This window comes from Pelophylax lessonae (assembly GCF_965119305.1).
Source record: "Pelophylax lessonae genome assembly, chromosome: 4".
NCBI classification, from domain to species: domain Eukaryota; kingdom Metazoa; phylum Chordata; class Amphibia; order Anura; family Ranidae; genus Pelophylax; species Pelophylax lessonae.
In genome coordinates this window covers 155,680,631-155,968,988 of record NC_138771.1, presented here as the reverse complement: position 1 = coordinate 155,968,988, position 288,358 = coordinate 155,680,631, and the positions used below count along the sequence as shown (strand labels likewise).

General features: G+C 45.3%; 1 protein-coding gene across 1 annotated transcript; it reads left to right on the top strand.

Moving 5' to 3' along the window:
• The first annotated feature begins 76,746 nt into the window (after nucleotides 1-76,746).
• Nucleotides 76,747-275,558, top strand: LOC309552398 (uncharacterized protein). Its single transcript, XM_082253341.1, has 20 exons — nucleotides 76,747-76,983; nucleotides 99,010-99,159; nucleotides 101,048-101,175; nucleotides 102,120-102,228; nucleotides 126,105-126,221; nucleotides 128,265-128,326; nucleotides 136,373-136,519; nucleotides 139,945-140,130; nucleotides 141,357-141,459; nucleotides 155,722-155,863; nucleotides 163,290-163,473; nucleotides 170,740-170,839; nucleotides 174,716-174,834; nucleotides 182,646-182,683; nucleotides 223,894-224,006; nucleotides 224,420-224,568; nucleotides 238,411-238,505; nucleotides 264,702-264,780; nucleotides 271,818-271,926; nucleotides 275,443-275,558. The coding sequence occupies exons 1-20, from the start codon at nucleotides 76,929-76,931 to the stop codon at nucleotides 275,514-275,516; spliced, it is 2,259 nt and encodes a 752-aa protein (XP_082109467.1). The 5' UTR covers nucleotides 76,747-76,928; the 3' UTR covers nucleotides 275,517-275,558.
• The last annotated feature ends 12,800 nt before the right edge of the window (nucleotides 275,559-288,358 follow it).

Sequence of the window (288,358 nt, the reverse complement as noted above, 5' to 3'; positions counted from 1 at the left end):
TTAGCCCCGCAATCTCTGGTGCGTAATTTTTTTTTCAGGGTGTCCGACATTTGGTTTCTTCAGTGCGGGCTCCGTTGCTGCCCTGGGATCTTAATGTGGTGCTTTCAGCTCTACAGAAACCTCCCTTTGAAAATATTTGAGAGGTTTCCCTGCTTGAGCTGCCCCTGAAGGTGGCCTTTTTTGGTGGCTATCATCTCTGCGCGCAGGGTGTTGGAATTGGCGGCGTTATCCTGTTGTTCACCTTATATGGTTATTCACAAGGATAAGGCGGAGCTTTGCCCCTGTCCGTCATTTCTTCCTAAGGTGGTGTCTGACTGTTATTTGAATTAAGACATTGTGTTGCCTTCCCTGTGTCCCAGGCTAAACATCCGAAGGAAATTACCTTGGATGTGGTCCGGCAATTGGGGTGTACCTGGCAGCTACAGAGTCTTTTAGGAAGTCAGACTCTCGTTTGTGCTCATGGACTGACCTCACAAAGGGTTGTCTGCTTCTTCTGCGACCATTTTCAGATGGATCAGATAGACAGTGGTTCAGGCCCATTGCATCAGGGGTCAGGTTCCTCCTTTCCCTGTCAAGAAGCACTGTACTAGGGCGCTTAATGTCTCCCGGGCTTTCAGTCAGCGAGCATCAGTGATGCAAGTTTGCAAGGTGGCCACCTGGTCATGGATGTGTTGGCATCTGTGGATGCTTCTTTTGGCCGCAAGGTTTTGTTGGCTGCTGTTTAGAGGACCTGGTCCTCTTTTGAGGGTTTATTGGTTTTTCAGGTGAGCTCCAGTTGTTTATGGTTAAGCTCCATGTTACCGGGTTGGCTAAGTTTAGCCATTGGGGACTTACGTTTTGTTTCTGCGTTGTTTCCCACCCCTCATGATTATACTGCCTTGGGAAATCCCTATGAGTCATGAAGATAAGGAGCTGTGTCTGTCCATGAATGATAGAGAAAACTGGATTTTTGTAAGAACTTACCATGAAATCCTTTTCTCTGAAGTTTCTGCTCCCCCCACCCCTCATGTTTAACACTGCTTTGGACGTTCCAAGGGTAAGAATCAGGAGCTGTGTCTGTCAATGAATTAAAGAGAAAATGGTATTTTTGACTTACTATAAAATCCGTTTCTCTGATGTTCGACGGACACAGCACCCACCCCTCTGTGGAGTTGGCTTTCTTCTGACACTGCTAGTAACAAAACTGAGTACCTATAGCTGAGAGTGGGTGTATACCCCCTGGGACTGCCCATAGACGTATTTAAGATTTTTCCTGTCTAGTGTCCTACTCCTGTAGGGGTGGAAGTATAACCCACTGCTTAAGAAGAATCAAGAGCTGTGTCCATCAATGAATATCAGAGAAATGGATTTTACGGTAAGTAAAAAAAAAAATTATTAGACACACCAGCCCGTTTCTTTAGAACATCAAAGGAGATGAAGGGTAAGGTACCTTCCACTGTTTTGCTTGCGTCTATCTAGCAAGGTTACTTTGCGGTATAATCAAGGAAGCTCAGACCTCTGCAGTGTATAAATGTGCTTTTACTATACAAAACCTGCGGTACATACAAACTATTACAATATTAGGAACATAATACAAGACTGACAGATATAACAATGCCTAACAAATGAACAGCCTATTGTCTGTAAACAGAAATACACTTAAAGTTACTTAACTTAACAGTGTTCTTGATTCTCCGACGACAACGAGGACTCAGGCCTCCTAAGCAGTTGCATGAGAATCAGGTGAAAACATCTTGGTTACAGGGGTCTCTGGTGTTCAATGCCTCCTGGATAAGACTGACTAATTCCAGCTTGGGCTGTGGTAGATACATGCCATTGTGTGTCCAAATTACCAATCAAACCTGTTTGGACAGTGACTAATACTTTAAAGGGGGGAAGGGTGGGCTTGGTCATACTACATTCCTCAAGCCCTACAGAAAGGTATAAGCTATACATATGACCTTATATGGCTTCTTGAATGCAGTGAGCCACTTTATTAATAAGGAAATATGTAATATGCAATTTCCACAACACTCCACCCCCTGGCTCACAAATATCATATAATGCCTCCAACTTACATAAAGGCAACATGTCAGAAACACCCCTAATAAGTGTAAAAAAAATAATAATAATTTCCCACCCCCTGGTTTATCTTAAATAAAAAACAATGGGGGAACTAACTAAACAATCATTTGCCTTGAATACAACTCCCTCCTATAACTGAGAAGGTGGTTCAGTCTTTGGCTAAAAGTTCATTAGAAAAGTCCAATCTAACGTTCTTTAGAAAACAAGTCCAGGCTTGTAATACATCAAAAGGCCTTGCTCTCCATAGCTCTTGCGGTCTTCCATCATTCTGTCCATCATGTAACCACTTTCTCTGGTCTTCCTATGGATCAAATCGGAGACAGCCTGTGTAGTGGAAAACAAATCGGATTATCTGTTCCTTCTAATAATACATATACAGTAGACCCTGGCACTTCAGCTACAATCTCTCCTTTAACTGACTTCTTGCCTGGATCTCTGACCAACACTTTTCCACCTGCCTGTATCCACTTCTGACCCTCCCAAAGAACATCAATAGGGAGGAGAGGAAATATACTGATATTTCCTAGAAGATCACTGCTGTTTATTTTAGAAGGTTTGCTATTATAGAGCCTCACTTTCCACTCTTGCTGAGAAGTATCCACTAACCAGAGTCCCAGACACTGTCTTGAAGCTCATCTGCCAATGCAAATATAACTTCAAACCTTCCTGCCAGATTCCCTCTCATTCCTAGATAGGCTTCAGCTTCAGATACGTCACTCTTGGTTTCTATGTCATGGGAAGCAGTAACTTGGTACCTGTTAAAACATGTTCTTTCAGGAACCTTGTGTAAATACTGAACTCTGCACTTTAGCTGTGGAATCTGCACCCCAGCCCCAACCATCCTTTCATTTGGTGTGCTTTAAGCTAGTGGCCTAGAATTTAACAACATGACTGCCTGTGTGAGGACCCGATCCCACCCCCTTAGTGTACGTGTGGGTGTAAGTTTGCGTATCTGGTCCTTCAATAGCCCATTGTATCTTTCAATCAAACCAGCTGCCTGTGGATGGTATGGGATGTGGCACAACCAGTACACTCCAGAATCTTTGGCCCATTGCTGTACTGTTAATCCGGTGAAGTGTGAGCCGTTATCACTTTGGACTTGTTTGGGACAGCCATAAGCAACAACAATTTTCTGTATGGGCTCTTTCACACGGCCGCTCCGCTTGTCCGCAAATCATCCTATTTTTTTGCGGATGATTTGCGGACATAATGTAAGTCAATGGCACTGCGGTTGTCAGCAGAATACCATCCACTGACATCTGATTTTCTTCCTTTCAGTTCTGTTCTGTTTTTTGGAACGGAACAGAACCCTATTTTTTCATCCGTTCAAAAAACGGAAAGGAAGGAAAATCGGATGTCAGCGGTGTCATCCGCTGACATCCGCAATGCCATAGACATACATTATGTCCGCATATCATCCGCAAACGGATGGGATGATATGTGGACACACGGAGAGGATGACACAAATGTCATCCGCTCCGTGAAAAAAAAAAAGTCCCGCAGCGGAGCTTTCATACGGAGCGGCCGTGTGAAAGAAGCTTTTCAGTTGAAGCGTTGCGGCTTGATCTGCACGTTTGCAAGGATGAACAAACAAAAGTCCTGAATAGGTGTCCACTGCAGTGCAACAATACATCAGTCCATTATTTCCCAGGGGCAGGGGACTGATGAAGTCAATCTGCCAAATCTCTGCAGGCCTCTCTCCCCTCTTAATTGACCCGGTGGAGTACTTTTGCAATGGCCATTGTCGCACTTCTCCACACACTGTACAGTTCCCCATTACAGTTCTTATCATGTCCATTGATATGGGCAATCCTCTTTGCTGTGCCCATTCATATGTTGCTTTCTTCCCCAAATGTCCAGATTGCTTTTGGGCCCAGTTGGCCAAGTTCATCAAGACAGTATCAATTGGCACAACTGCATTCACCTTGGCAATTTCGTCTGCCACTCTGTTATAGTTCTAAAAGTCGGCGACCAGGGGCACATGTGCATCAACATGCCCCACTTTTATGGTGCGGGAGTGCGCTTCCTTCCAGATGTAGTCCCAGACTTCCTTGCCTCCCCACACCACCTTTCCATGAATCAACCATTCATTGGACTTCCACGTGGGCATCCAAGTTGTCAGTCCTTTAAAGACCGCCCAGCTGTCAGTGTAGATAGTGAAATGGGAAGAAAGATCCTCCTCAAGAGTCATCACTATAGCTTTCAACTCTGCATACTGACTGGACCCTCCAATTTCTGGTCTCCTGCAGGACTGAGTCTGTACTCAAGTTGTAGGCTGCTGCTGTCCATTTATGCCCAGACAAGGTGACTATGACTGAACCATCAGTGAACCATGCTGACTCCTTCATCTTATCTGACAGAGACTCAAAGGGTGTAGCCTCTTGAATGGGGGGATGACTGCAGCACAGGAACTTCTTCTTCTGTATGGGTGCTGGTAAAAGTGACAAGCCCAGCCAACTGTTTTGAAATGTCTGACATCCCCAGCTGCAATACCCCCTCTTTCTTGAAGGTACCACTTCCATTTCATCAGTATTTGGTTCTGGGCTACAGCTGCCCAAGTGGTCAGTCCATTATCTCTCACCCATCCTGCTATTGGCAATGCAGTATGGATGGTGACTGTAATTTCCTGTAATGGTCTCTACGTGTTGAAGTGCTGTGTAGGTCCCAAACAGGTACTTCTCTAGGGGCGTGTATCTCTTCTGTGCTCCTGTCAGTTGTTTGGACCAAAATCCGATGGGTATCGCTCGCTGTCCCTTCTTTTCATTTGGCTGCCACAGACTCCAAGATATTGTACCATCCTGCTCAACTATATCCAGCTGAAATGGTACTCCTTGTCTCACAGGTCCCAATGGTTGATGCTGCAAATGGCTTCTTTAGCAGCCAGGAATGCGGTCCGCTGCTCTGAAGAACCCCATGTGAACTCAGTCTTTTTCCTTGTGACATTGTATATAGGCCTCAGAATCAGTCCAAGATGTGGGATGAACGATCTCCAGAATCCCAACTCCAATGAACTTCTTTTTGGTAGTAGGTGGCAACAATGCCTGGATAGTTTGCACAACTGTCTCTGGAGTTTTCTTCTGTGGCCCAGTCCACATCTTTACCAGGAATTTCACCTCTGTGGCAGGTCCTTGGACTTTGTGTCTGTTGATAGCCCACCCTCTGTTCTCCATGTGCTGTATCAGCAGGTGCAGGGCTTCAGTTACATCTTCCTTTGTTCCAGAGATCATGATGTCATCAATGTAGTGAAAGACAGCGACTTTCATATTCAGGGTGCTTAAATCTCGGGCAATCAGTCCATGACAAATCGTTGGGAGAATGAAGGTAGCCTTGAGGAAGGACCGTGAAAGTGTACTGGCGGCCGTCCCACACAAAGGAAAACTTGTCCTGACACTCTGGGTCTATTAAAATCGAAAAGAAAGCATTAGCCAGGTCTATCAGCATGATATTCTCCTGCCCTTTTAGCAATTTTCTCCATGATTGAGATTATATCAGGTACAGCTGACTTTAATAGAGGTGCCACTTTGTTTAGACCTCTGTAATCCACAGTCATTCTATATGTCCCATCAGGTTTCTTTACTGGGAACACCAGAGATGAGAATGGACTTACAGCAGGTCTAAGGATCCCTACTTTTAATAGTTCTTGAATAGTCTCCCCAATTTATTTGTGGCCTCCAGGAAGTCTGTATTGCTTGAGACAGACTCGCTTCTCTGGTGGAGGAATAAAGACAGGGGTCCATTTTGCATGACCTCTGACCACAGCCTTCACCGCCCTTACCAGATACATTTTATCAGGATACCCAAATGTGAATGTACCTTGTTAAGTCTGAATAGACTGACCTTGAAGTACATCCATCCCAAGAATATTTTCAGGTAACTCTGATACTAAAACATTTGTCCAAAATCCTGGTTCCTTGCCAAAAGCCAATTTCACCCGTGTCCTAACCGCTGGTGTGGTTTTCCCTCCCGAACCTTCTACATAAATCACTTCTCCTTTGTGATGGGAAGGATTTCCTTGCAAAAGTGTAACTTCAGCTCCAGTGTCCACTAAAGCCATGACATGTGTAGGAGAAGATGACTTCCCCCACCATACAGTGACAGGTGCATATGGGCGTCCGCTGCTGTCACTGCCCTCACTGCAATTACAGGAGACCTACCTTCCCTTCATAAAGGATAAAGAACCTCCCAATCCCCTTTTCTGATTCTCTCTAACTCCTCCCCAGGGAAAAGAGATTTGGGTTCATGTGCAGTTTTGGGAATGGGTTTGGGGCTAACAGGAGGGGTCTGTTCTGTTGTCTCTAAATCTAGACTTATGTTAGCTTCACTAGGAGTAGTGTTTCTAACCCTGACAGTTTTCTCCACTAAATATTTCCACCTCTTCAACATTTCTGCAGTAGAGATCCCATCTATCTCATCATAGGTACTCCTGCCTTTAATAGGTGCACCCACATTTTTTTCCTAGAGATAACTAGCCTGGTTTTCTCTTCACCTCCGTCTTCTCTCCCACATTCCCTTTCTTCTCTTTAAAAGTTCTTTTCAGCCTGTTCTCTGCCTGTCTGACCTTATCTACTGCTCTGACAGGTTTTGTTTTAGTCTCCTCTAGCTCCCCCAACTAGCTTAAAAGGGTTGTTGCTTCATGAATCTTGTTTAAACCCAGGCCTCCAGCAAGGACAATAAAGGAGCCCTGAGATTAAGCGGTGCAGACTTCATTAGCTTAGAGCGCAGAGCAGACGTGAAGGGTTCCATATCTGGACCCATCCATTCTGGAAATGTATTTAATCCGGTTATACATGCCATCTCCCGTAACCTGGAAATACCCTCTCCTATTGTTCTCCACGAGTGGGTATTTTCCAGGTCACTAGGATTAGCGTATACTCGGACTATACCATATCTCACGAGGTCTAAGAGTGAAAAATTCACACTAAACTCTCGGGCTTTTCGCATGGCCTGACGCAATTGTGGATCATGGGTTAACACTCCCAAAGCCACTGCTTCCTTGCCTGACAACACAACACTGTCTGCCCCTTCATCTCACAAACGTAAGAGCCAACTCAATAGGGGTTCCCGGACCTCTGTTTGTATTGTTTTGCCAGCTTATGGAGTTCAGTTTGTGTAAACTCCCTTACTTCTTGAAATTCAACATCTCTGGGGTTGCGATATCGCACCCCCCCCTGCAATATCCTCTTTATCATGTTGCCTTGTCCTATGCTTAGTAATAAGAGGTCTGGCACACTTTTTCTTTCCCATTGGATGATCATCATCAGAAACATTAAACTCCTCATCCTCACTATCATTGGAGGAGAGCACATCCTCACAATCCCAGTTTTGGGATGTGACAATGGCACGTACCCTGGCTTTACTAACAGGTTTACGGCCCTTCCTTTTCCTTAAGGCATTAATTGATTTGGTCATGAGGGCTGCACACTGCTTTTGCAAATCATCAGCCCGACTAGCAGTTGAACACACACACTCTGAAGCAACTGCTAGTTGGCCTTTTAATACCTTAACTTCTGCCTCTGCCTTTTCCCTTCTCTGTGATTCTGTATAGAGAGCATGAAGAAAATACCAACCCACTGTGGACACTGTCCTCTTCTCTGCTTTACTTAAATCCAACCCTTTAAGGCTAAAATCTACAAAATTATCTGAGATGTTATCACCCCAAGTCTTATTCAAGGGAGAAGCATACTTTGCAAATACTTTAGCAAGAGGCTCCCACTCATTGTCTCTGGCCCAGATAGGTAAGCTGCACACTCCCTTCTGGACACCAGACCTCTCTGCTGCCTTGCTTTTAATAAACAGCTTACGCAGCATTGTTGCTTAGCACAAACTACACAATACACCACAGAAAAACAGGTCTGCTTCAGTTGAATTTATAGCACAATCCCGGACGAGTCCCCAAATGTTTTGCTTGCGTCTATCTAGCAAGGTTACTTTGCGGTATAATCAAGGAAGCTCAGACCTCTGCAGTGTATAAATGTGCTTTTACTATACAAAACCTGCGGTACATACAAAACTATTACAATATTAGGAACATAATACAAGACTGACAAATATAACAATGCCTAACAAATGAACAGCCTATGGTCTGTAAGCAGAAATACACTAATAGTAAAACTAGTAATAACATTAATAACCAAGTATTTTTAAAATACATAATACTCAGAGGTTTTTAAATACTCATAGAAAAGGGGAGGGCCTATTGGGAATGCTATAGATTTGTCCCAGCCAACTTCAAAACCCGAGACCACTCCAAAAAAAATAAGATAAGATTCGGTACCATTTAAACACACAAAGGTGTCATCTGCTTAAAGTAAGATTTTCTCCCCCAGCGGGCCCCAGCAGATACCACCAACCTCAGAGGTCTGTCAAATAGAAATATAGGATATGTCTCGATTTGTGCATACCCTGGCACAAGGATTAGTATAAAGGAGCTGGATCCATGTGAACAACTGGGGTCCAAAACCAAATCTGGACAGCGTTTCCCACAAAAATGACCATTTAACAGTGTCAAAACACCTTTTTTTTTATGTATATCTAGGGCTAATGCTAGATATAGAGCCAATGAAGATATAGTCATCTAATATTGTCAAATGTGCTCTTACCTGGCATAAAGCCTGATCAATCTGGAAGAACAATTTTTTTTTTTTTCCAAAAGCGAGTTTATTAAAATTTCAGTACAGTACAAGTGAAATTTGCAAAAGATAAATACAACAAGCAGTGCAAGAGCAGCATTACAGACAACAGATTTGCAGGGAGAAAAGGGGAAAATAACAATACGATATACGTATATAAGATACAGCTGGTAAGCACAAACTGTAACAAGGCAGTATCAGAGTAGGGAGCAGGAACAACTGAGTTAACACTATGCACCCGTGTCCGAACATTGCACCCACCTGTCCCATATCTTATTGAACTTGGTAGGACACCCTCTGTGTTTGTAAAGCAACTTGTGGAAGGGAATAATGGTATTCACCTCCCGCATCCACATGGCAAAGGTCGAGGGGCTACTCCGCATCCAGGCTCTGGTTTTTAATTTCCTGGCCGCAAACAGCATCTCCTGCAAGAATGTAGTCATAAATTTATTCATATCTCCATCCGGGTATATACCAAGGAGACACTGCTTGGGGTCCAATTGCAATGGGGATCTCATTTTGTCATGTAGAAAAGCTACCACCTGCTGCCAGTAACCCTGGAGCTGAGGGCAGCTCCAGAGCAAGTGGAAAAAAGTACCCCCAGTCTCGTGGCACATCGGACAGTCAGGATCACAATCAGTGCGATACCTGGCCACCCGGAGAGGCTGCATGCTCGGATAAGGGTCTGGTATGGATTTTGGGGGGGACCCCACGCCGTTTTTTCGGCGTGGGGCTACCCTCAAATTCCATACCAGACCCGAGGGGCCTGGTTTGGAACCTGGGGGGGGGACCACCACGCAGTTTTTTTCCCATTTTTGGCGTGGAGTTCCCCCTCAAGATTCTCACAGTGCAAGTCGCGCCCCAAGTCGGATCATCCTGATCCGACTTGCGGTGCGACTTCCATTCAAATCAATAGGCTCCCATAGGGAACCATTGATTTTGAATGGAAGAAAAAAAACTTATAACGTGGCTGAACGTACGTTCATCACGTTCGGTCACGTTCGGCCGCGTTTCTGTGTTTGAAACGCCGGGAAACACACGTTCGAACGCAAATAATTGCGTTCCAAAAAACGTCCCTGAACTCAACTGCCTGCAAATGACTGTAAACGACCCTGTGTAAGTAATAATAAAGGGGAAGAAAGCTGCACACAAAAAAGATGAAACTAAAAGGCTGCTAGTACAAAGTATATCAAACCCAAGAAAATATGTAAAGATGGTACAGCGCCACTAAATAGATAACTAACTAATATGAAGGTGAACCATAAGTCCATAGGAGGGAGATTTCAGATGTTGGGAATATGACTGTGAATCCCACATCAATCTTGCAAGTAGAGTTTCAGGCAGAGATCACATAAACAATAAGGATGTAACCTTACCGCACAGTTGGACCCCCTGTTACGGAAGGTCAGACAGGCATGCGATATCCACCACCAGGGACAAAACTGCAACAGAACTCCTCTCCTATCGACCACAGACACTCCGGGTAACCATAGACCATGGATCCGGCGAACCTCACTGGACCCCAGGTGCACACAGGGGATGACTAAGACAGGAAGTAGACCTCCTCAGGCAGCTCCACACGGGACTTCTACAGGTGGCTGTCCACACAGCCACCTGTAGAAGTCCCGTGTGGAGCTGCCTGAGGAGGTCTACTTCCTGTCTTAGTCATCCCCTGTGTGCACCTGGGGTCCAGTGAGGTTCGCCGGATCCATGGTCTATGGTTACCCGGAGTGTCTGTGGTCGATAGGAGAGGAGTTCTGTTGCAGTTTTGTCCCTGGTGGTGGATATCGCATGCCTGTCTGACCTTCCGTAACAGGGGGTCCAACTGTCCGGTAAGGTTACATCCTTATTGTTTATGTGATCTCTGCCTGAAACTCTACTTGCAAGATTGATGTGGGATTCACAGTCATATTCCCAACATCTGAAATCTCCCTCCTATGGACTTATGGACTTTGGACCCTGTGTAAGTGGACAGATAAGATAAAATGTAGATGGGTTCAGGGGCTTCTGAAAAAAACGCCCAACTGCTCCTAAACGGCCATTTACAACGTCCCGTGTACATGGAGCCTAATTCGGTCAGGAAAAATAACCAAAAAGGGTCTGTAATGGACAGAGCCTGAATCTCACTCACTCTTCGGGCAGAAGTAATTGCCACCAAAAAAGTGTCTTTAGGACCAAATTTCTTAGAGAAGATTCCACTAAGGGTTCAAATGGAGCCTTAGTAAGTCCATGTAGAACTAAAGATAAATCCCATTTGGGAAAACTCTTAACAGTTGTTGGCCTGCTTCGTGCTAAGGCCTTAAAAAAACCTTACAATCAGAGCCTCTTGTGACAAGGTTTTTTCAAGAAAAACTGAAAGAGCTGCCATCTGGGTTTTTAGCGTACTAGCAGCCAGTCCTTTCTCCATTCCCTCATGGAGAAATTCTAAAACAGAAATTATATCATTGACTTGAGATTTCTTCAAGGAGCAGCAGGAGTTATACTTTTTCCAAACTTTCATATATATATAGCCCTGGTCACTTTTTTCCTACTGGACATAAGTGTGGATATTAGTTTCTCTGAAAGACCTCTAGCCCTCAAGAGATCTTCCTCAGAAACCACACCATCAACTGAAGCCACTCTGGCTCTGGATGATTCAGGGTGCCCTGTGTCACAAGATCTTCCCTGACAGGGAGTTTCCAGGGTGGTTCCACTGCCAAATTCAGAAGAGTTGCAAACTAAGGCCTTTTTGGCCAGAAAGGTGTGATCAAAATTAGGTTGGCAGATTCCTCCCTGAACTTCCTGAAAACCAGTGGTATCAACTGGAAGGGGGGAAACGCATAGCACAAGGGGAAGTCCCAAGGATGAGCAAATGCATCCAGGCCCAGAGGTTGATCTTCCCTGTGGAGGGAAAAGAATACTGGCACCTTGGTGTTTTGTTGGTTTGCGAATAGGTCTATCTGAGGATGCCCCCAAGCCTCCGAAATCATAAGGAAGACTTTCTGATTTAGACTCCATTCTGATTCCGAGATCTTTTTCCTGCTCAGAAGATCTGCCAGGAGATTCTGGGAACCCTTCATGTGGACTGCCGTCAGAGATGCCACATTCTGTTCTGCCCAAGCCAGTAACTGCATGGCCAGATCTAAGAGGTTTTTGCTTCTTGTTTCCCCTTGCCTTGAGACATAGGCCACTGCCGTCATGTTGTCTGATAGAACTTGTACATTCTGACCTCTGATGTTTTGATGGAAGGCCACAAGAGCCAGGGAGATGGCTTTTAAATTTTCGCCAATTCAATGACTTCCTGGCCTCTGTCTTGGATCAAGTGCCCTGAACTGTCTGACCGTCCAGGTGGGCTCCCCACCCCCAAGCACTTGTGTCTGTGGTCAGTCTCTTGTTTAGAGGAAAGGACCAACCTAGGCCCTTTGTCAAACTGTCTGGGTTTCGCCACCACCAGAGGGCCCTTTTTACCTTTGCAGAGATCTGGATAGGTTTTTCAAGTGGCTCTAGATGAGACCACTTTTGCAGGATCTCCATATGCAGAGGATGAGAGTGTAACCTGGCCCACTGGACTGCTGGAATGGACGAGGTGAGAAGGCCCAGGGCTGCCATTGCTGTCTGAACAGACAGTTTGAGTTTGGTCTGTAACTGAGCTACTGCAGACTGAACCTTCACAATCTTTTCTTGAGGAAGAAAAACTTTTTGGAGCACAGAATGGATGTGAGACTCTGACAAGAAGACTTCTTAAAACTTTGAAAGATCAGCTGTGGGCTTCTCTTATCGCTGGGTTTTCTTGGCCTGCCTCAAAGGGAAAAAAGACGGTTGCACAGCAGTCTTCAGATTCCCAAAAGATTTGGGAGAATTCTGCAACAAATTGAATTTACTACTCCCGCCAGGGTGGGAGGAGATCCCGGATGTGCCAGTGATGTTGAGGGAGGAATGGTTGTCTCAGGTGGAGAGGGAGGCGGGAAGGAAGAGTGGGTAGATGGGGGGAGGGGGGTGCAAGAGGTTATCTCTTGTCCCTCCTCCCTCTCCCCTCTCTTCTTCTGTCCCTTTTTTTTTCCTTCTAGAATTGGCGGTGGGGGAGAGAGGGTTGGAGGGCTTGGCGATCCAGTGGGTGAAGTTGGGTCAGAGCGCAGGAGAGGTTTCCCCTGGGAAGGATTTGACGGGAGGCAACACATGGCTATGTGTCACCGGGTCCATACAAGAAATAAGATCTGGCCCTCTGAGGGGTTAGCCTCTTGGGAAGGGTGCTGGGGGTTCTTTTTTTTCCCCTAACAATACAGGACCTCTCTCCGTAAAGGGATGTGCTAGTTGCTCCTGTGGCTGCTGTGGACTCAAAAAAAATACCATGTTCACGCTACAGGAACAGCTGACAGATCCCGAGGGGAGGTTTCTGTTTATTAAGGGAAAATATTTGATATGGAGTGTACTTTTGCAAACATTTACTACCCTAATAGAGCCAAAATAAGTTCCTGAGAAAATTTTTGAAAAGATTGATGATATTTAAAGAAGGGAGGCTTATTGTAGCGGGAGACTTTAACATGGGGTTGGACCCACATGTGGATTCATCGACAGGGTTTTCTCCTCTCCCACTACAACGGCAGAATTAAATTAGAAGCCTATTGTAGGAATGTCAGTTGGTTTATGTCTGGAGGGTCAGACACCCAAAACTAAGAGATTATACTTGTTATTCTGCAGGACATGGATCCTACTCAAGGACCTTTAAATTTATTTTAATAGAGCATCAACTATTAACTTCCCTCAAAGATGTGACTATTAAGCCCATTACACTCTCTGACCATGCCCCAGTGATGGCCCAGTTAAATCTACTAACAGCAGCACCCAGGGAAAGAGACTCACTTGTTCAAGACCCTGAGATAATTGAGAAGGTGGAAATGGAACTGGAAAGCTTTTTTGCTATTAACCACTTCTGCACCGTAAGGATTTACCCCGTCAATAAACAGGCCATTTTTTGCGATAGGGCACTGTGCTACTTTAACTGACAATTGCGCGAACATGCGACATTGTACCCAAACAAAATTGATGTCCTTTTTTTCACACGAATAGAGCTTTCCTATTTGATCACCTGTGCGATTTTTATTTTTTGCGCTATAAACAAAAAAAAAGTAACAATTCTAAAAAAAATACCAACTAAATTTTTTTTTTCTGCTATATTCCCAATAAAAAAAAGTAAAAATCTAATTTCCTGACAGACTCCATGGCAGCCACGTGTGGGTTAACCCCTCCTCCTCTCCAAGGTTATAGGACTCCCCTCCCATTAAATTTCAGCCCATGGATTGAGGCCGTGTTCTTTTCTTGCCCTCTTCAAAAGACCCTGTGGATTACCTGTATGAAGATCAGCGTCCTGTTTGCTCCAAGTGGAATTTCGGTGTCTGTGCTGCCCGGGTCCCAGCCATGGGCAGGTGAGTGGCATTTGGCATCCCCTGGCTCTGTGTGGTGTGCAGGATGTGGCTCAGCATAAGTCCTGGCAGGGTCTAAAGTATGGCAAGAATACTCCATGGCAGCCCTCTTTGTTGTGTATCCATTATTTTGTTTCTTTTCTCCCTGGCTCTAGTGGTTTTGGCCCCTTATGTTGGCTGGAACGCTTCCTGCCTTCCAGGAACCCGCGGACGAAACCGAGGCTTGGTTTCGCGCATACGCGAACCAGGCCTCGATTCCAATCAAGGCAACTGCGCATGCGCGAAACCAAGCCTCGGTTTGTGATCTCAGCCGTGACAGGCGATGACGTCACTCCGGCGGGGGATTTAAAGCTGCTGTCAGCCCCAGTGCTCTTGGGGAGTCCTGTAGGCATTGCGTGGGCATTGCGTCTGCTGCTTCTCCTACCCAGGTATGTGGAAGGGTGGCTTGTGAGGAATGCCATAGGGTGGGGAAGCTATCCTTGGATGATCCTCTGTTGTCCTTTCCTTCCCCAGTCCACTACTTTTGCCTAAGTAATGGATCCTGCGTCACAGCCCTCTTGCGGCCAGCCCACTCATAACAGGTGGGTGGTGGTTCAGACTGGGGTGGGTGGCTGGCTCCTTATTCTCAGCTAAATTCTGTTTTTTACCCAACTCTTTCTCCTTCTTCCAAAAAGCTCTTCCAGGTCCAGTACACATCGGGATAAGGACCCTGCTAGGCCGCGAAGAGATTCATCTTCTAGATCCAGACGCCATGAGTCTCCGTCAGGGAGCAGGCTTCAGAGGGAGACGCTCCAGTTCCTCCTCCAGACACCACACCCACCGCCACAGTAGCCGCACGGCCCAGAGAGCCTGTTTTGGATGCGGGACGCATGTCCCGGAGGACAACTCCCTTTGCGAGCCATGCTTTGCTCCTGCAGCCGGTGAGAGGGAAGCCGATGACCAGAGGTTGGAGTCCCTGGTAAAACGGGTAGTACAGCAGTCCCTGAAGGAATGGGGCACTACCACCGCACAAGGTCAATCTAAGGCCGGCTCTCCCACTGGTGCGGCCCATGAGGATCAGGGCCCCTCTCAACTGAGCTACGCTTCCTGGAGGTCATCAGAGAGTGACTCCGAAGAGGATGGAGCCGTAGGGGGCTTTGACTTCACTTTAGCTTCACCTCTGATCAAATCTATCAAGGAGGCCCTGAAGTGGAAAGATCCCATGATGCCCCAGGTGAAGCAACGTAAATTCTTCAAACACCTGGGAAAGGAACGTCCCAACTTCCCGTTCCTCATGGAACTAAAAGACATTATTACGGATGAATGGAGTAAAGGGGACAGCAAATCCTTCCTATCCTCTAAGCTAGCAAAGCTTTACCCATCCAAATCAGAAGACGATAGACACTTAGAATCGGCCCCCTTAGTGGATACCGCAGTAACGAGGTTGGCAAAACATGTCACCCTTCCCTTGGACGATGCCGTCTCTTTCAAAGACTGCTTAGACAGGAAAATAGATCTGGACCTTAAGAGGATCTACGTCACGGTGGGCGCAGCCTGTAAACCCATCTTGGCACTGGCAGCTATGTCCAAGGCCATGGAGGCTTGGGTGTCCGACATTGAGTCCAAGCTTGGGGGTATCTCGGACGAGGTAGCCGAAAATTCTTCCATTCAAGAACTAAAGCTGGCATCAGTCTTCTTGGGGGAAGCCTCCATCGACTTCCTTCACCTCCTGACCAGAACCATGCTCTCATCTGTAACGGCTAAAAAAACCCTATGGCTGCACCCCTGGCTTGCCGATCCAGCTTCCAAACAAGCCCGGTGTAAAATTCCCTTTGAGGGATCTTCTTTATTTAAAAACAAGCTGGACAGTGCAATAGCACGGGCCACAGGGGGAAAGTCGGGCTTCCTTCCCCCAGACAGGCGCTTGTTTGGCCAGAAAAAATATCAACCAAGAAAGCAGTACCCAGATCGAGCAAGAGAGGCCCGCTTCTACAGGCCTACCTGGGACTTTCGGAGGCATTGGAGAGGAGGCCAGTCGTCCTCCCGGAAATCCGCTAAAAACCCAGCTCTTACTGAGCAGAAAGCCACAAGGTCTTTTTGAGATTGGGCCCGCTCAGGCGTGTCAGGTGGGGGCACGCCTGCTCCACTTTCGAGGTGTCTGGACGGCCTCAATCTCAGACTTTTGTACAATCAAATCGGTCTCCATGGGTCACGCGTGGTCCTTCCTTGCAGACCCTCTTCCCAAATTCGTTCCCACCCTCTTGCCTCATCTAGAAGAGAAAAGACAAGCCTTGCTCGCCTATGAAGACACTTTGGTGTCTCAAGGTGCAGTGGTTCCAGTGCCAGATCAAGAGAGGTTTCAAGGAATATACTCACCCCTCTTCTTAGTTCTAAAAAAGAATGGCTCCTGGAGGTCGGTCATAGATCTCACTTACCTGAACAGATTCATAAAAAACGAAAGATTCAAGATGGAGACTCTGTCCACCATTCAGAAAGTGGTTCTCCCGGGCAATTGGTTGGCCCCCTTAGACCTGAAGGACGCATACTTCCATGTGCCTGTGGCAGAGAGTTTTCGCAGATACCTCCGGTTTGCAGTCAGACATCGGCACTTCCAGTTAACCTGCCTTCCTTTCGGTCTGTTAACATCCCCGAGGTTAATCTCCAAAGTCCTCCTGTCATGGTCTTACCTTCTTGCTGTTCTCCTTCGTTTGACATGTGCTGGCGGCCATCTTGGTTTTTGGGTTTCTTGTAGCCTCCCACCCTGCGGCTCCTCCTTCCCACTGGGAGGAGCTGGATGCCTAGCTCATATATATAGGAGGTCTGTGGCTTCAGTTCCTTGCTTGGTCCTCCTGTGTTCACATGCTTCTAAGACTGCTGCTGCTTCTGGTTCCTGATCCTGGCTTCGTCTGACTACCCTGCTGGTTCCTGATCCTGGCTTCGTCTGACCACCCTACTGGTTCCTGATCCTGGCTTCGTCTGACTTCCCTGCTGGTTCCTGATCCTGGCTTCGTCTGACTACCCTGCTGGTTCCTGATCCCGGCTTCGTCTGACTACCCTCCTGGTTCCTGACCTCTGGCTTCGCAAGGACTCTGCCTCGGTTTCGCCATCCGTTTGGACTTTTGCTTTACAGCTTGATTTTCAATAAAGCCTTCTTATTTTCACTTATCTGTTGTTGTAAGTCTGGTTCATGGTTCCGTGACATTAGGACCAAGCCATGAATTCTGACGGTACAGGGCCATCCTCGCTACCCACGCTGGTTGCCAGACTTGATCAGCAGGATCACCTGTTGGGTCGGTTCGCCGTGGCGTTGCAAACCCTGCTTGAACGCACGGCTCATTTCGCTCCCGTTGCCGATGGGTCGGTTGTCGCTCCTGGGCCCGCTCCTACTGCCGCTCCGGTTGTTGCGCCAGAGTCTACCCCGACACCTGTTGTTGCGCCTGCGGTGTTTCGGGGTATGACCGGTTCTGCCCCCCTTCCACAGCGCTTTGGGGGAGAGCCAACTCAGTGCCGAGGTTTCCTTAACCAGGTGGGCATTTATTTCGAGTTGCTGCCACATGCCTTTCCTACTGAGAGATCAAAGGTGGGCTTCTTGATTTCGCTGCTCTCGGACAAGGCCTTGGCCTGGGCCAGCCCTTTATGGGAGAACAACAATCCGGTGGTTGCCGAGTTTTCCGGTTTTGTTGCTTCTCTTCAGAGGGTATTCGATGTGCCGGCTCGTGCTGCCTCTGCTGCGAAGCTCCTTATGTCCATCAGACAGGGTTCACGATCCGTAGCTGAATACGCCATTGAGTTTCGTACCCTGGCAGCAGAGGTGGGCTGGAATAATGAGGCTCTGGTCGCTGCTTTCTCTCATGGTCTCTCGGATGTCTTGAAGGATGAGGTTGAAGCTAAGGACCTACCAGTGGAGCTCGAGTCTCTTATTTCTTTCTTGATTTTGATTGACACCAGACTCAGGGAGAGACCTTCCTTTAAGGAGAGTCTGCGGAGGCCTCCTAACAGATTGGCGCCTACCTTTGCTGTCCCACCCGTGCCTCCCTCTCCTCCCACGCCTCCTGGGGATGACTTGGCTGGGGGTGAACCCATGCAGCTGGGCTTTGCTCGCCTGTCCGAGGGGGAGAGGGTACTCCGAAGACGCGAGGGTCGATGCATGTACTGTGGTCTCGGTGGGCATTTTCGGTTGGCATGTCCGAACCGTCCGGGAAACGCTCGCACCTGAGATCCTGTCGGGGGCAGATCTTGGGTGGAGTCTCCTCGTCCCCGGTTTCCCGTGTTGACAAACCACTGATCACTGTTGTCCTCTCCTGGGTCGGGGGCTCAGTGACGACCCAGGCGTTGGTGGACTCTGGTGCTGGTGGTTTGTTCATTGATAGTGTGTTCGCTGCCGCCAATTCCATTCCTCTGCAGGCCCGGGGTTCTCCACTGGCTCTTGAGGCGATAGACGGCAGACCCCTTCTGCCGCCACACGTGACTCATGAGACCCTTCCGGTGGGGATAGCCATTGGTGCCGTTCACAGTGAGTCGGTCTGCTTCCAGGTTATTTCGTCTCCACACTACTCGGTGGTCTTGGGGTACCCCTGGCTCCAGAAGCATAATCCGACTTTCGATTGGAGATCGGCCGAGATCCTCTCGTGGTCACCGCAGTGTGGGACTAGTTGCATCCATGGGCCTGTCAAGTTGCTGTGTACTTCCTCGGACTCTCTGTTGCCTCCTGAATACGAGGAGTACCGGGATGTATTCGATAAGGTGCCCGCCATCGAGTTACAACCTGGTGCCGTTCCTCCTGTTCCTCCTCGTGGCAAGGTCTATCCACTGTCGGTAGCGGAGAATGAGGCCATGGAGGAGTACGTGAAGGAGGCGCTTTCACGCGGACACATTCGCAAATCCTCGTCCCCGGCAGGGGCTGGATTTTTCTTTGTGAAAAAGAAGGGCGGTGAGTTGAGGCCTTGCATCGATTACAGGGGTCTCAATCGCATCACGATCAAGAACGCTTACCCGATACCCTTGATTTCCGAGCTGTTCGATCGCCTTAAAGGGGCCACGGTCTTTACCAAACTCGACCTGAGGGCGGCATATAACCTCGTAAGGATCGAGGCGGGCGATGAGTGGAAGACCGCGTTTAACACCAGGACCGGTCATTATGAATCCTTGGTTATGCCCTTTGGGTTGTGCAATGCGCCCGCAGTCTTTCAGGAATTCATTAACGATGTTTTCCGTGACCTGTTGCAGCAGTGTGTGGTGGTCTATTTGGATGACATCTTGGTATATTCTGAATCCATGGAGACCCACATTCTGGATGTCAGACGAGTGTTGCAACGGTTACGAGAGAACAAGCTGTTCGGTAAGCTTGAGAAATGCGAATTTCACCGATCCCAGGTAACCTTCTTAGGTTACATCATTTCCGCTGAGGGGTTCTCCATGGATCCTGAGAAGGTTTCGGCTGTCTTACAGTGGCCCCAGCCCAGTGGTCTTCGCTCCCTGCAGCGCTTTTTGGGCTTCGCCAATTATTATCGGAAGTTCATCAGGGACTTTTCCATGCTAGCCAAGCCTCTCACGGATCTGACCAGGAAGGGCAGTAATTCCCAGGTCTGGCCGCTCGAGGCCATCCGAGCTTTTGAGGCTCTAAAGTCCGCCTTTGTGTCGGCTCCGATTCTGTCGCATCCCAACCCTGGGTTGCCCTTTGCCCTCGAGGTGGACGCGTCTGAGATGGGAGTAGGCGCCCTTCTGTCTCAGCGTAGAACACCAGAGGGTCCTCTGCTTCCTTGTGGGTTTTACTCCCGGAAACTGTCTTCCGCGGAGTGCAACTATCAGATTGGTGACAGGGAGTTATTGGCCATCGTGCAGGCCCTTAAAGAATGGAGGCACTTGCTCGAGGGTTCGGTGGTTCCGGTCCTCATCTGACGGACCACAAGAATCTGACCTACCTTTCTAAAGGCCAAGAGATTGACACCACGTCAGGCCAGATGGGCTCTGTTCTTGTCACGTTTTAATTACGTGGTCTCCTACCTACCCGGTTCCAAGAACATCAGGGCGGATGCCTTATCACGGCAGTACTCGGACCTGTCCAGGGAGGAGTCGATTCCAACTTCGGTCATACCTCCGAATCAGATCCTGGCCGCCATTCGCACCAGCCTGACCTCTCCCCTGGGTGAGCAGATTTTGGCGGCTCAATCTGGTGCTCCCTCTGGGAGACCCAACGGCAGATGTTTTGTGCCTGAGGAGTTGCGCACTCGGTTGTTGCGAACCTACCATAACTCCAAGACCGCGGGGCATCCTGGAAAGAATCAGCTGTCCTGGGCTGTTTCACGTCTGTTCTGGTGGCCTTCCCTACGTTGCGACATCGCCGCATATGTAGCGGCATGCTCCGTTTGTGCCCAGAGTAAGTCCCCTCGGCACCTTCCGTTGGGCCTTCTGCAACCCATAGCCACCGGGGAGCGCCCATGGTCACACCTGGGGATGGATTTCATTGTGGACCTCCCTGCATCCCGAGGCCATACGGTCATTCTCATGATTGTGGATCGATTTTCCAAAATGTGCCACTGTGTTCCTCTCAAGAAGTTACCCTCTGCACAGGAGTTGGCCACGATTTTTGCCAGGGAGGTCTTCCGGTTGCACGGTTTGCCCAAGGAGATTGTGTCGGATCGGGGGAGTCAGTTTGTGTCCAGGTTCTGGCGCGCCTTTTGCTCCCAGTTGGGGATTCATCTCTCCTTCTCCTCGGCCTACCACCCTCAGTCCAATGGGGCCGCAGAACGATCCAATCAGGCCTTGGAGCAATTCCTTCGTTGCTATGTCTCCGATCACCAAGACAATTGGGTTGACCTCCTGCCTTGGGCTGAGTTTGCCAGGAACACAGCGGTGAACTCTTCCTCTGGGACGTCTCCCTTCATGGCCAATTATGGGTTCCAACCTGCCGTGTTACCGGAGGTATTCTCTCCCCAGGATATTCCGGCTGTGGAGGATCATCTTTCCGTCCTACGTGCTTCTTGGGTACAGATCCAGAAGTCCCTTGAGGTCTCTGCGCAGCGCCAGAGACTCCAGGCTGATCGCAGACGAGTGCCTGCTCCTTCCTACCAGGCCGGAGACCGTGTATGGTTGTCCACCCGCAACCTCAACCTTCGAGTGCCCACTCCCAAGCTGGCGCCTCGCTTTGTTGGTCCCTTCCGAGTGCTTCGCAGGGTAAACCCGGTAGCCTATGCCCTTGCGCTTCCTCCTGGCATGCGGATCTCCAACGTGTTTCATGTCTCCCTGTTGAAGCCACTGGTGTGTAATCGTTTCACTTCCTCGGTTCCTCGGCCCCGTCCGGTCCAAGTGGGCAATCGTGAGGAGTATGAGGTGAGCAATATCCTGGACTCACGCCTGGTCCGCGGTCGGGTGCAGTTTTTGGTTCATTGGCGTGGTTATGGTCCAGAGGAGCGTTCCTGGGTTCCCTCCGCAGATGTCCATGCTCCTGCCTTGCTCCGAGCCTTCCACGCACGCTTCCCTCAGAAACCGTTCTTTACTCCGCGGAGGAGGGGCCCTTGAGGGGGAGGTACTGTCATGGTCTTACCTTCTTGCTGTTCTCCTTCGTTTGACATGTGCTGGCGGCCATCTTGGTTTCTGGGTTTCTTGTAGCCTCCCACCCTGCGGCTCCTCCTTCCCACTGGGAGGAGCTGGATGCCTAGCTCATATATATAGGAGGTCTGTGGCTTCATTTCCTTGCTTGGTCCTCCTGTGTTCACATGCTTCTAAGACTGCTGCTGGTTCCTGATCCTGGCTTCGTCTGACTACCCTGCTGGTTCCTGATCCTGGCTTTGTCTGACCACCCTGCTGGTTCCTGATCCTGGCTTCGTCTGACCACCCTGCTGGTTCCTGATCCTGGCTTCGTCTGACTTCCCTGCTGGTTCCTGATCCTGGCTTCGTCTGACTACCCTGCTGGTTCCTGATCCCGGCTTCGTCTGACTACCCTCCTGGTTCCTGACCTCTGGCTTCGCAAGGACTCTGCCTCGGTTTCGCCATCCGTTTGGACTTTTGCTTTACAGCTTGATTTTCAATAAAGCCTTCTTATTTTCACTTATCTGTTGTTGTAAGTCTGGTTCATGGTTCCGTGACACCTCCTGGCAGTAGTGGCTCTCATTAGAACAAGAGGCATATGTTTACACAACTACCTCGATGACCTTCTTGTTTCTCAAGACAGGGACCAGCTGCTAGCCCACAGGGATCAGGTCATCACAGCTCTCCTGGAGTTTGGCTGGTTGCTAAACCTGCAAAAGAGCCACCTAGAGCCTACCCAATGCCTGATCTACCTAGGGGCTCGGTTCGATACAATCAGGAGTACGACCACCCTACCCCTAGAAAAAATCCCGGTGGTACGGGAAAGGATCTATTCAGCTCTCTCCTCCTGAAGGCTTCCCAGTCCCTCAAAATCATCAGCACAATGGTCTCCAAGACTCCCATGGTCAAATGGGCTCTCTGGAGGATGTGCTCTTTTCAAAGAGCCTTTCTCCAACAGTGGGATCCAGTGGAACACAATCAGCGCATCTTTATTTCCCCCAGAATGAGGGCCAGTCATGTCTGGTGGCTCCAGTGCAAAATCCTACTCAACTGCCACTCCATAGTTCCCATCTCATGGATCATCATCATGACAGACGCCAGCAATTCTGGTTGGGGAGCTCACTGTATGTCGGAAGTGGCCCAAGGAAGGTGGACTCCACAATCCCACACTCCTGTCTCGAATATTCTAGAGCTCCTTTCTTGCTCTCCTAGCCTTTCCCCATCTAATGGAGAGAAAGTCCATGCTGCTCAGGATAGACCATACCACAGCAGTATCCTATGTGAAGAGGCAAGGCAGGACTCGGAGTCTTCCCCTCTTGTGGGAACTGTACCCTATCATGACATGGGCTCAGACTCATCTGGCTGACATATCAGCGTTCTATATTCCTGGGACTCAGAATGTCCAAGCGGATTTCCTCTCCAGGGTGCAGCTGAACCGCAACGAGTGGTCCCTCATGCGGAGACATTTAGGTGGATTCTGTCGCTGGGTGTTTTTTCCGAGGTCGACCTGTTCGCCTCTCCCTGCAACCACAAGTTAGAAAGATACTACACGCAGGGCAAGTGTCACCAAGCTTGTGGAACAGATGCCCTGGCCGACAAGTGGGAATTCGACAGAGCATATGCCTTTCCCCCAATTCCCATCATCCTCAAATTCCTGCAGAGACTCCAAGCAGAGGCCGTGGAGGTAGTTGCGGTGGCTCTGTACTGGCCGAACAGGCTGTGGTTTCCGCTTCTCCTGCAGCTCAGCTATCAGAATCCTATCCCTCTTCCCCTCAGGCCGGACCTTCTTTCTTAGGGAGTGACGCTGCACCCTTGCCCGGCGCTGCTCCGGTTGACGGTCTGATTTTTGAGAGGGAGAGGTTGGAAGCCCTCGGATGCCCCCCAGGGGTCATTCCCAACCTTGATGAGCTCCAGAAGAACGAGAACAAACAAAGTTTACAGCAGGTCTGGGCCAGATTCGCAGAATTCACATACTCAGGGGGAAGGTCATTCCCAGATCCCAGGATGCAGGAGGTCTTGAGTTTTCTTCAGTCAGGTCTGGACCTGGCTCTCTCAGTAGGCACACTCAGAGTTCAGGTGTCAGCCTTGTGTGCTTTCACCGGTGTCTTCTGGGCCAAGCGTCCGCTTATTCAGCAATTCTTCAAGGGGGCAGCCAGACTCAGACCACAGAGGAAACCAAGATTTCTGAAATGGGACCTCCCTCTCGTCCTTAATGCCTTCTCAGATTCTTGTTCAGTCATCTCCAACTCTATCAAGGATCTCACCATCAAAATGGCCTTCTTGGTGGCCATCACTTCTGCCAAAAGAGTCTCAGAGATTGGGGCCCTCGGACGCAAGGAACTGTTTCTTACCTTCTTTACGGATCAGGTAGACCTTATACCCATGCTCAACTCGAACCCAAAGGTCACGTCAGTCTTCCATGTGTTGCACCCTACAGGTAGGTGCTAGGCAAAGTATAGTGGGCCTTGGCTGCCTAACAGCAGGGCCATGATTTCAGCTGGCTTTCATATCTTCCAGGTGTGTCTGCTGAGAGGGGAGTCTCCCCACTGCCTGCATGAGAGGATTCTCATTGGACAGTGGAGGAAACCCAATCAGAGACACACTCAGGCCTGTATCTACGCCAGAATGCAGATTCTGCCGCAGAGGATTCTGGGAGGTATAAGCTCTGAAGGAAGGCATGATGCAGCGTCTTTGGCAGGAAGCAGAGTCCCAGGAGGGAGAGTACGGCTGTCTCTGCTCCTGTCAGGGGAAGCGGGTGTCCCAGGTGGCGGCCTGGTTATCCAAAGAGTGTGGAGCTGAGCTGCAGAGGGGATCCAGTGTGCCGAGAACCAGCGGAGAGAGAGAGGGGTCCAGTTCCAGGAAAGCCGACAAAGGTTGTGAGTACTGTCGATTGCCCCTGAGGGTCTGCCTAGTGTCAGAGAGGACGACTCCGGAGAAGTTTCTAGGGATCCAGGAGTCAGCTAACTGTTAAAAGGGGTGCCTGGTCAGAGGACCATGAAGTATTAGAGGGGGTACCTAGTCAGAGGACCCTGAAGTATTAGAGGTGGGGATACCTGCAGTTAGGACCCTGAAGAGTCAGTGTACAGTGTGAAGTGTACAAAGTTGAGAGTTGCAGCAGCACATGTAGTGACAAGGAGCTACCTTAGCCAGTGAAGGGTTAAAGGGAGCTGTTCAGTGACTTTTGAGCTACACCAAGTATCAGGAGTCAAGAGTTCACCAGTCCTGGAGCTTCTGAGCTAACAATCCAAGTTAAAGTCGAGGTTTCAGTGCTAATTCAGTCAAGTAGCATTTGAAGCGTCAGGAAGCACTGGTCGGCATTCAGCTGGCTACCAAGACAGCGCTAGTGAGCATTTTGTACAAAGTCCCAGTTAAGCCTAGAAGAGCCAGAGGAGTATCCCACTCATTCCCTTCTCCCATCCCCTAAATACAATAAAACAAAACAAAACAAACCAAAGATGCTGGAATGGTCATTGTCTCAGTTCTCACACCTGGGTTCACAACTTAAATGGGCTGGAAGTGTTACCGGTACTGATGGCAGACCCACCTCAGGCCCCAGGCCTGGAAATATTGCTACACATGAAAACCAGGAGATTGTCCTCCCGACTTTCTGGGCCTCTGGAAAGACTGGGCTCCACCCCCTGGATGTGGGAAAAACTCTAAGAGACTATCTTCAGGTTACGGCATCCTTCAGACGGTCAACCTCTTCATCCTCTTTTCAGGCAGAAATAGAGGGAAGCGTGCCTCGTCTAGGACCATAGTGGCCTGGATCGTGTCGGCCATACAACTGGCCTATAGGGCAGAGGGCCTGGCTCCCCCGGAGGCCGTGACATCCCATTCAACAAGAACCATCTCCTGGGCAGCCTCGCATCATGTGGCTCCGGAGGTGATCTGTAGAGCGGCCTCTTGGTCATCCGTCAACACCTTTATGACCCACTACTGCGTGGAACCAGCCTCCTTGTCTTCCGTTATTTTGCTCTGACTGTTCTGTCAGTTAACAATGTGAATTAAATTTTCTTTGTTTAACCATTCCCACCCGTGTGGCGTTGGCTAGTGTTTTCCCACACGTAGGCTGCCATGGAATCTGTCAGAAAAACTGAAAATTTCCTATCAAATACTATCAAGTAATCAAGTAATTTTCCTGATGGACTCCATGGCAGCCGGAGTTCCCACCCTCTGGTCTTGAAATCAGCTAAGATATGGAACACGGTCTCGATCCATGGGTTGAAATTTATGGGAGGGGGGGTCCTATAACCTTGGAGAGGAGGCGGGGTTAACCCACACGTAGGCTGCCATGGAGTCCATCAGGAAAGGAAAATTACCATAAGTATTTGATAGGAAATTTTCAGTTTTTTTATATAATTTTAGGCCAATTTGTATTCTGCTAAATATTTTGGGTAAAAAAATCCCAGTAAGTGTTCATGATTGGTTTGCGCAAAAGTTATCGCATCTACAAACTAGGGGAAAGATTTATGTCTTTTTTATTTATTTATTTATTTAATTTTTACTAGTAATGGCGGCGATCAGCAATTTTTAGCAGGACTGCGACATTGCGGCAGACAAGTCAGACATCTAACTGACATTTTTGACACTTTTGGGGGGGACCAATGACATTACTACAGTAGTCAGTGCTAAACATATGCAATGTTACTGTACTAATAACACTGGCAGGGAAGGGGTAAACACCAGGAGCAATCAAAGGGTTAAATGGGTCCCTAGGGGATGCTTTTTTAACTGTGGGGGGGGGGGGGGAATGGGCTTTCTGTATGAACACAGAGACATGGGTTCCTAAATAAGAGGAACACAGGATCCCTGTGTTCATAACTGGCAGAACAGCGGTCTGCCGCGTTTTCAATGGCAGACCGCCATTCTGTCTCCACAAGGAGCGATATATTGCGGGTGCCAGCGGCATATAGTTACCTAATTTCACAGGACAGAGCCGACCTGCCGCAATTTTCTTTAAGTGGTTAATGATACACCAGTGATTCCATGGACTACTCTGTGGGAAATGCATAAGGCTTATAATAGGGGGATATTAATAGGCATTGGGACACAGAGAATGAGGGAAAATAAGGAGAGGAAGAATCAGATACTTAGGGATATCCACATTCTAGAACAATGGACTAGACCCAATGGCATCCCAGAGCAGCAAGAACTAATTGAGAAGAGAGGGGAACTGATGGTACTTATGTAGCAGGAGACAAAAAACGCATTTCATATAGTTATGAAAGAAAAATACCAATGGGAAATAAACCCGGGAAATGGCTAGCAAAAGCAGTAAGGGAGAAAAAAATGCATCCTATATCTCCAAAATTAAAAACGAGAACGGGAAAATAGTGCATTCATCCCCAGATATCGCTCAGGTATTTTATTCAACTTATAGTCAGTTTTATAATGTTAGACAGAAAGAGGAAGGTAGGGAAAGCGGAAAAAAGATCCGACCATGAGGAAATAGCTGCGGGAGCTTGACCTGCCCAGGTTACCTCGGGAGGAGTTGGATTTAGAGGTTCTGATTACACATGAAGAGGTGAGGTGGGCAATAAAGAATATCGCCCTGGGGAAGAACCTGGGCCCTGAAGAGTACTTGTTTATGTATTATAAAAGGTTTCAAAAAAATGTTAGTTCCTAAATTGTGTACATATTTTAATACAGTGGGGAAAGGAGAGAACTTAAGAGAAGAGTCTCTGCTCGCTTACGTAACTCTCATTTTGAAGGAAGGGAAAGACCCCACGGTACCAACAAGGTATAGACCAATCTCCCTTTTAAACACTGACATAGAAATCTTCGCTAAAATGATAGCAGAACGACTGAAACCTTTACTGCCTAGGTGGACACCAAAACATAGCCACATTGTGGAATCCTACCAGGTACAGGAAAAATACCTATCAATGAATGAGGGAGCTCCTCCACTACACTTGAACACAACACAGAAATTCAAAACCAGGTGGATATGAGCTCTAACCACTGTCATATATTCAGAGTTCAAAGAACCCAATATACAGTATCTCACAAAAGTGAGTACACCCCTCACATTTTTGTAAATATTTTTTTATATCTTTTAATGTGACAACACTGAAGAAATTATACTTTGCTACAATGTAAAGTAGTGAGAGTACAGCTTGTATAACCGTGTAAATTTTCTGTCCCCTCAAAATAACTCAACACACAGCCATTAATGTCTAAGCCGCTGGCAACAATAGTGAGTACACCCCTAAGTAAAAATGTCCAAATTGGGCCCAATTCGCCATTTTCCCTCCCCAATGTCATGTGACTCGTTAGTATTACAAGGTCTCAGGCGTGAATGGGGAGCAGGTGTGTTAAATTTGGTGTTATCGCTCTCACTCTCTCATACTGGTCACTGGAAGTTTAACATGGCACCTCATGGCAAGGAACTCTCTGAGGATCTGAAAAAAGAATTGTTGCTCTACATAAAGATGGCCTAGGCTATAAGAAGATTGGCAAGACCCTGAAACTGAGCTGCAGCATGGTGGCCAAGACCATACAGCACTTTAACAGTACAGGTTCTACTCAGAACTAGCCTTGCCATGGTCGACCAAAGAAGTTGAGAGCACCTGCTCAGCTTCATATCCAGAGGTAGTCTTTGGGTAATAGACGTATGAGTGCTGCCAGCATTGCTGCAGAGGTTGAAGGGGTGGGGGGGTCAGCCTGTCAGTGCTCAGACTATACGCCTCATACTGCATCAAATTTTCTGCATGGCTGTCATCCCAGAAGGAAGCCTCTTCTAAAGATAGTGCACAAGAAAGCCCGCAAACAGTTTGCTGAAGACAAGCAGACTAAGGACATGGATTACTGGAACCATGTCCTGTGGTTTGATGAGACCAAGATAAACTTATTCGGTTCAGATGGTGTCAAGCGTGTGTGGCGGCAACCAGGTGAGGAGTACAAACACAAGTGTGTCTTGCCTACAATCAAGCATGGTGGTGGGAGTGTCACAGTCTGGGGCTGCATGAGTGCAGCCGGCACTGGAGAGCTACAGTTTATTGAGGGAACTATGAATGCCAACATTTACTGTGACATACTGAAGCAGAGCATGATCCCCCTCCCTTCGGAGACTGGGCCACAGGGCAGTATTCCAACATGATAAAGACCCCAAACACACATCAATTTTGACATTTTCACTTAGGGGTGTACTCACTTTTGTTGCCAGCGGTTTAGACATTAGAGGCTGTGTGTGGAGTTATTTTGAGGGGACAGCAAATTTACATTGTTATACAAGCTGTACACTCACTACTTTACATTGTAGCAAAGTGTCATTTCTTCAGTGTTGTCACATGAAAAGTTAGAATAAAAAATTTTACAAAAATGTGAGGGGTGTACTCACTTTCGTGAGATACTGTATTGATTCATATTGGAAATCGCAGGAAAGTAAATATGAAATAAAGACATTGTCCCCTTTAAAGAACATTCCATCTTCATAACTTCATCCAATAATTGAAGTATTGCATGTAATAACCGAGAAGGTGTATAGCCAATGACCCTAGTTAAGAGTTGATCCTTATTGAGAGGGACATAAATTCACTCACAAACTATTCAAATTATAGTCCTTCTACTGGCCTTCATTACAGATGTGTCCACATAGGGATAAAAAGGAGTACTTATCTTCGGAGTCACAGTCAAAGGTGCTTCTTCCAAGTGAATTCCATAAATAAGATGCCAAATCAGTGCATTGCCAAAAGGAAACGGAGGTTCAGGGGAGCAGATGATGAACAGGGCATGGAGCCTGTCAGTTTCGCCGGGTGTCCTAGCTGCTTCAGAGGCTGTCATGCATAATCCATGCTCTTTCCTGTTTATATGGGGGCAAGATGGCCGTCAATGGACGCTATTGCGCTTTCGCGATGCGTCATGACATTGTGACGCCACGTTCCACATAGCCGGAAACCGGTGTTCTATCAGAAAACCCTACCCCATCAGATTTCCCTACCTACGTAATTTCCGCTGCAGGTTCATCATGCACCAGCTGTAGCCGCGTCCCACGTCCTACTGCGCATGCAGGGAATAGGTAGGGAATTTTGATAACATCGTAAGGGGTAAGGCAAAAATCCTACTGCGCGTGAGCGGGCGCATACGCAACAATGGATCGGGCAGCGGCATCTCTTATAACAAACATACATCCGATCTCCATGGCCCACACTGCGCCGAGCTGACAATGGGACAATCCTATTCCCTACCCACACGCGCACGCCCACTGTCTCATTGTCGGGTCGGCGCAGTGTGGGGCATGGAGATTGGATTGTCGGGTCGGTGCAGTGTCGGCTCGGCACAGTGTCGGGTCAGCGCAGTGTGGGCGATGGAGATCAGATGGATGTTTGTTATAAGAGATCCCGCTGCCCGACCCCTTGGTGCGCATGCGCCGGCACATGCACACTAGGACTTTTGCCTGACCCCTTACGATGTTATCAATATTCCCTACCTATTCTGCGCATGCCCAATAGGAAGTGTGACGCGGCTACAAGCTGCTGCATGACGAAGCCACAGCTGATCTCAACCGGAAATTACGTAGGTAGGGAAATCTGACGGGGGAGGGAAATCTGATAGAACACCAGCTTGGCCATGCCTGCGTAGTACGTCACTACATCCTGGCGCAACATCTGCCCATATGCACAGCGCAACGTCACCACCAGCTTCCGCCCCACACAAAAAGGAGGCGCAGATAAAGAGGACATATAGCGGAAACATTGCCATTGCAAACATTATCCACTAGATGTCATCAAAAACAAATTAATTTCCCTTTCAATTCCTCTATAGTACTATTAACAATCCAAGTTAAAGACTCATTCATACTGAATGGGAGACCGCACACTGTAACTACATTAAACTAAAACAAATCAAATAAATAATTAATCATTCCCCTCTCCATTAAATTTTAGAAAGGGTAAGAGTTTTAAAGAAAGAGCTAAGGGGGAAAAAAATTGTCCATTAAATATTGAGCTCACGACTCAATTGATCTTACTTTGTCCTATCAGGGCAAAAAAATCGAGAGAAACTTATACTGTCATTCAGGCCGGGGGGCTTTGTAGCCTCAAGTTCCCAAATACACTTTGCCTCACGCTGCAAAACCATACAATCAAAATCACCCCCTCTCTTACTGTCCATAATTACCCCAATTACCCAAATACTTAAGCAACTCGGATCCCTGTCGTGCTGTAAACAGACATGACAAGCGATCGGAGCCTTGAGATGGTATGTCTCAATGTCATTAATATGATCCGGCAGACATTTTTTAACAGTCCTAATGGTCTTACCAATGTAGAAGGACCCAGAGGTGCATACGATGACATACACGTTGACATACGCGACCCCGTGATGTCACATGTCACCCTATGTTTGCACCTGAGGGTCCTTCCCGTGGGCAAGACCAGTCTCACCCTCTATCATATAGGAACAATAGTTACATCTACCACATCTACGCATCCCTACGTTTCTAATTCGGATAGAAAATTTCCATTGTGTATCACTGTGGACCAAAAGGTGCTTTAAATAATTAGCCTTCCAATACACTACTCTCAGAGAACTTGGGACAAATCTACTAATTGTTGCGTCGTTAGTTAATAGAGGCCAATACTTTCCACACACATCATTTACTTTAGCAGCTAATTCTGTATAGTGCATACATACCGGTAGTCATTCGTACCTCCTTCTCTTTTTCCAACCTCCTCTTTTGTGATCTAAACAGTAATTCATTTCTATCACTTTCTTGTATCCTCTACTATGAAACCTACTTCTCAGAAATTCGGCCTCTGATTCAAAGCAGTGTTAATTTTGGCAGCAAATTTCAATTTAGTTTTAGTCTTAGGACTAAAATGGCATTTTAGTTTTAGTCCCATTTTAGTCTTCTGCAAGTGTTTTAGTTTTAGTCGTATTTAGTCGACTAAAACTCCAGTACATTTTAGTCGACTAAAACTCATTTTAGTCATCTATAATCGAATGGGTGTAGTTCAATTGTAATTTGTAATGCATTATTTAAGAATTTCTCTACAATTTCCAAACTCATTATATACTACTGCTGGTCCTGGAGTGAAAAATCGAATATGTTATTATTTATGGTATTAAGCTTTGAGCATGCACTAGCACAGCACTACACCAGTGTTAATTTTGGCAGCAAATTTCAATTTAGTTTTAGTTATAGTCTTATGACTAAAATGCCATTTTAGTTTTAGTTGTATTTTAGTCTTAAGACTAAAATGCCATTTTAGTTTTAGTCATATTTTAGTCATCTGAATTGTTTTAGTTTTAGTCGTATTTTAGTTGACTAAAATTGTGTTCATTTAGTCAAAAGAAACGTTTTAGTCGGTTTTAGTCGACGAAATTAAGACTGATTCAAAGTCATCAAAATCCAAGCAGTTTCTCTGAGGTCTGAGATACTGACCCATTGGGTGGCAAAATAAGAATCAGGTAGGCTTTGTGTCCGGGAGAGAGGGGATGGACAACTGCCTTAAGTCACTTCTTTTGATCCATGAAGTGAAAAAGAAGGGCACTCCGGCCGTGCTACAGTCGGTAGATGCCGAAAAGGCCTTCGACAGGGTCGATGGGAGTTTCATGTATGAGACCCTGAGGTACCTAGGCATTGGAGATAGGAAGATTCAATAGATCTCTGCCTTCTATTATCACTCAGTGGCAAGAATAAGAGTGAACTACAGTATGTCCTCCCCCTTTGAGCTACATAACAGGACTAGGCAAGGGTGCTCTCTCTCCCCAATGCTGTTTGTTTTGGCTTTAGAACCCTCATGAGGGGGAGTGGAGGGATCACTAAGAATGTAATGAGTATAAGCACTGTTTATATATGATCATTGATTTTTGTAACAATATACATTTTTTTATATGCTTACTGAAAAATGAAAAAAATATGAATATACAAAAAAAAAAAAACGATTGTAAAGTCTCTTTTTTTATTTTCAATAAAAATAACAAACATGTTATACTTACCTGCTCTGTGCAGTTGGATTTGCAAAAAGCAGCCTGGATCCTCCTCTTCTTGGGTCCCTCTTCGGCTCTCCTGGCCCCTACCTCCCTTTGAGTGCCCCCACAGCAACCAGCTTCCTATGGTGGCACCTGAGTTGAGTCACAGCTCCATGTATCCATTCAGACACTGAGCTGTGGTTAGGCCCTACCCATTCTCTCTCCTTAAAGGCTAACTGACTTTGACAGCAGCAGGAGCCAATGGCGCCACTGCTGTTTCTTAGCCAGCCAATGAGGAGGGGAATCCCGGACGGCTGAGACAGTCGTGGACATTGCTGGAAAGAGATGGGGCTCAGGTAAGTATTAGGGGGGCTGCTGCACACAGAAGCTTTTTTATCTTAGAATGCATTAGGATAAAAAGCCTTCTGACTTTACAACTCCTTTAACCACATAACGACTGCCCATCGCAGTTTTACTGCGGCAGGCAGCCGCTCCTGGGCAAAGCGACGTAGTAATACGTCGCTCGCTGAGGAGACTCTAGGGGACGAGCTTGTGCCGCGATCTCCCGCAGCAGAGGGAGAAAGACAGACGGCTGATGTAAACACATCCGTCTGTCATTCTCCCTGAAGTAATCACAGAGGCTATGTGATCCTGCTGTATAGGATCGCATGTCTCTGTGATTACTTCACAAGCCATGCCCCCTGACAGTTCACACCCCTAGGGATACACTTAACCCCTTGATCACCAGTAATGTTAACCCCTTCCCTGCCAGTGTCATTTGTACAGTAACAGTGCATATTTTAGCACTGATTACTGTAGTAATGTCACTGGTTCCCCCAAAAGTGTAAAAAATGTCAGTCAGAGGTCCGATCTGTCCGCCGCAATGTCGCAGTCAAGCAAAAAAAAAAAATTGCAGATCGCCGCCATTACTAGTTAAAAAAAAACAATAAAAAGTACATAAATCTTTCCCGTAGTTAGTAAACGCAATAACTGTTGCGCAAACCAATCAAAATACACTTATTGCGATTTTTTTTACCAAAAATATATAGCAGAAAACAAATTGGCCTAAAATGTTAAAAAATTTTGATTTTTACCTTTTTTTTGAGAATTTCATATAAAAAAATGTGAGCAATATTAATATTTTTTCAAAATTGTCGCTCTTTTTTTGTTTATAGCGCATACAAATAAAAATCGCACAGGTGATCAAATACCACCAAAAGAAAGCTCTGTTTGTGGGAAAAAAGGACTTCAATTTTGTTTGGGTACAGCGTTGCACAACCACGCAATTGTCCGTTAAAATCACGCAGTGCCGAATCGCAAAATAGGACCTTTTCTTTTAGCAGCTAAATTCTCTGGGGCTAAAGTGGTTAAGAAGCAGTAGTCTTGGTGCTTTTGTGCTAGAAATAATTGATATGATGATGATGATATGTACAATATTGATTCATATAGGTCCGCTTTAGGTAATCAAGCGTTTGCAGATAGTATACATCCAATGTGATATTGGATGTTTGTAGTCATCACAATGTGATATTACAAAACTGAAATCTTTGGCTGTGTCCTGTGACTAGATCATAAGGGGTATTTACTTGTAATAAGCTGGCTATCACACAAGCATCTTAGGTTAAATGTAATTAATTTGTGACAGCTCTTAAATAAAACAGGCTTGGTTCTGTGAATAGAAAATCAACTGAGGAAAGCAATGATTAAATACAGCATTTTATGGAGATTAGTACAGCTATGGTTTGTGGTTTCCTGTCATACCAGTTCAGTCTGCAGTTTTTTACTCAGCTGACCAACCTGCTTTCCTTTCAACATAAATGAGACATAATGTTTGCATAATCAATTATATTTAACAAAGTGCAAGGATATATAATATGTGTTTAAATTGGTTCATATGTGTTTTCTCTCATGTATAATGTATCTATTTCTAAAGGCCAGAACAGTCACAACTAGCCTTATGCATATTAAGTGGGATAAACATCTTTTGTGTTATGTATATGAGTTGTGGTGCACATTTTCTGGCTTTCGGTTTGCACCACTTTATTCAAAAGATGACCAAATGTTTAAAAAATCTGTTCAGTTCACATCATGACAGATCAGTTTCAGAGACAGGCATTGTTGGGTTTTAAGCTTATGTCTTACACTAGCCTTTTTTAACCTTGGGTTTTGTTCAGGGGTGCCTTGGCAAAATGCCTTAAAATTGATCAAAAAATTGTATAAAACCAGCAGGTGGATCAAGCCTGCCTTTTAGTTACACAAAGCCACGGGTTTTTATTATGCACCATTATGACTAGACACTGGCATCCTAACAACCAATGACATCATCAGTTGATAAGGAGGATGTCTGTTGCCTCCACAGCATCCTTGTTTGACCCTTCCCTGTCCCACTCCCTCAGCACTGGGGTCACATTAGCTGACTGATGGAGTGAAATTGAGGGAAAAGAGAAACATTGGAATACTAGTCAGAACCAGTGTGCAAAAGTGTATTTGCTTTGGAAGATTAAATCACCTCTAACATTGAATGTTCTACATGTGGATGTTGCTGTATTATGTAAAACTATTAGAATAGTTATATATATATATATATATATATATATATATATATATATTTATTGTGGCAGTGCAACTAGTGGGGAGCAGGTATTTCTCCCAGGATTATCAACCAGGCAGGTTGAGAGGCTCCAGGAGGACTGTTTTACTGGGAGAAGACTGGGTTTTCAGTTTCCCCTATGGTGGATAAAGTCAGTTGGGGACCTGGAGTCTTGAGATTTCCAAGCGATCTGGGTGGGAGGAAATCTCCAATCCTGGGACCAGGTCTTAGGAACAGCCAGCACACTGATTGTGCAGGTGGATCTGGGCCTTTTAAGACAGACAGGACCAGGGTTCTGGGCTCCACTCTCCCGAGGAGTCCTGGTGTGCAAGGGTGAAGGGTGCATGTCTGCACGGTACGAGTAGATGGTGAGCCTTTGGGCTGGAACAGCAAGGAAACTGGGGAAAGTATGCTAACTGAGGTACAGTGTTTGTACAGGAACTCTGTTAGATGGCCAAGAAGGTCGAGGCTTAAAGCCTGAGCAGCGGTGCTTCTAGAGAGCCAGGTGGCTTTTGATTTTTCATTTACATTAATGCTGTGGAAAGCTGAAACCCCTGCATGGGCAACTGTTATGTTATTGGACTTGTGTTTCTTTATATTTTCCTTTAATAAAAGTGGGCCAGCAAGCCCTTAAACGGCACAACTGCGTGGACTAAGCTCACTGGTAGGCTCTGCACTCAAGCTAAACACCCCCAAATATCACAAAATATATATAAGATATATATAATTTTACATTTTAGAATGGGGTGCCTTGAGACTGTCCATAATTTTAAAGGGTACCTTGGCATTGTCTATTATTTTAAAGGGTGCCTTGACAAAAAAAAGGTTGAGAAACACTTCCTTACACCATAGGGCAGTGATGGCGATCCTTGGCACCCCAGATGTTTTGGAACTACATTTCTCACGATGTTCAACTAAACTGCAGAGTGCATCAGCATCATGGGAAATACAGGTCCAAAACAAGGTGCCAAGGGTTCGCCATCACTGCTATAGGGTCTCATTACTGCAAGTGTGGTAGCATGCAGTGTGTCAAGGCAGTCCATTCATTTTGAAAGGGCTGCCAAAGCACCACAACGCAGCAAAAACTGGTCCTGATGCAAATAAGCCAAATGTCAAATGCAGTAAGAGATCCTATCACATCTATGCATTTCAGTGTTTTGCCTAGGTGCAATGGGGTGTTAAAAACTTCCCACAAACCGTCCTACCTGTACGCCCGCTTGAATAAGTGGTTGTACCGGGTTTATGCCTGCAGCTGCAGGCATCACCCCGGTACCATTTTTTAGAGCCGGTGATTGGCTTTCTGGAGATAACAACCAATGCGGCTCAGCAGCCGCTCGGCCGTTATCCCAGTGCAGACCCCAGATCCCTTACAAAAAAGCATGGACAACAAGAAAAGAGAAAGTTGCCCAGGGAAAGCGTAATATATTAGAGCCACAGGGGTATATATGTATGTGGGTCAAACAAAAATTCCAAGTAGATCATTTTATAGATAAAAGTAAATAAATTGTTATTGCATCAAAAATTCAAAACAGATCACTGAGACCCCATTCACACTAGATAAAGGAAAGCCTGTGGATGTGGTGTATCTGGACTTTGCAAAGGCCTTTGACACCGTTCCCCACAAACGCTTACTGTACAAACTAAGGAAGGTAGGTATGGACCTGGATAGAGAACTGGCTCCAGGGAAGAGTTCAGAGGGTGGTGATTAATGGGGAGTACTCGGATTGGGCGGGTGTGGAAAGTGGGGTCCCCCAGGGTTCTGTCCTGGGACCAATCCTGTTTAATTTATTCATAAATGATCTAGAGGAGGGGATATCTAGTACAATCTCAGTATTTGCAGATGATACTAAACTAAGCATGCCATTATCTTCCAAGCAGGATGTGGAAACCTTACAAGCGGACCTGAACAAAATAACGGGGTGGGCAACTACATGGCAGATGAGGTTTAATGTTGAAAAATGTAAAGTAATGCACTTGGGGGCCAAAAACCAGAAATCAAGCTACTCACTAGGGGGGGGAGCCTCTGGGTGAGTCTAGGATGGAAAAAGACTTGGGGGTACTGGTAGACAACAGGCTTGGCAGTGGCATGCAATGCCAAGCCGCTGCAAGTAAAGCCAACAGAATACTGGGATGTATAAAAAAGGGGATTCACTCCAGAAATAAAGAGATTATTCTCCCACTCTACAAGACTCTGGTCCGGCCACATCTGCAGTATGCTGTCCAGTTCTGGGCACCGGTCCTCAGGAAGGATGTGCTGGAACTGGAAAGAGTCCAGGGAAGGGCAACAAAAATAATTAGGGGAATGGAGGACATCAGCTATGAGGAAAGACTACAAGCACTGAACCTATTCTCTCTGGAGAAGAGACGACTGAGGGGGGATATGATATCAATGTTCAAATACTGTACTGGCGACCCTAGCATAAGGAACAAACTATTCAGAGAAAGGAGATACAATGAGACACGTGGCCACTCACTAAAACTAGAGGAAAGGCGGTTTAACCTTAAAATGCGTAAGGGGTTCTTCACTGTAAGAGCAGTAAGGATGTGGAATTCTGTTCCACAAGCAGTCGTATCAGCAGGGAGCATTGATAGTTTCAAAAAACTGTTAGATGGGCACCTTAGAGACCACAACATACAGGGGTATACAATGTACGGGTAAAAGCAAACACACACACACATCATAGGTTGAACTGGATGGACTGGTGTCTTTTTTCAACCTCACTAACTATGTAACTATGTAACTAGCGCGACTTGTCAGGCGACTTGGTCGCCTAAAAAAGTCGCGGTGGGAAGCCTGCCATTGATTAGCACAGGACCCGTTCTAATAGGAGCGACACAAGTCGCTCCGACTTAGAAAAAGGGTCCTGTACTACTTTGGGGCGACCTGGAGGCGACTTGCATTGACTTCAATGATAAGAAGTCCGTGCATGTCGCGCCGAGGTCGCGGTGCAATGGAATAAATAAACCTTCCACCTCACCAAGACATTATATTAAAATTAACCACGTGGGGATTAAAAACAACACACATACGTATAGGTAGGCTGTAGCTGTCATGTGAGCAATGAAATAACCAATTAGCAAATGGATAAGGCAAAAAATGTTTAAATAAAATAAATAAATAAACAATTGATCCACTGTAATGGAAAAATGGACAAAACGGGGCAACTCGGCTCAGTGATCAAGGGGCATCCAATATATTTGGGCAGCCAATTGACCACATCCAAACTGAGGATATGGCAGGGTAAGCAAACCACAGGTTTAAGGTGTCAGTTAAGCAGATTGCATGTAAACCGAGATTGAGGCAGATCAAATTGACCAATGTAGACCCCAGATCCCTCCATAAAGAGTACCCGTCTCTGCCTATTACTGTCACAAGGGATATTTACATTCCTTGTGACAGTAATAACAGTGATCAGATTTATTTATTTTTTTTTTAAAACAGTGTTAACCACTTAAGCCCCGGAGGATTTGGCTGCTAAAGGACCAGGGGTTTTTTTGCGATTTTTTACTGCGTGACTTTAACGGACAATTGCGCGGTCGTGCGACGCTGTACCTAAACGAATTTGACGTCCTTTTTTTCCCACAAACAGAGCTTTCTTTTGGTGGTATTTGATCACCTGTGCGATTTTTTGATCACGCGCTATAAACAAAAAAAGAGCGTAAATTTTGCAAAAATAACAATATTTTTCACATTTTTTTATATGAAATTCCCCAAAAAAAAAAGTAAAAATCAAAATTTTTTAACATTTTTCGGCCAATTTGTTTTATGCTACCTATGTTTGGTAAAAAAAATCGCAAAAAGCGTATTTTGATTGGTTTGCGCAAAAGTTATCGCGTTTACTAACAAAGAGAAAGATTTTTGTCATTTTTGGTGTTTTTTTTTTTAACGCGTAATGGCGGCGATCTGCGATTTTTTTTTCGGTACTGCGACATTGCGGCGGACAGATCGGACCCTTGACTGACATTTTTGACACTTTTGGGGTTACCAGTGACATTACTGCAGTAATCAGTGCTATACATATGCACTGTTACTGCAAAAATGACACTGGCAGGGAAGGGGTTAACTTTATTGGACAGGGAGGGGTTAAGTGTGTCCTAGGGGCGTGCTTTCTACTGTGTAGGGACATTCCTATTGGTGTAAAAGCAAAGATCAACCGTTCTACATAGTAGAACGGTCAGATCTTTACTTTTACACAGGGAGAACTGACAGGCAGCTTGTTTACACAAGCTGCTCTGTCTTTCTCCCTTCACAGGAGCGATCGCAGTGTGACTGGCGGACATCGAGTCCGCCGGTCACACGCACTGACTTGCCTGTGAACGAGCCGCGGCGGGCGCGCGCCTCGGCGGGCGCGCGCCCGCCCGCGATAGGCTCGCAAGTCAGTGACAGGCGAGTGACGTACCGATACGTCACTCTGCCTGGCCGGGGCTGACCGCCGCAGTATATAGTCGTGCGGCGGTCGGCAACCGGTTAAAGATAAAAATTAAAAAAAAAAAATCTTAAAGCGCCCCATCCCCGTGAGCTCGTGCACGAAAGAAAACACATACGTAAGTCACGCCCGCAAATGACACCTCAATCGTCAGAGCAAGAGCAATAATTCTAGGTCCTCCTCTGTAACTCTAAACTGGTAACCATTAAAAATTTTCAAAGCATCGTCTATGGAGATTTGTAAGTACTGTAGTTTGTTGCCATTCCACGAGTGTGCGCAATTTTAAACCGTAACATGTTACGTTTTTTAAATTCAGTAAAGTGTATTTAAAAAAAAAATGTATTTGAAAGACTGCTGCGTAAAAAATACTGCGTGACAAATATGTTGCAATGACCGCCATTTTATTAGTCTTTGCTAAAAAAATATATATAATGTTTAGGGGTTCTAAGTAATTTTCCAGCAAAAAATACTGATTTTAACTTGTAAACAACATGTGTCAGAAAAAGGCTTCACACTGATCCACTGCACTTTTCTGAAAGAGCACCAAAACATAATGGAAATGTATGGCAAAGCATGGTTTACCTGCACCAAAACCACGAGCACACTGGGTTGCACTGGCAGTGCAATAAGGCAATGTGAAAGCGCCTTTACCATAATGCATAGATATGAAAATAGAGATAATTGATGCAAGCTCTCCAACCCTAGCATTTACCTTGATGTTTATTTTTGCTTTAACCTAAAGCGAAAAGTACGGTATACAAGGGAAATATATTTTTCACTTTTGGAAATAGTAGGAAAGGGTTAGAACTTCAGTCAGGTTTTTATTGCTGTTTATATTAGAGAGAGATTACATAGGTAGTCAGGTTGAAAAAAAGATCTAACAAACCTTATTAAGTCCTTCTTTCTACTCACCACCTTTCTGTTTCTCTCTATGACAGATCTTATTATATAGTAGGAACCCATGTTATTCATTCCTCTTGTAATGCATCACATTCTAGTATGCATATTTGGTAAATCTTGGTAAATGTCTTCCATTGCCATATCTTTAAACTTATATATTTAATGCTAGCTCTAAAAACAAATGCACTGCATTAGCAACATAACTGGTGATTGATTCTCAACTCCATTTGGCTTCAGTGATCAAGAGACTTAATTACCCTTTAAGACCTTTGCCTGTGTCTGTGGCTGGTCTTGTATTGTTCATCTCCCCTCCCATATTCATCTGTCTCAAATAGAGATGTGCCGGTTTTCGGTAATTCGATATATTGCGGTATTGCATACCCACGGTATTGTTATTGTAGCATTTTTTAACCACTTTACCACTGAGCCTATTTTTGACACTTTTTGTTCACAAGTTAAAACCAGTATTTTTTGCTAGAAAACTACTTAAAACCCCCAAACATTATATATATATTTTTTTTTAGCAAAGACTCTGGAGAATAAAATGTCGGTCATTGCAAAATTTTTTGTCAGGCGGTATTTGCGCAGCGGTCTTTAAAACGCCATTTTTTTGGAAAAAATTTGAAAAATCACATTTCACTGCATCTAAAAAATACTAAACAGTAAAGTTAGCCCATTTTTTTTGTATATTGTGAAAGATGATGTCACGTCGAGTAAATAGATACCCAACATGTTACGGTTTAAAATTGCGCCCCCCCCGTGGGATGGCGACAAACTACGGTCAATAGAGATCTCAATCTGCGACGCTTAAAATTTATTTAACGGTTACCAGTTTAGAGTTAGAGTGTAGCTCTTTTTTTTAAATTATTGCCCACGCTCTGGCGATCGCGGCGATACCTCACATGTGTGGTTTGAACAGCGATTTCATTCGCGGCTCGACTTGCGTATACGTTTTTTTTGTGCGCGAGCTAACGGTGACGGGGGCGGCTAAATTTTTTTTTTTTCCTATTTATTTTTTCTTTTTTTTTAACTTTATTACAGGTTTTTTAAAAAAAAAAAAAATCTGATCACTTTTATTGCTGTCACAAGCAATGTAAACATCCCTTGTGACACCAATATGTAGTGACAGGTACAACCCCTTAAAGTCAGCCGACGTAGGTCTACGTGGCTAGACGTTAAGTGGTTAAATACCGTGTTTATCTGCCTTTTGAATTGATACATTTCAGTGAGCTGGATGACTCATTCACTCACTCAGCAGTTCACTCACTCAATAGAAACAGCTCTGGTAATATGATCCTAGAGTGAGAGACTTAGCTCCTCCCTGTAACCAATCAAACGGCTCCCACTCAGCACACACCCACATGCTTCTTCCAGGGCTCAGACACAGAAACACTGCTAATACAAGCAAGTTTCTGCAGATAGATAGAATTAGATAGATATATTTATATATAGATAGATAGAGATATACATACATACAGTGGGTACGGAAAGTATTCAGACCCCCTTAAATTTTCCACTCTTTGTTATATTGCAGCCATTTGCTAAAATCATTTAGGTTCATTCTTCTTCCTCATGAATGTACACATAGCACCCCATACTGACAGAAAAACACAGAATTGTTGACATTGTTGCAGATTTATTAAAAAAGAAAAACTGAAATATCACATGGTCCTAAGTATTCAGACCCTTTGCTCAGTATTTAGTAGAAGCCCCCTTTTGATCTAATACAGCCAGGAGTCTTTTTGGGAAAGATGCAACAAGTCTTTCACAGCTGGATTTGGGGATCCTCTGCCATTCCTCCTTGCAGATCCTCTCCAGTTCTGTCAGGTTGGATGGTAAACGTTGGTGGACAGCCATTTTTAGGTCTCTCCAGAGATGCTCAATTGGGTTTAAGTCAGGGCTCTGGCTGGGCCATTCAAGAACAGTCATGGAGTTGTTGTGAAGCCACTCCTTCGTTATTTTAGCTGTGTGCTTAGGGTCATTGTCAGGTGATGAGCAGTGACTGGTTTTCTCCACACATACCGCTTAGAATTAAGGCCAAAAAGTTCTATTTTGGTCTCATCAGACCAGAAAATCTTATTTCTCACCATCTTGGAGTCCTTCAGGTGTTTTTTTAGCAAACTCCATGCGGGCTTTCATGTGTCTTACACTGAGGAGAGGCTTCCGTCGGGCCACTCTGCCATAAAGCCCCGACTGGTGGGGGGCTGCAGTGATGGTTGACTTTCTACAACTTTCTCCCATCTCCTGACTGCATCTCTGGAGCTCAGCCACAGTGATCTTTGGGTTCTTCTTTACCTCTCTCACCAAGGCTCTTCTCCGATAGCTCAGTTTGGCCGGACGGCCAGCTCTAGGAAGGGTTCTGGTCGTCCCAAACGTCTTCCATTTGAGGATTATGGAGGCCACTGTGCTCTTAGGAACCTTAAGTGCAGCAGAAATCTTTTTGTAACCTTGGCCAGATCTGTGCCTTGCCACAATTCTGTCTCTGAGCTCTTCAGGCAGTTCCTTTGACCTCATGATTCTCATTTGCTCTGACATGCATTGTGATCTGGAAGGTCTTATATAGACAGGTGTGTGGCTTTCCTAATCAAGTCCAATCAGTATAATCAAACACAGCTGGACTCAAATGAAGGTGTAGAACCATCTCAAGGATGATCAGAAGAAATGGAAAGCACCTGAGTTAAATATATGAGTGTCACAGCAAAGGGTCTGAATACTTAGGACCATGTGATATTTCAGTTTTTCTCTTTTAATAAATCTGCAACAATGTCAACAATTCTTTGTTTTTCCGTCAATATGGGGAGCTGTGTGTACATTCATGAGGAAGAAGAATGAACTTAAATGATTTTAGCAAATGGCTGCAATATAACAAAGAGTGAAAAATTTAAGGGGGTCTGAATACTTTCCGTACCCACTGTACATACATACATGGGCATAGCAGCATATCATATATATATATATATATATATATATATATATATACACACACACACACACACACACACACACACGCATAGCAGCCCAAATTACATTATTATATAGCCATCAAGCAGTGTCTGGCCTACCTGGTGATGACTGGTCCTGGTGCACTTATCCGATGGCCTGGTCTTTAAAGGGGCAAATCTTTGTGGTCCAGAAGTGGTTAAACCTGCAGGCGGAGCAGTGTTTTTATCTATTAATGACTTTACTATTGCTTTAGGCCTGGTTCACATGTATGCGGGTTGGGGGCCCACATTTGCACAGGCATAGCAGCCCATTGATTTGAATGGGCTTGAGCTGCTATGCCTGCGTTTTTGGCTGAAAAAAGGTGCATGTGGAATTTTAAAAAATGCAGTGGCCATGCAGTGGCCATGAAATCCATCCAAAAGAAGGATGGATTTCATGGCCACTGCATTTTTTAAAATTCCACATGCACCTTTTTTCAGCCGAAAACGCAGGCATAGCAGCTCAAGCCCATTCAAATCAATGGTCTGCTATGCCTGTGCAAATGTGGGCCGCCAACCCGCATACATGTGAACCAGGCCTAAAGCAATAGTAAAGTAATTTATAAATAACAACACCTCCTTCAGGTTTAACCACTTCTTGACCACAAGGATTTGCCCCCTTAATGACCAGGCCATCGGATCGGAGCCGAGCGCCAGGACCAGTTATCACCAGTTAGGCCAGACGTTGCTTGATGACCTATTTTAGGCCTGGCTCATAGAGTCTTTACTGACTACTATATAATAATGTGCATAAGTGAACCAAAGCCCCTAAATTCAGCAATGAAATTCAAGTGAGGTAGAAATTTAATAATTTAAATTTAATAATTGAATACCGTGATAAAACCGTATACTGTGGCAAAACCTTAATCAATTAATCGTAGCATGACAATCTGATACCGTCACAAGCCTAGTCTCAAATCAGATCTTATATTGATTAATTGATAAATGCTTGCCTACTCAATCTTCCTATAAATTTAAAGCATCCTATGGGGAGGCCCATACAGGGACAAGGCGCAGACAACATGTCTGATTCCTGGGTGTCTCTGTCACAAGCAGGGCCGGAGTGGGACTAATTTTCAGCCCTGGAGTTTCATGCCTTAGACGGGCCCACTTTAGTTCACGACTGATTATATTTAAATAATGTAATTAAAACCTCAGAATATAAGTTTGCAATGGCTGCGAACATGGTACAGGAGAATGCAGGGCTGCGGGCATGGTACAGGAGAATGCGGGGCTGCGGACATGGTACAGTAGAATGCAGGGCTGCTGGCATGGTACAGGAGAATGCGGGGCTGCGGACATGGTGCAGGAGAATGTGGGGCTGCGGACATGGAACAGGAGAATGCGGGGCTGGGGGCATGGTACAGGAGAATGCGGGGCTGCGGGCATGGTACAGGAGAATGCGGGGCTGCAGGCATGGTACAGGAGAATGCGGGGCTGCGGGCATGGTACAGGAGAATGCAGAGCTGCGGGCATGGTACAGGAGAATGCGGGGCTGTGGACCTGGTACAGGAGAATGCGGGGCTGCGGGCATGGTACAGGAGAATGCGGGGCTGCGGGCATGGTACAGGAGAATGCGGGGCCGAGGGCATGGTACAGGAGAATGCAGAGCTGCGGGCATGGTACAGGAGAATGCGGGGCTGCGGACATGGTACAGGAGAATGCGGGGCTGCTGACATGGTACAGGAGAATGCGGGGCTGGGGGCATGGTACAGGAGAATGCGGGGCTGCGGGCATGGTACAGGAGAATGCGGGGCTGCGGGCATTGTACAGGAGAATGCGGGGCTGCGGACATGGTACAGGAGAATGCGGGGCTGCGGGCATGGTACAGGAGAATGCGGGGCTGCGGACATGGTACAGGAGAATGCGGGGCTGCGGGCATGGTACAGGAGAATGCGGGGCTGCGGGTATGGTACAGGAGAATGCGGGGCTGCGGACATGGTACAGGAGAATGCGGGGCTGCGGGCATTGTACAGGAGAATGCGGGGCTGCGGACATGGTACAGGAGAATGCGGGGCTACGGACATGGTACAGGAGAATGCGGGGCTGCGGACATGGTACAGGAGAATGCAGGGCTGCGGGCGTGGTGCATGAAAATGAAGGGCTGCGGGCATACTACAGGAGATGCAGTGCTGCGGGCATGGTACAGGTGTACCATGCCTGCAGCACTGCATCTCTTGTAGTATGTCTGCAGCCCCACATAATGGCAGGTAGTGTGGCTGTGGAGGAGCCTCACTTACCTGTTCCTGAGGCGCCATGGTCGGTGCGAGGGACGTTCCACTAGGTTGCCTTAGATTTAAAAATGGCGCCGCCCGGCGCCAACACATCATTGCGCATGCGCCGCCACTTGCACTGATCACTCCCTTGTTGTGAGTGTGTTGTGAATTAAATAATATATATATGTGCTGCGCAAACCTGTGTAGCTTATATTAATAATAAATTAATTTAAACAAATGAATTTGTAGTGAAAAATTTGTATCACTCTGTGTAGAAAAAATATATATTGGAAATATAGTTTGAGACCAGAGTTGTATAAAGTACTCGAAACCCAAACTTGAGTAAAAGTACAAGTGCTCGATCAAAAAGTGACTTGAGTAGAAGTGGAAGTGCTCGATCAAAAAGTGACTTGAGTAGAAGTACTAAAGTATTCAACATTTTTTGTACTTAAGTATTGCAAGTAGTTTTTTAAAAATTTTGCTACTCAAGTACTGAAAGTAAAAGTACAAGTACTGTTATGTAGTTATTAAAGAAAGAAGTCAAAAGTTTGAACATCATATTGTTTTTTATTATTTCAAATGCAGCTTTTATTTATACATACAGTAGCTTTTATTTTCGTATGCGCAGATAATACACATGTTTTGAGCTTCATGAAACCTGCCATCTACTGTTCTGGCAGTGGTAATTTTTATAATTGTAATGGGTAACTATGCAGCACAAAAAAAAAATATCGGAGTAGAAGTATTGAAATCATTGAAAAAATGTAGTAAAGTAAAAGTGGAAGTAGGAGAAAAAAATTCTACTCTAGGAAAGTACAGATACCGCCTTTCGGTACTTAAGTACAGTAGTGAAGTAGTTCTACTTAGTTACTATACATCTCTGTTGGAGACCCCTGCATGAACTGCTGGGCCATTATTTGCAAAATAGCCCTTATAGTGTGGTGCGCTGCAAGCACCAATTAAATGTAAGTGCAATACGTTTATTTTTAATAAAGTCCGTTTACAAGACGTTACTTGCACCATGTATATCTTTCTTCCTATCCATGTGAGCCCATCGTGAGGAATAGGAGCACCCTGACAGCATTTAAGAAAAAGCAACCCCGCATCCATATCTATTGGATTGAGTACAAGGCCATTACTGACCAAGCTTAAGTGCGAGGTCACAGGCCTTAAGGTGAGGCACCCACCTTACGGGGGGGAGCACAGAGATTGAAGGTGAAATCAAGTTTGCTCACGACCATATTTGAGCACTGGTGATTGGGATTTAATCTCCATACAGAGGAGCATACTTTGTTTTGACACTTATAATTTGGATGCCAGGCAAAAGGAATTGGACACTAATTCACTATGTCACTTTGCATGATTTATATGTGTTTAAATATTCATTGTACGGTTTTATTGCATATAGAGAATTATTAATTGTGTTTAAATTGGATTTAATCAGTGCACAACTGTTGATATAGACACATATATATATTTTTTCTACACAGAGTGATACAAATGTTCCACTACAAATTTATTTGTTTAAATAAATGTATTATTAATATAAGCTACACAGGTTTGCGCAGCACATATTTATATTATTTAATTCACTATATCCTTGCCTCCAACCACCCATCCCTCCAAGCAGCAAATGATAACTTGTAGGAACCAATGTCACTTTAACTCTTCTCTATTCTGCTACTGACCACCTATATGACATATTCTTTCCTGTCCTGACCTGGCCACCTCTGTTCACAACAGTTCACTCTCATCATCACTGGACGCACTTGCTCCTCTAACTACATGCAGAATCAGGCCCCGACCATTGCAACCCTGGCAAACTGACAATACTAGAAATCTCAAGAGACATTGCCGTGCTCACGAATTCACGAAATTTGCTCCGATCACCAGAAAACACTAGAGGTGGGTTTATCTTAGGCTCACGGGGCTGAGTAGCAGAAAGCTGTGTGAGACGGCCAACCTGCTGTCTCAAGGTCTGATTTTCGTTTTGTACCTCTGTAAGCGCAAGGATCAATGCATCTACTTGCTGTTTTAATTGTAGTACATGAGTGGGTAATTCTGCTGAATCCATATATTTTTTTTAAGGCTCGTTCAATCTGTAACGTTCATGCGTTTTTGTTAATGGATGGATTTTCAGCTTCAGAATTATCACACTCAGTAGCCTTGTAGAGATACTGTTGAATAAACCTATCCAACTCTCAGGACTTCATCACGGTGTACAGCCTGTTATGCAATATACATATACTCAATCAGATGTTTTAGTGGAGGGATAGAACATATGAGAATGTATAGATGAGAGACAGGTTGTATGGTGATTACTAGGAGTAATATTAGGAGAGTTGCAGGTGATGGTAAAGCAGATAGGTTCTGATGTCTAGTATAGTGCAGATGGTAAGAGGACACAGATGGAGTATACTTAGACAGAGTAACCTAGTGCAAGGATAGTTGAAGGTAGTCCCAAGAGCTAACAGTCTATGCAGATGGTATGGAATAGATAGATAGATAGTCCTGGTAATTGCAGTAGATGACAGTAGGAGATTGGTTAGTAAGGAATCCCCTGTGGGGTACTTATCACTTAGATAGGTTAGTAGTAACAATGTCCATAGATAGAGAGGTGATCCCGTAGCGAGATACGGATCAGCGGCGAGGTTCCGGCGTCAGTTCAGCAAAGGAAATGTCAGCAGCTCCGACTTCACAGGAGAAGGTGCGGTGAACATGTGGTTTGAACGAGCGATGAGTGAGAGAAAGCCGGCGATTGAAATAGCCGCTCATAGCGGCGCTCGGCAATGATGTCATCCGGTCTTAAAGGTATATGCGTCTCTTGTTACACAAGATGGGACGCAATTAGCAAAGGAGAAATATGGAACAAGGGTACCAGAGGTACCAGAACATTACATCAACACTCTCCTCTTTTGAACTGGCTACTACTGAAGAGGTTACAAAACGTTTCTCAGATGCCCACCTTACTAATTGTCCCCTGGATCCTGTGCCCTCACAACTACTACGGTCACCCCTTATTCTATCCTATTCTCCCTCACTCACATCTTCAATCTCTCCCTCTCTAGTGGCACCTTCCCCTCCCCTCTAAAACATGCGCAGATCACTACCATTCTTAAAAAGCCCTCAATGGACCCCACCAACCTGAGCAACTTAAGACCCATCTCACTGCTCCTATTCACCTCTAAACTTCTAGATCGCTTAGTCTACAACCATCTTAGCGCCTACCTCAGTGAAAATAACCTTCTTGATCCCTTGCAGTCTGGCTTTCGCTCGCAGCACTCCACAGAAACTGCCTAACTGAAACTCACTAACGATTTACTAACTGCTAAAACTAATGGGCACTGCTCCATACTCTTATTACTTGACCTCTCTGCAGCCTTTGATACTGTTGACCACCTGATCCTTCTCAATAAACTCCGCTCCCTTGGCCTCCAAGATTCTGCTCTATCTTGGTTCTCCTCCTACCTATCACAGCGATCCTTCAGTGTTACCTACAACACTGTCTCCTCCCCCCCATTGCCCCTTTCTGTGGGGGTCCCCCAAGGCTCTGTTCTTTGACCCCTTCTCTTCTCTATCTACACCTCCTTTCTTGGTCACTTGATAACTGCCCACAGCTTCCAATACCATCTATACGCCGATGACACCCAAATCTTTCTGTCTACTCCTCACCTCACTCCTTCAGTCTACTCTTGCATTACTTACTTACTAACTGACATATCAGCATGGATGTCGCACCACTTCCTCAAACTAAATCTCTCTAAAACTGAATTGATGAGCCCGCCTTGCCCCCCTCCATGACTTTTCTATCAAAATCAGTAATGTAACCATCAATCCCTCCCCTCATTCCAGGGTACTTATTGTTATCAAAAGCTTGTAGACCTCCATAACATCTCTAACATTTGCCCCTTTTTAACAAATGAAACCACCAAGCTACTCATTCACTCACTTGTTATCTCTTGCCTCGACTATTGCAACGCCCTTCCCATAGGCCTACCTCTCCATGGGCTACCTCTTCAGTCTATCATGAATGCTGCTGCCAGGCTTATCCATCTTACCAACTGCTCAGTGTCTGCCAACCCTCTCCGCCAATTCCTACACTGGCTCCCGATTGTCCAGCAAATTTAATTCAAAATACTAACCACAACATACAAAGCCATTCATAACTCTGCCCCGAGCTACATCCCCAATCTTATCTCAAAATGTCACCCAAACCATCCTCTCTGCTCCTCTCAAGACCTCCTTCTCTCAAGTTCCCTTATCTCCTGCTCCCATGCTCGTCTCCAGGATTTTTTCAGAGCCTCTCCCATCCTCTGGAATGCTCTACCTCAACCTGTCCGGCTATCTCCCACTCTAGCTGCCTTCAGGCGATCCCTAAAAACTAATCTCTTTAGGGAAGCCTATCACACCTCTAACTAATCTTTGACCTCTTCCAGCAGCTCATTCCCCACAGTTACAACCTTTTGTATCACCTGCCCCATCCTATTAGATTGTAAGCTCTTCTGAGCAGGACCCTGTTAATCCTCTTGTATTTTATTGTATTGTAACTGTATTGTCTCCCTTTTATATTATAAAGCGCTGCGTAAACTGTTGGCGCTATACAAATCCTGTATAATATTAATATTAATTTTCCCCTCTCCTGATTTTTTTTTTGTTGCATATTTATCACACTTAAATGATTCAGATGATACAACAAATTTTAATATTACACAAAGATAACCCGAATAAATCCAAAATGCAGTTTTTAAATGATGATTTCATTTATTAAGGGAAAAAAGCTGTCCAAACCTGCCTGGCTCTATGTGAAAATGTAATTGCCCCCTAAACCTAATAACTGGTTGTGCTAACCCTAGAGGCAACAACTGAAATCAAGCGTTTGCGATAACTGACAATGAGTCTTTCACATCGCTGTGGAGGAATTTTGGCCCACTCTTCTTTGCAGAATTGTTTTTTTCAACCGCATTTGGGGGTTTTTCGGGCATGAACAGCCTGTTTAAGGTCATGCCACAGCATCTCAATTGTATTTAAGTCAGGACTTTGACTAGGCCACTCCAAAACCCTAATTTTGTTTTGTTTTTTTGAGCCATTCAGAGGTGGACTTGCTGGTGCGTTTTGGATCAGTGTCCTGCTGCATAACCCAAGTGCACTTGAGCTTGAGGCCACAAACTGATGGCCAGACATTCTCCTTCAGGATTTTCTGGTAGAGCGCAGAATTCATGGTTCCATCAATTATGGCAAGTCATCCAGGTCCTGAAGTTGAAAAGCAGCCCCAGACCATCACACTACCACCACCATGTTTGACTATTGGTATGTGTTCGTTTTATGACAGATGTAACGGGAGGCACACCTTTCAGAAAGTTAAACTTTTCTCTCATCAGTCCAGAGAACATTTGCCCAAAATTCTTGGGAATAATCAAGATGTTTTTTGGCAAATGTAAGACGAGTCTTTGTTTTTTTGGTTAGCAGTGGCCTTCGCCTTGGCTCTCTCCCATGGATGCCATTTTTGCCCAGTTTCTTTCTTATTGTTGAATCATGAACACTGACCTTAACTGAGACAAGTGAGGCCTGCAGTTCATTAGATGTTGTTCTGGGTTCTTTTATGACCTCCTGGATAAGTCGATCTTTTAGCTTGCTTCACTTTGTCAGACAGCTTCTATTTAAGTTATTTATTGATTCAACGGGTCTGGCAGTAATCAGGCCTGGATGTGATAAGTGAAATGTAACTCAACTTTCCAAAAAATGTGATTAATCACAGTTCATTCATGATTTAGCAAAGGGGGGGGGGGGCAATGTAATATTAAAATTTGTTTCATAATCTGAATCATTTAAGTGTGACAAATTTGCAAAAAAAAGAAAAAAATCAGGAAGAGGAAATACTTTTTTACAGCACTGTATATGTAAAGCACTGTGTAAATTGATGGCGCTATATAAGTACCTGTAATAAACAAATCACATTGTGAATTACATTTTACATTTTGTACAAAACTGTACTCCATTGTGTATGCTTGCTTATGTTTTGAACACTGTATTTATATTCTGCACACGATAACCCAACTCTTTCTTCTTCTTCTATTCTTTCTCTCACATTCTTTAGACATTCTTTACCTGCAAAGGTCTAAATCATTTGGTGGAGGGGGAATGATGGTGTGGGGTTGTTTTTCAGGGGTTGGGCTTGGCCCCTTAGTTCCAGTGAAGGGAACTCTTAAGGCGTTAGTTGACCAAGGAATTTTGGACAATTTCTTGCTCCCAACTTTGTGGGAACAGTTTGGGAACAGGAAGGGGCCATCCCCAACTCTATATAGTTCTCATAAAGTTGGGAGCATGAAATTGTCCAAAATGCCTTGGTCAGCTGACGCCTTAAGAGTTCCTTTCACTGGAACGAAGTGAAAAACCCAACCCCTGAAAAAAAAAACCCACACCATAACCCCCCTAAATGATTTGGACCAGAGCACAAAGCAAGGTCCAAAAAGACATGAATGAGCAAGTTTGGGGTGGTGGAACTTGACTGGCCTGCACAAAGTCCTGACCTCAACCTGATGGAACACCTTTGGGATAAATTAGAGTGGAGACTACGAGCCAAGCCTTCTCATCCACATCAGCGCCTGACCTCACAAATGCGCTTCTGGGAGAATGGTCAAACATTCCCATAGACACATTACTAAACCTTGTGGACAGCCTTCCCAGAAGAGTTGAAGCTGTTATAGCTGAAAAGGGTGGGCCAACCCAATATTGAACCCTACGGACTAAGACTGGGATGCTATTAAAGTTCATGTGCATGTAAAGGCTCGCATCCCAATACTTTTGGTAATATAGTGTATGTACTATTTTTGGAACTGTCTTTGATCTGTTATGACATCCTGGAGTCCTCTTCTTCCTACAGGGACATGGGCAGTTCTCAGTGGATGCCATGTAATGATATAGCCACTCTTCTCTGCATAACTCTCCTGTGATCCCAGGGGAGCTTGATTTTTCTCCCCTTGGAGTAGTGCCCTTAATGCCCTGGGAACACACAAAGTTGCCTAGTCGCCCAGTGTCAATAAACCCAGTAAAGGGGCAAAACTTGGGACCAAAAAATAATGCAGAGTAAAGTTCTTGAGCATGGAGAGTGTACATAGTGCTTTGGGAACTTTTTTTAAAAATATACTTTAATGGAATTTTTTTTTCTGGAGCTAAAAACAAAAAAAAGCTGAATACAAAATGCTTGAGCTAAACTTGGTTGTGGATTTAGATGTCACATCAAGCTTGTACCTATTAAAAAAGGTAATAAGAGAGTATCCCCTGCCAGCTTTGTAACCAGGTCTGCCAAGACTTTCACCAGAGAAGCCCAAAACGTTTCCATACCTGTAGAACGGGGTCTAACTTCAGCAGGAGTAGAACATTCATGGCGCTTATAGACGTATACTTCTGGGCCTGACCAGGGCCAGATTAACGTAGGGGCTATTGGAGCTGCAGCTCCAGGTCCCTACCTTTATATAGGCCCCGGGTTGGCCATATTCACTGTTACCGCTCTTCTGTCACTTGTAAACACAGAAGTCTGGCTTCTATGCTCGCTTCCCCAGGCAGCTCCCTCAGAGCCTCCCCACACAGCACGAAGGCCGGACAAGGAGGGACAGTTGCCGATGCATGGATGTGTTTATGGGCTTCAGAGACAGCATCCCATGTGGAATTAGGCATGCATGGCTGCACCCTTCCTCCTCTGGGTGCATGCCAGGGCACGGCCCTTAAGGCCCTTCAAAATCCTCAGCACCAAGCCCATGATGCTCTTAATCCGGCCCTGGGCCTGACAATCCACGATCAAAGGGTCTTAGAAAAGCTGTCTGTCTCCTAGGACTTTTCTAAATGACAAATAGATTGTCCAAGAAATACCCTGAATTCTCAAGTTCAAACAAAGGAGCAATCTGCTCTTACACTGTCATTGTCAAATTTGTGGCAATCATGAAGACCATCAAGACTCAGATGGAAGAGTAAGGCAATGCTTACAAAATCATGACATCCAAGACTGAGGAATGTATAGGGGGTGGAGGAAGTAGGCAAGCTCAGACATTACCAGATTTAAAAAAGCTTTAGCTGATTAGGACAGATAGTTTTCAATGCCCTAACTCTGCCTGAAAGGCGGGTTGATATGATCAGACAAAGCTCAGTCACTTTCTGATAATGTCTTAAGCAGGCCATAGACGAGTCAAAAATCAAACGAAAATTCTTGTCAATCATCACGTCGATTGTTTTTTGCATCATTAGTGTGCCAGTTACGACATTCAATTTTTGTGCCGCAAAAATCGAAACTGCCTGAATCAACATTCTGGATTTTTTTTTCTCTTTTTAATCAAACAAATAATGGTACAATCATATGCGCCATTTTAGTTTTTCAATCGACAGAATGTTCGGTTTTTGACTCGTCTATGGCCGGCCTTAGTTTGCTTACTCCCTCCAGCCCTCCCTATATTCCTATTGGCTCATCACTAGGGTAGGCTACATCGCTGGCCAATATCAACATGTGGTACAGTAAGCAGTAGGGGTGGGCAACACTATATGCTATCAGGAAATGCCTAAGCTATGCTAATCAAAACAGCCTCATATTTCAGGACATTTGACAGAGATGCTTTAACCACTTTTAGCCCCATCATGACCTGGCCATTTTTGCTATTCAGCACTGTGCTACTTTAACTGGTAATTGCGCGGTCATACAACACTGTACGCATTTTAAATTTATTTTTTTCACACAAATAGAGCTTTCTTTTGGTAGTATTTGATCACCATTGGGGTTTTTTTTATTTTTTGCTATACAAACAAAAAAGACCAAAAATGTAAAAAAAAAAAAATATTTTCTACTTTCTGTTATAAAAAATATCTAATAACATGAAATGTCTTCATAAATTTAGGTCAAAATGCATTCTGCTACATGTCTTTGGTAAAAAAAATAAAAAATAAATCCTAATAAGTGTATATTAATTGGTTTGTGTGAAAGTTATAGTGTCTACAAACTATGTTATATATATTTGAAAATTAAGTAAACCTAATGTATTGAAGGCCTATCTAATTTTTTTAAGGCCCTTAAAATGCCAGGACAGTACAAATCTCCCCCTAATGACCCCTTTTTGGAAAGTGGGCATTCTAAAGTAATTAGTAAGAAAATTAAGAAATTAAAACATTTTCCCAATTTTTGTTTTACATATTGTCACCAATACAGTGTCATCATATGACTTGTGTGGCGGTAATCAGGAATACTGACTGATGACAGTATGTTAAAGTAAATAAATATTTTTTTATTGCATTTTCTTTTTTTTTTTTTTTTAATTTTTTGCTACATAGTGACAGTGTATCAGGGATTTTTTTTTTTTTTTACACTTTGATTGCTGTTATAGTAATAATCACTGTAACAGCAATGTTTTGAACTGTCCTGAATGGGTTACATTCATAACAGCTGTGATTAATATTGTGTGCTGTGTTTGGCCCACAGCTATCACATAATACAGGGAGCTGTGACTGCCCAAAACAATGAGATATCTGTGGGCCAATAACAGCATCACAATACTAAGCACAGCTGTTGAATGAATAATCAGTTATGTTTACATTGTGATCATGTGATCACACAGCAATCACGTAATACCCCAGACACCAGGACTCCAGGACTGGTAAACTACAATTTGTTACAATTTTGTTTTGGAGTTTGGATACACTTTAATTCGTTCCGGACTGCTACACACGCCCAAAAAAAGGTCATCGTTGTACATGAGACATTTGTAGCCCATCCAGTCCTTCTGCCCTGCTTCCTGCTCCCAGTCCACAGCGATTTGGCTCTGATTAACCAAAGCAGGCATTGCTGTGTACACAGAAAATGTGGGCAGCTTCAGCTGTCAAAAAAAGCAGTCAGACAGTGTTTATAAATTACAACGATAGGCAGCACTAATGGAACTGATAGGCAGCACTGATGGGCACTGATCAGGGGCACTAGTAGGCAGCAACTGATAGGCACTGATTGGCACTGATGGGGCTGCACTGATGATCAGTGCCCTGGTTATCTGTGCACATGTCCCCTGTTAGACTTGCCAGTTACCGGCTCTCCTCTCCTCATGCTTGAGGAAAGGACACAAACGATAACCAGTAAGTTTGTTTACATGTGATCAGCTGTGATTGGACACAGCTGATCACATAACAAAGGGCCACTTTGACTGGCCGTTTATCACAATCTCTGGTCAGCTGTGTCTGAAGGACACAGTGATAACAGAACACACCAGATTCACGCTCCGGGGGCATGGTTCTGGGAGGACATTCATGCATGCCCTTTTGGAATAACAGAGCTGTGCTGTAGCCATCTTTCGGATATAGCATGGGTCAGAGGTGGTTAGTATTGAACTTTTATTGTTTGTTAATATTTTTACAAATTTAAGATATATTTACATGTTTGATATTTTAAAAAGTGCAAAATTAAAAAAAAAAAACACTTTATTTCATTTATAAATAACTTTTTAACCAGAATCATAATTCTAGTGTAATTTTAAACAGCACTATTTATTTTTAACTAACACTGGTCAAAAAAAGAAAAAGTGTGTTTTGTTTACTTTTGTTTCGTTTTTTTTACGTTTAAATGTCTAAAGCCTAGTACACACGATCATAAAATCATATGTAAAATACCGCTTTCGAATCGATGATATGATAATCAGATCGTTAGTACACAGCTTTAGAGAGCCATTCATGACAGTTTGTTTGAAAGTATCCAAAGGGACAAAAATGAATTTTTTGCGCTATAAACAAAAAAAGAGCGACAATTCTTAAAAAAAAAAAAAAAAAGAAATAATATTTTTCACATTGTGCTATATAACATTCCCAATAAAAAAAAAATTAAAAATCACATTTTTTCATCCTTTTAGGCCAATTTGCATTCTGCTTCATATTTTTTGTAAAAAAAAAGCAATAAGCGTATTTTGCTTGGTTTGCGCAAAAGTTATCACGTCTACAAACTAGGGGAAATGATTTATGTAATTTCTATTTAATTTTTTTTTTTTTACTAGTAATAGCAGCGATCTGCGGTTTTTAGCAGGACTGCAACATTGCGGCGGACAGATCGGACCCATTACTAACTTTTTTGACACTTTTGGGGGTACCAGTGACATTACTACAGAAATCAGTGCTAAAAATATGCACTGTTACTGTAATAATGACACTGACAGGGAAGTGGTTAACCTAGTGGGTCATCAAAGGGTTAAATGTGAGCCTAGGGGAGTGTTTACTAACTGTGTGGGGAGGGGCTTGTGAAATGACCATAGAGACCTGTGATCCTATATAGAAGGTTCACAGGCACTCTGTGATCATTTCAGAGAGAAGAACGGTCAGCTGTGTTTACAACAGCTGACTGTTCTTCTCTCTCAGCGGGTAGCAATTGCCGCCGGCCCCGTGCATCAGCATCCCCGCTGCCTAGTGGAGACGGGAGCGCGCCGCCGACATGCGCGCTCGCCCCCCAGCAGCAAGCGCCAGCAGGAGGGCCAACCTGCCGCAGTAAATGTGCTAAGGATTGCAAAAAACATTTAATTATTGCAGTACAATAAGGCCTCACGCACACTGGACGTTTTGCTAACTCTCCTAGGTTTCTTTCCTCCTGGCAGCAGAGTTTAAGCATTAAAAACGCTTGCCGCTTTTTAGGGTCTTTTTTCTGCCTCTAAATACTGCTGCCTCTAAACTCCACTAAACGCCTATGTGTGCATGGACACATAGGCTTACATGCAGGGGCATTTAGAGGCAGAAAAAGGTACATTGGAGGAGGCTGAGAGCAATAGAAAGACCTTTTATGAGTTAATAATATAGAATGAATTTTATGTAGTCCAATGTTGGAGCCACTATCTTATCCTATGAGATGAAGTTTCAGTGTCCGTTGGGAAAAAGGCACAGCATAGCTGCTGTCATCTTCTTTACCTATTGTTCTAGCTGTAGAGCTTTTAAAAAACTTTTGTTCTTCTGTTTATTGAACTCACAAAAGTAATAAAGTACATGAATGTTCCCCATGAAAGTAATAATTTAAGAAACCTTGAGTACAAATAGATGTTCTAAATAGCCATTACTAAAACCTGGCTTCAAGAGTCTGACACTGCTTCTCCTGCTTCCCTCTCCTATGTTGGCCTTCTCTGGACTCACTCCCCCAGACCCAGTGGACAGAAGGAAAATGGAGGGGGAATCCTTCTATCCCCACATAGCCCCTTTCAGGTACTTCACCCACCTCCCTCTCTGTCACTCTCCTCACTTGAGGCACATTGCATTCGTCTTTGCTCTACAGTTTCTCTAAGAATAGCTGTGATCTACTGGTCCCTGGGCCAGTATTAACCTTCCTTGATGACTTCTTTGCCTGGCGTGGCTACCCTACTTTCTTTCTTCTAAAATCCCCACAATCATTCTTGGTAACTTAAAGAGGTTGTAAACTCACCTTAACCACTTAAGCCCCAGCCCTATTTCGGACACTTTTTGTTCACAAGTTAAAACCAGTATTTTTTCCCAGAAAACTACTTAGAACCCCCAAACATTATATATATTTTTTTAGCAAAGACTCTGGAGAATAAAATGTCGGTCATTGCAATATTTTTTGTCACGCGGTATTTGCGCAGCGGTCTTTAAAACGCCATTTTTTTTGAAAATTTTTGAAAAATCACATTTCACTGCATTTAAAAAATACTAAACAGTAAAGTTAGCCCATAGCAAGAATGAAGATGACTTCAGAAGCAGGACAGCTCTGGAAGGAGGGTGGGATCTCCACAACTTTTCCAGGTAATCAGCTTGTGATTGGTTGCTAGCAACCAATCACCTGCGAGTTAACTTGAAGTCCCACCCTCCATCCGGAGCTGTACTGGCTTTAATATCAGCCTCCTGCCTCCCGAGTCCCGCGGTCCATGCAGGGGCTTGTTCAGGATGGCTGAGCAGGCTCCTAAATGGCAGCATGACACTGCGCCCCCCAGATTTTGCGCCCGGTGCGGTTGGCCCCCCCCAGCACCCCCCACGCTACGCCACTGCTCTAGAGGAACGCACCCGTTGCATTGGTTTGGGCTTGTGTATTTTTACTGTGGCCTTAAAGGACATCTTTTGAACTCCTGAACTGCTCGCCTGGGAAACTCCAGGGCCTAGGTCACTCTGAGGGAGGTGATCTAGACGATCCATTAATTCTGTCAGCTTCCCTTGTTTCACACTACCCGTGTCTATCCACTGGGCTCAAAATGCTTATCAACTCTCTGCATATGTGGACTCTGGAGCTGCTGAAAACTTAATTGAGCCATCCTTAGCCTCTGAGTTCGGCATTCCCTTTGTTGTCCTGACTATACCCCTCTCTGTGACCGCAGTTGATGACTCCTTCTTGCCAATTGGCCCCATCCCATTTCAAACCCCTCCTATTGCGTTACACATTGGGGTTTTGCATGGTGAGAAAACTTCTTTCCTAATTCTGCCTAAGTCCTCCAGTCCCATCATTCTGGGCCTCCCATGGTTGCAGAAACACTCACTGCATCTAGATTGGAACTCTGGACAAGTATTTACTTGGGGGCCTAAGTGTCATGAACGATGTGTTTCCAAGGTACTACCACCTCTTTCTGTCCTTCTACTGAAACTTCCACAGCTTCCATTTTTGCCTTCCCAATACCAGTACCCAATATATTGCAAAAAGTCCACTGATCGCCTTCCTCCTCACAGAGACTATAGGCCCGTACACACGTACCGATTGTTGGCCGAAAATGTTCGGCCGGCGAACGATCGGACGATTTTCGGCTTGTTAGTATGATGCTTCCGACAGCCGACAGCGCACTTTCGGCCGAAAAGAATCTGTCTTGCAAGCATGAAAATTTTTGTATGCCGACACCAGAACGGCCGATTGTTCGCCAGTCAGTACAGAATTCGGCCGACAGACAGCAGATTTGCAAGACTGGGCATGCTCAGAAAAGAAAAAACACAAGGAAAGTTAACCATTACATGACATCACTTCTGCAGTCGGCTGTAGTCGGCGGACAAAATTCTTGTGCAGTCTTTTGCACTTTTCAACAGACACCGACAGCCCTGGACAAAAGACGGCCGATCGTTCGGCCGACGATCGGTACGTGTGTACGGGGCTTAAGACTGCTCCATTGATCTGTTACCAGGAACCTCTCCTCCCCATGGCCGAGTCTACCCTCCCTCTATCCCAGAAACACTAGCCATGTCTGAATACAGGAAAACCTGCAAAAGGGTTTCATCAGGAAATCCAACTCAGCTGCCGGAGCCGGGTTTTTCTTAGTAGAAAAAAAAGATGATTCACTCCGTCCTTGCATCGATTACAGGGGCTTAACACCATTACTGTGAAGAACCGATACCCTCTCCCTTTATTTCTGAACTCTTTGACAGACTGTGGGGTTCTCAAGTTTTCACAAAATTGGATCTTAGAGGGGCCTACAATTTAATAAGAATCCGTGAAGGAGACAAATGGAAGTCCGCCTTTAACACCAGGGGGGGACATTATCAATATCTTGTGATGCCCTTTGGCCTCTGTAATGCCCCAATTCTCCTATGTCCGGACATTACAAAATCTTTTTCTATGGAGGCTGATGCCTCTTAAGTAGGAGTCGATGCCGTCCTACTGCAAGCTCAGAAGAGAAAGTCTCAGCCTTGCGCATTCTTTTCCAAGAAGTTTTCGGATGCAGAGAAGAACTATACCATTGGGGACTGTGAGCTACTGGCTATTAAACTAGCTCTTCAAGAATGGCAACGTCTACTAGAAGGCTCCCCTCATTGCATCACCATCTATACTGATCATAAAAATCTGCAATATTTACAGTCTGCAAAACGCTTGAACCCACGACAAGCTCGCTGAGCTCTCTCTTTTGCCCGGTTCATTTTCAACATTACTTTTCATCCTGGTGCCAAAAATGTTCGTGCTGATGCCTTGTCCAGGTCATTCGATGTCAGCGATTCTGAGAATCACCAGCATCCTGGCCCCATCATCCCTTGGCATCGAATTCTAGCCACTACTCAGCTCCTGCCTATGCAGCCTCCTCCAGGTAAAACATTTGTGGTTTCCACACTTCGTCCCAAACTCCTTGAGTGGGCACATGACTCCAAGTTCTCTGGAAATCCTGGTATACATCATACTCGTGACCTTTTTCCGCGTTATTACTGGTGGCCCTCCCTTGGTAAGGACGTCAAAGAGTACGTTCAAGTTTGCATGGTTTGTGTACAATCCAAGTCATCCATGCCCACTCCAGCTGGCCTGCTTCTACCCTTACCAGTTCCAGATATACCTTGTATTTCCATGGATTTTTTCTCATATCTGCCCCCTCAGCAGGTTCCACGGTCATCTGGGTAGTGGTGGATCGGTTCTCCAAAATGTGTCACTTGATTTCTCCCCCAGGTCTACCTACAGCTACCAGTCTTGCCATGACTTTCATCAACAAAATATTTTGTCTCCATGGGATGCCTTCACACATTGTCTCTGACATGGGAGTTAAATTTATAGCTCAGATGGGGAGAGCCTTGGCCAGCTCTTTCTGGATTAAATTGGATTTTTCATCTGCCTTTCATCCCCAGACCAATGGGCAAACATAACGTGTCAATCAAAATGTAGAACGTTATCTCTGGGCCTTCATCTCAGTCCACCAAGATGGCTGGGTGGACCTTTTGCCCAGGGCAGAGTTTGCCTTAAACCACCACTCCAATGCCAGTATTGGAAAATCTCCCTTATTCACTGTTTACGGGCAGAATCCATCCGTTCCCTTTCCTGTTCCAATCTCTTCTCTCATACCAGCAGCAGCTGAAACCCAAAGGACCTTCAATTTAATCTGGGAAGAAGTTTCTAAGAATCTTTATCTGGCTGCTTCCAGGCATAAAACGGCAGCAGATCGTCATCGTCGTCCTGGTCTTAGGTTCCTACCTGGCGATAGAGTTTGGCTCTCTACCAAGCACATCCAACTGCGGGTGCCCTCGAATAAATTTGCCCCTCACTTCATTGGTCCCTTTCCAATTCTCCATCAGACCAATCCAGTTGCTTTTAAGCTCCACCTGCCCTCTCATCTCAGGATCCCCAATGCTTTCCATGTCTCCCTGCTCAGGCCACTGATCCTTAATTGCTTCTCTCGCCCCTTCTCACCCCGCTCCTGTTGCAGATACCATGGATCAGTATGAGATTTCATCAAAAAAATTTCCCCTCCAAGTCAGCCCATTGACATGTGAGGGTACTGTCATAGATCAGCTGCAGAGCTGATCTGTGTCTTACTGTTTGCACAAGTTTTTTACCTTTTGCTGCTGTAGGTCTGCTGGCACCTGTGGTTCCACAAGCTTGTGCTCTGCTCTTGCTGCACTAACTTAGAAGCTATGGGTTTTGACCGCTTCACCTGATGGTTACTTCCTGTCCAGCTTCCGATGTGTCTCTCTATTTAAATCTCACTCAGACCAGTTTCTTCTTGCTTGAGCAACACTTGTTCCTGAGCCCCTTCCGTGCAATTATTCCTAACCTGACTTCCCGTGGACTCATCTCTTGTGTACCGACTCGGCTCTTTACCCATGATTAAGTTTCCATCCATCCATCCATCGGAGCCTGCAATGTGTCTTTGGGTACTCTCCTTGCGAGCAGGGTGAACCTAGGGGTCGTGACCTGGGGTCAGCATGCAGCTCGGTCCAAACTCCCGTGAGGGGGTCCACGGCAGAACACCGTCTCACCCTTAGATTCCACACCCTGGGGGATCCCGTGTCACCTGCTCGCCTGTGGGCTCCCACCAGTAGTACCGTGACACTGGCATCTTCTCCAACTCTTTAAAACATGCACTAGTCACCCCCATACTTAAAAAGCCCTCATTGGACCCCACCAATCTTAACAACCTATACCAATTTACCTTGCTCCCCCTTTTATCCAAACTCTTTGAATGTCTAGTCTACAACCAACTCAGTGACCATCTCACTGGATTTTACCTTCTCAATTCCCTTTAATCTGGATTTCACCCGTAAGACTCCACAGAAACTTCTCTCCTAAAACTCACAAACGATCTACTAACGGTTAAAACCAATAGACACTATTCTGCACTCCTACTCCTTGACCTCTCTGTTGACTTTAACACAGTGGACCACTCCCTCAAAAAACTCTACACCTTGGTCTCCATGACTGTACTTTGCTGGTTCTCATACTACTTATCTAACTGAATCTTTAGCGTTACTTACAATTCTACTTCCTGCTCTCCTCTTGCTTTCTCTGTTGGATCCCCCAAGGTTCTGTTCAGCTGTCAGCTGATAGCCTCCCATGGCTTCCAATATCATTTCTAAGCTGATGACATCCAAATCTATTTCTCTACCCCTAAGCTCACTCATTCAGTCTCCACATGCATCACTAATTTATTAAACAACATAAACAAATAATGCGGCGCTGTAAGGCTACGTTCACATGTGGGCGTAGCGGATCACGGGCAGAATCACCACGATTCTGCCCGCGATCCGGAATCATTGCAAATCGAGGGACACCTTTGCGATGCCCGTGATTTGCAATGGCACCCAAAATGCTGTGCGATGTTGCAGTGATTTCCGCCTGCCGAATCGCGGTAACATCGCGCAAACAGAATCTGTTTGCGCGATGTTACTGCGATTCGGCAGGTGGAAATCGCGGCAACATCGCACAGCGTTTGGGGTTCCATTGCAAATCATGGGCATCGCACAGGCGTCCCACGATTTGCAATGATTCCGGATCACGGGCAGAATCGCGGTGATTCTGCCCGTGATCCGCTACACCCACATGTGAACGTAGCCCTAATAGTCTAGTGAAAATATATAACAATACAGAAATATGAAATTTCAAATCAATGAAATAGAAACAACATCATTAATATATACAAAAGTAATTAATACCATTAAGTGCATATATGTGAATATAATACATGCCAAAAAATTGGTATTATTGTACACAATTTGGAAAGTGCATATATGGAATATAAATTGCATCAAGTTCAATGGAAGCTAATAAGGCAGTCTCTGCAGCAATGAGGTGATACTACCAAAGTGCAAAAGTACAAAAAACTTCTTGAATAAAGTGCTTAAAATAAAGTAAAGTGTCTTCAATGTTGTCACTGTGTATAACCTCCACCAATAGACAGGAAAAGGTAGGGGGCTTACCAGAAAAATTGGATCTAATTCATGGGTCACTTACGCATGAAGAATGGCAGTCAGCGTCTCACTGATGTTTGGAATGGGTTCAATATTCCTCAGCCTCCACCAGACATCTCTTAGCAGAACGTGTATATATATATATATATATATATATATATATATATATATATATATATCAATGGGTGTCCTTTTAAGGTGGGCAGGGAAACCAGATAATATCCTCCTCATAGGCTCAACAAAAACAAAAGACTCCACATAGTGTGTACCTGTGTAACAAGTAATTTAATCTAAAATAAGGAACACTTACAAATTTCCAATGTAAAAAAGCACTTCAAATAGTACATAGAATCGTCCAGACGAAAATAGCAGCAACACCTGTAGCAGACCCGACATGTTTCATCTCACAAGAAATTCTCTGGGGTGTCATGCTACTATCAATGTTGCTGTGTATATATACCCTTCAGGTGTACCCCAACAAATAGAGTTACCTGTGGCCCCTGTGAAGTCAATTATTTCCTGCTTGAAGCAAGATGGCTGCCATAAGCCTCATTATGAGGAACATAAAGGATAGGCGCTGTGTGTATATATGCGTTCCAAGCCTCTTGGTCAGTACGTTGACGAAGCGGCAGAGAGGCAACGTGAGTCAACCAAGCCTCGTTTTGAGAGACTTGGAAAAACCGGCGTGACTGAATGTACTACAGCAGCCGCAGCAAGACCGGATGGCAGCTCTAACTGTCCCGCGGCAGAAGCAGAAGTAATGCCGCCACTAAACCACTCATCCCGAAATGGTGGAACGCAAATAAAACAATAAGCAGGCCAAAAAGTTTTTAGTTAATGGGCATAAGGGTTTAAACTAAAAATAAAAAACGGCTATTAAAGGAATCTACAATCAAAAAATAATACATGACTAACGTATAAAAATTATGAAATGATGTGTGCAATGGTGTGTATGTAAACAGATAATAACATCCATTGTAAGGATACAAAACTTGAATATAAGTAAAACAGGATTGATGAGACATAATGGTTATAGAGGGATGATATAAAAATGAACCAAAGGGACCTATTAGATATAAACATAAGGGGCTAGAATTATGCATTGTTGATAAATGCATTATTATTCCATTCTATATTCAACCCAAATGGGGAATGGGACCGTAATTCATAGATCCAAAAATTTAGAGGTGAGATTACCCCCCTGGTTTTAGCTCCTCCCTTCCAGGGGCTACATAACGATCAATAATGATGAATTCTGTGCCTCGTGGGTCTTGATTGTGAAATTCAGGGTAATGTTTGGAAACCTTGTGGTTAGTCTCTCCTTTCTTAATATTTGCAATATGATCGTTCATCCTAACATTAATCGAGCGGATAGTTCTGCCTACATTCCATTTTTTGCATGGGCGGGTCAAAAGATAAACTACACCCTTAGTTACACAAGTGTGAAACAGTTTAATAGGGTATGTCTGATTGGTAATGGACGATGTAAAACTTTGAGTTTTAACACTGCCTCTGGTATTATGTAAACATGTATTGCATTTTTTACAGGGGTAATACCCATCATTTGGTGAAAGAAGGAGGGTCTGACCGGGAGGATTATAACATTTGGGGAAACCTTATTTTGTAATGATGGAACACCCCTGTATATTACTTCAACAAATCTCTCCTTTAGAATATGGCACTGTTGAAAGAAAGTGGAGGTGTCCGAACAATTGCATCTCAGACGCAAAAAATTGGCTACGAGGGACCGATTTTAACCAGGTGTTATGATGACAACTCTCAACAGGAATAAAACTGTTACGATCAGTGGATTTGTTTTTTTTTTTTTTATCAGCCCACCCCTAGTTGGCATGTATTATATTCACATATATGCACTTTATGGTATTAATTACTTTTGTATATATTGATGATGTTGTTTCTATTTCATTGATTTGAAATTTCATATTTCTGCATTGTTATTTATTTTCACTATAATACCAGCGCCACCTTATTTGTTTATGTTGGGTTGTTACGAATTGTCTTTTGTTTCTGCTGACTGCTGGTCATCACCTTTTATTGTTAGCGCGGCATTTCCCTTTACACAATCACTAATTTATTAATAGTTATGGCATGGATGTCACACCACTTCCTCAAACTCAATCTATCCAAAATCAAGCTCATAATATTTACCCCCCCCCCCCCCCCACGAGCCTCTTCCCCTGAATTCTCTATCAAGATCGACGGCTCAACTATGAAACTATTCTTGCATGCCAAGGTGAGATCCTGAACTCTTAACTATCATTTCAGCCCCACATCCAATCACTGTCCAAAGATTGCCGCCTTAACCTACGCAACACCTCCAAAAAACGTCCCTTCATAACTATTGTCACCACAAATCTTTTAATTCACTCCCTGGTCATCTCTTGCCTCAAGACTTCTCTCAAGCCTTTCCTGTCCTATGGAACTCCCTACCCCAATCTGTCTAACTATCTCCTACCCTGTTTGCTTTTAGATGATCCCTAAATACCCTTCTCCTCAGAGAAGCCTATTCTGCCTCCATCTAACTGTACTTTTATTTTCTCTATTAGCTAATTCCCCAAAACTATTACCTTTTGTATCACTTGACCATCCCTCCTAGATTGTAAGCTCTAATGAGCAGGGCCCTCTGATTCCTCCTGTATTGAACTGTATTGTAACTTTACTGTCTGCCCTCGTGTTATAAAGCGCTGTGCAAACTGTTGGTACTAAATAAATCCTGTATTATAATAATAATAATAATAATAAAGAGCTGGACCAGTGACAGACTCTGCTGTGCTTTTGTTGCATACATTATAAAACACATGGACAACAAGTTCACACATACTGAGCAAGGGAATTATAACTGTCAGCCCTCATTTACACATGCAGCAAAGAGCTACTTCTCTGAAAAGCGATCAATGCTTGGAACGCTTTTCAGAGGCATTGGACAGGCAGTGAGGAGGTGATGTTAACTCTTCACCTCCTTTTTTAACCAACGGTAGTGGTCATCAAACATGGCAGGGGGTATAATTCACGCCGCAGCCACAAAGCAATTTATCACCGTGTACACCCCTGGCAGCTTAAGGGGGAGCAGTCAAGCGTGTGGGGGGGGGGGGGTTAAATACCATGCATGTGTTTTAAACAGGCCCTAAAGCTCACCATTCAATATACAATCTGACTGAACAATCTCCTTTAGTGCCGGTTCATATTTCTGCGATCACAGAGATCGCATTTAATTCAGAGCGCACTGCTCCTAAAATTACATGCGATCTCTGTGCGGTGCAAATTCAGCCATACAATTTGTATGGCTGAATTCACACCGCAATCGCACCCAACTCACACAGGACCCTTTTTTTGGTCCGCAGCAGAATCGGATCGCATGGTGGTTTACACTAGTGCGATCCGATTCTGTGCGAACTTTCAGATCGCACTGCGATATGCGATCTGATCTGGGGGTGTCGCTAACTTTTAACTGACACCCCCAGCGTATCGCATATGGCAGTGTGAACTGTCAGGGGTGCGGATGCGATGCGGGAACACGCTGTAAATTCGCAGCGTTCCTGCATCGCAGAAATGTGAACCGGCACTTAGATCTACCATCAACTATGTAGTACAAGGGCCTGCCTAATTGGATAACGATTGATTGGATAGTTTAGGAAGGCCCTTATATTACATAGTTTTGGTAAATCTAAAGCTGATTATAAAAATATTGTATGGTTAAATGTACTGTGACCCCAAGGCTGATGACACACGGACAATTCTGCCACTAGTGACTAATCAAGGCAAGATCAATAACAAGCTGTCTCTGTAGCCGGATCTAACGAGATTTCGCTCTGCCGCTGGCCTGAACACTGCAGGGCCCAGTACTGAGCGTTGGATTACACCAGACAATGCTGGATTTGCTGAGTTTGTGAGAATGTTTTTTGTCAACATTTTAGAGAACAAAGTAAGAGGGGAATAAAATGCAAGGAGAGAGTGAAGTTCCTCTTTCATGTGAGAGTAGAATTACCCCACTAGGGGTTCATTCACATGGACAGTTCTAAACATTTTTTTAAGCCTAGCACAAATTTCCATGTTGTAAAACTTCCACGTTCAGGAAAAACGTTGAATGCACATGCACAGGTAAACACCAATGCAAAGAAGCTTTAGCATTTACAAAAACATGACCATGTAAAGTCATTCATTGTAGGCTGTAATGAGCAGGGCCCTCTGATTCCTCCTGTATTGAATTGAATTGTATTGTAACTGGACTGTCTGCCCTCATGTTGTAAAGTGCTGTGCAAACTGGTGGCGCTATATAAATCCTGTATAATAATAATAACAATAATAATAATAATTTGTATAGCAGACTGTACACAGCCCATGTGCCTCCCCAAGTGCTGGGAAATATATGATAGGCATTAACAATGCCTATGATTGTGCATGAACCCTACATTTTATGTACTTTTAAGGGACAGTTCAGTTTCCCATTTATTGTTTTTCATAAGAAGATAATCTGATTATCCAATGAATTCCACTCGGCTACAGTACAAAAGGATGCACCCATTCATTTTTTAGCCATGACTTTGAGACAAATTTTCGTGCATTCTCATATAGTGTGGCCAATAATCTTTGTCTAGTATACCAATTAAACAAATTCCAGGGGTCCCAGGAAGAGGGAGTTGTAGTAAGGTGATGCTTCCAGAAGTCGGATTTAATGTGACAACCCCAAATGAGGTGCATGAAATCCTCCTGGTGTTCATTACATTGTATACAGTTAGAGGCAGAGCCAGATTTAGACCTTGGGGATAGACAAGCGTAGCACGCATGGCCCGATCTAGAGGGGTGCTGATTTGGGCTGCCCCCCCCCCCCAGATTAATTTTGAACCCCTTCCCAGATTGATGTTGTACTCCCCAGACACTGTACCTGGCGGTTCTTTACCCTCATTCCCACACTCAGGGCCGAGACACGGGTGGGCACACACATAGGGTGGCACGTTTCCCCCTAAACACATTTCCCCAACACACATTTCACCCTAAACATATTTCCCTCTACACACATTTCCCCCTACACACACATTTCCCCCTAAACACATGTCCCCCTACACTCATTTCCCCCTACACACATGTCCCCCTACACACTGAATGTATTTATGATTGTTTAAAGTACAGAGTGGTTTTGTATATTTTAACCACTTAAGCCCTGGAAGATTTTACCCCCTTCCTGACCAGGGGGTATTTTGCGATTCGGCACTGTGTGACTTTAACGGACAATTGCGCGGTCGTGCGACGCTGTATCTAAACGAATTTGGCGTCCTTTTTTTCCCACAAACAGAGCTTTCTTTTGGTGGTATTTGATAAACTGTGCGATTTTTTGATCATGCGCTATAAACAAAAAAAGAGCGTAAATTTTGCAAAAATAGCAATATTTTTCACATTTTTCTATATGAAATTCCCCCCAAAAAAATGTAAAAATCTAAATTTTTTAAAATTTTCGGCCAATTTGTTTTATGCTACCTATGTTTGGTAAAAAAAAAATCGCAAAAAAGCGTTTACTAACAAAGGGAAAGATTTTTGTCATTTTTGTTGTTGTTTTTTTTAACGCGTAATGGCGGCGATCTGCGATTTTTTTTGCGGTACTGCGACATTGCGGCGGACAGATCGGACCCTTGACTGACATTTTTGACACTTTTGGGGTTACCAGTGACATTTCTACAGTAATCAGTGCTATACATGCACTGTTACTGTAAAAATACACTGGCAGTGAAGGGGTTAACTTTTTTGAAAGGGAGGGGCTATGTGTGTCCCTAGGGGCGTGCTTTCTACTGTGATTGGCTGTGGCTTCAGATGTATGAACAGTGATCAACGGTTCTACATAGTAGAACCGTATGATCATCCTTCATACACAGGGGAGAATGACAGGCAGCTTGTTTACACAAGCCGCCTGACTTTCTCCCTCTCCCCCGACGATCGCAGAGTGACCGGCGGACATCGGGTCCGCCGGTCACACGCGCGGGGGGGTGCGTGACCACTCCCTAGACCCTCACAGGCTAGCGACGTAGACCTACGTCGCTTTGCCTGTGAGGGGCTGACTGCCGACGTAGATCGGCGCTAGGCAGTCGGCAAGTGGTTAATATTAGTACTTTACTATAGATCACAGACTATTTATCCACACCTGATGATTTTTATAAATTTAATATAGCACCTTAATTTATGTATCATGTCAAGACTTTTAAAATCCCTTGTAGAAGCACTCTATTATAACCTTAATATTTATTCACAATTGTATACACTTGAATTTGATGCAGTATTTATTGAAAGACGAGTCACTTTATTTCCCAGAAGCGCAGTATCCCCCCACCCTCTATCTTTAATTTTACACTGTATGGTTGACAGTACTGATACATGCAGCATCTGGGATAGGTCAAGTTATCTACACGTTCCCCAGACAGCGCAGGACTCACCACATACACTTTTCCCCCTACACACACTTCCCCCTATACACATTTTCGCCTACACACATTTCCTCATGCACACATTTCTCCCTAAACACATATCCCCCTACACACATTTCCCCCTACGCACATTTCTCCCTGCATACATTTCCCCTTATACACATTTCCCCCTACGCACATTTCCCCCTACACACATTTCCCCCTGCACACATTTCTCCCTGCATACATTTCCCCCTACGCACATTTCCCCCTACACACATTTCCCCCTGCACACATTTCCCTCTACACACATTTCCCCCTACACACATTTCCCCCTACACACATTTCCCCCTGCACACATTTCCCTCTACACACATTTCCCCCTACACACATTTCCCCCTACACACATTTCCCCTATACACATTTCCCCTATACACATTTCCCCTATGCACATTTCCCCTATGCACATTTCCCCCTACACACATTCCCCCCTACACACATTTCCCCTATACACATTTCCCCTATGCACATTTCCCCTATGCACATTTCCCCCTACACACATTCCCCCCTACACACATTTCCCCTATACACATTTCCCCCTACACACATTTCCCCCTACACACATTTCCCCCTGCACACATTTCCCCCTACACACATTTCCCCCTACACACATTTCCCCCTACACACATTTCCCCTATACACATTTCCCCTATACACATTTCCCCTATGCACATTTCCCCTATGCACATTTCCCCCTACACACATTCCCCCCTACACACATTTCCCCTATACACATTTCCCCTATGCACATTTCCCCTATGCACATTTCCCCCTACACACATTCCCCCCTACACACATTTCCCCTATACACATTTCCCCCTACACACATTTCCCCCTACACACATTTCCCCTACTCACATTTCCCCTACACACATTTCCCCCCCTATACACATTTTGCCCTACACACATTTCCTGCTGACATGAGCAGCCCTTGGAGGAGGTGGTTGAGGGTAATCAAACTGTGTAGTCCTAATCCAATTTGCAGGCGGGGGAATACAATTTGTGTGTGTGTGTGTGTGTGTGTGTGGGGGGGGGGGGGGGGGGGTTGGGGTTAGGGAGGATATTTGCTAGGTCGGGGGATGGGGTATATATGCTAAGAGGGGGGATTAGGGGGGATATATGTGTTACAAGGGAGATCGGGTGGAATACGTGCTAGGAGGGGGGATTGGGGAATATGCTTACATCACAACTTTTTGAGATGGGAACGAGGGACATCAATTAGCAAATGTATGTAGGCATAGGACACACCCCTGCCATGCCCCCCTTAAAGGAGAATTATAAAATAAAAAATGATTAGTTAAACCCACAAGGGCTTTTTTTTTTGCCACTACTATTCCTTTATACAGGCTTTCAAAATTTACAAATGCAGCAATTTAGAAATTGTATTAAAGGTTTAGCACTGGGAAACACGTTTTGATAGAAAAAAAAATAATTTTATATTCAACTATATAGAGTATCCCACAAAAATAAATACACCCCTCACTTTTTTGTAAATATTTTATTATATCTTTTCATGTGACAACACTGAATTTGAAGAAATTAAACTTTGCTGCAATGTAAAGTAGTGAGTGTACATCTTGTATAACAGTGTAAATTTTCTGTCCCCTCAAAATAACTCAACACACAGCCATAAATGTCTAAACCGCTGGCAACAAAAGTGAGTACACCCAAAATAGGGCCCAATTAGTCATTTTCCCTCCCCGGTGTTATGTGACCCGTTAATGTTACAAGGTCTCAGGTGTGAATAGGGAGCAGGTGTGTTAAATTTGGTGTTATCGCTCTCACTCTCTCATACTGGTCACTGGAAGTTAAACACGCCACCTTATGGCAAAGAACTCTCTGAGGATCTGAAAAAAAGATTTGTTGCTCTACATAAAGAGGACCTAGGCCAGTGATGGTGAACCTTGGCACCCCAGATGTTTTGGAACTATATTTCCCATGATGCTCAACTACACTGCAGAGTGCATGAGCATCATGGAAAATGTAGTTCCAAAACATCTGGGGTGCCAAGGTTCGCCATCACTGACCTAGGCTATAAGAAGATTGCCAAGACCCTGAAACTGAGCTGCAACACGGTGGCCAAGACCATACAGGATGATAGGATAGGTTCCACTCAGAACAGGCCTCACCATGGTCGACCAAAGAGGTTGAGTGCATGTGCTCAGCGTCATATCCAGGGGTTGTCTTTGGGAAATAGACGTATGAGTGCTGCCAGCTTTTCTGCAGAGGTTGAAGGAGTGGGGGGTCAGCCTGTCAGTGCTCAGACCATACACCGCACACTGCATCAAATTGGTCTGCATGGCTGTCTTCCCAGAAGGAGGCCTCTTCTAAAGATGACGCACAAGAAAGTCTGCAAACAGTTTGCTGAAGACAAGCACACTAAGGACATGGATTACTGGAACCATGTCCTGTGATCTGATGAGACCAAGATAAACTTATTTAGTTCAGATGGTGTCAAACGTGTGTGTTGGCAACCAGGTGAGGAGTACAAAGACAAGTGTATCTAGGCTACAGTCAAGCATGGTGGTGGGAGTGTCATGGCCTGGGGCTGCATGAGTGCTGCCGGCACTGGGGAGTTACAGGTTATTAAGGAAACCATGAATGCCAACATGTACTGTGACATACTGAAGCAGAGCATGATCCCCCTCCCTTTGGAGACTGGGCCACAGGGCAGTATACCAACATAACGACCCCAAACACACCTCCAAGGCTACCACTGCCTTGCTAAAGAAGCTGAGGGTAAAGGTGATAGACTTGGCAAGCATGTCTCCAGAGCTAAACCCTATTGAACATCTGTGGGGCATCCTCAAATGGAAGGTGGAGGAGCTCAAGGTCTCTAACATCCACCAGCTCTGTAAAATCATTATGGAGGAGTGGAAGAGGACTCCAGTGGCAACTTGTGAAGCTCTGGTGAACTCCATGCCCAAGAGGGTTAAGGCAGTGCTGGAATATAATGGTGGCCACACAAAATATTGATACTTTGGGTCCAATTTGGACATTTCCACTTAGAAGTGTACTCACTTTTGTTGCCAGTGGTTTAGATATTAATGGCGGGGGGGGGGGGGGTGAGAGTTAGAAGGGGTGTGATATGTGCTAGGAGGAGGAATGGGGGGGGGGTATGTGCAAGGAGAGTGGATTGAGGGGGATATGTGCTAGGAGGATTGGGGTTGTTGGGGATATGTGCTAGGAGGATTGGGGGGAATATGTGCTAGGAGAGTGGACTGGGAGGGATATGTCCTAGGACGGGGAGTGGGTGGGAATTGAAGAAGATACGTGCTAGGCAGAGCAATGCAGGGGGATGTGTGCTAGGAGAGGAGATTGGGTATCACGTACCTGGAGATGAGCCTGAGACTGTGAGGAAGGCCTCTCTTGCACCTCTGACTCGGGACCCCTGATAGTGCAGACAGGGGGTACCGGAGTGTAGAGTAGCACGAGCGCCTGGAGGTTGCTTCAAGCGGACAACGGCCACTGATGATGGTAGCCAGGGAAGTACAGAGAGCAGGACGATGAGCAGGCAGCAGGTGCTGGAGAGAGAAGTTCTGGATAGCAGGATGAGCCAGGTGAGCCTCCTAGGCAGGATGGACGGATCTGGAAGTGACAGGAGCGTGGTAAGACAAGCCGGGTCTGAAGCCAATCGGGAACGTAGAAGCCAGTAGGAGCAAACAGGAGTAGAGGTCACAGGACAAGCCGAGGTTGGTGCAGGCGGAGAGCAGAGAATAGTCAGGGCAAGCTGAGGTCGGTGCAGGCGGAGAGCAGAGAATAGTCAGGACAAGCCGGGTCTGGAACTGTAAACAAGATGCAGGTAAACAGGTAACAGGGATCCAAGGCTGAAGACAAAGCAGCACTAGAGCAGTGTAAGGGCTGGGCTTAAATAGTTCATTTGGCGCCAATGTCTAACGCACGTTGCGTATTCGCGAATGTGAGTGCGCGGCTGCGCGAGTTCGCGCATGCGCATTGGCCATTGTTAGGTTTCTGACGGAAACACGTCTTTGCACAGCAAGTGTTCTCTTACATTGGGGGATATGTGCAAGGAGGGGGTGTGGGGGGATATGTTCTAGGAGGAGGGATAGGGAGCTATGTGCAAGGAGGGGGGATATGTGCTAGGAGAGGGTGGGGGATTAGGGCTAAAGGGGGATTCGGTTTGGGAATTTGAGTTAAGTGGAGGAGGCTGGGGAGGATTTGTGCTAGGAGGTGGAATTTAGAGGGATTAGGGTGTGGAGAGAGGATATGTGTTGGGAAGAGTAATTTGGAGAGGGTTGTACTAGGAGGGTTTCGTGCTGGGAGGCGGGATTGGAGGGAGATTATGCTAGGAGGGGGGATTTGGGGGATAGGATATGTGTTGGGAGGGGGGATTTGGCGGGTGGATTTGTGCTAGGATGGAAAAGTTGAGGGGAAAGAGGATGTGTGCTAGGAGGGGTGATTGTTTTGGGTGGGGGGAGATTTATGCGGGGGTAATTGGGGGATTTGAGCTGGGAGGTGAGATTTGTGCTGAGATGGGGGATTTGGACTGGGAAAAGAGGTATTATTGCATTGTTTGGGGAGAATTTTGGCTTGCAGATGGAATTTATGCTTAGGGGGTAAGCGTGCTGATCAGTGCTACTTTTTTTTTTTTTATGGAGAGGGCTTTATGCTGAAATGTGAAATGAGGGCACTCAACGGATCTCCTCCTCCCCTCACAGCCCATAGCTAAGACAGGATTTTCCTACAGACACAGCCTCGATCTGCCGTGTGCAGCTGGCAATGTTGTTGCAGTTCTAGGAAATTCCTTGATCGGAATGGCAGCTGCAGTAGCCAGCTACGCACTGTGCAGATGGATGTTGTGTGTGTAAGTGAATCTGATCTTAGTTATATGCTGTGTGGGGTGGAGGAGCTCTGAGTATCCAGGCTGTGTGCAGTGTGGCGATGGGGGGAGGAGATCTGCTGAGTGCTCTGCCAGCAGTGCCCCTGCGTTCTTCTTGACTGACCAGTGTCTTCTGCCATGCTGATCCATTCACACTGCCCCGTTGACCCCTGTCCTCTGCTCTGCTGGCCCCTGTATACTGCCATATTGACTCTTGTTAACTCCCCTGCTGACCCCCTGCACACTGTCCTGCTGCACACAGTCCTCTGTTCTGATAACCCACTGTACACTGTCCTACAAACTAATGGCCTCCATAGACTGCCCTACAAACTGCTGACCCTATCCTCTGCCCTGCTGACCCCCTGTTCCCTGCCCTACCGACCTCACGTTTTTTACTGCTCCCCCACATCAGACAGGCTAGATCTGGCCCTAGCAGAACGAAAAAAAATGTTTTGTTTTTCGATTTGTTAATGAACTCATTTTGTTTAGTTAAATTCGTTTTTGGAATTAATTTAGTTTTGTAGCGTTTATTTGTTTTCAAATTCGTTTTGAATTTCCCGAATTTGACTGAATTGGATTCAATTTGACCAAATTCAGAAATTTTAAATCGGCAGTCGGATTTGAATTTTTTGGATTCGAATATGGCTGACAAATTTTTCACATCCAAGGACGGCAATATGTTTACATTTCATATTCATTTCCAAATTCAAATTAAATTAGAATTTCGTTATTTCGTATGAATTTTGTTTCGTTATTTCGTAGGGTTCTTTTACATTCGTTACTATTATAATTCAAGATTTGGATACATCGAAATTTCCGAATAACTAAAAATTTGGCTGAATTTCGATTTGGAACAAAACGAATCACGCATGTCTACTTGGGGGACTGGGGTAATTCAGGTTCGGGGGCCCTGTACACAGAGTTGGTTTACATTTTATAAAAATTTCCAAATTTGAATCAAATTAGAATTTCGTTATTTTGGATTAATTTTGTTTTGTTATTTCGTAATGTTTGTTTACATTCGAGATTCGGATACATTGGAATTTCCGAATAACTAAAAATTTGGCTGAATTTTGATATAGAACGAAATAAATCACGCATGTCTACTTAGGCTTAGGGAAACTCCAGGTTCTGGGGTTTACATTCTCAATGACAGTCAGACATTTTTAAAATGCATGATATAATGTCTCTCTGAGGTCACACATGCCCACACACAAACTCATAGTGCTCTATGTGTGCTTTGCTTGAGCAGCCAAAATTCATTTTTGAAAAATGATGCAATGTACCTGTCCAGAGTTTTACAGATGATGGCTGTTAAAAGCCTAAAATACTACTTCTCAAGATACGTTTAATAAAAGAAAATAAGTTTTATATTATACGTTTTATATATAAATGTTTTATTGGAATATATCATCTTCGTATAGGGGGCTCTTTCTGTCAGGGGTGGGGGGCTGTGGCAATTGTCCCTTGTGCTCTCTTATAAATGTGGTCGTGGTTGGGGTGACCAATCACCCTATTTTGTGCAGCTGAAAAGGAGTTTATTGTTCAGAACCAAAGATATTTTTATTTTTCCGCTTAAAGTGACACTAAACTGGTTAAATAGAAAAAAAAAATGACATTGAAGTCATATGACTGTAGGAGGAGAGGGCTCCGTCCTGTACACGTTTACATGGGATTTTAGACTTCATATAGCCAGGGGATCGTCCATGGCCGGGTAAGTAAAGACATACCGACATCTTCCTCCTTCCTGAGCAGCTCCTCTATACCTGATACACCGCACAGCCTTACCTGTGCTACTCCCACCACTCATCGCGGCTACAAATATAAGCGCATGCGCACTACAGCCAGTTAATCCCGGAGAGTAGCGGCGTGTGTGAGCGGACAGTGTGCTGCTGGCTGGTGAGCCGAGTCATGTCTACCGATGTGGAGTACACCCGGCGGAGGAGGAATACCCATGACGCGTTCGGTAAGAGCACCTGCTTTATGTATACTTTCCTTCCATTTCTATGAGAGTTTCTATAGAGAGTTGTCCCCTATGGTAGTGGTAGCGGGGTGCAGAGCACACTCACCGGAGGACCTACCTACACCTTCTCTATGTGAGGAACCCGGCCAGCACTGTGTACTCAGCATTGGCTTCTCCTCAGGTGTACCAAGCCATTATTATGTGTCTGTGTACTCCCTCATTTATTATTTATATTCGGTGTACTTCTAATTTATTAGTGTGCCTGTACATCTGATATTATTATTATTATTATTATTACATGTACTTCTCATTTAATAATAATATTATTGTCTTGTCTGTGTACTTCTAGTATATATCAGGTGTACTTCTAATTTATTGGTGCTGGTACAGCTGATTTTTAATAATAATAATAATAATAATAATATTTCTTGTCTGTATATTTGTAATATATAACAGAATATCATGTGTACTACTAATTTTTATGGTGTCTGTACATCCGATGTCTTATTCATTTCATATTTGTCCATGTATTGTATTGTATATGAATATGTATATATTTTTTATATATATATATATATATATATATATATATATATATATATATATATATATATATATATATATATATATATATAGGAATGTGTGTACTTCTAATTTATTAGTGTCTGTTAAGCTGATATTATTATTAATAGTCTTGTCTGTATATTTGTAATATATAACAGACTATCAGGTGTACTACTAATTTTTATAGTGTGCCTGTATATCCGATGTCTTATTCATATTTGCCCATGTTTATTTTATTATTAGTATTGAAATGCCTGGACAAATATGAATAAGACATCGGATGTACAGACACACAATAAAAATTAGTAGTACACCTGATATTCTGTTATATATTACAAATATGCAGACAAGACTATTTTCAGCTTTACAGACACTAATAAATTAGAAGTACACCTGATATACGGGTATATATTAGAAGTACACAGACATTATTATTTATTATTATTATTATTATTATTATTATTATTATTTTTTCGGTGTACTTCTAATATATACCTGTTTATCGTGTGTACTTCTAATTTTTGTGTCTGATGATGATTGGCTTGTCTGTATATTTTTAATATATAACAGAATATCAGGTGTACTACTAATTTTTTTACTGTGTCTGTACATATGATGTCTTATCCATATTTGTCCATGTATATTATCTTGTCTGTGTACTTCTAATGTATAACAGTATATCAGGTGTGCTTAGTTTTATTTCTTAGTGTCATTTGCATCACACTGGTTCGCTTCAAAACTGCCAGTAAAATGCCTATGCGTTAATGGAGCGCTTTTGCGGTGCTTGTTGGTGTGGTTTTCAACCTCTTCTGAAATGAAAGATTTTTGCCCCCCCCCCCCCCCCTTATCCACTTTAGGACCAGAGGATTCGGCACTGTGCGAATTTAAATGACAATTGCGCGGTCATGCAACGCCGTATCCAAACGAAATGTACGTCCTTTTTTTCCCCACAAACAGAGCTTTCTTTTGGTGGTATTTGATCACCTCTGCGCTTTTCATTTTTTGCGATATTAATAAAAAAAGCGACCATTTTGAAAAAATATCAATATTTTTCTACTTTGACAGTTAAAAAATATCCAATATATTCAATTTTTGTAATATATTTAGGCCAAAATGTATTTAGCTACATGTCTTTGACAAAAAAATTCTCAATGAGCGTATTTTTAACCGCTTTAAGACCGGAAGATTTTACCCCATTCCTGACCAGGCCATATTTTGCGATTCGGCACTGCGTTACTTTAACGGACAATTGCGCGGTCGTGCAATGCTGTACCCAAATTAAATTTGTCCTTTTTTTTCCCCCACAAATAGAGCTTTCTTTTGGTGGTATTTGATCATCTGTGCGATTTTTTTTTTTTTTGCGCTATAAACAAAAAAAAGCATCAATTTTGAAAAAATATCTATTTTTCACTTTTTTTTTTTTTTTATATGAAATTCCCCCCCAAAAAATGTAAAAATCAAATTTTTTTAACATTTTAGGGCAATTTATTTTCTGCTACATATTTTTGGTAAAATAAAATTGCAATAGGCGTATTTAGATTGGTTTGCGCAAAAGTCATTGCAGCTACTAACTACGGGAAATTTATGTCATTTTTATTTGGGTTTTTTTTAACTAGTAATGGCGGCGATCTGCGATTTTTTTTTTTTTTTTTTTTTTTTTTTTTTTTTTTTTTCTTCTTCTGGACTGCGACATTGCGGCGCACAGATCGGCCCCCTAACTGACATTTTTGACACTTTTGGGGGTACCAGTGACATTACTACAGTAATTGGTGCTATAAATATGCACTGGTACTGTAAAAAGGACACTGGCAGGGAAGGGGTTAACTTTTATTGGTGATCAAGGGGTTAACGTATGCCTGGTGCTTACTGACGTGTGTGGGGGGAGGGGACTGTGTGACACAGGCACAGATCGCAGGTTCAGCTATGCTGAATCCTGTAATCTGTCCCTGCCTGTCACTTAGGAGATCCCCGACGATCGGGGAAGAGCGGCGGTGATCACCGCCTCTCCTCCCCTGGCCCGACTCCCGCTGTGTCTGAATACAGCGGGAGCGAGCCTCCGGCAGCGCGTGCGCCGCCCACAAAGGGAGGAGTCCAGCGACGTAGACCTACGTCGCTGGACAATAACGAACCACTTTGCCGCAGTACGCTCAATGTGAGCGGTCAGCAAGTGGTTAATGACCAGGCCATTTTTTTGCAATTTGGCACTGCGTCACTTTAACTGGTAATTGCGCAGTCATGCAATGCTGTACCCAAACTAAATTTTATGTCCCAAACTACATTTTATGTCCCCTTTTTTTTTTTTTTTCTCAAAAATTTGTGGTCTATTGGACCCTAGATCTCTGCTCTGCCCTTAAAGCATCTGACGATAACAAGATTGGTGTGATAAAATGCTTTCGCAATGGCGCTATTTATATCTGGCAAAACTGAAGTCATGAAATGCTCGTAGCTTCTGGTATCTTAGGCCATAGAGATGATTGGAGCCATTCTGGTCTCCAATCGGCTCTATGGTCTGCTGACGGAACCACAGGCTGCATTCTCGGGTTACCCGGTGGGACAGGAGAGCCAGAGAAAATCGTGGCAGGCAGCGGGAGGGGGGGGGAGGGGAGTCCTCTCCCTCTGCTTTTAAAAGCAGTCTAGTGGCTAATTATCTGCTAGGATTGCTTTTCCATGAAAGCTGACCGCTGGCTGAAAAAAACTATACCAGAATGTGTGTGGTATGCCCAACATTAGACCTCCCAGCATCCACCCACTTCTAATGATGGGCATACATGCAATGTTGTTGTTGTGTTTTTTTTTTTGTTTTTTTTTAACTTGTGAAGAAATCGCCTCCTACAGCGCTGCAATCATTGATTTACGTATATGCTGAGAGCAAACGCTGTTGCTGTCAGAATAAACAAAGCAGTGCTGCAGCTGATGGGCTTACCTGTTAACAATAAAACACAGTAACAATAAAACGTTACAATATAATATACAGTAGAATGGTGGTATCTGCAAAGAAAACTATGGTTAACAATAAAACATTACAGTATAACAGTATATTATAAAGTACAGTAAAAGCATAAAGGGTAGAAAAGTAGTGTAAGAACAGAAAATTAACACAAACGACAACCATTTGTGGCTTTTTGTTTTTTGATAACTTTTTTTTTTTTTTTTTTTTACACTTCTTTTTTTTTTTTTTTTTTTGTTGTAACTTTAAAAAAAAATTGTTCCAGGCTAGGGTCTCTCAAAATGCGAAAGCCATCTAACATTTTTCGAGACCCTGTGTGAATATGTGCCCTAGACTGTGCCGTGCCGTACCCTATACTAATAGTCTACTAGTGTGTGGTAGCGACAAACAGTCCCTGATGCAAAGACCGGGTTGGCCAGGACAAGATGGACAAAAACAGCAGGTGTCTATATCCGCGTTTTCTGCAGACACGACATCTTTTGGGTGCTCTTTTGGTAGGGGTACCAGGGAGGACATCGGAAAATTCCTCCCATGCAGCCAGCTCACTGCATCTGGATTGTGAATTGGGGCCACAGTACCTTCTGGTTACAGAAGGGCTGTAATGATCGCTTCCTGGAATTTTAGGAAAGATCCACTTCTTCCTGACGCTTTGTATAACATGTAAGCGTTCATCAGAGCCAATTGGAGTAAAGGCCCGTACACACGTACCGATCGTCGGCATACAAACGTCGGTGGACGAAGGATCTGCCGATTGTACGCGTGTTAGTATGGTACCTCCGACAGATGTCTGCGCACAATCCGCGGACAAAAGTCTTTCGTGCAAACATGAAAATATTTGTATGCCGACACCAGAACGGACGATTGTTCGCCTGTCAGTACACAATTCGGCCGACAGACCGCAGATTTGCAAGACTGGGCATGCTCAGAAAATAGAAAACACAGGGAAAGTTAACCATTACATGACATCACTTCTGCAGTCGGCGGACAAAATTCTTGTGCTGTCCTTGTGCTGTCTTTGCACTTTTCAGCAGACACCGACATCCCGGGGAGAAAAGAGGAACATTTGTAAGCCGACCATCGGTACGTGTGTACGGGGCTTTAGTATACAGACACTTTTTTGTACCACCTTATGGGCAATTAAGTACAGCACAATTATCTGGTCGTTGAAGTCCACCCCTCCCATGCTAAGGTTGTATTCGTGGACACACGGGCTTCTCAACAACACCAGTTGCCGTTGCAATTCGTATCTGCATAAATGGAGGACAGAACAAAAACGTGTCCCATTTCATTGCAAGCAATTTATTACACTTCAAGCAGGCTCTCCTCCCCCCGTCTAAGTCAGGAATCTACAAGGTGTTGGGGGAAGCCCTGGCGGTTAGGTCGCACGGTGCCACATGTGCCAATTTCAAAAACAAAAAGGTGACTAAAATAGTGGCACGCTTGTGTAATAATTATAAATGGTACCCCCTTCTGAATAAGCATGACACCAAGTTCCAAACAATCTTGCCTCTGCTCCCCATGTAGTCTGGGCAGTTGGGGGGCTCCACATTTTTATCTTTTACCTGCATAAATCTGGAAACTGTGTATAACCTGTTGCCCTGTCACAGAGCTTATACATCTTGACCCCATATCTGGCACGATTGCTGGGGGGAAACTGTTTGAAAGCAAGGCGGCCAAGAAAGACATCACCAAGTGTAACTGAATTGCTGATTTGACTACGACTAGGATGTACTAGGCCACTGGTGCTTGCCAGTTCACCAGAATGTTGAGTGGCACTAGTACCCACAATCTGTTGCATACGAGAACCCTGCGGTTGTTGCACCTCAGCAACAGAAGAATGGGGTCGGACATGCCTGACCTTAGCTCTGACGACGGAGTAGTCGTCCCTGCTATCTGTCAGGGTCCCACTGCTCTCTACAGGTTTGAATACTGAGCCTGATTCTGACAGTGAGGCTTCCCCATCACTCATCTCTCATGCTCAGTATCCTGTAGACCTCTTCACTATTGTAACTCTTGACATTTTGGCCAATAAATTTATAGGTACCTAGTGTGACTCGCAGGTAAAAAGCACCTGTTAAGTGTTTGAACCGCTACTAAAATAATGTAACTGCTAGCACTAGCAGAGATCAGGCCTTAAGCCCCGTACACACGTACCGATTGTCGGCCGTAAATATTCGGCCGACGGCCGATCCGCCGATTGTTGGCTTGTTAGTATGATGCTTCCGACAGCCGACAGCGCACTTTCGGCCGAAAAGAATCTGTCGTGTAGACATTAAAATTTTTGTTGACCAACACCAGAACGGCCGATTGTTCGCCAGTCAGTACAGAATTCGGCCGACAATCAGCAGATTTGCAAGACTGGGCATGCTCAGAAAAGAAAAAACACACGGAAAGTTAACCATCACATGACATCACTTCTGCAGTCGGCTGTTGTTGGCCGACAAAATTCGTGTGCAGTCTTTTGCAGTTTTCAACAGACACGACAGTCCTGGACAAAAGACGGCCGATCGTTCGGCCGACGATTGGTACGTGTGTACGGGGCTTAACTCTAACTCTGAGGTTTAGTGTGCTGTGTATTGGAAGTGACAGTAATCTGCTGATTCTGCACTTCTTGGGGCGGAGGGGCTAAACGCAGGTGCTGGCAGGTGTCGGGGCTGATCCTGCGAACGCTGGATTTTGGGAACACTATACTAAACTATTGGAGACGCTAGTATAGTTCTGATCAGATCAAAGATATTGCTCCGTTCAGACACTATACTAGTAATGGAGGTGTTTAGTGTGTGTGCGTGTCTCACTGGCAATCAAAAGGTTAAAATGTGTTACTAAATATGCGGCGGGCAATCTGACGCTATCCTCTATTGACACTGATACAGTAAGCAGAAAAAAGATCTGTACACTATAATAGTGACAGTACAATGAAGGGGTTAACTCTTAGGTTTAGAGTACATGCCATACATCCCTTATCTGGGACTCCTCTAACTACCACTATCTCTCACTAACTGAAATCATGTGACACTAATACAGTGATCAGTAAAGTATCGGTATACTGTATATAGTGTACACTGACAGGGAGTGAAAGGGTTAACTGGGGGGTGATCAGGTGGTTAAATGTGTGCCTATGTGTACAGGTGTCAGTGTAGTGCTTGTGTACTCACGGTAGATGTTCTCTTCTCACGCTGGAACCGAAAAGGGCTGTAGGAGAGAAGATTGCATTGTTTCCTGTGCCTGTGTTTACATTACACAGGCGCAGGGCATTCTGCAATTGGTCAGAACCGATCACCAGGTCCAGGCCAAAGATCATTGCCCTGGACCTGATGACTGATTGGTTCTGAACCGAATCAGAAAATCGCGGGGACGTCGGGCTCGTGCACCCCCTAGCCCCGCGCGCGGCCGACGTACAGTTACGTCAGTTCACGCAGCCGATCCACCTCGCCGCAGTAAATCTGAGGCGGGTGGTCGGCAACTGGGTAAAGGACATGTGACTTAAAAAAGCTTAGTGGGGGGCATTTATGAGATGGGTTACCATATTTCAATGTAGAGGAGCATTTTTGGTGTGGTCTTCCAAATATGCTGCAAGCAGGATTTTTTTTCACCGCAGCGATAGCACACCGTCCCAGTGTGAAAACATTAATTGATTTTAAAGGGAAGCATTTTTCTTGAGCTTTTTAAGTGTTTTTTTTTTTTTTTTTTTAAAACACCATAGCGCTTGAAAAGGCCCTAAAGTGGGGTACACACTAGTAGAAAATCGGCTGAAAATTCCCGTCCGAGGTAAAATTGTCCGATTTCGCCTAGTGTGTACACAACTTTCAGCAGCCGATGCCGACATTTTGAACGAAAAAAAACGGAGGGACAAACACCAAATTTTTTTTCGTCTGTCCCCAGACGACCGATTTTTCATTTAATGTGTACGCAGTACGTCTGTGAAAAATCGGATACGAAAGACCGTGCATGATTTTGAAGTTGCTGACCACCCGGAAGTCTAGGAACAAATGTGCCAAAAAAAAGAAAAATCGGACAAGAAATTCCATGAACATTTATGCACTGTCAACTAAAAACGGTTATGAACGCTGAGGAGACAGAGAAAAATCGGAGGATATTTCGTCCGATTTTCGTCAAGTGTGTACAGCCCTTTAGGCTGTACTACTGATTTGATGTGTATCAGGTGTGCTTCTCTTTAAAAAAAAAAGTGTGTGTATATAATAATTTTTTTCAGTGTACTTTTTCATTTAATATGTATCTGTGCTTAGCATTTATTATAGTGTCAACTTCTGGTTTATGTAATTGGTGTACTGTTCACCTTGTAGCGATGTGCTCCTTCGGTAACTGAGGCGATCAGTACAGTGCAACATCTTGGGGCTCATTCACACCGGTATATGCATATTTTCTGCAAGGAATAAGGCTCTTGCTAGCAGAAGATCCTGCATAAAATGCACATACAAGGGCCCTTTCATACTGATCAGTTTTTCTGTTAAGAGGAAGAAAAATACATTAGAGAGCATCCCATTAAATCCTATGGAACTCTTCACACTGGTCAGTTGCATTTTTTTTAAAAGTCCTGTTTGCTGCATTTTTGGTGCATGTTAGGACTATTTCACATTGATCAGTTTTCTTTCGGGGTGTTTTTTTTTTTTTTGGTGGCTAAACGCAGTACACATAGACACAGCTGTGTGTGTATAGGCTCATTGATTACTATTGTATGATGTTTAGATGCGCACATTGGGTTTTTTTTTTTTTTTTTTCTGCCAGTGTCTAAATTAAATGATGGTGTGCCAGCTCTTTTATTTGGTAACTCCCCAATACCATTCCTGGAAGAGAAGACTTGTATGAAGAGAGAAGGATGAGCACACCATGCTTTATTGATTGGTCCAGATAGGAGTTTCATGGATTGGTCCAGATAGGAGTTTCTATTTGTCACACTAAAGGGTGCAGAATATGATAGCTGATGCCCCTAAACACATTGGATGTCCGCTCTTGATTGAACCTTTTATTCTTTCAAATTAAAGTGTGTGTGTGTGTGTGTATATACCAGGTTATTACCCAGGCATAAGATTTAGTAGGGAAGGTTCCACCTTTTCCTGTAAGGGTACATTCTACCAGAAGAGTAGGTGCCTCTTGGGCACATTGCCATCAAGCCTCTATGGCTCAGATTTGCAAGGCCGCGACCTGGTCCTCGGTGCATACGTTCACTCGTTTCTACAGAGTGGATGTTGTGATCCAGGAGGAATCTGCATTTGGCCGCAGTGTTCTGCAGGCAGTGGTGTAATCCTTTTGGTGGTCAGATGGCGGTATTTTTTTGGTGTCCACCCTCCCCTCAGATGTATTGCTTTGGGACATCCCATATGTTATGGTTTATGGCTGTGTCCCATGATGTATGAAAACACCAATGGATTTTTTAATAGTCTTACCTGTAAAATCCATTTTCAAGTACATCACGGGACACAGAGGTCCCTCCCCTCCTCTCCTCTATGGGGGCTTTATTGCATGCTACAAGACTGAGGTACTTCTTTGTGGGAGGGGTTATATAGGGGGACATCCTTTCTGATTGGTTGCCAGTGTCTTTCACCTGTAGGTGGCTATATAAGCCATATGTTATGATTTATGGCTCTGTGTCCCGTGATGTACTTCAAGAAATGGATTTTACAGGTAAGTCAATGTTAAAAAAAATCTATTTTTTTGTTAAAAAAATGCATGTGCTTCCCCAAATACATGAAGGTAAAAAGCGTTTAATGCCACTTCTATTCAACAGCAAGTCCTGTAATTTTTGTTTAATATTAAAACCAGCTGTAGAGAAATGGCAGCTGGAATCTGCTTGTTATGGGCTACCACCTCGTATTCAAGAATACCCAAGCTTCCAATATTAAAAGACTGATATTCAGGCTATTTAGTTGTACTTGCCTGCTCTGTGCAATGGTGTTGCACAAAGCAGCCCCCATCTTCCTACTCTCTGTTCCCCTGCCAGCGCTCCTGGCTCCTCCCCCGCTGAGTGCCTCATAGCATGGCGCTTTCTGTGGCACTTGTGCACTCGCGCTCCTAAGCCCCATCCCCCCCGCTCCATCACTGGTTGTGATTGACAGCAGTAGGAGCCAATGCTACATCGCCGGATCAAGATTGGGCATTAAGGGGAGCTACAGTTTTTTTTTTTTTTTTTTTTTTTTTTTTTACCTTTTTATGCATAAAATGCATTTAAGGTAAAACACCAGCCTTTAGAAACACTTTAATGCTTCCCTGGTAATAGAAATGTATGGTAAAGCATAAATCATAGCTCTTGTATATCAGAGGTCCGCTTAGTAAAATCTTCTTGCAGCGGAGGTCCGAATCACGTGTTTGTGATTTGAATCAGATCTTTTACATTACAGCACCCTCTCCTAGGTGTTCCCATCTCTGCAGGTGAAATTGCATATGTTCCCGGCCCGCAGAGGAACACGCCACACTTCAGCACAGCTTGGTGCTGCACAATTTAAAAAAAGGGCCAGGGACTTCTTTCCCTGCATTTCTAATGGGTAGTGCAGCCCATTAAAATGAATAGGGTGACCTACCTGTAACATGCGCATGCATAGATCTGAACTGAGCCCCATATCAAAATCCCATCCTTATATCAGTTCCACAGTGTCCACTGCACATCACAGTTCCCTTCCCTTCACAACAAGATCCCCCCCCCCTTGTGTTCTCGTGCCCCCTCATAACAGTACTCGTATCCCCCACATTTTCCTCAGCCCCCAATACAGTCCCCAGCTCTCCCACATTATTGTCCTCAGCCTCCTCCATTATAGTACTCGGCCCCCTATTGCAGTACCCCAACTCCCCTACATTACTGTCCTCAGCCCCCCCCATCACAGTACTCAGCCCACCAAATATAGTCCTCAGCCCCCCCCCCCATATTACAGTACTCTTCTTTGCAATATTCAGCGTCTCTCCCCTTTCCTACATTCCATCTCCCCTACCTTGCACAGACAGGAGGACTTGAGGCATAGCAGGTCTGACTGGAGGACCGAAGCTGCAAAATGGTGATTGGTTGCTTAGACTGCCCCTCATCTTGGCAACCAATCACTGGCTTGTTTACCTTGGGCAGTTCCCACCCTCCCTCCAGAACCGTCCCACCTTCAGCTGTCGGCTCTGCGAAGAAAGCATGACAGCTGAAAGGAGAACAGGCTCCTAAATGGTGCGACCGCTGCAGTCCGGGAAGGAGAGTGATGGGGGCCAGACTTGTAACGCGGGCCGCCATTTAGTGATGCCTGTTGTATATGATATTCGGCCGATAACTCCTCCCTAATAGAACCATTTTTGAGTATGTTCTGTGCTTCTGTCCCCAAGGGCTGCTTTAAGATCTTCAATTTTCATTTTCTTTTTTTTTGTATGGGGTAGCTACTGCACGTTGGAGAGGGAGTTGCAAAGGTGCCGGTGGAAAGGGAGAGATTGAAGATGTGGAAGGGGGGGGGCTAGTAGTTGTGAGGAGACAGGATCTAGAGGACAGGTGGTGAGGTGCGCTTCAGAAAGTGTGGCATGTTGGTTGGAGAAGAAAGCTGGACACTGGAGCTCTTATCACACGTTGTACTGATCTTGTTGTTTTTTAAATCTCCTGGACAGAAAGTAAGTTCATGGTTGTGGAGGCAATGGAGGTTGAAGTAGGAAATTAAAGGTAGAAAAGAGTTGATTAGGATTGTATTAGAGGGTTTTAAGGATGGTGAGGTAGTAAGTTTTTTTTTCTTTTTTTTTTTTTTAAGGGGTTGCAATCTTTGACTTGTACCTATAGGTAGGTCTATAAGGCTTACCTATAGGTACTGTAAATATCTCCTAAACGTGCACTGTTTAGGAGATATTTACTATATATGCAGCTGTTGACGTCATTAATGCATGCACTCTGAAGGAACGGCCATCTGGGTCGTTCCTTCAGAATCCTGTACTTTAAAATGGCAGCTCTTCCACGCGGGAGTGACATCATCGCGGCTCCGGCCAGTCACAGCCTAAGTCTGCTGACCTGGAAGGCAGACGGGTGAAGATGGAAGTGGCCTCCAGCAATGACGGCGCATCACTAGATAGCTTTGCTTTCAGGTAAAATTCACATAATTTGCTAGTATGCGATGCATACTAGCACATTATGGCTTTACCTTGCAGGTCAGAAAAAAAAGGCATCCGGCAAACACTTTAACCACTTTAATACAGGGCAGTTAAACACCTTCCCGCCCAGACCAATTTTCAGCTTTCAGCGCTCTCACATTTTGAATGACAATTGCTCAGTCATGCTACACTGTAACCAAACAAAATTTTTTATCATTTTTTTCACACAAATAAAGCTTTCTTTTGGTGGTATTTGATCACAACTGGGTTTTTTAATTTTTGTGATATAAGCAGAAAAAGAGCAAAAATTTTGAAAAAAAACACTTTTTTTTAGTTTCTATTAAAAAATTTTGCAAAAAATTAATTTTTCTTCATACATTTTGGCCAAAATGTATACTGCTACTTATCTCTAGTAAAAATAACCCATATTAGTGTATATTATTTAGTCTGTGTGAAAGTTATTGAGTCTAGAAGCTATGGTACCAATTCCTGAAAATTGATCACACCTGATGTACTAACGGCCTATCTCCTTTCTTGAGGCCCTAAAATGTCAGAATAGTACAAATACCCCCCAAATGACCCCTTTTTGGAAAGTAGACAGTCCAACGTATTTAGTAAGAGGCATGGTGAGTTTTTTTAAGTTTTAATTTTTTCCCACAATTCTTGGGAAAATGAAGAAAAAAATTGTTTTTTTTTTTTTTTTTTTCCCCACAAAGTTGTCAATTTATAAACTATTTCTAATACCTAGCATGTACACAGCAAAAATGACACCCCAAAATACATTCTGCCACTCCTCCAGTATGGCAATACCACATGTGAGACTTTTACACAGCCTGGCCACATACAGAGACCCAACATCCAGGGAGCTCCTTCAAGCGTTCTAGGAGCATAAATACACTTATAACTTTCTGACTACATATCACACTTTTGAAGGCCCTGACTGGCCAGGACAATGGAATTGCCCACAAAATGACCCTATTTTGGAAAGAAAACACTCCGACGTATATTCTATGAGGCATTGTGAGTCTTTGAAACATGTCATTTTTTTCCACCAGTTTTTGGAAAATGTGGGAAAAAAATGAAAACCTATTTTTTTTTACACAAAGTTGTCAATTTATAGGATATTTTTAACACATAGCATGTACATAGCAAAAATGACACCTCAAAATACATTCTGCCACTGAGTATGGCGATACCACATGTGTGAGACTTTTTTACAGCCAGGCCACATACAGAGGTCCAACATTGAAGTAGCACCTCCAGGCGTTCTCGGAGCATAAAATACACTTTTCATTTCTCAACCACCTATTACACTTTTGAAGGCCCTGGAGCACCAGCACATTTAAAAAGCCCACTAAATGACCCCATTTTGGAAAGCAAACACCCCAACGTATAATCTGAGGCATAATGAGTCTTTTGAACATGTCATTTTTTTCCAGAATCTTTCGGAAAATGTGGCAAAAATGAAAACGCATTTTTTTTTTCACAAAGTTGTCCATTTATAAGATATTTCCAACACATAGCATGTACATAGCAAAAATGACACCTCAAAATACATTCTGCCACTCCTCCTGAGTATGGCGATACCACATATGTGAGACTTTTACACAGCCTGGCCACATAACGAAACTCAACATCCAAGTAGCACCGCCAGGCATTCTAGGAGCATAAATTACACACATAATGTTCTGACTACCTATCACACTTTTGAAGGCCCTGGAGCACCAAGACAATGAAATTGCCCACAAAATGACCCCATTTTGGAAAGAAAACACTCCAACGTATATTCTATGAGGCATTGTGAGTCTTTTGAACATGTCATTTTTTTCCACAAGTTTTTGGAAAATGTGGGAAAAAAATTAAAACCTATTTTTTTTTTTTACACAAAGTTGTCAATTTATAGGATATTTCTAACACATAGCATGTACATAGCAAAAATGACACCCCAAAATACATTCTGCCACTCTTCCTGAGTATGGCGATACCATATGTGTGGGACTTTTACACCGCCTGGCCATAAACCGAGACCCAACATCCAAGTAGACACCTTCAGACGTTCTAGGAGCATGCATTTTACATCTAATTTCCTGACAACCTATTACATTTTTGAAGGCCCTTCATATTTCTAACACATAGCATGTACATACCAATTACACCCCAAAATATATTCTGCTGAGCAAAGGGTAAATAAAAGATTACCTGTGGTTTTAGTAGTGATCCACAGAGGAGAGCATCCAGGTAGAAGGCAGGGATGTGGCCCGTGACAGCAAAAGCAATCGGACAGGCAGCAGGCAGAAATACTGTCCATAGTCATTACAGGCAGCAGGCAGGAGTACTGTGCATAGTCATTACAGGCAGCAAGCAGAGATACTGTCCATAGTCATTACAGGCAGCAAGCAGGGATAGTGTCAGCACAGCCAAGCATTGGTCCAGGTAGCAGGCAGAGATGTGGTCTATAAAGTCCTGGGTCATTATATGCAGCGATATGTTCAACCCCACAAAATATTGATCCAGGCAGCAGGAAGGAACATCACGCTTAGGCCTCTGTCAGGAAAAAATGGGGACAGGGGTAGAGGCTTCTCCCACCCAAATCGCTTTGAAGCCTCCGGACTCCAGACCCTGTTATGGGAACACAGAAAACCAAAAACGGTTTTTCCATACTCCTAACTCTCTTCTGAAGCCCCTCACATATATGTGAGACCCCTGTCTACTGAAGTAGCAGGGCAAAAGATCAGTCCAAGTGGCAGGCAAAAAGCGTGGTTGATTAGCAGGCCGGGTCGGTACACTTGGAAGTCAGAAACTTGGTTTAAATCGGCAGGCAAAGGCATCGTCTGTAAACAGGCTGAGGTCGGTACACATGGATTTCAGAAACTTGGTTTTCAAAGCGGCAGGCAAATGCATCGTCGGTGAACAGGCCAGGGTCTGGTAACGTAGAAACATGGTAGCATGGTGATCTGGACGGGTATTTCAAAAAGGGAAATGGCAGTCTTAAAATTAAGGGGATCTAAAATCTTATGGCTGTATGGTAGATTTTGAAGCAATCTCCAATGCATAGGCCAGGTTGGGAGGGACAATCGGGACAATGATAATGTGTCTCTTCGAATTCCATTACTGCTGCACACGCGACATCTTTTGGCGCCTTCTTCCTGATTCTGTGGGGGGAACACTATAGGGAAAATGTTGCTCGTGAAGTCTACTCACACTATCCGAGCGAATGCTTGCTGGGGCCGGTCCTTGTTGGTATATTAGGGCAGTGATGATTTCTTCAATGTACTTGAGGTAGTGGAGGTGTGGGTTTCCAGGTGTTTTTTGATGGCAGACAAAGGAATTGTACATGGCCAAATGAAATGGGTAAAATGCAACTTTTTTGTACCAGTAACGGGACCTTCTGGTTGATAAATAGGGCTGCAGCATCTGGTCATTTAAATCCACCCCCCCCCCATGAACAAATTGTATTCGTGGACGCATTCAGGCTTTGTAATGGGGCCACGTCTTCGGGGAATCTCCACCACGGTGTCATTGTGGATGGTGGACAAGATGTAGACATCTTTCTTGTCCCTCCACTTCATGGCCAACACTTCCTCATTCCTCATAAATGCGGTTTCCCCCGGTTGAAGGTTTTTTTGGACCAAAGGTTGTGGGAATCCCTTCCGATTTTTTTTCTGCTGGTACCACAGGCCAGGGTTTTTTCCAGGTATAGGTGGCGAAAAAGGGGAAGACTGGTGTAATAATTATCCACATAAAGATGGTACCCTTTTTTGAACAGGGGGTATGCCAGGTCCCAGACAATTTTCCCACTGGTTCCGATGTATGTTGGGCATTCGGGGGGCTGGAGCTGGGAGCCTTTGCCTTCATAGACACGAAAGGCGTAGACATACCCAGTGGCTCTCTCGCATAATTTGTTCATCTTCACCCCATACCTGGCTCTCTTATTTGGGATATTTTGCTTGAAGTGCAGCCGGCCAGTATAATGGATCAGGGATTCATCCACACAGATGTTTTTGTCTGTGACATACACTTCAGCAAATTTTTGTAAAAAATAATTTATTAGGGGGCGCAATTTATATAATTTATCGTGGTTGGGATGATCTCGGGGAGGGCACTGTGAATTGTCACTAAAATGGAGGAAGCGCATGATCATGTCATACCTTGATCTGGACATGACAGCGGAAAAAAGAGGCATGTGGTGGATGGGGTGGCTGGACCAGTAGGCATGGACTTCATTTTTCTTAGAAAGCCCCATGTTGAGTGTAAGTCCCAAAAATATTTTGAATTCGTCCACTGTAAGACGGCGCCAATTGAACGGGCGGGCATAGGAAGAATCGGGGTTGGAGGCAATAAATTGACCTGCGTAAATGTTGGTTTGGTCCACAATGTACTCCAGCAAGTCTTGGGGAAAAAACAAATAAAAATAATCCAATAGCGAAAAATTTGAAGTGTTGGGCTGCACACCTGGCTGTGCTGTGAAAGGGGGGATTATCGCTGTTCCTGAGCGATAATACGGGGTTTGCCAGGGCATCGGGAAGGTGGGTTTGGGCCCGGCTTCTTCAGGTTGCACTAGTTATTCCAGTGCTGGTACTGGGCTCCTCTTCTTGGGGTCTAGCTGCGGCGGTGTTGGTGCTGCTAGATGACGGAAAGTGTTCTGGGCTTACTCTCCTTATCCTTTTAGGAGGACGGACTGTTTCCTCCTCGGATTCAAGGTCCGATCCACTATCCTCCACTGGCTCATATTCCGAACCAGTATCGGATGATGCGAGCTCCCCGGCGCTCTCATCACCTGACTCGGCTATCATTTTAAATGCCTCCTGTGCTGTGAAAAACCTTTTGGCCATACTGGCGGTACTGATTGGTACTGGCGGTACTGATTGGTACTGGCGGTACTGATTGGTACTGGCGGGTCCTGGCGGTACTGGTGGGTATTGGCGGTATTGGCGGGTACTGGTGGTACTGATGGGTACTGGCGGGTTGTTAGATGTTCCAGATGTGATGACAGATCCAGATGTTCTGACAGATCCAGATGGGCTGTGAGTGACACTGGTGACAGGTCCTCTTTATTGGGGGGGGGGGGGCTGTGTAGTGCACTTTTTACACAATTAGACAGTAAATGTACTCACTGATCACTGATCTCTGCTATTCTCCTCACACGATCGGTGTGTGTGAGGAGAACAGCTTAGATCAGTACTATCAGCTTTCCATTGTTATTGTTGTGACCGGCTGTGATTGGACACAGCCGATCACGTGGTAAACAGCCAATTTTATTGGCTGTTTACCCTGATCGGGTATGCGCTGTGTCCCAGGGACACATTACATGCCCGATCGCTGCGGTGCGCGCTCTCAGGAGCGCGCAGCAGCTTGTTATCCTGGCCGCCGTCATATGACGTCCGGTCAGGATAACTCAACCACATTCCCGCCGTCAATTTGTAATAGGGCGGGCGGGAAGTGGTTAAGCAGCATGGACGCATTTGTATTTGAGAAGGGCAGATTTGTAGAGGGTAAAGTCTTGCAGGGATTTAGTTTTTATCTATGCTCGTTTAAGAGCACGGCTGTGTCTGTGTGACAGGTGAGGCCTAGTTCTGCGTGTGGAGAAAGCAGCAATTGTGTCCAGGGAGGATGAGTGTAATGGGCCATACACACTATACAATTGTCTTTAGATTTTTTTCCTTCTGGTTAACCAAAACCATATGAGGTCAAATCTAAACACTTTTTTAATTTGTATGCAATCAGGCAGGCCCCTGCATTACATAATTGAAGGTAAATCTAAAGGAAATCTGACCACAAAAGTTGTATAGTGTGTATCCAGCTTAAGTTACTGAAAACTGAAGTGGCCAGGTTTGAGCAGGACAAGGGTGCTATTTTAGTCTTAAAGTCAATCAATAGTAGAGTGAAGAAGAGAAGGGTTAAGGTGGTGGTTTCTGCAGGTAACGGTTTGCTGATTGGAAGCATAGGAGGTTGGGAAAGTGTGACATTTTTGAGGTTGAGATTAGATGGAGGAAAAGGGATGTTACAGAGGTTGAAAGGAGTGCAGAGGTAGGAGAATACAAAGCTGAGGGTGTTGCCATTAGCTTGAGTGGTGGTTTGTATCCATTGTGTTGGGTTAAAGAGGAAGTAAAGCTTCCTCTGTAACTTGTACCTATAGGTAAGCCTTACCATTGGCTTACCTATAGGTACTGTAAATATCTTCTAAACATGCACCGTTTAGGAGATATTTACTTTGCATGAAGCCAGTGACATCACTGGTGCATGCGCTCTGAAGGAACGCCCATGCTGTTCAGAGCCCTGTGCCGCGAACGTTGGTTCCTGCTTCCTTTTGTCTTTCAGGCTTTTTTTTTTTTTTTGGCGGTTTACAACACCTATAACCACTTCCCGACTGCCAGCAGTACATTTACTACGGCAGGTCGGCTCTGTGCCGTGAAACTATATAATTGTACGTCACGTTGCAGGACCGCGAGGGGGGGGTGTGCGCCCATACGCCGCAGGGGAAGCTGATCTGCGGGTCCGGCGGCCGCAATTACCGCCAGGCACCCACGATCTCTCCCCGTGGAGACAGAACGGCGATGATATTGGATAGGTAAGTATGGTACCGTTTACTGATTGACTTGTAGGAAAGGGTTAATGGTTCCTTGTGCCAAGAGTGACTTGACTTTTTCCCATACAGTTGGGGGGGGGGGGGGAGTATTTGACCCCCTGTTGATTTTGTACATTTGCCCGCCGACAAAGAAATGACCAGTCCATAATTTTAATGGTAGGTTTATTTTAACCAGTGAGAGACAGAATAACAAGAAAAAAAAGCCAGAAAAAATAATTATTTAAAAAAAGTTATACATCGATTTGAATTTTAATGAGTGAAATAAGTATTTGACCCCTTCGCAAAAATGACTTGGTACTTGGTGGCAAAACTCTTATTGGCAATCAGAGGTCAGACGTTTATTGTAGTTGGCCATCCGGTTTGCACACATCTCAGGAGAGATTTTGACCCACTCCTCTTTGCAGATCCTCTCCAAGCCATTAAGATTTCAAGACTGTGGCTTGGTAATTCGAATCTTCAGCTCCCTTCACATATTCTATTGGATTAAGGTCTGGAGAATGGCTAAGTAACTCCAGGACCTTAAAAGTGCTTCTTCTTGAGCCTCTCATTTTTTGCCTTGGCCAATTTTCAAAGCCTCGGCTGAGGGAAGGAGGTTCTCACCCAAGATTTAACGGTACATGGCCCTGTCTATCGTCCCTTTGATGCAGTGAAGCTGTCCTGTCCCCTTAGCAGAAAAACACCCCCAAAGTATAATGTTTCCACTTCCCATGTTTGACAGTGGGGATGGTGTTCTTGGGGTCATAGGCAGCATTCCTCCTTCTCCAAACATGGTGAGTTGAGTTGATGCCAAAGAGCTTGATTTTGGTCTCCTCTGACCACACTTTTTTCACCCAGTTCTCCTCTGAATCATTCAGGTATTCATTAGCAAACGGGCCTGTACATGGGCTTTCTTGTACCCAAGGAAGTTCTTTAAGTATAGAAACAGTAGGAAAGTGAGGCCAGAGCACATTGGCCCCATAAAAGATGATAAAGGAAAAATGGCCACAGAGGACAGAGAAAAGGCGGAAGTGTTAAATAATTTTTTTTCTTCAGTCTTCACAAAGGAATCGGGGGGGCTACACGAACCCCGCTTGTAAGGCCGAACTAAATAATACACCTCAGGAAGTGCCGCCATGGCTAACAGAGGATAGACTTGGAGCTAAACTAGAGAAACTTAACATAAATAAATCCCCGGGACCGGATGGCTTGCACCCAAGGGTTCTTAATGAGCTCAGCCAGGTGATTGCCAGACCATTATTCTTGATCTTTAAGGAAAGCTTACAGACGGGTATGGTGCCAGCTGATTGGAAAAAAGCCAACGTGGTACCAATATTTAAAAAGGGGCCGAGATATATCCCGGGTAACTATAGGCCGGTCAGCCTAACTTCCGTAATCTACAAAATTTTGGATGGGATAAGGGACCACATACAAGACTTTAGTAATGAAAACGGTATTATAAGTAGTAATCAGCATGGATTCATGAAAAATCGTTCGTGCCAAACCAATCTATTAACCTTCTACGATGAAGTGAGCTGCCACTTAGATAAAGGTAAGCCTGTGGATGTGGTGTATCTGGACTTTGCAAAGGCCTTTGACACCGTTCCCCCACAAACGCTTACTGTACAAACTAAGGAAGGTAGGTATGGACCATAAGGCGAGTACCTGGATAGAGAACTGGCTCCAGGGGAGAGTACAGAGGGTGGTGATTAATGGGGAGTACTCGGATTGGGCGGGTGTGGAAAGTGGGGTCCCCCAGGGTTCTGTCCTGGGACCAATCCTGTTTAATTTATTCATAAATGATCTAGAGGAGGGGATATCTAGTACAATCTCAGTATTTGCAGATGATACTAAATTAGGCATGCCAATATCTTCTATGCAGGATGTGGAAATCTTGCAAGCAGACCTGAACAAAATAACGGGGTGGGCAACTACATGGCAGATGAGGTTTAATGTAGAAAAATGTAAAGTAATGCACTTGGGGGCCAGAAACCAGAAAGCAAGCTACTCACTAGGGGGGGAACCTCTGGGTGAGTCTAGGATGGAAAGGGACCTGGGGGTACTGGTAGACAACAGGCTTGGCAGTGGCATGCAATGCCAAGCCGCCGCAAGCAAAGCCAACAGAATACTGGGTTGTATAAAAAAGGGGATTCACTCCAGAAATAAAGATTATTCTCCCACTCTACAAGACTCTGGTCCGGCCACATCTGGAGTATGCTGTCCAGTTCTGGGCACCGGTCCTCAGGAAGGATGTGCTGGAACTGGAGAAGTCCAGAGAAGGGCAACAAAAATAATTGGGGGAATGGAGGACATCAGCTATGAGGAAAGACTACAAGCACTGAACCTATTCTCTCTGGAGAAGAGACGATTGAGGGGGGATATGATATCAATGTACAAATACTGTACTGGCAACCCTAGCATAAGGAACAAACTATTCAGAGAAAGGAGATACAATAAGACACGTGGCCACTCACTAAAACTTGAGGAAAGGCGGTTTAACCTTAAAGTGCGTAAGGGGTTCTTCACTGTAAGAGCGGTAAGGATGTGGAATTCTCTTCCACAAGCAGTTGTATCAGCGAGGAGCATTGATAGTTTCAAAAAACTATTAGATGGGCACCTTAAAGACCACAACATACAGGGGTATACAATGTACGGTTAAAAGCAAACACACACACACATCATAGGTTGAACTGGATGGACTTATGTCTTTTTTCAACCTCACTAACTATGTAACTATGTAAGGGGGATCTTGTGGGCCCTGCAGGATTTCGGTTCTTCATGGCATACTGTTGTCAATTGTTTTCTTGGTGACTGTTCCCAGCAGCCTTGAGATCATTCTCCCGTGTAGTTCTGGGCTGATTCCTCACCGTTCTCATTAACATTGAAACCCCACAAGGGGAGATCTTGCATGGAAACCCAGAGGAGGATTGACAGTTATTTTTTTCTTCCATTTGCAAATAATCGCACCAACTGTTGCCACCCTCTTACCATGCTGCTTGGCGATGGTCTTGTAGCCCATTCCAGCCTTGGGTAAATCTACAATCTTGTCCCTGACATCCTTGGACAGCTCTTTGGGTCTTGGCCATGGTGGAGAGATTGGAATCTGATTAATGACTTCTGTGGGCAGGTGTCTTTTATACAGGTAACAAGCTGAGATTAGGAGCACTCCCTTTATGAGTGCTCCAAATCTCAGCTCCTTACCTGTTCAGAAGACCACCTAGGAGCCAGAAATCTCGCTGATAGGGGATCAAATCCTTATTTCACTCATTAAAATGCAAATCCATTTATCCAGAAAAAGGTATTTCAAAAAAGTTATATTTTTTTTAATTCTGTCTCACTGTTAAAATAAACCAAACAAAATTATAGACTGATTATTTCTTTGTCAGTGGGCAAACGTAAAAAATCCGGAGGGGGATCAAATACTTTTTTCCCCTCACTGTAGGTTTAGAAAATGCAGTGGGAAATGGAACGCCTTTTGTAAGTAATAGTTTTGAAGCAGAATAGCTCTCATTAGGCCAGGGGCCCTACATTTTTGCCCGAAAACTGAGTCGGAACATGTGAAAAGCTTGGAGGATTTATATCATTTGGGGCTTTCGAGGGATATAGTTAAATTTAGTTTTTGTGCCCAGGATATGGTTTTCAACATTTAAAAAAAAAAAAAAAAAATTTGATCGTATTACATTATTTGCTAAATCCAGTTGTTTTGGGGTGTGTGGTTCCCCCAACACTGTACTTTCGATGGGAATTTATACATATAGGTTATATATTCCCCCTGTAATCTATTTTTTAGAATTTCCATAGTTGTCATAATTCTAGCTAATATGTAAAAGTGGGATTTGTTCTTTTTCTTTTAAAATATCAGATTGCTGGTAATTTTACTTTTACGTATCTTTTCCTGCAGACTTCCCTCGTGAATTTGAACATCGTACTGAAGCACACAGGCGGGGTTCCCTCTGTGACAGACATTGCACTGTAAATATTCAGCATGATTTGGTGGATACCCATTCTGGTTCTCATCAGCATAGCCTGCTTACACCAAGACTGTTGCCTGGTAAGCGGTCTGACAACCTTTCAGCTTTAACATTCCTATCCTGCTACTACTATTAGTTTTAAGAAGAAATCTCAAATGTCTGTTTATACTTTAGACTGACTTCACACCTATGTGACATTACACTACACTGTGTGCAGTGTGTTGCAGTGCCATGAATTTAGAATGCCATTTCATGCACTGTACAGTAAATGCTGGCTGACCACTCTGCAGTGCACATTTTACTGTGCTCGGTTTAGGGAAAAAATGGTATGTCCAGTCCTTGATCCTGAAGGGCACAGTGCAAAGGGGGTCAAAACATTTAATTTGACCCACAATTGATTACAATTACCTGTAGCTGCTCTTGGGTCTTTTAAAATAAAAACAATTCCCATTTTTTACATTAATTTACTTTTACTTTTCTATAGTGCCTTTCTCCATTGATTGGGCAGGTGATGAGACAGCTGTCTTGGGCGCATGCACTAGAATATAATACGACGAAGGCCTCTTTTAGATGAGAGCCAAATAACCTACCAGCATTTCTTTTGAAGTGTGGAAGGAAATCAAAGTACCAGAGGAAACCAATGCAAGCACAGGAGAATAAGCACCTTTATGCAGATAGTGTTCTGACCAGGACTCAAACGGAGCACCTAAGTGTTGCAAAGCAGAAGTGTAAATATTTGTAACAGTCTGATACAGACTTGTTCAGTTACCTGCTGTTCTTCAAATCTTGTATGGTTATTCCCACTGTACTCTTCACATCTGAACCAGTTCTTAAAGTAGAATTCTGAGAACACTCTTAAACACTTCCTCCCTCTCTGAACACCTATGCCTCCTAACCTGTGTTAAGAAAGATGCATATGCTTTTTTATACTGCACTGGTCCGGTCACTTGATCTACCGCCTATCAATCAGCCAGTGGCGGCTGGAGAGGAGAGAGCCCTCAACAGCAGGTAAAGCTTGGAGCGCTGACATCTTAACAGTTTGACAAGCAGATGTGTTTGGGGGGATGGAGTATTTTTAAGATTAGTTATGGTAAACCTAGTATATCCTTTAACACTGATCACTTCTTTTTTTTTTTTTTGAATGGTATAAAGTGGCATGGCAAATTGTGGGTGTGGTAAGACTGACTAACAGTTTGAGGGGCTTAAAGAGGAATGGTTAAATAAAACCTGAGCCTACTACCTCTATACTTGGCGCGCACACATGCCACAGTTCTTTTACCCACAAGCTATGCTTTAATGGCTACAAGGTAACACATTGAACATTTCATTACAATCTTTCCAGCAAACCCCCGCTATCCCAAGCTTATACCCTCTCAGCACAGGTTTACACCCCTCAGTACAGATGGACCCTGACCACAGAGGGACTGCTGCACATCACAAAAAATGTAAGTTTGCACCCCCTTAGTACACCACTGCTGGCAAAGAGAGATTCTCATGAGGGTCTTTTATGAAATTAAAAAAAAAAAAAAAAAAAAAAAAAAAGAGAAACATGGACGCTATGGTTTCTGACCTCTGCTTCTGGGAAGTGTTTGGTGCCTGGCTATTATAGCGATGATTTTACTTCAGTATCGCTGTTAACAGGCTGACTTTTCTCTGACTTTCCTTATCTACATGTTTCACGTTAGTGGAAGTATTGGGTTAGTATAGGCAAAGCAGCTAGCTTTTTAATTAAGGCTGCCCCGTATATCTCTTGATTTTCTGTGAAGCTGTGTCTCTCTTGCTTAGAGATACTCTCAGTATAGGTGTAAACAGATAAACCACCAGCTTCTGCTGAGAGTAGGGTGCAGGCCATACTGGTCAAGGCTGCAAAGCTTATGTTTCTGTCATTTTCATTATTACTGCATGAAAGTTAAAAGCACAGAGTTTACATGATAGTATTTAATCAAAAAAATGCTTGTATTCCTGTAGGATCCTCTACCCCATCCTCTTGTCCTCATCATATAGGGGAAGTTCTGCCATGTGACGTTTGTCTTGTTAAAACCACAATAACTGCTGAGAATGAGGTGGAAGCCCTTAAATTGTCTAATAACTATAAGGTGAGCCTTTTCAATATACTGTAACTCTCAAAGTTATTTCTGCATAAGGGTCCATTCACACGGGGGACTTTACTGCAGGACCCGTGCAGGTCCATGTTTTCCTGCCACGGGGATGCACATTTGTGTGTTCCCTGCAAAGGTGTCCCATTCATTTCTATTGGGACATGTAGTTGCACAGACATTGTGTCCTAATATGGTGTGGGTGAGTTTGGATCCCTGAATATACCCTGGTTGTGTTCAGGGACCCACGCTCAGCCTCATGTCCTTTAGTATACTGCGGCTGTGTCTGTGCAGCTGCATGTGCCAATATAAATTAATGGGACATTGGCACGGGGATGCGATCAACTGTGCATCCCTATGCTGGGAAAGCATGGACCGGCAGTAAAGTTCCCTTTGTGAATGGTCTGTTAAACAGGATGCTCTTGTCGGTCTTGCTTTTTGGGTCCATGTAAAAAGGTTGGGGGGGGGGGGTGTAATTGGCTGGTAATTTAGAGAGAAAAAACTTGGTTTTTGACACAGCTGAATATTCTGTGTCCTGCGCACTCAGCATTTGCCCTCAAACCCCTCCATTGTGATATTCCCTTTTTTTTTCTTTTTTTTTTTTTTTTTTTTTTTTTTTTTTGTAGCGATTTTACAAAAGCAAATTTCTTATTACTCTGTTCTATATCATTCTGTACTTGAATTTTAAAAGTCTTCAAGAGGAATTCCAGGTATAAATATTTAAGAGTTATATTGGTCCAGCTTGCTATTCGGCTATGCATCGACGGTTGTTGACATTTAGCAGGCATTTTGTGGCGTGTGATCTTCAGCAATATGTTTAAAGGTTTCTTATAGTCCTAATAAGCTAAGTAACCAGCTTTGCTTTGCCGTTGCCACATAATTTTATTTTTTTTTTTTTGAGAAGTTAACATCACTTTTTTTTCTGCTTTTATCAAATGAATCAGTTTGGCTTTAAAAAATGGAAAAGCCACATAACGGCACGCCCATGGGAAGATCGATCGGAAATAGTAAGAGAACTCTACTCTGACCTAAACGTGGTGAAAACTACAGTCAGTAAGTTGGTCTAGTTCATTCTTTCATTTTAGTTACTTGGAAATGTCTTGCATGTCAGGGAAGGAGTGCAGGGAAGGAGTGAAGTAAATTTAAGCTATTACATTGCAGCAGTTTACTATGGTTTTGACAGTGATCTCCAAACTGCGGCCCTGGGGCCAGATGTTGCCCTTTGCTTGCTTTTATACAGCCCCCCCTCTGAATAATAAGTAATAGTAGCTGCCAGATTCAGTGGTGATTCCCAAAGTTATGTAATAAGCCATTGCTAGTTCATTGCAAACTTATATGCCGATATTGTCATTTAAGTGGAACTGGAGTCCAAATAAAACATATTTGCTGTTTTTTGAATAGCACTGGAATAGGTAGAACCTCTTAAACAGGAGCTCCAGTCTGGGCAAAAAAAAATAGGTCAACAGCTACAAATACTGGACACTTACCTGTCCAGGGATCCAGTGATGTCGGCACCCGCACTGTGCCAAATCTTCAGTCGGCTTTCGGTGCAGGTGTCGGCATCTTGGGTAAAGAAAACCGGCAGTGAAGCCTCAGGGCTTTGCAGCTAGTTTCTTGCTGCGCATGCGTTAGTAGTGCTGCGGTTAGTGAATTGTCCCACAGCCCTCTGGGATCTGTGTATCCCAGAAGGCTGTGGGGGGGAGGAGGGGCCGGACATACTCAAAGAGCGCTGTGGTGATCTGACCCACAAGTAGGAGCGGGTATCATTCAATACCAGACACACACCCCAAAAAAAGTGCCAAGTGGGGCATTGGGGGGGGGGGGGGGGAGGTTGCAAACAAGCGGAGCTTCCTCTTTTTGAGTGAAACTCTTCTCTAAATTTTAAGTGCTGTTCTTGATGGGGGAATTTTTTTTTTTTTTTTTTTGTGGTTTGGTTTTACCTTAATGCAAACCTTATGTGCAACAAGATCTCTGCCCCTCTCCCCATTGGCTCCTGCTGCTGTCAATCAAATCCTATGGTGCAGACGCGGCAGCTCCAGAATCAAGCCTGCTTGAGTGCCCCCTTAGCACTTAGAAAGGGGGAAGAGCTCGAAGCATTGGGGGGGGAGAGCCCAGAAGAGGATGATCCGGGCTGCTCTGTGCAAAAACACTGCACTAAGCAGCTAAGGTACTTGTTAAAAAAAAAAAAAAAAAAAAAAGAATAGAGGTTTACAATCACTTTAACCTGTAGTGGGGTGTCTTGGATAGAAAGTGGTGCTAAATCTTCCGATGAGGATCCAGAGAAAATATTCTATAGAATCATCGTTCTATATTGACGAGCCAAAACCTAATCTTTTTATATTTTTCTCTATATTGCAAACTTGCAACATTTTACTAAATCCCTAAGATCTAAAAAAAAAAAAAATTAGGTCACAGGTGGTAACCAGAAGTTGGATTTTTCCAGTGCAGAGGATAGAATAAAATCTTGAAATGGTGAAATTTCCTTGAATGTATTAAAGGCAACAAAAAGGAAAATTTTTTTTTTTTTTTTTTTGCCCTTTTTTTTTTTTTTTTTTTTAGTGTTTTTTTTTTTTTTTTTTCTTCATTTTGGATAGAATAAGGGAGGGTTTTAAATTCCCCTCCTATTCATATTCTGATAACGCAAAATGTTTTTTTTTTTTTTTTTTTTTTAATAACAGTAGACGGGACATAGAGGAGGAATATTCCTAACGGAGGCCCAGATGGCAATAAAGTGTTCTAATTCCACTCACCTAAAACAAAAAAAGCCCTTTTTTTTTTTTTTTTTTTCCATTTAACAGCCAAACCAATACATATCATACATGCACCATTAAACATCTAAAATGGCATACACAGCTCACAACCAACCAAAGAGGAAAAAAATTGCACATAAACTTTGCAGCTTCCTAATTATACTATCATTGTATCTCTTAGACACTCAACATTTCAAATTACTTAATGATTACACTCTTCATATAAAGATTCAACTACCTTATGAGACTGGTCATTATGTTTAGTTTAACTTGAACCTCTTAGCATCTTATATATACATACTGCTATCCCATGCCAGATATGTATCCCTCTGCATGCAATTTGCGTTGTCGCTAGGCTCAACCTATTTGCTTAAACAAATTGGAGTCTAGCTATCGAGACCGAACTTTCCGGAATTTTTCCAGGCTTTTCCTATGTTTTATATGCCTATTCCTCTTAACCCATTGGACAGTTTTTGGTGGGGAGTTTGATATCCATTTCTGCAGTATTCATTTACAGGCTATACACATAGACCACAACCACATCTCATGCATTCTAGGTAGATTAACTTCTGAAATAATCCCAAACCAAGCTATTTTTGGATCTGCTTACACATGTGTAGAACTTAGTGTATTTAAGGTATCAAAAATGTACTCCAATAGTTGATGTAACTTTTGGCGTCGCCACAGCATATGTTTAAGTGTGCCTTTTTCGGCAGTGCATCTTAGGCAGTTTGGCGTGGTTGCTTTACCCCAAGCCTGTACACTGCTCAAAAAATTTAAAGGAACATTTGTGATCCCAGTATAGCATGTCAAGTAAACTCCTGGGCTATTGATCTGGTCAGTTAAGTAGCAGGGGGGGGTTGTTAATCAGTTTCATCTGCTTTGGTGTTAAATTGGCAACAGGTGCACTAGATGGGCAACAATGAGACGAACTCCAAAACGGGAATGGTTTTGCAGGCTGAGGCCACTAACCTTATTTATTTATTTTTTTCCACAATTTTTTTTCTGACCGTTTTTCACTAGTTTTGCATTTGACTGGGGTCGGTGTCACTACTAGTAGCATGAGGCGATACCTGGACTCTATAGAGTTTTCACAGGCAGTCCAATATCAATATGTGCCATTACCATTGCCAGAAGGTTTGCTGTGTCTCCTAGCAGTCTTGAGAGCATGGAGGGGATTTCAGGAGACAGGCAGGTACTCTTAAGATACCTGGACAGGGCCATAAAAGGTCCTTAACCCATCAGCAGGACCGTTATCTTCTCCTTTGTGCAAGGAGGAACAGGATGAGCACTGGCAGGGCCCTACAACATGACCTATAGAAGGGCACTAGTGTGAATGTCTCTGACCAAACCATCAGAAACAGACTTCATAAAGGTGGCCTGAGGGCCCGACTTCCTCTAGTGGGCCCTGTATGAACTGCCTGGCACTGTGGAGCTCAATTGGCATTTGCCAAACACCAGAATTGGCAGGTCCGCCACTGGCTCCCTGTGCTTTTCACAGATGAGAGCAGGTTCACCCTGAGCATATGTGACAGATGTGATGGGGTCTGGAGAAGCCATGGAAAATGTTATGCTGCCTGTAACATCATTCAGCATGACTGGTTTGGTGGTGGGTCAGTAATGGTCTGGGGAAGCATATCCATGGAGGGAGACACAGACCTCTACAGGCTAGACAATGGCACCCTGACCCTGTCATTAGGTATCAGGATGACCTCTTTGGACCCATTGTCAGACCCTAGGCTGGTCAGTGGGTCCTGGGTTCCTCCTGGTGCACAACAATGCCCGGCTTCATGTGGAGAGACAATTCAGCCAGTTCCTGGAGGATGAAGGAATTAATACCATGGAATTGCCCCCACGCTTGCCTCACTGAAATCCAATAGAATACCTCTGGGACATTGTTTCAGTCCATCTGATGCCACAGGTTGCACCTCCAGTCTGTTCAGGAGCTCAGTGATGCCCTGGACAAGATATGGGAGGAAATACCCCAGGACACCATCCATTGTCCCATTAGGAGCATGCCCCAACATTGTCGGGCATGCATACAAGCACCTGAGAGCCATACAAATTACTGAGTAACATTTAGTTGCTGCTATGAAATTTCAGCGAAATGGACTAGCCTGCTGCATCATTTTTTCACTTTGATTTTCCGTTTGTCTTTGAATTCAGCCCTCTTGAGTTTAATAATTTTCATTTCCATCAAACAACGTGGCATCCTTTTGTTCCGAACACATTACCCAGTCCATTCAGTATCCAGCATGATATTTTTCCCCATTACCATCTCATGTGTTTTCAAAGGGTTCCTTTAAATGTCTTGAGCAGTGTAGTTTTTTAGGAGTACAAGACCTGTGACTGATAAAGGCTGGGTCAGACACTGAAGAGGATATGGAGATTCAAATTCTCCATAGCTTGCTTCCATATCCCTACATCACCGCTCAAGACTACCACCCTGTGTAGTATGTAAAGAGGAGTACATATCACTAACAAGTCCCTGTTTGGAACTTCTTGTGGATACTGCTATTGTTAAGCTTATGAAAGGATTATATTTTACTGGAAAAGTCGCTGTCTGACTCTGCAGAGCATGCCGCAACTGCAAATAATGGAAAAATTATTTTGTTAGATGGTATTTCTCAGAGTTTATTGAATGGTTGGTTGTATAACCTCTTTTTCTACTAACTACTACACAGATGACTCCCCAAAGTTCAGAAAGTATGATTTGTTGTATAGGGTCCTCCAAGTCTATGGCATTCCAACCATTTAAATGTTGCAGTTGTGATGCCAGGTAGTACAATCTAGCATCGGAGAAAGCTAGGCCACCTTCATCCTTGGACTGCAACAGAATTCCCAATCTAATCGGGAGGTGCGAATACCTCCAGATGAGATCTCTAAAGAGGGTATCCACCAATCGAAAAAAGCTTTGGGGCAACCATACAAGACAATTGTATAGAAGATACAATTGTGGCATCCACACCATTTTTACCAGGCTTTACCGATTTAAAGGCAGCTTACTCCAGGTTTTCCCAATCTGTTTAAATCATTTAAACAATGAATCTAGAATTCGCTACTAGAGTTGAGCGGACACCTGGATGTTCGGGTTCGGCCAAACTTCGCAAAAAAGTTCAAGTTCGGAACCTGAACTTGAACCCGAACCCTATTGAAGTCAATGGGGACCCGAACTTTTGAGCACTAAAATGGCTCTAAAGTAATGGAAAGGGCTAGAGGGCTGCAAATTGCAGCAAAATGTTAAGAGCATGGGAAGTGTTCTGCAAACGTAGGATAGGGAAATAACTTAAAATAACATAAAATACATAAAAATAAAAAATAATAATCTTGATGTAGGAGGACGAGGTCCATATGGAGTAGTAGGGGGTTGAGGTGGCGGTGTAGGTGGAAGCGGCAGCGGTGGGGGACGACGAGGTAGCCAACACTGGTTTTGGTTTTTAATTTGTTTTTGTTTTTTTAAATTGGGGTACACCCCAAAAGAGTGAGATCAAAAATACAACAATGGCTGGGTAAGGCCAGTATACATGTCTATTCTGAACGAGGTACGGACAAGTCCTGTAGGATCCATGCCTGGTTAATTTTAATGAACGGCTGCTCTTGTCTGTGATGACGCCCGCTGCCGTGCTAGATACACGTTCAGATAATACACTGGCTGCAGGGCAGGCCAGCACCTCCAAGGCGTAAAGGGCAAGCTCAGGCCATATGCCCAATTTGGAGACCCAGAAGTTGAAGTGGGCAGACCCGTCATTCAGTACGTCTAGGCATGTGCCCACATCCTGCTCCACCATGTTGGTGAAATGCTGCCTCCTGCTAAGACGTTCCATATCAGCTGGCGGTGCTGGTTGTTGCGGCGTGTTAACAAAGCTTTTCCACATTTCGGCCATGCTATTCCTGCCTTCTGAGGTGCTGGCGGTGCCCCGGCTGCACTGGCTACCTCTTCCTCCTCCTCTGCCTTCGCCTTGTGCTTCCACTGTGCCCCCGCAGTCAGGTGGGAATGCCACCAGCAGCACGTCTACCGCATCTTACGATCACGCTCCAGTGAGGGAATTAAGGACGGTACGTTGTCCTTGTAATGGGGATCCAGCAGCGTGTCCACACAGTAATCGACACAAGATATAATGTGGGAAACTCGGCAGTCATTGTGGAGACACTGCAGCATGTAATCGCTCATGTGTGCCAGGCTGCCCAGAGGCAATGAAAAGCTGTCCTCTGTGGGAGGTGTATCGTCTGTGTCCTCTGTATTCCCCCAGCCACGCACCAGTGATGGCCATGAGCTGCTCTGGATGCCACCCTGCTGTGAACATGGTTCCTCCTCGTCATCCTCCAGAACTGTGCCCTTGCTGGACAATTGTGTACCTGGCGTTTGTGGGTGCAGGAACCCACCCTCAGAGCCACTTGTGAATGACTGCCCTGAAAGCCTTGGAAAGTATCCCTCTTCCTCCTCCTCCTCTGCCACATCCTCTTCCCTCATCGCCAGAATCGTTTTTTTCAAGGAGGCATAGAAGTGGGATAGTAACGCTGAGAACGACGTCGTCGGCACTGGCCATGTTGGTGGAGTACTCAAAATAGCGCAACAAGGCACACAGGTCTCGCATGGAGGCCCAGTTATTGGTGGTGAAGTGGTGTTCCGCAGAGCGACTCACGCATGCGTGCTGCAGCTGAAACTCCACTATTGCCTGCTGCTGCTCGCTGTCTGGCCAGCATGTGCAAGGTGGAGTTCCACCTTGTGGGCACGTCTCATATGAGGGGGGGAGCGGGAAGGTCGAAGTTACGCTGCAGCACTGACAGGCGAGCAGCAGCAGGGTGAGAACGCCGAAAGTGCGCACAGACGGCCCGCACTTTCTGCAGCAGCTCTGACCTATCGGGGTCATTTTTAAGGAATGTCTGCACCACCAAATTCAGCACATGCGCCAGGCAAGGGATGTGCGTCGAACTGGCTATGCCCAGACCTGCTTTGAGATTTTGCCAATTATCGCACACCACCAGGCCGGACTTGAGGCTCACTGGCACCAACCACTCATCGGTCTGTTGTTCAATGCCCCTCCAACTCCTGCGCGGTGTGGAGTTTTTCCCCCAAACAGGCAAGTTTTAAAACTGCCTGCTGTCGTTTACCCCTGGCTGTGCTGAAGTTGGTGGTGAAGGTGTTGCGCTAACCGGAGGAGGAGGCGGTAGAGGATGAGAAAGCGGAGTAGGAGAGGTTGGGGAACAGGAGGCAAACTGAAGCGCGTAGCAATGGTGGTGGAAGGACATGCGCCAAACTGCTATCCCCCTCAGGCCCTGCCACCACTGCATTTACCCAGTGTGCTGTTAGGGAGATATAACGTCCCTGACTGTGCTTACTGGTCCACGTATCTGTAGTTAGGTGGACCTTGCCACTGATGGCGTTGCGCAGTGCACACCTGATTTTGTCCCCCCTTGGTTGTGCAGGGAATGGATGGCTCGTCTGGAAAAGTAGTGGCGGCTGGGCACGATGTACTGTGGGACAGCCACCGCCATAAGGCTTTTAAAACTCTGCGTCTCCACCAGACGGAATGACAGCATTTCAAAGGCCAGGAATTTTGAAATGCTGGCATTCAGGTCCAGGGATTGCGGGTGGGAAGGGGGGTACTTCCTCTTCCGCTCCAGTGTTTTGGAGATGGAGAGCTGAACGCTTCCATGGGACATTGTGGAGATGGTTGGTGACCCAGGTGGTGGTGTTGCTGGCTGACCCTCTGTGGGGTGGCAGGTGCCACTGTCACTACAGTGGTGGATGAAGAGGCCGAGACTGCAGCAGAAGAGAAGCAGGAGGAGCCAGAGACCTTTCTTGGTTTTTGAGGTGTCTACTCCACTGCAGCTCGTGCTTTGCACTTAGATGCCTGGTCATGCAGGTTGTGCTCAGGTTGATGACGTTTATGCCTCGCTTCAGGCTCTGATTGCACAGAGTGCAAACCACTCGTGTCTTGTCATCAGCACATTGTCTGAAGAACTGCCACGCTGGGGAAATCCTTGGAGCTGGCTTTGGTGTGCTCGGGCCCTTGCTGCGATGAGCAGTAGCAGGCGTACTGTCTAGGGGATGGCCGCTCTGCTTTTGCACCCTGATCCCTCTTCTGCTGTGCTGGTGGCTGTGTGACCACTGCCTCTTCCTCCGAACTACACATTTCACCTGCATGACTATGATTCCATGTGGGGTCGAGGACCTCATCGTCCTCCACATCTTCCACCCAGTCTTCACCACTGCCCTCCTTGTCAATCTGCACAATTCCGAAAGCCACAGCAGTTGGCACCTGTGTTTTTGTCGTCATCCGAGACATGCTGTGATGGTCCTCCCATGTACTCCTCATCAAACATAAGTGGTTGGGCATCGGTGCACTCAATTTCTTCCACTTCTGGGGCAGAACTAGGTGGATGGCCCTGGGAAGCCATGCTAATAGTCATCAAAAAGCAGAAGAGACTGCTGCATGGCTTGGGCCCCAGACTGCTTGGCTGATTTGCAAGGGGATGAGGTGAAAGACTGATGGACATCGGCTGCAGGTGCCAACTCTGATCTTTCAGCAGGAGACTGGGTGGGAGACAATGTGATGGCACTGGAGGCACGGTCAGCAACCCAATCTACTATCGCCTGTACTTGTTCTGGCCTCAACATTCGTAGAGCCACATTAGGCCTGACCAAATACTGCTGCAGGTTCTGTCGCCTACTTGCACCGGAGGAAGGTGTTTCACTTGTGCGTGTAGCTGGCACAGATCGACCACGTCCTCTCCTTGCAACAGGAGCTGCACCAGCAGCACCATGACCGGGGCCACGTCCCTTATTTGACTTTCTCCTCAGATTTCTCAAATTTAGGATCTTGCCCTAAATGGGTGTTTTTTGAGTAGCTAAATAGAACAGTATCTAAAGGGTGTATCTCACAGTAACATAATGCAGCAAACGCTGTAAACCTTTTTTGCCCTAAATGGGTGTTTTTTGAATAGCAGAATAGAACCGTATGTTGTGTATTTTGCCCAAAAAGGGTGTTTTTTTTGCCTAACACAGGACAGCAGCTTGAATTCTACACGTACAGATGCAGCAAGCAAGGGCTATAAAAGGTGTTTTTAAAAACCCAGAAAATTTTAGCTTTATGTAGCTTTAAATGCACACTGAACATGCTGGTGCACTGAGCTTGCATAAAATGCCCCCCCCCCCCCCCCCCGCTGCCCACCTAACTAACAGACAGATAAAAGTGTTTTTTTGTCACTGGGATCAGAGCAGGGTAAAAAGATTGTGCATTGCACCCACACAACAAAATCTATGTAGATCGCTGAGTTGAAGTTCTGATTAAAGAATAAAGATTCTGTCCTCCCTATATTCTCTCCCTCAAAGCAGCAGCAGTGCCCTAGTACACAACAAAATCTATGTAGAATGATTGCTGAGTTGAAGTTCTGATTAAAGATTCTGTCCTACTCCTATTTTTTTCTCTCAAAGCAGCAACTGCACGCTTTCCCTACACTAGATAGCGCCGCATGTCACTCTGCACTATGTGACTCCAGCTTGTATAGAGGCTGGGTCACATGCTGCACTGGCCAATCACAGCCATGCCATTAATAGGCATGGCTGTGATGGCTTCTAAGGGCACACCAGTTAAACGCTTGTGGATTGGCTACCCTGCATCTTTTTTTACGCGCCATTAAATTGCCAAACACCGAACTCTATAACGAACATACAGTACGATGTTCGGGTCTGGTACCGAAAACCCTAAAGTCCAGTACGAACCTGAACTTTACAGTTCGGGCTCGCTCAACCCTATTCGCTACATATTCAGACATTTGTAATGTTACTGAACGCCTAGATACTTGAATGGGGAGACTACTGCTATTTGGGATGCGGAGCTTGGCATACTATTCACAAGAGGGTCTACTGGTAAAAACTGACTTGTCCCAATTTATTGTAAACCTGAAAACACATTTAGTAATTCAGGACATTGCTGTTACTAGGGAGTGTAAAGAGTCTCCCAGAAATAAGGGTGTCGTCAGCGTATAGAGCGATCTTGTCCTCCTACTAAAGATCTATGGAACCCAATATTCGGCAACTGACAAGTAGTGGCAGCCAAAGGTTTGAGAGCCAGATCTAAAAGAGGTAATAATGGGCATCCCTGTCTTGTACCTCGTAATGAAAATGGGGCCGATATATGTCCATTCACCTGAACCCATGCCCTGGTGCAGCATAGAGAAGCTGTATCCAGAGTATAAACTGGGATACAAATCTCTAAGCAATGCCCTAAAAAATTCCACTCTATACTATTGAAGGCTTTTGATAGTATAGAGTGTAGATAGTATAGAGTGCCATAAAAAAATTCCACTCTATACTATCAAAGGCTTTTGATAGTATCAAGCGACAATATAGCTGTTAACTAAAAATCAGTTGGAACCTGCAAATTAAGTAATAAAACATCTAATATTGATTGCAGTATATCTGCTTTAGGATAGTGCACCCAGATCAGTCTTTTTGTATGGAGATTACGGTTGCCAATAGCTTCACACCTGATGGAAGTAGTGATATTGGGTGATAGGATTTTGGATCATTAGGGGTTGTAATAAAACGAATATAATTGCCTCGTTCGAGGGAGGAAGGTCACCGCACTACAATTCTATATTAACCGGTTGCCGACCCTCCCCTCCCCCCCCCCCCCCACCGCCTTTTTACTGCGGCAGGAAGGCTTTCCTTTCCTCCCGAGAATCGACATCGGTCACGTGGGGGGCAGGCTCCCGCGCGCCCTCCGTCCCCGTGATGGTCTGATTCAGTGATTCGAACCATCAGTCATCAGGTCCAGGCCAATGATTTTTTGCCTGGTCCTGGCGATCGGTTCTGACCAATGCTGGACCAACCTATGTCTGTTTTGTAAACAGACGCAGGAAAAGCTGCTCTTTTCCCTTGTGGTGCCCTTTTCGGTTCCAGCTTGAAAAGAGAGAGCAGCTAATGAAGTACACCAAGCACTACATTACACCACACTAGATGGGCACAATTAACCCACTGATCACCCCCCAGTAAACCCCTTCACCCCCTGTCACAGTGCACACTATATACAGTATATAGCGGTTTTGCTGATTTCTGTTAGTGTGCCTTGTGACTTAATTTAGCGTTAGCGACCACTAGTTCCTGTCCCAAATAGGTTTAGGGTACCTGCCATCCCCCCAATAAAGATTTAACCCCCAGGTAACCCCTTCATTGTGCTATCGCAGTGTCACTTTTATAGTGTACAGATCTTTTTTCTGATCACTATATTAGTGTCACAGGTGACATTAGTTAGAGTTAACGCTAGTTAGTGTCTATCTAGGGCAAGGCAGATCCCTGCCGCATAATTAGAAATATAATTTAACCCCTTGAATACCAGTGACACACTAAACACCCCAATTACTAGTATAGTGTCTGAACAGATCAATATCTTTGATCTGATCAGAACTATACTAGCATCCCTAATAGTTTAGGGTTCCCAAAACGCAGCGTTGGCAGAATCTGTCACGACACCTGCGTTTAGTCCCTCCGCCCAGCCCACCCTACCCAGGCAAGTGCAGTAATCAATAGATTACTGTCACTTCCAAAAACACAACGCACAAAACAGCAGCGTTCGCAGAGTCGGTTTATCACAGAAGATCTTTTATAGCTCTATTGTGGACATAAACAATTTATATGCTGGTCAATATATCGCTGCAAATCCAAATTTGACCCTTGCCAGACAATTTGGCTGGAAACCTAGAACGGTTTCTGAGTTTAAGACCTTTCTGGGTCTATCCCTCAACGTGGGCATAACTAAAAGGAGTGAGTTGCGGTCATATTGGTCCACTGACCCAATTCGCCATATGCGCGTGTTCTCTGCTTCCATGGCCAGGACGAAATACGAGCAAATCCTGTGGTTCATGCTCTTCAGTGACAATGAACTCTGTCGTCCTCGGGGTGACCCTGGATATGACCGGCTCCACAAAATTCGGCCCCTCGTAAACCATTTCAATCAGCGATTTGCAGCCTTGTTTATCCCCCAACAAGTTGTCTGCATTGATGAGTCCCTGATTAAGTTTTCTGTCCGCCTTGCTTTCAAGCAGTTTCTCCCCAGAAAGCGTGCCAGATAGGGGGTCAAGATGTACAAGCTCTGTGACAGGACCACAGGCTATACATGTAGTTTCCGTTTTACGAGGGAAAAGATGGCACTGTGGAGCCCCCCCAACTGCCCAGACTACATAGAGGCAGGTGGTAATACGTACGGTGACACAGAGGGCTTGGAGAGCCCAGGACCTTGGGTCCATTTAACTGAAATATACACCTGTATAGGTCCTATTTCCCTGCCTGGAGCACCTTTCAGTTTGAGGAGAGGTCAACCCTGCTGCCATTTAGGACAAGTAGATTGGGGATACATTCCCTACAAACTGCATAGAGGTCCTTAAAACCTGGCTCAAACGAGTGCAATACTGACACTAAATTGATTGTACCTGAGGGTTATTGCATATATGGATAAATAATCCAGGAAGAGGACAAATATCTGCTAGGGGCAATTACACCCCAAGAGGCCAAGATTGGAGCTATTTATAGCAGCCCTGACCTTGATGATGCAGCTGCAATCCAACACATCGGATGTAATACAAAAGTGTTTTACTTGATACTTATATAAATTCTGTACGGTGAATACGGAGATATTATCTTCCGAACAGTCTATGTACCGCCACAGCCTTGCCGCCTAATACAAGTCACTGTTAAAAAGGAAACATCGGTCTGTTATGGTCTCTCAGGCCCTGAGGAAGCCTTAAGCGAAACGCGTCGGCTTGCTGGGGACCTACCGTGACCGAATCCAGCTTGAGACCCATCTTCCACCTACACAGGCTTTGTTTTTTCCGCTTCTAACCCCTTGTGGGATATGTTTCTATAATTACAGTGACACTATATTTTAACAATTGTATGTTGTACTTGTTTGTTATTATACATGCATGGTTATCCATGCTTGTTTTTTATTTGGATAAACCAATAAAATGTATTTTTGATTTTACTACTGGTTCTACTTTTTGATCCTTCCACTCCCACAGGCCCGTAAAGCCCTGTCTTTTTCTGTCCCAAAATTTGTTATGAACCGTCAACAGGGGTAAGGGCCTATCTTGCACGGTAACTTTTTTGACTACATAGGGAGCAGCGGCAAGATAGTTTGGGACTTGGTGTCAGGGTGTCACCCTTATTCGGAAAGGGGTACCATTTGTATGTGGACGACAACTTTTATACAAGCGTGCCACTTTAGTCACCTGCTTGAATTTCAAATTGGCGCATGTGGCACTGTGCAACCTAATCGCCGGGGCTTCCCCCAACGGCTTGTAAATACCCAACTTAGTTGGGGATAGAGAGCCTGCTTGAAAACAAATTGCTTGCAGTGAAGTGGAGGGACAGACGGAATGTTTTCGTTCTGTCCTCCATTCACGCAGATACGGCAGTCCAAATTTCTACGGCAACTGGTGTTTTGGAGAAGCCCCTCTGTGTCCACGACTACAACCTTAAAATGGGAGGGGGTGGACCTCAATGACCAGATGATAGCACCATACTTAATTGCCCCTAAGGCCAGATGCTGGTACAAAAGTTTGTTTATTTTAATTGGCTTTACTGAACATTTTTGTGCTATACAAAGCGTCAGGACGAAGTGGATCCTTCCTACAATTCCAGGAAGAGATCATCAGAGCCCACCTGTATCCAGGAGGTTCTCCGCCCCAACTTCCTTACCAGATGCAGTGAGCCGGCTGCATGAGAGGCATTTTCCGTATGCCATCCCGAGTACCCCTACCCAAAGATAACCCCCAAAGAAGATGTTGTGTCAGAAGCGCGGATTTAGGCGTGACACCCGTACTTGTCCCTTCTGTCCTGGCAAACCTGGTCTCTGCATCGGGGAATGCTTCCATCGCTACCACACACTAGTGGAGTATTAGCATAGGGTACAGCATGGCACAATCTAGGGAACACTTACACAGGGTCTTGAAAGATGTTTGATGGCGATCGTCATTTTGAGAGACCCTAAGCTGGAACGTTTTACAGTTACAGAAAAAAGTGTAAAAAAAAAAAAATCAAAAAAGCCAAAAATAGTTGTCGTTTTTACTGAGTTAATTTTCTGTTTTTTTTCCACTTATAAATTTTTATTAAGGATTTGAGATGGGACCATACAACCAAAAACATACTTTATAATCATGTAATTTAACAATGTAGGAAAAAGTAGGGTTCTTGCATCATTTTTAATACAAATATCGAACAATCACAATCTCTTATCTAAGCTTATCCGTAATAGCCTACTTCTATTTCTATACAACCAATTTGACTTCATAATAAAGCTACAAATAGTACGGTCTCTTCCAAATCCAATTTTTCTTCTTTTTATGTATACCTAAACAACCCAAAAAAGGAAAAAAAAAAACCCCAAAGAGGAAAAGAAAGGGGGGGGGGGGAGGGATATTAATCCCTTCCATTTCCTGGCGGGCGCATGTTTCATCTACCCAAAAAAAAATACTCCACTTCTACTTTCATACTATTTTACTTTCATACTATTTTTCAGTCTATTAATGCTAAACCTTCTCTCGATAGTATAAAGAAGTTCCATGCTCCCCACGTCTCTCTCTCTCTCTCTATATTATATAATATAATATATATATATATATATATATATATATATATATATATATATATATATATATATTTTCCCTCTTATGTTGAGCTGTCATTACTAGATCCTCTTTTCCGAATCCAACCTGCTATTGTTGGAGGTGTTTGTTTTTTCCAATTAAGAGGTTTTCCAATTAAGAGGTATACTAAGTCTGGCCGCATTTGCTAAATGACATATTACAGATTTTCTCTATTTCCTCATTGATGAGTTATTTAGTTGTAGCAGTTCTTACTCTGCTCTTCTACTTTCTACTTTTACTGTACTTTATTGTTACTGTTTTTCATTGGTAACCATTTTTTACTTTTCAGGTAGCAATGTAATCTTTTATTTTTACTGTTCAATTGTTAACCAGTTTGCCTTGCAGGTACGCCCATCAGCTGCCACACAGATTTATCCATATTCTGACACAAACAGCGCTTGCGCTCAGCATATATGGAAATCTATGATGGCAGCGCTGTAGGAGGTGATTTCACCACCACAGTTTCAAAAAAAAAAAAGCATACATGGCTTTCATCATGTATGCCCATCATTAGAGAAGTACAAACAGGACATGCATTTGCCCGGGGGACTTTAATAGAAGCTACACACTAAAAAAAACATGGTGCAGTGTTATACCAATAGCTCAAATGTTTTATTAAACCACCATATGGATAATCACATTCAGTAAAAGCATGTTGGACTGATCAGTAATAAAATACATGTACAATGTATACAAGTAACAGCATCAACCTACATTGTGAGCACATACAAGCATGTACAAAAGACCTGATAGAATATAGCACCCTTTATACTCTGTGCGTTTCGCAAAATATACTTTGCTTCCTCAGGAGTAGGTGTACATCATGAATCTAGAAGGTAAAATAGTATTGTAAAAGATGTGTGTGCACATATGGAGTGTCAAATAAGACGCAGCAAACATGAAGCTTCCATGCTTACTAGATAGTCCTTAGCATGGAAGGTCTGACCCAGGAGCTGTGGGGGGGGCTCAGGTGGACACAGGGGTCAAAGGGGAGAGCAGAACTGCTGGTGACGAAATGTGTCTATGTACCTAGATTTAGGTTGAAAACAACCCAGGAAGCCAATCAGTGACTGATGTAAAAGAGTAAATATAAGTATTAAATAGTATAAATCAATCGACATAAGTGATACTAAATGGCATAAAAAATGGACTAAGGGGTGTGTGGGTTGTCTCATAGCCATAAAGTTGAAAGACGAGTGGCTCCAATCCTCGCTATGGCCTCCAATCCTCTCTATGGCCTAAGATACCGGAAGCTACGAGCATTTCATGACTTTGTTTTCGTCAGAAATAAACAGCGCCATTGGAAATTTGGGAAAGCATCTTATAACACCAGTCTTGATGTGGTCAGATGCTTTAAGGGCAGAGCAGAGATCTAGAGTCTAATGGGCCCCAATTTTTTTTAAAAAAAGTACCTGTCACTACAGATTGCTTGCTATTATAGGGAATATTTAAATTCACTGTGATAATAAAAATTACTAAAAAAATAACAAAGCTACATTAAAAAAAAAAATAAATTTAAGCACCCCTATCCTCTCGTGCTTGCGCGCAAAGGCGCATGCAAGCGTTGGTCTAGTGTCGTATGTAAACTGCAATTGCAGCATGCATATGAGGTATTGCGGCGAACGCCAGGTCGAGGGCAGTAATTCTTGCAGTAGACCTCCTCTAAGTCTAAAGTGGTAACCTATAAAGACTTTTTTAAAGGCTTTTAAAAATGTACGTAGTTTGTTGCCGCTGCACGGGCGTGTGCAATTTTAAAGCATGTCATGTTTGGTATCTATGTACTCGGCATAAGATCATCTTTTCAATTTTACCAAACAATTAAGAAATGTATAGTGTATTTGTGCATTAAATTTGAAAAGGTTTTTTTTTTCGCAAAAATTGTGTTTTGGAAACTGTGCGTAAATACCGTGTGACCAAAAAATGCAACATCCACCAGTTTGTGTTCTGTAGGGCCTCTGCTTTAAAAAAAAAAAAAAAAAAATGTAACGTTTGAGGGTTCAAAGTAATTTTTAGTAAAAAAAAAAAAAAAAATTATATACAGGTCCCTCTCAAAAAATTAGCATATTGTGATAAAGTTCATCATTTTCTATAATGTACTGATAAACATTAGACTTTCATATATTTTAGATTCATTACACACAACTGAAGTAGTGCAAGCCTTTTATTGTTTTAATATTGATTTTGGCATACAGCTCACGAAAACCCAAAATTCCTATCTAAAAAAATTTAGCATATTTCATCCGACCAATAAAAGAAGTGTTTTTAATACAAAAAAGTCAACCTTCAAATAATTGTTATGCACTCAATACTTGGTCGTATTATATATATGGAGGCAATCAGCCTGTGGCACTGCTGAGGTGTTATGGAGGCCCAGGATGCTTCGATAGCGGCCTTGAGCTCATCCAGAGTGTTGGGTCTTGCGTCTCTCAACTTTCTCTTCACAACATCCCACAGATTCTCTATGGGGTTCAGGTCAGGAGAGTTGGCAGGCCAATTGAGCACAGTAATACCATGGTCAGTAAACCATTTACCAGTGGTTTTGGCACTGTGAGCAGGTGCCAGGTCGTGCTGAAAAATGAAATCTTCATCTCCATAAAGCTTTTCAGCAGATGGAAGCATGAAGTGCTCCAAAATCTCCTGATAGCTAGCTGCATTGACCCTGCCCTTGATAAAACACAGTGGACCAACACCAGCAGCTGACATGGTACCCCAGACCATCACTGACTGTGGGTACTTGACACTGGACTTCAGGCATTTTGGCATTTCCTTCTCCCCAGTCTTCCTCCAGACTCAGTCCACTGCTTCCGCAAGTCCCCCAAGGTCTGGAATCGTTTCTTCGCCACAATCTTCCTCAGGGTCCGGTCACCTCTTCTCGTTGTGCAGCGTTTTCTGCCACACTTTTTCCTTCCCACAGACTTCCCACTAAGGTGCCTTGATACAGCACTCTGGGAACAGCCTATTTGTTCAGAAATTTCATTCTGTGTCTTACCCTCTTGCTTGAGGGTGTCAATGATGGCCTTCTGGACAGCAGTCAGGTCGGCAGTCTTACCCATGTTTGCGGTTTTGAGTAATGCACCAGGCTGGGAGTTTTTAAAAGCCTCAAGAATCTTTTGCAGGTGTTTAGAGTTAATTAGTTGATTCAGATGATTAGGTTAATGGCTCGTTTAGAGAACCTTTTCATGATATGCTAATTTTTTGAGATAGGAATTTGGGGTTTTCGTGAGTTGTATGCCAAAATCGTCAATATTAAAACAATAAAAGGCTTGCACTACTTCAGTTGTGTGTAATGAATCTAAAATATATGAAAGTCTAATGTTTATCAGTACATTGCAGAAAATAATGAACTTTATCACAATATGCTAATTTTTTGAGAGGGACCTGTATGTGTGTGTGTGTGTGTGTGTGTGTGTGTGTGTGTGTGTGTATATGTGTTATATAAATTTTTTTATGTAAACAAAGACTTGGTTTTCAAGTGGGTGATGTGGGGCTAAGATTGAATTATCCTGGCATTTTATGCTCAAACACCCCCCCCAAATGAACCCTTTAGGGAAAGTAGACACCCAAAGCTATTTGCTGAGAGGCATATATAGTCCATGGAGTATTTTTTTTTTTTATATTTTTGCCCTAAGTTTCGGGAAAATTACAATTTGTGTTTGTTTTTTTTTTACACAGTTGTCCCTAAATGATATATTGCTCACGCATGCCATGGGTATATGTGAAATGACACCCCAAAATACATTCTACTGCCTCTCCTGAGTACAGGGATACCACATGTGTGAGACTTTTTAAGAGCCTAGCTGTGTACGGAACCCCGAAAACCAATCGCCACCTTCAGGTTTTCTAATGGCGTTGCTTATTTTACTTCCTCACTACCTATTACAGTTTTGAAGGCCATGAAATGCCAAGATGGCACAAACCCCCCCCCCCCCCCCCAAATTACCCCTTTTCGAAAAGTAGACACCCTAGGGTATTTACTAAGATGGAAAGATGCGTTTTGCATTTTTTCTCTTTCAAATTTCAAAACTTTGACAAAGTGCGATTTGCAAAACACTCAACATGCCTCTCGGCAAATAGCTTGGGGTGTCTACTTTCCGAAAAGGGGTAATTTTGGAGGGGGGGGGGGTTGTATTGTCTTGGCATTTCATGGCCTCTGAAACTGTGATGGGTAGTGAGGAGTGAAATCAACAATTTGCGCCATTGGAAAGCCTGAAGGCGGTGATTGGATTTCGGGGTCCTGTATGCAGCTAGACTGCCAAAAAGTTTGACACATGGGATATCCCCATACTCAGGAGAAGCAGCAGAATGTATTTTGGGGTGTCATTTCACATATACCCATGGCATGTGTGAGCAATATATCATTTAGTGACAACTTTGTGTTAAAAAAAAAAAAGGAATTTTCCCAAAACTTGTGGCAAAATATAAAATATTCCATGGACTAACTATGCCTCTCAGCAAATAGCTTGGGGTGTCTGCTTTGCAAAATGGGATCATTTGGGGGGGTTTTGTGCTATCTTGACTTTTCAGGGCCTCCAAAACTGTGATGGGTAGTGAGAGTGCAATGAGCAATTTACGCCCTTTGAAATTCTGATGGTGGTGATTGGTTTTCGGGGTCCCGTACACAGCTAGGATCCCATAAAGCCTTGCACATATGGTATCCCTGTACTCAGGAGAAGCAGCAGGATGTATTTTGGGGTGTAATTACACATACCCATGGCATGCGTGAGCAAAATATTATTTCAATGACGACTTTGTGTAAAAATGGGCTCCACATGCCTCTCAGGACATTCCTTACAATGTCTACTTTTCAAAAAGTGGTAATGGGGGGGGGGGGGGGTTGTACTTCCCTGCCATTTTAACACTTCAAGAAATGAGATAGGCAGTCAGAAGGTAAAAGGTGGGTAAATTCCAAGATATACACCATAGTTTGTAGACGCTATAACTTTTGCGCAAACCAATAAAAATATGCTTATTGAGATTTTTTTTTGTCAGACATGTAGCTAAATACATTTTGGCCTAAATATGACAAAAAATTAGTATATTGAATATTTTTTAAAAGAAAAAGTAGAAAATGTCTTTTTTTGACTGACCGCAGCATTGTCAGTCACGCACTGCCAAATTGAAAAAAGTGGCCTGGTCATTAAGGGGGAAAATACTCTGGTCCAGAAATGGTTAAATACCGCCAATAGTTCCGGTAATAAGTTGTCTCCATATATTTTATAGACCTCCCCTGGTAACCCATCAACACCTTGGGCTCTATTAGGTAGGTAGTTCCTCCAGAGTCAGGCTTATCCAATGCCTCCTTGTCAGATGAAGACAGTGTTGGTACCATAATGGAGTCTAAAAAGGGTTGTAGTTCAGCATCTTCATAGGATGTTTTTACTGCTGTATAGATCTTTATAAAAATCACAAAACAGACGAGATCTCTAAAGTAGTACGTGCTATTTTTTGTTGAGGATTCTTGTATTTATACCACATGGGTTGAGGGTTTTTGAGCTTTAATAATTGTAGCTAAGAGGTGACCTGTGTTTTGCCCCCCCCCCCCCCCTCAAACTAGGGTTGTTGGAGGGAAAAAAAGCATTTCTGCTCTGCTTTTTGTAATGGGAGATTTCTGCATAAGATTGCTGGCTTTGTATGCACTCCTGTTGGGTTTTTTTTCAGTGGGGTTTGTTATGTATTGAGTTCAGCCTGCAAAACCATTTTTGTTAGGGTGTTCCCAATCCCTAGATTTCCTTTTAATCTTTGAAATTTGGGATATAAATGGTCCTCTTTTGTTCGACTTTGTATTTGGCCAATCCGAATATGATGGTTCTGGGTCATGCTCAATCACACAAAAAAAGTTCTTAAAAATTGTCGTTTTTGATAGAGAGCCAATTATTGAAGAAAAAAAAATTAGATTTCTTTGTATTTAGTGTCGGGGGGGGGGGGGGGGTCTAAAAAGTGTACCTGTGAAGTTTCGGCTCTGTAGCATGTCCAGAACCAGAAAAAAAGATTTTTCTTATAATTTTTAGTAGCACAGGCATATGGCTCTGCTCCACCTGGGCGTTTTTGTTGCAGGCATTTATCGGGCATTTTTTGGGCGTCTTTGGAGGCAGTCATGCCTGCCTCCAGACGCCCAAAAAATGCCCAATAAATGCCTGCAACAAAAGCACCCAGGTGGAGCAGAGCCATATGCCTGTGCTAATAAAAATTATAAGAAAAATTATCTTTTTTTTCTGGTTCAGGACCATTTTAATGGAAAGTCGGATCACAAGTCGCCTCAAATAAGATAAGGAGGCGACCCCCATTGAAGTCTGAGACAAGTCGCCTCAAAGTAGTACAGGTCCCTTTTCAGAAGGCAATTAAGACGGCACTCATTGATTAACATTGCTTTTGTTATGTCAAGCGACTTGGGGCGACTTGAGGGCACACAAGTCGCCTCACAAGTCGCGGCAGTGTGAATGGACTCTAAAGCTTGGGAAATCCTTTTTGTATCCAAATCGGGGTTTAAACTTCTCCAACAGTATCTCAGACCTGCCTGGTGTGTTCCTTATTCTTCATGATGCTCTCTGCGCTTTAAACGGACCTCTGAGACTATCGCAGTGCAGGTGCATTTATACGGAGACTTGATTACACACAGGTGGATTCTATTTATCATCATTAATCATTTAGGTCAACATGGTATCATTCAGAGATCCTCACTGAACTTCTGGAGAGAGTTTGCTGCACTGAAAGTAAAGGGGCTGAATAATTTTGCACGCCCAATTTTTCAGTTTTTTATTTGTTAAAGTTTGAAATATCCAATAAATTTCGTTCCACTTCATGATTGTGTCCCACTTGTTGTTGGTTCTTCACAAATATTAGTTTTATATCTTTGTTTGAAGCCTGAAATGTGGCAAAAGGTCGAAGTTCAAGGGGGCTGATACTTTCGCAAGGCACTGTATATAACAAAAAAACAGAAAAAAAAATATAAAGAAACAATAACCAGTGCAAATCTCACATGACACCAGAGAGAAAAAAAAAAAGAAAAATGCTCCACACAGGAGCGAATACCAGAGATGCCTTCTAAATAAGAACAGCACAATATACACACAGTGACTTAACCCCTAATCTGTTGATCATAAAACATTTATAATCTGTTTTTTCATTATAGCCATAGGTTTACACTGAAGGAAAAGGGAGAAAAAACACATGCGGCCATGTAGACCAGAGCGCATGTACACGACAAACATTCCCTGCAGGGAACAGTTGGAGGGCGTCCATCCATGTTAGGCTTGCTCCCCCTGCTCTGTATGATGGATACAAGAAAAGATCTGAACATCTCCCAATTGTATAAATAAACTTCAGAAAAAAGAGGGTATTTTTTTTTTCCCCACCCCCTGACCTTTATTATGCACATATCTTCCAATTTGAGTTTTACATTATAATATCTTGGTCTGTTTATAGTGCCTATCTAACCATTCAGTGGTGGCATGCGAAGTGTCAAACAATTAACTACTTAATTTGCCACCACTCCAAGCTGAAGAGATGGCATTGAATATTGTAGTTTGTAGTCTTTGCAACCTTTTCTTTACTTCCTGGTATTTAGTGCGCTGTTTTTTGAACTTCCAGAGAGAAATCGGGAATAAATCTAATTTTAGTTCCATTGAAAAAACTTCTTAATCTGACTCTTCGAAAAAACTTCTTAATCTGACTCTTCGAAGGAGAAGATCTCGATCACGTTAAGTAGCTGTACTAATAACTGACTCGGGGAGGCCCCTGTTGGTAAGAGCCTTGCAGGTACTCTTATGTGCTCTTTCAACTGAAAAAGTCATGGAAAGATGATCTTTTCCAATTTCCCACAGCCATGTTTCCACAAATTCTGTGGGATTTGAACCTTCAGCATGCTCATTAGCCTGATATTGCGTCAAAGATGGTTTTTCTAGGTCTTCTAGCTTCTGAGCATTGGTATCAGATTTTTTCACTAGCTCTTTAAAATCTGTACTTTTTTTGCTGAAAAGTGTCTTCCATCTTGCTAACTCTGCCTTCCAGAGCAGAGGTACTTACTCCTGTATTTTTGAACATCTTGTTGAAAAAAAGTAAATTCTTCAAGTCCTTGCATTTGGCCTGTTGGATTACAAAGAGAATTTTGCCACTGTTGTACTGCTAGGAGTACATCTAGCAATGTAGGTTCTACTGGCGCTAGTGATGTTAATGTAAAGCCATCATGGAGGAGTTGGCAGGTTGTTCTGCACTCTTTCCCATTTATCTCTTCCGCGTCAATTTTCCTTTGTTCCGGTTGCTTATGTAAGACCTCGTTTTCCGTATCAGCACAGAAAGCTTCCAATTCTTCACTAGCAACATGCTGAGAAACTTTGTTTTCGTTCTCTTTAGATGTCAAGGCAAATTTAGCAGGTTTGACAGCTGCAGCGTCTTTGGCCTTCTCATTTACAGACTTGCCACTTTGTGCTTGTGGGAGTCTGCCAGCATTCTGCATAGGTGTTGTTGCATGGATGCCTCTCCTGGCCATTACTCAAAAATTAAGTTAAGAAAAAAAAAAAAATTGACACTTTAATCATGGACTCTTATTAGTGTGGTTTCGGAACCCATTTTTGTAGCCTCATATGCACTGTTTGCTATTTGGAATACCTTTTTCTTGAAGGGGAACATGAGCAACTTTTACAATCCATTTTTGTATTCCTGCATAAATGACAGCTTGATATTTTCATTCTTTTTACTTTTTTACAAAACTGTTGGGTACCAAATCCTTCTCCTTTCCCTACTTTATAAATATTGTCTGTGACCTTTAATTTAATGGATGATGCTTGGAACTGTTGAAACTGCCTATGACCGTTAAAGCGTTTGTTACCCCAACACTTCATTATCCTGATATGTGCCTGCTGTACCATCTACTTGTATGAGAACATATCCTGTTCTGTTTGTGTTGCTTCCTTTATGTGAAATCCCTGGTGTTCCTGCTAGTCCCCTTGCCTTTATTTTAAAAACTGACTACACTAAGCAGGAGAACACACCGTGGACGGTTCTCTAGCTATGCTGGGAAGCTCTGTGTACTCTCCAATGATCAGACTTGTTCTGACAGTCCCCCGCTGCACAGGCATTCACTGGGAAGCTGTGTGCTTCTGCTGCTTCTACTCCCCCAAGCTCTTATGCTGCTGAGAACAGAGGAAATGTGTGTGTCTGTATGGGGGGGGGGGGTTTGTGTGTGTGTTTTTTTTACTGCAACATTGTGGCGGACAAATCTAACACAGTTACACTTTTTGGGAACCCGTGACACCATCATAGGGAGTGCTTTCTAACGGGGGTTGGGGGGGGAGTGGATGCACTAGAGGAAAAGAGATCTGTTTCAACTTGGCTGAAACACAAGATCTTTTACTCCCTGACAGGACAGCGGTCTGCCCTGTTTACATAGGCAGACCGTCTTTCTGTCATTCCGCCGAACGATCGGCAGGTCCCGCTGATTGGCTTCTGCTGTGTCCAATCCAATCGCTTGGGGAATTAAAAGGCTTTATTCAATGAAAAATTTTCTGTTCCCTTAACCGTTTTTTATTTTCACAGCATCACAAGTAAGCATTGGCAACATACTTTATGTACTTCTCTTTGGATGGTGGATCGCTCTGTTTTACTTCCTGGTTTCTGTCCTTATGTTTCTCTCCATACTAGGATACTCATATGGTAGGTTTAATTTTGTTAAAATTTTGTCTAAATTTAAATGTGGTTTCCTCCCTAATTCTAAGATGCTTACAGTCTATCCGGAAAGTATATACAGCGCTTCACTTTTTCCACATTTTGTTAGCCTTATTCCAAAATGGATTAAATTATTTTCCCCATTCTACAAACAATACCACACAATGAAAACCTGAAAGAAGTTTGTTTGAAATCTTTGCAAATTTATAAAAAAAAATAAAAAATCACATGTACATAGGTATTCAGCCTTTGCCGTGACACTCAAAATTGAGCTCAGGTGCATCCTTTTTCCACTGATTATCCTTGATGTTTCTTCAACTTGATTGGGGTCCATCTGTGGTAAATTCAGTTGATTGCACATGATTTTGAAAAGCACACACCTGTCTATATAAGGTCCCACAATTACCAGTGCATGTCTAAGCACAAACCAAGCTATGAAGTCCAAGGAATTGTCTGTAGACCCCTGAGACAGGATTGCATTAAGGCACAGATCTGGGGAAGGGTAGAGAGAAATTTCTGCAGCTTTGAAGATTCCCATGAGCACAGTGGCCTCCATTATCCGTAAATGAAGAAGTTTGGAACCACCAGGACTCTTCCTAGAGCAGGCCATCCGGCAAAAATGAGCTTAGCCAGGAAGGTGATCCAAGCACCCAATGGTCACTCTGACGGAGCTCCAGCAGTTATCTGTGGAGAGAGGAAAACCTTCCAGAGGTCAACCTTCTCTGCAGCACTCCACCAATCAGGCCTATATGGTAGAGTGGCCAGATGGAAGCTACTCTTCAGTAAAAGGCACTTGACCGCCCGCCTGGAGTTTGCCAAAAGACACCTGAAGGAATCTCAGACCCTGAGAAACAAAATTGAACTCTTTGGTCTGAATGGCCGATACCATTTCTACAGTGAACCATGGTGATTTTTTTAGCCTCAGGATCAAGGGAAAAAGGAATGCACCAATGTACAGAGACATCCTGATAAAAACCTGCTCCAGAGCGCTCTGGACCTCAGACTGGGGTGAAGGTTCATCTTCTAACAGGACAATGACCCGAAGCACACAGCTAAGATGACAAAGGAGTGGCTATGGGACAACTCTGTGAAATATCCTTGATTGGTTCAGCCAGAGCCCAGACTTGAACCTGATTGAACATGGCTGTGCACCGACGCTCCCCATCCGTGGAGCTTGAGAGGTCCTGCAAAGAAGAAAGGGAGAAACTGCCAAAAAATAGGTGTGCCAAGCTTGTAGCATCATACTTAAAGATTTGAGGCTGTAATTGGTGCCAAAGATGCTTCAACAAAGTATTGAGCGACGGCTGTACATGTTTTCTTTTTTTCAAAAATTTCAAACCAACTTTTACATTGTCATCATGGGGTATTTGTAGAATTTTGAGGAAAATAATGCATTTAATCTATTTTGGAATATAGCTGTATCATAGCAAAATGTGGAAAAAGTGAAGCTCTGTCAACTTTCTGGATGCACTGAAAAAGAAAATGGCATTTTGTTAGATTAGCTGTAGATTATACTGTAGGTCCTCAAAATGAAGGTATATTGCTCCCAGTGTCTACAAATGTATGATGTATTTTTATTGTCCCATAAATGTGTAGAGAGATTTGTGGTCATCTCTTAGATTTCAAAATGGCCAAGTATTTTATTGAAACCTAGACAGGGATAAGATTGTGCATAGTTTCACAGTCCTGGGGATGGAAGTTGCAGTAAGGCTCCGTGTCGCAGGAGCTTTTAGCCAGTTCTGAGAGTTACACGAGTTAAAATTACAAGTGCAAAACAACCTTAAATATCCTCTTTTTTTTAAGAAAGGGGTGTGAGACAAATCCCATCTAATGGAAGAGCTTTAAAATAAAATTCATACCCAGTAAGCTGTAGGGGCAGAATGCGTAATTCCGGAAAGAATTATACCACACTGCCTACTAGATGTCTTATCTTGGTTCTAGCAGTGTTACAGTAGAGCACGTTTTCATTCAGAAATGCAAAACATTTTATGGTTCTGCAGAGTTTGACAGTACATTTTGCTTTGCATGCAGGTGTGCTTTGTTGGAGGCTTGCAGGATTCTTTATTTGGCCATTTGGAAAAGTGATCCTAGAGGTAAGCCAGTGTCATGGGCCCAGGGCAGTGCTAGACCTTGATACCTACCATTGTTCCTGTGCCTGGCTACTTACAGATGCATTCAATCTTGCTATATTTTGTGCTTTGTGATTGACCTACACAAGTTGCATTGCCTAAATTGAAACAACTAATAGTAATCTAATGCTATGTCCAAGGTTAAACTCGATTGCTTATTGTGAATGCACATAAGTCTTGAATCCAAATATTTTAAATAGAAAATGGATTTACTAGATTCATATGTTAAACGTGTGTTTTTTCAGTCTGTTAGTAGCTTACCTAAATCTAGTGGTTTGATTCTAGCTGATTCAGATGTATTGGCTTTTTCCAGAGTTTGCAGTTGGTATTAATTGAACACAGTTTACCCAGAACACTGGGCAGTGACTTCCCATTTGCAGACATGGGAGTAAGTAACGCATGTGCAAGTCTCAAGTCTTAACCTTCAAGTCTCAAGCAAGTCCCAAGTTACTGTAGCGAAAAGCAAGCAAGTCGAGTCCCTGCCAAAAGTCAAGCAAGTCAAGTCATTTATTTTGGTCAGGTCAAGTCACAAATCAAGTCAAAATACTGATCTACCCCAATTTTCACCTTTAAATCAGTTAAGTCAGTGGTCATTAACAAAACCGCTTAGTGCTTTTTTCTTGGCATAGTAAAGAAACACTTTGAATGCCCAAACAGCTCAAAATCCTTCGTCCGGTCATGTTTCAACACCACAGTCACTAAAAACATGTTAAGTATTTCCATTGTTAACCACTTGCCGACTGCCGCACGACTATATATGGCGGCAGTCAGCCCCTCACAGGCAAAGTGACATAGGGGTACGTCCCTAGCCTGTGAGGCTCTAGGGAGCGAGCGCCGCCGGACCCCCCCCCAGCACGTGTGAGCGGAGGACCCTAAGTCCGCCGCTCACTCGCGATCCTCGGTTACTCCGGGAGAAAGGCAGGCGGCTAATGTAAACACAGCTGCCTGTCATTCTCCCCTGTGTAACAGCAGAGATCATACGGTCCTGCTATGTAGGACCGTAGATCTCTGCTGTTACATGAAAAGCCACATCCCTGCACAGTAAGAAGCACGCCCCTAGAGACACAGTCACTGCATCTCTAATAAAGTTAACCTTTTCCCTGCCAGTGTCATTTTTACAGTAACAGTGCATATGTATAGCACTGATTACTGTAGTAATGTCACTGGTACCCCCAAAAGTGTAAAAGTCAGTCAAGGGTCTGATCTGTCCGCCGCAAAAATCTTTCCCTTAGTTAGTAAACGCAATAACTTTTGCGCAAACCAATCAAAATTAGCTTATTGCGATTTTTTTTTTTTTTTGGGGGGGGAATTTCATATAAAAAAAATGTGAAAAATATTGTTTGCAAAATTGTCGCTTTTTTTTGTTTATAGTGCATGATCAAAATATCGCACAGGTGATTGAATACCACCAAAAGAAAGCTCTGTTTGTGGGAAAAAAGGGACGTCCCATTTCATTTGGGTACAGCATCGCACGACCGCGCAATTGTCCGTTAAAAATCACGCAGTGCCGAATCGCAAAATAGGCCCTGGTCAGGAAGGGAGTAAAATCTTCCGGGGCTTAAGTGGTTAAACAGCCAGTGTCCTAAAAATCAGAACACACTGAGGTGTTTTAAGTGACTGAAACATAACAGGCACATTAATTTTGCTTTAACACATCTTGAGACAATGCAAATATTTAATAACTTAAGTAAAGTCATTTCGAGTCATATGTCTCAAGTCAAAGTCAAGTCTCAAGTCATGAATACCAAGTCAAAGTCAAGTCGAGTCTTTTATTAGTTAATTTTATTAATTTTAGTCAAGCAAGTCTCAAGTCCTCAAACTGGTGACTTAAGTCTGACTTAAGTCAAGTCATGTGACTCAAGTCCCCCACCTCTGCCCATTTGTCTGTAACTGCCTCTGGGAAGGTTTTTTACAAGACTTAGGTGTGTGTGTGTGGGGGGACTTTTATGCCCGTTCAGCCCAAAGAATATGCAGGTTTATCTTTAAAAAAAAAAAAAATTGAAGATCATTAAAAAGGTAACTTATTTCAGTGAGTCAATTCAAAAAGTGAAGCTCATATTGTATAGCTTCAATGCACACAGAGTGATATGATCTGTTTCAAGCATTTCTTTCTTTGAATTTCTGATTATGGCTTACAGCTAGTGAAAACCCAAAATTCTATTTCTTTTGTTCATTAACTGAAACAGTTCTCAAAGATTCTGAACTACTGGGTTATATTGCAAGAGTAGGACACTAGACTAGTAAAAAAACTTGGCTATGCCTATGGGCAGTCCTAGGTGGTATACTTCCTCTCTCTGCTATAGGTCTTTTAGTTTTTTTTTTTTTTTTTTTATCTGCCTGGACAGGAGTAAGGATTTAGTTCCCTGCAAGGATCTCTGGTCCTGGCATTTTTTTTCTTTTTTTTTTTTTTTTCAAATGGCTTTTTCTTTTGTGTGTGTTTTTTTTTTTTTTTTTTCCCTGCGAGATCTACAATCAACTGCCGGACTGGGTGACAATCGAGATCCAGTGGTCACCCCAGACTGGCCAGAGTGGGCGCAGACCACAGCTCTGCGCTAGGTCAGCCACGACATAGCCCCACTAGACGGGGGCTGGCCTGCGAGTTAAACGCCTTGTAAGGTAGCATCGTTCCTCCTGGCCAACTGCCCCCATTTGGATGGCGAGGAGGTTCTGTCTGGAGCAGTAACCTCCTGGTATGGTGATTGGCTCCCCCCCTCCCCCTGGTCGGCTTGGGATGTGTCTGGGGCTGGTGTATTGTAATGTACATGTGGTGGGGGCAAAGGGAGGGGGGTGCGCCGCCGGCGACTAGGCTATCAGCTGGGGGGGACACTACCAGCTATGGGGGCCCGGTTCCCCCTTCCCTCATACTTGCAACCTGGTCCCCAGGGAACCATCCTGGGTGCCTGGGAGCCTTGTGGAGCTGTGTGCGGTGGCTATTTTGTTGTAGCCTGTTTTCATGGTTTGTAGTTTGGCGGCCATTTTTTGTTGATCTGGCATGCTAAAGAGCGGCGACCATTAGAGGAGCCTCTGGACTTCAATCCTGGCTGTGGGAGCTCCTCCTCTTCCCCTGGTGCTTACTCCTGGTGTCTTTCTCTTTCCCTTGGACGCCGCTTGTGGAGTAAGTGCATCCTGGTGCAGTCGGTGCTTGTCTGGTGGGGGGGGGGGGGTGGTCTGTTGGTCCCTCCCTCTCTCTGCTGCAGGTTGTGGGGTGCTCTGTTTGCTAGCGACCTGGTGGTGCTACCAGCATGGTGGGGGTGTCCTTTTGCAGTGCTAGACACTTTTTGTGGGGGTCCCCCTCTTTTAATGATGGAGTCTCTGGAGTACGTTTCCCTCACCGGCCCCCTCTGAGGCTTTGGATCCCTCGGGGTTCCAACCATCAATCGATGCACTAAAGGTGGTCCTGGAGTCCTTTGTGTCCTGGGTGGAGGTGGCCTTTGGGTGATGGGCTAGCAAAAAGTGCCCCCTGCCTTCCCTTGTATCTGTCTCATCAGATCCTGAATATACTCTCAGTAAAGCTTACCTGAACATATGCAAACTAATTGGTGTAAATGTCCTTTATTGAGCGACTACTCATAACAGGACTTGGCCGCCATGGACTGAGCCTGCCCTTCAGGGTCTGCGGCCACACTCCCTGAATTATCAGATAGTGAGGATGATTCCTCCATGCCTGTATCTGCACACGAGAAGGCGCTGGTGGACGCACTGATTGTATCTGTGCATGAAACTTTAAAAAATGGAGGCTGACGCTGCGACGGAGATGGCTGTCCCCTTTGGCACTTACAAGCCGTCTCAGGCGGCAAGTGTTTCCTTATCCCTCCTATTTTGACAGATTGGGAGTGGGAGCGTCCAAAACATCCCTTTGTTGTGAGTTGCCCCTTTGAGCAGTGCCTCCTAGCGGTGGACCCCCCGGTTTCCAGGTTGAATAAGGCAACCATGACTCCGGTTGGGGAATCGCCAGCCTTTAAACATCCGGCTGACAGAAAAGCGGAGGCTGTGGCCCGCAATATGGTCACTGTTGCTGGTTTTGGCACTTTGGTCGGTCTTCACCATTGCCCTGGTTTAGTAAACTCTGACCAAGTGGGCTAAACCTTCTTTTTTTAACCTAGAGGGTGAGCAGTCCAACCCCCCCGGCCTTTGCTGACCTGATGAACCAGTTGGTCCAGGGGCTGCAGTTTATCTGCCTCCCCCTGATTTCTCAACTGTCTGTTTCAGCAGTAGTACTTAGGCACGTATTGGGGTTTAATTACTAAAGGTAAATCCACTTTGCACTACATGTGCACTTAGAAGTGCAGTTGCTGTAGACATGAGGGGGGCATGCAAGTAAAATAAACAGCATTTTAGCTTGCACATGTTTGGATGATCAAAATCAGCAGGGCTTTCCCTCATTTCAGAGCTTCACCTTAGATCTACAGTACTTCACTTCCAAGTGCACTAGTAGTGCACAGTGGATTTTGCCATTCGTAAATCAACCCATTGTGGCTTAAGTGTTGGTCTGTGGACCAGGCCTAAAAAAAAAAAGCACTAACTGACTGATTTTACCTTTTTCAGGGCGATGACCTCAGAGTCTCACAGGCGGGGAACAGTACTTTTCTTCCACAGGCTGGAAAGGTTAAGGAACTTCGTCGCAGAGGTGGTCGGTCTCGGCTCACAAGAAATTTTTTTTTTTTCGTCTCTAAGGATCCACTGAAAAGGGTTCAAAACCTTTCAAATCCTCCTCGGGAGGTTCCAAGCACCCCTGGTCTGGCAAACTGAGAGCGGGATTCTCTAGACCTGCGGACAAGGCTCTTTCACCATGAAGGTGCTTCCTCACCCATGCCTGGGGTGAGGGGTTGTCTTCGCTGTTTTCCAGGCCTATGGACCTCTTTGATAAATGACAAATGTCAGCTACAAGATAGTTTCGCTCTTACCCTCCAGAAAGGTTCTTCCCTTCCAATGTGCGTCTGTCCCCGGACCGCTTGCAAGCTCTCTTTGGGGAGGTAGAAGACATGCTGTTTTTAGGGTGTGATCGTCCCGGTTCAGGGTTTTTATTCAAACCGGTTTATGGTCTGAGGGCAAGGTACGTCTGATTCTGGACCTCAAGACCCTGAACTGCTTTGTGTGGGTACAGAAGTTCAGAATGGAGTCCATTTGCACAGTGGTGGCATCACTACATAAGGGGGATTTTCTTGCTTACTAGCATGTGCCCGACAACAGTGCTTCCTCCGTTTTGTTGTGGGAGAGGAGCATTCTCAGTTTGTGCCATTACCCTTTTGTCTTGGGTCTTCACAAAAGTGTTGGCCCCGGTTCTGGCATTGCTACGTCAGCGAGGATTGCAGTACTGGGCTATCCGGATGACCTCTGCAAGCGGAGTTCTCTGCTGCCCTAAATGACGTGGAGATCACTATACAGACCCTAAGGGAGTTTGGTTGGCTTCTAAATTACCAGAAGTCTGCTCTGTTTGCACAGTTCCTTACAAGGTCCCTTTTTTTAAAGGTAAATCCTGGTCAAATGGGACAAGTGTCTGAAGTCTCTGGAAAATCGGATCTGGCTGAGCCAGGAAACCAAGGGGTTTCTGGTCTAGTGGCTTTGCCCTCCGGCTCTTCGACAGGGCAAATAATTTCTCCCCCTTGTATTGAACAGTGATCACCATGGATGCCAGTCTGTCTGGGTGTGGAGGTCTCCTGGGTCTGAGCTCTGCTCAGGGTCTTTGGACACTGGAAAAATCCAGACTGCCAATTAAATGCCTTGGCACTCCAGCCGATCACTGGACTGCTCTACTTCGGGGGCTTCCGGTGTGGATTCAGTCTCACAATGCCACGGCAGTGGCTTATGTCAATCACCAGGGCAGAACAAAGAGTGTATTGCCAGCTCTGGAAGTGGCCACCATTCTCCAGTGGGGAACGCTTTGTTCTGGCCTTTTTGCCGTACACCTTTCAGTAGTGGAAAACTGGCAGGCGGACTATCTCAGTTGGCAGGCGTTGGACTATGGGGAGTGGTCCCTTCATCCGGACGCGCTTCATCAAATAGGTCTCTGGTGGGGCACTCCCGAGTGGATCTGTTGGCATCCCAGGTTAACAGGTACTGAGGTTTGTAGCAGGGTCAGGGATCCTCTAGCAGATGCCACAGACGCTCTGGTGGCCCTGCTTTACAGTCGCTGGCTTTGGTGGCTTGGCAGCCAGGTGCTGAAGGATAGAAATTTGCCTGGGTTGGTGATTCTGACACTGCTGAAGGCTAGGAAGTCTGTCTCTAGGAAGTCTACCTCTTAGGAAGATCTACCTTTAGACGTGGAAAGTGTACATTTTGTGGTGTGACTCGATTGGTGTTCCCCCTCGTTCTTTTTCAGTGTCTCTGATTTTGACCTTCCTTCAATGGCGTGTTGAGCAGAAATTGGCCTTGAGCACCATCAAGGGCCAGGTGCTCTGCCTAGTGTTCTAGAGTACTCCTAAAGGGGCAGCATAAGCCAATGGTTCAGAATCTTGGAGAGCTGTGTCCGTCAATGAACTAAAATTGATTTTTCGGCAAGTCAGAAATCTCTTTAGCTCAAAAAATTTGAATATTGTGAAAGTTCAATATTGTAGACTTATGGTGTCATTCTAATTGGCTAAGTCAAAACACCTGTAAAGGTTTCCTGAGCCTAAATGGTCTGTCTGGTTCTTTGGGTTACACAATCATGGAGAAGGCTGACGTGAGAGAAGATGGGTCGTCACCCTCCACAAGGAGGGCAAGTCACAAAAGGTCATTGCTAAAGAAGCTGGCTGTTCAGAGTGCTGTATCCAAGTATATTAATGGAAAGTTGAGTGAAAATGTGGTAGAAAAAATGTGAGGTATTGTCATGAGGAAGATGAGACACCAGACCCATCAGTGCAGACGAGCTGAAGGCTGCTTACAAAGCAACCTGGGCTTCCATAACACTGCAGCAGTGCCACAGGCTGATCGCCTCCATGCCAAGCCACATTGATGCAGTAAATCATGCAAAAGGAATCCCGACCAAGTATTGTATAAAATAATGTACATGGACCTAATTTTCAGTAAGCCAACATTTCTGTATTAAAAATCCTTTTTATTGGTCTAGATAAGTAATCGAATTTTCTGAAATACTGAATTTTGGGCTTTCACTAGCTGTAAGCCATATTCATCAAAATAAAAAAAATGCTTGCAATATCACTGTGTAATGAATCTATAAAATGAGTTTTTTTACTTTGTGACTTGAATTTAACTTGAATATTCAAATTTTTTGAGATGCACATGTATGTAAGGTAAAATTCTATATGGACCCTCTGCACACTGCTATATACTCTTTCCGGCAAACCATGCAATGAAAAACGGCTTTTTAGTTCACACATTTTGCAATACATGCTTAAGCGGCCAATTGCGTCAAAGTAGTCCCTCTTATGGCCAGTGCTACGGTGGACACCATGCCAACCTGGGGCATAAAGACGCAAGCTATTGGCTTTGCGCACAGGTATATCTCTTCTCTATGGAAGGCCATGTACATTAATGATTTTGGATAAGACCTATCTTGCTATCAGTGTGCCAAGTCTTGCCCAAAGATATTCATTAGGTATAAGGTCAGGTCTCTTTGCAGGTTTAAGGCTCCTCTACACCAAATTTATTAGGCAGGGTTTAATGGAACTGGCATTTTGCACAGTGGCACAGTTGTGCTTTATTATAAAAGGCCCTTCCCCAAACTGTTGCTGCAAGGTTGGAAATGCACAATTGTTTAAAATGTCTAAGCTATTGCAGTAGCTGCACCCTTCACTGGAAACGCCTCCCCTCAATTTGGAAGACCAATGTACATATCTGTTGCAGCAACCACTATTCCTTAGCCTACTCCAGGAATGTGTGGTGGTGGGAATATTGATTAAAATATTTTATGGGTTTCTGTATAACTTTGTCTATATACTGTAATACACTGCTCTTTAAGGCCTAGAATTTTAACATGGCATTTCATCTTCCCAAAGTGGCGTTGTCTATATACTGTAATACACTTCTCCTGAAGGTCTTGATTTCTAACACAGTATTTCATCTTCCCAGAGTGGCACATCACCTAGCAGAAAATGCTGTGTGAGATTCAAAAAGTGTGAAGCCATACCAGAGGTGGATGAGTTGGAGAAAACTCCCCTCCTAGAGAAATGCGAGACATTAAATTCAGATTTCCACAGTCATGAGGTCCGCTACTGGGTGAGTAAGCCTTTAAAATTGCCCCATTCAAGCAAAGATCACCTTGAGCAAAGCATTGCCCTTCACTTCTGTACTTATATTTTAAATGAGTGCTTCCAGTTATATATCATTTTATACATGCAATGTTGTCAGAATAGAGTTTCATACATAGGGGTGCTGGGACCTGTACTGCATGGACCTGTACTGCATGAATAGGACATCTGTTCGGGTCTGCACTCTCAAAGCAGTTTGCCTATGGAAGTGGATGTAGATGCAGCAGCTGCATGGACACAGCCAAGTCTAAAAAATTTGACAGGCTGCTCACCTGCCAAATTTTGACATGCAGCTGTTGCTTCTGCATCCACTTCCATAGGATGCCTACATTTAGCTTTGAGTGGATGCAGGTGTGAAAACAAATTCCTCGTTTTTTAAGCAGTATGGATGCCAATGCCTTTTTATAAATGAGGCCTTATAGCAAAACGAATAAAAATTCTTACATTTACTGTATGAGACCATTAATGTTAGCAACAGCAGATAAGCCATAAAAGTAGAAATAGTAGATTATTTTTCCACAGGCACATGGAAGTACAATTTCACTTTTGTTGAAAGAAAATATCCTTTCTTAGCCCCTTTTCATAAAATTAGACTGTTAGAGCCGGTTCACACTAGGGCGACTCAAAGTCTCCCCGACTTTGAGCCACCCTGTGCAGCACGACTTCATCGCGGCTTGCAAATGACTTCTATAATAGAAGTCAATGCAAGCTGCTCCGGTGTCGCCCCAGAAGTAGTGCAGGAACCTTTTTCGAAGTCGGAGCGACTTGAGTCTATCTGATAAAAATGGTTCCATTGCACAGAATGGAGCACAACTTGTCAGGGACCAAGTCGCCTGACAAGTCTTGGCAGTGTGAACCGGGTCTTACCATGTTCAGGCAGATTGCTAATGTAGAGGTTCTGTTTGAAACATTGTACAGCCAGTGCAGATGTGTAAAGAGAAACTGCATCTTGACATTCCTACAGACATGCAGGACCCCTCGCGTAAGTACACTGCTCAAAAAAATTAAAGGAACACATTTGAAAAAATGCATCAGATCTTAATAGGGAAAAATCTCATGCTGGATATCTATACTTATATGGACTGGGTAATGTGTTAGGAATGAAAGGATGCCATATCGTAAATGAAGATGATCAACCTACAGAAGGCTGAAGTCATACACCCCAAAAATCAAAGTGAGAAAATTATGCAGCAGGCTAGTTCATTTTGCTGAAATTTCATTGCAGCAACTTAAAATGGTACTCAGTAGTTTGTATGGCCCCCATGTGCTTTTATGCATGCCTGACAACGTCGGGGCATGCTCCTAATGAGATGGCAGATGGTGTCCTGGGAAATTGTGGCTGTGGATGAACCCCAAACCATAATGTCCCAGAGGTTTTCTATTGGATTAAGGTCAGACGAGCATAGGGGCCATTCGATGGTCTTATTTCCTTCCTTCTCCAGGAACTGGCTGCATACTCTCACCACATGAAGCTGGGCATTGTTGTACACCAGGAAGAACCCAGGACCCACTGCACCATTGTAGAGTCTGACAATGGGTCCAAGGATTTCATCCCAATACCTAATGGCAGTCAGGGTGCCATTGTCTGCCCTGTATAGGTCTGTGCATCCCTCCATGGATATGCCTCCTCAGACCATTACTGACCCACCACTAAACCGGTCATGCTGAACGATGTTACAGGCAGCATAACATTCCCCACAGCTTTCACGTCTGTCCCACATGCTCAGGGTGAACCTTCTCACAGGGTGCCAGTGGCGGACCTGCCAATTCTGGTGTTCAGTGGCAAATGCCAATTGAGCTCCATAGTACCGGGCACAGATTCACACCTGTGGCCTGCTGGTCATTTGCTCCTTGCACAAAGGAGCAGATACCGGTCCTGCTGACAGGTTAAGGACCATCTACGGTCCTGTCCAGCTCTCCTAGAGTAACTGCCTGTCTCCTGGCATATCCTCCATGCTCTTGAGACTCCGCTGGGAGAACCAGCAAACCTTCTGGCCATGGCTAAAATTGATGTGCCATCCTGGAGGAGTTAGATTCCCTGTGCAACCTCTGAGTCCAGGTATCGCCTCATGCAACCAGGAGTGACACTGCCCCAGCCAAATCCAAGACTAGTGAAAACAGTCAAGAGTAGGGGAAAAAGTGGTCAGTTGTCTCCACCTGTAAAACCATTCCTGTTCTGGAGGTTGTTTCATTGTTGCCCATCTAGTGCACCTATTAATTTCAGTAGAGGTTGTAAATGCATAAAAAGAAAATGGGGGTGGGGGGACCCTGCAAGACAAAGGAATGAGCTAGTATGCATCACATACTAGCTCATTATGTAATGCCTACCTTAGAACAACGCTGTTCCAATGGCGCCCTCACCGCTGATCTTTTTCCTGGACTTTCTCCCTGGTTCGTAGGCTCCGGCGCTGTGAGTGGCTGGAGCCGCAATGACTTCACTCCTGCACATGTGCATGGGAGCTGCTGTTCACGGCATGGGAGAAATGGCTTCCGTGGCCGTTCTTCAGGGCACATGCGCCAGTGATGTCACTGGCTGCATGTCCTGTAACTAGCTCCTAAACCATACAAGTTTACGAGATATTTACACTACCTTTATTGTAGGCTTACCTATAGGTACATTTTTGCAGAAGAAGCTTACTTCCTCTTTAACACCAAAGCAGCTGAAACTGATTAACAACCCCCTCTGCCACTTAACTGACCAAATTCATATCCCAGGAGTTTAATTGACTTGATGCTATTCTCTGATTAAAAAGCGTTTTTTTTTTTTTTTTGAGCAGTGTAAATATCCGCATTGTGTACAAAAAACTGCCGCTGAGCTGTAGAACCGTTGGTATGGTTTGTGCTGTTGCATAAGGCTATGTTTGCACAGGCATTTTGCCGTGCTGCAATGGCAGGAATCTAGTGATTCTTGCAGCTGTTTGACAGGTGTAAGAGGATAGCTGCAGCTATTTGTGCATGTTCTTAGTCTGCAGCTGCTTTCATGTCTGTTCTCACAGCTAGAGATTTTACCTGTGTGTCTAGCTGCGATCACTGCAGGTAATTGCTAGCTGTGAGAACAGCCACAAATAACTGTGGCCAACAACAATTTTTCATTGAAGCGTACGTGCTCAGCGTTTTGCAGCTAGCTGCTCACACCTGTCAAAAATAGCGGCAGGACTCTGTAGAAGGCAAAAGTCCTGTGTGAATTTAGTGAAGAGTGTGAGAGTCCCACAGGTATATGTATCACCCATACAATCCAGAAATTTGTGGAATCTGTCTAGGTTAAATATCCACACCTGGGTAATAAGGGGATTGTGGTAACACATGTAAATTTTACGACTTTTAAAATTAAGTGTGTGACATGTGATTTGTACAAACTGCCTTGACCTTAGATTGTGTTTTTCCTTTTTGTAGTGGCGAATCAGCACTTATGTGTGGCTTTTGGTAGGATTTCCATTGCTTGCAGTAGTACATGGGTTAGCATGCCTAATCTCTTGGCTTCTAGTCTTCTTCATCCCAATCTCCAAGATGAATGCCAGGATTCTGTCTAAGGTCTTGTTAATGCCTCCAGAACATGTACACATCCGATGGACAAAAAAGGTACCAAGCCCAGTGATGTAATTAGCATATCTGGCACCTGGGGTCAGCCAATTTTCAAAACTCACTTGCACAAATAACTGAAGAAATAAAGTGGCACGCATATCGCACCACCCCAAATTGTTGGTGTGGCCTGATTGAACGAACAGTGGTAGGTGTTTATAGGGGCCTAAAATTTAAAAAGAAAATGTGTACACACCCTATTCATGGGGCGCTTATACCAAAGCATCTGAGCCCAACACACAAAGTATAGGGCTCAGGAGTGTGTAACGTACAGGTCACTGCACAGAATACAACCAAAAATAATCATCTTTGTTACAAGGCACAAGATGACCGGAACAAATGGAGCCCTCGAGATGCAGTAAAAACTTAAGTATTCCTATCCTTCCCTACTCTAACACCCCAAACTAAAAAAAAGTTTTGGTGGACATACAAATTAAGGAATTCCCACAGTTGGCTGTTGGTGCTGTCTGAGCAGTTTTATGGCACTATTGGAAATCCGATTAGGGTATAATTTTAGGAAATCTTTTGAACTTTCTCACTTATGATTCCGTCATAGTGAGTCCTTCCTTGCAGAACTGAAAACTATGCATACAAAAATGGATTTAATATTAAATACGTTCCTGCTGTGGTATAGTATTGGCAAGTACCACACTTTCTGATACACGGTATGTGTATTCAAAGATCCATGCAAGTGAAAAACGTGTTTTGTAGTCAGGATGTTGTAGAATACACTTCTCCTCAGATTTCTCTGCAGCGCTGGTGGGTGCAGCGGTGATAACACACAGTCCAGGTGCAATTAGTAGAAATGTTCTATATATATATATATATAAAGGTAAAACTTTTAACAAACCCAGGATTAGAGGATACAATCCCAACAGCATGTAGCGGGGCCCACGTACCCAAACGTATGCTTTGCTGCTGCAGTTGAGCGCCACATGCAGTGGAAACTGCAGACCGCATCTGCCTACAAGCTTGAGGTCAAATTACAGCTGGCATGGTGTATAGCATGCTCAGAACAGTCTTGAGGTTAACCTCATCTGCACTTTTAGGTACCCATACACTTTGGGTGATTACTACTTTACCACTTTTTATATTCCACATAGAAGAGGTGTGTGTTTTTGTTTGTGGTAGTTTTTTTTTTTTATACCATTTGAATAGATTCACAGCTGCGACCGTGTACTAGATAGAATTACTTTTGTGATGCATATCTCTCTTCCAATTTCTAGGTAGAAGATCACCATCATGCAGAAGTCATTCTCTGTTGCTATCATGCCGTCAATGTATATTACTACAAATATGCTGTGGATGGACTTAATGTATTTTCAGTTAGTATCCTTTTCTTGAAGAATCAACCAGGAGACCTGTGCTGAGAAATATTGGCGCTGCTGTTGCTTACCCATTTTTACAAATGCTATTTGCTCGGCTGCCCTCTAAATTATTTTGCCTCAATGCTGTAATTCTGTAAGGCAGGACAGCTAGGTTGCAAGTATCCTTTCAGCCACACCCAAACTTTATGGGGCTATAATCAAATGTTTGACAGCAAATGTCAGGCTTCTTCTTAATCAATAGGCATCTTTTGAAGCCCTAATTAAAATGAACACCGTGAACCACCCCCCCCCCCCCCCCCAGGCCTTGGCCTTTTCAGGCACTTTTTGTTTTCATATAACAGTCAGTAATTTGTTCTAGAAAATTTCTTCGAACCATTACCTTAGAACTGCCCTGGATCTGATGTTCGTGGTATTACCTCATATGTGTTGGGACGATTGCGGTTTGTGTGTACAAGGGATGGGGGTACTTAAAATTTTTGATATATCTACAGTATCTCACAAAAGTGAGTACACCCCTAAGTGAACATGTCCAAATTTGGCCCAATTAGCCATTTTCCCTCCCCGGTGTTGTGACTCTTTTTAGTGTCACAATGTCTCAGATGTGAAAGGGGAGCAGGTGTTAAATTTGGTGTTATCGCTCTCACTCATACTGGTCACTGGAAGTTCAACATGGCACCTCATGGCAAAGAACTCTGAGGATCTGAAAAAAGAATTGTTGCTCTTCATAAAGATGTCATAGGCTATAGGAAGATTACTAAGACCCTAAAACTAAGCTGCAGCACAGTGGCCAAGACCATACAGTGGTTTAACAGGACAGGTTCCACTCAGAACAGGCAGACCCAAAGTGTGAATATTTTGTGTGGCCACCATTCCTTTCCAGCACTGCCTTAACCCTCTTGGGCATGGAGTTCACCAGAGCTTCACAGGTTGCCACTGGAGTCCTCTTCCACTCCTCAATGATGACATCATGGAGCTGGTGCTGGTGGATGTTAGAGACCTTGCGCTCCTCCACCTTTCTTGCATCATCTTAAGAAGATGACACCAACTTTCTTTCGTTCATTGAAGGACACAGCGACACATCTTCATTAGTTGAATGGGTTATGCGGCGCTTCCTAGGAATAGGACACTAGGCGCAAAAGGGTTCAACTTTCAGCTACACCCATGTGGCAGTCCCAGGTGGTATACTCCCACTTCCTGCTTCTAGGATCGTTTTTTTCTGCCTAGTGGGAGTAAGGACCTAGCTCCCTGCTGGGATCTCTGGTCCTGGCATTTTTTTTTTTTTTTTGTCATACATCAAATTTTTTCTTTGTTTTTTCTATTTTTTTTTTTTTTTTTTCTTGCAGTGAGAACTACAATCAACTGTCGGCTTGGGCGACGCACTAGATATTCTAGATTCTGATGGCCACCCCAGTCTGACCAGCGAGCGCTTGCAGACCCCGGCTTTGTGCTAGGTCGGCAACGACATGCTCCCACTGGAGGGACTGGCTTGCAAGTGGGACACCTCGCATGAACGCACACGACCTGGTCGTGGCCGGAGTCGCAGCGTTCCTCGGGCCAGCAGCACCCCTTGCTCCAGGATGAGGAGGTGACCTGCCTGGAGTGAATCCTGCCGAGTCTGCTATGGTTGGTGAGTAACCCCCCCCCCCCTTTCTGCCTCTGGAAGTTAGGGGCTGATGCGGGACCTCCCGGGGTCGGCGGTCTTTCAGGTGAGCTGCCCTCCTAGTGTTTTTAACTAACCTTAAGGGGGTCATTTTCCCCCACCTTCCCCACTAAAGGGGGGCGTCCAGGGGGGTTCCTTTATGGGATGGGGTGTGGTGGGTCTCTACGGCTAGTCGCCCTGGTGTGTGTGGGGCCGGGAGTGTTTACAGAACTAGGGAGGGGGGTCCTGGGTGGGCTTGTGTGGGGATGGCGGGTGTCTTTTGCGCCGACACGTTGTGCCATGTGGGCCTCTCGGCGGAGGCTGGGGCTACTGTGCATGCGCGGGGCCATTTTCCCGTAGTTCGGCGTCGCCGGAGCTGATGCGCATGTGCGGTGGCCATTTTCTAGTAGCCTCAGTTAATCACAGGCAGTGGCAGCCTCTTATGCTCTCTCCCTGATACGGAGGAGACACGGGTGGTGGGGAGTCCTGGGGCGGTATCTCCCTGCCTGATCTAGCTATTTTCAGCCATCTGGGACCTGTAGTCCCACAGGCACTAATATTGCTGGGGTTTTTAATATTCAAACAGCTCAGTTAAAACTTTTCATTGTGTTCCCACTGCAGCACCAGGATGGAGCCGGGCGAACATGTCTCACCATCAGACCCACTCTGAGGTGGGATCTTCGGGGTCCCATTCTGCCATGGCGGCCCTACCATCCTTGGTGTCAAAAGTGGACATGGTTTTACAAAGGAAACCTGCTAAAGTGTCTGCTGTCCTCTATTTCATCTGTCTCCTCGATTCTGAGGTGCATGTGCCTGCCACGGGGTCCACGTCCACACATCTCGAGTGTTCTGACAGTGAGGAAGATTCCTCTTGCTCCACCTCGGTGCAGGAAAAAGCACTGGTAGAGACACTGATTGTGTCAGTGTGGGAAATTTTAAAAATGGAGGATGCAGCGGACGCGGTGCTGTTTTACATCCGCAGACCTCCAGACTAAAGTTCTTCCCTTCCCTGCCTATTTTGACGAGATTGTCACTAGTCACTGGGGTTCCCCAAAACGAATGGCTGGGATTCCTAAGCGTTTCGCTAGGAGATATCCCTTTGAAGAGTCCCTGGTTAAGAAACTGACGGTACCACCGGCGGTGGACTCCCAGGTTTCAAGGTTGAATAAAGCCACATTATTGCCTGTGGAGGCCACTCTGTCCTTTAAGGATCCTATGGATAGGAAGGCTGAAGCGCTGGTACGCCATATTTTCTCTTGCGTCCTCTGACAGTCGCCGCCCACTCATTCAGTCTTCACCAATGGGTATCGACCTCTTATCCATAGGAGCAAGCTAGGCATAAGACTTATTAAAAAACAAGCAATTTACATAGACACACCTATGGGGGCTGTCCCACTGGTCCAATACCCCCCTGCTATCAGCATTCCCAACTCAGTTTGTCTTTTGCCTAGTTAGTAGTAAGAGAGGCTCTCCCTGTGCTGGGGCTACAGTCTCAGCCTTCTTCTATTTTATACTTTTATTTCATGCTAAGTGTTTTTTTTCTTGCACTACCAGCTTTTTATTTTGTTCCTGCTCCTAGTTAGTTGGTTCTTCGGAAGACTACAGCGTTCGCGGAGCTGGGAGTCGGACTGGTCGTCCTGGTGATCCAGGACAGAGGGCCTTATGGAATCCCAGCCCGCCATTGTGCGTTTAGCAGGCTATGCATATGCCCTGGCCTCACAAACGACCTGTCTCTGTCCTCAGGGACGTAAGCCAGCGAGGGGGCCACCTTGCTTGGACGTCTCAACTGCTGTTCCGTGCGTTGCTAGAGTACTGCGTTTTTGGCTGATGGCAACCCCCACCGCCTGGGGTGGGAGGCTTCCCGTCGAAGAGGCGCCCACGCCATCTGGTACGGTAAGTACGTTCTGTGTGGGGCCTGTCTGGGGATGGCAGTCTGCTAGGTCTGTGGTATCCCCTCATGTCTGGGGCTTGTCTTACTCCCTATCCCTGCGGGGGTTCTAGCGCGTCTAGACCGCAATGTGGGGGTCCCTACCCTGGTTGACACTGTTGTGGTGTGTTTGGGTGCAGACATGCATGGGCGGTCCGCTGCGGTGTAAAAAAAAAAAACAAAAACGCGTGTCCGCCATTTTAGGTGTGGGCAGCTGCTTGGCTTCACTATGGGCACTTATGCTGCTCTCTATGTAGTGTGTTTTGGCGCCTTCGGGCGCCGCCTTGTGTGTGGCAATGTGTTCTTCTGTGCACATGTCGGTGGCCATGTTCCCGGAGCCTCCCATTACTTTCTGTGGGCAGCCATTTTCCCTTAGCCGGAGTCCTGTTCAGCTTCATGCGGTGTGACATCACTTCCTTTCTCATACAGAGGAGATCATCAGCCAGCGTGGTAACACTTGTGGGGTCTGTTCTTGCTGTTTTTGTGGGGAATATCTCTTGCTGTTTTTTGTGGGGAATATCTCTGGCTATCAGCTTCTTCCTGCCTGAGGGGTCTCTCAGTGTAGTCCTTACTACCGGTGTATTGCGGTGGGACCACCGTGCGCTTAAAGGGCCAGCACCATAAAAATTATTTTATGGAGTCCCAGGACAGCAAATTTCCCCCAGCTTTGGTGGATGATTCAGGCTCCTCTGAATGGTCTACACTTACTGCTGCACTTGCGACTTTAGCGTCCAAAGTGGATCTTTTGATCGCTGAATGGGATTCTAGGAAAAGGCCTAAGTTTTCTCACTCTTCTGCTTCTGAATCTGAGATGCTTGCCACAGATAGTGTACCCCTTGAGGGGTCTCATTCCTCCCTGTTTGAAGGGGAGGTGGAGGACGAGGAGGGGATGAATCCCCCCCCCCCCCCCCCCCCCGTGGACGGCCAGAGAACGCGCTGCTATGTCTGCGCTGATTACTGCTGTGAAAGATACACTACATTTGGAGGATGAGCCCAACCCTCCGGGTAAGTGGTCCTCTTTTGGGACCCGCAGATCCCAAAAAGCGGCGCAGGTGTTTCCTTGTCCCGCTGAGATTCACGAAATTGTGAATGAACAATGGCGCAATTTTGTGGTGCCTAAAACGGTTTCAACTCCGCTACCCTTTTGCGTCTCCTACGGATTTGTGCTGGTCTGTGGCCCCTAAAGTGGATCACACGGTGTCCAGGTTGAACAGGGCCACTCTGGTTCCCACTGAGGATTCTCCGGTGTTCAGGGACCCTATGGATAGGAGGTTGGAATCTCTCGCCTGCCACGCCTATATGGTGGCAGGTTCCTTGCTGAAACCTATTTTTGCCTCCGTCATGGTGTCTCAGGCTGTGGTAGACTGGACCAAGGTGCTTAGGCGCACCCTCGTGGCTGACTCTGCCCCCACTACTACCTTGGAGATGGTGGACCAGATTAGTCAGGCGGTTATGTATCTGTGTGACGCGGCCTTAGATGAGGCCCCTTTAGCCGCACGCCTGTCTGGTGTCACGGTGCTTAACCGTCGACTGGTTTGGCTGAAGAGCTGGTCGGCTAACCAGACTTCCAGGAAGACTGTGTCTGACATCCCTTATGCGGGGATTCATCTTTTTGGGGAATCCCTGGACAAATTGGTTAAAGGAGTCACTGGGGGCAAGCGCACTCTGCTGCCCCAGAATCCTAAGGGTAAGTTATTCCACGGTAAGCTGGGCCCTTCCTTTAAACCGAACCAGGGGTCCTTTCGTGCCTTCAAAGCACAGGACAAGGGAAAACCCTTTAAAGGTCATGGCGGCCAGAAGAAGCCTTGGGCGGGCAAGTCGAAGGCCACCCAGGCTGGAGCGGCGGCCCAGTCCGCCCAGACGGGACGCCCTCACCCGTTCCAGGGGTGGGGGGGACGTCTGCGCGGTTTTCTCGAACCTTGGCTGCTCCGGAAATTCCGGACAGGTGGGTTCAGGAAATCATTCGATCGGGTTACAAGATCGAATTCCTTTCGCGGACAGGTTCTTTCCCTCAAATCTTCATTTGACCCCAGATCGTTTGCAAGATCTTGATCGGGCGGTTCAGGATCTTCTCGCCCAGGGTGGTGATCATCCCGGTGCCTCATCGGCACAGATTTCGGGGGTTTTACTCGAATCTGTTCACTGTGCCCAGAAAGGAGGGCAAGGTGCGTCCAATTCTGGACTTGAAGGCTCTGAACCGCATGGAATCGCTCCGCTCGGTGGTAGCCTCCTTGAGTCCAGGAGATTTCATGGCTTTTATCGACCTCAAGGATGCGTATTTACACATCCCCATATTTGAGGGTCATCCGAGGTACCTCCGGTTCGCAATCGCGGAGGTACACTATCAGTTTGTGGCTTTACCTTTCAGTCTCGCTTCGGCTCCGAGGGGGTTTACCAAAGTACTGGCTCCTGTTTTGGCCCTGTTACGGGCACAGGGCATTGCGATCTTGGGATATCTGGACGATCTCCTGTTAAGGTCGAGTGTCAGTCAGAGCCTGCTGTGCGATCTGTCCACTACGATTCAGACGCTCCAGGAGTTCGGGTTGACCATTAACATTCAGAAGTCGACTTTGTCTCCTTCGGTTCGTCTCCCCTATTTGGGGATTGTCCTGGACTCCGCCCAAGCGAAGGTGTTTCTGCCGGAGGACAGGATGATCCTGGACTCCGCCCAAGCAAAGGTGTTTCTGCCGGAGGACAAGCTCCGGACCCTGCAGGACGAGGTCAGGTCCCTCAGGGACAACGAGTTCTCGTCGCTCAGGACCTGTATGCGGTCCCTGGGGTTGATGTTGTCAGCCTTCGAGGCGATACCGTTTGCGTGATACTGGCCAGATGGGACAGGCTTCCTCAGTCCTTGGACTTGAGGGTGTCTTTGAGTCGCCAAACCAGAATGGATCTTCTGTGGTGGCTCCAGTCTCCGGCCGTAGCGGAGGGGGAAGTCCTTCCGGCTGTTGTGGACGGTGATTACCACGGATGCCAGCCTGTCGGGCTGGGGTAGAGTTCTGGGCATCCTGTCTGCCCAAGGCACTTTGTCAGTGGAGGAATCCTCCCTGCCGATAAACATCTTGGAACTGAGAGCGATCAGGCTGTGCCTGCTCCATTGGTCGGATCGTCTTCGGGGCCGCCCTGTTCAGGTGCAGATGGACAATGCCACTGCGGTGGCTTACATCAATCACCAAGGGGGCACCAGGAGTGCCCGGGCAGCCCAGGAAGTGACCAGCATTCTGTCTTGGGCCGAGACACATGTCCCGGCGATCTCAGCAGTACACATTCTGGGTGTGGAGAATTGGCAAGCCGACTATCTCAGGTTGGTCTCGGAACCGAAGTTGGTGATTCTGGTGGCCCTGGACTGGCCGCGCCGGTCCTGGTACGCGGACATCATTCAACTGGACGTCGAGCCTCCATGGCGGCTACCGGTACGGGACGATCTACTGTCTCAGGGACCGATCTTCCATCCTGCTTTACAGTCGCTGGCTTTAACGGCATGGCTGTTGAAAGCCAGGTGCTGAGAGACAGGGGTCTCATCGGAGGTCAATCCTACTCTGCTCAAGGCTAGGAAGGCCTCATCTGGTAAGATCTATTACCGTACCTGGAAGGCTTATTTTGCCTGGTGTGAATCCAGGGGCATCCCTCCTCGCTCCTCTCGGTGGCGAGGGTATTCGCTTTCCTGCAAACTGGTGTGGACCAGCGCCTTGCGTTGACCATGATTAAGGGCCAGATATCTGCACTGGCTGTCCTTTTCCAGCACCCCTTAGCGTCAAAATCTTTGATTCGCACCTTTGATTCAAGGTGTGCGTCATTTAGCCCCTCCTCGGAGGGCGCCTTTACCTCCTTGGGACTTGAACTTGGTTCAGTCAGTTTTGCAACGTCCTCCCTTTGAAAACATCAGGGAAATTTCTTTGCCTCTGCTGACGCAAAAGGTTGCCTTTTTAGTGGCGATCACTTCTGCCCGCAGAGTGTCGGAGTTGGCGGCCCTGTCCTGCCGCTCCCCTTACCTGGTGGTTCATCGGCATAAGGTGGTCTTGCGACCTAACCAGTCCTTCCTTCCTAAGGTGGTTTCTGATTTTCACCTTAATGAGGACATTGTTTTGCCTTCGATCTGTGCGAATCCTAAGCATCCTAAGGAGTTTGCTTTACATTCCTTGGATGTTGTCCAGGCGATCAGGGTTTACCTGTCGTCCACTGAATCCTTTAGGAAGTTGGATTCTCTTTTTGTCCTTCCTGAGGGACCTCGGAAGGGTATGGCTGCGTCTGTGGCAACCATTTCAAAATGGATCAGGCAGACGATTGTACAGGCCTATTCACTTAGGGACCGGGCTCCGCCTGTGAAGGCGCACTCTACCAGAGCGGTGAGTGCATCCTGGGCCTTCCGGCATCAGGCTTTGGTGGTCCAGGTGTGCAAGGCTGCGACTTGGTCGCCGGTGCACACCTTTTACAAATTTTACAAACTTGATGTTCTGGCATCAGCTGATGCCTCCTTTGGCCGCAAAGTTCTCTGTGCGGCAGTGCCTTAAGTGGACCCTGGTTTTACGGGTCCCTGGCTTTTGGGGTTGTTTTTTTTTTTTTCCCCCTTTATTTACTTTCCTGGGTTGTTGCTCCAGTTGAGCCTTTTTGTTACCCGGGGGGGTTAGCTTTCTGTTCGAGTAAGGTTCCTTTCTCTGACTCCGGTGCTGCGTTGCCTTTGTGATGGTTACGTTTTCCACCCCTCATGTCTACACTGCTTTGGGACATCCCATTGGTGAAGACTGAATGAGTGGGCGGCGACTGTCAGAGGACGCAAGAGAAAATTTGAATTTTTGTAAAATCTTACCGTAAAATTCCTTTCTCTGAGTCCTCGGACAGTTGCCGCCCCCTCCCCTCTATTGGGGTTCTTTTGGACTTGAACTGCTTGCTACCAAACTGAGTTGGGAATGCTGATAGCAGGGGGGTATTGGACCAGTGGGACAGCCCCCATAGGGGTCTATGTAAATTGCTTTGTTTTTAACAAGTCTTATGCCTAGCTTGCTCCTATGGATAAAAGGTCAATACCTATTGGTGAAGACTGAATGAGTGGGCAGCGACTGTCAGGACTCAGGAATTTTACGGTAAGATTTTACAAAAATTCAGTTTTTACCGTGGTCGGCTCAATTTTGTGACCGTTTTTTGCTATTACCTTGGTCTCCCCTTTGTGGGTGATCGTGTGTTTTGCCTCCATGGAGATCATTAAGTGTCTCACAGGAGGCAAGAGTACCTTGCTCCCACAGGTTGCTAAGAGTAAAGAATGTTGCCGCAAACGTGGCCTGGTCTTTTCAGCTCCCAAGCGGCCATTTCGTCCCACGGGGTCGCAGAACAAAAGGCCCAAACCGTCTTGACCTTTCTCAGGGGTGGGTGGTTTAAGTCCAAGGCGGGTTCCCCTGGCCTCACGGAGAAGCCCTCCTCCGACTGAAGGGACAGCCTCAACTGTTCCAGGGATGGGGGGACATCTTAGTTTCTTTCCGGATCCATGGATTCTCATTCATCCAGGACAAATGGGTTCTCGAGTTAGTTCAGTCCGGTTACAAGATCAAGTTTCGGTCCTTGCCCCCACCAAGGTTCTTCCCTTCAAATTTGCGTCTGTTCAAGGATCGCCTTCAAGGCCTTTTGGGAGCGGTTCAGGACTTGTTGTCCTAAAAGGGTGATAGTTCCTGTTCCCAAGTTGGAATGTTTTCAGGGGTTTTATTCCAACCTCTTCACGGTCCCCAGGAAGGAAGGGAAGGTTTGGCCTATCCTAGATCTCAAGGCCCTGAACTATTTTGTGCGGGTTCAAAAATTCAGAATATTCCTGAAATACCTTTTACTTCCCTTTATTCGCACCCTTTATTCGCAACCATATAACTGTTGGCCATATCAATGAAAGATATCCGTCCCTGATGGACAAAAATTGCCAAATAGGCCAGAAGGGGAAAAGGTGGGACTTTGAGTGCTTTGTACAAGAACCAATGGAACTGTACTCTGCTGTGTAGTAACACTGTCACGCCCATGCTGTGATGTGTTACATGGGTTTAATTGCTTATGTGGTTGTTTTTAACTGTTTGTCATTTAAGTCCCACTTTGTGGGGATTTTTTTAACCTTTAATTTTTTTTATTTAACACTGTTCCTATTGATTACATGATTTTTGGCATCACCCGAAGTCCCACCTCTTCCTCTTCTGGCTTATTTTGCAATTTTTGTCCTTTACTTTGTCGCAGAAAGTGGCCTTTTTGGTGGCAATTCGACACGCAGGGTCTCGGAGTTGGCTGCGTTGTACTGTCGGCCGCTTATCTTGTGGTTCATCGGGACAAGGTGGTGCTTTGCCCCTGTCAGTTTGCCCCTGTCAGCCTAAGGCTGTCAGGTTTTCATGTACACACGTTCACTAAGTTTTACAAAGTGGATATTTTTGCATCTGCGGATGCTGCTTTTGGCCGTAAGGTTTTGCAGACCGCAGTGGCGGAGACTTCTGCCTTCTGCCTTTTGAGGGTGTTATGTGAGCTCCAGTTTCCTGTTGAGCTCCTTGGTTACCTGGTTGGCTATGTTTAGCCTGTTGGGAATTGTTCATGCTGTGTTCATTTCCCACCCCTCATGCTATTCTTTTGGGACATCCCAGTTGACAAAGATGTTTCTGTGTCAGTCAATGAACGAAAGCAAAAACTGGATTTTGTCTTACCGTAAAATCCTTTTCTCTGATGGTCATTGATGGACACAGCACCCCCCCTTTGGAGTTGGGTTACGTATTCTTCTGACACTGCTTGTTACAAAACTGAATCCTAGAAGCAGGAAGTGGGAGCATACTACCTGGGACTGCCCCATGGGTGTAGCTGAAAGTTAACTTTAACCCTTTTCTGCCTAGTGTTCTACTCTAGGAAGCGCAGCGTAACCCATTTGACTAATGAAGATATGTTGCTGTGTCAGTGATCATCAGAGTAAAGGATTTTACGGTAAGACAATCCAGTTTTAAAACACCTGCTCCCCTTTCACATCGGTGACCTTGTAACACTGAGTCACATGATACCGGGGAGAGAAAATGGCTAATTGGGCCCAATTTGGACATGTTCACTTAGGGGTGTACTCACTTTTGTTGCCAACGGTTTAGACCTTAATGGCTTTGTTATATTGAGGGGACAGCCAATGTACACTGTTATACAAGCTGTACATTGTAGCAAAGTGTAATTTCTTCAATGTTGTCGCATAAAAAGATATAATAATAAAATATTTACAAAAATGTGAGGGGTGTACTCACTTTTGTGAGATACTGTACATGTACTTTGAAAACGCATCAGATCTTAATGGGTAAAAATATGCTAGATAACTGTAGTGATATGGACTGGGTAATGTGTTAGGAACTATAGAGCTAAAATCAAAGTAAAAAAAAAGATGCAGCAGGCTAGTCCATTTTGCTGAAACTTCATTGCAGCAACTCAATGGTACTCAGTAGTTTGTATGGACCCCACATGCTTGTATGCATGCCTGACAAAGTCTGGGCATGTGCCTAATGAGATGATGGATGGGGTCCTGGGGTATTTCATTCCAAATCTAGACCAGGGCATCACTGAACTCATGAACAGAGGTGCACCCTGGCAGTGATGGATGGACCAAAACACAATGTCCCAAAGGTGTTCTATTGGATTTAGGTCAGGCGAGGGTGGAGGCCATTTAATGGTATCCATTCCTTCATCTTCCAGGAACTGGCTGCATACTCTCGCCACATGAGATCGGGCATTGTCGTGCACGAGGAGGAACCCAGGATCCACTGCAACAGCGTAGGGTCTGACAATAGGTCCCAAGGGTTCATCCCGATACCTAATGGGAGTCAGGGTGCCATTTGTCTAGCCTGTAGAGGCCTGTGCGTCCCTCCATGGATATGCCCCCCCCCCCCCCAGACATCACTTCCCACCACCAAACCGTTCATGCTGAACGATGTTACAGGCAGCATAACGATCAAGAAAATCCCACGAGCAACCAAGTGATAATATAATTGCTGCAACACTCCACTATTTTACACAGTGCAAATAAAATACCAAAAATGCTGCACAAAAATATAGTGAACTGAATATATGAAAACAGTTCATGCGGGTGTGGATGTATGTAGTGTGTGGGTGTCTATATGTATGTGTGTGTGTATATGTATGTGTATATATATATATATATATATAATATATATGTGTGTGTGTGTGTATGTGTATATATATATATATATATATATATATATATATATATATATATATATATATATATATATATATATATATATATATATATATATATTATAAATAATGTGTATGTATGTTTAATGTGTGTGAGCACAGGTGAATAAAAACTGCGCCACCTCTATATATTAATATTGGAAAGTGCTATTGTGAAAAATAAATTCATAGGTAATTAATTTTGTAAAGTGCAATACATATTGTAAAGTGCAATACATAAACTGTGAGATGTCACCTTGTATATACCTATTCCTTCAAAATAGTATAAAGTGCAAATGTGCTATAATTGATTGCTAAATAGTGCAAATTGATAAATGAAAAAAAAAACAGCTCTATGGCTCTTAAGATTGCAACCTAAAAAACTCTTATTTTAAAACTTTTTAAATATATATAGTGCAGATAAAAACAACAATATATAGTGCAGATAAAAACAATGTCCTGCAAAACAATTGTGCATAAATAAATAGTGAATGGAGTCCGTGCTGCAGTGGTGCTGATACAAAAATAGTGCAAATACAGTCTTTTCAGGTGACTCTTAAAAGTGCCGGTGCCGATTCATACATATGTGCAGCAATGTTGTGACCCTCTGCTTCGGTGTAGAGTGGTAAGAATTCCCACTTACCAGATGTGGTGGATTCTGGATTCCCGGGTGGCGTACGCCAGCAGAAATCGATATACGCTTTGGTCACAACTATTCCGGTCTCCTGGTGAAAGATAGGGATCCGTGGTTCTTTCCCCTGTATATGCTCAAGATATAGAGGGAAGAAGACTCCTCAGTGTGGACGGTTCCAAAAATTCTTTATTTGTTAAGAAAACACACATCACGCCAATCGTGCAAGTATTGTAATAGTTACTGGATTTTGTGGGGCGACCTGTGAAGTCGCGGTGAACAGCGTGCACCGCGACCTCGGCGCGACTTGCACGGACTTCATATAATTGAAGTCAATGCAAGTCGCCTCCAGGTCGCCCCCAAAGTAGTACAGGACCCTTTTTCTAAGTCGGAGCGACTTGTCACTCCTATTAGAACGGGTCAGGTACTCTGATGAGCAGGTGTCGGGTACTCCGGTGTCGGGTACTCCGGTGTCGGGTACTCCGGTGTCGGCTACTCGGAGTACCCGAGTACCTGATGGGCTGGTGACGGGTGCTCTTTATTGGGGGGGGGGCAATCGGTGTGTTTGGGGTGCACTGTAATTGGTAACTAGCGGTTACAAAAATCTCCTCCTCACACAGGATCAGTGTGTGAGGAGGAGAACACAGTGACAGCTAGTTACCGTGTTCTCTGTTGACATTTGTGACCGGCTGTGATTGGACACAGCTGGTCACGTGGTAAAAAGCCAATTTCATTGGCTCTTTACCTATATCGGGGATGGGCTCTGTCCGAGGGACGAGCCTCGCCCCCGATCGCCGCGCTGCGCGCCCCCGTCAGGGCGCGCATTGAGGAAGGAACGAGCGGCTCGCGCTGGAGCTGCTCATGTGATCGGCTGTGATTGACACAGCCGATCACGTGGTAAACAGCCAATTTCATTGGCTGTTTACCGTGATCGGGGTTGGGCTCAGTCCAAGGGACGAGCCTCACCCCCGATCGCCGTGCTGCGCGCCCGCGGGGGAGACTTCCTGCTGTTGTCATTTTACTATGGCACGGTATGGAAGCTGTTAAAAGGATGTCAGCACTATATTGAGTTTAATTGACTTGATGCTATACTTTGATTAAAAAGTGTTCCTTTAATTTTTTTGAGCAGGGTAGATAATTTTGTTTTTAGTTATTGCTGTCACATGACAGCAATAGGCAGTGACAGGTACTCTTTATGGAGTAACCAAAAATCTTATCGGGTAACACATTTTCCAGGATACACAAATTCCTATCTATTTTTTTCTATCGCAATTTAAAAAAATAAAATAAATTGTGCGGCTAACAGCTCTTGGCAGTTTTGCAGTTGATGCTTGTTTTTAAATGAGGTGAGTTATCTATATTAACAGCTTTGATAAAAGGAAACCTATCATTATGAAAATGGCAGTTGCCTATTACTGGTTTCAGTATGCTTTGAATCACTGACCAGAAGCTGGTATGCAGGCTAGAGAAGAATAGCAAAATTTTTTTTTTTTTTTTATTGTCACAGTACAGTTCAAGACAAGAAGTTTAGGAGGACCCTGCTTGTGAGAGTTTGATCTAAAAGAGAGGGGCAAATCGTACAAAAGGGTAATGACCATATGTGGATGGGTTGATGGAGAAAGTAAAGTTTAGTTAGGTGGAGGCTTCCCTGAAGAGATTCGTTTTCTGGAGGTAGGTTTTTAGGGTTGGCAAGGCAACTAGCTTTTTTTAGAAGGCGATTTGCAGTGGCATCTTACATACTACTTTTCTAACAGGTGCCTATATTAAAGATTTGAAAAATTTTAATCCAGGGCTATAATCAACAGACACCTGGAGATAAATGAATTGTGTGATTTCTAGGGCTTTGGTTTCATGGCTAGTGGAAAACGATCTCCTTAACCAGCTTTTACAGACTTAATTGTATTGGTAATTGTGTCACTGGTTCTTGGATATGTTGACATCCAGAATGAATATGCCAGTTCGCCCGTGAAATTTACTCTCTCACTGCTTTCCATAATGCCGCTTTCCTACTATATTGGAATGGCAATTGCAAGGTAAGGGCTGTATATGTGAAAATGATACTATATGCATAACAAAGCAATAATTACTTGAACTACAGACGTTACTGTTGTGTTCATTGAACTATATTCACATTTCCATGTTTCTTTTGTTTTTAGCAGGATTGTAGGTACAATTAAATGTAGGTACAGTTAAAATGTTTTCTTTCATTTGGATATATCGAATGTATGCTTTTAAGTGGGGATGTATATGACCAACACTTATAAATGTAAATGAATGTTTGTTTATAGTACGTTAAGTTGGGCTCTGGAACAGATGTTGTTACAGTTTGTATTTATTACCCTTTTTAATTCGGTTTAGAAAACATTGACAGCCTATTCACACTGCCGCGACAGGATTTTGTGGGGCGACCTGTGAAGTCGCGACTTGCACGGACTTCATATAATTAAAGTCAATGCAAGTCGCCTCCAGGTCGCCCCAAAGTAGTACAGGACCCTTTTTCTAAGTCGGAGCGACTTGTGTCACTCCTATTAGAACGGGTCCTGTACTATTCAATGGCGAGCGACCCACCGCGGCTTGTCAGGCGACCAAGTCGCCTGACAAGTCGCGCTAGTGTGAATGGACCCTGAAACTAAAACTCCTATTTCTATTTGAGAAAATTAAAAGCATAAATAAAATGTATGGTGCGTCTCAAAAAATGAGTAGCATCAAAACGTTAATTTGAGGAAGTCCTTTTTAAAAAGTGAAACTCCTATATTGTATAGATGTGTTACACAGTGATATTTTTCTATATACTTGGTTGGGGATCCTTTTGCATGAATTACTGGATCAATGTGGCTTGGCATGGAGGTGATCAGCCTGTGGCACTGCGGCGGTGTTATGGAAGCCCAAGACTTCAGCTCGTCTTCATTGTTGGGTCTGGTGTCCTCTTTTTCCTCTTAACAAGATCTCAGATTCTCTATGGGGTTTAGGTCAGGCGAGGTTTGCTGGCCAATCAAACAGTGATACCATGATCATTAAACCAGGTTTTGGTACTTTTTGGCAGTGTGGGCAGGTGCCAAGTTCTGCTGGAAAATGAAATCTGCATCTCCCTAAAGCTGGTCAGCAGAGGGTAGCATGAAGTGCTCTAGAATTGCCTCATAGAGGGCTGCGCTGACTTTAGACTTGATAAAATAGTGGACCAACACCAGCAGATGACATGGCTCCCCAAATCATTACTGACTGTGGAAACTTCACACTAGACCTCATGCAACTTGGATTTCGTGCCTTTCCACTCTTCCTCCAGACTCTGGGAACTTGATTTCCAAATAAAATGCAAAATTTTCTTGCATCCGAAAAGAGGACTTTGGATCACTGAGCAACAGTCCAGTCCTTATTCTCCTTAGCTCAGGTAAGAATCTTCTGATGTTCTCTAGTTCAGGAGTGGCTTGACACAAGGAATGCAACAGTTGTAGCCCATGTCCTGGATACGTCTGTGTGTGGTGGCTCTTGAAGCACTGACATCAGCCATAGTCCACTTCTGTGAAACTTCCCCAAACTTCCTGGCGACTGGATGCAAGACTTTTGGGAAGGGGCTGTACCTGGTGGAGGTTCCTGCCAGGGCCCCACTTTCTGCTGGGAGCATGTTCAGAGCTCCTGGGGTCCCCAGAAGCTCTGCGCGCAGGGTGCTGGAGCCGGCGGCGTTGTCTTGTTGGTCACAGAGACAAACTGTGGACTTAACAGAGATAAGGTGGTTCTTCGTCCGTCCCTGTCCTTCGTTCCTTCCAAAGATTGTCTCTGATTTCCATTTGAATGAAGACATTGTGTTGCCTTCCTATTGTCCCAGGCCTAAACATCTTAAGGAAATTGCCTTGCTTTCCCTGGATGTGGTTTGGGAAATCGGTGTACCTGGCAGCTACGGAGTATTTTGTTTTAGGAAGTCAGACACACTATTTGTACTTGGATGGACTTTAAAGGGTTGGCTGCTTCTGCTGCGACCATTTCCAGATGGATCAGACAGTGATTCAGGCCTATTCAATTAAGGATCAGATTCCTCCTTTCCCTGTTAGGGTGCACTCGACTCGGGCGCTTAGTGCTTCCTGGGCCTTCCATAATCAGGCGTCAGTGATTCAGGTTTGCAAGGTGGCCACCTGGTCATCTGTGCACTATCACAACATTTTAGAAGGTGGATGTTGGCACCTGCGGATGCTTCCTTTGGCCGCAATTGTTTTGCAGACTGCGGTTTAGAGGACCTGGTCCTCTTTGAGGGTGTATTTTTCAGATGAGCTCCAGTTGTTTATGGTTGAGCCCCATGTTACCTGGTTGGCTACGGTTTAGCCTTGGGATTTTTTTTTTTCCTTCTGTTCCTACCCCTCATGTTTGACACTGCTTTGGGACATCCCAATGGTCAAGAAGATAAGGAGTGGTGTCCGTCAATGAACGAAAGAGAAAATGGGATTTTTAACTTGCTGTAAAATCCATTTTTCTGATGTTCATTGACGGACACAGCACCCACCCTTCTGTGGAGTTGACTCTTGTACTGCTTGTAACAAAACTATAGTGCCTATAGCTGGGAGTGGGAGTATACCCCCCTGGGACTGCCCCATAGGCATAGTCAAGCCTTTTCTTGCCTAGTGCCCTACCCCTGTAGGAGGCAGTATAACCCAATGGTCAAGACAAGGAGCTGTGTTCGTCAATGAACATCAGAGAAATGGATTTCTTTATCGTCCATTGACAGACGCAGCTCCATATCTTAGACAAATGGATTATGCTCCTCCCATTAGGAATAGGACGCTAGGCAGGAAAAAGCTTCCAGCTTGTTTCTACCTAGTTTAGGAGTAGGACCTTGTTCCCTGCTGGGACTTCAGTCTTAAATTTTCCCTTTTTTTACATAGCGATTTGTAATTTTTATTTACATTACATTATTTTTATTTAGTTCCTGGAGAACTACAAGCAACAGCCGGCTGAGGTTTTGGACTGGATAATCTAGATCCTTAAGGTCTCCCAGCCTGGCCAGCGAGCGTGAGCAGGTTATAGTCCAGCACTAGGCCTCGCCACGACAGAGCCCTAATGGATGGGGGACAAGCCCGCGAGTGGACCATCTTGCCGAGACGTGACAACCTGGAACGCCGCAACTTTCTACCTGGCTGGCAGCCCCCGCACCCACTCCTTGGGTGGACGTGGGCCCCCTCCTGGGAATGGTTAGAGCCTCGGGAGATCCCTCGGTTCCACTGGCCTTTTCGACATACCAGGCCCCCCCCCCCAGTTATTTCCCCTCTCTTCCCTAGTGGGTTCCTACTTTGGGTGGGGGGGCGGTAAACTTATGGTCGTGGCGGGGGGGGGGGGGGGTGTGACTGTGCTGATGGGGCCTTTTTAAGGACCTTCCAATGCCACTTGTCTGGGGCCGCCATTTTGCTGTGGATTTGTGCTCATTATTTTCCATTGATGTATGAGCAGCCATTTTCTGTTAGTTCCCCATAGGAATGCATGGGGTGGCCATTTTCTTGTGGTCCAGATTGCTGGACAGGCAGCAGGCATGGCACATTTAATCTAGCAATGACCCAGGCATTTTTTTGTTTCTATACCCTGTGTCAGAACGTTTTTACTTAGTTTCACAGAACGCTTCCAGCAAGCCTCCTGAGCGGTTGGGGTCCCCTGTAGGTTTTCCTTAGTCTTGTACTGGATTGGGATTTGTGATGCCGCTAGTGCGGCGGTGGGATCGCGATTTGCGATCTTTTTAAAGATTTCGGGTGGAATATCAATTTTAAGAAATCTGTCCTGATACCTTCTTTGAGGCTGGATTATCTGGGCCTGAATATGGATTCAGCTTTGGTGAGGGTCTTTCTTCCTCTGGCCAAGCTGCAGAAGTTGCAGGGGGCGATTCAGTTGCTGTTGGCAAACAATCTGTCCTCTCTGCAGATTTGCATGTGGGCCTTGGGTCTGATGGTATCGACCTTCAAGGCGGTTCCTTTTGTTCTGTTTCACATGAGACCTTTTATAGAGGGAGATTCTTGTCAGATCGAACAAGGATCTGAAGTCCTTGGACAACTTGATTTGGTTGAGCCACAACAGTCTGCTCTGTTGTGGCTTCAGTCGCCAGTACTATGCCAGGGCAAGTCTTTTCTGCCGTTTTGGACGGTGGTGACCAGACGCCTGCCAGGCTGCGGCGGGGTGCTGGGACAGCTCTGTGCCCAGGGAAACCTGGACAGTAGGAGTCAAAACTACCGATCAATGTTTTGGAGCTCAGAGCAGTAAAGCTTTGTTTGAGCCACTGGACGACTTGTCTGCGAGGATGTCTGTCTGGTTTGGATTCAATCGGACAACGCCACGGCTGTGTCTTCAATCAGGGGGGCACCAAGAGTGTCTTGGCAGCCAAGGAGGTGGCCAAGATTCTGACTTGGGCAGTAGAGTTTGTTCCGGCCCTCTCTGCTGTGCACATCCCAGGTGTGGAGAACTGGCAAGTGGATTACCTGAGTCGTCGGGTGTTCAAGGCGAATGTTCTCATCTGGAGGTGTTTCATCTCATGTGTCTGGTAGGGGACACCCTAGGTCAATCTGTTTGCTTCTCATCCCAACAAGAAGGTTAAGAGGTTCGTAGCCAGGTCTCGGGATCCTCTGGCCGACTCCACAGACGCACTGGTGGCTCCTTGGGGGTCAGTATCGGCTGATTTTATGCCTTTCCTCCGCTGAAACTCCTGCGAAGGCTTCTGTGCAGGACAGAGGTGGAAGGGATTCTGGTGGCCCCAGACTGGCCTCGTCGGTGTTGGTACACAGACTTGGTAGGGTTGGTCGCCGATGCTTCTTGGAGACTTCCTTTCAGGGAGGATCTGCTGTCTCAAGGGCTGATCCTCCATCCTGCTTTACAGTGGCTGGCTTTAACAGTTTAGCTGTTGAAAGCCAGGTGTTGAGAGATAGGGGTCTTTCTGACTGTGTGATTCCTACACTAGTGAAGGCCAGGAAGTCTACTTCCAGGAAGATCTATCATCGTACGTGAAAACATACATTTCATGGTGTGAATCACTAAAGGTGCACCCTCTTTGGTTTTCAGTAGCTAGGGTTTTGGCTTTTCTGCAAAAAGGGGTTGAACGGCGGTTAGGCTTTGGGCACTATCAAAGGCCGAGTGTCTGCTTTGGCTATACATTTCCAACGCCTGTTAGCTACGCATTCCTTTATTCGCACTTTCATTCAGGGAGTACGCAATATGGCTCCCCCCGAGACACTCCACGCCACTTCTTTTTTTTTTTTTTTCATTTTTGTTTTTTGGTAGTTGTGTATCTAGATCTCACTTTGATTTTATTTATTTTTTTATATCTGATAGGATGGTAGCAACAACAAAACAAGATTTAGCACAGGAGTTCCAACTCCACTTATGCTGGCCATAGACGGATCAAAATTTGGCTGGTTCATCAGGGACCTGCCAAATTTCAGTCCATCTATGGGTATCCTGGTTGTACAGAGGTCAATCTCTAAATCCGCTTCTATACTACCAGCCTGTTGGAAAGTTTTCACTCAATCAGTGCCTGACGGTGGGGAGCTCTCCCGCTGTCAGAACACAATAGCTCCGTGAGACTGAAGGAACCCATTTTCATGAGAATGGATCATGTGACCTTCCTTTAGTACTTGGTCTTATGTGTTGGACCAATTCTGGTGCCAAGGTTAGTGCAGCATTTTCCAGTCTTTGGTAACATTTGAAATTTTAGCGGTGAAGGGAGGGTTAGGTTTGGGGCTAGTAAACGGGTTTAAGTCTTGGAGTCAAGTGTTGAAGCTGAAATCTAGCCTTGCCTTCTCTTGCACAGTTGTATAAGCTCTTCTACTGTATTGAAAGTGATGCTCTGTTTTTACTGCACACTGTAAGTTGCTAACTGTGGGCATTAGAAGCTACAGCATGTCTAACAGAGCAAACCACTTTTTCTGGCTGGAGGAAGTCTACCACAATCTAGCACTTTTCTCCCCAGCCTGGTTGTTCCTGGCCTTTCAATTAACTTTCTCAGATTCATTCTTTCAATCATGGAGGCTCAGCATAACATGTGGGCAGTAACCAAGGTTTTCTCTGTGCAAATGCTTTCTTAGGACACCCACCCATTAAGGCTTTTTAATATTTGAATAAATCCTCCAAAGAGGCAGCCCATTGCTTTAATTGGTTTACTCTAGGCTAACGTACTGAGGCAAGGTGATTTGATTTTCAGGACAGCACCTTTTGTACGTACTTATTCTTTCCCCAGTTACTCACCTGCCATAATCTGCCCACGTTCCATAGAGAAGCACAGAGTTAACCTCACTGACTCCATGTATGTCATTAGCGGCCTGTTCAATGAAAGGTGTGTGTGTGTGGGGGGGGGGGGTCACTCTCGAAACAGAAAAGGACGCAGACTCTTTTTTTTTTTTTTTTTTTTTTTTTTTATGCATTTTACCTGAACAGATTTGAAGGTAAGTGGACACCCTTTTTTACATTTGCCTGCACATAGACTTGCCTGAAGCTTCTGATGAGATCCACTTGGAGAACTGAGACCGATTTTGATCGGAAAACCCATGTGTTTTTTAAGTTTTGGATAGACTGGAGAGAGGGATTAGAATGCTTGCTTGTCTGTTTTATTGGGGTCTGTGCCCTGTTGAGGAGATTCACTCTCTCCGATCTGTCCTGTTTTCCCCTATTGATAGTGAAATTTAAAGAAAATCTCAAATTTCGAGTTGTCCCCGAAAAGTAACAGGGAAAACGTCTCAATAGGGACACCAATTCTGGTGACCTGGGGGTCCCCAAGGAATTCCCTTAATTTGCAGGGATTTCCTCTCTCCCTGTTTGGCTATGGGACATGAAGTGAAGGGGAAAATTCTGCAATTGTACACAGATGGCACAAACCCCACCCCCCCTCCCCCCCCACCCACAGGGGTTATAACCCTCCTTTGCTCGATCCAAGATGAAAACAAAAGTTGTACCTATAGTTCAACACTTAAACCCTGACATTTAAAAGTAGGTCAGCTGAGGTTGTTTATGCCCTGATCCCAAACAGAAGGGGAAAAAATAAAGAATGATAAAATTTTCAGTTTTACAGACATCTTATTTTTGTACAGTATGTTTGATATAAATATTTGGCTTCAAAGTAACTTGTACTGAGGGAAATGGTCACTGCTGTCCTTCTGAAAATGCTAGCTGCTTGGCTGACTTTAGCCACTGAGCCAGAACAAAAAAGCAGAGCAGATAATTTTATCTTTACTTGTTCCAGGTCAGTGATTCTGGGAATTGAACACAGCAGCAACCAGGCAGCCATCTTTTCAGGAGGTCAATAGTGGCAGCCTACATATGTCTTCAATGAAGGTTTTCTTTTTATATGGTTTTTTTGTTTTTTCAACTAACTTTTTTCAGCTGTTAAATTACAGGATAACTTTTGCAAATTGTTTATGCTTCATATATTCTCTAGCTACAGTTATCTAACTGGTTTTCCTTCTTTTTTTTTTTTTTCTCTGGTCATTTTATGGCATCATATAGTATATCTGCTCAGAGCAACTTTGCACTGGGAGCTGTGGTAAATGCTACGTTTGGCTCAATCATTGAACTGACTTTCTACATCACTGCACTGATTAAGGGGGCACGAGAAGATAACAAGTGCTATGAAGAGGTGGTCAAGTCTGCTCTGACCGGCACATTGCTGGGGTGTGTCCTCTTTGTTCCTGTGAGTCTGACATGTCTAACAATTTTAATAGTGCAGAATTTGTCATCCTGCCTTGGTGCATTGCTCTAATGTAAATTTCAAAAGCTTTCAAAATAATAAACCTAAAACCAGAAATGTAATATATTGAAGCTTGCCAATCAGATGTGGTGGCTGAATCCGTTTTGGAGCGCAGCATTGTCAGTCTGGGGGGGAAGGGAGTGTTCGAAGTACTAGCACATTTTAAATACAGTAACAAAGTGAAGCTGAACTCTAGCTAATACTTTTTATAATGGTTTTACAGCAAACTTTTTTTTTTTTTTTTTTTTTTCCTCTTGGGATAAAGGTTTTACATTAAAGCTGATCTTTAGAACTACCCCTGCCAATTGTCTCATCTCTGTAACTGTAAGAGCTCTTCTGTTGAAAAGTACACTTATTTGCTGGCTCACCAGATGAAAACAGAAGAGAGCCTTAAAAAGGAAACGAATACAGCCATCATGTGACAGACCCCATGGCACCCTATATGGTTGCCTCCGCCAAACAGTGATCCTGCCCTCCAAACCCTTCCAGCAGACCAATTTGCTACGACCAGCCCTTTACTCCAAGCATTGTACAGACAAGATGTTGTAAAACCAATAGAATCACTTTATTGAACAGACATATAGGTTGGTATACACTTCAAAAACAGGGGCAGTCCCCACATGAACAAATATTACATAATGAGGTAAACCTCCTACAATGGTGAGGTAAAGTTGACACCAGACTAATCGCATGAGGAGGATTAGGACAACAAACAAACCGAAATAAGCAATAGGTTACTCAATTAACTGCGTTTAACATTTGCGTGGTCATGCCGCGCTGTACCCAAATACAATTGATGTGTGTTTTTTTTTTTTCCCCCCCCCACAAATAGAGCTTTCTTTTGGTGGTATTTGATCACCTCCTGCGGTTTTTAGATTTTGCGCTAAAAAAACAAGAGCGACAAATTTGAAAACACAATTTATTACTTTCTGCTATAAAACTATTAAATCACACTTTATTTTATTAATTTAAGCCAATATGTATTCTGCTACATTTACGGTAAACAAAAAACACAAATTTGGTTTGCGCACAAGTTATAGCATTTACAAACTATGGGATAGATTTTTGGAGTCTTATTTTTCATTTTTTTTTTTTTTTTTAGTTTTTTATTAGTAATGATGGCGATAAGCGATTTTTAGTGGAACTGGGACATTGCGGCGGGCAAATCTGACACTTAACACTTTTTGGGGACCAGTGACACCAATACAGTGATCAGTGCTAAATATTATGCACTGTTACTGTATAAATGACACTGGCAGGGAAGCGATTAATACTGGGGGTGATCAAAGGGTTAAGTGTGAGCCGAACTGTACTTACTAACTGGGGGGGCCTCTGTGAAAGACGCACAGAGATCGGTGTTTCAGCTTAGCTGAGACACACAATATCACTGTGCCTGTCTGACAGGAGAGCCACCTGCTTTGTTTACATAGACAGGCGGCTCTCCTGTCAGTATCCCCGAAGATCGCGGGAGACCAGCGATCGAGTCTGCTCCTCCCACGGTCTGGCTTCCACTGTGTCTAATCACAGCAGAAATGTGGCTCCAGCAGTGCGCACGCACAAAATCAAGTAGATCTACGTGATTATTCGCAGCCGAGCCGCCCTGCCGCAGTAGATCTGCGTGGGGCGGTCAGCAAGTGATTAATAAACCGAATACACAACAGCAGGAGTCCTCAGCATCCAGTTGTTTTGAGCGGATTATAATCTTCTACTTGGAGAATGAGTCTAGGAGGGGGTTTAAGCAGTCAATGCTGGATTCAGCACAGAGGCCCTAAATCTGTATTTGGGTCCTCCAGTTCTTAGTCTGTGTGTTTTGGGGAGAAATTGACCTAAATACGAAGTAAAACTACTCCAAATGCCCCCAGGCACACACCTCCAAAAGAATAGAGCACCCTCAAATTTCAGGGACCATGTAATTAGGCAAGGGGCTACCCTGCAGTCCCCTCAAAAAGCCCCTGTCCCGGTTGGGTTTGTCACACATTACATCTAAGAATTGGAAAACTGCAATATGTTTGCTTTTGGATTTAATCCGGCTTTAAACCATTTTGATGCTTCCTGCAGGAGTTATAAATGAACCAGAATTGATCAGAGTGCAGTAATGTATCTGTGCTTATAGCTGCGTGGTAACTGGTGTTTTTTTAATAAATTATGTCTTCAAGCATTGTATGAAAAATCTAAATTATGTTTTTTATACACATGATTTATTTCTTAATTATAAATCACAGGATTAATTTTTAGACTGTTCTACCTTTCAGGCGCTATTTGTACATATACAGCATACAATTAAATATTTGTATAATAGTTTTTTTATTTTTTATTTCATCACAATTTTTTTTTTTTGATTCATGTTAAAACACTTTTTTATAGTGTACATGACAACATAGCATATCAACCTTTTAAAGAATTAGTTCCTCTTTACAAAAATACAAAACGGCATAAATTGTCAGTGTAGCGTAACCAGTATCCATACGAACAAACTGAAAACCAATACTGAACAAAAGTCCCAGTGTATATAATCCACCACTGTGAAATTCAAAGTGACAGTTAAAATATTATTTAAGTGAATTCGGTGACCACCACCCTCAGCTGAAATGCCTGCTCACCTCCAGATAACCCCACTACAGAGTCGTCATCGCCTGCCTGTAAGGATATCTCTCGGGATGCTACAGGGGTAGTCCTCCACAGGGTATCTGAGTTTTGCTGACCTCCTCCTAGGGTCTCAATAATTCATGTGCTGCCATAAAATGTAAAAGAAAACCATAGTGTTCTCTGCTTTGAATATTTATATTAAACTTAACACAGGGATTAAAAATACTCAAACGTATGCAAAAACCATGCATGTCATTAGCTCTCATTGCTGGCCCATATGAAAAAAAAACATCCATGGTAATGACTCATCCCACCTGTACGCTTTAAGCCTTCTACTGGGCTTCTTCAGCAAGTTTCACAAATGTTTCAGTTTTATCAAAAAACTACCTATGCAGGTAAAGGGCACTTGTAAATCAAAAATAAACTGTGTAGCTTTGACTAAAGTAAATGGCCAAGGTGAAGGACATTTACAGTTTGTGAAACCTGGCCCAAAAACTCCCAGAAAGGCATTATCCCTTCTTACTTGTTACTAAGACACTGCAAGGATGCTCCCAGCCATTACTGCTCACTCCTACCATCAGTGAGCTCTCAAACCCCACTGGCATTGGACACTGGTAAACAAAATTGTAAGGAAAGCCCTGTATAACCCTTCCCACTCATGTCCTTTTTTTTTTTTTTTTTTTTTTTTGGTGTGCTTCGATGAGGGACTGCTTCTCTCTGCTTTTCTCATCAAGACTCCTCCAGCAAGAGTCATAGCTGCTACAATAGCCAATGTGCCCATTTTTGCAGCTTTCCAGATTGATTGACTTGGCTGTGCCTTGGGACTTTACCCAGACCCCATTATAAAGAAGATGCAGGGCCAGCCTGTAATGTTACTTCAGGAACTCACCTTGCAAGTAGTGCATTGTGGTGTTGGCTACAGAATGCTTTAACAGCCCAGTGCTGTGGTGCATTTGCAGTGGAACCTTGTCACTCAAGGCCCCATAGGGCCTTATGCCCGCTGGAAGGGTGAAAACTGGGATATGGCTTAGTCCTTTAACATCTTTGGCTGTTGGGAGAGTCAACTGTGGGAAGTTCCATGTGCTAGTGCACTGATCCCTGAAGGATTAACAATGAGGTTGGTCTGGAATACATTCCAGTGTGGTAATGTCAGTGACTGGGTAGCCTCTTCTTCCTCCCTTCTTTTGTATTTTTTTTTTATTGCGTTGCCAGGCTCTAGACCCATGCAACATAGTGCACCTGCATGGTCCTGTTTAAGGAAGGTCTTGTTCTCACTCGCAGGCCAGGCTTTGCAAATGATTGTCGCAACCTTGTCTGTCAGACTAACAGTCTGGTCCAAATTCATGACTAGGGATACTGGATTTAGTTTGACAAATGATTTTCATCAAACACCTGGTACCTGTAAGCCTGTGTGGATGGCCTAGTGCAGGGATCTCCAGACAGTGCCCCAAGGGGCAGATGTGGCCCTTTGCTTTCCTTTGGGGCACTATTCCTTCCACTGACACCAACAATAGGGTTACTATTCCTCCCACTGATACCAATGATGGAATGTTTTTTTTATTTACTCCCACTGAATCCAGGACATTTTCTACTCCCACGGCCACAATCTGGCCCCCTCCTAAAGTTTAAAGGGCAAACTGGCCCTTTGTTTTGAAAGTTTGGAGACCTTTGGCTTAGTGCATGCATTACACTGTATATCAAGGATAAGTCTTCTGTCAGTGCATATGTGAAGGATACTTTGGCACAAGGGTTGGTCTTGTGTGGATGCCTTTGGTGGACACGGCCTCTTTAGCTCTTTATTTAAACACATATGCAGGTGTGCCTTTTTTACACGGGAGACAAAAAATATTTCCCTTATTTCTCACACCTTGTTTTCCAAGTCCAAACCTGGCTCTCAATTTCACCAGAAGGATTGGACCTCAAAACACTGTAATGTCTGATACCTTATATACTCCTCCCAAAAAGGGTGCACCTCCACTTATCTATTGACAGCCTTGCCTATCTGGTCCTAAGATATTCCAAATGTTTGCATCCAGATTTATTTAATTGTTTTGCTTTATGAAAGTGCACCTATTCATATGCACAAAACCCTAAACATTTGTGCCAAAGACTTTATATCAGGAAAAACGTTTGGAAATCATACACTTATTGATGGGTCTAATGAAGTTGTAATTCAATATATATAATCAGTAATGTAAATTATGAGCAAATGAAGTCCAGATATTCATACAGGTGAAAAGTCCAATGTGACAGTGCAGAGCCACAGCTGCAAGAGTAATATGACCTCTGCCGTGACCTTAAAGTGAGCGCTCCTTGTGCAAAGAAAAATAGTGAAAGTGCTTGTGCCACACCAAGCAGCTTACGCACTATAGAGATCTAGCAACTCTGAGATCGATCAGGCATTTGTATGTATAATGGCCCCATCAACCGCCTCAGTGCTGCCACTTCCACTTTAATATAGAGCAGGGGTTAATAACTATAGGCCCTCCAGTTGTTCAGGAACTGCAATTCCCATCATGCCTTGTCATGTCTGTGAAAGTCAGTTTTACAATGCTTCCTGGGATGTGTAGGTCTGCAACAGGTGGATGGCCATATTTTGGAGATCCCTGATATAGAGCAAAAGACTTCTTCATTCTCACAGCGTCATCCACTGACCCAATTAAGATACAAAAGAATCTCCATGCAGTACAATCCAGTCCGTGTATTTAAAGTAAATGCACTTATAAATCTGTAGCATATACAAGGCAGTAAATAAGACAAATGCAAGCTCCGCTGCCAGATTGCTGTAAGGCAAAGGAGGACGTGGGATAAATTCTGTCTTTCTCCAGCATTTTGGTTTGCGCTCCATCATAGGGCAGATTTTGGCCTTGGCTGTTTTTTTTTTTTTTTAATACAGCTTGCCTCTTCATCTATTGTAAAGACTTTTGGGAAAGGTATTGCTCACATTACTTCCCCTGCCTGCGATCTCCATTGGTTCTGTCCGCTTTTATGTGGCCACCGTTTAAACAAATTTGGGGTACTCCTCTGGAAGACCACTTTGAAATGCCTTCCTCATTTCTTTCGTCTCTGCAAGGCAAGTCTGAGTTGGTAGCCTTGCCCTGTAGAAAACACTTCATGTTACACAGGGATGAGGTTATCCTGAGGTCTCTTGCCTCTCTAAGGCATTTTTTGTATTTGCACCTTAACCAGGACATTCTCCCTACGTGTTTTAGTCCAAAACATTCCAAGGAAATTTTTCTCAACTGTCTGGATGTTGTACTCCCATCTACAGATTACTTTGGCAATCGGATTCCCTTTTTATCCTTCCCCCCCCCCCAAAAATGTCAAGCCTCTCACTCCACCATTGTCAGTTGGGATAGACAAGTCCTTGTTCAAGTGTATAGTTTTCAACATTGGGCTGCCATCTGGTCTTTGGTTCACATGTTTAAATTTTAACAGTTGGATGTTGCAGCCTCCTCTAATACAAGTTCAGGTGTGTTTATCATGCCCTGTTGCCTTTTTGTTTCATAGGCCTTTAAACCGCATTTGATTGCTGTTACCCACCCCTCAGTTGGATTAGTTTTGGACATTCCAGTCTGACTAATCGGGGGTGGAGGGTGGTGTGAAAAAATATATTGTATGGTGTCTCTGGTTTTTTTTTTTTTCCCACTTAAAGCGGGGCCAAGTGTGACACTTCTCACGTATAGAAAAGACAACGCAAACAAGAGAGTGGCACACCGACCTAGTGTAAGTCCATTAAAAATATTTAAACAATAAAACGTGACCAACGTTTGCGTAATTACTACGTGTGTTATACTCAAACGCACGTAGTAATTACACATGTCTAAACAATGTAGTCGCATCAAGGACTGCTAGATTACTTCAACGGTGTAAGGACACAAGATGGGTGTCCGTGATGGCTAGGCTGATGTGTTTCAAGGGAGAACCCTCTTCCTCAAAGCTCTTTCTTGGTCTTCTCACATCTTAAAATCTGGATTTGTGGTTTTTTTTTTTTTTCTATTAACAGAACCCCCAAACATTATATATTTTTGAAAGCAAAGACCCAATGCAGAAAAATGTTTTTTGTTGCAATTTTGTGATGTTGCACAATATTAGCACAGCCATTTTAAAAATGCAAATTTCTGGAAAGAATTGCACTTTAATGCATTTTAGTGCACACAGTAGAATACCCAATTTTTGGGTAAAATCTAAAAGCTGATATGCCAAGTAAATGGATATCTAACATGTCATGCTTTACATTTGTGCACACCTGTGGAATGGCGACAAACTACAGTACCAAAAAAAAAAAAATCTTCATCGGCAACACTTTACAGGTTATCAGTATAGAGTTCAAAAAGATCTGTTTAAAATTATTGCTTTCGCCCTGACATTTGTGGTGATACCTTATGCATATGCATTTGTCTGGGGGTAAATTTTTTTTTGTGTGTGGATACCATACCATGTTTACCATTTGCATCAATCTCTGTATTTTACGGTCAATTTGATCAGAATTTCCTAACAAGTGTAATTTTAGTTACAAGGGAAAATAGTATGGAAAATGTTCCCAAAATTGCTGCTCTAGGGTGTGTGGTTTTCCCCTGTTTGTTCTTTGGTCCATTCATTCTTGTTTTTTTATTTTTGCAGGGCTTGTGTATGATCATTGGTGGAATAAAGCACCAGGAACAGAGGTTTAATAGTAGGTCAGCTGGAGTAGGCTCTGCATTGCTGTTCATTTCAGTAGGAGGTGAGAACAGTTTCCAATTGTTTAGTATCTCTTCAGCTAGAATTTTTTTTTTTCCTGCAGTTTGTAGTAAAACAATATAAAGGTGCTGCTTCCTGAACAAATAGTCCATCCATAGTCTATTCTTGTAATTTGCAAACATCTGACCCAGTAATGTTGTATTATGTTTTATGTAAGGTGCTGTTTTACAAATAGTTTTATTCTTTTGACAAATTATTGTAGGTTTTTAAAGTATGGATGAATAGAGCTGCGTTGTAACTAGGAAAATTAAGGTAATAGTAGTGGTGTATCCTCCATTGGTGCAATATGTCAAGTGTGTGTGTGTGTGTGTGTGTGTGTGTGTGTGTGTATGTATATGTTACCGTTTAAAAGTTTTGGGTCACCTAGACCATTTCATGTGTGTTTTTTTTTTTTTTTTTTTTTTTTTTCTTTCATCATGAAAACCCACACTTTTTATTCATCAAATGATTTTCAAAATGAATAGAAAATATAGTCAAGACATTGACGAGGTTAGAAATAATAATTATTTGAAATAATAACTTTGTCCCTCAAACTTTTTTTTATCAAAGAATTCTCCATTTGCAGCAATTACAGCCTTGCAGACGTTTGGCATTCTAGCTGTCAATTTGTTGAGATAATATGAAGAAATTTCACCCCACGCTTCCTGAAGCACCTCCCACAAGTTGGATTGGCTTGATGGGCACTTCTTACGTACCATACGGTCAAGCTGCTCCCACAACAGCTCAATAGGGGTGAGATCTAGTGACTGCGCTGGCCACTCCATTAGACAGAATACCAGCTGAATGCTTCTTCCCTAAATAGTTCTTTCATTGTTTGGAGGTGTGCTTTGGGTCATTGTCCTGTTGTAGGAGGAAATTGGCTCCAATCAAGCGGTGTCCACTGGGTATGGCATGGCGTTGCAAAATGAAGTGATGGCCTTCCTTATTCAAAATCCCTTTCACCTTGTACAAATCTCCCACTTTACCAGCACCAAAACAGCCCCAGATCATCACATTACCTCTACCATGCTTGACAGATGGCGTCAGGCACTCCTCCAACATCTGTTCACTTGTTCTGCATCTCACAAATGTTCTTCCGTGTGATCCAAACACCTCAAACTTAGATTCGTCTGTTCATAACCTTTTTTTTTTTTTCCAATCTTCCTCTGTCCAATGTCTGTTCTTTTGCCCATCTTAATCTTCTTTTCCTTTTTATTGGCCAGTCTCAGATATGGCTTCTTCTTTGCCACTCTGCCTAGAAGGTCAGCATTCCGGAGTCACCTCTTCACTGTGGACGTTGAGTCTGGCTTTTTGTGGGTACCATTTAATGAAGCTGCCAGTTGAGGACCTGTGGGGTGTCTATTTCTCAAACTAGAGACTAATGTACTTGTCCTCTTGCTTAGTTGTGCAGTGTGGCCTCCCACTTCTTTCTCTTCTGGTTAGAGCCCGTTGGCGCTGTTCTCTGAAGGGAGAAGTGCACACTGTTGTAGGAAATCTTCAGTGTTTTGGCAATTCTCGCATGGAATAGTCTTCATTTCTGAGAGCTAGAATAGACTGTTGAGTTCTAGAAGAAAGTTCAGTTTTTCTGGCCATTTTGAGAGTATAATCGAACCCACAAATGCTGGTGCTCCAGATACTCAACTAGCTCAAAGGAAGGCCAGTTTTATAGCTTCTCTAATCAGCAAAACAGTTTTGTAATCCTCAATTAGCCTTTTAACACAATTAGCGAACAGTGTACCATTAGAACACAAGAGTGATGGTTGCTGGAAATGGGCCTCTGTACTCTTATGTAGATATTCCTTTCAAAATCAGCTGTTTCCAGCTGGAATAGTCATTTACCTCATTAATGTCTAAACTGTATTTCTGATTTAATTTAATGTTATCTTCATTGAAAAAAAAAACAGTGCTTTTCTTTCAAAAATAAGGACATTTCTTTCAAAAATAAGGACATTTCTAAGTGACCCCCAAACTTTTGAACGGTTGTGTGTGTGTGTTCGCTCCACCCCCACTCGACAGTGGGGAACATCATGCACGGTTCAGACGGCTCAGATTGCCACCTGACACCGGCGATCGCTCCCCGCTGAGAGGACGGTCGACTGTTGTAAACACAGCCGACCTTCCTTCTCCCTGAAATGATCAGAGCTCATGTGATCCTTCTATATAGGATCACATGTCTCTCTGGTCATCTCAGAAGCCACGCCACCTCACAGTTAGAATCACTCCCCTAGGGTCACATTTAACCCCTTGATCATCTATACGGTTACCCCTTCCCTGCCAGTGTCATTATTACAGTAACGGTGCATATTTTCAGCACTGATTACTGTAGTAATGTCACTGGTACTCCCAAAAGTGTCAAATGTCAGTTAGGGGTCCGATCTGTCCGCCGCAATCCCACAAAAAAATCGCAGATTGCCACCATTACTAGTAAAAAAAAAACAATAAAAATGACCTAAATCTTTCCCGTAGTTGACGCGATGGCTTTTGAGCAAACCAATCAAAATATGCTTTATTGCGATTTTTTTTTTTTTTTTTTTTTTTTTTTTTTTTTTTTTTTTGTAAAAAAAAAAAAAAAAAAATGTAGCAGAAAACAAATTGGCCTAAAATGTTAAATGTTCGTTTTTTAAAATTTGAGAATATCGTATAGCAGAATGTGACCAATGTTTTTTTTAAAGAAATTGTTGCTTCTTTTGTTTATAGCGCAAAAAATAAAAATCACACAGGTGATTCAATACCACCAAAAGAAAGCTCTATTTGTGGGGGGGGGGAGGATTTTATTTGGGTACAGCATCGCACGATTGCGCAATTGTCCGTTAAAAGTCACGCAGTCCCGAATCGCAAAATAGGGCCTGATCATTAAGGGGGCAAATCCTTCCGGTCATAAAGTGGTTAAGCAATGTAACAAAAAAACTTATCTGTGCCTCGCTATACAGTCCAAGTACGTAAAAGTAGGATCCATTTTGTTTTTGATATAGATCTCTCCCTCTCCTCAAAATCCTGAAAGATATGGCGAGGTTGTGCGTTTTGTTTGGTTTTTAAAACTAAGAGCCACCTTTTGGTAGGAGAGGGTGGATACTGCTATGTGTTCTTTACAAGACACCACATAAAATTCATGTAAAGTTGTGGAGCCTGTAGTGTCTGCAGAACTTTGCTCAGAACGCTCTGCAATAGGAGAGAGGATGGTCACATGCCGGGTATTAAAATGAAGCATTTGCAAAGCTTATTTGTAATGCATGCGGCTGTCCTCTACAAATGTGCATGTTTATATTTTATTTTTAAAGCAGAAGTATGGCCACAGTAAGGTGAGCTGCAAAAGACCATGCAGGCAGGGTATTGAAACTTTGTTCTCTTGCAGAGCTCTGTGCTCCATTGCTATCCAGCACTTTCTAGTGTCAGATACTGCATCCATTGGGGTTTCTCCTGCCGATCCCCTCCATTACTGTTTGTTTTTTGGATATTCTGCTAAGCTGGCCATACGCTATTCAATTGTATTTTTATCGCCTTTTAATCTACGAGATCAACTATGTAGTGGAAGTGTTACCCGATTTGATAGAAATTGATTTTACTTGTTATAGGTTTGTCCTTCTTTTTTTTTTTTTTTTTTTTTTTTAATTATTGTCTGCAACTTCTACTCCTACAGTTAAAACGATCTCCTTTTTTACACTATGCAATCAGATTGCACAAACAGTGAGGTTCTAAAATGCTCAGTATGAGGGTCATTCTTTACTGGAAATAGCACTGCCTCATGATCTTGTGTACTGGGAAAGATCAGTTTAATATTCTGTCACACTTTCAAGTTAATATTTTAGTCATTCTGTGACTTGGATGGTATGGTGACGTATGTATAGTATTTTTAAAAAAACATTTTTTTGCTGATCTTCAGGTGTATTTGCTCCTACACTGTTCTCCAAAGTATATGGAAAGATGATCTGTGGAGACTGTATAAACTTTGGACAAAATGCCACAAACAAGTATATCTGTCAGAACTGCCACACTGAGTTGGTAAGTATATAATAAAAAAAAAATCTCTCATATTATATTATATTATATATATATATATATATATATATATATATATATATATATATATATTATACACACAGTGCATCCGAAAAGTACAGCGCTTCACTTTTTCCACATTTTAGGTTACAGCCTTCTTCCAAAACAGATTACATATATTCTAAAATAAAATTGCATTTATTTTCCTAAAAATTCTACAAACAATACCCCAGAATGACAACGTGAAATAGGCTTGTTTGAAATATTTCCAAATTTATTTAAAAATAAAAAAAACAAAAAAAAAATCCTATGTACAGAAGTATTCAGAGCCTTTGCTCAAGCACTTTTGGCACCAATTACAGCCTCATGCCCTTTTGAGTATGATTTTTGGGCAGTTTCTCTCATTCTTTGCAAGACCTCTCAAGCTCCATCAGGTTGGGTGGGGAGTGTCGACACGCACACATTTTTCCTTTTTTTTTTTTTTTTTTTTTTTTTTTTCAAGAGATGTTTTAAGAGTTCAAGTCTGGGCCACTCATTGACATTCAGAGTTGTCCCGTAGCCACTCCTTTTGTTATCTTGACTTTGTGCTTAGAGTTGTTGTCCTGTTGGAAGATGAGCCTTTCCCCCGGTCTGAGGAGGTCCAGACCACTCTGGAGCAGGTTTTTATCAAGGATGTCTCTGTACATTGCTGCATTCATCTTTCCCTCCATCCTTCCGCTGAAAAACATCCCCTCAGCATGGTGCTGCCACCACCATGCATCACTGTATGGATGGTGTTGGCCAGGTGATGAGGGGTGCCTAGTTTCCTCCAGACATGACATTTGCCATTCAGTGCAAAAAACTATAAGTGTGACTAGAACACACTTCCCATAGCGCTTGCTATATCACATGTGTAGAATTGTGACAAAAATAATACATTGCATAAATTCATAAAATTATATAGACGTGCATTCACTTAGTGACTTCATGAATGTAGAGAGAGCATATGCAAAATAACATAATCCTAAAACCATAATGGGTTGAGTAATAATGTGATATAAATATATAAAAAACCTTTAATGCAATTTATGGAATTGGTGCTCAATTATAGTCCATGTGAATTAAATAAGTGCTCCGTGTGATATGAAGTGAAAATCAAAAATCTTCCAACATTCCTCTTGTGGGTATAGGGTAGTTGACAGATGGACACCAAAGAAAGTGTCAGTGAAATGGGTGAAGTACCTACTCACCAAAGGTTGTTGATCTCTCTTGCCTTATAGCAACAAGATCAAATAAAGCTTAGGTAGTCACCGTGGCCAGATATGGGATGTCCTCTGAGCAGCAATCTTCCTGCTTCCTTAGTCCATAAACGGGTACCTTAGGCAGTAGTAAAGGAGACCAAACTCCTCATCGTGAATTCCGTTAATACTTTTATTGCCCAATCCTGGGCTAAACAATAAAAATAATTGTACAGGCAATCAGCAGGAAAAAGATTGATAATGTGTAAAGCTTCCCTGCTCCCATATCGGTTAATACGGCTGGGGAGCGAGAACACAATCCCTTCCGGCATGCGTTTCGTCATCAAAATAACGTCTTCAGAGATTGGAACTCATGCTGTGCGTCATTCTTTATACAGCTGCAAGAAAAAGTATGCGAACCCTTTGGAATGATATGGATTTCTGCACAAATTGGTCATAAAATGTGATCTGATCATCTAAGTCACAACAATAGACAATCACAGTCTGCTTAAACTAATAACACACAAGAATGAAATGTTGCCATGTTTTCATTGAACACACCATGTAAACATTCACAGTGCAGTTGGAAAAAGTATGTGAACCCTTGGATTTAATAACTGGTTGAACCTCCTTTGGCAGCAATAACTTCAACCAAATGTTTCCTGTAGTTGCAGATCAGATGTGCACAACGGTCAGGAGAAATTCTTGACCATTCCTCTTTACAGAACTGTTTCAGTTCAGCAATATTCTTGGGATATAAAACAATGAATATTCCAATATACAGAAACGCATGTAGCGCATCAAACAAACTCCCAGAATGAACTGAAGAATTGTAGTAAAAGTGCAAAGTGATATACATATGTATGTGTGTGTGTGTGTGTATGTATGTATGTATGTATGTATGTGTGTATATATATATATATATATATATATATATATATATATATATATATATATATATATATATATATATATATGTGTGTGTGTGTATATATTTTTATTATTTTTTTCTCTCATGACCTGGTTTGCAATAGTCTTTGTACAGATTTATCTGTACAGGTCACGAAGTCAGGCCATGGGTGGGTTACGTGCCGCTATGTACAGGACACTAGAAACTGGCAAAAACTTTGCTGGTAACACCCCAGCACACACTCGTATAACCCCAACTATTTTTTGCCAGTGTGATGAACCTCCTATGGAGAAGTTTTTTTTTTTTTTTTTTTTACACTTTTTATTTTTTTTTCACTTCAATTTACACTTCTGTCAAGATCCTACTGCTTATTGCCTCAGGGTTCACTAGCAGTTCCAGGATTAGTTACCCTCTATGTACAACTTGGGAACTATACCCTTGCCCTGCAGCAGTGAGGCTGTCATATGTTTGCTTCAGCACTGGATTAGGTGTTCAGTTCTCACCATAGCACATGGTACAGTGAGTGTTGTTCGCCACAGGGTACTATACATGTCCAGGGCCACTGACCATTCCAATGGCATCCAGTTCCATAAACCCCATAACCCCCCCTTCCGGGGTATGCTTACTGTGACAGGTGAGGTTTGGTCCTCAGGGAACCTGCAGCATTTTGTGGGGGGTCGGCTCCTGTGATGCCTCTGCCCTGTCATCTTCACCTTGTGGCTGGTAGTTCCCTCGAGTGGCAGGGTGCACTGCTGGCATCCTGGATTTGAGCTCCAAGCCTTCATCTTTCATCTGGAGCATCCAATGAGGGCTGGGGCTGTGTTGTTGTGCACAGGGAGCGGGGGTGTATTTAAGACCCTGGCCGGGACAGTTAAATTCCTTTTCTGAGAGGCAAAATCGATGCCTGTGAGGTCACTTCCCGTGGCAGGCGGTGAAAGGTATGTGTGCTTTGGACCTTTTTTCTGATGTCAAAGGTCACGTCCGGGAGGGTGTGGTGAGGTATTTTTGCCCATGCCTTTTGCCTACAGTGCTCTAGGAGGGACAGTTTGGGAGTTTTAACAAGGCCAGAAGCTTCTCCTCTGTTTGCCTGAGGGTGAGCATTTGGATTTTAAGGAGAGCGTTGGAGTATGCGAAGTTTGCGAGACCTATTGCTCTAGTTTACAAGGCTGAATGTTCTCGGGTCCATCTTCTTTAATTGCCCATTACAACAGGTCCTTAGCTGCATCCTGGGCAGAAAGAACGAGCGTATTGGTTAAACCGATCTGCAGAACAGCCACATGGTCCAAGCAAGATGTCTTCGTCTAGAGTGGAGATGCTCTTAAAGCATGACTTGACGTTTGGCAGAAAAATTTTACCAACAGTGGTTCAACTCTGTGGTAGGCTTTTATTACTTTTTTTTTCTCTGACTACTGCCCTGGAAGATGATTGAGGAAAATCCCAGTTAGACTTACCAATAACAGTGTTTCTATTCATTTTCCTGGACCACAAACCTGCTTACTACCCTGGTTTTGTTGATGGTGTTTTTGGAGAAATTTTTTTCACTCATGTACTGGTAGAGGTAGTTTTTTATTTATCTGAACTGAGCAGCAAGGGGGTGGGAATGGTTTTTCATGGTTTCTCATTGGGTTGGCTGTTGAGGAACAGACAGTTATCACTCAGGCTGCTGTCCTGGAAGATTTCTAGATGGTTACCGGTATATCTTGGTTTAATTTTTTTTTATCCCTAACCCCCTGTTTTTTACTTTCCAACCTGCCAGCTTCACATCAGATGAGCAGATTTGTGGATTACCCTGAGTCAACTTCAGGCACAAGTAGTAATTCCATTTCAGTAGAAGATAGTTTCAAAGGGTCTTGCTCAAACCTGTTCAGTCCCAAAACCGAATGGAGACATTTGTCCCACTTTGGACATAAAATCTCTAAACTGATGTGTATCAAATTATGCATTAAATCTTAAGATCTGTCATCTCTTCTCTCAGATCAGGGGAATTTCTGGCATCAGTGGGCATTACCCTTACATTCCATCTTTCCTAAACACCAACTCCTTTTTATGCTTTGCTATGAGTGACCAACATTTCCAATTTGTTATCCTGCCATTTGGGCTCTCCTCTGCACCAAAAGTTGTTCACAAAAGCACTTGCACTGATCTCGGGACATCCATGTCATGAGGTACCTGGACAACCGTCTGCGAAAAGATTCCTCAGCCAAGATCTGCCAACATTCCAACAATAATCCAGTTCCATCAAGATTTTGGATGGCTGATTAATTTTTAGAAATTCTGCTTTCTAGCCTTCACTTTGCCTGGGGTATTTGCGGCTGATGTTGGACAGTGACCAATCAAAAATGTCCCCTTTTCCAGCAAAGATTGGTTCTCTGATTTCAACCAGGCATCCCTCGGCTAGCTTCTAAATGAGGGTTCTGTGCCACCTTCAAGATGGCTTCCTTTTGCTCGGTTCCACTTAAGTCCTTTTGCAGCTCAATGCTCTGAGCCTTTCCTTTTGATTGCCCACTACTGCTGTCCAGCCAGGCAAACATTTCCCAGGCATGGTGGCATTCTAACTCCACTCTAGAATCTGGGAAATCGTTCCTTCCCTCTCCCTGGAAGGTAATGGACACAAGCCTGGTGGGCTGGGTAAGAGTCAACAATTTGACTGTTCTAGGGAACCTAGTTCCTCCAGGAGTATATAGTCCCTATTAACATTGAGCTTGCACAAGTTGGTGACCAGGTCCAAAGATCCCCTGGCCATTATGGCGGATGCCCTCTGTTCCACCCTGCTTCTCAGTAACTGGGTTTTCCAGCATGACTGCTGAAACCCATGTACTAAAGGATAGGGGCATTGCTGATGTCATTCCCACCTTTCTCAAAGTACGATATTCTATCAAAGAATCGAATATTGTACCTGGAAGCCCTTCTTTGGCTGGTTCAAGAGCTGGTACCTCAACTCCTTGGAATATTCTATTTTTTTTTTTTTTCGTGGTAATCCCCTATGCCTGTCTCTGGAATCTGAAGATATTGCTTTTTCAGTTCTTCAAAAACCACCCTTTGAACCAATCTAGGATATCCATTTGGAGAATCTTTCAAGTAAGGTGGCCTTTTTGTTGACTTTTCCTGTAAGGAGCCTTTTTCTTGTAGAACAGGACAAGGTGTTCCTGATACCCAGACCTTTTTTCCTCCCCAAATTGTCCTTTCAGCTTAATTAGGATGTCCTCCCTTCCCTATGTCCTACCTGAAACATGCCAGTGAGATTTCTCTCCATTGCTATGTGCTACTAGAGCAGTTGGGGTTTACCAAACTGGCCCTACCATCTTTTATTTATTTTTTTATCGCTTGCTAAAAAAAATTCCCATGGAATAGGGGGTGTTATGAGAATATTCAGAGGTCATTCCCTTTAACCACTTTACCACTAGAGCATTTTGCTGTCTTACGTCTGGGCCACTTTTTGCGATTCGGCGCTGTGCGACTTTAACTGACAATTGCGACGCCATACCCAAACGAAATTTACGTCCTTTTTTTTCCCCCAAACAGAGCTTTCTTTTGGTGGTATTTGATCACCTGTGCGTTTTTTTTTACTTTTTGCGCTATAAACAAAAAAAGAGCGTAAATTTTGAAAAAACAACTATTTTTCACATTTTTTTTTTTATATGAAATTCCCCCCAAAAAAATGTAAAAATCAAAATTTTTTTTAATTTTTGGCCAATTTGTTTTCTGCTACCTATGTTTGGTAAAAAAAATTCACAATAAGCGTATTTTGATTGGTTTGCGCAAAAGTTATTGCGTTTATTAACAAAGGGAAAGATTTCTGTCATTTTTGGTGTTTTTTTTAACGCGTAATGGCGGCGATCTGCGATTTTTTTTTTTTTTTTTTTTTTTTTTTTGCGGGATTGCGGCGGACAGATCGGACCCTTGACTGACATTTTTGACACTTTTGGGGTTACCAGTGACATTACTGCAGTAATCAGTGCTATAAAGATTTTTACAGTAACAGTGCATGACACTGGCAGGGAAGGGGTTAATTTTATTGGAGAGGGAGGGGTTAATGTATGCCTGGTGCTTACTGACGTGTGTGACACCAGGACAGATCCAGGGTTCGGCTATGCTGAACCCTGCAATCTGACCCTGCCTGTCACAGCGGGCGGATCTCCAGACTCGATCCCAGACGATCGGGGAAGAGCGGCGGCGATCGCCTGCTCCTCCCCTGGCCCGACTCCCGCTGTGACTGAATACAGCGGGAGCGAGCCTCCGGCGGCGCGCGAGCGCCGCCCACAAGAGGGAGTGTCTGACGACGTAGTACTACGTCGTCAGACGATAACGAGCCACTTTGCCGCAGTAGTTCTACGGTACTCAGTGGCAAAGTGGTTAAAGCCTTAGCCAGTGTCTATTCGCCTGCTGGCATTGGCATATAACAATGGTCTATGGCTTCATGTCCTGTAATGTATATAGAATTTTAAGTCAAATTCACATTTTTCTTTCCATTTTTTTTTTTTCACCTTTATGGTGACTTAGAAAATACTAAGATAGCTTCTCTCAAATTTTAATTAGACAAAGCAAGCAGTGTCTGCTGTAAAACTTCTTTAGCTAATCCATGGTTCTCTGGGAAGCGCTTGTCAAAAATTTAAATGTACTATATACCTAATTTTGTGTTACAAATAGAAATTTTAAGACTTAAAAGCACAAACAAAAAAGTAATTTGCAAAACAAATTTAAATTAGCATTTTGGCTCTGAAATTATTTTGGTCCCCCCCCCTAATTTCTTTGTGTTTTCTAAGTCTCCCTGTTGCTAGTTGGCGCACTGCAAATTAGATTTTATTTAGGGCTTTTTTCTTTTAAGTGCGGTATTGTGTAACTCCCAGGTTATAATTCTCCCATGTAAGGTCCATCCCATCTCAACTGTGCTGCTCCTGCACTTCTATTGGCCTCAATTGCATCTCTCTAGCAAATGTCATGGCCTTCCAGAAACCTTTTTATTGTAAGGTTAAGATGCTGATTGAATTAGGATGTCAAAAAGGCAATGTAAGCCGTTGGAGCTGTAGGTGGTACACCAAGAAGGCATTGAAATTTTTAATCTGTTTATTTGAAAGCCTGTGAAAAACGAGTTTGTGTTTTTCCACTTTCAAATAGACTGTTTTTGTGTTGCTCAGTATACATAATCCAATCCGATTTAATCTCAAATGATAATACAGTATAGATAATTGAATGTCCAACATAACAAAATGGCAGAAAAAAAAAATAGTTTCTTGGTTTTATTGTCACCACTTAAACATGGTGAAGTTAGAAGCTGGTTGGTTATTCTGGCCATAGACAGAATCTCTGCCAGTTCAGCAGGAACCAGCTGAGATTCAAACCATGTATGGGCTGGCTGAATGTACCCACGTTGATCGATCAACTTTGGTACAATCAGCATGTTGGATTTTTACATGCGATTATTGCAAGTTGCTGTTCTAGCCGCTAGCACTAATCACGGTTTTCTCCCAGCAAGGAGGGGCTAGGGAAGCCATCCCCGTCAGGAGAAGACAAATAGCTTGGCAGGAGGGATTCCCCTGTCACGGTCTGTGCTGATGGGGGAATCAAGCAAAAGTCGCCCTGTTTATTGCCGGCTTTACTATGCAGAGCTGCGCCAGTTTTAGTAAATATCCCTATTCTTTGTTTGATCATTTTAATACATATGTTTAACACTATATCTTAATTTACAGACAGGACAAAATGACACCTTATTATACAGTGATGTAAGGTAAGAAGTGTGTATGTGTATCTTATTTTGCATAAAACATTTTATTGCACTTGTGTGTGTATAAAAATAAAGGCTCCCTTCATTGGACCCACACTTTGTATTTACGCCAAAGTGATTTCTAAACCAGGCTTCTCTCCACAATCCCCTCGATTTCACATTTTAGGAAACCCCGCCTTTCTCCCTGGCTGCGACAGAGGCTCTTTCCGGGTTTTGTTAAAGGGTTTTTAATTTTTTTTTTCAGGTGTCTCACTTCTTTACTGCTAAAGCGTGGCCTACTCTACTCCTATTGACTGATCCTCGGGGACCCTATGCCCTTTCCCGTTGGCAATCGCTCCAACTAGGACACTTCCTGCAGGGGTTGGGCCCTCCAGCCCCCTTCTGCAGACGGCTGACCCCCTTGGAGTAACTATTCTCAGGGGCTGATCCCCCTCCCGCATGCCCTCTCTGGGATGTACTCCCACCTTATTGCGCCATCGGAAGACTTTGTCCTTCCAGGCCTCCTGAAATGGGAAAGTGTGCTCGGCAGATCCTTCTCCACTGTTCAGAGACCAGATATTTCGCATTTGGCCCTCAAATCCTCTATCCGCACCCGTGTTCAGGAAATGAATTACAAGCTGCTCACACACTGGTAGTATACCCCTGTGAAACTACAGAAAATTTTCCCGGATACCACAGATGCTGGAGGTGCCTGAGAGAACCAGGTGCCATCCTCAACATTTTTTGGAGATGCCCCAAATTCTGGCCCTAGTGACAGGAAGTCAGGAGTATGACCCAAAAAACTACAGACTACCAGATCCCAGATGACCCGGCCTTTTTTCTTTTTACACTGTTCACAAATCCCCCCCATTAAACGTTATAAAAAAATCTGTCATACACCACTTACTTAATGCTGCCAAGGCCTGCATCAGTCTCCGGTGGAAGAAATCTGCACCCCCCTCAGTTGCCATGTGGCTGAACAAAGTAAGAACCCTTAATGCGTTCAAGGACCTTGTGTTGTCCTCACAGGACAGGAGGGAACAATATACTAAAACCTGGGAGTGTTCGAACATGTTTATTTTTTCAGATTAGGGCATGGCCTTACAAGGTGATCTCCCTAGCAGTTGATAGATGTGAACCCCTCTTGGGATGTGAGAAGAGAGGTGAGGAGATAAAATTGACGCGCTGGATCTGTGAAAGCTCCTTTGGCTCCTCTTTACCTGATCTGCCTCCTGTTTCTCCTTTCCCTACTTTCCTGGTCCTTCTTCCTCTAATCTGACTCCCCCCACCCCCGTCCCGTCCCATCCTATCCCTCCTGAACAGGTGGACACATACCTGCCTTTCCCTCCCACACCCTCCCCCTTTAAGCAAAAACCCATTGTTTTCATATTTGTATGCGATGGTTGGAACGAGACAGACAACTCGTTATCCTAACATAGCTTTCTACAAAGCTGTGTTTGTTATGACTGCGGTCTTTTATTGCATTGCATCTTGAGCCACCGTTTTGGCTCCTTTGTATGTCATTTATATACCTTTTTGTCTATTTTTTTTTTAATTCTTTATTTAGACAGACTACTGTATAACTTGATTCAAAATAGTTGGTCTGTATACTGAAGTGATATACAGTTGTGGAACAGGCATACACAAGATCTTCATTTAAACAGTGACCACTAATATAGGTGTTCTATTTTAACTAAAAAAGAAAAAAAAAAATTGACGGTGTATTCATTCCCATAATCTAATTTATGGAAAATGTTAAACTATGGGAGTCAAATGTCCCACCCATGTAAGGATATGGTGCATGTACAATCCCCAAATACAAAGGAACCCTGAGAGCACCTGTGCAAAAGCAACACCAAAATGAACACCTAGATGGATAATTTATACGCATCACATTGTTGTCTGTTTGAATGTTATATGCTGCAGTTCTGTATTTTAATGCGACTTATCACGGCATGTACCTAATCTTTCCACTGCATGTTACTGTACCATGTTTCTTTTGCATTCATTAAAAAACGTTTAAAAAGAGATTTATCACATGCATTATATTTCAAATCATCATATATTGCATAGTACTATATAGTATCCCATACAGAATATTCTACGGACGAATTCATAGTGTCTCATTTTCTAATCTTTTTGATTCTTATTGATCCAGCTATTGTGGTCAAACTATATAAACTGCTTTATAGGCTGCCATCTCACATTTTTAAGATGTCTATCTTAAAGTATATTATCCAAAAGCAAAGAAATTGATGTAGGAAGGATCAAAGTTAATCCGATTCAATGTAGTATTCCTATATGTCTACTTACAGGTATCCCTTTCTAGCCATCCCAACTCTTAATGGTTCTCTGGGAAGCCTCATTTTAGTGCAAACCTTTTTAATGCAAAAAAAAAATAAAATATAAAAGATATTATGCCCAGTAAATAGATGCCAAACATGTGATGCTTTAAAATTGCACACGCCCGTGCAACAGCGACAAACGTCATAAATTTTACTATCCATAGGCGACGCTTTAAAACCTTTAGGTTACCACTTTAGGTTTACACAGGTGGTCTGCTGCTAGAATTTACTGCCCTTGATCTTAAGTTCACTGTGATACCTGACATACGTGGGATTATCAGTTTGCATGCTTGTGGGACCGATGCATGTGTTCACATTTGCGTGGGGGGACAGGGTGCTTTAAAAAAATAATTTAATTATTTTTTTTTTGTTTAATCCCCTTATTGCTGTCACAAGGAATTTAGACATCCCTTGTGACAGTAATAGGCAGTGACAGGTACTCTTCTTTTTCGTTCATGAACGAACTAGTGGGTTATATTGCCTCCTCCAGGAGTAGGACTAGGCAGAACAAAAAGCACCTGGCTATGCCCATGGGCCGCCATCAGCTGGTATATAACCCCCCTCTCTGCTCTAGGTAATCAATCTGTCTAATCAGGAGTAAGGGCTTAGGCTCCCGGCTGGGATCTCTGGTCCTTGCAATTTTCTCCTTCCTTACATCTTTCTTTTGGTTTTTCTCTGGGAGATCTACAATCAACTGACGGGCTGGATAATCTAGATCCAGTGGTCCCCCCAGCCCAGCCAGCGAGCACGTGCAGACCGCAGCTACACGCTGGGTCAGCCGTGACATAACCTCACGGTCAGAGGTTGGCCCGTGTTTTAAACCACTCGCAGGGTCGCATACGACCGGGCTTGGGTCTGAATCGCAGCGGTCAGTTGGCCGACAGCTCCCCTATTTCGGTGGCGAGGAGTTCTATTTGGAGCGTTACCCGCACCATGGAAGGGTAAGCACAGTCGCCTCTCCCCCCTTTTTTGGCGGTTTTGGTTGGGGTTGACGCGGGTAACCTCCAGGGACGGTCGAACCTGCCTGCCGGTTCCCTCTTCCCATTCTTAAATCCCTCACTGAGCTGGGATTCCCCCCCCCCACTCCCATTCCGTGTCTGGACCTAGAGTCTGGCGGGGGTCCCAGGGCAGAGAATGCAGCAGAGACCCCTGGGGTATCCCCACTCTGTAAGGGTACTGGGATAGTGTGTCCTGCCCTGGTAGGTTGGAGGGGTACCAGTGTAGGAGACCCCTAGGTGCATGCCCTGCTGTTTGCAGTGTGGGTATAGTGCAGGGGGGGTCCCAGTGCAGAGACCGGTGCAGTCTCCCCTAAACGTGTGTCCCACCTTCAGTGGTCCCCTGGAGAAGGTGCAGGAAAGATCCTGGCAGCATGCTTCAGTGTTTGCAGCTGATGGTGGCCATTTTCCATTAGTCTGGCTGGTCTCCGGTGGGTGGACATGTTTGTGTAGCCGGATGTTTCGGGGCCATTTTCCCTTGGCTTGGGAGATGCTGGAGACAACTGAAGCCTTGTGGGGATGCTGAAGCGCCTCCTCTTCCTCCTTAGTTTCCTCTTCCTTTGCCCGGGACATATGAACAGGGATAGCGTCCATGATGCTGCTGGGTTCCAATTCTCAACGCTCCTCCGGTCGGTAAGGTGAGTCTTTGGGCGTCCCTGCTATCTGTCTCCCTCTGCTGATAGGTACCCCGAGCTTTGAGGGGATTCTTTAGTGGTCCCAAAAGATCGTTTTTACACTGCAAGGTCTTCCTTACCTCGAGGTCGCATCTCCCCCACTGACCCCCTCTTGGAGGGGGCAGGTCCCTTGGAAACCCCAGCTTCCCATGGTTGCCCTGAGGGTGGTCCTGCAGTCCTTAGTGTCCCAGGTGGAAGTGGCTTGTGGGCAAAGGCCCAGGAGGAAACGCCCCTTGCTTTCCCCCTTCTCAGTCTCTCATCTAAATTCTGAGCCGGATGCAGACGTGGCCCGTCAAGGGAGATTTAATATCACACCCGAAAAGCCGCTGGTAGACGCAGTTATTACTGCAGTGCATGAGACTTTAAAGATGGAGGATGCTGCTGATGTAGCCACAGACATGGCTGTATCGTTTGGTACACATTAGTCGCATGGTACTCCAAAGATGATTCCTTAGTGTGGTTATTTTGACAGGTTTTCCTGTTAGGAATGGGTAACAACCAAAATTACCCTTTGTGGTCCCCAAACGTTTTTCTGTATGGTACCCTTTTTATGAGTCACTTTTAAGAAAGTGGTCTAGTCCACCAGTGGTGGACCCTCCTGTTTCCAGGTTGAATAAAGCAACTATGATCCCAGTAGTACAAGAAAGCGGAGGCTGTAGCACACAGCATGTTTACTATGGCTGGTTCGGCATTGGGGTCAGTCTTTGCCTCAGCCCTGGTGTCTGACACTAACTCGATGGGTCAAGCTTTTGCGCCAGGGCCTGGGGGGCTGAGCAGGACCACCCCGCTGCTTGTGTTGATTTAGCAGTCCAATTGGTCCATGGGCTTCAGTTTGTGATGCAGCTTTGGATACAGCTTCTTTGCTGTGCAAACTTTGTTTCAGCAGTGGTGATTAGGTGCGTGCTGTGGCTTAAGAATTGAGCCGCAGACCAAGCTCTCATTGATCTGCCCTTTCAAGGCGATCGCTTGTTTGGGGCTACCTTGGATGATGACATTGGCCTGCCTCGCCGCACTGGGGCCCTTCTTCTTCTCAGTCCATAGACCATTATTTTGTGCTTGAGATGGAGAATAAGGTAAATGGATCTTTTAAATCTTCCCTAAGCAACCCTGGTCTGGTAAGCCTAGAGCTAGCTTCCCCGGACCAGCACACAAGACTCCTTCTTCAGCATGAAGGTATGCCCTCACTCATTATTGGGGTGGGGGGACATCTTCGCTGGTTTCTGGCCCTGTGGACTTATTTTGGGGAGCGTCAAGGAGATCCTAAAAATGTTTATTTCTCTTAAGTCCTCGACAGTCGCCGCCATCTTCATATTCGTCACAATGGGGTATTAGACTTTGCTCCGAAGGAGTAGCTAGGCAACAGAATGTTAATATAAAAGCTTTTAACATATCCCACCCCCAGGGGGTGGTCCCCTCAGTCAATACCCTCCTACTTCCTGTATCCATACTTCAGTTTCAATGTCTAGCTTGTCAGGAGTAGCTGGATGTCTCTGTGCTGGGGCATTTTGTCTCAGCCTTTCTTTTCTCTTTTGATTTTCTTTGAGTTTTTTCTCTTGCTTTACTTAGCTGTTACTTTTGTCCGCATTAGTTCTTCTGATGAAGAGGATTCGTGCGGGCTGGGTCTCGGGCTGATTCCCCTGGTCGCAGGTTGTGAGTCAGTGGCTTCCCAGCCTGCCTTCGAGCGTTCAGTCAGGTACCGCTCCTGACATTTTGAACGACCCATCCCTGTTCGGTGCAGGGATGCTATGGTGAGGTGGCTACCTCACTGGACGCTGTGCGGTTTCTTAACCCCAGTTCTTCTGCGTCCTGGCTGCGACTCTCCCTGTCACGTGTGCAGTGGCTTGTTCGCCTGTACGGGTTCCCCACGCCATTTATGAGGTAAGTGTATCTGTGTGGGGACCTGTCTGTGTGGGGGGTGTCAGTCTGGGACTGTGTAACCCTGCCTCTGGTCACACTGTTGGTCTCCCTGTCTGCTGGCTGCATTCTGTGGGCTGAAAGGAGGGGGGTTATGCTGCACTGTCATGTGTCAGTTCGTGTGATTTTACTGTGTGCCAGACTGTGTGCGGAGGGACATGATTGTATCATGTTTGTGCACTTTGCGGCGTCCGCTGAGGTGGTCCGCCATTATTTTACATTGCCTTGCATTACTGCATGGAGGAGCGGTGTTTCGGCGCCAAATGCCGCCATTTTGGCGGCGATCGCTCCGGCCGCATGGTTAAGCTGTGGGCGGCCATTTTCTTGTAGCCTTCCATAGGCTTTCATAGAGCGCCCTGCATGTCAGCACTTCCTTTCTCCGGAGCGCACCGATCGAGGCAGAAGCAGCAGCGGTCTCTCCAGGTTTTTACCTCCCTATCCCTGTGTCCTTGCCTGAGTTGTACTTTCTCCCTGTAGGGGTCGACTTGTGTGGTGTGTGTGTGCGGTGGGCTGCGCTCGCCGCGCTTTTTAAAGGGGCAGTTAACCCTTTATTTTTCCACATACTTTGGGGCATGGATTCTCAGGAAAGCAAATTCCCTGCCACATTGGTGGGAAGCCAGGGGACTGCTGTTTCCTCCCAAGGGGGGGATTTGGCTGCGGTTGTGGCTAACCTTGCTGCTCAGGTGCAAATGCTGGTGGCTGCTCAATCCACTAAAAGGCCCAGAGTTTCAATTTCCTCTGATTCAGAGGGTGATGGTGATGGGGCTGCTGTGGCGGAGGTCTCCTTGTCGGGGTCCCGTTCCTCCCTGGATCTTGTAGGGTCCGAGGTGGAGGCTGAGGTTGAAGGGGTTGATAATTCTTCCCCGGGCTCGTCTGAAGAGCTTGCACTCATGGACGAATTGGTTGCTTCTATCAAGCAAACGCTGCGATTGCAGGATGAGCCATGTCCCCCTGCTGCCTTGGCGGCTTATGGGACGAAGAGAAGACGCAAAACTTCACAGGTTTTTCCCTGCACTGATGATTTTCAGCGCGCTGTTAAGGAACAATGGAGTAATATACGCAAGCCTTTTGCTGTACCAAGTAGGTTCAAATTGCGTTATCCTTTCACGCCCGCTACTGACGAGCGTTGGTGTGTACCGCCTCCTGTGGATCACGCGATAGCGGTTTTGAATAAATCCACTGCGATTCCTGCTGAGGATACCCCGGTGTTCCGGGATGCCACGGACAAGAGGCTGGAGTCTCTTGCTCGTCATACCTACTCTATTATGAGTTCTATGCTGAAAGCTCTGTTTGCTTCACTTATGGCAGCCCAGGCTGTCGCGAGTTGGACGCAGGTGATTAGACGCGTTTTGGTGGCTGATTCTGCCCCTCAGGCGACATTGGATATGGTGGATCAAATCCATCAGGGTGTCATGTATTTGTGTGATGCGGACTTGGATATGGTTCCGTTGGCAGCACGTGTACACGGTGTGGCGGTGTTGTCTCGCCGCTTGGTTTGGTTGAAGTGCTGGTCGGTGGACCAATCTTCGCGCAAGACCTTAGCCAATCTGCCCTATGAAGGTTCCCGCCTTTTTGGCGAATCCTTGGATACACTGATAAAGGGGGGTAAGAGCACGCTCTTGCCCCAATCCCACAAGGCTAAGGCGGCTCCTGGTAAGAAGCATGCTTCCTTTCGACCCTCTCAGGGGTCCTTTCGTGCCTTTCGGTCGCACTATAAGGGCAAGCCATTCAAAGGTCAGGGCTCCCAAAAGAAGCCGTGGACAGGAAAGCAGAAATCCGGCCAGTCCGGATCCGCTGCCCACAACAGTGCGGCCTGAAGGGGCGCCCTCACCCGGTTCTGGGGTGGGGGGACGCTTGCTCGATTTTCCGCTTCCATGGCTGGCCCGTGTTCGGGACAGGTGGGTTCAGGAAATCGTTCGATCTGGCTACAAGATCGAGTTTCTCTCTCGGCCGGAGAGCAGATTCTTTCCCTCAAATCTTCAACTGTCTCCGGAGAGTTTGCGGGATCTGCACCTAGCAGTGCGGGACCTGAGGGCTCAGGGAGTGGTGGTTCCGGTTCCTCATCGGGACAGATTTCGGGGGTTCTATTCCAATCTGTTCACCGTGCCCAGGAAGGAGGGCAAGGTTCATCCGATTCTGGACTTGAAGGCTCTGAACCGCTTTGTGCGGTGGTGGCTGCCCTGGTTCCGGGAGAATTCATGGCCTCCATCCATTTGAAGGATGCGTACCTTCACATCCCCATTTTCGAGGGTCACCAGAGGTACCTTCGATTCGCCATTGCGGAGGATCACTACCAGTTCGTGGCGTTACCTTTTGGTCTCGCTTCGGCTCCGCGGGTGTTTACCAAGGTGCTTGCACCGGTTCTGGCCTTATTGAGAGCCCAGGGCATCTCTGTCCTGGGGTATCTGGACGATATTCTGGTTCGGTCCGCGACCAGCCAGGGTCTGGAGAAGGACCTGTCCGTCACGCTGCAAACTCTACAGGAGTTTGGTTGGACAATAAATTTTCCGAAATCGACGCTGGGTCCGTCTGTTCGACTTCCCTACCTGGGAATGATCCTGGACTCAGTCCAGGCGAAGGTCTTCTTGCCGGACGACAAGCTCGGGACTCCTCAGGAGGAAGTCGGGTCCCTCAGGGACGTTCCGTGCTCATCACTCCGGACGTGCATGAGATGTCTGGGGTTGATGGTCTCGGCTTTCGAGGCGATTCCATTCGCCCAGTTTCACACGCGGGGTCTCCAAGCGGAGATCCTGTCTAGGTGGGACGGGCGACCTCAATCTCTGGATCTTCAGATTTCATTGAGCCATCGCACCAGAAAGGATCTTCTGTGGTGGCTCCAGTCCCCGACTGTGTCGGGGGGCAAGTCTTTTCGTCCTCTTTCTTGGACGGTGATCACCACGGATGCCAGCCTGTCGGGCTGGGGTGGTGTTCTGGTCGTTCTGTCCGCCCAGGGGACTTGGTCGGAGGAGAAATCCTCCCTTCCGATCAACATTCTGGAATTGCGGGCGATAAATCTCTGCCTTCAACGTTGGACGGACAGACTACAGGGCTGTCCGGTTCGGGTGCAGACGGACAATGCCACGGCGGTGGCTTACATCAACCACCAAGGGGGCACCAGGAGTGCCCGTGCGGCTCGGGAAGTAGCCGACATTCTGTCTTGGGCCGAGACTCACGTCCCGGCGATATCGACAGTTCACATTCCTGGGGTGGAGAACTGGCAGGCGGATTATCTGAGCCGCCAGACCCTGGACCAGGGGGAATGGTCTCTCCACCCGGATGTCTTTCAGAAGTTGTGCGCGAAGTGGGGTCTTCCAGATGTGGACCTGTTCGCGTCTCGTCTGAACAACAAGGTGAAAAGGTTCGTGGCAAGGTCTCGCGATCCTCGGGCAGACGCGTCAGACGCGTTGGTAGCTCCGTGGCATCAGTACCGACTGATGTATGCGTTTCCACCGATTCAATTGCTGTCCAGGTTCCTTCGCAGGTTGCACTCGGAACGCAGCACGGTGATTCTAGTGGCGCCGGACTGGCCTCGCCGGTCCTGGTACGCGGACCTCGTGAATCTGGCGGTCGACGCCCCGTGGCGTCTGCCTCTTCGAGACTATCTCCTGTCTCAAGGGCCGATATTCCATCCTGCTTTACAGTCGCTGGCTTTGACGGCCTGGCTGTTGAGACCGAGGTCCTGAAGGATAGGGGTCTCTCCCCGGAGGTCATTCACACTTTGATCAACGCGAGGAAATCTTCCTCGGGGAAGGTCTATTACCGTACTTGGAAGGCCTATTTTGCCTGGTGTGAGTCCAGGGGGTTTTCACCTCGCACATACTCGGTGTCTAGGGTGTTGTCCTTCCTTCAAACGGGTGTCGACCAGCGTTTGGCGCTGGCTACGGTCAAGGGTCAGGTGTCTGCGCTGGCCGTTCTTTTTCAACGTCCTGTGGCGTCTAACTCCTTGGTTAGTACTTTTATTCAAGGGGTGCGACATCTGGTCCCTCCTAGGAGGGAACCTCTGCCTCCTTGGGACTTGAATCTTGTTCTGTCCGTGCTACAACATGCTCCCTTTGAACAGATCAGGAAGATCTCATTGTCCATGTTGTCCAAAAAAGTCGCCTTTTTGGTGGCGATCACTTCGGCTCGCAGGGTTTCGGAGCTGGCAGCTTTGTCCTGCAAGTCTCCGTATCTGGTCATCCATCTAGATAAGGTGGTCTTGAGACCTAACCCTTTTCTTCCGAAAAGAGTTTCGGATTTTCACCTCAATGAGGATATTGTCCTGACTTCGCTCTGCGCGAAGCCCAAACATCCGAAGGAGGTGGAGCTGCATTCCTTGGATGTTGTTCGGGCGATTAGGGTTTACCTGAAATCGACTGAATCTTTCCGCAAGTCGGATTCCTTGTTTGTCCTTCCTGAGGGACCTCGGAAGGGCATGGCGGCGTCGGCTTCTACCATCGCCAAATGGATCAGACAGACTGTTGAACAGGCCTATGCTTTGAAGGGGAAAGTTCCCCCTGTGCCTGTGAAGGCGCACTCTACCAGATCTCTGAGTACGTCTTGGGCCTGTCGTCATGGGGCTTCTGTGGCCCAGGTGTGTAAGGCGGCGACTTGGTCGAACGTGCACACCTTCACAAAATTCTACAGAGTGGATGTTCAGGCATCGGCAGATGCTTCCTTTGGCCGCAAGGTTCTTAGTGCGGCGGTTCCTTAGAGCCTCTTGTATTGGGCTCCTTGGCTGTTTGGGATATATGTTTTTATCCCTAAGTTATTTGTTTTCCTGGGTTATTGCTTCTGTTGAGCAAGTTTTTCTCATGTTGCCCAGCTGGTTTCCTTCCTTTGGTAAGGTTCCTTTCTTTGATGTGGAGACTGCGTTGCCTTAGGCGCGGCTGGGTTTCCCACCCCTCATGTTTGCACTGCTTTGGGACGTCCCCATTGTGACGAATATGAAGATGGCGGCGACTGTCGGAGGACGTAAGAGAAAACGGAATTTTTGTAAAATCTTACCTGTAAAATTCCTTTCTCTGAGTCCTCCGACAGTCGCCGCCCCCCGCCCCTCTTTTGGGGTTGGTTGTATACTCTACTGCTATTCCACTGAAACTGAAGTATGGATACAGGAAGTAGGAGGGTATTGACTGAGGGGACCACCCCCTGGGGGTGGGATATGTTAAAAGCTTTTATATTAACATATTCTGTTGCCTAGCTACTCCTTCGGAGCAAAGTCTAATACCCCATTGTGACGAATATGAAGATGGCGACTGTCGGAGGACTCAGAGAAAGGAATTTTACAGGTAAGATTTTACAAAAATTCAGTTTTTGGGGTACCAAGAAAGGGGGACAAAGCTTGTCCTTTGCAGGAATTAAATCCACACAAGAGTCGGGACCTAAAAAACATGAAAAGGTTCAGGTGATGTCTAAACTACCTAAGGTCCCCCCCATCCCTGTTCAGGTAATTGATTTACCTAGGTCTGATTGTATTTCTGACCAGGGTGGTCCTTCCTCTGCACAAACTATGGGGCCACAGGCCATTAGTCACTGGCTGCTGTCAGATGGTTCTCTCTCCCATTTTGCATACAGGTTCTAAGTCTGGTGGTATCCACCTTCAAGACATTTTGTTTGCAGTTTTTTGCATGCAGATCCTTTAGCAGGTTCAGCTCCACAGGAGGATACCAAAGTTCATGACGAGGTCACGGGGTCCTCTGACAGAGGCCGCAGGCGTCAAGGGCCACGGTAAGGCCAGTATCCTCCTCGGCTAAGGCTTCTTCCGCAGTTCAAAAGTGAGGATCTTCCAATCATCCTGGTGGCTGTAAACGTCCCTTAGGGGCTTCCTCTCAGAGAAGACCGGTTGTCTCAAGGGCTGATCTACCATCTTGCTTTAGTCGCTGGTTTTAATGGCTTAGCTATTGAAAGTCAGGTACTGAGGGATAGAGGTCTGTCTGGATCAGTGTTCCACACTATGGCGAAGGCGAGGAAGTACTCTTCCGGCAAGATATACCATCGTACGTGGAAAGCGTACATTTCTTGGTGTGAGTCGATTTGGTGCTCATCCTCGACCATTTTCTGTGGCCCGGATCTCCTTTCTTCAACAGGGCGTTGATCAGAAGTTGGCCTTGAGTACCATAAAGGGCCAAGTGTTTTCCTTGGCAATCTTCTTCTTTCAGTGACCCCTAGCCACGCACTCTTTAGTTCGTACCTTCATTCAGGGGGTTCGACATGTGGCTCCACCTGTACGGTCTTGCCGCCATGGGATTTAAATGTAGTACTTTCAGTTCTCAAGAAACCTCAATTTGGGATTATTTTGGACATTCCCTTGCCTACATTATCCCAGGTGACATTCTTGGTGGCTATTACCCTGGCTCGCAGGGTATTGGAATTGGCGGAATTATCCTGTTGCAGTCCCTATTTAGTGGTCCATAGGGATAAAGTGGTGATTGGTCCCTGTTCATCATTCCTGCCCAAAGCTGTCTGACTTCCATTTGATCGAGGAAGTTGTGTTGCCTTCCTTGTGTCCCAAGCTGGCTCATCCCAAGGAATTTGCTTTGCATACCTTTTTGATGTGGTTTGTGCGATTTGGGTGTATCTGGCAGCTGCGAAATCCTTTCGGAAATCCGACTCGCTTTTTGTGGTTATGGACGGACCAAGATAATGGCTGGCCGCTTCTTCGGCTACCATCTCCAGATGGATCAGACAGATGGGGACTCAGAAATACACAATGGTAACAGGCGCTTAAGTCACATATTAGACCAGAGTCCATAGGAGTACAAAAGTCTTTAGTGGCATAGGGGAAGAAAAAGTCCACCATATAGGGCATCCATCCAGAAACCAAAAGCCAGGGGTTCCACAGGGCTAAAAACAAAGACAGACAGAGGCGCCTATTAAGTGTAGACTTTTTAATAGCAAGTTTAATAGATAAAATTATACACTCACATTTGTAAGCATATATTCATGCCCATAAACAAGGTTCCAGTGTGGAGGAGTGAACATCATCCGGTCCTAGGCATCCATCCTGCTGGAGCCGAGATCCCCTCGCCGTGGCCGGCTTGTACGGCGGGATGAAAACCAGGAAGTAGGCTCCCGAGCGCTGCTTCTTCCTGGCAAATAGACTATTTGCCGTGAAGGAGCGCGGCTGCCCCTCCCCCAGGCAGCACGCACGCTCAAACTCTTCACATGCAGATGACGTCATCCTCATTCAACTAGCTACCAAGCCTTGCTGTCAGCAAATGCATCGAGCCTACTTCCTGGGTTTTTCATCCTGCCGTACAAGCCGGCCACGGCGAGGGGATCTCGGCTCCAGCAGGATGGATGATGTTCACTCCTCCACACTGGAACCTTGTTTATGGGCATGAATATATGCTTACAAATGTGTGTATAACTTTATCTATTAAACTTGTTATAAAAAAGTCTACACTTAGAGGCGCCTCTGTCAGATGGTGACTCAGGCCTATTCCATTAAAGGTCAGCTTCCACCTGTCACGGCGCATTCTACTCTGGCGCCGAGTGCTTCTTGGGCCTTCCGTCATCAGGCTTCAAGTTTACAAGGCGGCCACTTGGTGGTCCGTGCATATGCATACCTTCACAAAATTCTATAAGGTAGATACTTTGGCATCTGCGGATACTTCTTTTGGCCGCAAAATTTTGCAGGCTGCTTTTTAAGAGTGGCTGTTACCTCTTGAGGGGTGTTTTTTTTTTTGTTCTTTATTATCAGACGAGGCTCCTGTGTCCTGGTTAAGGGCTCTTATGTTTAGCCTTGGGTTATTTTCCCCACCCCTCCATTTTCCTTTAGGTACTGCTTTTGGGCATCCCACTAGTTATGATTTATGGAGCGTTGTGTCCGTTGAGCGAAAGAAAATGGGATTTTTGTACTTAAATCCGTAAAATCCATTTCTCAAAGTTAGACGGACACAGCACTCCATAAAGCATAACTAGTGGGTTGTATTGCCTCCTCCAGGAGTACGACTTGGCAAACAAATGCCTAACTATGCTCATGGGCTGTCCTCAGCTGGTTTATAACCCCCCCTCCTCTGCTCTAGGTAATCAGTTTAGTAGCAAGCAGTATCTGAACTCCATAGAGGGGTGGGTGCTGTGTCAGTAGATGACTTTATATCTTTGTTTTCGGTTGGGTGTAAAAAAAAAAAGTAGGCACCTGTTTTTGGATGCTTTACAGTAAGGTATTCCTTTGTTCTGATCGCTGCTGTATAGGCTATATGAACTATTTTTTATTATTTGTGCTCAAACTTTTACCACAGATACTGCAGTTGGGACAATGCCATCACCCGGTTAGAGAATTGTTTTTGCATGGGAATTGCCTGGGAATTCATTTTGGAAAAGCAAGATTGTCTAATAAGTAATGTTAACAAATGTCCAAATAGGGTTTGTTTGAACGTAGGCGAAGGTTTCGGATTTCTGTTTTTAAAGTAGAAGTTAACTTTTAAAAAATACTTTTTTTTTTTTTCTCCAATCGTCTTCCAGGGCAGCATCTAAGAAATAGGCTCCTCCCATCTGAAACAGGAAACACAATAGTCCGCCATTATAAAAATGTCAGTCATACCTTCTGCCTCAGTTTGATTGGTTTCCTCCGGACCAACAGGAACTGCATCTGTTTATTTTCAGTCTGTGCTAAATTGCAGAAGGCTTCCTGATCAGCATACCCATCCAGCTCAGCCAGCCTTGGGTAGTGCTGGGCAGGGGCAGCACATTGGGGCTAGCTGGCCCTGAGGTTTCACCCCAACGGAAGGGTTTGCAACCATCTCCCCAGCTGTCAGGAAGCAACCCCCCCCCCCCCCCCCCTGCATACAGCACCCCTGGTCCTTCCATCCTCGGGGCACCTGTCCAGGCAGGCCACGTTGGCGCGTTCCGTTCAGCATCCTCTCTGTTTAATGGAAGATAAATGCCTCAATTTCAAGGAGAAGCTGACCCGAGGATACCAGGAGGTTGCAATGCAGGTAGGTCTTCCAACCTGCATGGGGGGAGGGGAGGCAGCTGGAGCGGGGCAAGAATCAGTTAACCACCTCCCACCCGGGCCATAGTACATATACGGCCGGGTGGGAGTCCCGTCCTTCTGAATGGACGTTCCGGAACGTCCTTCAGAGAGAGATCGCGCCGCCGCGGGCACGCGCAGCGGCGCAATCTCGATGTGCCTGTGTCCCTAGGACACAGAGCAACAAGCCTCGGCAGGAGGGCCCTGTGATTGGCCCTCCTGATCACATGACGGCTGTGACCAATCACAGCCGTCATGTAATGTCAATACAGCCGTTGTAACGGCTTCGATCTCTTCTCCTCCTGACAGGTCCTGTCAGTGAGGAGAAGAGAAGAGGATCAATTCTGCAGCTGGGGTGATCAGTGAGTATTTCTAATTACTCACTGATCACAGGGGGGGTCTGTGCTGGTAATCAGATGATTGATTACCAGTGCAGCCCTGGGGGGAGGGGATGCCACTAGAGCCACCAGGGATGCCCACCCATGACCACCAGGGATGCCCCCCATGGCCACCAGGGATGGCAAACAGGGCTCAGAGCCTGCCAGTGGTGCCCCCCTATCAGTGCTGCCCACCAATGCCATCTATCAGTGCTGCCCACCAGTGCCCGTTATTGCCATCTATCAGTGCCGCCCACCAGTGCCCATTATTGCCCACCAGTGCTGCCTATCAGTGCCGATCAGTAGTGCCCATCAGTGCCGCTGATCAGTGCTGCCTATCAGTGCCCATCAGCGCTGCCTATCAGTGCCCACCAATGCTGCATATCAGTGCTATCTATCAGTGCCACATATCAGTGCCCATCAGTGCTGCATATCAGTGCTACCTATCAGTGCCCATCAGTGCTGCATATCAGTGCCACCCCATCAGTGCCACCCCATCAGTGTCTCCTCATCAGTGCCTGTCAGTGCGGCGTCATCAGTGCTCATCAGTGCAGGAAAAAACATATCTATTTACAAAATTTTATAACCTAAACAAAAAAACTTTTTTTTTTTTTTTTTTTTTCAAACTTTTCGGTCTTTTTTTATTTGTGCACCAAAAAAGAAAAAACCTGGCGGTGATCAAATACCACCAAAAGAAAGCTCTATTTGTGGGGAAAAAATGACATAAATTTGGTTTAGGTACAGTGTTGCATGACCGCGCAATTGTCATTCAAAATGCAACAGCGCTAAAAGCTGAAAATTGGTCTGGGAAGGAAGGGGGTTTAAGTGCCCAGTATTGAGGTGGTTAAAGGGCCCTATGCTGTGGTTCCTTTTCTGAGACTTACCATGTCAGATGCCTCCCCCATCCTGCTGGTCAGGACTGCTCCAAGGTAAGCCAGAGCATGCAGAGGCCACCTCTGTACTTGCCAAACCACTATGCACATAATGCTAATTAGTGGTAGCAGCGATTTTGGTAAGACCAGCAGCGCACATTCCCTCCCTAAGCATGTGCTTCCTATGAGGGAAAATGACAGCCAGCTGGGCCAAAAATCTTTGCCTAAAGTGCATAAGGAAACCTATGGCAAAATAATCCCTGGGAGTTACTAAAAAAAAATCTCCTCTGAAAAAATTGTCCGACACCTTCCTCTCCCTTCAGTCTGGATGCAGTTGAGTCTTTGTGCTTGATTTTTGGCGTGGATCCTGCAACATGTAATTGACTGTATCTTAGATGGTCCTCTGTGCAAGGGCTGCATAGACAAACCTGTGCCTAATGACTGCTCGTTATCACAGGCAAGTAGTGCACTTTTTTTTTTTTTTTGTATAATCTTTATTTTAAGTTTATGCAAGTAAAAGATATCAACAAAAAATGCAAGAAAGAAACAGAAACCTAAGAGGAGAGTAGAAGCATTAATGCACAAATCCATACAAACGATATCAGAGAAGACAAACTAAAGTGCACTCTGATACAATAGAAATTGTCAAGCCCAGGGCAGTGGCCAAGCCCAACCCAAACCAGCGTGGCAGCAGGGCTCCCCTAGGTCTGCGCATTCGGCCCCAATTGACCCTCAACTCCCCCTCTGTAGTCAGGAGAGGAGATTCCCAACCCCCCAGGTATCAAAACAGCCATAAAAAAGTCCAGCATAACGGGCATGCAGGACCACCGCTACAGGGCGAGCCGCAGAGTAGCGCCCAAAAAAAAAATAAAAAAAAAAAATAAATAAAAAAAAAACCACACAAAGGGATACATTTCTGCCGAAAAGGATCAAACAAAGGGTTGTCCACGCCCGGCTCCAGCGGCAAAGTGAGCAGCAGCAACTGTAATCAGGTCTAAGGCAAGTTCGAGGTCTGTTGAACCAGCTGATTAAAGGTGGGATCGGCCAAGGCCAGCAGGGCCAAGTCCAGGCTCGAGGACACTGGCATCGAGGCAGGGTCATAGTCGCCACTGCGTCCAGGCGGCATCAAACCTGTCGCGAGCACCCCTACACACAGCCACCCACTCCTCGACCTCCATGATCTCCTTCACCTTCCGTAGCCAGTCTGCCTCGCTAGGGACACGAGGGGGTTTTCCAGTGAATGGGGTATGAGGGTTTTGGCAGCATTGAGTAAATGTGGGAGAGCGCTCCATTTTTATAACCTGGGATGGATACGGGAGGGGCATGCAGGAGCAAAAGCTCTGGTGAATCAGGCAGGTCCAGACCCAAACCATCCAGGATGTGTCTCCGTACCATCTCCCAAAAAGGCCTAATCAGGGGGCACTCCCACCAGACATGGAGGAGTGTCCCCCTCTGCCCGCAGCCATCCGAGACAGTGGAACAAAATCTGGTCACAGTCACAGGGACCCGATACCACCTCTGGAGCAGTTTATAATTATTCTCCTGTGGTTTGGAGTCTACGGAGCTGGAATGTGTCAGGCGGTACAGTCGCCGGAATTTCTCCGAGGTAAACTCAAGGTGCAAGGCGCGCTCCCAAGCTCTAATGAAGTATGGCTTAGGGGAAGGCGCAGCCGCTTCCAGAAGTTGATACAAGACCAAGATCAATTGTGGTTGCGGGCCGCCCACAGGCGTTCAAAGCCAGTGAGCTCGGTTCTGATCTGGGCCGTCTGTCGAACGGATGTCAAAGTGCGTCAGTTGGCAGTGTCTCCAGAAGTCATTGGGAAAACTGCCATAGCGGTCCCTCAATGTAGCCAGGGGGACCAAGACCCCATTAGGCAGAAAACGAGCTAGACTGACCTCGCCGTCCCGTGCCCAGAAGCCAAGTGAGAACAGCCGCTCGCTAGGATCGAACCACAGGAAGCCATCCCAACCAGGGCCAGCTGGGAAGTGGGAGGGGCCAATGACCGGGAAGCATTCAGGGTATCCCAGATTTTAAGCAAGTGGGAAGTTAAAGGTGAAACCCAATGTGACAGGCCTCTGTTCTCAGTTGGCACCCAGGGGGCGTATGCAAGGTTACGGCCTGCGATCGTCTTTTCCAAGGTGACCCACATTTTTAGAGGAAGCCTGAAACCTCAAATCCAGCAAACGGAGGGCAATAGCCCGATGGTACCGGAGGACATCAGGCAGTCCGAGGCCGCCATTTTTCTTAGACCTCTGCAGCTATCCGAGGTCTCTTACCCCCCCCCCCATACAGATTTAAGAAAGAGGTGCTTGAGTTCAGCAAAGAAGCATCTAGGGAGGGCCACAGGGATCATCTGCAGGAGTATAGTCATTTTGAGAACACCCGGGGGAGTATAGTCATTTTGAGAATATTCGTGCATCCAACCCAATTGAAAGAGGACCTATCCCAGGAGACGAGGTCCACTTGAATCCTCCGAAGAAGAAGGGGGACATAGTTACAGGCGTACAAGGAATCCAGGGACCCAGTAAGCTGAATGCCCAAGTATCTCATGGAGGAAGTAGTCCACACGAAGGGGAAAGACCCCCTCAGCGCAGTTGCCATAGGTGGGGGTATGGTTGGCAGGATCTCTGACTTGGAGTAGTTGATCTTAAAATTTTAAACTCTTCCATACGTCGAGAGTTCCGCCGCCAGGTTAGGCAATGAGACTAAGGGGTCCATCACATAGAACAAGATGTCATCCGCATAAGCGGAGAGCTTGTGCTCTGTGGAATCCACTCAGATCCCCTTAATGTCCGCATTCGCCCTCCCCTTACGCAGCAAAGGTTCCAAAACCAAAGCAAATAAGAGCGGCGAAAGGAGACTGCCTTGTCACGTGCCATTCCGGATGGGGGAACGTCTCAGACAACCATTAACCCTAACCTGAGCCAGCTGGGGACATGTAAAGCGCAGAGATCCAACTGAACATATGGGGGCCTAGTCCCAGCCCCGCAGAACAGCCGAGAGAAAGTCCCAATAAACTCAATCAAAAGCTTTCTCAGCGTCCGTCGAAAGCGGCAGATACGGGGGTTGGGGATCCCGTGTGTGGGCCCAGTGAACGAGGTGCAGAGCATGGACAGTCCCAGCCCATGACAAAGCCCGTCTGATCCGTGTGTATAACTACAGGGAATCAAGCTCTTAACCTGATTCGCCATAATCTTAGCAAACAGCTTGAGGCCAGTGTTTAAGAGCAAAATTGGGTGATAGTTCTGCGGAAGGGTATGGTCCTCACCACCCCCCCCCCCTCCTTCCGGAGGACGGTAATGTGGGCCAGTGACATGTCTCTGGGGAGGCGACCCCCCCGAGGTGAGAGTGTTAGAGTACACATAGGGGCCTGGAGATGCCAGGACGATTTCCCGTCAGTGAGGGACTTTACTGTGCGCAGCAATTCGTCCGCCGTGATGGGTGCCTCCAAGTCTGCACGCCTGTCTGAGGGGAGACTGGGCAGGCCAGAGGAGGAGAGGTAGTCATCAATTTCATGACTTTTCTGCGGCAGCTTGCCCTCGTCCTTGCCCGGGTCCAGATTGTACAGTGCTGCATAGTAATCACAAAACATCAACGCAAGTTTGGAGTTATGTTATACCGGATCGCCCGCGGGGGGAGTGGAGCTTAGCGACATGAACCGACATCAGATTTTTGCGGAAGGGCCTTGCCAGCATCCGGCTACATTTATTACCGAATTCGTAGTACCGATGAGCCATGTATCGCAACCGGCGGTTAATCTTCCGATCTAGGAGTTTGGCAAACAGCATACACAATTCAGTCAGGTGAGCTAGTGCAGAAGGGGTAGGGGTGAGTTTGTGCCAATTCTGCATGTTGCAAAGCAGTAAGGATGCGCTGAGTCCGCCTGTCTCTCCTTACTTTTAGACCCCCCAAGGCAATAAGGGAGCCCATAATTACCGTTTTATGGCCCTCCCATACTATGCCATCATCAACCTCCCCAGTAGCATTTTCGGTAAAATAGTGGGCCAAGGTCTCTTCTACCCCAGAGGATACCCAAGGGTCATCCAGGAGGTTCTCATTGAGCCTTCACGAAGTAGTGCACTTCTGACTGCTCTGGCCACATTTTCAGGTTTAGGATGTAAGCAGCTTTAATTTACTACCAGGCCTGACCAGGTTAAGGCTGGCCATGCATGTTCACTTATCTTGTGCAATTTTCTTTTGGATTTACCAAAGACCATGTGATATGAGGTCAAAACTAAACACTTTCAATTATATCCAATTAGGGGTTGTATAATGTATGGTCAGCCGAAGACCTCAGGAATTGAAAGACGTTGGGTGCTTCTCACCTGAGTGATATATTTAGGTTAACTTCAGTGTACTTCTCTCTATGGGTGACTCATTCCAACTAAACCTTTGGCCATGGTCAGGGAGGAGTGGGAAGCTGTACCCATCATGGGGTACTAGTATATACTATACACACCACTTGGTGTGCTCACCTTCACACTTTTTACCTGAAGTCCCCCAGTTCTTCCACTGGAAAGATGTATAATGCATTGGTAGCCACAGAGCAAGTTTTTACCTAAGTCCTGGATTCTGCTATCTGCTTGATGACATAAACCTCAATTGCATATGTAGTACAGACCAGGGGTATCTGTTGAATGCACCAAGACTTTCTTCAGGGTTCTGCAGTATGCTAGTATTTTAGGTTTATCTTGAACACACATGAAGTTGATATATTGGGGGCAGGATCTCTGGTGGCTGTAGTTCAACTAGATTTCCTTTGTTTTCAAATTAATGTTTAATGTGAAATATGCTATCTTTGTGCATTTCATAAACTATTGCTCCATCTATGCTGTGTTTCTAATAAGCCTCCTTTTTTTAGAAGCAGGTTTTTTTCCAAAAGTTTCTGTATGATGGTGCACTATACAGAACGCTTTATCCTTATGTTTTTTTTATATAATGACATGGGTGTTCAGTTGTTTCTACTGCATCTCTTTGAATATATTCAGATGCAAATTACACACGGAGGGCCAAAGAGTCCTTGGCTGCTAAAACTTCTCTGATGGTTCTGCAGTATACAAGGTCTCTGTTTTGTCTACATTTTTGATGATGTTTGAACATTAACATGGACTTGAAGTAGACTATTGAACACTCGCAAGTACCCAAGTTCTCCTTGTCGCAGATCAAGGCTTTTGCCATCTCTCTGTGACTGTTTTTATTTGATACTACTGATAGTCTACTTTGTGCATTGGCCTCAGCCGTATATGGGCCATGATTGCAAAGCTTTTATTATACGCATACTGCTTTAACTCTGACTGTATGCAGTTGCCAATATGGTTGTCTTTATACATAGATTGTGTGTGTGCCTGGTTTGGGGATTAGGCCTTTGGGCAGGAGCCTGACTGGGTTGTATCTGTCCATGTATATAGATTGCCCAGGAGACCTAGCTCCAGAGGCTTCATACAGCAGACAATCATATCCCACACTTTCAGGCATGACCAGACATATTCCCTGGGCCTGACACTGGTAGCTTATAGGACATGATTCCGGTCCTCTAGCTCAGGGGAATATGGTATCCCTTTATAGCCTCAAAAGCAATTGAGTTTATGCAGATCCCTACAGTAGAGATGGTCCTTGTAAAGATATCTTGCACTGGATATACAAAAAGCTGTCGCAAGCGACCATGTTGTTCAGTCGTTATAGGTCAGCCATGACAGTACTTCAGAACAGTTATACATGCAGCTAAATTCTCCCCCTCCCCACCTCATGTAATTCATGGAATGCATATGTTTTACACTTCAAAAGAGCCTTATCTTAATTGAGCCCTGGCAGGATGTCTGTTTCTTCCGTCCAGGCTGGTCTTAAAACTTTGAACCAATCCATTAAGGATAACCAGAACTAATGGGAGTAGTAAATAGCAATCAGCGAGCTCTGCCAATTAAAAACGTTAAATGCACACACGATTCATAAATGCAGAATGGAACGTGACACATTTAACAAGAAGTATATATTTGGATGAGAAAGGTCATACTGATCGAATTAGGACCATGCATGACCAACCTATCGCGTATAGAATAGAAAATGGCTGTCGTATTCCCTGGGTGACAAGTTTATCTGAGATATTCTGTGCTTGGTATCCCTGGATGCAAAATTACATGCTGAATGATACACTATCAGTTTAAAGAATGTAGGCAACGCATTTTTCAAGATATGAATAGTGGTATAAAACTGTCCAAAGAGGAGGGTGCTGATACGGTCGTAACCCCCAGGACAGCCCACGGCCACTCCGCCCCTAGCATCTGTCAACACCCATTTGATCCCAGGGAAAAGGGAGACTCCTAACCAGTGATGAGTTCTTATGGTAACATCAAAGAAGGAACATCTATCAAGTTTGAGAACCGATCACACCTGGCTCATTGAATGAACTCTAACACCCAGGACATTGACTGCAAGTATTCTTCCTCCTCAATTCTACCTTATTTTTCTAATTGCTGACTTGTCTCTTTGAACCACCTTTTTTCTGTAAATATTTTTTTTGCACCAACTTTTAACTTTTCATTATTAAAACCTTATTTTTGAAAAGTGTTAACCTTGTCCCTAAGCTCTTTAATGCAAGCTAACAAAGAACCTGTCTCTTGAAGAGTGCTACTGCATAGGATAAATGCTCTGACCATACCTGTCTGTGGCGACAGTGTGTGTTAGACAAATTTTCTAAAATCATAATTATTTCAAAAATTACAAGCTTCCTCCCGCTCGGAGAATGGAGGTGGTGGCATTTATAGGCTTACCTCAATTGCTTAATTAGCCCAGTGACCATACGCTCTTAGCCTGCTGGCACCTAGATTGTGGTCCCGCAAGCTGTAAAATCTTTGTGCAAGGTGCAGCTGAGAGTGGCATTGTTACGTAAGTGACGGCGGGGTGTGAGATTGGCTGGTCTATTTTCACAAGTGAAAAGGGAAGGGATCTGATGCCCGCGTTTGTCAGTCCTCAGCGTAGGCACACCACCTTTATAGATTGTCATAAGCTAAGGCTATGGGGCCGCTACATTATATCCTAGTGTCCATGTTCTATACAATAGTATATCCCGGGCCAGACCACAGAGGCAGCCAGGTCCTTCTCATGATGATCTGCAGCACATTTTATGTGCTGTATTTATGGGTGTTTTAGCCTATCATTTGCTATCACTCAGACCTTATACCTTGCTTGGGTTGTTATGGCACTATATTCAAATATAGTCAATATGTATTTTTTTCTGTTTCAAAAATTTTTATTGGAGTTAACAAGTGTAGTACGTTTAACATGCACTGAAAAGTAACAGAGATACAAGTAATAACTCACAGGGTACAGAGAGCAAATAAAAAATAACAAACAGTCGTAACCTCAGGAAAACCTCAGTAGGTGATAACAGAGGCAATGAACAAATGGGGGATCTGGGGATGGAGAGAGGTAGAAGGCAATATGTATTTTTTTATATGGCGTTTGAGCAAAAATGAATCATAAGGCCCTTTTCACACTTGTCCTGTGATTTGGGACTGCAAGTTGCATGACAAGTCGTACTCTTTTTTTTCCAATGAGTACCGTTTATCTCTGCGACTTCAAGTCAGCCCCTGCACTACTTTAGCCCGACTTTAATGCATTTTGAGGTTTATAGACCTCAAGATTACACAGGCTTTGCTTCAGTCCAGTCAAAATCGCACGACTTTTAAGTCTCACAAGGGCGGAAGGGTCCTAAAGCGTAACAATTTCGGTCTCTAAAAGGTTACATTCCTGGAATGCCTAGATTGCTAGCTGTCGCATGTACTTGTTGCATCAACCAGGCTGTTAAGCCATCAAGTGGCTGGCGTGACTCGCATCCTATATGCAGTCACCATGATGGTTACAGCTCAGACAGAAGCAGCTTCCTTGGGAACATCGGCGTGGATGCGTTCAGCCAAAGCTGGGTTTCCCCATCTCTTATGCATTCCTTCCTACTGCCCTAATACCAAGATTGGTACAAAAGGTCAAGGAAGAAAGGCTACAGTGATCTTTATTGCACCCCATTGGCCATGGAGACCATGGTTCAGTCACTTGGATTTATTTTAACATTTCCAGACCAGCAACATTGCACAGCAGAAAGACGTAACGACCATGTGGGTCAATAATTTCCTGAATACATTTAAATGGAGTCCCATGTCTCACTAGCACGCTTACACCTCTAGAGTATGAGGAGTGAGTGCCGTGATATTGATAGGCAAATAGTCTCATGGAAAAGCAATGAGATGAAGGGGAGGCCAGCTGAGTCTCCTGTTGACATAAAATATCAGCCTAAAGATGTTAACCATTTCTGAGAACCACAGTTCTTTTTACCGGATTAGGTCCTCGGACATTTCAGGACAATACCCGAACTGTTCTAGGCATAAGACCAATTTAGAACACAGGTAAGCAGATCGGTCCCCAAGTTCTCTCCACTGAGAGGAATAAGTCAACGTATACCTTTCTTTAGTCACCAATTGCAGTCCCTTGAACGTTGAGAGCACCTGAGGAGAGGAAATCTAAAGCGGAGGCCTTCTGAGCTAGGATTTCCATCCTTTGTCCGGAGAGCAGAGTCTGGCGGAGATTTAAACCGAGAAGGAGATGAAAACCGTGTCAATAAGAAAAGGACCAACGTGATCCATATGACAAACAACCTTATAACAAATCGTCCATGTAGGGCTTCCTTGGGGGTAATGGAAAAGTTCAAAGGTAAAGCAGCGAAATGTATTACTGCCTCAACTGATCCCAGTTGGTAATTACACATCCAAAACAGCATTGTGGTTCCGCCTAAGCAAAGGTGATCCAATGAGGCGGGCAGCAGACCTTGTAATCCAATTGGAGAGCATTCCAGCAGGATACTGCTTGCCTGGAAGGCGTTCTAGCATGTAACAATCTCTCCTCCCTGTCCAGCCAATTTGTTGCAGCTGCCGGTTTTTCAGAAAAATGCACTTCTCCCTTGGCAACCACTCAGTTTGGCAGGATATAGCATACTGAACACTGAGTGTGCTGAGGCGACGTTTAACGTCTGTGAACTTGGCTTTTTGTTTCTGTACCTCAGCAGAGTAATCTGGGAACAGGGAAACTGATTCACTATATTAGTGCATCTCCCATACTCCTAGCTTTGTCAAGGATCAGGTCTCTGTCTTTGTAATTCAGGAGCTTAAACAAGAATGTGCGAGGAGGATTACCTGGAGGCAAGGGGCGCATGGTTACCCTATGAGCACACTCCACAGAAAACATGGTAGTAAATGTCTTTTTCCCAAAGGTTAATAGCCAGTTTTCAATAAATGCTACAGGATTTTTCCCCTCGGCTCTTTCTGGGATGCCTACAGCCCTTGTATTGCCTCTCATCCTGTTTTCCAAATCATCCAGCCGGGATGGCTGTTGCGTCGTTAGGAGTACATTTTGTTTAACATCCCTTGAGAGGTGCCATGTCCTCCTTAACCATGCTAACCTGACTCTCCAGAGCTGCTATTCTCTCTTCTCATCTGCAGTTTCTGCATATCATGTCTAATAAGGGATACTCTGGATTTCACCCCTTTTTATCTTTCGTGAGGGCTGTAATAGAGGAGTTGCATGTGGTCACCGCCACCATAATATCCCGGAGTGTGGGCTCTGGATCTTCCCCATTAATAGATGCTGGTATAATGCAGGCATCAGGGGCCATACTCACTGTGATCCACTCTGTAAGCCTGGCTGATGGATCCTCCAGTGGTGCCGTATCGTCATCTCCACTAGCACCCCGAAAGTCCTCTGATACAGTGTGTGGGATTGTGGACTCCTTCAGCAAGGAGCGGGAGAAAAGTTTGTGTGGCCTCCTTGTAGCTCTCCTTCACGATGAGACGGACGTGGCGCCATCTTGCCCGAGCGGATTTAGACTTCTTGAACATGCTGCAGTGTGAGTAACATGCCCAGGTCGGATCCGCTCTCCCTCAGGAAGGTGTCCGTGCCAATTGTGACCGATTCGGGTAAGTGTATCTGCCACACGGAGGATTAATTGCAGGATCTTCGGCTGAGAGCGCACGGACATGTCCTGTTAATCTGCTGCTTGGCCATGCCATCTTTGTGCTTTTTACTCTTAGGAGATTTACTATCAACTGCCGGCCTGGGCGATGGGCTGGAAAATCTAGATCCAGTGGGGCCCCTCCCCAGTCTGGCCAGCGAGCGTGTGCAGACTACAGCTACGGGCTAGGTTGGCCGCGACCTAGCCTCAGTGGTTGGAGAGATGGTAGATGTCTCACAGGGTCAGGTCGCTGGCTTGAGTCGCAGTGCCCTCTTGGCCAACAGCTCCCCCATTTCGGTGGCGAGGAGCTTTCTGGAGCGCCACCTGCACCATGGAGAGGTAGATATGATCCCCCCCTTCCCCATATTGTGCTGTTTGGGGTGGACACGGTACCCTCCAGGGATGGTCGGGCCTGCCTGTAGGTTCCCTCCCATCTTGGAATTCCTCAGTTGAGCTGGGTTCCCCCTCCCCCTCTGTGAATGGACCTGGAGTCTGGTGGGGGTCCCAGTGTAGAGGACGCTGAGGAGACCCCTGGGTTTTTCCCCTCCACCCCCCCCCCCCTCTTGAAAGTCCTCAGGGGGGTGTTTGTCCTACCCCAGCGGAGACCCCCTAGGTGTATGTCCTGCAGTGTGGGAGATCCATAGTGCTGCCAAAAAACGTTTGTGCTGCAGGGTCTCTTAGCCTCAGGGTCACATCTCACCCAACTGACCCCCTCATGGAGGTGGCAGGTACCTCGGAAACTCAGCTCCTCATTGTTGCACTGACAGTAGTCCTACAGTCCTTGGTATCCTGGGCTAATGTTGCATGTGGCCAAAGGCAGTGCATGAGATTTTAAAAAATGGAGGATGTGGCTGATGTTGCCACAGACCTGGCTGTCGCTTTTGGGTACACACAAGTCACCTCACACAGCTAAGGTGTTTTCCTATCGTCCTTATTTTGACAGGTTTATCTATGCAGAATGGAAGCAACCCTTAGTGGTCCCCAAACGTTTCTCAGTACGTTACCCATTTGAGTAATCACTTTTTTAAAAAAAGTGACTAATCCACCAGTGGTGGACCCTCATGTTTCCAGGTTAAATAAAGCAACCATGATCCCAGTAGAGGCATCTCCATCCTTTAAAGACGGGGCTGACTTAAAGCGGAGGCTGTGGCATGCAGCATGTTTACTATGGCTCTTGGCCTTGGCCCTGGTGTCTCAGACCCGAACTGAATGGGCCAAGCTTTTGTGCTAAGGTCTGGGGAATGAGCAGTTTCCGGCTGCTTGTTGATTTTGCGGACCAGTTGGTTCAGGGGCTGCAGTTTTTGTGATGCAGCTTTGGATGCAGCTCCTGTGCTGTCCAACTTTCGGTTTCAACAGTGATTAGGCGCGTGCTGTGGCTTAAAGCTCCCAAGAAAGCTCCTATTTCTGCCCTTTCAAGGCGATCGCCTATTTAGAGCTACTCTGGATGACTGCATTAGGGGTCTTGCGGGGGGGGGGGGGGGGTAGAAAGGTTAACTTCCTGCCACAATCTAGGAAATGGGAAGGAGCCTCGTTGCAAACATGGGCCCTCCTTTTCAGCCCATAAAAAATTTTGTTCCGGGGACTGCAGATAAGGGAAATGGATCTTTCAAGTCTTCACCAGGAAGTTCCCAGCATCCTTGGTCTGGTAAGCCTAGAGCTTGCTTCTCCAGATCCGCAGACAAGACCCCTTCAGCATGAAGGTCTGCCTTTACCCATAACTGGGGTGGGGGGACATCTTCGTGGATTTCCGGCCCCGTGGACCTCCTTCGTGAGCATCAAGGGATCCACAAAATCCTTTTGGAGGTACCAAAAAGGGGCAAAGTTCATCCATTTTGGGTTTAAGCCCGTAGTATCCTTTTGCGAATATAATTCCAGCAAAGGTTCGGGTGACGTCCCTGTCAAGGAAATTTAATTACCAAGTCTGGTTTTAATTCTGACCAGGGTGGTCCTTCCTCTGGACAAACTGGAGATCCACAGGCTGTGAATCTCCAGCTGCTGTCACACAGACAGTTCTCTCTCCTGACTTGCATACAGCTTCTGGGTGGTCTGGTGGTTACCACCTTAAAGACAGTTCTGTTTGCAGTCCTGCATGGAGCCGAACCTGCTGTAGGAGCTGCAAAGGAGGTTCGTGATGAGGTCACAGGGTCCTCCGGCAGATGCCGCAGTCGTTCTAGGGTTTACTATAAAGAATCAAGGGTGAGGGTCTTCCAAACATTCTGGTGGTTGTAAATATCCCTTGGGGGCTACCTCTGAGGACCAGTTGTCCCAAGGGCTGATCTGCCACCCTGCTTTACATTCGCTGGTTTTATGGCTTGGCTATTGAAAGCCAGGTACTGAGGGATAGAGGTTTGTCTGGATCAGTGAGCCCTAATTTTGTGAAGGTGAGGGAATTGACTTCTAGCAAGATATAGCATAGTATGTGGAAAGCATACATGTCTTGGTGTGAGAAGATTGGTGCTCATCCCCCGCTCCTTTTCTGTGGCTCGGATCTTAGCCTGCCTTCGAGGTGTTGAGCAGAAGTTGGCCTTGAATACCATCAAGGGCCAGGTGTCTGACTATGGGACACTGAAGAAAGATTGCCAAGGCACACACTTTTAGTTGTATCTTTATTCAAGGGGGTTCGATGTTTGCATCTCATATAAGGACTTCGCCGTTGGATTTAAACTTCGTACTCTTGATTCTCCAGAAACCTCCATTTGAGTATTCAGGAGATTTCCTTGCTTACTTTGTCCCAGAAGGTGACATTCTTGGTGGCGATTACCTCGGCCCGCAGGGTATTGGAGTTGGTGGCACTATCCTGTCATACTCCCTATTTAGTGGTCCATAAAGATAAAGTGGTTCTTCATCCCTGTCTGTCATTCCTACACAAAGTTGTCTCTGATGTCATTTGAGTGAGGACATTGTTGCCTGCCTTGTGTCCCAAGCAGGCTCATCCCAAGGAATTTTCTTTGCATACCTTGGATGTGGGTCGAGCGATTTCAGGTGTATCTGGCAGCCAGAGTCTCCTTTTTTCAGAGGTCAGACTTTTTGTGGTTACACAAGGACCAAGGAAAGGGCTGGCTACCATCTCTAGATGGATCAGACAGACGGTGACTCAGTCTGTGACTAAAGGTTAGGTTCCGCCTTTCCCTCTGGGACTTCCATTATCATGCGTCATTTTCTCAAGGTTGCAAAGTGGCCACTTGGTCGTCGGTGCATACTTTCACCAAATTCTTCAAAGTTGATAGTTTGACATCTGTGAATGCTTCTTTTGGCTGCAAGATTTTGCAGACTGCTGTTTAAGAGGGGTCGTTCCCTCTTGAGGGTTTTTTTTTTTTTTCTTTACATTTTTCTTTTTCAGATGGGGCTCTGTGACCTGGTTAGGGCTCTTGTGTTTTAGCCTTTGATTATTTTCCCCCGCCCTCATTTTTTCCTTTTGGCACTGCTTTTGGATGTCCCAGTAGTTAGGATTTATGGAGCGCTCTGTCCATCGAATGAAAGAGAAAATGTGTTTTTTTTTTTTTTTTTTTTTTTTCTTCTCACTGTAAAATTCATTTAAGTTTGACAGGCACAGCATCCACCAATACAAGGCGTTTTTGATAGGTCGAATACTGCTTGCTACTAAATTGAATATCTATAGCAGAGAGGGGGTGTTATACCAGCTGAGTACGGCCCATGGGTGTAGCGAAATATTTATTTTTTTTTTTTCTGCCTAGTACTACTCCTGTAGAAGGTGTAAACCCCCTTTTTTTTTTTTTTTTTTTTGTATTTTAAAACCCACTTTCTCTAGCGCTCATTGACAGACGTAGTCCTCGGTGATACAGCACCTTCGGGTTATGTTGCCTCCACAGGAGCAGGACTAGACAGGAAATTAAAAAGCTCTGGCCACACCCTAGGGTCAGTCCCAGAGGGTATATCCTCTCTCTCTCTGCCTCAGCAAATCAGTTATTTTCTGTCTAGTTAGGAGTAAGGACCTAGATACCTTGCTGGGATCTTAGGTCCTGGCAAGATTTTTTTCTTAAAAGATTTTTTTAGACAGCTTTTTTTCTCCAGTGTTCCTGTGAGATCTTCAAGCAAGAAAGCTGAACTGGGCGACGGGCTGGATGTTGAGATCCGGTGGTCACCCCAGTTCAGCCTACGAGCGCGTGCAGGCCATAGCTCCGCGCTGGGTCGGCCGCGACAAAGTCCCATTAAAGGACTGACCCCGCGAGTTAAACGTCTCGCTGAAACGCCAAAGACCATGAGTCACGGCGTCCATATCGGTCGACAGCCCTCCCGCCCCGGTGGAGAGGGGTACTGTCAGGAGTTGGTGCCCGCCTGGTTCCGGTATGGTGAGTAGTATGTTCCCCCTTTTCCCCTGACGGGTCTTGTGGTGAACGCGGGCCCCTCTCTGTATGGTAAGATAGAGTCCCTCTCTATCCTATAAATGACACAGATCCTCCTACTTTGAGTGTGATTTTATGTGCAAAAAGCCAGGAGGCTTGGTTTGGGAGCTAACAATCTAATTGTATACATGTTAAAAAGATTGTAATCAGTGGCATTCTGGGAATCTTACGGTGATAAAAATAAGCTACCTACCAGTCAGAAGCCACGGACATGTAGACTGCCTTCCTAATCAGATCTCCAGCTATTAGCAGGCCTCCCGAATGGCCATGCGGTCCGCCAGGGCCGGTACCGCCAACCACGCCAAATCCCCATGCAGAGAGAGTGTTGTGTGCCCTGCAGCACACCGCTATTCAGTACAGGCCGCCGCCATTTTTTTGCTGGATCGCACGAGCCGCCATTTTGGCGTAGCCTCGTGTCTCCAGCATGGGGGCGGCCATGTTTGAGGTGATCCAAACACCTCGTGGAGCTAGGGGAGGCGCCGGAAGGCGTGCAGAGGGGCGGAGCCGCCTCCTTTCTTCCTGGGCAGCCAGCCAAAAGACTTCCTGTTTGTCAAGACAGCGCTGTAACCTGTTGCAGTTAAACTCTGAGCATCAAGTGGTGAGCCTGGGGGTCTCTCTCTCTCTCTCTCTCTCTCGATCAATAGGGATCCCTAGCAGGTAACACTAAGGGGCTTTTTGTGGCGCTGGGGGTCTGGAAAAAAAAAAAAAAAAAGTTTCTCTTACGTCCTCCGACAGTCGCCGCCTCTTCATATTCGTCACATATGGGGTATTAGACTTTGCTCCGAAGGAGTAGCTAGGCAACAGAATATGTTAACAATAAAGCTTTTAACATATCCCACCCTCAGGGGGTGGTCCCCTCAGTCAATACCCTCCTACTTCCTGCAACCATATCTCAGTTTTAATGTCTAGCTTGTCAGGAGTGGCTGGCTCTCTCTGTGCTGGGACTTTCTGTCCCAGACTTTCTTCTTTTTAATATTTTGTTTGAGTTTTTCTCTCTACCTTTATTTAGCTGTTATTTTGTCAGCGTTAGTTAGTTCTTCGGATGAAGAGGATCATGCGGACTGGGTCTCGGGCTGATCCCCCTGGTCGCAGGTCGTGGGTCAGTGGCTTCCCAGTCTGCCATCGAGCGTTCAGCCAGGTAACGCTCCTGGCATAGTGAACGACCCATCCCTGTTCGGTGCAGGGATGATTGGTGAGGTGGCTACCTCACTGGACGCCGTGCGGTTTCTTAACCCCCATTTTGTGCGTCTTGACTTGCGACTCTCCCTGCCTCATGTGCAGCGGCTTGTTCGCCTGTGCGGGTCCCCCACGCCATGTGAGGTAAGTGTATTTATGTGGGGACCTGTCTGTCTGGGGGGGTGTCAGTCTGGGACTGTGTAACCTGCCTCTATTCACACTGCTTGTCTCCCTATCTCTCGGCTGCATGCTGTGGGCTGCAAGGGGGGGGGGGGGAGCTGTATGACACTGTGTGTCAGACTGGTCAGTGTGAGAAGCTGTGTGCTGTGGGGCATGTTTTTTTTTGGCATGTTTGGGCATATACAGCGATCGCTGCGGCGATCTGACATGTATTCTGATATTGGAATGTAATGTGTGTTTTAATGCACTGTGGAGCGGCGGTTTCGGCGCCAAACGACGCCATTTTACCTACACCCGCTCCGGCCGCATGGTTTACATGCATGGCGGCCATATTCTTGTAGCCTCCATAGGCTTACATAGAGCGCCCTGGCAGCATCACTTCCTCTTTCCAGGAACACCGATCGAGGCAGCAGCGGCGAGGGTCTCCTCAGGTTTTATCCTTCTGTTCTTGCTATCCATTGCCTGTGTTCAGTTTGCAGATTCCCTGTGGGGGTCTCATTGTGCTTGAGTGTGGTGCGGTGGGCTGCGCTTGCCGCGCTTGCTTAAAAGGGGCAGTTAACCCTTGGTTGTCTGGCATTACAGGGGCAATGGATTCTCAGGAGGGCAAATTTCCTACAGTATTGGTGGAAAGCCAGGGGACCGCTGTTTCCCCCCCAGGGGGGGATTTGGCCACTATTGTGGCTGGCCTTGCTGCTCAGGTGCAAATGCTGGTGGCTGCTCAATCTACTAAAAGGCCCAGAGTTGCTCTTTCCTCTGATTCTGAGGGTGAAGGTGATGGGGCTGTTATGGCAGGGGCCTCCTTATCGGGGTCCCGCTCCTCTCTTGATCTAGTGGGGTCTGAGGTGGAGGCTGAAGTTGAGGGGGTTGATAATTCTCCCCCTGGCTCGCCTGAAGAGCTTGCAATCATGGATGAGTTGATTGCTTCCATTAAGCAAACGCTGCGTTTGCAGGACGAAGTGTGTCCCCCCCGCTGCCTTGGCGGCTTATGGGACGCAGAGGAAACGCAGGACGCCGCAGGTTTTTCCCTGCAATGCTGATTTTCAGCGCGCTGTTAAGGATCAATGGCGCGATCTGCGCAAACCTTTTGCAGTACCAAGTAAATTCAAGCTGCGTTATCCTTTTTCGCCTGCCACTGATGAAAGGTGGTGTGTGCCTCCACCAGTGGATCATGCAATTGCGGTTTTGAACAAAGCCACTGCGATTCCTGCAGAGGGTTCCCCTGTTTTCCGTGATGCCACGGATAGGAGACTGGAGTCTCTTGCCCGTCATACTTATTCTGTTACGGGTTCTATGCTTAAGGCTCTGTTTGCTTCTCTCATGGCGGCCCAGGCGATCGCAAGTTGGACGCAGATGCTTAGGCGCGTCCTAGTGGCCGATTCGGCCTCGCCGGCGACCCTGGATATGGTGGATCAGATCCACCAGGGTGTCATGTATCTGTGTGATACGGACCTGGACCTGATTCCGTTGGCTGCGCGTGTGCACAGCGTGGCGGTGTTGTCTCGCCGCCTGGTTTGGTTAAAATGTTGGTCGGTGGACCAATCTTCACGTAAGACCTTAGCCAATCTGCCTTATGATGGGTCTCGCCTTTTTGGGGAGTCCCTGGATGTGTTGATTAAGGGGATCACCGGGGGTAAGAGCACTCTCTTGCCCCATTTCCCCAAGGCTAAGGGGGCTTCTGGGAAGAAGCATGCTAATTTTCGGCCCCCTCAGGGGTCCTTTCGTGCCTTTCGGCCGCACTACAAGGGCAAACCGTTCAAAGGTCAAGGCTCTCAGAAGAAGCCCTGGTCTGGTAAACAGAAGTCCGGCCAATCCGGACCTGCAGCCCATAACAGTTCAGCCTGAAGGGGCGCCCTCACCCAGTTTTGGGGTGGGGGGACGCTTGCTCGGTTTTCTTCAGCCCTGGTTGGCCCGTGTGCGGGACAGATGGGTTCTGGAAATCGTTCGATCTGGTTACAAGATCGAGTTTCTCTCTCGGCCGGAGAGCAGATTTTTTCCCTCAAATCTTCAACTGTCTCCAGAGCGCTTGCGGGACCTGCACCTGGCGGTGCGGGACCTGAGGGCTCAGGGAGTGGTGGTTCCGGTGCCTCATCGGGACAGGTTTCGGGGGTTTTATTCCAATCTGTTCACCGTGCCCAGAAAGGAGGGCAAGGTTCGTCCGATTCTGGACTTGAAGGCTCTGAACCGCTCTGTGCGGGTTCGCAAGTTCCGCATGGAATCCCTGCGGTCGGTGGTGGCTGCCCTGGTTCCGGGGGAATTCATGGCCTCCATCGATTTGAAGGATGCGTACCTTCACATCCCCATATTCGAGAGTCATCAGAGGTACCTTCGATTTGCCATTGCGGAGGATCACTACCAGTTCGTGGCGTTGCCCTTTGGTCTCGCCTTGGCTCCGCGGGTCTTCACCAAGGTGCTTGCACCGGTTCCGGCATTATTGAGGGCCCAGGGCGTTTCTGTCCTGGGGTATCTGGACGACATTCTGGTTCGGTCTGCGACCAGCCAGGGTCTGGAGGAGGACCTGTCTGTCACGATGCAAACTCTGCAGGAGTTTGGTTGGACGATAAATTTTCCAAAGTCGACACTGAGTCCGTCGGTTCGTCTCCCCTATCTGGGAATGATACTGGACTCGGTGCAGGCGAAGGTCTTCCTGCCGGAAGACAAACTCAGGACTCTCCGGGAGGAAGTCAGGTCCCTCAGGGACGTTCCGAACTCGTCTCTGCGGACGTGTATGAGATGTCTGGGATTGATGGTCTCGGCCTTCGAGGCGATTCCTTTCGCCCAGTTTCACACGCGCGGTCTCCAAGCGGAGATCCTGTCCAGGTGGGACGGGCGACCTCAATCTCTGGATCTTCAAATCTCGTTGAGTCTTCGCACCAGGGAAAACCTTCTGTGGTGGCTCCAGTCCCCGTTGGTGTCCGGGGCAAGTCGTTTCGTCCGATCTCGTGGACGGTAATCACCACGGATGCCAGCCTGTCGGGCTGGGGTGGTGTTCTGGGCGTTCTGTCCGCTCAGGGGACTTGGTCGGAGGGGGAGTCTTCCCTTCCGATCAACATTCTGGAATTGCGTGCGATAAGTCTCTGTCTTCATCGCTGGACGGACCGGCTGCAGGGTTGCCCGGTTCGGGTGCAGACGGACAATGCCACGGCGGTGGCCTACATCAACCACCAAGGGGGCACCAGGAGTGCCCGAGCGGCTCGAGAAGTGGCCGACATTCTGTCTTGGGCCGAGACTCATGTCCCGGCGATAACGGCGGTTCACATTCCGGGAGTGGAGAACTGGCAGGCGGACTATCTGAGTCGCCAGACCCTGGATCAGGGGGAATGGTCTCTCCATCCGGCTGTCTTCCAGATGTTGTGCGCGAAGTGGGGTCTTCCAGATGTGGACCTGTTCGCGTCTCGTCTCAACAACAAGGTGAGAAGGTTCGTGGCAAGGACGCGCGACCCTCGGGCAGACGCGTCGGACGCGTTAGTGGCCCCGTGGCATCAGTACAGGCTGATGTACGCGTTTCCACCGATTCAGTTGCTGTCCAGGTTCCTTCGCAGGTTACACTCGGAACGCAACACGGTGATTCTTGTGGCACCGGACTGGCCTCGCCGGTCCTGGTACGCAGACCTCGTGAATCTGGCGGTCGACGCCCCGTGGCGTCTGCCTCTTCGAGACGATCTACTGTCTCAAGGACCGATATACCATCCTGCTTTACAGTCGCTGGCTTTGACGGCCTGGCTGTTGAGACCGAGGTCCTGAAGGAGAGGGGTCTCTCTCCGGAGGTCGTTCATACTTTAATCAACGCGAGGAAGTCTTCCTCGGGGAAGGTTTATTACCGTACTTGGAAGGCCTATTTTGCCTGGTGTGAGTCCAGGGGGTTTTCATCCCGCACGTACTCGGTGTCCCGTGTGCTGTCTTTCCTTCAAACGGGTGTTGATCAGCGTTTGGCGCTGGCTACGATAAAGGGTCAGGTGTCTGCTCTGGCCGTTCTGTTTCAACGTCCCGTGGCTTCCAACCCATTGGTTGGCACCTTTGTTCAGGGTGTGCGGCATCTGGTTCCCCCGAGGCGGGATCCTCTGCCCCCTTGGGACTTGAATCTCGTTCTATCTGTGTTACAGCGTGCTCCTTTTGAACAGATCAGGGAGATCTCGTTGTCTATGTTGTCCAAAAAGGTCGCCTTTTTGGTGGCGATCACTTCGGCTCGCAGAGTGTCGGAGCTGGCGGCTTTGTCCTGCAAGTCTCCGTACCTGGTTATTCATTTGGATAAGGTGGTCTTGCGACCTAATCCTTCTTTTCTTCCAAAACGAGTTTCGGAATTCCATCTTAATGAGGATATTGTCTTGCCTTCGTTGTGCACGAAGCCTAAACATCCAAGGGAGGTGAGATTGCACTCTCTGGATGTTGTTCGGGCGATAAGGGTTTACCTTAAATCGACTGAGTCTTTTCGAAAGACGGACTCCTTGTTTGTTCTTCCAGAGGGTCCTCGGAAGGGCATGGCGGCTTCGGCCTCTACCATCGCCAAATGGATCAGGCAGACCATTGTACAGGCCTATGCTTTGCAGGGGAAGGTTCCCCCTGTGCCTGTGAAGGCGCACTCTACTAGATCTCTGAGTACGTCTTGGGCCTGTCGTCATGGGGCTTCTGTAGCCCAGGTGTGTAAGGCGGCGACTTGGTCGACCGTGCACACTTTCACAAAATTCTAAAAAGTAGATGTTCAGGCATCGGCGGATGCTTCCTTTGGCCGCAAGGTTCTTAGTGCGGCTGTTCCCTAGGGTCCCTTGTTGGGGACTCCTGGCTGTTGGGATAAGTCTTGTATCCCCTGGTTTTTTGTCTTTTCCTGGGTTGTTGCTCCTGTTGAGCACTTGTTTTTTGCTGTTGCCCAGCTGGTTTCCTTCCTTTGGTAAGGTTCCTTCTTTGATGCGGAGACTGCGTTGCCTTTCGGCGCGGATGCGTTTCCCACCCCTCATGTTTGCACTGCTTTGGGACGTCCCCATATGTGACGAATATGAAGAGGCGGCGACTGTCGGACGTAAGAGAAAACGGAATTTTTGTAAAATCTTACCTGTAAAATTCCTTTCTCTGAGTCCTCCGACAGTCGCCGCCCCCGCCCCTCTTTTGGGGTTTGCTGTATACTCTACTGCTATTCCACTAAAACTGACATATGGTTGCAGGAAGTAGGAGGGTATTGACTGAGGGGACCAGCCCCTGAGGGTGGGATATGTTAAAAGCTTTATTGTTAACATATTCTGTTGCCTAGCTACTCCTTCGGAGCAAAGTCTAATACCCCATATGTGACGAATATGAAGAGGCGGCGACTGTCGGAGGACTCAGAGAAAGGAATTTTACAGGTAAGATTTTACAAAAATTCTGTTTTTTTATTTTGAATTATATTATCCAGGAAGTGACTGGAATTATCATGGACCCTGCCACACATATTCCCCCACCTGTTTCCCTCGAGGGGGCCACGGGACCCGCCGGTGCACAGAGTGTAGAGTCATTTACAGCAATTTTGGAGTCTATGGTGGCTCGGGTGGAGGCGGCCTGTCAGGGACGGGGGTCAAGGAAGCGACCCCCGCCTACCCCTATACTATCTGACACCTCTGACTCAGATTCAGAGATGGTCACTGCAGCTGCAGGTCCCTCTGCAAGGGCTGTTGTCTCAGGTAAAGCCCCCTCAGACAGTGAGGAGGACGTTTCTTCTCCCGCTATAATTCAGGAAGAAGCATTGGTGGACGCACTAGTTGTGGCAGTGCAGGAAACCTTAAAACTTGAGGCTTTACCGGCAGAGGCAACTGAAACAGATTCCTTTTGGTACTAATAAGCCCATCAAAACGGTGAAGGTTTTTCCTGTACCCAAGTGTTTCGGTAATCAGATTAAAGGAGAATGGGAGCATTCTAAACGTATCTTTACTATTTCCAAGCGTATTGCTAGACGCTATCCGTTTGAGGAATCCATCATTAAGAAATGGACGGTACCACCAGTGGTGGATCCACCTATTTCCAGGCTGAATAAAGCCACGGTTATCCCAGTGGAGGACACTTCGTCCTTTAAGGATCCGGTGGATCGAAAGATGGAAGCAGAGTCCCGCACCATCTTCTCTCTGATAGGGTCAGCATTTAGACCAGTAATTGTTATTGGTCTAGTTTCCCAGACACTTAGGAATGGGCGAGAATGGTACGCCAAGACCTTAGGGGAAAAGATATTCCCCAGGAGACATCTGATTTGATGGAACAGATTATACAAGGGCTACAGTTTATCTGTGACGCAGCCTTGGACACTACTCCCTTATTAGGGCATGCATCTATGTCAGCGGTCATCCTCAGACGTGTGCTGTGGTTAAAATGCTGGTCAGCTGACCTAGGTTCCAAAAAGACCTTGACAAATCTCCCTTTTCAGGGGAATCGTCTATTTGGGGCCAACCTAGATGAAATCATTAAGGATGCCACTGGGGGCAAGAGCACTTTTTTGCCACAGGCTGCTAAAGCTAAGGGACCTCGCAACAAGCGAGGACCTTTCTTTACCGCCCATAAAGGGCGCCCGGCTGGTACAAGCGGGAAAGGCAAGACTCCTCCAGGAGGGTTCAAGAAGGGCTGTTCGGACAAGCAGAGGACCAACCCAGCCAAACCCGAAGCAAAGGAGTACACAGCCTGAAGGTGCGCCCCCACCCGGTTTCAGGGTGGGGGGACGTTTTCACCGGTATTCAGGACATTAGATCGAGCATCAACCACTACTACCGGTGCGATTCTTCCCTTCCAACATTTAAGTACTACAGGAAGCGGTAGTTACCGTTCCCTGAATAGATCTTTTCCTTTACCTTTTCCTAAGATTAGTCCCTATACCTCACAGGAATCGGATCTGGTTGACCAGATAGGCCAAGTAGCCTCTAGTCGGGTGACTTCGGTCCCTGAGGTTCAACCAGAGAAGATCACCCTTCCTGATAACAATCAGGTATCTGATAAATGTGTGGGAACAGAAAACGACCAGACTTTCTCGGATGGTCGGGGCCAGATACCTCTAGGGACGCCTGGTTCAGATTCTATCAGCGCCAGTGGTCCTAGAAATTCTAGGCTGGCCTCCTCAAGCCGGCCTGGCCGACTTGGACATGCTAGTCGCAGACGTTCCGTGGGAACTTCGTCTCAGGGAGTGTCTTTGGTCTCAAGGACCAATTTACCATCATGCTTTACAGTCGCTGGTTTTAATGGCCTGGCCATTGAGACCCAAGTACTGAAGGACAGAGGTTTGTCTACTTCAGTCATTCCTACCCTTATTAAAGCAAGGAAAGCGACTTCCAGCAAGGTCTATTATCACACATGGAAGACTTATATTGCGTGGTGCGAATCTTTAGGATTTCCTCCACGTACCTATTCGGTGACTCGAATATTGGCCTTTTTGCAACAAGGGGTTGAGCAGAAGCTAGCCTTGAGCACCATCAAGGGTCAAGTTTCAGCATTAGCAATCTTCTTTCAGAAGCCTTTAGCTACCAAGTCCTTGGTGCGGAATTTCATCCAGGGGGTGCGGCACCTGGCTCCACCAGTCCGCGCGCCCTTACCGCCCTGGGATCTTAATTTGGTTTTGTCGGTTCTACAGAAACCTCCCTTTGAAAACATCAGGGAGATTCCCTTGCTTACTTTATCCCAGAAGGTGGCCTTCTTGGTGGCTATTACTTCTGCTCGCAGGGTGTCAGAACTGGCTGCATTATCATGCCAGTCCCCATACCTAGTGATTCATAGGGATAAGGTAGTACTTCATCCTAAGCCATCTTTTCTTCCTAAGGTGGTTTCAGATTTTCATCTGAATGAAGATATTGTACTACCTTCCTGGTGTCCTCAGCCCAAGCATCATCGGGAACATGCGTTGCATTCCTTAGATGTGGTTCGGGCAATCAGGGTATACCTGAAAGCTACGGAATCATTCCGTAAGACGGATTCACTTTTTGTGATCACGGATGGCCCCAGAAAGGGTTTGCCTGCATCTGCCGCGACCATTGCCAAATGGATTAGACAAACGGTGGTACAGGCTTATTCTATTAAGGGTCAGAGTCCTCCGTTCCCTGTTAGGGCGCACTCCACTCGAGCGCTCAGTACTTCCTGGGCCTTTCGCCATCAGGCGTCAGTGGTCCAGGTATGTAAGGCGGCCACCTGGTCGTCGGTACATACCTTTACAAAATTCTATAAAATTGATGTGACGGCATCGGCGGATGCCTCATTTGGCCGCAAGGTTTTGCAGGCCGCAATTTGAGGAGACCGGTGGTCTACCTCGAGGGTTTTTTCTGTTTGAAAAAAAAAAAAAAAATTTTCTCTTTTTTTGTTGAGTCTCATCATTAAGGATGAGCATTGTAAACTTCTAGTTGGCACCGGTTGGGCCTTCTAGATTGGGATTTGATTTTCATTTTCCCACCCCTCATTTGTGATACTGCTCTGGGACGTCCCGAAGGTGCTGTATCACCGAGGACTACGTCTGTCAATGAGCGCTAGAGAAAAATGGATTTTTGTAAAATCTTACCGTAAAATCCTTTTCTCTTAGCTCATTGACAGACGTAGTCCCCGCCCCTCTGTTTTTTTGAGTTGGGTTGGGTTAAAATCTCTAAAGACTGCTTTTTCACATAACTGATTTGCTGAGGCAGAAAGAGAGAGGATATACCCTCTGGGACTGCCCCTAGGGTGTGGCCAGAGCTTTTTAATTTCCTGTCTAGTCCTGCTCCTGTGGAGGCAACATAACCCGAAGGTGCTGTATCACCGAGGACTACGTCTGTCAATGAGCTAAGAGAAAAGGATTTTACGGTAAGATTTTACAAAAATCCATTTTTTTTTTTTTTCTGGGGTTTTTTTTGTTTAGCAAAGTGGTGATTTAAATGCACTAAAATAACGCGCTATCTGTCTAAAGACAATTTAATATGGATAGTGTTGCATGACCGTGCAATATTCCATTCAAAATGTCAGTATTGAAAACTGGCCTGTGCAGGAAGGGGGTGAAAGTGCTCAGCATTGAAATGGTTAAAGCGTCTACTAAAAATGTTAGCTACCGTAGTCTTTTTGCTATTTCGTGGGCGTGCAATTTTGAGTGTTGACATGTTTGGTATCGATTATACTCAAAGCAATCCCACGTTTTTATATTTCACCAATAACATTGGTATTCTTTTGTTTGTGCACTAAAATTCATTTTATTATTTTTTTTTTTTTTCCCTAAAAATATGCATTTGATAGACTGTAAAAAAATATTGTGCAACTGCCCCCCCCCCCCACATTTAATTGTTATAGGGCCTGTGCTTTCAGAAAATTATTCAATGTTTGGGAGTGAAAATTTTTTCAAAATGACCCCAGCCTGAGGTGGTTAAACAAACGTGTCAAAGATAAATGGATGTGAATCTGCGGTTTACCTAATTTGTGGTTTCACTCCTATACAGACCCTTGGTGTACACGGTGTGCATTTTGCTGCCTGCTGCTTATGTCATAGGACTTGTCTTCACGCTAAAGACCCATTCTCATATTTATGATATTCACATCAGTGACTGCCATGGTAAGAGGACATACAATATATATTTGTGCATCATTCTAACTCATTACATTTACCAATTTGCAAAGCATAATCGGTTTTATGTTAAGCTGTATGAAAAAATGTTATTTGCTTGATCAGAACCACAAAGATCTGTATGTTCTGCTTTCTTTTGGAAGTTAAAGGAAAAGCAGTGTGTGCATTTTTGTATTTGTGACTGCCATGACCCCAGACATAGGGCCCTAAACTGAAATTCCACTTTGAACTTTGCTACAAATATTTGTCATCCTGCACAATAAGTTGTTTCAGTAGCAAAAGTAGTCCAATTTGGGTAGGTACATTTTTAATATACTGGTGATTTTAAAAGGGAACAAGTAATTGTGGGTAGCCTATGTAGCTTTCATGTTTTACTTGTATCAGCTTTTATTTCTTTTTAGTGCCTGGCCACCATCATAGCCCTGTTGTTCACTGGTCTCGTTCGCGGGCAGTGGTTATTCTCATTGGCTCTACTTTATTAATGGCAGCATGTGCAGATCTAGCCACTGAGCATATTAGTCCTATTCTTAAAGAAGCCACAGTGTCACAGGTAAGTGTAAAACCTAGTTAAAGGGTTAGTCCACCTTCTACTAAAACAAGCTACCTGTACAGATAAGAAGTGCCTAAAGATAAACACTTTGCAGCCCTGGCCAATTTGAATAATGCCCTTGCTAGAAGTGTAGGACATTTATTAACCACCTAAAGTCTGACTGAAAAACTCCCAGAAATGACCTCATCCTGTCCTGCCTTGTTTTTAGAATGTTAGACACTAGCTGATTCAAACCCGTTCACATGCCATCTTTTCCCTGTAGCAGCAGCTCTACAGTGCCTCAGCGATGCTGCGATTGAGGAGATGGTTAACCACCTATGTTTGGGTCTTAGAGCTCTTGTGATGGTGGGGGTGAGCAGTAATTGCTCGGAGTGTCATAGAATGTCCTAGCAACAAGGCAGGATGGGATACCACCAACTCTGCAAGTTTTTTTAGACAGACTTTGAGAAGTACATAAATGGCCTACTCCTATAGCAAATAGGTTTTTCAACTTAGCCAGAGCTGCACATTTTTTTTTTTTTTTTTATCTGCAGGTCTCTCTCTTACCTGCAGGTGTCTCTCTTACCTGCATAGGCGTTTTTTTGGTAAGGTGAACTAGCCCCTTAGTGACTGAAGGATTGCCGTTATTGAATGTTAAACTGTTGAGCATAATGTACTGAAAAATGTTAGAATGAGTGCCAGATATATACAATGTCTACTTCACATTTTAGATCTATCAAGAAAATAAATATTTTGGCACTGTAAACCAGATTCTGCAATCATGCAATCTGTCATTTACCTGTAGGAAATAATTTGCCTAGTGATGCTGGTCAGTTGCAGTAAAATGCCCCAATGTTGGGGCCCGTTCACGTGTGTCAATGCCACGTATTTTATGCGGCATTTATTTGGCATTTTTAAAGCCTCATAACTGTGCCTTTCTACACCCGCCATTAATATTGGGGCTTGTTCATACGTGTGTTGATTATGAAGAGAGAAGCAATGCTCCTTAAAGTAGTAGTAAAGTTGTTTGTTTATCTTTTAACCACAGATAAGCCTATAAAGGGACTTAACTGTTGGTACTGTAAATATTCGTGATCGACCGATATTGTTTTTTTTTAACGCCGATACTGATATTTTGGTGATCGGATATCGGTATCGGACGATATTTTTGGACATTTTTATTTTTTTTGTCTACAGGTACTGTGATGGAGGGATCTGGGGGTCTAAAAGACCCCAAACCCCTCCTCTGCACTTAAAAGCATTCAAAACGCCAAGTTTGGCTGTTTTTGAATGCTGTAAGTTTTTTTAATTCGGCGCTGCCAGTACCTGGAAGTCATGTCATGACATCACTTCCGGGTACTCGGTGCTGAATTAAAAAAAATGGAGACCCGGTCAGGCGGCGGTGCAGGTAGGGAGACCCGGGGCGAGCCTTGTAATGACAGCCGAGCGGCTTCTCAGCCACATTGGTTGTCATTACAAGTCAGCCGACCGTCCGCTATGGACACTGGTACCGGGGTGATGCCTCTAGCTGCAGGCATCACTCCGGTACATGCACTTTCCTGAAATATCGGTAAATCCAAAGGCCGATTCCGATATATCGGGGAAAGTGCATATCCGCCACCGTTATATCGGTGTTGCCGATAATCGGTTGATATTTAGTAAATATCTCCTACACGTACACCATTTAGGAGGTATTTACTTCTAAAGAAGCCAGTGATGGCACCAGCACATGCGTCCTGAAGGAACAGCATACCTGTGCCATTCCTTCAGAGCTCAGTGGCACGGCCAGGACTCCCACAGCTCAGCCAGCCAGGCAGGCAAAGCCCATAAACCCGGAAGGAAGACTGGGTGAAGATGGAAGAAGTCAGTGGTGACAGCGTGCCGCTGGAGGGCTTTGTTTTGAGGCAATTATTTCATGTATGTGGTGTATACTAGCGCATTATGGCATTGGCGAAAAGTGTGTGGGGTGTCGTCGTCGCCCCCCCCCCCCCCCCCCCCCGCCAGTTTACTACCACTTTACTGCAACAGAATTTCTGTCGCTCATTGACAGACGTAGTCCTCCTTGATTAATATCAACTCGGGTTATACTGCCCTCTACAGGAGTAGGACTAGACAGGAAAGAAAACGTTCTGGCCACACCTTAGGGGCAGTCCCAGAGGGTATATCCTCTCTCTCTGCTACAGAAAATCAGTTTTTTTCTGTCTAGTTAGGAGTAAGGACCTAAGTTCCTTGCTGGGATCTTTTGGTCCTGGCAAGATTTTTTAGAAATACTTTTTTAGGCAGCTTTTCTTCTCCAGTGTTCCTGTGAGATCTTCAAGCAAGTACGCTGAAACTGGGCGACGGGCTGGATGTTGAGATCCAGTGGTCACCCCAGTTCAGCCTACGAGCGCGTGCAGGCCATAGCTCCGCGCTGGGTCGGCCACGACATAGTCCCACTGGACGGGGACTGACCCTGCGAGTTAAACGTCTCGCCTGGACGCCAAAGACCAGTTGCAAACTGAGTCACGGCGTCCGTATTGGTCGACAGCCCCCCCACTGCGGTGGAGAGGGGTTCTTTCAGGAGTTGGCGCCCGCCTGGTTCCGGTATGGTGAGTAAAATGTTCCCCCTCTCCCCCTGTCGGGTTTGTTGGTGGACGCGGGCCCCTCTCTGGGATGGTCGGACACTCAGTTTCTGGGTCCCCCCTCTATCCTATAACAGGTCACAGATCCCCCAATTTGAGTGCGATTTTGTGAATAAGAAACCAGGAGGCTTGTTTTGGGAGCTGACTATCTAAAGTCACTATATGACTGTAAGGGTGACTGAAGTCAGTGGCAGACTACTAAAAGGCATTACTATTGAGGTATAGAGGTATCCTACCTGTCATAGTGTGTATACAGGCCGATGCCTATGCCTGAGTTACTGCATCCGCAGGTCGCCATCCCTCCAGAAAGCCAGTCACTTCCACAGGCCGAGCGCACAGCCTCCCGCAGGCCGCACAGGCCGAGCGCACAGCCTCCCGCAGGCCGCACAGGCTGAGCGCACAGCCTCCCGCAGGCCGCACAGGCCGAGCGCACAGCCTCCCGCAGGCCGCACAGGCCGAGCGCACAGCCTCCCGCAGGCCGCCGCCATATTGGCGTAGCCTCGTGTCTCTAGCATGGGGGCGGCCATGTTTGAGGTGACCAAACACCTCGAGGAGCTATGGGGAGGCGCCGGAAGGCGTGTAAAGGGGCGGAGCTGCCTCCTTTTACCCGGGAAAGCAAAGCCAAAGACTTCCTGTCTGTAACAGACAGTGCTGGAACAGGTTGTATTGAAACTTCTGAGCATCAAGTGGTGAGCCTTGGGGTCTCTCTCTCTCTGTAGGGGTCCAAAAGCAGGTAACACTGAGGGGCGCTGCTGCGCTGGGGGACTAAAGAAAAGAAAAAAAAAAAGTTTTATTTTTTTGATTGCAATTATTTTTTTCTGGCAAGTGTCTTGCATAATCATGGACCCTGCCACACATGTATCCCCACCTGATCCCCTCAAAGGGGCCGCAGGACCCTCCAGTTCAGAGTATTGATGCATTATCAGCAGTTTTGGAGTCTTTGGTATCCTGGGTGGAGAGGGCCTGTCAGGGACGGGGGTCAAGAAAGCGACCCCCGCCTACCCCTATTTCATCTGATACTTCAGAGTCAGGTTCGGAGATGGTCATTGCAGCTGCAGGTCCCTCTGCAAAGGCTGTTGTCTCAGGTAAAGTTCCCTCAGATAGTGAGGAGGACGGTTCTACCTCCGCCATAACACAAGCATTGGTGGACGCACTAGTTGTGTCTGTCTGGGAAATCTTGAGGTTACACCGGCAGAGGTAACCGAGATGGAAATTCCCTTTGGTACTAGTAAACCTACCAAGACGGCGAAGGTTTTTCCCTTACCCAATTGTTTTGGTAATAAAATTAAAGAGGAATGGGATCATCCGAAACTAATCCTTACTATTTCCAAACGCATTGCTAGACGCTATCCGTTTGAGGAATCCCTCATTAAAAAATGGACGGTACCACCAGTGGTGGATCCACCGATTTCCAGACTAAATAAAGCCACTGTTATCCCGTTGGAGGATGCTCCATCCTTTAAGGATCCGGTGGATCGAAAAGTAGAAGCGGAATCCCGCACTGTTTTTTCCCTGATAGGGTCAACCTTTAGACCAGTGGTTGCCATTGGTTTAGTTTCACAAACATTGACAGAATGGGCAAAATTGTTGCGCCATGACTTAAAGGGGAGAAGTATTCCCCAGGCAGCGTCTGATTTGATGGAGCAAATTATACAGGGATTACAGTTCGTCTGTGACGCAGCCCTGGATGCCACTCCCTTGTTAGCGCATGCATCGATGTCAGCAGTAGTCCTCAGACGTGTGCTGTGGTTAAAGTGTTGGTCGGCGGATCAAGATTCCAAGAAAGCTTTGGCTAATCTCCCTTTTCAGGGGGATCGCCTATTTGGGGCCACCCTAGATGAGATCATAAAGGATGTCACTGGGGGCAAGAGCACTTTTTTGCCACAGACTGCAAAAGCTAAAGGACCTCGTAACAGGCGAGGACCTTTCTTTTCCGCTCATAAGAGGTTCGTTTGCTCTGCTGGGGGCGAGCGTGAAGGGCAAAGCCCCTTCAGGAGGTTTCAAAAGGTGCTGGTCGGATAAACAAAAGGCCGACTCAGCCAAACCTGAAGATAAGGCTAATACAGCCTGAAGGTGCGCCCCCACCCAGCTCAGGGGTGGGGGGACGTCTTCACCAGTGTTCAGATCCAGGGCTTTCCTGAATCCCGGACTAAGGGGTTCAGGAGATCATATGATCAGGATACAAGATCGAGTGTCGATCACTTCTACCGGTGCGATTCTTCCCTTCCAACATTCATATGCTACAGGGAGCGGTAGTTCCCGTTCCTAGAGCAGAACGTTTTCTTTACCTTTTCCAAAGATCATTCCCAGTTCCCTCCAGGAATCGGATCCAGTTGTGCGAGCGGACCAAGGAGTCTCTGGTCCGGTGACTTCAGTCTCTAATGCTCAGCCAGGAGAAGTCATCACTTCCGATAGGAATTTAGTTTCTGATAAATGTGTGGGAACTGAGAGCGATCAGACTTTGTCTGATTGCCTGGACCAAGCAGCTCTAGGGCAGCCTGGTTCGGATCCAGTCAGACAATGTCATGGTGATGACTTAGGTCGATCACCAAGGATTTCACCACCTGGGTCTTCAGTAGGGCATCCCGCAGGTGGATCTGTTGGCATTTCGGCTCAACAGGAAGGCGCGGAGGTTGGTAACTCGCGCCCGCGATCCGCTAGTGGACGCAGCAGACGCACTGAACGTCCCGTAGGGGCAGTTTCAGCTACTATGTCTTCCCCCCTCTCAAGTTACTGCTGAGATTTCTCCGCAGGATAGAGGTGGAGGGAACTCCAGTTATCCTGGAAATTCCGGGCTGGCCTCGTCAAGCCGGGTACGCCGACTTGGCCAGGCTAGTCGCGGACGCTCCGTGGAGACTTCCTCTCAGGGAGGATCTGCGGTCTCAAGGACCGATCTTCCATCGTGCTTTACAGTCGCTGGTTTTAACGGCCTGGCCATTGAGACCCAGGTACTGAAGGACAGAGGATTGTCAGCTTCAGTTATTCCTACTCTAAAGCAAGGAAAGCGACTTCCAGCAAAGTCTTTTATCGCACATGGAAGACTTATATTGCGTGGTGTGAATCTTTGGGATTTCCCCCACCGTACCTATTTGGTGACCCAAATTTTTCTTTTCTGCAAAATGGGGTTGAGCAGAAACTATCCTTGAGCACCATCAAGGGTCAGGTTTCAGCGTTGGCAATCTTCTTTCAGAAGCTGCTGGCTACTCATTCCTTGGTGCGGAATTTCATCCAGGGGGTGCGGCACTTGGCTCCGCCAGTGCGCGCGCCCCTACCGCCCTGAGATCTTAATTTGGTTTTGTCGGTTCTGCAGAAACCTCCCTTTGAAAATATCAGGGAGATTCCCTTGCTTACATTATCCCAGAAGGTGGCCTTCTTGGTGGCTATCACTTCTGCACGCAGGGTGTCAGAACTGGCTGCATTATCATGCCATTCCCCATATCTAGTGGTTCATAGGGATAAGGTAGTTCTTCATCCGAAGCCATCCTTTCTTCCTAAGGTGGTTTCAGATTTTCATCTGAATGAAGATATTGTGCTACCTTCCTTGTGTCCTAAGCCCAATCATCCTCGGGAATGTGCGTTGCATTCCTTGGATGTAGTTCGGGCAATCAGGGTATACCTGAAGACTACGGAATCGTTCCGTAAAACGGATTCACTTTTTGTGATCACGGATGGCCCCAGAAAGGGGTTGCCTGCATCTGCCGCGACTATCTCCAAATGGATTAGGCAGACGGTGGTACAGGCTTATTCTATTAAGGGTCGGAATCCTCCGTTCCCTGTTAAGGCGCACTCCACTCGAGCGCTCAGTACTTCCTGGGCCTTACGCCATCAGGCGTCAGTGGTCCAGGTGTGCAAGGCGGCTACCTGGTCGTCGGTTCATACCTTTACAAAATGTTATAAAGTTGATGTGATGGCATCGGCGGATGCCTCATTTGGCCGCAAGGTTTTGCAGGCCGCAATTTGAGGAGACCGGTGGTCTACCTCGAGGGTTTTTTTCCGTTGGATTTTCAGTTGAGTCTCATCCTTTGATTGATGAGCCTTTAAAACTTCTAGTTGGCACCGGTTGGGCCTTCTAGATTGGATTTTGATTTCCATTATCCCACCCCTCATTTTGTGGCACTGCTTTGGGACGTCCCGAGTTGATATTAATCAAGGACTACGTCTGTCAATGAGCGACAGAGAAAAATGGAATTTTGTAAGATCTTACCGTAAAATCCTTTTCTCTTAAGCTCATTGACAGACGTAGTACCCGCCCCTCTGTTTTCTGAGTTTTGTTGGGTTAAATTCTCTAAACACTGCTTTGTGACATAACTGATTTGCTGTAGCAGAGAGAGAGAGAGGATATACCCTCTGGGACTGCCCCTAAGGTGTGGCCAGAACGTTTTCTTTCCGGTCTAGTCCTACTCCTGTAGAGGGCAGTATAACCCTAGTTGATATTAATCAAGGAGGACTACGTCTGTCAATGAGCTTAAGAGAAAAGGATTTTAGGGTAAGATCTTACAAAAATCAATTTTTATGATGTGTTTGACATGTTTTCGTTGTGTTAATGAAGAACTTAAAACACTTCAAGAATGCTCCATAAATAACCATGGAAGCTTTTCTTTTTTAGTAGGAAGTGGTTAAAGGGGAAGTGATGTAGAGGAAATCTACTTTGAGGCGAGGTTGGGTTGTGGTGTGATAGCAGGTGGCTTTGTATACTTTGATCTCTTTGGCATTTGGCTGAGTCAAGCTTAACTTTGCTGACACAAAGCTTTGCCCCTGACCATTCTCAATTCCTCTGCTTCTGCCTGCCACGGTCGGTGTTACTGGTTGGATTAATAATTCATGAACACCTCATAAATGCTATAAGCATGGTAATGAGCATTGCTTCATTCTTCTTAATCAACACACGTCTGAATGTCTGCATATGGAAAATTGCACTCTGCCCTCCATACTGCAGAAAGGTGCTAAGACAGACACCTGTTGTGGCATGCTGGTGCCGGCCAATCTACTTCTCGCATTTAACTCAGTGCTTCGATGTGATGCCATATACAGGTACCTGCGATGGACGCGTGTGCTGGATCCACTGGTTCCTTGCACAGCTCTGCATTTAAGAGGAAATCCTATCATTGCGTGCAATAGAAAAGAGGTCAAATGTTCCATGGGTTGCCAACTGCTGTTCTCTACACACCTAATCAATTATTGAATCTTTGTTTAAAGCCCCATTATAAACCTAGCTTGTTTACCCTTCCTAGCTAAAAACTAATGCGCTGGGGTTAGAACACACAAATACTATATTTTTCACAGAAACCTAAATTGAACCTGTTGCTAGTCTAAGGCTTTAGGCTTTAAAACAAGAATGATGTGAATATAGGTGGGACTTAAAAGTACCAATGTCAATGACGATTATGCAACAACTGTAAATCCCTATTGGTTTTATTTAAATATGTATTAAATATAAAAAAGAAACCCTCTGATGGGGGTGTATGTTGCTTTAAAATATGGCACAGCAGTGACATTACCAAGAACTGGAAGTGCCTCTAAAATTATAAAAAAAAAAAGGAAAAAGTAGTTGTGGTGATATGGAAGTTTTTTTTTTTTTTTTTTAAACGAACACATCTCAAAATTATAAAACTGTGTATAGACATTAAGATGTGTTTTACCCTTAGGAATGAAGGGGTTAAGCAGCCACAGGCAGAGAAGAAAAACTTGCCATGTCCCCTGCCAGCAACTGCAGAGTGAGACCCTTGCTCTCTGTGCCTTTCCTGAGGTATAACACACCCCCTATCTAGCTATATCTCTGCAGTCAGTCTGATGCACCTCTTGCTGAAGTGCATCGATTGCTCTTTAAAGGGGTCCTCTCTTCCCCCACACAGAAGGCAAGGGTTCCACTTTTTTGTTTTTGATCCACCTACAATATATTTAAATCGAAACTTCAGTTAGACTTCAAATTTCCTTTTCCTGACCAAAGATTTGCTTTGAACACATTGTTAGGTACTGTGAGATTGTCTTTTTAAAGGAGGAGTTCACTTTTTTTATAAACAAAAAAAAAAAAAACGTACCATGCTTTTTTGCAGGTAAAAAAGTATGCATTTATTTTTCTTCGACTGACACAGCACTCCAATAATTCTGTCTAGAGAGTTATATCGCCTCCTGCAGGAGTAGGACTAGGCAGAACAAAAAAAAAAAATTTGCAACGCCTATGGGCCATCTTTAGCTGGTATATAACCCCATCTCTGCTCTATTTATTCAGTTTGTGTAGTCAGGAGTAAAGACCTAGGCTCACTGCTGGGATCTTTTGATCCTAGCAATATTTGCGCTTTTCTCCTCCCATGCATCTTTTTTTTCGTCTGGGAGATCTACAATCAACTGCTGGGCTGGATAATCTCACCAGTCAGGCCAGTGAGTGCGTGCAGACCACAGCTATGTGCTAGGTCTGCTACAGCATAGTCAACGAATGGAGGCTGGCCTGCGAGTTAAATGTCTTAACGTTTAAACGTTTAACTTGTAGTTTTCGCAAACACCCAGGCTTTGGTCCGAGTCACATAGTCCGAGTCCCCCTGACATACAGCCCCCTACTACGGTGGCGAGGGGTTCTATCTGGAGCGATACCCGCATCCATGTAAAGGTGTGTATATCCCCCCCCCCCCCCCTCTCTCCTTTGGGTGGGCTGGATGCGGGGACCCTCCGGGTCAGACAGTCTGACAGCTTTTAGCAGCGTTCAGCGGCCATTTTCCCTTGGTTTGCTCTTCGGCCAGCGGTCATGTTTTGATGGTCTGATGTCACGGTGGTAATTTTTCCCTTGGTTCGGCGTGATGCTGGAGCCGCCGCATGGCGATGCTACAGCGCTACTCTGGCTGGTAGTGGTAAATCCTTGGGGCCCCCCCCACCTTTTTCTTTTTAGCTGCGGGGTCCTCCTTATCCTATGGAACTGCAGGGTCACCTCTCACCCACTGACCCCTGGAGGCGCCAGGTCCCTCTGAGCCCCAGCTCTCCATTGATACACTGACGGCGGTCCTACAGTCCTTGGTATCCTGGGTAGAATGGTGTGTTGGCAAAGGCCTAGCAGGAAGTGTTCTCCGCCTTCTACTCTGTCGGTCTCTTCTGATTCTGGTGCCACCGTGGACATGGGACTGGATATCACGCTCCCTGATCTGTCTGATAGTGAGGATAACTCCTCCACGGTCGCAGCAGCGAATTAGAAAACGCTGGTGGACACACTTGTTACTGCAGTACTTTAGGATGTGGCGAATGTGGCCATGGATGTGGCTGTCCCTTTTTGGTACAGACAAGATGCCTCTTACAGCTAAGCTGTTTCCCCATCTTCCCTATTTTCACAGAATTGTCTAAGGAGTGGGGGCAACCAAAGCAACCCTTTGTGGTCCCCAAACATTTTGCAGTACGTTACCCTTTTGAAGAATCCCTTTTAAAAAAAGTGGACCTTGCTGTCTCTAGGTTGAATAAGGCAGCCATGATCTAAGTAGAGGATTCCCCATCCTTTAAAGACTCAGCCGATAAAGCGGAGTCAGTGGCACGCAGTAGGTTTACTATAGCCCTAACTGAATGGCCAAACTTTTGGGTCTGGGGAACAAGCAGGTTCCCTCTGCTTATGTTGATCTGGCATACCAGTTGGTCCAGGGGCTACAGTTTATTTGTGATACAGCTTTGGATGCGGCTCCCGTGCTGTCCAAGCTCTGTTTAAGCGGTAGTGATCAGGTGTGTGCTATGGCTTAAGAATTGGTCTGCAGACTAAGCCTCGAATAAAGATTGCCTGTTTTGGGCCCCTCTGGATGAGCTCATTAAGGGTTTCACGGGGGGGGAGGGAGGGAGAGAGAGTACCCTCCTGCCACAGTCTAGGGAAGGAGCCTCGTTGCAAATGTGGGCCCCCCTCCCCAGCCCATAAAAAAATTGCTCCTGGGTCTGCAGAAGAGGGAAATGGATCTTTCAAGTCTTCCCCGGGAGATTCCAAGCAACCTTGGTCTGGCAAGCCTAGAGCTGGCTTCTCTGGACCTGCAGACCCCTTCAGCCTGAAGGTCTGCCCTCACCCATAACTGGGATGGGGGGGCATCTTCGCTGGCTTGCAGCCCCATGGACCCCCTTCGTGAGCATTGAGGGAATCCACAAAATGATCCTTTTGGTGGTACCAAAGAAGGGGGGCAGAGTTCATCAGTTTCAGGTTTTTTTAGGCCCCGAGTCTCCTTGTGCAGAAAGAATTCCTGCAAAGGTTCAGGTGACGTCCGAATTAACCAAGGTCCCCCCTATCCCCATCCAGGAAATTGAATCACCTGGTTTCCGACTCTAGATTTATTGTTCCCCAGGGTGGTTCAAACTTGATCAAACTTTGGGAACCATAGGCTGTGATTCGCTGGCTGCTGTCACGCAGACAAGTCTTCTTTCCCGGCTTGCATACCGGTTCTGGGCCTGGTGGCATCCACCTTCAAGGCAGATCTATTTGCACAGGCCTGTACGCAGCTCCTTCAGCAGGGTCGGTCCAACAGGAAGATACCAAGGTTCGCGGCGAGGTCACAGGTTCCTCTGGTAGTTGTCCTAGTGCCACTGTAGGGCCAATACCCTTCTCTTGAGTTGCTTCCGCGGTTCCGGTGAAGGATCGTGGGCGAAGGTCATTCGGGGGGGGGGGGCATAAATGTCTCCTGGTGGGCTATCTCTGAGAGGTCCAGTTGTCCCAAGGGCTGAGCTTCCATCCCTTACAGTCGTTGGTTTTGTGGGCTTGACTATTAAAAACCAGGTACTGAGGGATAGAGGTTTGTGTGGATCAGTGATCCCTACTATGTTGAAGGCAAGGAAGTCTAATTCTAGCAAGATATATCATTGTATGTGGAAAGCGTACATTTCTTGGTGCGAGTCAGTTGGTGCTCGTCATTGATCTTTTTCTGTTGCTCGGATCTTGGTCTTTAACGGGACGTTGAGAAGAAGTTGACCTTGAGTACCATAAAGGGCCACGTGTCTGCCTTGGCAATCTTTCAGCGATCCCCCTAGCCATGCACGCTTTAGTTTGTACCTTCATTCAGGGAGATCGACATGTGATTCCACCTGTACGGTCTCTTTTGCCACCATGGGACTTAAACTTTGTGCTTTTGGTTCTCCAGAAACCTCCATTTGAGACTATTCGGGAGATTCCCTTGCCTACCTTGTCCCAGAAGGTGGCATTCTTGGTGGCTATTACATCGGCCCGTAGGGTGTCGGAGTTGGCAGCATTATCCTGTCGTCCCTATTTTCGTGTTCCATAGGAATAAGGTGGTTCTTCGTCCCTGTTCATCGTTCCTTCCTAAGCTTGTCTCAAACTACCATTTTTAATAATGACGTTGTTGCCTTGTGTCCCAACCCGGCTCACCACAAGAAATTTGCTCTGCATTGGATGTCCGAGTGATTCGGGTGTATTTGGCAGCCACTGAGTCCTTTCGGAGGTCAGACTCGCTTTTTGTGGTTACACAAGGACCAAGAAAATGGCTGGCCGCTTCTTCGGCTACCATCTATAGATGGATCAGACCGATGGTGATTCAGACCGAGTCTATTAAAGCTCAGGTTCCTCCTTTTCCTTTCACAGCGCATTTTACTTGGGCGCTTAGTATTTCCTGGGCCTTCTGTCATCAAGCGTCAATATCTCAGGTTTTCAACAAATTCTACAAAGTAGATATTTTGGCATCTGTGGATGCTTCTTTTGGCCGCAAGGGTTTTGCAGGCTTCTGTTAGAGGGCTGTTCCCTCTTGAGGGGGGTTTTTCTTTCAATTTTTATTTCAGATGGAGCGCCTATGACCTGGTTGGGGATCTTGTGTTTAGCCATGAGTTATTTTCCCCACCCCTCCTTCTTTTTTTTTTTTTTTTTTTTGGCACTGCTTTTGGACGTACCTATAGTCAGGATTAATGGAGCGCTGTGTCCGCCGATGAACTAAAGAGAAAATAGGATTTTGTACTCAACGTAAAATTAGTTTGAGTTTGATGGACACAGCACCCACCCCTCTATGAAGTTTTGGTACTTTGAATACTGCTTGTTACTAAACTGAATACCTATGGAAAAATTACTAGAAATAAGTCCCATGGATCAAACAAACTAGTAATAGTAGCGCAGACAGTTCAAAAGGAAATCCTCCACACAGAGAAAAAAACAGCAGTGTCCTTTCAAATTTCTATGCAGAGTCTCTTAAAAATTCCTCTCCACCAATTGGGATCCACAGTGAATTTGTGGTCACCACACCCCACATCCTCCACCTTTGTGCTAAATAGGGGGGTGGCAACTCACCAGACAGCGTGGCCCACCTATTCTCCTAGGGTAGGCAATAAGGCAAAGCACACAATCTCCTCCGATCAATGGCAGCAGCTGACTGTGTCTTTCCTTGTAGCTTGTCACTAAGGCGTTCCCTCTCCTCAAAATAAAGCTCCCATTCACCAATTTGGAAAGACAAGAAAGGGAAACCGCACTAGCGTGATATTATTTTGAAATTCCACACTTTTATTCACCAAATCCCCAATAAAATGTACTCCCAAACAAAGAGCATAAGATAAGCCTTCAATCTCCTATGGATAGTATCAGGGATGCAACGATCGGTGCTGACGGTCTGGCTCACCCTCTCCACGCTGATGCTCCGGACCGCGCCAGCCTCCGTAGGTGTCACCCGATCACTTCCGGTCGCCGTAAGGTTTACTCCCTCTGAATACCTATAGCAGAGAGGTGGTTGTATACCAGCTGAGGACGGCCCAGTTTTGTTTTGTTCTGCCTACTCCTGCAGAAGGCAATATAACCATTATGGTCAGGGTTATTGGAGCTCTGTGTCCTTGATGAACTGCAGACTCTCAGTACACGGTCTGCCTGTACCTTCTATATAGGTGAACAGATATTGAATTGTAGGAAGAACCACTGAACTGCGAGGGCACTAATCAGTGCCCTTGCAGTTCATGGAGAACTAAAAGCCGCCGGCCGTGGTGGTCAACAGTATTTGTATTTCGTTTATTCATTCAGGGCTCCGTGAATGAATGACCCTGCCGATGGAGAGGATCCCACGCCCACTGTCACATTGAAGGGGGGGGGAGACTGGAGCTGGAACAGTTAACATGTTCCAAAGGTGAACTTGGCCTTTAAATTGGATTAGAAAAGTATTATTGAACTTCTAGGTCAGGTGCAGAGCTGGGAATTCCAATAGGAAGCGCTCATATAATTTAGTCCTGGGGCCCTAACAAAATAAATACCGTGAGGTTTGTTTTATGGCTTTTTGTGCATAGTTTTATGCATGTATGTGGTTTTTCATTTCAGTATTTTATTGGAGTGACTGTTTTAGCAATGATCCCGGAGCTTCCTGAACTTGTTAATGGGATTCAGTTTGCACTACTAAACAACCTGAGTCTAAGGTAAGGACAAATGAAGCTGCAAATGTGGTATTTGTTTGATTTTTTTTTACCCCCCATGTATAAATCTTTTGAGAGCGAACAGAAAAACTGCAACTTATACACATTTTCCTAAACTGTTCAACTTTGCAGATAAAAATCTACAGAAAATAAGTTTAAAAATAAAAATTAATAATTTTAACCTGTTAAAGTTTACCTATGGACAAAATACTATATATTAAATATTTTTTTGGAATTCGATTCATTATGGCCTACTCCACTAATCTTAACAATCTTTAGGTTATTATTATACAGGATTTATATAGCGCCAACAAGTTTGCGCAGCGCTTTACAATGTGAGGGAAGACAATACAGTTACAATACAGTTCAAAACAGGAGGAATTAGAGGGCCCTGCTCATTGGAGCTTACAAATTTAGGTTGTAAAACCTATTTTTACTATGTCTATAGAGTCTCAGATGTGGGTGTATACACAGTGGTATGTGGCAGCCCACTCCCTCCTACCCCCCTCTCCATGCCTACTAAATAGCTAAAAACAATGGGGGTGGGATATTTGTTAATGGAGGATTCACCTCCCTCCCATGTAATTGTAAGCACATACATACAATAGAAAGGCTGTAGGTGTGTGAAACAGTTATTGATTGTGAACCTCCCTCTAGATAGCCCTCCTATTCTAAGGCTGTTGTGGTATTTGTTTTTTTTTGTTGTTTTTTATCATGGGACCAGCAGTGGAGGACTAGAAGTTCCTCCTGCTAATTTTACCCTGCAGACAGACTGGGAAAGAACTGGGTCATATGACAGCTGTATGTTCATTATGAAAAAGGTAACCAATGATGGTGGATTTAAATTGAAAATAGTGCCATAATCCATATACAGGTATATCTCAAATTTGAATATCAAAGTTAATTTTGTTTCAAAAAGATTGATTTCATATATACATGCGTTCCACAGAGCATGATATATTTCAAGCATTTCTTTCTTTTAATTTTGAAGATTATGGCTTATAGCTTGTGAAAACCCAAAATTCAGTATCTTAAAATTTTAATATTACGGAAGACCAATAAAGTATTTTTATTACAGAAATGTTGGCTTACTGACTGGTATCTCCATGTGCAGTATAGTATGCACTCAATACTTGGTTGGGGCTCCTTTTGCTTGAATTATTGCATCAGTGTGGTGTGGCATGAAGCCGATCAGCTTTCGGCACTGCTGAGGTATTATGGAAGCCCAGGTTTCTTTAGAGTGGCTTCCAGCTGATCTGCATTGTTGGGTCTGGTGTCTCTCAACTTCATCTTGACAATACCCCACAAATTCTCTATGGGTTTTAGATCAGGTGAGTTTGCTTGCCAATCAAGCACACTGATGCCATGATCATTAAACCAGGTATTGGTACTTTTGGCATTGTGGGCAGGTGCCAAGTCCTGCTGGAAAATGAAATCAGCGTCTCCATAAAGCTGATCAGTGCTCTAGAATTTCCTGGTAGAGGGCTGCACTGACTTTGGACTTGATAAAACACAGTGGACCAACATCCACAGATGACATGGCTTCCAAAATCAGACTGTAGGAAATTTTGCATTTTATTTGGAAATCAAGGTCCCTGAGTCTAGAAGAAGAGTAAAGAGGCACAGAATCCAAGTTGCATGAGGTCCAGTAACGATTTGGGGAGCCATGTCATCTGCTGCTATTGCTGTGTTTTTATCAAAGTCAGCGCAGCCCTCTACCAGGAAATTCTAGAGCACTTCATGCTTGCCTCTGCTGATCAGCTTTATGGAGACGCTGATTTCATTTTCCAGCAGGACTTGGCACCTAAACCCATAGAGAATCTGTGGGGTATTGTAAAAAGGAAGAGGAGAGACACCAGAACAAACAATTCACATTATCTGAAGGCCGCTATCAAAGCAACCTGGGCTTCCATAACACCTCAGCAGTGCCACAGGTTGTTTGCCTCTATGCCACACTGCATTGATGCCACACTGCATTGATGAAGTAATTAATGCAAAAGGAGCCCGACCAAGTATTGGTGTAGTGCATACTATACTGAACATGGACATACTTTTCAGTAAGCCAACATTTCTGTGTTTGTGTTTTTTTTGTTTTGTGGAATCTATTTTTCTGAGATACTGAATTATGGGTTTTCATTAGCCGTAAGCCATACTCACCAAATGAAAGAAAAAATTATTAAAATGTATCACCTTGTGTGTATTGCATTTATATAAAATCAGTTTCACTTTACAAAATGAATTACTGAAATTAACTTTTTGATATTCTAATTTTTGAGATGCACCTGTACATAAAGAGGAAGGCATTATGTAAATTCAACAGCGTATGTTTGCCATCACTTTAAACTGCAGAAGGAGTTCTTAACTGTTAGAGCAGTAAGGATCTGGAACACCCTTTCTTCAGTTGGTGTCCGCAAGCAGCGTAGATAAATAAAAAAAAAAAAAAAAAAAATGTTTCACAGTGAACATCTGTACAAGAATATGGGAAACTGTATTGGCCTAAATACCAAACCCACACTCAGGCTGAACTGGATGGACTGACATTCAACCTTTTTACTGTGTGAGGTATATATCTGTCTCTCGCGCCCTCTCTCTGTCTCTCGCGCCCTCTCTCTGTCTCTCGCGCCCTCTCTCTGTCTCTCGCGCCCTCTCTCTGTCTCTCGCGCCCTCTCTCTGTCTCTCGCGCCCTCTCTGTCTCTCGCGCCCTCTCTCGGTCTCTCGCGCCCTCTCTCGGTCTCTCGCGCCCTCTCTCGGTCTCTCGCGCCCTCTCTCGGTCTCTCGCGCCCTCTCTCGGTCTCTCGCGCCCTCTCTCGGTCTCTCGCGCCCTCTCTCGGTCTCTCGCGCCCTCTCTCGGTCTCTCGCGCCCTCTCTCGGTCTCTCGCGCCCTCTCTCGGTCTCTCGCGCCCTCTCTCTGTCTCTCGCGCCCTCTCTCTGTCTCTCGCGCCCTCTCTCTGTCTCTCGCGCCCTCTCTCTGTCTCTCGCGCCCTCTCTCTGTCTCTCGCGCCCTCTCTCTGTCTCTCGCGCCCTCTCTCGGTCTCTCGCGCCCTCTCTCGGTCTCTCGCGCCCTCTCTCGGTCTCTCGCGCATCTCGCACAGACGCACACGTCCTGGTCGCGGCCAGAATCGCAGCATTCCTTGCGCCGCAGCACCCCTTGTTCCGAGATGAGGAGGTGACCTGCCTGGAGTGAACCCCCACTGAGTCTCCAATGGTATGGTGAGTAACCCCCATTTCTCCCTTGGGAAGTTCGGGGTTAGTGCGGGTCCTCCCCGGGGTCGGTGGTCTGTGATGCCCTGCCTTCCCCCACTCTGTTTATTCTCAATAGGTCTCACTATCTTCCCCCCCCCCCCCCAACCCCCCTTTCCCTACTAATGTGGAATGTCCAAGGGTGGTTAATTTACACTATGGCCCTGGGTGAGGTGAACGGCACTGGTGGGGGTCTCCGGAGCTGCGTGCCTGAAATGATTGGCACTCGTCCCCCCCCCCCTCCTGCTGCTGCGGAGACGCATGTGCTGGTGAGTCCTGGGGCGGTAACTCCCTACCTGGTCTGATCTATTGCAGTGTTCTGGGACCTGTAGTCCCACAAGCATCAGTGCTGCTGGGGTTTATTCACAGCTACTGCTGAAACTTTTACTGTGTTCCTATTGCGGCACAATGGTGTCATGGAGCCAGCTGAACATGTCTCACCACCGGACCCATGACAACGGTCCTACAATCCTTAGTGTCAAAAGTTTATATGGTCTTACAAAAGAGACCCTCCAAAAATCTTCCGCTGCCTTCTCCTGGTTCCTCTGCCTCCTCAAAATCTGAGGCTGATGTGGCCGCTGCGGACGCAAGTCACCCCATGGGGGTCAGCGTCCAAGCACTTTTTGAGTGCAGTAACAGTGAGGATGATTCTACAATAGAGGGGGCTAGGTGGGACTTTAAAGGTGCAAATGATGGAGAAAAATCTGAATTCTCAAAAAATACACATTTTATTAAACATATAGGATTAGGACAAGACACAACATTGATTAAAATGTTAAAAGCACAAAAATGCACTCGATAATATCAACTCTACATGTTTCGCCATCTTCATAATAGCTTCTTCAGGAGTTTTGGTAGATATTTGTCGAGAGTGAACATTTCTGACTTACAAAAAGAAAAAACATGAAAAATAGGACAAATATAATTACAATGGGGCATATATCAATAGTCCTATATTGAGTGCCCAATTAGATGTCATAATTCTAAAACTAGTGACACAATGTACCTTAAAGAGACCTGAACCTTTTTGTTTGCCGGGAGCGGAAACAACGAAGGTGCAGAAACCGGGGTGAGTGGAGAGGAGGGGGCTGAGACACCTGACCTCTTAATGTTGACCCATAGAGGAGATGATAGCCAAGCCACATATAGCACGTATGGTAATGAGGGACTGCAATATAGGAATACATTGGAAGATATAAATTGCATGGGTCTCCTATTAAGGAGTAGGTATCAAATTTGATAAAATTAATATATTTACCAGTTTAGTTCAGGGGTAAAGATACCTCAGAGGGTACCCCAACAATAAATGGAAGGAGGAAAGGTTATCTCGCAAAATCCAAAGAGACAAATATCCCTTTAAAACAACAAGAAAGGATGTTGTAAATATGTATCTTCCAAAGGGAAAGACTGCCAATATTGTATTGATTGTATCAAAAAATGCTATTTACCCTGGTGATCCGGTGTTGTACACATCAAAATTCCCATGCACAGATATCTATGAGAACCTGCCGAATCAACGAGAGTCTCCAAACAATGCGCTCCAGTAGGAAGGCTGCGCAAGATATAAAACAGGATAAATAAGAAAAAGACTGTTAGAACGCCATATTCAATCATCGAAGGGTGAAGAGAAGGTCTAAAAAGGATTCCATTACCGCATATGTCTCCAAACAAGTGTCCTGTTCCCTGGTGGTCTAGTGGAATACTGACCATGTTGTGCCGGCATTTGTACATCTCCTCCCCTCCCTCGACGTCTGACGTCACCGAGGGAGTGAGAGCAAGGCACACCCAGTCGACCAATTGGAACCCGAAGAGGAAGTGCGTCATTACGGCGCGGCGGCATTACATGGTCGAAACCGGAAGTCGAGGATAACATCCGGTCCAGCCACCATGTTAAGTGCTGTAAGCAAGAAAGTACACAGAAAAGAATACGGGCCAAAGCAGAGGAGAATCATTCCTCCAATTAGGCCAAGCAGTCCAAGGCAGATCAAGTTAAAACAAGGAAAAAATGCCAGAAATTATATTCCAGCAGAAATGCCTCAATACTGTAAAGGATTTTATAGGAACTCCGTCACATACAAAAATCCAAAGCAGGAATATTCAAATAAAGAATCATTGATCTATTCACTCATTTGACAAGTGAAGAAGGGAAAAATCTATTGAAATGGATATTGTAGGGTTCCAATGGGGGAAAGGCTGGGAGTAGAAGGCGGTGCCTCTACTGACCAGGTCGGACCGAAATACCTGGAAATGGATGATTCCTCTTCCACCGCCTCAGCGCATGAAAAGGTGCTGGTAGAAGCACTGGTTGTGTCAGTGTGAGAAACTTGAAAAATGGAGGATGCAGCGGATGCTGCGTCTGCCATGCCGGTGCAATTTGACACCTGAAGGCCATCCAGAGGGACTAAAGTGTTTCCCTTCCCTGCCTATTTCGACGAGTTTGTTGCTAGTCAGTGGGCTCCCCGAAACGCATGGCTGGGATACCAAAGCGTTTTGCTAGGAGATATCCCTTTGAAGATTCCCTTGTGAAAAAAACTGACAGTACCACCGGTGGTGGACTCCCAGGTTTCTAGATTGAATAAAGTCACATTACCTGTGGAGGACGCTTTCTATCCTGCAGATAGGGAGGCTGAATCGTTGGTGCGCCATCTTTTTACTGTGGCCGGCTCCATTCTGAGACCGGTGTTTGCCATAACCTTGGTCTCCCAGACCTTGACGGATTGGGTGAAGCTGTTAAGCCAGGATTTGAAGGAGGGTCAGCACACTCAGGAAATGGCGGAGCTGGCGGACCAATTAATACAGGGATTGCAATAAATTTGTGATGCCTCCCTGGATGCAGCCCCGTTAGCCTGCAGGGCTTCAGTGACCTTGCGCCACATGATCTGGTTGAAATGCTGGTTTGTGGAACAGGCCTCCAAAAAGGTTCTGATGGATTTTCCCTTTTTGTAGGGGACCGTCTATTCTTAGTAACCTGTGGGAGCAAAGTACTCTTGCCTCCTGTGAGACCCTTAATCTCTTCCGTGGAGGCTCCAAACAATCTCGCCGCAAACGTGGTCCGATCTGTTCGGTTCACAAGCAGCCTTTTCATCCCACAGTGTCCCAAGACAAGGGGTCAAAACCCTCTCGACCCTTCTCACGGGGTTCCATGAGACCTTGGGGTGGTAAGTCCAAGGCATGCTCCTCCGGTCTCACGGATAAGCCTTCCTTCATCTGAAGGAATGCTCTCACCTGTACCACGGGTGGGGGGACGTCTTTTTTGTTTCTTTCCAGATCCATGGACCCCGTTCATCCAAGACAAATGGGTTCTCGAGTTGAATCGGTCCGGTTAGAAGATAGTTTCGATCCTTGCCCCTGGCAAGGTTCATCCCTTCCAATTTTCATCTGTCCGCGGATCGGTTTCAAGGCCTTCTAGGTGCGGTACAGGATTTGTCACAGGGGGTAATAGTCCCTGTTCCAGTGTCGGAACATTTTCAGGGGTTTTATTCAAACCTCTTTATGGTTCCCAGGAAGAAAGGGAAGGTTCATCCTATTCTGCTTCCCAAAGCCCTGAACCATTTTGTGTGGGTTCAAAAATTTAAGAATGGAATCCATTTGCTTAGTCATGGCTTCCCTTCATCAGGGGAACTTTCTAGCATCCATCGATATCAAGGACACTTCTCTTCATATCCCGATCTACATTGGGCATCAATTTTTTTTTTCGCATCGCCACAGGCGGGAAGCACTATCAATTGGTGGCGTTACCCTTTGGTCTCGCCTCCGCTCCTCAGGTGTTCACAAGTGTTGAACCCGGTGTTGGCTTTACTCAGACAATGGGGAATTTCAGTACTGGGGTACCTGTATGATCATCTTCTAAAGGGTGGAATCGTCCTTTGCCCTGAAGAAGACTCTGGACATCACGGTGAGAACTCTGCAGAGTTCGGCTGGACTCTAATTTTTTAAAAGTCAGCCTTAACTCCGTCCAACAAGTTGGAATTTCTGGGGTTGACTCTGGATTCAGCTTCAGTCTGGGTGTTTCTCCCGAAAATGAAACTATTGAAATTGCAGCGTGCGATTCGACTCCTGTTATCCACAATCGGACAACACCACGATTGTGAACCTAAGAGAAAACTGGATTTTTGTCTTACCGTAAAATCCTTTTTCTCAGATGTTCGTTGACGGACACAGCCCCCACCCCTCTGTGGAGTTAGGTTATGTATACAGCGTGGGACTGCTCCATAGGTGTAGTTAAGCTCTGTTAACTTTAACCCTTTTCCGCCTAGTGTCCTACTCCTAGGAAGAGCAGCATAACCCATCAGTCAAAGATATTACGCTGTGTCCGTCAATGATCAGAGAAAAGTATTTTACGGTAAGACAAAAATCCAGTTTTTCCTCAAAATTCTACAAACCATACCCATATTTGAGAACGTCAAAAAAGGTTTGTTTTGAAATCTTTGCAAATTTTATTTTCTCTAGCGCTCATCGACAGACGTAGTCCTCGGTGATACACCACCTTCGGGTTATGTTACCTCCGCAGGAGCAGGACTAGACATGAAATTAAAAAGCTCTGGCCACACCCTAGGGGCAGTCCCAGAGGGTATATCCTCTCTCTCTCTCTGCCTCAGCAAATCAGTTATTTTCTGTCTAGTTAGGAGTAAGGACCTAGATACCTTGCTGGGATCTTAGGTCCTGGCAAGAATTTTTTTCTAAAAGGATTTTTAGACAGCTTTTTTTTTTTTTCTCCAGTGTTCCTGTGAGATCTTCAAGCAAGAAAGCTGAACTGGGCGACGGGCTGGATGTTGAGATCCGGTGGTCACCCCAGTTCAGCCTACGAGCGCGTGCAGGCCATAGCTCCACGCTGAGTCGGCCGCGACAAAGTCCCATTAAAAGGACTGAACCCGCGAGTGAAACGTCTCGCTGAAACGCCAAAGACCATGAGTCACGGCGTCCGTATCGGTCGACAGCCCTCCCGCCCCGGTGGAGAGGGGTACTGTCAGGAGTTGGTGCCCGCCTGGTTCCGGTATGGTGAGTAGTATGTTCCCCCTTTTTCCCTGACGGGGTTTGTGGTGAACGCGGGCCCCTCTCTGTATGGTAAGAAAGAGTCCTTTCTATCCTATAACATGTCACAAATCCTCCTACTTTGAGTGTGATTTTATGTGTGCAAAAAGCCAGGAGGCTTGGTTTGGGAGCTAACAATCTATTGTATACATGTTTTAAAGATGTAATCTGTGGCATTCTGGGAATCTTATGGGTTAAGTATAAGCTACCTACCAGTCAGAAGCCACGGACATGTAGACTGCCTTCCAAATCAGATCTCCAGCTATTAGCAGGCCTCCCGAACGGCCATGCGGTCCGCCAGGGCCGGTACCGCCAACCACGCCATATCCCCATGCAGAGAGAGTGTTGTGTGCCCTGCAGCACACCGCTAGTCAGCACAGGCCGCCGCCATTTTTTTTGCTGGATCGCACGAGCCGCCATTTTGGCGTAGCCTCGTGTCTCCAGCATGGGGGCGGCCATGTTTGAGGTGATCCTACACCTCGTGGAGCTTGGGGGAGGCGCCGGAAGGCGTGCAGAGGGGCGGAGCCGCCTCCCTTCTTCCTGGGCAGCCAGCCAAAAGACTTCCTGTTTGTCAGGACAGCGCTGTAAGCTGTTGCAGTTTAACTCTGAGCATCAAGTGGTGAGCCTGGGGGTCTATCTCTCTCTCTCTCTCGATCGATAGGGATCCCTAGCAGGTAACACTAAGGGGCTTTTTGTGGCGCTGGGGGTCAGAAAAAAAAAAAAAAAAAAAAGTTTTTTTCTTTTGATTTATATTATCCAGGAAGTAACTGGAGTTATCATGGACCCTGCCACACATATTCCCCCACCTGTTTCCCTCGAGGGGGCCTCGGGACCCGCCGGTGCACAGAGTATAGAATCATTTACAGCAATTTTGGAGTCTATGGTGGCTCGGGTGGAGGCGGCCTGTCAGGGACGGGGGTCAAGGAAGCGACCCCCGCCTACCCCTATACCATCTGACACCTCTGACTCAGATTCAGAGATGGTCACGGCAGTTGCAGGTTCCTCTGCAAGGGCTGTTATCCCAGGTAAAGCCCCCTCAGACAGTGAGGAGGACGCTTCTTCTCCTGCTATAATTCAGGAAGAAGCATTGGTGGACGCACTAGTTGTGGCAGTGCAAGAAACCTTAAAACTTGAGGCTTTACCGGCAGAGGCAACTGAAACAGAGAGGCCTTTCGGTACTAATAAGCCCATCAAGATGGCGAAGGCTTTTCCGGTACCTAAATGTTTTGGTAATCAGATTAAAGAAGAATGGGAGCATTCTAAACGTACCTTTACTATTTCCAAGCGTATTGCTAGACGCTATCCGTTGAGGAATCCATCATTAAGAAATGGACGGTACCACCAGTCGTGGATCCGCCTATTTCCAGGCTGAATAAAGCCACGGTTATTCCAGTGGAGGACACTTCGTCCTTTAAGGATCCGGTGGATCGAAAGATAGAAGCAGAGTCCCGCACTATCTTTTCTCTGATAGGGTCAGCTTTTAGACCAGTAATTGTTATTGGTCTAGTTTCCCAGACACTTACGGAATGGGCGGAAATGGTACGCCAAGATCTTAGGGGAAAAGATATTCCCCAGGAGACATGATGGAACAGATCATACAAGGGCTACGGTTTATCTGTGACGCAGCCTTGGACACAACTCCCTTATTAGGGCATGCATCTAAGTTAGCAGTAATCCTCAGACGTGTGCTGTGGTTAAAATGCTGGTCAGCTGACCTAGGTTCCAAGAAGACCTTGACCAATCTCCCTTTTCAGGGGAATCGTCTATTTGGGGCCAACCTAGATGAAATCATTAAGGATGCCACTGGGGGCAAGAGCACTTTCTTGCCACAGGCTGCAAAAGCTAAGGGACCTCGCAACAAGCGAGGACCTTTCTTTACCGCCCATAAAGGGCGCCCGGCTGGTACTAGCGGGAAAGGCAAGACTCCTCCAGGAGGATTCAAGAAGGGCTGGTCGGACAAGCAGAGGACCAACCCAGCCAAACCCGAAGCAAAGGAGTACACAGCCTGAAGGTGCGCCCCCACCCGGTTTCAGGGTGGGGGAACGTTTTCACCAGTATTCAGGACATCAGATCGAGCATCAACCACTACTACCGGTGCGATTCTTCCCTTCCAACATTTAAGTACCACAGGAAGCGGTAGTTACCGTTCCCTGAATAGATCTTTTCCTTTACCCTTTCCTAAGATTAGTCCCGATACCTCACAGGAATCGGATCTGGTTGACCAGATAGGCCAAGTAGCCTCTAGTCGGGTGACTTCGGTCCCTGAGGTTCAACCAGAAAAGATCACCCTTCCTGATAACTATCAGGTATCTGATAAATGTGTGGGAACAGAAAACGACCAGACTTTCTCGGATGGTCGGGGCCAGATAGCTCTAGGGACGCCTGGTTCAGATCCAATCAGCGCCAGTGGTCCTAGAAATTCTAGGCTGGCCTCCTCAAGCCGGCCTGGCCGACTTGGACATGCTAGTCGCAGACGTTCCGTGGGAACTTCGTCTCAGGGAGTGTCTGTGGTCTCTAGGACCAAGTTACCTTCGTGCTTTACAGTCGCTGGTTTTAATGGCCTGGCCATTGAGACCCAAGTACTGAAGGACAGAGGTTTGTCTACTTCTGTCATTCCTACCCTTATTAAAGCAAGGAAAGCGACTTCCAGCAAAGTCTATTATCACACATGGAAGACTTATATTGCGTGGTGCGAATCTTTAGGATTTCCTCCACGTACCTATTCGGTGTCTCGAATATTGGCCTTTTTGCAACAAGGGGTTGAGCAGAAGCTAGCCTTGAGCACCATCAAGGGTCAAGTTTCAGCATTAGCAATCTTCTTTCAGAAGCCGTTAGCTACCAAATCCTTGGTGCGGAATTTCATCCAGGGGGTGCGGCACCTGGCTCCTCCAGTCCGCGCGCCCTTACCGCCCTGGGATCTTAATTTGGTTTTGTCGGTTCTACAGAAACCTCCTTTTGAAAACATCAGGGAGATTCCCTTGCTTACTTTATCCCAGAAGGTGGCCTTCTTGGTGGCTATTACTTCTGCTCGCAGGGTGTCAGAACTGGCTGCATTATCATGCCAGTCCCCATACCTAGTGATTCATAGGGATAAGGTAGTACTTCATCCTAAGCCATCTTTTCTTCCTAAGGTGGTTTCAGATTTTCATCTGAATGAAGATATTGTACTACCTTCCTTGTGTCCTCAGCCCAAGCATCATCGGGAACATGCGTTGCATTCCTTAGATGTGGTTCGGGCAATCAGGGTATACCTGAAAGCTACGGAATCATCCCGTAAGACGGATTCACTTTTTGTGATCACGGATGGCCCCAGAAAGGGTTTGCCTGCATCTGCCGCAACCATTGCCAAATGGATTAGACAGACGGTGGTACAGGCTTATTCTATTAACCACTTAAGCCCCGGAGGATTTGGCTGCTAAACGACCAGAGGGCATTTTGCGATTCGGCACTGCGTGACTTTAACGGACAATTGCGCGGTCGTGCGACGCTGTACCGAAACGAATTTGGCGTCCTTTTTTTCCCACAAACAGAGCTTTCTTTTGGTGGTATTTGATCACCTGTGCGATTTTTTGATCACGCGCTATAAACAAAAAAAGAGCGTAAATTTTGCAAAAATAGCAATATTTTTCCCTTTTTTTTATATGAAATTCCCCCAAAAAAAAATGTAAAAATCAAAATTTTTTAATATTTTCGGCCAATTTGTTTTATGCTACCTATGTTTGGTAAAAAAAATCGCAAAAAGCGTATTTTGATTGGTTTGCGCAAAAGTTATTGCGTTTACTAACAAAGGGAAAGATTTTTGTCATTTTTGTTGTTTTTTTTTTTAACGCGTAATGGCGGCGATCTGCGATTTTTTTTGCGGTACTGCGACATTGCGGCGGACAGATCGGACCCTTGACTGACATTTTTGACACTTTTGGGGTTACCAGTGACATTTCTACAGTAATCAGTGCTATACATATGCACTGTTACTGTAAAAATGCACTGGTAGTGAAGGGGTTAACTTTATTTGAGAGGGAGGGGCTGTGTGTGTCCCTAGGGGCGTGATTCTAACTGTGATTGGCTGTGGCTTCAACTGTATGCAGAGTGATCAATGGATCTACATAGTAGATCCATGTGATCAGCTCTCATACAGAGAGGAGAATGACAGGCAGCTTGTTTACACAAGCTGCCTGACTATCTCCCTCTCCCCCGCCGATCGCAGAGTGGCCGGCGGCGATCGGGTCCGCCGGTCACGCGCGCGGGGGGGTCCGTGACCACGCGGGAGCGGGAGCGCGCCTCCGGCGGCGCGCGCTCGCTCCCTAAACCCTCACAGGCGAGCGACGTAGACCTACGTCACTTTGCCTGTGAGGGGCTGACCGCCCACGTAGATAGTCGTGCGGCGGTCGGCAAGTGGTTAAGGGTCAGAGTCCTCCGTTCCCTGTTAGGGCGCACTCCACTCGAGCGCTCAGTACTTCCTGGGCCTTTCGCCATCAGGCGTCAGTGGTCCAGGTATGTAAGGCGGCCACCTGGTCGTCGGTACATACCTTTACAAAATTCTATAAAATTGATGTGACGGCATCGGCGGATGCCTCATTTGGCCGCAAGGTTTTGCAGGCCGCAATTTGAGGAGACCGGTGGTCTACCTCGAGGGTTTTTTTCTGTTTGAAAATTTTTTTGTTGAGTCTCATCATTAAGGATGAGCATTGTAAACTTCTAGTTGGCACCGGTTGGGCCTTCTAGATTGGGATTTGATTTCCATTTTCCCACCCCTCAGTTGTGATACTGCTCTGGGACGTCCCGAAGGTGGTGTATCACCGAGGACTACGTCTGTCGATGAGCGCTAGAGAAAAATGGATTTTTGTAAAATCTTACCGTAAAATCCTTTTCTCTTAGCTCATCGACAGACGTAGTCCCCGCCCCTCTGTTTTGGAGTTGGGTTGGGTTAAATTCTCTAAGCACTGCTTTTTCACATAACTGATTTGCTGAGGCAGAGAGAGAGAGAGGATATACCCTCTGGGACTGCCCCTAGGGTGTGGCCAGAGCTTTTTAATTTCCTGTCTAGTCCTGCTCCTGCGGAGGTAACATAACCCGAAGGTGGTGTATCACCGAGGACTACGTCTGTCGATGAGCTAAGAGAAAAGGATTTTACGGTAAGATTTTACAAAAATCCATTTTTTAAAAAAAAACGGGGGGAAAAAAATAATGTACTTAAGTATTCACAGCATTAAATCAATACTTTCTTGAAGCACCTTGGCACCAATTAAGCTGGATACACCCTATACAATTCACTTTTAATTTTTTTCCTTGATATACCCAGTGGCGTAGCGTGGGGGGTGCAGGGGGGGCCGGCCGCACCGGGCGCAACATCTGGGGGGGCGCATCCGCAGTGTCACTCTGCCTGTCTGACTCTGACATACACAGTTCACACACTGTCTGCGGCTGCCTCCATCTATACGATGGGAGATGTCCAGCGCGGCCGCCCTATGGCTGAAAATGGCAGGGCGGGGCTGGACTGTGCCTCACCTGTCCATTGGTGTAGAGTTGCGTTGCAAGCCAAGCCCCGCCTATGCCGCCTCTCCTCACTGCTCAGTCAGTTTAGCAGCGAGTGAGTCAGCAGCCTGGCGCTGTTAGAGTGTTTTTTTTTTTTTTTTTTTTTTAAATCATCTGATTAGAGCCAAAGGCTCTAATAGGCTTCAAAAAAGGGTAGACCCGGGGCGCAGAGCAGTTCGCCCTGAGCCCACCCATTGTGTGACAATAGTGAATGAAAATTCACTATTGTCACACGGATCCTCCTCCTGGCCAATCAGGAAGCGGGTCTCGGACTGAAAGGCGAACACATGCCATTGGCCGAGGAGGAGGCGGGAGGACTCGAGACGCGGGGAATTGAGGAGAAGCCACCGCTGCAGGTAAGTCTCTCTGCATTGAAGGGGGCACGCTGGACACTCTGCATTGAAAGGGGGCACGCTGGACACTGCATTGAAAGGGGGCACGCTGGTTTTTCTGCATTGAATGGGGGCACGCTGGTCATTCTGCATTGAATGGGGGCACGCTGGTCTCTCTGCATTAAATGGGGGCACGATCTCTCTCCATTGAAGGGGGGCACGCTGGTCTCTCTGCATTGAAAGAGGGCACGCTGGTCTCTCTGCATTGAAAGGGGGCACGCTGGTCTCTCTGCATTGAAAGGGGGCACGCTGGTCTCTCTGCATTGAAAGGGGGCACGCTGGTCTCTCTGCATTGAAAGGGGGCACGCTGGTCTCTCTGCATTGAAAGGGGGCACGCTGGTCTCTCTGCATTGAAAGGGGGCACGCTGGTCTCTCTGCATTGAAAGGGGGCACGCTGGTCTCTCTGCATTGAAAGGGGGCACGCTGGTCTCTCTGCATTGAAAGGGGGCACGCTGGTCTCTCTGCATTGAAAGGGGGCACGCTGGTCTCTGCATTGAAAGGGGGCACGCTGGTCTCTGCATTGAAAGGGGGCACGCTGGTCACTGTGCATTGAAAGGGGGCACGCTGGTCACTGTGCATTGAAAGGGGGCACGCTGGTCACTGTGCATTGAAAGGGGGCACGCTGGTCGCTCTGCATTGAAAGGGGGCACGCTGGTCACTCTGCATTGAAAGGGGGCACGCTGGTGATTCAAACTTGTATTTAGAATGCATTTTACTTTAATTACATCAGTATTTTCATAACAAACAATACATGTGCTTAGGGGGTAAGGGTTTCTTTAACTAATCTAAAGTGGAAGAGACTCGAGTGCTAAAATCCCGCGGGTTAGGGGGCGTAAATTACCTGCCTTGCCCCGGGTGCTGACAACCCACGCTACGCCACTAGATATACCAAAACCATATGAGGTCAGACCTAAACACTTTCAATTTGTGTACAATCAGGCAGGCCCTTGCACTACATAATTGAAGGTAAATCTAAAGGAAATTGAACAAAAGTTGTATAGTGTGTATCCAGCTTTACAGCTTCTAATCATTATGTATGATGCTAAAAGCTTGACACACCTCGTTTTGGTCAGTTTCTCCCATTCTTTGTAGGACCTCTGAAGCTTCATAAGGTTGGATGGGGAGCGTTGGTGCACAGTCATTTTCAGATCTCTCCAGAGATGTTCAATTCGGGTTCAAGTCTGGGCTCTGGCTGGGGCTACTCAAGGACCTTTAGAGAGTTGTCCTGTAGCCACTCCTTGTTATCTTGGCTGTGTGCTTAGTCATTGGAAGATGAACCTTCTCCCCAGTCTGAGGTCCAGACCGCTCTGGAGCAGGTTTTCATCAAGAATGTCTCATGTACATTGCTGCATTCATCTTTCCCTTGATCCTGATTAGTCTCCCAGTTCCTGCTGCTGAAAAACATCCCTACAGCATGATGCTGCAACCACTATGCTTCGCTGTAGGGGATAGTATTGGTCAGGTAATGAGCGGTGCCTGGTTTACTCCAAACATGATGCTTGCCTGATGCTTGCCGTTCAGGCCAAACAGTTCAATCTTTGTTTCATCGGACTAAAGAATTTCGTTTCTCATGGTCTTAGAGTCCTTTAGGTGCCTTTTGGCAAACTCCTGGTTGGCTGTCATGTGCCTTTTTTAATGAGAAGTGGCTTCCGCCTGGCCACTCTACCATACAGGCCTGATTGGTGGAGTGCTGCAGACATGGTGTGTGGTTGGTTTTTTATTTTTTTCCTGGAAGGTTCTCCTCTCTCCACAGAGAAAAGCTGGAGCTCTGTCAAATCAACTATGGAGTTCTTGATCACCTCTCTTACTAAGGCCCTTCTCCCCTGATCACTCAGTTTGGCTTGACATCCCACTCAAGGAGGGGTCCTGGTGGTTCCAAACTTCCTCTATCAATGCTGCAGAAGTTTTTCTGTACCCTTCCTGGGATTTGTGCCTCAATATAATCCTGTCTCGGAGGTCTACAGACAATTCCATGGACTTCATGGCTTGGTTTGTGCTCTGACATGTATGGTTAACTGTAGAACCTTTTATATAGACAGGTGTGTGCCTTTCCAAATCATGTCCAATCAAGTTTTAGAAACCTCTCAAGGATCTGTGGAAACAGGATGCACCTGAGCTCAATTTTGAGTGTCATGGCAAATGCTTTGAATACTTTTGTACATTTTAAACCTTTGCAAATTTATTAAAAAAAAAAAAAAAAAAATCACAAACTTCTTTCACGTTGTCATTATGGGGTATTGTTTGTAGAATTTTGAGGAAATTATTTTAATCTATTTTGGAATAAGGCTGTAACATAACGATGTAGAAAAAGTGAAGTGCTGTGAATACTTTCACGGATGCGCCGTATGTTTATATATACGTGAGTGTGTGTGTATGTACCAAAAAAGAGCGGCACTCACAGGTCTTGAAAGGTAAACGCACAATGAGTTTTAATAAAGTTTCAACAAGGCACAAGCTAGTCATCCTCAGGATAACAAACAAGTGAAGCAACACAATATATGTACCCTAAAACCCCTCCCATCATCACACACATGCAATTACCTCAACAAGTGCAAAGTTCCAGCTAAAAACAATCATGAGAATGTCCAGATTTGGGAGAACTAATAAAAAAAATGTACCTGCAAAACAGACCTAACAAAAATTAGGCAGCAAAGACAAAAAGACAAAACTGCATGACTTAATGTTATGGCTGTCCATGTTAAGGCAGAGATGGACTTGGGGAGCATGGTGAACATGTAATGTGTGTGGGAAAAAATACAAGGGGGTGCTGCAGAGCACCCTGTAGCACCAGGAATGTAGATTAAGAGACGGGTACAACAGCAGACATGAACCCAGTGTAAAGTCACCAAATGTGCTGAAGGTGAAAATAAACAGAAAAGTGATAAATAAAAACTATTTGAGATCAGAACAGGGAGAGCACCGAAGGCGAAAACACCCATAGCAGAGTAATCCCACTGGTTGCAAAGATAATGGATAAGGAAGAAACTCCACAGACCTGTACAAGGTGCCACCTGAATGGAGATCACAGGAGAGATAGAGGGGTTAAACCCAGGGCTGGATTGAAGCCTCCAGAGTGGATACCAAGCAGGAAAAACTGGTTGGAAACAGTGTGAGTGCCAAAATGGAGAGTAGAAAATGTCTGCAAAAAAGTGTACTGTCCATAATGTGTGTCAAAGAACAATGTCTGTTTCCAATCACAAAATATAGATCAAGGTCAGGCAGATTGCAATGTGTATGGGGCAACAGAGCAATCGGCATATGAAGAACTAACCATACACAGTGCAATAATGCTACCAATCCTCTCCAAAGGATTACTGTAAAAAACAAGGTAACTGAACATGGTTGTAAAGACTGTAGATGATGATGTTTCTATAAGCGAAGGTATGAGGGCAGCCAGAGAAGCCATCAAGGGGAAGGAAGATCCCCTGGCAAAGGTGGGGAATCTTCTAAGTGGGGATCAAGGTCAGTCTGGATACAAAGTGTGTGGGACCCAGGGCCAAGAAATACTCCCAATGAGACAATCGCACACCTTGAAATCACTACTGCCAATCATATCCCAGCCTTGAGTTAATCTTTCTTACCATAGACTTTTTGGGGAAACCATTAACTGTTTGATCTGACCTAGCAAGGGAGGAACTGACATACTCCCATTCTAAGCTCTGCCACTGACTGGCTTTAAAAAAAAACTTAAGGAGAATATTAATTACCAACTGATGATTATTCTTTTTAAAGATGAAAAACTTGCCATGGTCAGGGAGGACTAGAACAATCGAGCCTAATTGGACCTTTGGACTGGCCACAGACACCAATACCAGGTTTTCCAGCCAAGGAGGGACCAGATGGCCTAACATACAGTTGATGTGAGTTCTGGGAACACTTTCTCTGAATCAGACAGTGTCTCACATGTCGCTACTTTCTGATAGCCAACCACACAGTCTGTGTGATAGTGTCATTGGGAGGATTTCTTGGCCCTGGGTCAGTTTTTTTAGGCACACCTGTTCCCAGCTCCCAACAAACAGCTACGCACACCAGTCTGCCTCCCTTCTCTGGATCAGGCTGAGGAATTGTCCGACAAGGAGGGGTCGCCACTCTCCAAAGGGGACAAACTGAGCCAGCACCAACTTTCCCCTGCAGAAATCAGTCTCCTTAATAGGGGTCTGTACACAGCAGACTCCCTTCAGGCCACACATCAATGCTGAAGCTTTGGAAATTCCTCCTTCAGTATGAACATTCCGTTGAACATTCCGTTGAACAGTTGAGTATGAGGTCCACCACAAAAGTGCTACAATGGACAAACCTAAATCCAATCTCGCTAGGGCTGAACGTGATGCAATTAAAAATATCTGACTTCAGATGAATCCATTGTGATTCGCCCTGCTGACAAGGGGGGCGTCTATTGTCATTTAAATGATTTACTTTTATCGACGGGAATTGCACAACTCCAGGACAGATGCACCTACTATGTACTTCCAAATGATCCGACTGGGCGTTTCATAACGTATAGTTGACAAGCTCCTTGAAGGCTTGTTTAATAGCTGGATCACGAAGGATGAATTGAGGTTTCTCACCACCAATTTTCCTCGGTGCCCCATTATTAACACTCTGCCAAAAATAAAGACCAAGCTCATCCACCTGGATGTCATATTATTTCTGCTAGGGGGTCAGTGTTACAGCCTCTGGCAGTTTTTGTTTCCTTTTTTCTGCAACCACTAGTACAAAAGATGCCTTCAAACCTGAGGGATTCCTCAATGGTTATTAACTCTTTAAACAACTGGGACCAATCCCCCCTGACTGTGTACTCTCCCCTTTGGATGTCAAGTCTGTACAGGTATTCCACATGAAGGCGGCATTGAGGGGGTACAGCAAGCATTAAGCCATTCCGGTTTGGAAAGACTACCCACCAGCTTTCTCCTTGAACTGTTGGGGCTAATTTTGACACTGAATTATTTCAAATTCGAAGATGCCTTTTTATTTACAATGCGCTTGGGCAGCTATGGGTTCAAATGTGGCACCTTCTTTTGCAAATATTTTTTATGTATTTTGAACAGGATGTTCTATTGCCTTCACTGTTCCCTTATATTCTATATTACCAGTGCTATATTGATGACCAGCTCCTCTTGCAGACTGGCACTACAGAGGACTTGATACCACAGTGGCTTCCAACTGTAGACAGAGACTGCCTTGGAGGGGAGATGGGAGGGGAGGAGGGGGGCCAGCCCTGCTGGATTACAAACCGAGCGGGGATCTCCTGGTTACCCGGCGGCTGCTGTCATACGAAGCCCTGCCTCCTGAACCGGCTCCTATGATAGACAGCGCATTGGTGACGTCTACCATGGGAGCCGGTCCAGGAGGCAGGACTTCGTATGACAGCGGTCGGCAGGTAAGCAGGAGTTCCCCGCTCTGTGTAATCCAGCGGCTCTCCTCTCTTCATTGCAGACTGCATGGGATGGGCACGCACTGGTGAGGCTGCATTGGATGGGCATGCACTGGTGAGGCTGCATTGGATGGGCATGCACTGATGAGGCTGCATTGGATGGGCACTGATCAGGCTGCATTGGATGGGCATGCACTGTGAGGCTGCATTGGATGGGCATGCACTGTGAGGCTGCATTGGATGGGCACTGATCAGGTTGCATTGGATGGGCATGCACTAGGCTGCAAGCGCCGTGCGATCTCCTGGCTGCTGCGGGAGACGTAGGATGTCTGCAGTTAGTGACCGAGCCGCTGCTTCCTATTCAGTTCTGGCTCTGTCACAGGCGGAGTGATATGAAATGCACTCCGCCTGTGACAGGAGTCATACAGGAAGCAGCGGCTCTGCTCTCTGCTGCAGCCGCTGCTTCCTCCAGCAGTACCCGCATGACCAGCAGTACCCATCAACAGTACCTGCACCAGCAGTAACCGCCAGCAGTCTGCAAAATAGAAAAGTTATGTGCATTAGCGTGTGTAAATTGTTGCAATATGTTTTTTAATTACTAGTTGTGTTTTGTTATAATATGTCATGTCCTTGTTCATACATGTATGAATAAGGACATGACATTTTCTGGCTGTCTTAAGTCATATGTTTTAGGGGTGCAACAGTCCCCCAGCACATAACTGTAAATATCCCAGCATGTGCAGTGTTTCTGACTCCTATCACCATGACCACTTCAAATCACTGAAGTGGTCATGGTGGTTAGAGTGTTCCTTTTAATATCTCTCAGAAGCAGTAAACCTCTGTATACTGATTGCATTTCATTTGATCGTCCTCTAGTTGTGTTAAATTAGTGCGGGGGGCGCGGTGGCACTGGAAGGGCACGGCGGTGTTTTATTACTTGTATACATTAACTGTAGTATATATTTTATATGCGGCCCGAGAAAATTTCTCTACACTCAATGTGGCCCAGAGAAACCAAAAGGTTGGACACCCATGATCTACAGTCTTTACAATCCTGTTTTTGTTTCCATGTTTTTGACCGTAATCCTTTGGAGATGATTGGCGGCATGATTGCACTGTTTATGGTTGGTCCTTCAGATGCTAATTGCTCTGCTGCCCCATACACAGTGCAGTCTGCCTGACCTTGATCTGATATTCATCTGTTTGTATTGTGTGATTGGAAACAGACATTCTGTTCTTTGACATTGCCCTCCTTAGGAGAGTGTATGTACTGTTGATTGGCTGTGATTACACTCTTAATGTAGATTTATGTGACGGTGCACTTTTTTGCAGACATTTTCTGCTCTCTATTTTTTTTGCTCACTGTTTCCAACCAGTTCTTCTGGCTTTTTATCCACTCTGGAGCCTCCACTCCAGCCCTGGGTTTAACCCCCCCCCCCTTCCTCTCCTGTGATCTCCTTTCGGATGGCACCTGCTACAGGTCTGTGGCATTTATTCCTCATCTATTTACTTTGCAACCAGTGGGATTACTCTATGGGTGTTGGCACCTTCGGTGCTCTCCCTGTTCTGATCTCAAATAGATCAGATTTTAATGCTCACTCATCCTTTTTTTTTTTTTCCACCTTCAGAACATTTATTTGGTGACTCTACACTGGGTTCATGTCTGTGGTACCTGTCTCTTAATCTACATTCCTGGAACTGCAGGCTCTGCAGTGCCCCCTTGTTTTTTTTTTTTTTTTTTCCCCATACACATACATGTTCACCATGCTCTCCCAGTCAAGCTCTGCCTTAACATGGATGGCCATAAATAACAGATGTCATGCAGTGTTGTCTTGGTGATGGGAGGCATTTTAAGGTTTATATGTTGTGTTGCTTTACTTGTTTGTTATCCTGAGGAAGACAAGCTTGTGTCTCGTTGAATCGATTAAAATAGTCACTGTGCATTTACCTTTCCAGACCCATGAGTGGCGCTCTTTTTTTAGTTTATATGCGCTTTGTGTGTGTGTGCGTGTGTACTCATCAGCCACTTTATTAGGTACACCTGTTCAATTGCTTGGTAACACATATTGCTAATCGGCCAATCACATGGCAGCAACTCTGTGCATTTAGGCATCTAGATATGAAGTAGACTTGCTGAAGTTCAAATTGAGCAAAAGGGGTTTAACCCGATACTAGCAAGGTATACCTAATAAGTGGCTGGTGAGTGTATGTGTGTCTGTATATGTATGTGTGTGTATATATACGTGTGTGTGTGTATATGTATGTGTATATATATATATATGTGTGTGTGTGTGTGTGTGTGTGTGTGTGTATATGTATGTATGTATATGTGTATATATATATATATATATATATATATATATATATATATATATATATATATATATATATATATATACACACACACACACACACTCCCTGGCCACTTTTAGATCCACCTTGCTAGTACCGGGTCTGACCCCTTTTTGCCTTCAGAACTGCCTTAATTCTTCAAGGCATAGATTCAACAAGGTGTTGGAAACATTCCTCAGATTTTGGTCCATTGATTGGTCCAAATCTCCCGTTCCACCACATCCCAAAGGTGCTTTATTGGATGGAGATTTGGTAACTGAAGGCCGTTGGAGTACAGTGAACTCATTTGTTCAAGAAACCAGTGGTGAGATGATTTGAGCTTTGTGACGTTCGACCTTTGTGATGCTCAATTGGTACTAAGTGGCCCAAGTGTGCCAATAAAATTTCCCCCACATTACACCAATGCCACCAGCCTGAACCGTTAATACAAGGCAGGATGGATCCGTGCTTTCATATTGTTTATGCCAAATTATAAGCCTACCATCTGCATGTTGCAGCTGGAATCGGGATGCCTCAGGCCAGGAAATGTTTATCCAGTCTTTTTATTGTCCAATTTTGGTGAGCCTGTGCGAATTGTAGCCTCATTTTCCTGTTAGCTGACAGGAGTGTCACCCAGTGTGGTCTTCTGCTGCTGTAGCCAATCTGCTTCAAGGTTTGTTGTGCATTCAGAGATGGTATTCTGCATTCCTTGGTTTTGTAGCGAGTGGTTATTTGAGTTACTGTTACATTTCTATAATCTCAAACCAATCTGCCCATTCTCCTCTGACCTCAACAAGTCATTTTTGTTCACACAACTGCCGATCACTGGATATTTTTCTCTTTTTCAGACCATTTTCTGCTAATTTACTGAGATTTTCACACACAATCATCTAGGGTTTACAGTTTTTGAAATACTCAGATCAGTCTATCTGGCACCAACAGCCATGCCGCGTAAATCCCCTTTCTTCCCCATTCTGCTAAACAAAAAGCTTTGTATTGCCGTCAAACATGGCACTAAATTTCTCCTCTATGTACTTTTTACGGAGGCCATGATGGGGTTTTCTAAGTGAAAGTATCTTTTTAAAAAATTATAGATTTGATTTTTTATGTGTAATTGTCATTATTTAGTTGTGTTCATATTGGTGAAAGAAGAAAAGAGGGAAGTGCAGGATTCTTGCACAAAACACTATTAACCACTTGCCGACCGCCGCACGACTATCTACGTCGGCAGTCAGCCCCTCACAGGCAAAGTGACGTAGATCTACGTCACTAGCCTGTGAGCCTCTAGGGGACGAGCTCCCGCCCCCACTCGTTCCCTAACATGTCTGCGCGAGTGACCGGTGGACCCGCTGTCCGCCGGTCACTCGCGATCTCCCGTGGAGAGGGATAAAGGCAGGCGGCTAATGTAAACACAGCTGCCTGTCATTCTCCCCTGTGTAAGAGAAGAGATCATACGGTCCTGCTATGCAGGATCGTATTTCTCTGTTACACAACAAGCCACATCCCTATACAGTTAGAAGTATGCCCCTAGGGACACACTTAACCCCTCCTTCTACAATAAAGTTAACCCCTTCCCTGCCAGTGTAATTTTTACAGTACTACAGTAATCAGTGCTATACAAATGCACTGTTAACCGGTTGCCGACCGCCGCACGACTATATATACTGCGGCGGTCAGCCCCGGCCAGGCAGAGTGACGTATCGGTACGTCACTCGCCTGTCACTGACTTGCGAGCCTATCGCGGGCGCGCGCCCGCCGAGGCGCGCGCCCGCCGCGGCTCGTTCACAGACAAGTCAGTGCGTGTGACCGGCGGACTCGATGTCCGCCAGTCACACTGCGATTGCTCCTGTGAAGGGAGAAAGACAGAGCAGCTTGTGTAAACAAGCTGCCTGTCAGTTCTCCCTGTTTAAAAGTGAAGATCTGTCCGTTCTACTATGTAGAACGGTTGATCTTTGCTTTTACACCAATAGGAATGTCCCTACACAGTTAGAATCACGCCCCCTAGGACACACTTAACCCCTCCCTGTCCAATAAAGTTAACCCCTTCCCTGCCAGTGTCATTTTTGCAGTAACAGTGCATATGTATAGCACTGATTACTGCAGTAATGTCACTGGTACCCCCAAAAGTGTCAATGTCAGTCAAGGGTCCGATCTGTCCGCCGCAATGTCGCAGTACCGAAAAAAAAAATCGCAGATCGCCGCCATTACGCGTTAAAAAAAAAAAAACACCAAAAATGACAAAAATCTTTCCCTTTGTTAGTAAACGCGATAACTTTTGCGCAAACCAATCAAAATACACTTTTTGCGATTTTTTTTTTTTACCAAACATAGGTAGCATAAAACAAATTGGCCGAAAAATGTTAAAAAATTTTGATTTTTACTTTTTTTTTTGGGGAATTTCATATAAAAAAATGTGAAAAATATTGTTGTTTTTGCAAAATTTACGCTCTTTTTTTTGTTTATAGCGCGTGATCAAAAAATCGCACAGGTGATCAAATACCACCAAAAGAAAGCTCTGTTTGTGGGAAAAAAAGGACGTCAAATTCGTTTAGGTACAGCGTCGCATGACCGCGCAATTGTCCGTTAAAGTCACGCAGTAAAAAATCGCAAAAAAAACCCTGGTCCTTTAGCAGCCAAATCCTCCGGGGCTTAAGTGGTTAATGTCACTGGTAACCCCAAAAGTGTCAAAAATGTCAGTCAAGGGTCCGATCTGTCCGCCGCAATGTCGCAGTCCCGCAAAAAAAAATTGCAGATCACCGCCATTACTTGTTAAAAAAAAAAAAAAGACAATCTTTCCCTTAGTAAACGCAATAACTTTTGTGCAAACCAATCAAAATACGCTTATTGCGATTTTTTTTTTTTTTTCTTTTACCAAACACATCTAGCAGAAAACAAATTGGCCAAAAATGTTAAAAAATTTAGATTACATTTTTTTCATTTGGGTACAGCGTCTCACGACCGCGCAATTGTCCGTTAAAGTCACGCAGTGCCGAATCGCAAAATAGGCCCTGGTCAGGAAGGGGGTAAAATCTTCCGGGGCTTAAGGGGTTAAAGTGATTGTAAAGTCTTGTTCTTGTTTTGTTTTGTTTTTTTTTTTTTTTTTTTTTTGTTTTTTTATTAAATAGCAAACATGTTATACTTGCCCTGTGCAGTGGGTTTTGCACAGAGCAGCCCGGATCCTCTTCTTCTTGGGTCCCTCTTTGCTGCTCCTGGCCCCTCCCTTCTGTCTAATGCCCCCAGAGCAAGCAGCTTGCTGTAGGGATACCCAAGCTGCAGCTCTGTGGGTCCGTTCAGACATGGGGCTGCCATTTGGCCCCGCCCCCCTCGCTCCTGATGGGCTGAGTTTGACAGCTGCGGGAGCCAATGGTGCCGCTACTGTCTCAACCAACCAATCAGGAGGGAGAGTCCCAGATGCCCAATGGAATCGTGGAAATGCCTGGACAGAGATGGGGTTCAGGTAAGTATTATGGGGTGCTGAGGAGGCTTCTGTACACAGAATGCTTTTTATCTTAATGGATAGAATGCATTAAGATAAACAAAAAACCCATCTGACTTTACAACCCCTTTTAAAATGTTCATTATGAATTAGGTGACAGAATGACCAGTTCAGTGCACTTGCTCTAGGTGACAGAATGACCAGTTCAGTGCACTTGCTCTCCTCACCAGTGAGCTAGGAAATATAGTAACAGACTTCTACAGTAGCCGGCCAAGCAACCTGTCATTGTTTGCATCCATTCAGTAGAGTCTACACACACATCAGTGGTTGCCTGTTTTCTGTATATAGTTCCAGTCTCCCCAGGTTGAGCCTGTTAGCCGGCCGTCTTCTGCAGTCTGTCCGTATATTCCCTGGCTCATTGTTGGTGAGAATGAGTGAGTGCACCGAACCGGTCGTTCTGTTCGCTACTGCAGTGGCCCATCACTTACCCCAGCTTACTGGTTTCTTGGAGTGAGCAGCTGCGGGAGCAGACAGTTCCTAAAGTCCAAATCTCCTTAGGATGCATGTGAGTGAAATTCTCGTGTGTTTTTTTTTTTTTTTAACCTTTAAGTGTTTTATTGCGCAAAATTGTTGCGCTTCTCCTCTTTTTCATTTATTACATGCATTACTTTGTGCATGGGGATTTGGATAGCTGCCTCAAGATCTGCGCTTCATATAGAAAGCTGGTCTTTTAGGTTTTATCTATGGCCGAGGGTCTCTGTGTATGGCGTATCAGAGTTGAAGGAACAAGTTTGTTCTGTAGTGTTAATATTTCCAGTTTAGTTCAGTATCCTTTTTCTAATGGAATAAACTTGTTTTCTCAGCATCGAGATTGGAACTTGCATTGCAGTTCAGGTGTGCATGTTGCAGATCCCCATACTGGTCCTATTCTCTGTGTTTTATGTAAGTACCTTTTTTATCATCCCTGCCATAGTGGTCACCCTTTGTATACATACAATGTTAGTTGAAACTGCAGCTTTGCACATTTAAATGTGTATTTGGCAAAGCCTGCGCTTGGTCTTGGCTTTACAAATGGTTGGGCCTCATTTTTGCATTTCTTTTACCAAGAGATTCAGAAAATAACGTCTTGAACATGTTCCAGAGCCCCCTAGCGCTGAGTGTATTTTGTACATTTTAGAACCTTGAATATCATGCAAATACCAGTATATAAATTCAAACAGTGAGAAATTAAAGCAACTAATGAAAAAATGAAAAATGACAAGTATATAAATCGTAGATTAGTGTATATCCTTGTGCTTCTTCATGCACATTTTGACTAACGATCATGCAGTCTTTTAACAGTGCCATGTGCTGTCCCTTTTAAGTAAGGTGCAAATACTGTGCGGTGCTCCCACTCACCAGCAAGTCTGGACTCTTCGATCAAAAAAAAAAAAAGAGGAACACTTTTTAAACAGAGTATAGCATAAAGTCAATTAAACTCCTGGAATATTGATCTGGTCAGGTAAGTAGCAGAGGGGGGTTAATTACCAGGTGCACTAGAAGGGCAACAATGAAGACAACCCCTTAAAAAAAAATATATATATATATATATTTATATTATATTATATTATTTTTTTTACCATGGAGGCCACTGACTTACCTTTTTTTTTTTTTTTTTTATCTTTTCTGATAGTCTTTCACTAGTTTTTCACTTAATTTTGCATTTGGCTAGGGTCAGTGTCACTACTGGTGGCATGAGACAATACCTGGACCCTATAGAGGTTGCAAAAGGCAGTCCAACTCCTCTGGGATGACCCATACATACAAGATTTGCTGTGTCTCCCAGCACAGTCTCAAGAGCATGGAGGAGAATCCAGGAGACTGGACAGGTCTGAAGAAGGTCCCTAACCCATCAGCAGGACCGGTATCAGCTCCTTTGTGCAAGGAGGAGCAGTATGAGCGCTGCCAGAGGCCTACAAAATGACCTCCAGCAGGCCACTGGTGTAAGTGTCAGAAAGCAACGTCATGAGGGTGGCCTGAGGGCCCGACGTCCTCTAGTGCAGGGTTTCTCAACCAGTGTTGTCTTGTGAAGGGTCCCCAGGTGTGCCATGCAAAATTACCCCAACCTAGGCAGCATTCTGCTGATCACTGCTGGCCAATCAGTTGTTACAGCAGTGCTAGTCCGGTGCCAGTCCGCTGTCTAATACTCCCCACTGCCACAGGCACTTGGGAAGCTGTGCTGACCTCCCAACCGATGACGTCGTCAATTTCTATGGGTGGGTCAGGCGTACAAGCAAGTGCTTGCTGGGATTTTGGAGCTGGGAGATGCTGCTTGGCGCAATTTTTTTTTTTTTCCCCAGGGGAGGCAAAGCTGAGCGTGAAGAGGACTAGGGAGGAGGCTCTTCAGTGGCTGCATTTGAGCTTGTTGAGGTACAGGATTTTAAACCTTTGGTGATTGCTTGTAATTGAAATAGAAGTGGGTATATAAAAAGATTTTAAAAAAAGTTTGTTTTAATTACTGTAATATATTACTGGTAATGGTAACTGTACTTTTTTTGCACATTTTCTTTTTCTTTTGTGATTCGCTTGCACATCTGCTGCGGTTTGGCCGCAGGCCAGGTGTAGTGCAGGATAACCGTGGGTTTAATGTGCATTACCTGGGGTTTCCCATAGACCTCTATTATGTCCCTTATTTTTGGTGTGCTTTCAAAAAATGCACCAAAAATGTAGGACATAATAGTTTGAGAAACCACAGGTAACACATGAAAACCGTGGGTATCCTGTCCTACACCTGCGCGGCGGCCAAACCAAGGTGAGTCAATGTGAAAATTATTTATTTTTTTTCTCACTTCAAGACTGCAATATATGTTTATATACACGTTGCGGCTTTGAAATGGTTTACCTGGGGTATGGCTGAAGATATCAACCGTAACCTCGGTATTGGTTTTTTTTTTTTTTTTTTTACAGCCGACGGCTCTAAGCAGCTCATGAGCCACTGGAACACTTTCAGAAGTGGCAGAAGGGGATGCTCACCTGAGAAACAATCCAATGGTGCGGCCATCTAGTCCCAGAGGCGATGAAGAGTAGATCTTCTTTGATCGCCTCTATGGCCTTGCCGGAGTGACGTCATGGCATCCCTTCCAGTCCAGGTTGGAAGGAGTAAACTTTTTTTTTTTTTTTTCTAAAGATCAAAAAATTAAATCATTTTTTTGATCTTTTATTTGTAAAAGGTAAAGGAGAGGGTAATGTAGTTGGATTTTTGCACAACTGCTACTTTCTCCTGATCTGCGTTTGTAACTGCTAAACTTTGCATGGTTTGCAGTTCGATATTTTGTAACCTGAATTTCAGTAGTTAAGGCAGACATCTCTGCCTTACCAACGACTGCACTCTGAAATTTGCATTCCCAAATACTGTACTCTGTCTTCAACTACCTAACTCTTCCTTACAAACCACTAAAATCTGTCTTGAAAACGATTTGAACCCTGCCTTAAAAACTACTGAAGTCTGCATTCAGAATTCTGAATTTGCAAAGCACAGTTCAGTAGTTTTTTTTAATGCAGAGGTCAGTAGTTGGTAGCGCAAATTTTAGAGTTCACTAGTTAATCAGATTTCAGTAGTTTGGAAGGCAGATTTCTCTGCCCTACAAAGTACTGAGCTTTGTGGTAAAACATACTAAACTCTGAAGCTGCAGAGTTCTGTAATGCAAACTACTAGAAGGTCTAGCATGGAATGTTTTTTGCAAAGAGGCTCCAGTACCCAGCTCCTAATCTGAGCCATCGTCGTCATCTGCACACAGCGCACGCTTCAAAACTGCATTTCTTAAATAAGGTACCCCTCCACCCTGCATTCCATACATAGTGCACCCCTCAACCCTGCATTCCATATGTAGCGCACTCCTCCACCCTACATTCCATACATAGTGCACCCCTCAACCCTGCAATTTTTTACGTAGTGCACCCCTCAACCCTGCAATTTTTTACGTAGCGCACTCCTCAACCCTGCCCTTTTTACAAAGCGCACTCTTCAACTCTGCCCTTTTTACAAAGCGCACTCCTCAACCCTGCCCTCTTTACGGTAGCGCACCCTTCAACCCTGCCCTCTTTACGGTAGCGCACCCTTCAACCCTGCCCTCTTTAGGTAGCGCACCCTTCAACCCTGCCCTCTTTAGGTAGCGCACCCTTCAACCCTGCCCTCTTTAGGTAGCGCACCCTTCAACCCTGCCCTCTTTAGGTAGCGCACCCTTCAACCCTGCCCTCTTTAGGTAGCGCACCCTTCAACCCTGCCCTCTTTAGGTAGCGCACCCCTCAACCCTGCCCTCTTTAGGTAGCGCACCCCTCAACCCTGCCCTCTTTAGGTAGCGCACCCCTCAACCCTGCCCTCTTTACGTAGCGCACCCCTCAACCCTGCCCTCTTTACGTAGCGCACCCCTCAACCCTGCCCTCTTTACGTAGCGCACCCCTCAACCCTGCCCTCTTTACGTAGCGCACCCCTCAACCCTGCCCTCTTTACGTAGCGCACCCCTCAACCCTGCCCTCTGTACGTAGCGCACCCCTGAAATCCAATGCCTCACTGTTAGTGCAGTTTAGCCACACTCACAATTTGATGCAGAGGTAATGATGTGCAGTAACCTGTAGCAACGAAACAGTAATCTGCTGTAATCCCTAGCAACCAAATCAGTTAGCAGTAATGATGTGCAGTATCCTTTAGCAGCCAATCAGTGAGCGGTAAGGATGTGCAGTAACTTCTAGCAACCAGTCAGTGAACGGCAATGATATGCTGCAACCTCTGACAACCAATCGCTGCCTGATCTGCTGCAGTAAACGGATTTTGAGTCTAGCTGCTACTTAATGTACAGTATGTCTCAGAATTGGGGGGGGGGGGGGCGAGAAAATGCTTGCCCAGGGTCCAATCAATATTAGACGACCCTGTACTGGAGGCTAGATATTTAGTGCCCGAGATAGTAGCTAAAGCTAAGAAGCCACACACAATTGCGGAAAGTCATTTTGACAGTATGCACCGCAATCATTGACCAAATGCTAGGCCCACAAGCAGCAAAATAAATTGTCTGACAGTACCATTGGAAGGCGAATCAATGACGTCTGCAGATATTGAAAACCTGTGTTTTTTTTTTTTTTTTTTTTTGTTAATCCGATCTACTGGGAAATTTTTCCTTTACAAGTTGATGAATCCCCAAACATAAGTGGGCATGCTCAGCTCTTGGCAAATGTTTTGACACATAGGGGAGGACCACATCGGAGGACTTTTTTCAGGTATCGGTTTGAAAAAAACATGTATAGAGGTTGTTTACCAGGTGACAACTGAGTATCTTGAAGAGGGCAGATTAAGCTGGAAGAACTGTATCAGTGTCTGCACTGATGGCGCTGCTGCCATGATGGGTAGTGCCAAGGGCTTCACCTGCAGAGTCAGAGTTCAGAACCAGAGTGTGCAAAACACTCACTGCTTTCTTCACAGGGAGGCACTAGTTCAGGGGTCTTCAAACTATGGCCCTCCAGTTGTTCAGGAACTACAATTCCCATCATGCCTTGTCATGTCTGTGAATGTCAGAGTTTTATAATGCCTCGTGGGACGTGTAGTTCAGCAACAGCTAGAGGGCCATAGTTTGAGGATCCCTGCGCTAGTTGCAAATACCCTGCCAAAACTGTCCGATGTACTGGATAGAGCAGTGAACATTGTAATTTATATCAACATGTGGCCCTTAAAGACATGTCTCCATTCTGTGTACAGAAATGGGAGCAGAACATCACAGCTTGTACCACAGTCCGCTGGCTTTCACAGGGAAAAGTCTTGGACTGAGTAGATTAGTTAAGATTAGAAATGTTCTGATTTCTTCTAAGACAGAATTCTACATATGCAAAACTGATGGAAGACACGCAGTAGTGTGCCAAACTTGCATACCTGGCCAATCTTTTTAGACCTCTGAATGAAACAAATGTTAAAATGCAAGGTAAAGAAGAAAATCCTCATATCTGGCAAATTACGTGGCTTCAGATCCAAACTGACACTCTGGTGCTCCTTTGTAGAACAGGGCAGTCTTGATGTTTCCTCTGTGCAATGCACATTCAAATGGCAGCACACTTTCTGATCTTATTTCTCAGTACCTAAAAATTCTCGACTAAATTTTTTTGAGCAGTGTACGAGTCCTATGCACTTAATCCTCGTTCTATACTTTTTTTTTTTTTTTTTATTGCTTTAATGTCTCACTGCATACTGTCCCATATTTGCATGATATTCAGCAGACCAGGCAGAGCCTAAACCAGTATTTTTTTTTTTTTTTTTTTTAACAAACGTTTTATTGATAAAAGAAGGAACCACAAAAACCTATATTGCCAAACCAGTATATTTAAGGTACAGTACCTTATTGGAGCTGCAGCCGGTCACATAGTGATTTCACATTGGTAGAGGTGTATATATATTGATTTTTACATATACAGTAAAACCTTGGTTTGAGAGTAACTTGGTTTAAGAGCGCTTTGCAAGACAAGCAGAATTTTCAAATAAATTTTGACTTGATATACAAGCGATGTCTTGATATACAAGTAGCCTCAAGTCACAGCTGAGTATAAAAGAGAAGAGAGGCGCCTCTAAGTGTAGCAATATGGTTAAATTTAATGAAGGTACATTTAGCAATTCACATGGTTGATGATTGGAACAGGCACATCTAAGGCATCTAGGCTAAAGCTGTCCACATAGACCATCCTCCGCACCGCCATCTACTTCATCCCTTCCATGCTGCCCCTCGCTTTCAGATCGCTTTACTGCAGGGTGGTCTTCCCGGTCAGGATTAGACTGGCAGCCATCGGTGCAGAAGATAGTCTATGTGGACAGCTTTTCCCCGGATGCCTGCATACTTAGCTGTGCCTGTTTTATTCATCAACCATGTGAGTTGCTAAATGTTGTACCTTCATTAAATGTAACCATATTGCTACACTTAGAGGCACCTCTCTTCTCTTTTATACTCTGTAGCTCCTGCTGGATTTTGCTTCTAATCCCCTTGTGGAAGCGGCTATTTGTGAATGGACATTTTATTCAACCTATCGCAATGCTATAATCTTTGTATATAGACTATAAACTGAAGGACTTCTGAATAAATGGTTGTGGAACGAATCATCTGAGTTTCCATTATTTCTTATGGGGAAATTTGCTTTGATATAAGAGTGCTTTGGATTACAAGCCTGTTTCCGGAACGAATTATGCTCGCAATCCAAGGTTTTACTGTACTCATTTTTTACACTCGCGCTTAGGATCAAATAGAAGTCTTCCATGTTCTGGAACCTGTCACAGGTAATCATGTTGAGCACTGAGCAGTTTACAAATTTTCTTGTACATTGAAATGAGGTTACATAATGTGTAGTGTACATATTTATTTTGCTTATTTTATAATTGCTCATTTAGAACAAGTTCTTTAGATCTTAGCAAAGCTGATGAAGGCTACACCATCTTAGTTTATTGGGTCAAACTTTCTCATCTAAGCAGGATGGGAGGATTTTCTTGTTCTCCATTGACTTTGGTGCTAAGCTTTTTAAATTGTTTATCTGCTTCAATCTAATGCTGGCCATACACTAGCCGAAAAATCTGTCATTTGGTCAGATCGTTCGTTTTTGGTCCAGTTAATGGGCACAAATAGAAAATAGTTTTTTAACTTTTCATAGCCGAAAAATTGAAGGAACAGTTTGGAAAATTCTGCTGAAAGATAATTGAAAGTTTAATGTGTTTCTAGGCCGAACTGTTTGCATTAGGCATATGTGGCAAACTGAACGAAAAACGTCCATTGAACGATTTATCGTTTGAAATTCGGTCATTACATGATGGCACGATCGTCTGCTCTCACAGCTGATTTTTTTTGTTTTTCAAAAAGGAGTTTGAACGATTTTTCGGCTAGTGTATGGCCAGCCTTAGGCTGTACACTACAGTTATGATACAAAGCCTTCCTGGGTCATACAGACAGTCCATAACTCTAAAAGCATTTTTACTTTTTCAGCCAACAGGATTCACTCTGATATTCAGCGACCTTCACCTTTGGGCCTCCATATTCAGTGTGATTCTGATGAATTACATCTTCATGGATGGGAAGTGTGATTACTTTCAGGGTAAGACAAGGGCTGCTGTTTAGTTGATGCATACAATATGCTGTTTTTATACCTGGTTTCTTGTTGGGCCTTTCTGTTTTCTCTGCAACTGTTATTATTTAGCATATGTTGTCTACTTGTACCCTTACATTTTTTTCATACAAGGGGACTTCTCACATCAGTTACACTAAGATCTTTAAAATGGATCTTCTGTAAAAGGTAATTTTAGAGTAAAAAGTAATTTTTCTCAATTCTTTTCAACTCTAGAAGCTGGAAATATCCTAAATGTGTTCAGATAAACTGTTGCAGGGCCGGGACAAGGGGTGGGCAAGAGGGGTGGCTGCCCCGGGCACTGTGGTATGATGTGAGGGTTTGGGGCTGGGGGGGCGGTGACACCGCAAGGAGGTTGGGGGGGGGGTGTGATTTGTGTTGGAAGGGGGAATTAGGGGGGTAGCAGACAAAAGTCATTACTATTAGTGGGATGTGTCTCTTGGGCTGCTGTCTCATGGTGTAGTTGAAATCTTCATCCCCTAATCCTGCCACTGTTTTTCAGTGCTGAGGGTGCTGTGACAGGTACTCATACAAGAGTGCCTGACTATGCTTCCTTTCAGCCGCCCTCCTTTATTCAGAGGTTGCATTCATTGTTTTTCTATCATAGATGTGAGAATACAGTCTCTGTGAATAAAGGAGTACCTGTCACAGATCCCTCAGCGCTGAAAGATAACCTATGAATGGAGGAGGAACAACTTTCACTTGTCCTTCATTCATAGATTGGGGTTTTTCATTCATAGAAGTGATAGTACAGCATCTGAATGGAGGAGGTGGGCAGACAGTTCTATTAACCCCTGCCACAACAGATTACAGCAACTGGAGTAGGGAGTGGATCAGAGGCGAATGAAGATTCAGCTAAACCAGGAGACAGCAGCACAATGGACACATGGTGCTGGTTTGACAGATATTCATACAAAGTCAAACCGCAGGTAAAGCGCTACATTTAGAGTTGAAATACACATACATGAACTGCCTTGCCTGCCAAATTTGCATTCTGTCCAGCTACTTTTGTGATTCATGCGTGTCTGCTTCAAAGCACAGCGTGGTGACAGCCCTTTCTTTTGCTAGTTACAGCATATACAATGGGTATGGAAAAGATTCCCCAACCCCCCCCCCCCCCTAAAATCACATTTTGTTGAAAACTGAAATAGACAGTTTTTTTTGTGTTATAAGCTGCACTGAGTAAATAAAGCTGGATAACATCCAAGTGAAAGATCTAACACCAAAATGTCTGAAAAAAATACAAATAAAAACAATAAAAATTAAAAAACTGAATCATTGAGTTGGAAAAATAATCACCCCATTGTGTCAGTATTTTGTTAAACCACCTTTTGCTTTAGATATGTCTCTACTAACTTTGCACAATCAGACTTTTCTTTGCCCACTTTTCTTTGCCCACTTTTCTTTGCCCACTTTTCTTTGCCCACTTTTCTTTGCCCACTTTTCTTTGCCCACTTTTCTTTGCCCACTTTTCTTTGCCCACTTTTCTTTGCCCACTTTTCTTTGCCCACTTTTCTTTGCCCACTTTTCTTTGCCCACTTTTCTTTGCCCACTTTTCTTTGCCCACTTTTCTTTGCCCACTTTTCTTTGCCCACTTTTCTTTGCCCACTTTTCTTTGCCCACTTTTCTTTGCCCACTTTTCTTTGCCCACTTTTCTTTGCCCACTTTTCTTTTCAGAACTGCTCAAGTTAAGTTTGATTTGATGGTGACTGTGAATTGCAGCCCTTAAGTAATTCCACATATTGTCAGTGGGGTTTAAGCCTGGGCTCTGACTATGCCATGCAAGGACATTCACCTTTTTTCTCCTTCAACCACAGTTTCTTTACATTGACAACTTTCTGGCAAGATTTTGATGGTATTTTGTCCCATCCATTTTTCTGCCTATCCTGACAACTGCGAAGAATGTAAATGTGAAGAATCAACAAGTGGGACGCAATCATGAAGTGGAACGACATTTATTGGAGATTTCAAACTTTGTTAAATAAAAAACTGAAAAATTGGGTGTGCAAAATTATTCAGCCCCCTCAAGTTAATACTTTGTAGCTCCACCTTTTGCTGAGATTACAGCTGTAAGTCGCTTGGGGTATATGTCTCTCAATTTTACACATCGAGAGACTGAAATTTTTGCCCATTCCTCCTTGCAAAACAGCTCGAACTCAGTGAGGTTGGATGGAGAGTGTTTGTGAACAGCAGTTTTCAGTTCTTTCCACAGATTCTCGATTGGATTCAGGTCTGGACTTTGACTTGGCCATTCTAACACCTGGATATGTTTATTTTTTAACCATTCCATTGTAGATTTTGCTTTGTTTTGGATCATTGTCTTGTTGGAAGACAAATCTCTGTCCCAGTCTCAGGTCTTTTGCAGACTCCAAGTTGCACACCCAATTTTTCAGTTTTTTATTTAACAAAGTTTGAAATATCCAATGAATTTCTTTCCACTTCATGATTGTGTCCCACTTGTTGATTCTTCACAAAAAATTAGTTTTATATCTTTGAAGCCGGAAATGTGGCAAAAGGTCAAAGTTGAAGGGGGACGAAAACTTTCGCAATGCACTGTGTGTATATTATATTATATATTAGAGCTGCACGATTAATCGTAACAGAATCGAGATCGCGATTCACTCCCCCTGACGATCTTAACATGACACTTGCTCGATTCTTTACATAGCTTTGAGGGAGCAGCTGTCAAAAAAAAAAAAAAAATAGCCTCCTGCAAAAGCCCATCAGCATTAGTCTCCCACTGAACTGTAAACACAAATGATTACATTGTATCTTTTCTTTCCCTCTGCCGGAGGAAGGAAGTTTAACCTCTTAAAGACTACACTTGTTGCTTGAAAGTTAAATCAGTTTATTTTTCCTAGAAAAGTAGTTAGAACCCCCAAACATTTATATATATATTTTTTTTTTTTAGCAGAGACCCTGCAGAATAAAATGGTGATTGTTGTAAATTTTTATGTCGCACTGTATTTGCGCAGAAGTCTTTCAAACGCAATTAATACTTTAATGAATAAAAAAATAAAAAAAAAAAACAAAACCGTAAAGTTATCCCAATTTTTTTTATAATGTAAAAGATGTTACACAGAGAATCGTGATCTTTATTCCAAGCAAAAAAATTGTGATTCTCATTTTGGCCAGAATCGTGCAGCTCATATATATATATATATATATATATATATATATATATATATATATATATATATATATATATATATATATATATATATATATATATATATATATATATATATATATATATATATATTATATTTGGAGTTCAGCTATTTGTTGATTCTGGTTCTAGAGTTACCTTGATGAGAGCACCATTCTGCTACAACACACGTATGACTATTCATATTGGATTTTAAAGATGGGGTTGAAGCTTTTAAACGAACCGAACATGTGCATACCTAATGTTTTTTAAATCCTTTTTCTTTGATATAATTTAGGCTAGCTAACTGTAATTTTATTGGTTTTCTCTTTTTGTAGGCACTGCCCTGGTCATGGTTTACCTCATACTGCTGGCCATGTATTTCTTTGCTCCATCTCCTAGTGGCTGCTGATGAGGATTGAGACATGAAAACTGGAGAAAAGTGCCTGGATATTTTCATGATTGGACTGGCTTCATTATCTATTAAACTGCTGCCATTTCTGAACAAATAGGTTCTCTACAGGTGGAGTTTTTTAGCCACCATTGTTACTAAATTCACACTACTGTCTCATCAAGCTTTCTTGGTGATGTCCATACACTGATGTATCTGTCTTAAACAAGACTTCAGCATGGCGGCTCTACCACTCATCTCTTCATACTTTACTATTTTCTCTGAGACAAATGTCTCTTCTTTATCGACCTCTATATAAAGAATCAGAATAAAGATTCAGTCATTTTGTGTAAATCTGTTTCAGAATACAAGAATGAGGTTGACTAGCCTGTCATGAATTAAACAAAGGATGTCTTTTTACAAGCATCAGCACAAACTGAGAACTACATGACATATGCATTAGGATGGCAGCTTGCATAATCACTTGAACTATGTGACCATTTGTCTGTGCCATTGTCTTCCTTCGGGTCTCTGAGGAAGAGTGTCACCAGTCCTCTACAGTAAAAAAAAAATGAAGAAAAAAAGGGGGGGGGGGGGGTCTAATTTATTTATTTTTTATAGATCAAAATAAATTGTGACTGGTAATCAGACAGCATATGAGTGGTTGTTATGGTAACAAAGACAGAAATTTCACTTTCCATCCACTAAACGTCTCTATACTACGCCCCCTCTGACTTGTACTGCTGAAGTAAAAAGGTGTGGAGTAACCATGCATACAGTGTAATAAAAAAAAAAAAATTGAGACCGTTCACCCTAAGTTTCAACACTGGACACAATATTGGGGAGCTGTATGTAAACAGAAAACACTAACTTTTAGGTCTTGTGTCCTTTTTTAATAACTATACTATTGCTTGAGTTTGAAAATGCAGTCTACATAGTATTTTGTTTTTGTACTCTTAATAATAAAGTAAACTAAATAATCATTGGTAGTGGCACTGTAAATACAGTATTTGATATTAAAGGGCCATTTCTGGAAAACTGTTGACTGTTTTTGTCATAGTGGAAATTTGCTTTGACCTAGTGAAGTATTGCTTAACCTCAATACATGAGCTAGGCCATATACATTAAATTTACTGCAAATCACTTACCACTCACTGCTTGCTATTTTATTAGAGAGAAATTAAGGTAATTTGTACAGATACTGGATTCCAGTATCAGATCTGATAGTGCCAAACTCCCCAATCTTATTGTGAAGGAATGGATGCCCTTAATCTTATTGTGAAGGAATGGATGCAACATTTTAGCAGTTTGTCTGGCCTGCATGTAAGCAGGATTAAATAGCCAGTTAGGTGCTGTCCCAGCTGGGAGGGTAGGAGTTAAAGCCTTTCCCGGTTCTTTGTTCTATTGAAAGGTTCTTACTAGGCCTGTCCCACTAATCCCCTGATATAAACAGGGACAGTGGTCCAAATTGAAGAAGGCCGGCTAGGCTTGGTTCAAGCTAGGTTAGCTCTAACAGCATGTTTCCAAAAAAAGCCTAGCGGTTAGCTAAGACAGATACCGCTAAGGTAGTGAGACAGAGAATTTACATCCAGGTAGTAATGAGCAACTTCCTTCTGCTCCTCACGGATGTCAGTCATCAGAACCTGGGGATCACCTTGACTACACCAGCCCTGGAAGAATGCCTCTGACTGAGACTATTACACAAAATCTACCTTTACAGGAATGCTGGGGCAGCACACAGCCTGTAGTCAGGTAATTCCAAGTAAGGCGTTTGAAATATCCTTGCCTGGTCTGAAGTTACTGAAAGGGGTGGTAATACAAGTAGCTGGCACACATGGTCAACTGTGTTTTAAACACATTGGGATATGAAGGCACAAGCAGTTACCTAGGGTAACAGCCATTTCTCTATCATCCATTGACAGATGCAGCTCCATATCTTAGACCATTGGGTTATGCTCCCCCCATCAGGAATAGGACACTAGGCAGGAAAAAGCTTTACCATGACTGAGGCTGTCCCTGCAGGCATAACCCCACACTCTGCTACAGCTTTTTAGTTGGTTTCTGCCTAGTTTAGGAGTAGGACCTAGTTCCCTGCTGGGACTTCGGTCTTCGCTATATAAGGGAAATTTTTGTTATATGTAATTTTTATTAGTTTAGAGTTTCTGGAGAACTACAAGCCACAGCCAGCTGGGTTTCGGGCTGGATAATCTTCTAGATCCTTAAGGTCTCCCAACTTGGCCAGCAAGCGTGAGCAGGTTATAGTCCAGCACTAGGCCTCGCCACGACAGAGCCCTGATGGATGGGGACAAGCCTGCGAGTGGAACGTCTCGCTGGGACGTGACGACCTGGAACACACTGGAGTCGCAACTTACCCCCTGGCTGGTAGCACCCCCACCCCAGGTGGGAGGTGGTCTGCTCGGAGTGGCGCCCACCTGGTACTGTGGTATGGTGAGTAATGTTGCCCCCCCCAACCACTGGGGGTTTCTAGGTGGACATGGGCCACCTCCTGGGAATGGTCGGTTCCTCGGGTCATCTGTTACCCTGGCCTCTCGGACATACCAGCCCCCCCCCCCCCCCAGTTATTCATCCCCCTTCCCCTAGTAGGTTCTTACCTTGTGGGGCGGTAATATTAGGGCCCCTGCGGCGTTCCTGCGGGGGGGGGGGTGACAGTCCTGGTGTGGTCTGTTAAGGACCTTCTGATGCCACTTGGTGCATCTTGGGGGACGCCATTTTGCCGAAGACTCGTGCTCTTTATTTTCCTTTTACATTGTATGGGCAGCCATTTTCTATTAGTTCCCCATAGGAATGCATGGGGTGGCCATTTTCTTGTAGTCCAGGTCGCTGGCCAGGCAGCAGGCATGGCACATTTAATCTAGCAATGACCCAGGCATTTTTTTTAAAGTGACACTGCATTATTTTAAATCCGTAAAATATGGAGTCCCAGGACAATGTTTCACCTACAGACCCCCCTCAGTGTGGCTGTGGGACCCTCTGGGTCGCAATCTGACACCAGGCTTTTTGCAAGACTGCTGTAAAAGCAAAGGTAGATTTTGTGTTCAAAAGTATTGATAGCCGCAAACGCCCAATGCCTTCACCTCCATCTTTGGTGTCCTCAGATTCTGAGGCAGATATGGCCGCCATGGATGCTCCCCATCCTGATCGGTGTCCTCGCATTCTGATGGTGAAGAGGAGCTGCCTCGCGGCAACACCAACTGATGGAAGCACTCAGTTTCCGTGCGAGAAACTTTAAAAATGGCAGATGAATCTACGGTGTCAGGAACGCAGGTGTCTTTTTTGGCTCCCGCAAAGCCTAGAAGTCAGGCAAGGTGTTTGCTTGTCCGGAGCTTTTTGACAATATTGTTAATGAACAATGGTTGCGTATCAGGCATGTGCTAGTGGTGCCCAAGCGCTTTAAACGCAGTTTTCTCTGTCGCTCATTGACAGACGCAGTCCTCTTGATTAATATCAACTTGGGTTATACTGCCCTCTACAGGAGTAGGACACTAGGCAGAAGGAAAACGTTCTGGCCACACCTTAGGGGCAGTCCCAGAGGGTATATCCTCTCTCTCTCTGCTACAGGAAGTCAGTTTTTTTCTGTCTAGTTAGGAGTAAGGACCCAAGTTCCTTGCTGGAATCTTTGGTCCTGGCAAGATTTTTTTAGAAAAACTTTTTTAGGCAGCTTTTTTTCTCCAGTTGTTCCTGTGAGATCTTCAAGCAAGTATGCTGAAACTGGGCGACGGGCTGGATGTTGAGATCCAGTGGTCACCCCAGTCAGCCTACGAGTGCATGCAGGCCCTAGCTCCGTGCTGGGTCGGCCGCGACATAGTCCCACTGGACGGGGACTGACCCTGCGAGTTAAACGTCTCGCCTGGACGCCGACGACCAGTTGGAAACAGTCATGGCGTCCGTATTGGTCGACAGCCCCCCCACCTCGGTGGACAGGGGTTCTGTCAGGAGTGGCGCCCGCCGGTTCCGGTATGGTGAGTAAGATGTTCCCCCTCTCCCCCTGACGGGTTTGTTGGTGGACGCGGGCCCCTCCCTGGGATGGTCGGACGCTCATGATCCTGGGTCTCCCCTCTATCCTTTAACAGGTGTCACAGATCCCCCTCTTGAGGGTGATTTCGTGAATAAGGCTTGGTTGGGGAGCTGACTATCGGAGTCACTGTATGAGGGGCACTGTAAAGGGACTATGACTGAAGTCAGTGGCTGGCATTACTGTTATGATGGCCATGTATGAGGGTGATAGCATCCTACCTGATACATAAGGTTGCAATACAGGCCGATGCCTGTGCCTGGACTACCGCCATCCGCAGGCCGCCGTCCTCCCGCAGGCCGCCATCCTCCCACAGGCCATACGCCTCCCGCAGGCCGCACAGGCCGATGACTACCTTCCGCAGGCCGCTGCCATCTTGCCACAGGCCGCCGATCCCCCCGCAGGGCCGCCATCTTGGCGTAGCCTCGTGTCTCCAGCATGGGGGCGGCCATTTTGGAGATGACCAGCTACCTCGAGGAGTAGCATGGGAGGCGCCGGAAGGCATGTAAAGGGGCGGAGCCGCCTCCTTTCCCCGGGAAACAATCCAAAAGACTTCCTGTCTGTAAGAGACAGCGCTGAGAGCAGGTTGATAGAAACTTCTGTGCATCAGGTGGTGAGCCTTGGGGTCTCTCTCTCTCTGTGGGGTCCAAGCAGGTAACACTGAGGGGCGCTATTGCGCTGGGGGATTGCAAAAAAAAAAAAAGTTTTTTTTCTTTGAAATTATTTTTTGTTTGAGGGCAAGTGTCTTGAATAATCATGGACCCTGCCACACATGTATCCCCACCTGATCCCCTTGTGGTGGCCGCAGGACCCTCCAGTGCCCCACTTATGATTGATGCATTATCAGCAGTTTTGGAGTCTTTGGTATCCCGGGTGGAGGTGGCCTGTCAGGGACGGGGGTCAAGAAAGCGACCCCCGCCTACCCCTATTTCATCTGATACTTCAGATACTGATTCTGAGCTGGTCACTGCAGCTGCAGGTCCCTCTTCTGGGGCTGCTGTCTCAGGTACGGTCTCCTCAGACAGTGAGGAGGACGTTTCTGCCTCCGCCATAGCACAAGAAGAAGCGTTGGTGGATGCACTAGTTGTGACTGTCCGGGAAACCTTGAGTCTTGAGGTTACACCGGCAGAGGTAGTTGAGACTGAAATTCCTTTTGGTACTAGCAAGCCTACCAAAATGGCGAAGGTTTTTCCCTTGCCCAAATGGGGTCGTCCGAAACGAACCCCTGCTATTTCCAAACGCATTGCTAGGCGCTATCCGTTTGAGGAATCCCTCCTTAAAAAGATGGACGGTACCACCAGTGGTGGACTCACCGATTTCCAGACTAAAGCCACTGTTATCCCGTTGGAGGACGCTCCGTCCTTTAGGGATCCAGTGGATCGAAAAGTGGAAGCGGAATCCCGCTCCATTTTTTCCCAGATAGGGTCAACCTTTAGGCCAGTGGTTGCCATTGGTTTAGTTTCACAAACATTTACAGAATGGGAATCTCCCGTTTCAAGGGGATCGCCTGTTTGGGTGAGATTATAAAGGATCTTACTGGGGGCAAGAGCACTTTCTTGCCACAGACTGTTAAGGGTAAAGGACCTCGTAACAGACGAGGACCTTCCTTTTCTGCTCATAAAAAGTTTTCGTTCCGCTGGGGCGGGCGATAAGGCGAAGCCCTCCAAAGCCCCTTCAGGGGGTTTCAAAGGGCGCTGGTCGGGTAAACAAAAGTCCGGCTCAGCCAAGCCTGAAGATAAGTCCAATACAGCCTGAAGGTGCGCCCCCCACCCATCTCTGGGGTGGGGGGATGTCTTCACCGGTTTCCGGATCCATGGCTTTCCAGAATCCCGGACAAAGGGGTTCGCGAGGTCACACGGTCGGGATACAAGATCGAGTTTCGATCACTTCCACCGGTGCGATTCTTCCCTTCCAATATTTGATTATCCCCGGATCGCTTAAAAGCTTTGCGGGGGGCAGTAATGGACTTGATGCAACAAGGAGTGGTAGTTCCCGTTCCTTGGACTTTTTCAGGGGTTCTATCCGAACCTGTTCACAATGCCCAGGAAAGAGGGCAAGGTGCGTCCAATTCTGGACTTGGGAGAGATGGAGTCCATCCGAACAGTGGTGGCCTCCCTGCATCAGGGGGATTTCCTGGCGTCCATAGACATTTAGGATGCCTATCTTCATATCCCCATCTTCGCAGGACATCAGCGTTTTCTTCGCTTTTCCCAAAGATCATGCCTGGTTCCCACCAGGAGACTGAACTATCTGGGCCTAATTTTGGATACATCCTTGGCAAGAGTGTTTCTCCTTGCGGAGAAACTCCAGAAGATTCAGTCAACGATTCGGATGTTGCTGTCCGTCAACTGGCTGGGACTGATGGTGGCCTCCTTAGAGGCAGTAACGTTCGCCCAGTCTCATACCCGAATTCTCTAAGAGGAGTTTCTTCTCAAATGGAATCGAATCCCGATTCTCTGGACAATAGGATCCGGTTAAGCGAGCGGACCAGGGAGCCTCTGGTCTGGTGGCTTCGGTCTCCGATGCTCAGCCAGGGGAAGTCATTTCTTCTGATAAACTCCAGGTTACCGATAAATGTGTTGGAACTGAGAGTGATCAGACTTTGTCTGATTTACTGGACCGAGCAGCTCCAGGGCAGCCCGGTTCGGATCCAATCGGACAATGCCACGGTCGTGGCTTATGTCAATCACCAAGGGGCACCAAGAGTGCCCTGGCGGCCACTCCTGGCGGTCATTGGGCGGAACAGTTTGTTCCAGCTCTCTCCGCGGTATTCATTCCGGGGGTGGAAAATTGGCAGGCAGATTATCTCAGCCGTCAGATTCTGGATCAAGAGGAATAGTCTCTTCATCCAGAGGTATTTCACCAGCTGTGCCTTCATTGGGGCACCCTGGATGTGGATCTGTTGGCATCTCGGCTCAACAGGAAGGTGCGGAGGTTTGTAGCTCGCGCCCGCGATCCTCTAGCGGACGCAGCAGACGCGCTGATCGCCCCGTGGGGGCAGTATCAGCTACTGTATGCCTTCCATCCTCTCAAGTTACTGCCAAAACTTCTTCGCAGGGTAGAGGTAGAGGGAATTCCAGTTATCCTGGTAACTCCGGACTGACCTCGTCGAGCCTGGTACGCCGACTTGGTGAGGCTGGTCGCGGACGCTCCTTGGAGACTTCATCTCAGGGAGGATCTGCTGTCTCAGGGACCGATCTTCCATCTTGCTTTACAATCGCTGGCTTTAACGGCCTGGCCATTGAGACCCAGGTGCTGAAGGACAAGGGATTGTCAACTTCAGTTATTCCTACTCTAATTAAATCAAGGAAAGTGACTTCCAGAAAGGTCTATCATCGCACATGGAAGTCTTATATTGCGTGGTGTGAACCCCTTGGATTTCCTCCACGTTCTTATTCGGTGACCCGAATCTTGGCCTTTCTGCAACAGGGGGTTGAGCAGAAACTGTCCTTGAGCACTATCAAGGGTCAGGTTTCAGCGTTAGCAATCTTCTTTCAGAAACCTTTGGCTACTTATTCCTTGGTGCGGAATTTCATCCAGGGGGTGCGACACCTGGCTCCGCCAGTGCGCGCACCCTTACCGCCCTGGGATCTTAAGTGTTGTCGGTTCTTCAGAAACCTCCCTTTGACGATATTAGGGAGATTCCCTTGCTTACGTTATCCTAGAAGGTGGCCTTCTTGGTGGCTATCACTTCTGCACGCAGGGTGTCAGAACTGGCCGCATTATCTTGTCGTTCCCCATATCTGGTGGTTCATAGGGATAAGGTGGTTCTTCGTCCAAATCCATCCTTCCTTCCTAAAGTGGTTTCAGAGTTTCATCTGAATGAAGATATTGTATTACCTTCCCTGTGTCCTAAGCCCAGTCATCCTCGGGAGTTTGCGTTACATTCCTTGGATGTGGTTCGGGCAATCGGGGTATACCTGAAAACTACGGACTCGTTTCGTAAAACTGATTCACTTTTTGTGATCACGGATGGCCCCAAAAAGGAGTTGCCTGCATCTGCCGCGACTATCTCCAAATGGATCAGACAGACGGTGGTACAGGCTTATTCTAGTAAGGGTCGGAATCCTTCGTTCCCTGTTAAGGCGCACTCCACTCGGGCGCTTAGTGCTTCCTGGGCCTTCCGCCATCAGGCGTCAGTGGTCCAGGTTTGCAAGGCGACTACCTGGTCGTCGGTTCATACCTTTACAAGATTTTATAAAGTTGATGTGATGGCATCGGCGGATGCCTCTTTTGGCCGCAAAGTTCTGCAGGCCGCAATTTGAGGAGACCGTTGGTCTACCTCGAGGGTTTTCCTGTTGGGAGTCTCATCCTTTTGACTGATGAGCCTTTAAGACTTCTAGTCAGCACCAGTTGGGCCTTCTAGATTGGTTTTTGATTTCTGTTATCCCACCCCTCATTTGTGCCACTGCTTTGGGACATCCCAAGTTGATATTAATCAAGAGGACTGCGTCTGTCAACGAGCGACAGAGAAAAATGGATTTTTGTAAGATCTTACAAAAATCCAATTTTTCTCTTAAGCTCATTGACAGATGCAGTACCCGCCCCTCTACTTTTGAGTTGGGTTGGGTTAAATTCTCTAACACTGCTTTGTAACATAACTGACTTCCTGTAGCAGAGAGAGGGGATATACCCTCTGGGACTGCCCCTAAGGTGTGGCCAGAACGTTTTCCTTCTGCCTAGTGTCCTACTCCTGTAGAGGGCAGTATAACCCAAGTTGATATTAATCAAGAGGACTGCGTCTGTTAATGAGCTTAAGAGAAAAGGATTTTACGGTAAGATTTTACAAAAATCAATTTATCCCTTTGCGGAGGCGGTCTCCACTTGATGGTAGTGCTACCAAAGGTTAATCACTCAGTTTCCAGATTAAATAAGTCTATTGTGGTTCCGGTGGCAGAATCCCTGGCTTTTACAGACCCCCTGGATAGGCGGTTTGAGTCTCTCCCGCCACTTGTATGTGTTTTGGCGGGTTCCATACTAAAACCAATCTTGGTGCACTTTCTGGTGCCAGACGGTCACTGAATTGGAGAAGTTAGTTAAGGGGAACTTGGAATCTGAACAGCCCCCCCCCCCCCCGGCGCTGATTGAACTCCTGGACCAGATGGCTCAAGCCCTGGTGTCCATGTGTGATGTGTCCTTGAATGCAGCTTCCCTTGTGGCCAGGGTGTCTGCAGTGGGGATTGCCATTAGACACATGGTGTGGTTAAAAAGCTGGTCAGCAGACCAGGCTTCCAAGAAGGCCTTGACTGATCTTCCCTTTACGGGACAGAGGTTGTTTGGATCTTCTCTGGATAAACTGATCAAAGGTCTTATGGGTGGAAGAGTACTCTTCTTCCTCAATCCTCTAAGAGCAAGGCGCCCCGTTATAGGCAGGAGCCTTCCTTTGCTGCTCATAGGCAGCTTTTTTTATAGCTCCAGGTCACAAGAAAAAGGAAAGCTGTTCAGGTCTTCTGGAGGTTCCAAGAAACCATGGTCAGGTAAATCAAAGACTGGCCAGTCCAGTTCTGCAGACAAGTCCTTGTCTGCATGAAGGGGCGCCCTCACCCGCTTCTGGGGTGGAGGGGGGGTGTCTTCGCTTCTTTCGGAACCATGGACTTCCCTGATGCAGGACAAATGAGTTCACAAACTGATCCGATCAGGGTACAAGATCGAATTCCGGTCTTGACCGTCGGACGGGTTCTTCCCCTCCAATCTTCATCTATCTCCTAACTGGTTAAGGGATCTATGAGAGGCGGTACAAGATCTGCTTGCACAAAGGGTGATTTTGCCGGTTCCCTCTCAGGAACACCTTCAAGGGTTTTATTCAAACCTGTTTACTGTGCCCAGAAAAGAGGTCAAGGTGTGTCCAATCCTGGATCTCAAGGCTCTGTACCGCTTTGTGCAGGTACAGAAGTTTCGGATGGAATCCGTCTGCACGGTAGTGACGTCCCTAAACCAGGGAGACTTCTTGGCCTCCATAGACATCAAGGATGCATATCTACACATCTCTATCTATGCTGGACATCAGCGGTTTCTTCTCTTTGCCGTAGCAGAGGAGCATTATCAATTCATGGCGTTACCCTTTGGTCTAGTCTCTGCTCCCAGGGTTTTTACCAAGGTACTGGCCCCGGTGTTGGCATTGCTGCGCCAATGGGGGATTCTGGTACTGGGGTATCTGGATCTATTGAGAGTGGATTCCTATTCAGTTCTGTTGGGCGATCTGTCGATCACTGTCAGAACCCTGCAAGAGTTCGGGTGGAATATCAATTTCAAGAAATCCGCCCTAAAACCTTCATTGCAACTGGTTTATTTGGGGCTGACTGTGGATTCTGCTTTGGCGAGGGTCTTTCTGCCCCTGGACAAGCTGCAGAAGTTGTAGGGGGCGATTTGGTTGCTGTTGGCAAACAATCTGTCCTCTGCGGATTTGCATGCGGGCTTTGGGTCTGATGGTATCAACCTTTGAGGCGATTCATTCTGCTCAGTTCGACACGAGACCTTTTACAAAGGGAGATTCTTGTCAAATGGAACAAGGATCCGAAGGCCTTGGACAATTTGATCCAGTTAAGCCACAAAGTCTGCTCTGTTGTGGTGCCTTCAGTCACCAGCACTATGCCAGGGCAAGTATTTCCTACTCGTCTATGGGATTTTCTGGTTCGGATTCAATAGGACAATGCCACGGCTGTTGCTTACATTAATCAACAGGGGGGCACCAAGAGTGTCTTGGCGGCCTGGGAGGTGCTTGGGCGGAAAAGTTTGTTCCAGCCCTCTCTGCTGTACACATCCCAGGTGTGGATAACTGGCAAGTTGCCGGAGTTGTCAGGTGTTGGATCAAGGGGGAATGGTCACTACACCCAGAGGTGTTTAATCTCCTTAATCTCCTGTGTGTCTAGTGGGGGACTCCTGAGGTCGATTGGTTTGCTTCTCGTCTCACCAGGAAGGTTCAGAGGGTCATAGCCAGGTCTCGGGATCCTATGGTCGTCACCACAGAGGCACTGGTGGATCCTTTTGGGTCGGTATCGTCTGCTTTAAGCCTTTCCTCCACTGAAACTCCTGCCGAGGTTTCGACGCAGGATAAAGGTGGAAGGGATTCCAGTCGTTCTGGTGGCCCCAGACTGGCCATTGGCCATGCCGGTCATGGTACGCAGACCTGGTCACCGATGCTCCCTGGAGACTTCCTCTCGGGAGGATCTGCTCCCTGGAGACTTCCTTTCAGGGAGGATCTGCTGTGTCTCAAGGGCTGATCTTCTATCCTGCTTTACGGTCATTGGCTTTATCGGCATGGCTTTTGAAAGCCAGGTGTTGAGAGATAGAGGTCTTTCTGACTCTGTGATTCCTACACTATTGAAGGCCATGAAGTTGAATTTCAGGAAGTTCTATCATCGTACATGGAAATCGTATATTTCATGGCGTGAATCGCTTGTTTTCAGTAGCTAGGATTTTGGCCTTTCTGCAAAAAAGGGGTTGAACAGCGGTTGGGTTTGGGCACTATACAAGGTCAAATATCTGCTTTTGGCTATATATTTTTCAACGCCCACTAGCTACGCATGCCTTGATTCGTACTTTCATTCAGGGAGTGTGCCATATGGCTCCCCCTGAGATCTCTGCTACCTCCGTGGGATCTGAATTTGGTATTATCGGTTCTTCAAAAGCCTCCTTTTGAGAACATTTGAGAGATTTCTCTGCTTTCATTGTCTCAGAAGGTTGCATTTTTGGTGGCTATTACTTCTACCCCCCCAGAGTGTCAAGGTAAGCGGCAGGACAATGCCGCCAATTCATTTTGGTGGTCCACAAAGATTAGGTCGGAGTACCACCTTATCACTTCTTCCTGAGGTGGTTTCTGATTTTCATTTGAATGAGACATTGTGCTGCCTTCACTTTGTCTCTAGCCCAAGCATCCCAAGGAAATTGTCTTGCATTCTTTGGACGTGGTCTGGGTAATCAGGGTTTACCTGGCGACCGCTGAGTCTTTCCGAAAAATCAGATGATCTTTGTCCTTACCGAGGGACCTTGTAAAGGATTGGCTGCGTCTGCTGTGACCATATCTAGATGGATCAGGCAAACAGTAGTTCGGGCTTATTCACTGAAGGGTCAGGTTCCTCCTTGCCATGTGAAGGCGTATTCTACTAGGGCGCTGAGTGCCTCTTGGGCTTTTCACCATCAGGCGTCAGTGATGCAAGTTTGCAAGGCGGCAACTTGGTCGTCAGTGCACATGTTTACAAAATTCTACAAGGTAGATGTGTTGGCATCTTCGGATGCCTCTTTTGGCCGCAAGGTTTTGCATGCTGCTGTTTTAATAGACCAAAAAAAAGGTTCTCTTTTAGAGTGTTCTATGTTTTTTTTTTTCCTAGGTGAGCTCCAGTTGTTCCTGGTTGAGTAAACTTGAAATGAAAATGGGAAAAAAGGTGCACGAACCAATATTAAAAGTAGCACTGTGATAAATTGGATTGTGTGAAAAGAATGTAACTGACAATTACGAAAGTGCGCTCATAACTGTATGATAAACAAACAACATTGTCCATATGTGAAAAAAAATGAGGAATCTATTCCATCTGAGGAGGGGTGTTGCCAATATGCCAAATAAACTCTTGATAGGTGAAATAACCTCTTACCGAAACCAAAATCCAAAAAAGCATAACTTGGTGCAACAGCTGTAAACTTAAAGTGACACCCAGTGATGTGAATGGACCCTTACCATATTGAAGAGCGAGTGGAGCATGTACTGTGGTACCAAGGAATCCAAGCAAACGGCCACACTTGATAAGAAAAGAATCCATCCCTTTGGTTTTCTTATCAAGTGTTGCGGTTTGCTTGGATTCCTTGGTACCACAGTAAGGGTCCATTCACATCAGTG

Coding starts and splice junctions, on each gene's coding strand:
- LOC309552398 (XM_082253341.1), top strand. CDS start 76,929: ATGTCTACCGATGTGGAGTACACCCGGCGGAGGAGGAATACCCATGAC. Junction 102,229..126,104: donor CGTGGTGAAAACTACAGTCA/GTAAGTTGGTCT, acceptor TTATTTTCACAG/CATCACAAGTAAGCATTGGC. Junction 170,840..174,715: donor GCTGTTCATTTCAGTAGGAG/GTGAGAACAGTT, acceptor GCTGATCTTCAG/GTGTATTTGCTCCTACACTG.